The sequence below is a fragment of the Coregonus lavaretus genome, assembly GCF_964263955.1.
Source record: "Coregonus lavaretus genome assembly, chromosome: 10".
NCBI lineage: Eukaryota > Metazoa > Chordata > Actinopteri > Salmoniformes > Salmonidae > Coregonus > Coregonus lavaretus.
Window position 1 is genome coordinate 56,961,644 of NC_139997.1, and position 288,358 is coordinate 57,250,001.

General features: G+C 42.9%; 1 protein-coding gene across 2 annotated transcripts; it reads right to left on the bottom strand.

Annotated features, from left to right (window-relative positions):
- Window positions 1–2,371: 2,371 nt before the first annotated feature.
- On the bottom strand, window positions 2,372–213,228 carry LOC311136024 (teneurin-2-like; the record flags this gene model as incomplete). 2 transcript variants are annotated; one of them, XM_084170087.1, is made up of 29 exons in its annotated part: window positions 2,372–3,109; window positions 3,242–3,372; window positions 3,504–5,124; window positions 5,252–5,548; window positions 5,952–6,187; window positions 7,189–7,364; window positions 7,734–8,608; window positions 8,974–9,128; window positions 9,723–9,955; window positions 12,259–12,279; window positions 12,390–12,642; window positions 13,309–13,452; window positions 13,954–14,221; window positions 14,389–14,650; window positions 14,803–14,922; window positions 16,650–16,857; window positions 18,606–18,752; window positions 22,033–22,218; window positions 22,554–22,754; window positions 24,805–24,999; window positions 25,383–25,484; window positions 27,085–27,280; window positions 27,505–27,710; window positions 30,129–30,251; window positions 41,349–41,587; window positions 49,757–49,979; window positions 62,447–62,671; window positions 183,004–183,315; window positions 213,003–213,228. In XM_084170087.1, the coding sequence occupies 29 exons, from the start codon at window positions 213,226–213,228 to the stop codon at window positions 2,372–2,374; spliced, it is 8,319 nt and encodes a 2,772-aa protein (XP_084026213.1). The 2 variants fall into 2 exon arrangements, with proteins under 2 accessions (XP_084026213.1, XP_084026214.1); XM_084170088.1 differs by lacking the exons at window positions 183,004–183,315; window positions 213,003–213,228 and adding an exon at window positions 123,363–123,423.
- Between the last annotated feature and the right edge of the window lie 75,130 nt (window positions 213,229–288,358).

Genomic DNA, 288,358 nt, shown 5'->3' on the forward strand with positions numbered 1-288,358 from the left:
GAGTTTGATCTGAAAATAGCTGCAAAGGGGGAGGTGTAAGTCGTTCAGAACAACAGTCCGGACTGCTGAGTATCTCTGCTTACCCCTGTTCTATAGCGGTAGATGATTCTAAGGTCATGGAGGGGCTCAGTCCTATGTCATGTCAATGGAGATGTTAATGATTACATCTGCTTGTTAGCTTGGAGTCCCAACCTCACACTTCACTGCAGTACTCCAGTCTTTCATATACATTAGTGCCGGAGGGTCAAAGATGCTTCTGGCAGGTGCCAATTAAAATTGTACACATAACCTGGGAGCAATGAGAACCCACTGCAGAAGAGGTTTGCCTCCAATGACCTCAATTTGAATAATACAATACCTGCCTTTAATATACATTTACCTCAGTACTACAAAGGAAGCCAATTTTACCTGTCAATCAGTATTTGACAGATTAAATTGCTTTGATTTATTCACAATTTGCTTAATTTAGGCTAATGACAAAAATACTGTAAGTGCTCAATGGAAGTTGAGGGTAGGTAGTTCCCAAATAGTCTCCCAAATGACCCTCTGGAAAGCATGTCGATTCACAGCTGCTTGCTGAAAGTGGAAAAATAAGTTCATATAACATGAAAAAACACGTTTATTCTGATAAACCTTCCACATAATCCTCGTCCTAGTGTAAAGAATGTTTCATGATACCTATTCATGTACATATTGACATCCATACTGTGGTTCTTCACAGTGAAAATCTAATTTTACAGATATGGTTGGTTACAGAGATGCCACTAGGTAAAAAATGAATTCAAAGCAGTTTAAAAGGGGATGTTTGAGTTTTGGCAATCAAATGTAATAAGATCAGTATGTAAACATCCCTTCTATGGATCTTCACAGAACAATAGTTAAGCCACCTTTGAGAAATGTACAAATTAGACAGCTTTCAGGACATGGGTCTCTGTTGCTGAATGAATGTGAATGTACACATTTAACTTGGTAATGTATAGGGGAAACAGGTTTCACAGTTGTAAAGACTAAAAAATGTAAACAATAGAAAAACACAACATACACCATATTTTAGGTAGCCCTTTACTTGACACCCAGTGTCATAACCTGTCATAACCTGTCATAATATGGTCAAAACACTGTCATTTGTCTTGTCCTGCTCCTGAAATCTGCTCCTGCATTCATCCCAGTCATCAGCAACAGATCATCAGGGTAGGTGCATGTCTGACATCAATGTGTGCGCAATTACAATGATAATTGAATATGGTCAATTTAAAACAAATGTTATATAACAAACATACTGTTGACATATAGGCTATGGTGTAATGGAATGTTTTGCCTTGTGTGGTAGGTTTGGTGGGTTTTGACACTTGTAGGTGTCATAACCAGCCATAAGATAATGCAATATATGTCACAATAGGTCTAAATATGTGTCATGACAGTGTTATGACCATATTATAACAGGTTATGACAAGTTATGTCAGATGTTATGACATATTATGACATGGCTATGACCGTTTAATAATGTGTTATGATGCGGGTATCAAGTAAAGTGTTACCATATTTGATCTGTAATATGTCTTGGGCTGCAAATTTAAATAAAAAAATGTGAATTGAGAATACTTTAATATATATATATATATTTTAAAAGACATATTTCATCCTCAATACAAATTCTTCATGATTGTCATATAGTGCAAACAAAAAGAGCAAGAAAAAACAACTATCCTTTGATTCCATTTGTATTTTTCTTGAAATTGTGAGAGATGGTTTCCTGACTTATCTTGGATAAGTCAACAGGAGTGCCCAAGTGAATGTCTTGTTTCAAAGTCTACAGCACAGGAACATACAAATCTACATATATGTCATATCCTCAATCGCTGTTGTTAAATTAAACCATATTTTACTATGTACTCTGAATGAAGAACAATTGAGCATCCTTAAACATTGCTCATGGTTATGATGGTGTTGGCAAGTGATGGCTCTATGTTCTTCAGATAGTGGCCTGAGACAGTTCAAGAGTTGTTTAGCCATTAGAAATAAAAACCTTGACTGTGTTGTCATTGTCAGTGCTGTGCAGGATTCGTCTGATAAGCTGTTGGAATAGCAGTTAACCTCATTGGCATCAATACCAATCCCTCAAAAAAGAGTGACACATATTTTCTATTTTTTCCCTCATAAAAAAGTCAGTACAGTTCATATCATCAGTAGTTAAGGGTGCTTTTTCAAATCATAGTCTGAACTCATTCAGGCGTTGTTTTTGCCTTCAGCAAGACATCGGTTTTGTGAGATTGTGTCCTCTCAGATGCGCCTGCAGCACTGTCAGGGAAACCCCATGTTTACTCTCCCTAGGAGATGAAGTATCAGAGGGGCTGTGTTGTGTTGTACTCTGTTACCTCCTGCCCATCTCGTTCTGTCTGAGGAACTGGATGTTGCTGCTGCTGTCTGCCAGTTCTGGGTACTGCTCCACAGGCAGCACATAGTACCCATCGTAACCTGGCACCTTCCCTGCTGCCAGGAGCTGCTGCCGCTCTCCCTCTGCCCACAGCCTCCCTCCCTCTCTGCTCTCTCTCAGAGACTGCTGCTCCCTCATCCAGGCCCCCGACAGGGCCCTCTGGTGGGCTTGCTCCAGCAGGCGACCCCGCTCCTTCTCCAGCACGTCAGCCGCCAGGCCGTAACGTACACTCAGGGACAACGCTACCGTGTGGATCTCCACGGTGACGCCCCGACGAGAGCGCCCGCTGACGGTCACGTTGACGCCATTCTCCAGGGCTTTCCTCCCACTGCTCAGCCCCAGAGACAGCAGGTCACTGTCAGCCAGGCCCAGCTTCACAAAGAAGTGGCAGTCCTTCCCGTCTATGGTGTAGTGGGTTCCCTCCAGATAGATGGCATTGTTCAGGACTTGGGCCACCTTACGGCTGTCCTCACTGGCCAGGCCGGACACTCCCGTCACCACATGGCCCTCCTTAATGGCCAGCATCATGCCCCGGCCCACGATGGGGATCTTCGTGCCGAACCAGTACCCAGGCTTGTCCCGTTTGGCCCGGCGCTCCTTGTTGAGCAGCCTCCCCTCCAGGGCCATGAAGGCCTGGTTGTGGCGCTCTGCTGCATGCTGTACCCCTGTGATCAGCTGGAGACAGAGCAGAGGGTCAGCCAGTCACTTGATTGTTTTGTTTAAATTAATAAACATAAAATACATGGAGATTTGCCTGTGTAGTCCCAGTAATCAGTAGCTCAAATACGTATTTGATAAATAACTCACCTGAGCAGTCTCACAGTCCTGGCTTGCCAATAGTTCATAAGGCGGGTCAACAAAATACATGGGGTGTCTGGGGAAGCCTGGTATGATGTTACTGAGCTGGAAACCAAACATCACCAGCCAGCTCTTCACATCTGCAAAATAGGGCAAGCGTATTAATGAATTAAAACATGTCAAGATGTCATAACAACATACTTACAGTACCTTACTTGATGGATCTTTTTTCATAACAGGTCAAAAAAAAAGCTAACACAATCATCCTTACCTGTCACATAACTCTTGATGTCTATCATATCACTGAGTGGGTTGTTGTTCTTGAACATGTACAGATTGAACGGGGACGGCTCCTTGCCAATTTTAGGTATGAGTTTATGGTCTGGAGCAGTCCATCTGCCTGCCAGCACATCGTAGTCCCTCTGGCCAAAGTGCACCAGCTTGGTGAGTGGGTCGTAGAGCCCCCCGTGGAAGCCCACCACCATGTTGAAGTCAGGGTTGGAGTCGTGGTACACCTCCCCGTAGGCAGTGTACTGGAGCTGCTTGACCATCTGTCCGTTGCTGCTGAAGACGGCGAGCGGCGTGCCCGTGTTGTCCGAGGCGATGTAGTACTCCTCCCCGCCGGTCACCTCCATGGCAAACAGATGGCCCTGCAGGTCGTAGTAGAAAGAAGTGATCTCCCCTCCAGAGTGGTTGTACACGTGGGTGATCCTGCCGGGGTAGTTGAGATCTGCGTAGAAGAACTGCAGGTGCTCTCCCTCGTTGGTCTTCCTGGAGACGCGGCGGCCCAGGCCGTCGTAGCGGTAGCGGACGCTCCACCCCCCCGGCGTGCGGCTGTACGCCTGCTCCAGCAGCCCGTTGGAGTTGTAGATGAAGACGTCGGCGCCGCGCTGGCTCAGGACACCGTCCTCGTCCACGCGGTACTGCATGTCGCCCAGGCGGGTGATGCGGTCGCGCAGGTCGTAGCGCAGCGGCAGCAGGCGGGCGCTGTTCCCAGGGTTCAGCAGGTGCAGGTTGCCGTTCAGGTCGTAGCTGTAGCGCCAGGTGGACCAGTCGTTGACTTTGACCCCGACAAGCTGGCCGTCACCGTCGTACTCATAGCGGTACTGTGTTGTGTTAGCATATGGCCCGATCTTCAGCTCTCTCTTGATGACCCGGCCCATGCTGTCATACTGTACCGTCATCCAGTACATGAGCGAGCGGAAGATCTCGTACTGCACCTCTTTGATGCGGCCGTGGGCGTCAAAGTGCTTGCTGAGGGTCATCACTGCCGTGGTGATTATCTGATTAACGTCATAGTAGATAATGCCAAACTTGCCAAAGTGCTCCACCTTGCCTGAGATGTCATCGTAGCGGTAGAGGTCCACGGGCAGGGGCGTCTCGCCGATCACAGGCTTGATGCTGGCCACACGGAAGCTGTTATCGTGGTAGGTGTAGTCAAAACGGGCGTTGACCATGCCCTCCTCAGAGAAGCGGTACATCTGTTTGTCCACTAGGGGGCCTACTTTACGGTATCGGATGGTGCAGGAGAATCCCCCACTCTGCAGGTTAACCATCTTCAACACTCCGGCTGTCTCGTCGTAGCCGAACGTCACAGCTGTGCCGTCGTACAGAACCTCAGACAGCTTGGCCAGCTTGCCATACTTATAGATGACGCGTCGACCCGTGCCCAGGTAAAAAGTGGCACGGGGTCGTCCGTCTTCGCTGAAGTCGTGGATGACGGTGGCGTTACTCTCGGGAGGGTTGTAGATGTTGCGGATGTAGCCGATGGACACGTGGGTGGACATGGTGTGTCTGGCCATGCTGGGCATGGTGACAGAGGTGAGACGCCCTGAGGTGTCAAACTCAAACACATACTGCCTCTGACTCTGCTGGAGGAGCAGCACCATGGACTGGGGAGGAAGAAAGAGAATAACTTCAAACAACAAAACTCAGGGACAGGCAAGAGTAAAAACTCTGTTCCCAGGCAGCTTACAGCACACACACAGACACATCCAGTAGTATAGCAGAATGCCTCACCTTATCCAGATAGCTGAAGCGCCAAACCTTCCCGTCCACAAAGGTGCGTGAGAGGATGCGTCCGAAGGTGTCAAACTCGCTCCTCTGGCTCATGCTGCCTCTCTGCAGGCCCACCAGGTGTCCGGTGGGGGAGTAGGACACGTTGACCACAGCCAGGCTGCTGCTGGGAAGCCAGGTGGCTGGACGGCCCTGCTGGTCGTACATGATCCTCAGCGTGAACTTGCGGTGGTCGTCATAAATCTTCTCTGTGCGAGTGTTGCGGTCAAAATCAATGGAGAGGAGGTTCCTGCCATGGGCCTGTGCAGAGTGTGAGGGAGGACATACAGTAGGTACAGTCAGGTCAAAAATGGTTGGCACCTGACTGTACATGAGACATGAGAGGAAGACATCCTAAGCCTGTAAAACCATTTGCATTCTGATAAAATAGGATGTTTTTATGGGTGAAAAACTCAATTTCCTCTCTTTTGCTAACTAGCAATGCTAGTACAAGCAGAGCTGGCTGTGTATCATATATAGTTAAAAACAACAATATTACTCTCCAAATCCTATATTTTAGCTCTATTTTCCTTCTCAGTGACACATGCTACCATACAGAGAGGGACTTCAGTTTGACAGAGAGCAAGCTGCATTGATTAAAAAACCTCCAGAAATGGATTGACATTAGAGACTGAGCACTTTAAGTGCATTGTGTCCAGCTTACCCTCAGCTTCCTGCCATAGACGGTCACTTTGCTCTTGATGAGTTCCTTCCTCATCCTCCACTCGATAGAGTTCAGCCCGCTGTCGGTGGGCAGACTGATGTTGCGCTGACCAATGGTAGGGCTGACTGAGCCGGCTAGGATATGGGGCTCTGTGTGGAAGCTGAGGCCCATGCCATTGGCATACGATACTCTCAGAGTACCATTGTAACAGAACTGGTAGTTGTTCCGTACTTGGTCTGCAGGGGGAGCAGCACACACACACACACACACACACACACACACACACACACACACACAGGTTGGATTAGAAGTGAGAAACTGAGGGCACGTTTTATTACAGAGAAGACATTACATTTGATCTGATTGAATGCTCTGCATTAGGGGAAATGCGGTCTCTGGGGCTGGATCTGTGTACTTTTCTCCCAGACAATAACAAGTATCCTCTCTCATAATGACATGACCAAAGATAAGAGGGTTTTTAGTCTCAGCAAAATGCAGAACATGAGACTTTTATTCCATTTATATGCAGTAATGAGATCATGTACTACATTTGAGGAGGAAAGGTACCTGGAAGCAAAATAATCCATGGAGTTTAACGCGGGAAACTTCCCGAACACGTCTAACCAGACAAGAGTACTCAAAACCAGCTTTTAACGGCTTTCAAACTCAATTTATCTCCCTGAAACAGTAGAAGCAAACTTTGCAAGCCTTTATAGCCAGATTTACTTTGTAAAGTCAATTTCAGTGAGAACTCCCACATTAGATTGAAATAAAGTGTGCAGTTTAAGGTAGCCAAGTCGCTTTCCCCCTTTTACGAGCCCCCCAGGGCACACTTTCATATAAATCTCTTCAATTCTTATTCTTACGGCTCCAGTAGTTTCCAGACGTACAGATGAGATTGCATTTATTTTCTGTCACACCCCCATGGGTCAGTAGGGAAATCTATACTTTCTCCTGCTCTTTCCCCCTCCCTGTTAAACGGCTGAAATAAGCTCTGGGATCAGGGGCCTTCTTGTTGGGCAGCAGCCACCTCTTATGGCACCCACAGACACAGATGAAGATTTACTGCGTCCCAGGTAATGGATTTCTCCTTAATCGCATTTGTCATCGGACTGTAAAAAGTGTCAGGTTCCCTAGGATGTTGGTGTTGGAGAGACAGAGAGAGCGAGCTGGGCAGGGGGTTATAGCACTGTAGCTTAAATATGAGAATGATCCTTTTAGGTGACATGTTTGTTACCTTGCACCACAGTGTAGGACGCCTCCACAGAGGACAGGTTGGTGATGACAGTGACGTCATTGTCCCTGTTGGAGCTCTCCATGTCGATGTTGATTGATTGGTCTATCTCCCGGTGTAGGCTGGTCACCACTCCCGTGGGGTAGGTGACGTTAGTCAGACGCCCCTCACTGTCATACCTGCATGGGAAGAGTAGGATGCAGCTGAGTCTAGGGGCCATGGAGGAAAAATCCTACATGTGCTGGAATGTTTGTCAAATGTGAGACCGACAGATGTCTTCTAGTACTCAGAGCAGTACCAGAGTCAGACTCCAGATGGTGACAATGTGACATGACCATACTTTTGATTTGACTCAGTGTGGCCTGACAGAATCCAGACTTCTTTCACTCTCTCTGACTAATGCATTATTTCCACACCAATAAATGGCTATTGCTCCTGTTCTTCACCCCATATTAACACACTTCACTGTGAGTTATATCACTGAATACGTTAGGCTAATTTACAGTCACATATACACATTACACATTTACAAGTAAATTCCCACATACTCATAAAAGTTTGTCCATCCAGTCTCGTCAGCCTTGGAGGCCAGCAGGCCTGTGTTTGCAGCATAGCTCATCACCGCCACCTCCTGGTTGAGGGCAGATACGGAGCGCAGGCCGCCGGCAGGGTCCAACCCCAGGGTGACCACCTGGTTCTCAGGCAGCAGCACCAGCCTCAGCTGGCCAGATCCGTCCCTCCTCACCCTCAGGGTGTTGTTACAGTTATCAGCCACAGCAGCCAGCTCCCCGTCCGGCCCGTAGGTGAAGTTATAGAGGGGTTCTCCAGTGATCAGACTGACTGTCTGTCTGTGGATCCCATCTCTACTGAACACATAGAGCTCCTGCTCCCGTGGCGACCCCACCTCATACAGCCCCACTGGCGTGGCCACGGGCCTGTCGCGCCGCACTGCCCGCACACGGATGTTGTTGAGATCGGCGATGAACAGCGTGCCATCGGGAGACACAGCGAGCGAGGAGGGGGCGTTGAGCCCGGCGTCCGTGGCGTAGCCCTCGTCGCCGGAGAAGCACTGGCAGTTGACGTCGTTCTTGCAGTCGCACTCGGAGGTGGCGCCAGCCAGCAGAGAGGTCTCTCCGGAGGCGCTGACCTGCCGCACGCGGTTGATCTTCTTTTCGTCCGTCTCGGCGATGTAGAGCACACCAGTGTGGGAGATGGCGATGGCCGTGGCGCTCTCCAGGGCAGAGTGGATGGCCAGCTTGCTCAGGGAGTAGTCTATGCCCGGGACCTGGCAGTGCATGGGCCTCCCAGCGATGATGTTGACCTGGTGGTTCTCTGTGATGCGGAGGATCACGTTGTTCTCCAGCACGTACAGGGAGTTGTCTGTGGGGTTCACCGCCAGGTCTGTGGGCCACTCCAGACGCACCTGGATCAACAGTTACATGAGTAAACACAAATCCACTGGAACTCCACAGCGCTCTTTAGATCTCCAAGTCTTTATCCAAATGTATCTCTCACACACACTATTCAGAAGAGAGTACAGCTAGGGTAGCTTGGATAGGTGGGTATCAATACTGTCAATTTATGTATTTGTATTTGGCCATAAGACAGAGGGGGAAAAATAGGACAGATCGGGATATCATTTAGACTGCAGACTCTCTTCCCACCTGGCTATTAAGAAATACATATAGCCTCAGCACTACACATGTTTTCTGCCCCAAACGGCCTGTAAGTCCAACATATAAAGATATGAAACATATCGATTTTTGGTTCCCCAGGTTTTCTCCTCACCTGACTGACGTCCATGCTGGAGTCACAGCTGAGTGGACGGACCGCTGTGAGGTCATTGGTCTTGATCAGGGTGGAGATAATGCCATTCTGGTCCACCTTACGGATCATGGTGGCGTCAACAAAGTACATGAGGCCGTTCTTATCCACAGCGATCCCTGACAGACAGAAATAAATATGAAGGCAGAGTGTGAAAACTAGTTCTACTTTACATCTGGGGCTGCTAACACAAACAGTCAAAACACTGTCAATGTTGGGCTCATCAGGCATTCTGCAGGGTTGTAACCTCACACTGACATCAGAATGTCTCTGTGTTAGAGTGTCATCTCTGCTTTGACACCAAGTGACAGTGCAACACTCCGCCTGGCAGTTTAGTGTCAAGAAGACTCGCTGTTTCTGTTCCAGGTCACTGCTCTGAACAAACAGATTGCAAATCACTCTCGTTTACATACACCCTCCCTCCTGAGGATACCACTAGATAGATACTGAGTGACAGCTAAAGACCCCAAATGAATAGCAGGTGAACATGTGTAAAATCACACAATATGAGTGCTTCCTACAAGGGGGCATAAATGACAGACTGTAAGTAACAATCAGCTATAACAAAATAATACTAATGGAAATTAGATGAGTGGAACTGATTATATATTGAACATGTGGAGCAGAGCATCCCTAAAATAAGGAAAGGCATCTGTATTCAGTCACAGTCACCTCCCCAGTCAGGATTGATACCCCATGCCCCTGGTACTCACCCCTAGGGCTCATGAGTGTGGCCTCCACAGCCTTGCCCCCGTCCCCACATCGGGCCTCGTCAAAGGGGACACACTGCTCGCCGGTCCCAGCCACCACCTGGGCATTGTCCAACAACTGCCGCCCGCCGGTCAGTGAGCGCACGCGGTAGATCTGTCGAGAGTTGGTGTCCGAGAGAAAGACCACCCCAGACAGTGGGTCCACCGCTAGGTAGTACTTGTGTGTTGGGTTGTTCCTACGTAGATAGGATATGAGAGAATAGTTTAGATAGATAATCCCTCAGACTGAGCAAGAGACTATAGGAATGCATTCAGGGTTCACAATAATTGGATAGTTTCACATGCAGAAAAAAGTACAGAGCTACAGGAAGAGAGATGACATACAGGTAGCCATCACTTTTACTAAAGCTGTATGTCAGGCAATGTCACCAAGCTGACGGAGGACACTAGGGCTGTCCCCGACAAAAAAAAAATATTGGTTGACCGAGAGTAGTCTGCTCAATTTTTAAACGTGTATTTTTCCAGATAAAAAAAATTAATGGAAATATCACATTTACATAAGTATTCAGACCCTTTACTCAGTACTTTGTTGAAGCACCTTTGGCAGCGAATACAGCCTCGACTCTTCTTGGATATGACACTACAAGCTTGGCACACCTGTATTTGGGGAGTTTCTCCCAGTCTCCTCTGCAGATCCTCTCAAGCTCTGTCAGGTTGGATGGGGAGCGTCGCTGCACAGCTATTTTCAGGTCTGTTCAGAGATGTTCGATCAGGTTCAAGTCCGGGCTCTGGCTGGGCCACTCAAGGACATTCAGAGATTTGTCCCAAAGCCACTCCTGCGTTGTCTTTGCTGTGTGCTTAGTGTTGTTGTCCTGTTGGAAGGTGAATCTTTGTCCCAGTCTGAGGTCCTGAGTGCTCTGGAGCAGGTTTTCATCAAGGATCTCTCTGTACTTTGCTCCGTTCATCTTTCCCTCAATCCTGACTAGTCTCCCAGTCGCTGCCGCTGAAAAACATCCCCACATCATGATGCTGCTACCATCATGCTTCACTGTAGGGATGGTGCCAGGTTTCCTCCAGAACGCTTGGCATTCAGGCCAAAGAGTTCAATCTTGGTTTTATCAGACCAGAGAATCTTGTTTCTCATGATCTGAGAGTCCTTTAGGTGTCATGTAACTTTTACTGAGGAGAAGCTTCCACCTGGCCACTCTACCATAAAGGCCTGATAGGTGGAGTGCTGCAGAGATGGTTGTCCTTCTGGAAGGTTCTCCCATCTCCACAGAGGAATTCTGGAGCTCTGTCAGAGTGACCATCAGGTTCTTGGTCACCTCCCTGACCAAGGCCCTTCAATCCCGATTGCTCAGTTTGGCCGGGCGGCCAGCTCTAGGAAGAGTCTTGGTGGTTCCAAACTTCTTCCATTTAAGAATGATGGAGGCCACTGTATTCTTGGGGACCTTCAATGCTGCAGACATTTTTGGTACCCTTCCCCAGATCTGTGCCTCGACACAATCTTTTCTCGGAGGTCTACGGACAATTCCGTCGACCTCATGGCTTGGTTTTTGCTCTGACATGCACTGTCAATATAGACAGGTGTGTGCCTTTCCAAATCATGTCCAATCAATAAAATGTACCACAGGTAGAGTCCAATCAAGTTGTAGAAACATCTCAAGGATGATCAATGGAAACAGGATGCACCTGAGCTCAATTCTGAGTCTCATGTAAATAAAATATTTCCGTTTTATATGTTAGTTTTTTTTGCTGAAATTTCTAAAAACCTGTTTTCGCTTTGTCATTATGGGGTATTGTGTGTAGATTGATGAGGAAATGTGTTTCTTTAATCCATTTTAGAATAAGGCTGTAACGTAACAAAATGTGGAATAAGTCAAGGGGTCTGAATACTTTCCGAAGGCACTGTATATGTACAATATATCGATGATGTATAAAGCCAGGCACATTTAACAGTGACACTATTGATTATAGACACATAGCAACATGGTCTAGGAAAAGGCACCAATTCAACAGCGCAGTGATGTATTTCAGAACCGCGGACAGCGACTGCTATCCAACGCAGGAGAACGCACATTTGATATAATGTATTTTTATTAGTGTTGCATTGTTCTTACGTAATATAACCATATACATTTTCAGCAGCACATGCCTTAGAGCAGGGTTGCCCAACCATGTTCCTGGAGAGCTACCCTCCTGTAGGTTTTCGCTCCAACCCCAGGTGTTACTCACCTGATTCATCTTATCAACCTGCTAATTATTAGAATCAGGTGTGCTAGATTAGGGTTGGAGCAAAAACCTACAGGACGGTAGCTCTCCAGGAACAGGGTTGGGCAGTCCTGCCTTAGAGTGATGGACTGTGCCATCCCCACTGCCTCCACAATAGATTAGCCCACCCAGACAGGTGTGAATCAGACAGGTGTCTTTGTACACCATTATTTATTTTTTAAATTGCTATCTACTGCTGGACTAAAGAAATCTCGGTTGACCAACAGCCTATAGGGTCAGTCCTAGAGGACACACAAACATAACTTACCCATGCCTCAAGTCTTTATTTCTGGAGAAAAAGAAAAGAAAGAACACAACCTTGTTAGTTCCCACCTATCATGTTACGCAACCCCTCCTCCATTGATAACCTCTGTCCATCCCTCATGTCTGCCAGCCTACCTGAGCTCCAGCACGGCTGTGGTGTTTAGAGTGGGGTAGACCCGGCGGATGAAGTTAAGATCTCCCACATACAGGCTGCCGTCCCCCCCACAGGCCAGCGCCATGGGGGCCAGCAGCTTGTTGCCCTCAGCCAGACCACTGCAGCTGGGGCAAGAGATACTGCGCCTGCGCCCGTTCCCCATGATGCTGTTAATGACTGGAGGCTGCTGCTCCGACACAAACACATTCTCCCCACTGCCCTTATGCAGGATCCCTGAAACAGTAGAGGCATTCTGATTCAAACCAATATCCTTTTAGATCCTAAACTTCACAACTACGCCATGAATAGAGCTCGGGAACAAAGACCTAGAGTCACTTTTTAATCAGCCTCTATCTTAATATTGGCTTCCTTATCATTTTAGACTTTAAATTCCCCGTGTACCCAAAAATAAAACAATAAAGTAATCCAATAACACTGTTCAAACTGTTGCTATAGAAACCGAGTGAGTGTGAAGGTGTGAGAGTCAGAGTAGTATATTATTAGTGTTTGTCATCTTATTGACTCCCTGCTTGTCCCTCGTCTGTCATTGCCTGGGCACAGGAATATTGCATTGGTATTCAGGGCACACGTGGTGCTGTCAAACATGGAGGTGAAAGAACACTGTTTTATGAGATCCTCAGTGGAACTGCATTGATATACAGATGTGAGACAAGAAAAGACAAGACTACTTGGATGTTGAACGTCCATTCATGCATTCCAATAAGTTTAATGTAGCTACACCTTTTTTTTAAAAACATTTCTCAACACTAAATACGAACAAAAGAAAACACACAATTGTAAATGATCTGACTGTGACAGTAGCCCATCTGTCCTGATGTGAGTGAGGTTAGTTCTAAAATGTCCGTGTTCTAAGTGGGTTTCAAAGGCTGTAGGTCGTACCACTGGCAATGTTGAGGGCGTGGTGTTTGTCCAGGGACCAGCCCCCCAGGTTGGACGGTAGCAGCTCGTAGCCCTGCAGCACCGCTGTCCTCTTTTCCCATAGGATCTGACTGGGACACGTCTCATACTCAAACCCCACTGACACTGTAGAAAAACAGAGAATAGGATTTGACTCTCCATCCAAACTTTAGCACCACCTCAAAGTAACACAGGGTTCCATCACATACAGTCATTAACTGCATTAAATGTACTCTTCATGGTCACAAGAATCACACGTGATAAACATACATGTGGACAAACGCATCAGGTTAAGTATGCTTCAATGAGAATGTTAATCAAGTGAGTGAGATTGAATGAGACGTGTGCGTAGGGAGAAACGTATTCAGCGTGATCACATACTGTTTCTGTGAATGCATGGGGCTCGAGGTAGACAACTGTTCACACCTACACAGCATCACACAGTATCTTACTGTGTAGGTGTCAACTGAATTAAACGCTTGTGTTGTGGCTTTCTTTTGTCAGAGAGCCTGTTGTGGTAATAGATGGCATGGTCCTGTGTCTTGACAGATAGAGCTACAGAGTTACATCTAACATAACCGAACCAAACATAATCCAAACACTACAGAATCTCACACTGCTACTCACCAGCAGCTTGGGTCAGCCCGTAGACCCTCTGCCTGTAGGCGTCCGTCTTGTCCCAGATATAGGAGTAGGCCAGGTGGGGAGAGGCGTGGAACCACTTCTGGAAGAGGTGTCCCTCCACGGCCACCATCAGGTGCACCTTGACCAGGGAGAGGGGCACCAGGGTCTGGGTCATGGTCACCTTCAGCAGGGCGTGGTACCCCGAGGCACGAGAGCTCAGGTAGCACAGCTTCAGACCTGTGCCCGGGATCTCCAGCTGCTCATGAACCACCTAGGAGGAGGAGGGAGAGAGAGAGTTAGTGGAAGAAAGAGAAAGAGAGAGAGGGGAAGAGAGAGAGACGTGAGAGAGAGATCGAGAAAAGGAGATGTAGAGAGAGAAGAAAGTAACAGAAAAGAGAGCTAGAGGGAGAGAGAGAGCAACTGTATGTATGTAAGTACCTGAGTCTCAGGGATGATGTGCCTCTCTGCAGGATGGGAGCTGAAGAAGGAGGAGAGGGGTGAGGCCACCACCACAGGGTCAGGGTGGACATAGCCACTGAGGTCACAGGCTGGGATGATGTACTCCTCCATCTTTAGTACCAGCGTGTCCATGGCATAGAACCGGTTCCAGGGCAGCCACACCGTGCGCTCTTGGCTCAAGAACGGCGCTCGCTCAAAGCGCAGGGTCAGAGACGCACCCCCATTGGCCACCAGGTCAAATCTACAGAGGAACAAAGACAGGGGACAAGAGGTTATAAAGACTTTGATCCACACTGTCCTCCGTTCACTCTTAGATGTAATTCATGGAGGAACTAAGGGACATACATTAAATCGGTTGTCATTGTCATATTCAAAACCCAAACAGTCACTCACGTGCCGTCCTGTCGAGTCAGGGTGTAACCATAGTGAGGGTACTTGACAAACGTCACGTTGACCCCTACCAGGGGAGTCCCGTCCGTGGTCAGGACCTGGCCTCTGATCAACGATGCCAGGCTGCAAGAGGAGGTGAAAGAGGATACAGTTGCTTCCTAACTGACAGCCAAGGCATGAAGAGGGTGTAACTGCACGTGATCCAAAACTCTCAATGAATGGCTGTCAAAGTCAGTGGTAATTACTTATTGACAGAAAAATACACGTTTGGATATATTTGAAACTCTGACATACACTACCAGTCAAAAGTTTGGACACACCTACTCATTCAAGGGGTTTTCTTTATTTTTACTATTTTTTACATTGTAGAATAATAGTGAAGACATCAAAACTATGAAATAACACATATGGAATCATGTAGTAACCAAAAAAGTGTTAAATCAAAATATATTTTATATTTGAGATTCTTCAAATAGCCACCCTTTGCCTTGATGACAGCTTTGCACACTCTTGGCATTCTCTCAACCAGCTTCATGAGGTAGTCACCTGGAATGCATTTCAATGAACAGGTGTGCCTTCTTAAAAGTTAATTTCTGAAATTTCTTTCCTTCTTAATGCGTTTGAGCCAATCAGTTGTGTTGTGACAAGGTAGGGCTATGTTATGTATACCCCAGATAGCCCTATTTGGTAAAAGACCAAGTCCATATTATGGCATGAACAGCTCAAATAAGCAAAGAGAAACAACAGTCCATCATTACTTTAAGACATGAAGGTCAGTCAATACGGAACATTTCAAGAACTTTGAAAGTGTCTCCAAGTGTAGTCGCATAAACCATCAAGCGCTATGATGAAACTGGCTCTCATGAGGACTGCCACAGGAATGGAAGACCCAGAGTTACCTCTGCTGCAGATGATAAGTTCATTAGAGTTACCAGCCTCAGAAATTGCAGCCCAAATAAATGCTTCACAGTGTTCAAGTAACAGACACATCTCAACATCAACTGTTCAGAGGAGACTGTGTGAATCAGGCCTTCATGGTCGAATTGCTGCAAAGAAACCACTACTAAAGGACACCAATAAGAAGAAGAGACTTGCTTGGGCCAAGAAACACGAGCAAAAAAAAAATGTGTCCTTTGGTCTGGAGTCCAAATTAGATTTTTTGTTTGTGAGATGCGATGTGGGTGAACGGATTATCTCTACATGTGTAGTTCCCACCGTAAAGCATGGAGGAGGAGGTGTGATGGTGTGGGGGTGCTTTGCTGGTGACACGGTCTGTGATTTATTTAGAATTCAAGGCACACTTAACCAGCATGGCTACCACAGCATTCTGCAGCGATATGCCATCCCATCTGGTTTGGGCTTAGTGGGACTATCATTTGTTTTTCAACAGGACAGTGACCCAACACACCTCCAGATGTGTAAGGGCTATTTTACCATGAAGGAGAGTGATGGAGTGCTGCCTCAGATGACCTGCCCTCCACAATCCCCCGACCTCAACCCAATTGAGATGGTTTGGGATGAGTCGGACGGCAGAGTGAAGGAAAAGCAGCCAACAAGTGCTCAGCATATGTGGGAACACCTTCAAGACTGTTGGAAAAGCATTCCAGGTGAAGCTGGTTGAGAGAATGCCAAGAGTGTGCAAAGCTGTCATCAAGGAAAAGGGTGGCTATTTTAAGAATCTCAAATATAAAATGTATTTTGATTTGTTTAACACTTTTTTGGGTACTACATGATTCGATATGAGTAGGTGTGTCCAAACCTTTGACTGGTACTGTATATATGCTGATATTTACTGTACAGCTAGTTGATTCTATCCTGAAGGAAGTGAAATGGACAGATGGGTACACTACCTTGAGTTGAAGGGGTTGTTTCCAGGGATGATGTGGGTACCATCCCTCCCCACCAGTAGCTTGACCCTGTCGTAGAATGACCTGACTTGGGATGGTGATTGACTTTGCTGGATGATCTGCAGTGGATCCCTTGCTCCCAGGCACAGTGGATTGGTCAGGCACAGACTCTGAGTGCAGCAGTCGGGATCCATGCAGTCTGTCAGTCCGTCTGCAAGGGGAAACAAACAGAAATCTATTCTGGACAGACATACACCGCCGCAGCTAAATAATGATTGAATGGCATTTTTTATGTAAAATTGTTCCTCTTGTTGTTGGGCAGAATAGAACAGAACAACGTGTACATGATTCAAAATGTATTAACCCTTTCCATTCTTTTCATGATTGTTTTATGAGACAGTTAATTAATCTCATCATATAATGTAATATTTTCATTAGGATGGGTGCGTGGTATTTTTCATCATTCCTAATGATGCTCTATTTTCTCGAGGTTCTCCTTTATAAGTGGTACAGTGCCTGCATGTCCTCCTTTTAATCAAACCCAATAACACTGACATCAAAGTCAAATGGGACATCACGTACAACCCTGTGGGGGTCCTTTTCATCTCTCTTTACGCATCAACAGGAGCACGCACGTGCACTCACACTACTCTCTTTTCCTTCCCTCCCTTACACCTCCCATCCGCTTCAGACCTGCCAAAACAATCACTGCCAACCACTTTGAGACTTTGTAAACATTTTCTGTTTGATCTTTCAGGTATTATTTGGTGAAATAAAACCCAGACAGAGACAAACAGAGAGGTACGGAGACTGAGAAACACATAGACAGACATAGCGGGAAGGTGTCTGAGATTAAGGATGTGAGTAGGAAGTATCCATTGAAGAAGGAAGATGATTGGATTAACCACAACAGCCAGCCAGTCAGACAGCCAGCCAGCCAGGCAGCCAGCCACACATTGAAACATGCACTGAGCCAGTCTGGTAATTGGAGGGCTGTTCGAGTGAGCCATGTTTAAAATCCCATTGTCCTCGGAGCACATTACCTTATTGCTCAGACGCAGACGGGGGAGATGAAAGATTAAAGGCTTCCAGGGGCTGCATTAAGACACTTGTTCAATCACCATCCCGTTTCCTAGGCGACAGGGGCTAAGCAAAGCATCCTCAACTGCATGACATGCCACAGAGAAAGCTCTTTAAAATTGACACAGCTCTGGCCTCTGCAAACTACTTAGCCGTTAATCAAGGGAAAATACACCTGGGTATCATTTTCATGTTAGATAACCCTGCCCTGACAGACTGACTGGGGCTGACTGCTTGGAGCTGCTTCTTGCCCTGTGAAAAGCATCTATTCCCGAGGCCTCTTTGATCCTCTCACAAATGGTCACAGGAGGGGGTCACTCCATCTTCCACCAGGGAGGGAGGGGGAGGAAATAATAGGGGCATCCATCTCAGCAAACTCCAGGTCACTGATCCCCACATGCTCTTAGGAGGAGGTGGAGGAGGCATTGATTCAGCCAGCCTCTCCTCTCTCCCCAGCCCGCTCAGTGCTAGCTCACACAGACAGAAGGATGCCATAATGGGGCCATTCAGGCCTGATAGCACTAGCCCCACAATCACACCTCTTTGATCCGCTAAAAACACTCACTGGGAGGAAACCTCTCAGAGAAACCCAGGCAGGCGTCTGGCTGTCTGGCTGTCTGGCTGTCTGGCTGACTGCTGGTCATCAGGGAGAATCAAATAATTGTCATGCCTGAGAGACACTGCTACTAACAGGAAATAAACAGATTTCAAATCTAGACCAAATCAACAGTACAGTTGCACAAATACTGTAACTCCGCCACAGCTGGTTCCAAATCACGGGTATTACATGCATTTTTCATAGGCAAATCTACAAAGTGGACACAGCCTTCACCATCCTGCCTCCTGTGCTGTGATCCTTCACCTCTTCACCACACTCACCTCCTTCATTGTCCTTGTTGTCAGCACAGGAGATCTCCATGGCAACGCTGCAGCCAGGTCCTCTCCAGCCAGTGTGGCATTCACAGTGCCAGCTGTTCTGTCCCAGGCTGCATTGGCCATTCCCGTTACACAGGCCCGGGCACCCGTCTGAGAGAGAGGGAGGAGGGAAACAGAGGAGGAGTGGACAGGGATCAGAGGAGAGGCCTGATCAGTAATAGTGATTTAGTGACAGAGTAACTTGTACCAGCTAAGGGAGAGCAGCACACAAACTTTATATTTTTAGTCTCTGTCTACCGTTGCATCACACAACAAGGGCAATAAAAAAAGTATATTGATTACATGGCAAGGGGATTGCATTTCATCATAACAATGCTCTTCTTGTGGATGTGGATTTCATACAGCTACAGTATATACCCTAGTGGCAAAAGGGAGGGTTTTGGCGTGCGGTAAATGGTTTTGTTCAATATCCATTCATAGCTAAAAGTATTCAATAAAAGAAAGTACACAAGTTCACAGCCGATTAATTTGTGGTGGTTGATTTGCCTCTGGAGGCTGGCTGGGGTGTAATGCTGCCTCATGAGAGAATTTGATTAGGCAAAACTGATGAGATTACAAGCCACCTAGACTTTGAAAACAGGGAGGGAGAACAACAGGAGAGATGCTACATATCATTGATGACTGCAGTCACCCTCAGCAGATGTAATATTCTCCCAGGCTAGGTTAATGAAGAGGACATGATGAATGCTGCTGCGACATCTGTCTCAGTGGTGTAGTATAGTCTGTACAGGAGACCAGAGGTATGGGACCAGGTAGTGGGTGCTATTGGACTGTAAATCTACATAACTCGCCCATGCTGTTCCATGAATTACCATCACCAAGGTCAAAAGAGCAAACCTCACAAAAAAAAAAAAAGGTGATAAATATTAATCCATAAACTGCATTTAAAAATCAGACACTTTCACCAAAATGGGAAACCTCAAAATTAACATTAAGACTTTTCCCGAACAGACTAAAATCTAATTAAACCGTATTAACCTTTAATTTAAGACAGCCTCCTAACAACATGTCCGCCGTCCTGTCCCGATGTGGAGCAGCACAGTCATTAGTATTCTCCCAACAGGGATGAGCATGCAGCTTCACTGGTCCAACCCATCTATTAGTATTCTACCTACTGCTGGGCAGATGCAGTTAAAAGGCCAAGTCCATTAATATTCCTATGGAGGGAGCAGACTGCTGCAGCAGAAATAGCAGCCGACCGGTCTCCATTGAGCCTACTTAACATGGAGTAGCAACGCTAACATACACTGCTAGCTAACTGTGTGTTTACAACAAAACATTGATAGACAGACTGAAAGGCCGACATTCACAAACAGACTCAGAAAGAACAAACTGACACACAATAGTCCTATGTTTAACAATGCACAAGAGAGAAATTAATGCAATGGGTACGAATGTTAAGTCTGTTAGGAAGTGGTTAATCTGTCGTGGACAAGACTAGGTCAACATAAATGGTACCATCTGACCAAATTACACCAGGTTTTAGTTCTGGGTTAACTAATATTAGGAAGTGGTAGAAAGTGTGCACTAGCTGAATATCCCAATATGAGGGACCAATAGGGATTGGGGATACTAGCAAATGGGACTTTGCAGCACTCTACTGGAACACTAAAACTCCAACTACCACTAAGACATTGAGTGCAAACACTATTCAACACTTCACAATACTAAAAAGGACCCCTCTACATCCCTCTTCTACACAAGAGAGTGGTCTGTTTGAGGCGTGGGGAACTAACGCACAAATCAGATCACCTCTTGTCCAAATACAATACCTTGTTCCAAGCTATCCCAAAAGTCTGCATAAAAACAAAATATGGCAGGTTTGATAAGATCTTTGCGTGTGGAGGAGGGTTGGCATTCTTAACATGGCATGGTTCATCACAAGTAAATAGGAGCGAGATGGAGGGGGATAAATCTCCTTCGCACTCAACTCTCCAACACTAATTAAAGAGAGAGACACATAATGAACAGAGAATGAGAGCTAGCGCACAGCACGGGCCTTTTCACATGGCTCTAACAACATAGCCCACAGTGGAGCCCCAGGGAGGTGTTTTTCTCATCAGATGGGAGGAAGATAAAGGGAGGAAAATAGGAAAGTAAAGCCCTCCGGCACTCAAGAGCACTCTGGGGGAGAATGAGGGGGCAGAGTGGCTGTCCCTCTCTGTTGGCTCCCAGGGAGGCAGAGTGGGTCTTAAGGCTTCCGCAAGCTTCGGTTCGGCTGGCGCCTAGCCGAACTAGGCTAGGCAAACCGAACGAGTGTGCTGGCATACTCCCTTAAAAGACCTTCGCTTAAAAAACAAGAAAAAAGCGGCAATAGTACTGTTTGTCCATCTTGAGATGCCGTAGCCAGTATACACCTCAAAATGGTCAGAATTAATCTAAGCTAACTCAAGAAATCGGTAATTCATTTTGATGTTCTTGCTGAGGAGCTCTTAGTCCTGCAATTTGACATCTAACTAAGATGTTTGGTGCACTATTTCTCAATGAAACAATGTGCATGAAAATGAGTCATCTATCGTAGAATGGCAACAAACACTTCATTGAAGAATCCCTACTGTTAACCAATGACTGACGAAGGGGCGTAGACTTCAGCTACTGGAATTCGGCTTGCCTTGACAAATTGTGCACTAATAGCCGGAAAAACCCTTGCCGAAGACCAAAACTAACAAAAACGTCACAAATATGATGTCATAATATATGCACAAACTGTTTCCGAACTGTTTCGGATGGCAAAGCATGCGGACGCCTTTAGGGAGCACCAAGAGGCCTGCTGCCCGGCCTCCTCCACCGGAGAGTGGATGACTAGGCTGGAGGGGCGAGGCTGCAGATGGAGGTGGGTACTTTGGCCATGGATGAAACATTTGCACTCTAGTGGAGGAACCATTCCAAATGAATGGGAGCGCTTCTTAATGACATGGAGGAACAGAGCAGGGAAGGAGGGCACTCATCAGCATTGATGGATGTATCTGCTGCTGAGTGCTATACTTAAGCAATAGGGCCAGTGGGTGTGTGGTATAGGGCCAATATACCACTGCTAAGGGCTGTTCTGAAGCACGACGCAACGCAGCATCCAGGGCTCGAACCAGCCAGTTTATAATGCTCTTTTTATAATCACAGAAAGAGAGACATTGGACATGTTTTGTGTTGGGGGTGCTGTCGGGGGGTTCGACAGCATCCCCAACCTTCTCATAATCCAACCAAAGTGTATAGTTAAGGCAGCAAACAGGATGTATCTTTTAAACATGTGGGGGTAGTGACAGTTCCTCTCTCTGGCTGAGAGTTAGTATGGTGTGAGGATAGAGGCAGGATACTGCTGTGTGTGTTAGTGTGTTAGCGTGCCAGGGTGTTGGCTGGCTGGCCGGATGCATACCGATGGTGCAGTGCTCTCCGTTCCAGCCCTGTTGGCACTGACACTTTCCGTCCCGGCATGTCCCGTGCTTCACACACAGCGGGTTGCAGACGCGCAGGTCACACCCGGTGCCTGTCCAGCCCTCCTCACAGCGACACACACTGCCAACACACACGCCGTGGGCGCCACAGTCCGACGAGCACACCTCTGTGGAGAAACACACATGTAGGCAGATAAGCACAGTAATAGGAGAGGAAAGCAGTATAGTAGATGGACAAATGGGAAATGGATGGGTTTCACAGAGGAGGTAGTCACAAAGAGATGTGGCCATGGCGTGTGTTGAGTGTGTTTCTGAGTTGTAGAGACGAGTGAAAGGAGTAATATAATATACGCCATTTAGCAGACATTTTTATCCAAAGCGACTTAGTCATGCATGGTCCCGGGAATCAAACCCACCATCTTGGCATTGCAAGCGCCATGCTCTACCAACTGAGCTACAGAGGACCACAGAGGGGGAGGTGTGTGTGTGGGGTGTTACCTACCCATGGAGCAGTCTGGTCCCATCCAGTTTGGGTCGCAGCTACAGATGCCCGTGTCGGGTATGAAGGCCCCATGTCCGTGGCACTGGTCTGGGCACTGGGCCCTGGGATGCTCACAGAGCGGGCCGGCCCAGCCTGGCTTACAGTGGCACTGCCCACTCACACAGGTACCATGGCCAGAGCAGCCTGGGTCAAGACAGTCCACTGAAACACAGATAGAGAGAAACAGAGGCATGATGTCAATGCACCACGTTAACAAAAACGTAGTAGCAGTAATTGTGAATATACTTAAAGTAGTGAATATACTTAAAGAAAGGAGGTAAAATGGCCATTTTCTTCTCAATTTCTTCGTATAACCAGAACTCTCTCTCCTCTTCCATCCCTTCTCTACTTACCCTCCAACTCCACTTCATCCCAGATGAGCAGAAACCCATCAGAACATAGGTGAATGAATCAGCTCCAGGGCAATTATTTAAAAGCTGGATCAATAAAATGGATTCCATTCCCTTAATAACGTTTCTGATGTACAGTGGGGTCTGAAATGATTGATAACCTTGATAAAGATGAGCAAAAATGACTGTATAAAATCAATAATTTAAATACTGAGCTATATTGTATGCAAAAAAAAGGAAATTATATTATTTTATACAAATACAATTGCTCAGAGAAAGAGATTTTGTTTAACAACTAATTTAAAAACAATTCTCAAAAAGGTAGGGGTCAAAATTATTGATACCCCTGTTTTCAATACCTTTCAATACCTCACCTTGTGAGGATAAGAGTACTGAGCCTTTTTCTAAAATGTTTTATGAGATTGGAAAACACATTGGTAGGGATCTTAGACCATTCCTCCATACAGAATCCTTCCAGATCCTTGATATCCTTCGTCTGTGCTTATGAACTACCCTCTTCAATTCAAACCACAGGTTTTCAATGGGGTTCAAGTCCGGAGACTGAGACTGCCATTGCAAAAATGTAGATTTTGTTGCCAATTAACCATTTCTTTTTGAAGGCCGTTGACCTTAACAAGGGCCCCAAGACCAGCGGTAGCAAAATAGCTGCATAACATCAAAGATTATTTTCTGATCATGCATTCTAATTTTGACGCCAAACCCACAACTGGTGTGCATAAACGGCATTGGCATTTGGATTGGAACCGGAGCTTTGGTCTGATGACATGGTAATAACATGCAAAATCTCTTTCTCTGAGCAATTGTATTTTTTTTTCTTTATACATTTTATAGCTCAGTATTTTAATTATTTATTATATACAGACAATATTTGCTCATCTTTATCAAGGGTCCCACTGTATACAGTATACACCTTCCTAATATTGAGTTGCACCCCGTTTTGCCCTCAGAACAGCCTCAATTTGTCAGAGCATGGACTCTACAAGGTGTCAAAAGCATTCCACAGGGATGCTGGCCCATGTTGACTCCAATGCTTCCCACAGTTGTGTCAAGTTGGCTGGATGTCCTTTGGGTGGTGCACCATTCTTGATACACACAGGAAACTGTTGAGCGTGAAAAACCCAGCAGCGTTGCAGTTCTTGACACACTCAAACCGGTGCGCCAGGCACCTACTACTGATGCAAGCAGTAGAATCAGATTTTAAAAACAGGTAAAAATACACCTTATGGAACAATGGGGACTGTGAAGAGACACACACACACACAAGGGTATAGACACATGCATACGCACACATTGTGATATTGTTGTATGGTGGTATTAAACATTTTGTATTGTAGATAAGTAGAGGTGTAATAATGTCATATTATGTACTGTTTTATATTTTGTTTTATATGTAATGTAAGTGCTTTAATATGTTTGGACCCCAGGAAGAGTTGCTGCTGCCTTGGCAGCAGCTAATGGGGATCCCTAATAAATACAAATACGACCATACCCCGTTTAAAGGCACTTAAATATTTTGTCTTGCCCATTCACCCTCTGAATGGCACACATACACAATCCATGTCTCAATTGTCTCAAAGCTTAAAAATCCTTCTTTAACCTGTCTCCTCCCCTTCATCTACACTGATTGAAGTGGATTTAACAAGTGACATCAATAAGAAATCATAGCTTTCACCTGGATTCACCTGGTCAGTCATGGAAACACTCAGTGTATATCTCTACAGTCAGACTTTCTGAAACGTAATATGGCACTAAATTGTGAATCTCCCTGAAGGCAGGTGTGTGTGTGTCTGAGAGTGTGTGTGAACAAGTGTGTGAGTGATGTACAGCGCTGTACACCTCACCTTCCTCGCAGATGTCGCCACGATAACCTGCAGAGCACGTGCAGGAGCCCTCGGAGCATGTGCCATGGCCGTTGCAAACTGGGTCAATACACTGGCCCACTGGGACGTCACACTCGGAACCCTTCCATCCGCTGTAGCAGATACACGAGCCCTTGTCATACTGGCCATTGCCACTGCACAGGACCGGGCAGGCAGCTAGACAACGTGAGAGGAGTGAGATACAGCAAGTGAGACAAGGTGAAAGACATGGGCTTTAGGTCATATTTGAGTCATGCTCCATTTTTATGTCAGTAGAGAGACATTTATGTTGAGATTGTCATATTGGAAATGTCTCAAACAACTCATGGTGGCTCTTGTTACGAGGATCAAGATAGGAGTAAAATATTCTACAATATACATTTGAGTGATGCTTCATTTTATATATCAGTATTGAGTAACTTATGTTGAGATGATCCTATTGGACATATCTCAAAACAACTCATGGTGGCTCGTGATGATTTTCAAGATAAGGGTAAAATATTCTACAATATACATATACATAACTATACAGCCTAGCTTAGCGATACCAAAGTATGTACCTTTGGCACAATCCATGCCATGGAATCCTGGAAAGCAGTGGCACACGCCCGACATGCACTCTCCATTTCCATGGCAATTCTGCGGGCATTCTTGTACTGAATCTATGATTGAACAGCAAGTATTGAAAAAGACAAGTTATTACAACCAGAATTATGAGATATAATATTATAGAGAAGTATGTGATTGTTCCTTCTCCTTTCACCTCCCTCTATGTTATCCCTCACCTGTTTTGATTAGGCAGACCTCCTCCCTCATCACCTCTTACCTCCTTACCGTTCATAATTAGATACGTCTAAATAATTAACAGTCATTAACGTTTTACTGGAGGCTGAACCCGCTACCCTTTCTATAGCTAATACAATAGTCTGTTATAATAAGAGTTTAATGCAGAACGTCAAGTGTTTGATGGAAGAATGCAATGAAGCACTATACTGTGTGGACTCATTGACATTATCCAAAAAGATGCAGCTGTCAACATATACTGTATAGCTATACAAAGATTACAGCTCAGTATTAAGAGGATGGGTAAAGAGAGATAATCTTTTGAGATTCTGGCATTTTTATAAAAAAAATGTCTCTGTAAATATCCATTAGCAGAGAAACAGTTAGCTAAGCTTTTCCCCCAAAAAAGAAAATGCACTGCACAGATAATTCAAAATGCCTCTGTGGCGTGACTGTCTAACACATTATTCAAATGATTCAGTACACTACAACTCTTTTTAGCATACCCCAAATGTCCTCCAACCACCCTCCCTCCTCCACCCCCCTGCCACAAGTGAAAACCTCCCCCATTACAACATTACTCATCCCCACTGCTCAGTTAAGTACAATTACTGTAATATAATTGCCTCAATCACTCAGTGTCCCTACGGCAGTATGCCAGTGGCAGAGTTGACCCCACCACTGTATGCTGCTGCCACTCTTGCATGTCCTGTGTGCCTCCCCATGGACGATTAGAGGTTCACGGAAGCATATAAGGCAAATGAATAATGAGCAGATGTGTATTCATGTACTAAGAGAGTCTACTGTTGAATACAAAAACTCCACTTTGACCTTGTGCATATCAATGTAGCCAGTAGCCAAGCCGACCCATCCATCTCAGCCCACTTTCCCCTCTTTTAGTCAAGTTTAAGCCCACGCCCTGTTCTGTTGGCCTGTGTTCTCTTTTCAGTAGCATCATCCTTCAGACCAGTCTTTCTCATCGCTGGTTATCATTCCAACTGATCTCTAAATCAAAGATGTTGTTTCATGCCTTTACTGCACCAGAGACTGCGTGCCGTGTAGAGATAGTGTTTTTCTTCGGGGGAGCTCCCGACAGTCATGAAAACTTCAATACCAAAGCGAGCGCAAAAATTCCTGTGTTTTCTTTTCTAGATTGTTCTCAGCTATTGCATGCTTGTTTACTGTTAAGCAATGGCGAACTGTGTGACAGGAGGGGCGTACAGACGGAGAGGACTCCACAGGGATACATCTTTTATAACTCAATCTCTCCCACTCAATCTCCAACCTTTCCTTCAAATTCAGAGTTCACTCCCAATTTCAGTCCAACCCTATCTGGCCAAAAGGGCTGCAAACCTGGAATGGTACATTTGTAGAACTCAGAGGTGTTACTTACTACCAGAATCTAAAATGTTTTCCCTGCCTTTACAAAGAGAAAATAGAAATATAGAGCTAGCAGGTAAATACAATAACAGCACCCACCTAGAGCCACGGTGCTGAAGGAGACAGACTCCTTGTCTTTGCCGTCGTTGTAGAAGGCCAGATGCCAGGTGCCAGGGTCCAGGTACTGAACAAAGATGGCCTCGTTCAGAACCACCGTGTGGATGCTGCGGCGCTCCCGAGGAGACTCCACCACGCTCCACTTCTCCTTCCCGTCCAGACGCTCCATGTAGTCATACTGAACAGAGAGAACAGGGTTAGTGCGGAGTGCGGAAGGAAGGGGCATGGTAAGAAGTAGTCAATTCTGCTGAATAAACCCTGTTTATTAAATTCAGGTGGAATAATGTCAAGGTCTATAACATATCTGTGACATATGTAATATACTTCTATGATAGCTATATCCAGGTCTTAAAACATGACCTATCTAGGTCTAAAACAATATAGATGGCCATTGCTGGGTACCTGTGCATGGGAGGGGGGCAGACCCTTGCGGATGTACACCCCAAAGAGTGCGTCTTTGCCCAGGGAGATGTTAAACTTGAGGAACAGGGGCTGGCGGAGGTGCAGTAAGGAGCGCCAAAACACTCCTGGGGGGATGTCCTGGCTCACCCGCCGACCTACATCCAGCTCACCTGTACTTATACTACTGTTCCTGTAGACCCATGGTCCTGAAAGAGAGGGGGAGGAGGGAAGGGGGAGGAGAGAGGGGGAGGAGGGAAGGGGGAGGAGAGAGGGGGAGGAGGGAAGGGGGAGGAGAGAGGGGGAGGAGGGAAGGGGGAGGGGAGAGAGAGAGAGGGAGAGAGAGACAGAGAGAGAGAGAGGGGGTGAGTGAAAGAATAACAGAGAGAGAGGATGAGGGGAAAGAAAAAGAGAGAGAGAGTGCGAGAGAAAGAGTAGGTTAGACATATCAAATCCAAGGTAAAGGTCCCTGTGAGTATCCCTCAGATCTCTGTTGAAAGAACACCTCTGCTGTGATAAAACCCAGAAGAAAGTCAATGTCTCCAGCTTATGGAGAGGCAATGCAAATATTTGTGTTTCATAGCGGATAAAACCAACATACAGATGCTGTTTTACTAAGGTGTGTATTTACGACACTATTAATCATCTCACACAGTAAAAGGGTTTTAGATGAATGTTTACACTGTAGTACTGTCGGATGCAGCATCACACAGCTCCTGTAGCTCCGTTTCCCTATGGGGACGGCGAGGAACTAAAGATCTGCTACCATTATCCTCCTCCCTCGGAGAGAAGGATGGCAGTATTCCCAGACCTGTTTGTCATGCAGCTCTCATGGGACTGAGGGGGTCGACAATAGTGAAGACTTTGCTAAATCGTTGTAGTCCACCATCATTTGTAGTGCAACATACTGTATCTCCCCTTGAAAACACTTGAGAAATTGGTGCAGGAACATGAAGTTCCTAGTATTAACTATAACTGCAAGCATTGCTATCCCTCTCTGTTTTTGAGCAGTTAACAAAAAATAGTTTATTTTCCTAGCTGAGAAACCTCTGGCTGTATTAAAAATGGATGAGGGAGAGAGATAGACAGAGAATGGGATGGAGAGAGAGAGAGTGAAGGGAGATACAGAGAGACAGAGAAAGAAACAAGGTCCTGGGTAGCGATGTGTTCCTCCCACAGTATTAAGGCAGGGGTGTTATTCCTCCTGAACACATCAGGCAGATCTGCAAAGTCCTCCTGACAGTGAGGATCACAGACACACAGCAAGAGAATCACACTAACCACAATGCTCTGGCTCGCCTCCAGCACAGTCTCACAGCTCCCTCTCTAAGTCTTTACTGCAGAGTGACCTCAACTCATCTAGACACCAGGATCCAAGCCCTGGAGGTTAGGGAGGCATCAACTGTTTAGTCTGAGGTCTGCCTCACAACACAGTCTTATGAAAAACTGTTCCCAGTCCTGTCAAACCCCGGAGAGCCCAACATGACTGCTGTATCTCTCAGTAGAGAGGTGTTTGATGCCATTCCCAACAGATGACACATGTGCTCTCACTCATATCTTGTCCTTTCCACAACCTTCTCTAATGACATGAAGCACAGCAAATTCAAACGCTCAATTTCAGCGTCTGCCTTAAACAAACTAGCTTGGCACAGACATGCGGTGTGTGTGTGTGTTTGTGTGTGTGTGTGTGTGTGTGTGTTTGTGTGTTTGTGTGTGTGAGTGCGTGTCGGCTCATCAGACAGCCCGTGCTTGGCGGCTCCTCAGAGCCACTCCAGCGGCCCTCCATCAAAGCCAACGTCACACTGTTGGAAAAACACTTCAGAGGACGAGTTCACAGCTCGAGTCTCCGAGAGCGATTTCACAGCTCCTTCCGCCCACACTACGCCTCCTCTCGCTGGATTAGATGGAATGTGTCGTTACAGTCCTCCTAAATTAAGACGCGCTTCTGACGCAGCCAGCAAATTCCACAGACCGAAGAGAGTGATATGGCGTTTTAACAGCAATCAAACAAAATGTGCATTGGTATGTGTGAGGAATTACTAAGGATTTATCTGAGGGCTGAAGACTTCCTTTCTAATGTGTTACTAATTCACAAGGGAAATGAGGCATTACATGCACTATGGTGGACGGATGGTCAGCCTTGTGTCATCCTTTGAATACGCTCCAACTGCAAACTTCAAAGCACAAGGTAAATCATCTGAATTCTAATGCAATTGGCAAAGCTCCTTTAATAGAACCTGTGTAAGCTCTGTTGATGTGATTAGTATTCTATTAGGAGTTTTGCACTAGACAGGGTAAGCTTCAATATGATTCAAACACTCCAGACAGCAGAAAAGGGAGAACTCGTTGTAATTTGTTCATCAACAAATGAAAGCCAGGCACTTCTTGTTCTTCTCTGTTTGTTTGTTCTTGCACATTAGCAGGTTGTAGGTTTCCACTACATCCTTCCCTCCATTCATAAACAAATCTAGCCCAGAGCTACCAGACCAGTTTGTTCTGCAGGCCTCACTAGTTGTTAGAGCCCCCAGTACAGTTTCCAGCCATCCATGCAGCCTCAGTGTAGTGTAGTGGATGGTTTGAGCACCATGGCCAGGGGCGGTAGCCGTGCAGACTCTGGCTGTTCTTACCTCTGCCTCCGGAGGGCACTGTTGCCACGTCGCTCCTGCCCGGTAGCCCAGTGCTCAGTCCGTTGTTGATCAGGTGACCATCGGCCGGTTTCAGCTGCCAGTTGAGCCCCAGCAGATTCAGAACTGAGCGAGAGAGAGAGATAGGGAGTTGTGTGAGAGAGAGAGAGCACAATAGTATAGTGTGAATAAAGTAGTGTATATACCACTAATACACAGAGCTGAGCTGTTGACCTGTGCTGGGTTGGGCTGGCCACAATGGCCAGGCAGCTTGCTCACACAGGTAGACTGTAAGACCACAGCCCAGGAGAACAGTTTAATCAGCCTCTCACTTCATTACTTAATCACAATGGCCTTTAGGTAAATCACTTCATTCCAATACTCAAGTGAAAACTGGCTTTGTCTCAATACCTTCCTGTATATTGGATTAAATGCTGGGACATCGTAAATCTTGATTAAAAAAAGACAAATAGGCGGAATCTGAATAATAATAAAAAATAATATATATAATGCTATGAATTCAGTGACAAAGTGACATAAGCAAAGATGACTATTCTTCTTGAGTTAACCAGCTCTTACATTCATTGCCAGGAAAAGACCTTGGATTAATATCTCAGCAATTTTTCCATCTGCTCCTCAGAACTCCAATTACTGCTGCCAATGACCTTTTGCACAGAGCGAAACCCAGAGAGTAGATCATTCAGATATATCAAAATTAAAAAATGTAGCTATTAGGCTGGGCCAGGGATGTAATCTGCTTGAAGCACACATCAACCTCACTATAACAAGTCAGCCAGATCGATGCTCTATGATAATAAAAGGAACAGTCGTTTTGTCAGTCAGTATTCCTAAGGTCATCTACATGACAACATGCAGAGTGGTCCAAGGGCTATGTGGGGAGAGGCAGAGGGGGTCTTAATATTCTACCCAGTCCCTCTTTCCCTACTCCACATGGACACACACCAGCACACACACTGACATTCGCATGTACAGGCACAGGAGTATGCATGCAAGCAGAGAGGCCACACACACACACACACACACACAGTCTTGTACAACTAACCTTGTGGGGACACACAATTCAGTCCCATTCAAAATCGTATATTCCCTAACTCCTAACCCTAACCTAATTCTAACCTTAACCCTAAACCCCCTAGAAATAGCATTTGACGTTGTGGGGACCAACAAAATGTCCCCAGTTGTCCCCACAAGTATAGATAAACACGTCCACACACACACACACAACGATGCAGAATTAGTGTTAATGACTCACTTTCATCTGTGCCCTACTAGCCCACCTAACCCCCCCCCCCCCCCCCCCCCTCCAGTGAGCTGGAGCACAGACTGAGGGCTGAGGCAGACAGTAGGCTGAGAAGAATGAATGGAGCAGGATGGGCCCCGCAGTATCGCTCCTGTCTGAGCTGTTCAGCTTGACTTGTAGGCAGACAGGCAGTCAGGCAGTCAGTCAGTCAGGCAGGCAGGCAGTCAGTCAGGCAGTCTATGCTCCTGTGCCACGCCACTGTTAACCTCTCTCTATTGCCACAGAGGGGCAGAGATGGAGCAGCCTTTCTCCACTAAATCCATTTACTCCTGCTTTCTCGCTCTTTCTCTCCTCTATCTGCTTATCTGTCACAATCTCTCTCCTTCAATCCACATCTCCTTCATTCATCTCTCTCTGCAACCTTTCTTTTCACCCTCAGCAGTCACTAGGCCTATGTCCCAGATACACTTTGCTATCGAGACATTGGGCTGCTGCTGCTGATCCTAGGACAGATCAGGGACAAAGAAGTCCAGAAACGTTATCAATAATAAGCTCTCTCTGAAAGCTTTGTCTAATGTGACACAATTCACTGCATTTCTGTCGATGCTGGCAAGAAACCTGTCGTCTTTCTACTCAGCCTGTAGAGGGCACCCTTGCTATAAACCATTGCAGAGTTCAAAGGGGAATTATTGATAAGGTCTATGCATGGGGAGCCATACTGCATATCGGCTCTGTATTGCAGGGAGACACACCTCTATACAGTACTCCACAGCAATGGCGCTACCTTCCTCAACCCAGGATGGTGCCAAAAGACAAATACAGTCAATTGTCCATTCTATTACATCATTTAACAACAATCAAATGATGCTATTCTAAAAATAGCACTTCTCAATGACTATTTTCAAGCCATCTCCTTAAGGCGTGCACACAGTCATCCTACATTTAAACAAAGTAAACAAATCAGGCTGGCTGTGCAGCTATAGTTATGCACACTATAAATGTGCCCATGGGGATGAGTGTAGGAAAAGGATCAGAGAAAAGCAGGCACTTTGCATGCATTAGCTCAAAGACAAGCGCAGCAGCACTGCACTCCTTACTGCTGTCTGCACACTGCCTGTACAACTCCCAAGGTTTACCTAGATAATCATTAGCTGATTGAATAAAAGCTTGCCAATGAGGCGAAGAGACAGTCAAAATATACCTTAATGACAGGCGGGCCCCTCAAGCTGTTGGTCATCCTCAGTTCATTCAGTACAAGAACCCAAATTCTACAGAGGCATTAATAGATCCTTGCCTTCGGGATCCTATCCCTCCCTAGCGTCTTTCGGTACAACACAGGCCTCTCTAAAGACACATGCATACATGGAAAACAATGTAAGCTAGGTAATCAGTGGTTAATCAGTCTGTCAATAAACTAGCATGGCAAGTGTTAAATGCTCTGTGTCGCTTCAATGCACTTAGACTGCTTAATCACATCTGGGGGAAAATCTTTCACAAACTCATTTTCGGCCCCGCAATAAACATGAATAATTAACAGAAAATGTGTTAGATGAGAAATTCATGAGATGGTGCATAACAATTTATGTAATCTTTATCTATAATTCAGCTCCTCAAAGTGATGTATAATATTACCTAGAGAAGGACTCATATGAGAGATGACCTCAATGCTACCGGGACGGCACCGTGAGTCCCCCGTCTCTGTCTCTGTCTCTTCTGCAGTAGCAGGACGCTCCGACTTCACATCACATCTCTGCTCTGTTCTGTTCTGTTCTGTTCTGTACAGGCAGTTAGACCCTCATCAACGAACAGCCCAGAGAGATACCCCCGGTGGAATAATGCAGTATAATGATTTATTATTGGCTACCACTCACTTCATTTGGTAATGTATCAAAACTCAATGTGACATTCCAAAAAAGATCAAGTTGAAATAAATTGGTCTGGGGAGTCTGATGAATTCTAAGAATCTAACAGGTGAAGAGACTTCAGAAAGACAGTTTGGGGACTGAGACTGGGTGTGGTAGATTTATTTAACCCTTTATTCTTGTAATACGCCCATGTGAGCTGCTCCCTCCAGGGATATCTCCTGCAAACGCAAACACAGCTAAGTCTAAAGGCTTTCAAGTTCAACCACAAAGTGGAGCAGGCCCAGGGGCCAGGGATGGAGCTTGCCGGGCCGGCTGAGGAGAGGAAAGCAGGCCATGCTGGGGTTGAGGATGGGCCGTGATGTGATGGAGGAGAGGAGCTCAGGCCCGCTCGGTTGGTCCCCTGGCAGGACCAGCCTCTGATGAACCGGTAATGAAAACAGCCATGGGCCTTGCTCCCTGGGGGCTACACCCCCTCTGACTGATGCAACTAAGTGGCAGTTCACAGCAATCTGAGGACAGGATTACAGGAAGTTAAAAGCAGGTGTGCAGTCTGTGCAACACCACCCCTCCCCCATCCCCGAGAGACAACTCAAATGATAGGTGTGTAAACACTGACACTTGGCTCTTTCTCTAATACACACCATGTTAGTCATACACTTATCGACAGAAACTAATACACATGCACACAAACAAACAAACACACACACACACACACAAACACTTGCATGGACAAAAGCGCACTATGAAATAAAAAGCTTTTATTCCCACTGATCTCCCGGCGTGTTTCCATCTTTGAAGTCTGTTTGATTTGTCATTCACAGCTTCTAGCAACACTGTTGTGAATACAAATGTGTGACTACGAGAATCGACAGTGTCTCTCCTAACAATGAAAAGCCAAGCCAATAACAGCAGCCCTTTCTGGGGTCTATCCATCCCCACTGCAGCGTTCTCTCCAATCCCTCCACAGCGTGTATCTGTATCCACCACTCTATCCCTGACCACTGAGGGACCCCAGCCTCATCACCTCACCTCTGAGAGATGAAGCCACATGCCTGTGCTGCTGAGTCATTTTGTTGTCTGTTCATCACCCTCTCTGCAGACCCATGGAATCTAAAAAGGATTACCACCCCACCAGCACCCCCCTCCCTCTGCCAGCACCCCCACTCGGCGAGGGCGAGATGTGGGTGTGAAGAACAGCGTAACGAGATGGATCCAATCTATTCCACTCCGCTTGTCAAAATCCCTGAGCTCAACCATCAGTCCCCCAGACACCTTTTTCTTCTTCTATAATTACAACCTTCGTGTTATGAGTTTCTTTCTCTTACTCTTTCCCCGACTCCAAATGGACCATGTCACCATCCTGCCCATGTGCAAGTGCTGAGGAGACAGGGGTATATAGCGCTGTCACACAAACTATCGGTCTCATGAAGGAGTGCCAGGGAGAACATCCACACATATGCCAGCAGCATACCACCCTGCATCCCACTGCTGGCTTGCCCCTGAAGCTAAGCAGGGTTGGTCCTGTTGGTCCCTGGATGGGGGATCAGATGCTGCTTGAAGTGTTGTTGGAGGCCACTAGGGGGCAGTCTTCCCTCTAGTCTAAGGAGATCCCAATTCCAGGGCAGTGAAGGGGACATTGCCCTATGTAGGGTGCCGTCTTTCGGATGGGATGATAAACGGGTGTCCTGACTCTCTGTGGTCATTCAAAATCCCATGGCACTTATCGTAAGAGTAGGGGTGTTAACCCCAGTGTCATGGCAACATTCCCAACCTGGCCCCATTCCATCATGGCCACCTAATTATCCTCTTCATTCCTAATTGGCATATATCACTCCTCACCTGTCTAGCTGACGTGTGGTGAGAGTTCTGGCACAAAAATGGTTGCTCTGCATCACTGAGGTGGGTGCTACACATTGATGGTGGATGAGGTGAATTTCCCCCTACTATGTAAAGTGCTTTGAGTACGTCAGTTGGTAGAACAGTGCTATATAAATCCAATCAATTATTAATTATTATTATAATATCTGGAGTCAGGCCACATGCTCAGCCACCCTCTCCACAGCTGCATCTCCATACAGCTCATACTATATGTGTCTAACCGTAACCGGCCAAGTTCACCAGTGGTGGCTGGCCATTCCAGCAATACTGCCAGGGCACTCTGCTCTCCGCTGCTTTTAAACAGAAACAGACCTGAATTTACTATTACTATGCAGGCTGGCATTTGTTTATAGCGAGAGGTAAAAATATGAAATTAAGTGGAATGGAAATAAAGTCGAATTTTGATTGTCATTTCTGTATGCCAGAAGCAGAATGAAGAGATGAGGACTCAGGGTTGTGGATTGTTTTTCTCCAGTTTAAAGCGTGTGCATTGTATAGAATATCTAACACATCCATGACATGCGGCATCAGGAGAACCTTCACTCAAAGCCTCATCTCCAAAACAGGAAGGGAAGGAATTTCAGGTTGGGCTCTCTCCAGTGTACACCGGATTCATTCTGCACATGACTCTAAAAGTTTTGCCGGCATGAAGGTCAAAGTCTCCAAAGGCTTGGGGACATTGGGGGTCGTGTTTTCCAGGGCAGAGCCAGTCTGATGAAAAAAAAGAATGTGACAGACTGAGTGTATTGATGGAGCACTAGCTTCACCCAGAGAGAGGAGAGGAAAGCCACGCAGGGCTGAGGACGTCTACCACCTGTCTCACACGTTTTATCACATGGCCTGTCACTAATGATGGACAGATGACTACAATCGGAACACACACATAAAATTGACAACCGCCAACCCTGCTCCATCACTGATACCAGAGACAGAGGGTGAATAATATGAGTGGATATATGTGTGTGTGCCTGTGCCTGTGTGTGTCAGGTGGTGTTTTACTCTAAATATGCCCGTTATAATCCTGTTTTATGAGTCATTAGGTTGATTTCAGTGTCAATTACCCAACTTTCTCGGTTTCATGTCATGCGTAATGAAAGCCCCTGTTATGGCCAGATTAGCAGCTCCAGCACTAGTCCAGCTAACATACAGCGCACTCGGAAAGTATTCAGATCCCTTCACTTTTTCCACATTTTGTTACGTTACAGCCTTATTCTAAAGTGGATTAAATACATATTTTTCCCTCATTAATCTACACACAATACCCCATATTAACAAAGTGAAAACAGATTTTTAGGCATTTTTGCAAATAAAAACAGAAATACCTTATTTACATAAGTATTCAGACCCTTTGCTATGAGACTCCAAAATGAGCTCAGGTGCATCCTGCTTCCATTGATCATCCTTGAGATGTTTCTACAACTTGATTGGAGTCCACCTGTGGTAAATTCAATTGATTGGACATGATTTTGAAAGGCACACACCTGTCTATATAAGGTCCCACAGTTGACAGTGCATGTCTGAGCAGAAACCAAGCCATGAGGTCGAAGGAATTGTCTGAAGAGCTCCGAGACAGGATTGTGTTGAGGCACAGATCTGGGGAAGGGTACCAAAACATTTCTGCAGCATTGAAGGTCCCCAAGAACACAGTGGCCTCCATCATTCTTAAATGGAAGAAGTTTGGAACCACCAAGACTCTTCCTAGAGCTGGCCGCCCAGCCAAACTGAGCAATTGGGGGAGAAGGGCCTTGGTCAGGGAGGTGACTAAGAATCCGATGGTCACTCTGACAGAGCTCCAGAGTTCCTCTGTGGAGATGGGAGAACCTTCCAGAAGGACAACCATCTCTGCAGCACTCCACCAATCAGGCCTTTATGTTAGAGTGGCCAGACGGAAGCCACACCTCAGTAAAAGGCACATGACAGCCCGGAGGAAACCGGGCACCGCTCATCACCTGGCCAATACCATCCCTACGGTGAAGCAAGGTGGTGGCTGCATCATGCTGTGGGGATGTTTTTCAGCGGCAGGTACTGGGAGACTAGTCAGGATTGAGGTAAAGATGAACGAAGCAAAGTACAGAGAGATCCTTGATGAAAACCTGCTCCAGAGCGCTCAGCACCTCAGACTGGGGCGAAGGTTCACCTTCCAACAGGACAACGACCCTAAGCACACAGCCAAGACAACGCAGGAGTAGCTTTGAGACAAGTCTCTGAATGTCCTTGAGTGGCCCAGCCAGAGCCTGGACTTGAACGCGATCGAACATCTCAGGAGAGACCTGAAAATAGCTGTGCAGCGACGCTCCTCATCCAACCTGACAGAGCTTGAGAGGATCTGCAGAGAAGACTGGGAGAAACTCCCCAAATACAGGTGTGGCAAGCTTGTAGTGTTACACCCAAGAAGAGTCGAGGCTGTAATCGCTGCCAAAGGTGCTTCAACAAAGTACTGAGTAAAGGGTCTGAACACTTATGTAAATGTCATATTTCAGTTTTAAATGTTGTATAAAGTTGCACAGAATTCTAAAAACCTGTTTTTGCTTTGTCATTATTGGGTATTGTGTGTAGATGGATGAGGGATTATTTTGATTTTTTAATCCATTTTAGAGTAAGGCTGTAACATAACAAAATTTAGAAAAAGTTAAGGGGTCTGAATACTTTTTGAATGCACTGTAACTAAGGGGATAAGAGTAGAACCTATATCAAAAGGGTGTTTGGGAGGTGGATAGCTAAGCCTAGACATACTCATCATTTATCTCTTCCTTTCATCCTCGTTCACCAATTAGTGTAAATTAGACCTGCTGTCCTTTAAGAAATGAGAGAGAGAGAGAGAGAGAGAGAGAGAGAGAGAGAGAGAGAGAGAGAGAGAGAGAGAGAGAGAGAGAGAGAGAGAGAGAGAGAGACGCAGGAGGCAGCAGCAGCAGGGCTCTCCCCTCCCCATCGCCATCCCCACCTAGCATAATGATGCTAGACCTGCACGGCTTGCATCAGGCCTGCTCACCTCACCTGTGTCCTAGCAACAGTAAACCTCTCAGCCCCTTGGATGCGGTAGGTCTGTGAGCGAGTGTGTTTCCAAACAAAACACAAGGATTATAAAAACACCTTTGTGGCAAACAAGTGTCTTTAGAGGAATGGACGAGTGGAGAGATACAAGGACAATTGGTGGGTGTCAGTCTTTCATGATGTAACAACGGCCCTGTGATTGGCCCAGTAGTTCTTTACACTCGTACCCGTATACGGGTTCAAAATAGCAGATATGGACACTGTGCCTAAATTGGAACGCAGTGGCTGTACAACAACATGCTACTCATGACGTCAGAGCTCAAGGTCTCATCTTCACAGTGCAGTATTGGTTTCGACTGACAGCGATTCTGAACGTGAACACCGCGTGTGACAAGACGTTGCCCCGATCCCTCCCACTAATTGGGCAACTTTTGCAAATGTGTTGTTGTCTGAGTTAGGGAAACGCTGTCATTAAAGAGGAATTGATGTATGTCGAAAGATGAGACATTGAGAATTATAATAAATACCGCTTTGATGTCATACAAGCCAAACACCCGTGAGTCCAAATGTGCACTTCCCATTTCCATATCATAAAACTCGTAATATAGTGTCAACGTTTATGATCACTATGTTTGATGTACAGTTCCAAGATGACATGGCCTTATACCCTGGGTTGTCCTGAACAGAATGAGCCGGTTTGTTGTATTGTGAAGAACTTTGGCGGGGAACACGCATCTGAATGCACCAAAATTAGGATCTGCTTCTCTGAATTGCCTTGTGAAAGCCTAACACTGTAAGATCGTATTTAGTAATTTAGCTAGCTAGCCATGTTGGCAATAGAACACGCTTTCAAATGATGCCCACCTGACCAGATTGCGATTTATAATGGACTGTTTTTGGAATGTGTAAACAACAACAGTAATTGTGTAGGCGGGGATGCAGGGCTGTGTTCCAAAGACAACAACTACAAGTCTGCTTGCTCTAGTTCCTCAACAGCACAGCTAGGAGAGCTCAAAATAGCACCTTATAGTTGAAGACTCTTCTTTGAGTCATAAAGGTGCATTAAAATTACGTAGGAACTGTGCACACTTTGGAGAGGTGTGTGGCCACTTGGAGACTCCAGTTAGTCCTCTCACTCAAACCCTTGTCAATTTTTTGTCTTATGTTGCACCTACCCCACATTTTACAGGAATAGTCGAGTCATGTTACTGAATGTATCCAGAGTATTTACAGATTTCGTTATCAACAAATGTGGCGAAATGTACAGTCAATGTAAAATGCACATAAAGACGAGATTAGAACCTATATCGATTCCTCTTTGCTACCATGGTTTATGCATACGCTTTCCATATTTCTTCTGTAAGAAACATTTCAATTTAGTCCTATCCCACAAGTGTATTGGGTTAAGAGGCATGCTGCTACGCAGACTCAAACAGAGACTAGTATTCAACTCTTTCAGAGCATATTCTTTGTCTTGAGTCTCTGAGAGAAGTTCTCTTCAAATACTAATTGTGGAGTTCAAAAAAAGGACAGATATAATCATTTTTTAGACACTTATGGAAGAGGGAAACAGAAATAACCTATATTTGTCTGACTGCTGCGTTTTCAGATGCATTAGTGCAGATCTCCCAGGTACGTAAACAGAGTCTGGGCCTCTCTCTGTGTAGTCTGTGGCTATGGCTGTGTCTGCAGTGGAGAGCTCAGCTGCAGCCGCCCAGATTTGTTTGTTTGTAAAAAGCCACGGTCACATTTCTTTCTGCAGCTTGCACGCACGCACAGGGGCCGGTTCTGCTCAGAAGTCCAGGCCCACTGAGTATTGGCCTGGCCCGGGGGCTGGATCAGAACCGCTCAGCCCGTAAAGCCTCGAACCCCATCCCCGCGCTGGGATACAGAGCACTCTGCCTGCTGAGTGGTGACCTTGCCTCCCTCCCTCGGTGTGCCTGAGTGCCACGCCATGCGAAACATAATCCCACAGGTAATGGGGGAGTTTCACCACGCACCACACACCAGTGCACACACACAGCCAGCTTCCACCCATGGCTGCCCAGAGACAATGAGACAGCTCTCCCTCTCTCTCTCTGTTTTTTCTCCCCCTCTGTGTGTGTCTCTCCAGCTTTGAAAAGGACAAACGTGTCAACGCAATCTCACAGTGAATAAATATATCCACAAACATTGCAATTCCAAACAGTGAAGCCCTGAAAGCAGGGTGAAGTCGACCGAAAACCACATAGGCTTGGCCACCACAACTAATGTATCGGTTTCCACCAAACAGAGCCCTTAATACAACACATTCAGGCAACCCCCCCCCCCCACAGGAGATTGGCCTTAGCTGTTATTATGTGACATTTTAGTCATTTAGCAGACGCTCTTATCCAGAGTTACTGAGCTCTCCACTGCAGACATGTTATATATATATATATTTTTTTTTTTCATACTGGCCCCCCGTGGGAATCGAACCCACAACCCTGGCATTGCAAGCGCCATGCTCTACCAACTGAGCTACACGACCACAGTGAGGCTCTTGATCAGCTCATCAAAGCCCTTTGATGTGTTTGCTCTTATTTTCCAACCCTCCTGCAGTGGGCTCTGCTCCCTCTCTCACTCTAGCGCTCTACGCCTCAGTATCGACTGTGTCCACAGTCCTCTGAGGAGCAAGGCTTGGGGAGCGACAGGCTCCCTCTCTCAGCCTGGTGTGGGGAGCTAACAGCAGTGCTGCGATGACTCACAATCAGCATGTCAGATCTGAACACTGCCTGAGAGGCCTCATTCTGGCTATAAATCGTTACCTCACAAAACAAAATGCTCATAGTAAATATTGTGGGATGAAACCGATCACGGAGTAAGGCTAGAGTAGGTTGAGTGTTCATATAGCCTGTTCTTTCAATGTGCTTCATCCACGGTCATACATTTGTCATGAGCATGAATACATATTCCATTTTATAATAACCAACATAATATGCAAAACGGCACGTACTGATTCATTGTGTGTCAAATGTCAAGCTAATTATGATATATGTGCAAGGTTCTAGCAATTCCTTTTCCATGTCAAGTATCTATGAATTTTAATATCATTATTTTGATAGGCCTATGGTACCCTTGATTTTCAGGTGGAATATTTTCCAGTTCATTCCCAAACAGCTGATATGAGCCAAGCCAATCTGATAGCAGATAGCATATCACTATAACAAGGGGGCCTACAGTACTGTTCTGAAGTGTACCGTTGCCTACCTATGAAGTAGGAGAGCAGCACGGCCAGCAGGACGGCAGCAGCGATGGCCGACACGGCAGCACATTTCCAGCTGCAGTACTTGGAGGGTTTATTCAGCTTGAAGGAGCTCCTGGAGAAGGTGTTTCTGGGTAGCAGCCGCGGTGGGGGGGAGTAGACGGTCCCAGACGTCAGGGGGTACCCTGGAGACGAGCTGCTGAACAGGGGAGTGGTCCCAGATGGGGTTTTAAACAGGAAGTGCCTACAGCGAAGGAGAGAAAAGGGAAAGGAGAGAGAAAGAGGCGGACACACAGAGTTACAATCAGCTGCTACAGGGTCTCTATTGCCAATAGAATGTGCAAATTGTGTTGGAGTGAACAGTAGCTTTCAGAATATAATGGGACATCTGGAGCAATGAAGTGCCCCTCTATATTCTACCAGCAATTATTCACCTGCATTGATTTTCTTATTCACGCTACTCAAAGCGGTCTAAGGACACTGAATTATACAGCTAAAAGCATTCAGAATATAAAGATGATCTCCTTCCTGGCATTTCATTATTATACTCATTATCATGGTTAGTGCTTAGGCTAAGGATAAAAATCAACTGCTTCTTCGTCATCAGCAGTCTAATTTCTACCCGTCTTGCACGACAACAACATACTGCATATATACCAATGTGAAGATTAGTAAATACTGTAGCTAAAGGAGTCCGCTTCAACAGTATCTCTCCCCCAGCACCTCATTGCCGTCGGTTTGACTCTGTGGGCCGTGTCCAGTGCCCAGCTTGGCTACGGGCAGACCCCAGTGCCAGGCCAGTGCAATGCTGGCCTGTGCCAGGTGGGTGGCAGACCCCGCGGGGAGGTCTACGAGGAGGCAGATGGGATGGGGATGAAAGTGGAAGACAGTTGACCGTGCCGCTTTGATGCCGGTCGGAAGCTCTCACAAGCTGCTGCCCCACACTGAACCCAAAAACACTCTCCTCTCAGATCTCGTTCCACAGCTCCAGCCCGGACTGGGAAGGAAGTCCACAACCCCCCGCATCAATCATCATGGTGTCACTCCTCTCTCGCCTCAAAAAACTCAATTTCTCTTCTATTCACTCACACACAACAAAAGGACAGTTTCTTCTCCTCTCCTCAATTGGAGAAGTAGTGACTAGATCAATGGTGCATATCTACCAATTACGCGTCTCAACTCCTGAGCTGGTGTCTGACCAATCCTAGCCGTAGAAGACTGACATCAACACGAACAGGCTCTCCACAGCCCATCTCTCAACCAACCGAAGAACCGATGGAGAACACCAAGGATGACTTGTAACAAAAGGTCTGGGAATTAACATTAGAAATAAGTAGGAAATCTGTCAAAGATGTCTGTTAAATCGACTATATGTGTTGTAAAGGGAAAGAGCTCTTCTTTGAAGTAGGTAAGGGGAAGCAGCAGAGAGTAACAAATGGATTGACCGTCAATTCTCAATTCACCGGTTTGGTGGTCTGTGTCCAAATGACAGCGTCAGCTCAGAAATAATTTCATGGGGTGAGAAAGGAACAGAACGACTTAGATATGAGTGAGAGACAAAGTGAGGAGGAGTGAGAGAAGAAAAAAAAACTGGTTGTATGCACAAACAAGCTGTAGGAGGCGTGCGCACATCTCATAACTCAAGGTCTTACCTCGATGTGTCTCGCTCAGTCGTTACATTTCTGATCAGTCTTACATTGGGATTTACATGCAGGCAAGGTCAACTGTGAAACCTGCTCAAGGCAACAGCCTGTTTTCATAGCCATTTTGATTGTGTATCGGCATTCCTCACCCTGGAATAGTGATGATAAAGTGGGCTGACTTGCCTGTCTACCCAATTATCAGTTAATATCAAATGATGGCTCGCTGATGAGATCAACTAATCCCAAGGTCTGCAACATGTGACCTAATAATCAACATTCAATTCACTCTAACAATCTCATGTGAAGTGAAATAAACACCTTCAGGAATGGTTTGTCTGAACATAATATATTGAATATACTGTATATGGCTGTATAGCGGCGATCAAAGGGATGACATCCAAAAATATGATTGATATACGTATGTTTGGTTGATCCCCATTTTGCTTGTGTTAAATATGAGTTCAGCCTAACACGATGCACATATGCTGACTTTCCAGATGGCCATTATGGTTCCTCAGAGTATCACCCTCTATACCTCCTCATCTGTATATACCAAAGGGGGATGAAGACAGTGAAAAGAGGTGTCACCGCGGCAACCTGAGAAGGTGTTACACTGGGAGCGGCCCCTCCTGACGGCTGTGTATGTGCACTAATGAAAACATGGCTGAGGTTAGCGCCCTGCCCCTTACCCTGGCCTGCCCGCCGACACTGCCTGATTAATGACCTGTCCCTTGGTGACAGGCAGGCGGCTGGCCACGGCCATCACGTCACACCGTGTTAGTGGAGAGAATATCCTCTCAACTAGATGCATGTTAATTGCACCAGAGCAGGCGGCAGGAAAATGAATCCATAAATCAATCATATTTTATTCACCAGGGCACAAGTCGTATAGCCGTCGTCAGAGATAGCTTTGGCAAGCACACAAGAGATGAGATGAGTTGGATGATATCACAGTTGATAATGTGTGGGTATTACCACCTGAATGAAACAACACAATATTATCACAACATAGAAGAGCATATAATATTCTCTGTCCTGACATGACAAAGAAGGCCGTTTGTATCCAAATCAGTCAATAGTAAAAATAAATGTCCTATTCAGCAGTTATTACATTTTTAAAAGAGGAGAGCCAGCATCAAAGCTTCATTTGAATAAGAACACCCCAAAAAACTATTTTCTTTCAGGTGAGACTTTTTGCCTTTTTGTTTATTTATTTTATCCAGATGTTAATCTATCATCATTTTAAATAGCACTAATGGTGAAAGTATTTTCTTTCCTTCCTGCTCCTGTTTGTAAATTGGCCACAACATGCCACTCAGAGGAGTTTATCCCACACAGACAGTTAAACAAAACCACAGATGAATACAAACCAAGTCAAACAGAACAAAACAAAACAGCAAGACAAAACTGTGTTCATAGTCTCTCTTTCACAGTAAACACTTCTCTCATCCTGGGGGAGGGCGTGTAAAGCCAGCGCAATTAACGAGTAAATGGAGATTTTACAGATAATGAACAGGAATTCAACTGGAGTCTAGCTCTATTAGTATTCTACCAGACATGCCAGGACATAATGGTAAAGCTATCAAGGGCAACAGAAATGTAGCATAAGAATTTATGTAATGAACCCTGTTTGGCATTCAAGGCACGGAGGGCTGAACTGTTGGATGTTCTGGTTGCTTCTCTCTCAATACCAATACCTCCAGAATATCAGGCAGGCAGGGCCAGGTCTGTCTGCAAGGTGCAACCACGGCAACACATTGAGCTGGGTGCTAACACACTGAACCATCCTGACCATACCGACGGTGCCAGAGTCAGTCAATCTAATCTAATAAAAAGCAACATCAAAAGGTTCGGGAGTTGAACCCCCCTAGTGTGGCTGGATCATTTTGTTTACTACCTTCAGAAGGAATTTAAGTTAACTCTTCAAGTGACCTTGCAATTGTGCAATACATTTAATTGTATTTATGTAGTGTATTGCACCATGCACTTTAAGGGACCACAATAAAAATAAGTCATTGACTTTATTTTGTTATCCCAGACTAGTTTTTAAAATGTATGTACTGTGTGTGTGTATATGTCATTTTTTTTTAAACTGTCAAATAGAATAGAATCAATCAACTTTTGAAGACTTCCACAACAACAAAACTAAATCTGACAGGATAGCAACCACAATGCCGCAGTTGAACACAGAGAAAAATATCTTATTCTCAGAAGATGTCTCTCCTAGACAGATCTCACAGTTAAGAAACTGGGTCTCAGTGGGGTTGAAACAGTGAAAAAAGGCATTTCACATTAGGTCTCCATTTGGAAATTGAACAAGCTACAAACACTACCATTTAACATGGCAGCCATTAATAGTGCATAATGAATTTCAATAAAGATGCCATGAACATGCTAATACAGCACCATAATAATCAGTGGCTTGTTCTTCATATTACATGAGCAGACTGCTCATGAGTATTGTCTAATACATACAGTAGTAGGGCTCGGCTCATACATGCACATTGAGTAAATACAGGCTATGCATTCTGTTGTTGAGAATATAGGGAGGAACACCTATAGTCCTACAGCACCATTGCACAGGTGGCCGCTACTCGCTACACTTTGTGATTTTTTATCTCCCCCAACCTGTTTAATTTCAGGGCTCCTCAGCAGAAATCGACTGCTGGAGGAGGACATTCAATCTGCAGATAGAGAGAGAGAGGAAGAGAGTGAGAGAGAGAGAGGAATGGTCCAGACGTCTCAAACAAGCCCATTGGGATACAGGGAGAGAGCGGACCGGGCAGTGACTCAGCTCACCTCTCAGGATAATGGATTTTTTATTATTTCATTTCAATTCACAATTTCTGGAATGTGATGAGACTGGACCCTAGAGTATGACAGATTTACAGTGCCTTGCAGAAGTATTCAGACCCCTTGGATTTCTTCACATTTTATTGTGCTACTAAGTGGGATTAAAATGGATTTAATAGTCCTTTTTTTGTCAACAATCTACACAAAGTACTCTGTAATGTCATTTTTATATATTTTTTAAGATAAATAAAACATTCATAACTAAAATATAGTCACTGCATAAGTATTCAGCCCCTTTGTTATGGCAAGCCTAAATTAGTTCAGGATTAAAATGTGGCTTAACAAATCACAGAATAAGTTACATGGACACTCTGTGTGATATAATAGGGATTGAAATGATGTTTGAATGACTGACCCTTCCTCTGTCCTTCATACATACAACATCTGGAAGGTCCCTCAGTCAAATATTGAATTTCAAGCACAGATTCAACTACAAAGACCAGGGAGCTTTTCAATAGCCTCATAAAGAAGGGCAGTGATTGGTAGATGGGTAACAATGACACATCAGACATTGATTATCTCTTAAGCATGGTCAAGTAAATAATTATGCTGTGGATTATGTATTAAACCAAACAGACACATCAAAGATACAGTCGTCCTTCTGAACTGAGCTGCAGGACAGGGTTGAAACTGCTAAGGGATGTTATCATGAGGCAATTTGTGATTTTAAAATAGCTACAGTTTAATGGCTGTGATGGGAGAATACTGAGGATGGATCAACAACATTGTAGGGACCTAAATGAGTGCAAAGAAGAATACAAATACACAGAAAAAATATATATTCCAAAACATGCATCTTGTATGCAACAAGGCACTAAAGTAATACGGCAAAAAACACAGCAAAGAAAGACCTACAACACAAGGCCAAATCTACACCAGAGTTGCTTACCAAGAAGACAGTGAATGTTCCTTAGTAGCCAAGTTAAAGTTTTGACTTAAATCTGCTTGAAAATCTATGTCAAGACTTGAAAATTGCTATCTAGCCATGATCCCCAACATCTTGACAGAGCTTGAAGAATTTTGAAAATAAGAAATGGGCAAATATTGCACAATCCAGGTGTGCAGCTCTTTTGACTTACCCAAGAAGAATCACAGCTGTAATCGATGCCAAATTTGTTTCTAACATGCATTGACTTATGCAACAACTATATTTTAGTTATTACATTTGTATTAATCTTTTTTTTAAATGTACACATTTTTCTTCCATTTTGACATTAAAGAGTATTGTGTACATTGTTGACAAATAATTACAATTAAATCCATTTTAATCCCACTTTGTAACACAACAAAATATGGATCCTTTATAGATAACATCGATGTCACCCTGAACATTTTTGCTGCTCATTTATGCACTCTAGTTCCATGGCACATAAAGACTAGGGCAAGCATTTCATGAGGGAATTATATAAAATATTGTACTATGACAGTGGTTTTCAAACTTTTCTTGCCCATGCAAACTGGCGACCCAGGTACCCCCATCATATGTTAGCAAAAAGGTGAATGATAATGGCAAGTATAAGTAATATATATTTTTTAAATTAATAGATTTGGTAGACAGTTTCATTATTTTGACCACCCCACAGTTAAATTGGAAGAGGAAGTGTCAACTCTAACATAGCCTATTAGCTAGAAAGGTAAAGGTATCTTGGCAGTGGCGAGAACATTTAGCTGTTTTAAAGGTAATTGTCTGCAATTCTTCAAATCTTTCCATTGAACTGCGGCAGATTTGAAGTTAATTTCCAGCAATCCTACACAGTTTGGCATGGAGCTGAGAGACAATTCTGCAGCTTTAAAGCTAATTTCCTGCAATTCTATGCATTTTGCCATGTCTAATGCTGTGTTCCTCTGCTCAAACATTACAACAAAATCAATGGGCATGTGCCCTGAATGCCATTTTTATTTAATTTTGGATTTTCCTTGACTGTCTAGCTTTTATTCGATTCTTAGTTTTCAAAGATTGTTTTATAAAAAAATATATATAGTTCAATATCTTTTCTGCATGCTTTCTATCTGGTTTTGGTCGTTTAAGTTGACACTGAAACTGTTTTTCCATCCCAAAAATGACCACTTAGACGGCCCGCCTAAGAATTTTATATACAGAAGAAAAACAGTAATTAGCTCCAATGACTGTAATTTCCTCCATATTAAAGGGATAGTTTGAGATTTTGGCAATGAAGCCATTTATCTACTTCCCCAGAGTTGGATGAACAACGCTCTAATGCTAGTTAGCATTGGTTCGTGAAACTACCTCTAACTTATTTCATACTGGACGCAGAGAGATAAAACTGTTATCTACAATGGTATTATGTTGTAGCTAGCGATATTCATATTTTTCATATAAAAAATCCCAAAAATGTATTCAATAAAATTGCGGACTCCTGCAGTACCTCCTAGGGGTCCCCGGACCCAAGTTTCAAAACCCCTGCACTATGTTATGTGTCTTTCTACTGTAGTCATGTGCAATATGGTAAGCTTACAGTTGATTTGCTCCATTGCAAAAAAAATGATTTTTCCAAGCCAAACCCAAGTGTGTGTGTGTGTGAGTGTGAGTGTGAGAGAGAGAGAGAGAGAGAGAGCATGTGCGTGTGCGTGTGCGTGTGTGTTTGAATGTACTGTATGAGTTATATTATCTCCAGCAGTGGTATGATGGACAGCATGGCAGGTGGTTCCAGGTCACAGGGTAAAGGGTCAGGTCCCAGATGAAATGCTGTTTTGTGCCTATGAGGGAGACTCTATAAAGACCAAGCAGTATTAATGGGTGAAACTAAGTAAAAGTGCTAGCGCTGCAAGACGCCCTAGACAGGGGCATCTGAAAGACAAAGAATTATGAACTGAAGTGTGTGAGGTCAGGCCCATATGCCCCGACAGAAGCTATATTAATCTGCCTGCTGAGAACAGGCAATGAGGGGGCAGGGAGAGAGGGAAGAGAGAAGAGGAGACACAGAAGGGGGGAGAGGAGAAAAGGGCAAGGAGCACTAGGGGGAGAAGATAGTGAGGGAATAGACGCAGTGTTTTTGTACTGTTTTGTTTGTATTTGGCGTTTGTGTGCATTTGTGTGAATGTGTATGTGTATATAGCTGTCTGTGTAAAGTGTAGGACTAGGAAGAGGAAATTGGGTTGCTGTCCACGGTAGAAAGGGAAGTCATAAAACCTAATAAACTAACTAACAAACCACCATACTGGAGACGTTTGGGGAAACGTCTGGCCTAAAAACTCATGCTGCTAGGACACCAAATCAGGAAATACAACCCTAACATCCTGAACACTGTCTCGTTATTCCTGCGTATCTCAGCTAACATTATGGAATTGAGAAACATTGATAAATATCTATACTGTGCACAGTATATCATCATTTGGAGTTCCAATAGTATAACTCTTTTTTCAAACTGATTTCCTCACTCAGTAGAGGCATGCTGGCTGTGACTGGAGAGGAGGGAGCAGGTAGATGAAGGCGCCCGGCAGTAGCAGGAGTAGCAGGAGCTGCGCCTGTGCTCCTGGTGAATAAAACATCTAAAGAGACACGCCCTGTAGTCCCGGCCTCATGAATTGTGCATGCGGCGTGTTTGGGGTGTGATCTGGGAACATAGAGGAGCGACCCACAAACCAGCAGGAGCCGGGCAATCACACACCAAACAGAAGACAGAACAGAGGGAGAGAGGAGGGCACCAGCTTCCATCTACCAGAACACCAGAGAGCGAGAGCAGCAGGCAGGGCCTCTGCCTGTGTGCCAGTGTGGCTGTGTGGGAAGATGGGCAACGGCAGGAGGGGGTGTTGAGTTCAGAGCTCTAGCAGCTGGGCAGAGGGCACCCACAAACCTGACCAGAGCCTTTAGGTTTAAGGTAAAGACCTTTGTCACTTGGATAAATATGTCCAAACATGAACGGATGGCAGACAGGCAGGGAGACAGTGTGACTGACCTGGTCTCCAGGGGCACGCTGCTGTTCAGCGCCCAGCTGTCCTGGAGCTGGACTGACTCTGGCGTGGAGGGGCCCTCCCCGGGGGCCGCCGAGGGGGCATGGGTTGGGCCGCGGCGGCTGGCCAGGGTGTTGCGGTTCAGGGAGTTGGCCGACGACTGGTGGTGGTTGTGGGGAGGAGGGAGCGGCGGCCGCAGAGACTGACTGTGGTGGTTGTTGGGAGGACCTGAAGGAGAACACAGGAACAAATTAGGGCTTATTGTTTGACAGGAATGGTGTTCTAGCGCATAGTGTATATTTCATTTGTTGTAGCCTTGACGGTGGCTTTTTAAAATGTGTACTACTTCACAGCCTGTTTTGACTGATTTAATGGAAGCATTTTCCATTGACAGTGATGTATGTTTGGATGCTTTAGTTTCATATAGAACATTTTTCATTTCATGTGTTACAAATTGCTATATGAGATCCAAATACGAAAACACCTCTGAAGAAATAACTAAAATTGTACAAGTATAATATTTTACAGACTAAATCCAACCTCCTGTAGAGTGACCAATTTTGTGTATGGACCACCCATACACAAAAAATGTATGCACACATGACTGTAAGTCGCTTTGGATAAAAGCGTCTGCTAAATGGCATATTATATTATTATTATTATTCCTCAACTAAAAAAGGGTAACATATAAGACAATTGAAAGCTGTGAATTATAACTTTGTGAAAGTTTAAAATGTTAATTATGATTAAAACTACCCAAATATTGGAATCAAGTGTTTACTTTTAAACCTTTAATCAAATAATATGATACAAATATTTGTATGCATTTTTGTAGCAGCCCTGAATTATACCATTTAATTAAAAGATAATGAAAGTAGGTAAATACTTCCGATTTTGGCCAATGAGATCTAAATATCTCTAAATTAAGGTATTAGAAAATATCACTAATTACTCAAGTCTAAAGAGAAATATTTGGATAATTATAATTTCTATCGACATATATTGTATGATACAGAGGACAAATTGTGTAGCAACATGACTCAAATCTTATATTGCCTCCGCCTCCACACATTCTGCCTGTTTGATGGACTGATCAGACAATGGCAAGACATCAATGAATCGACATATTCCTCGAAAGGGCAAAAGGAAAGGACAATATATACTTCTTCCATAAAGCAATAACAGTCTTATTGACTAAAAGGCAACGCCTACTGTGTAAAAAAGCACACAAACGCATACATTGAGTGTACAAAACATTAGGAACACCTGCTCTTTCCATGACATAGACTGAACAGGTGAATCCAGGTGAAAGCTATGATCCCTTATTGATGTCACTTGTTAAATCCACTTCAAATCAGTGTATATTAAGACAGGTTAAAGAAAGGATTTTTAAGCCTTGAGACAAACCAGCAATGGATTGTGTATGTGTGCCATTCAGAGGGTGAATAGGCAAGACAAAATATTGAATTGCCTTTGAACGAGATACGGTAGTAGGTGCCAGGCACACCGGTTTGAGTGTGTCAACAACTGCAACGCTGCTGGGTTTTCCATGCTCAACAGTTTCCCATGTGTATCAAGAATGGTACACCACCAAAAGGACATCCAATTTGACACAACTGTGGGAAGCATTGGGGTCAACATGGGCCAGCATCCCTGTGGAATGCTTTCGACACCTTGTACAGTCGTGGTCAAAAGTTTTGAGAATGACACAAGTATTGGTCTTCACAAAGTTAGCTGCTTCAGTGTTATGAGATATTTTTGTCAGATGTTACTATGGTATACTGAAGTATAATTACAGGCATTCCATAAGTGTCAAAGGCTTTTACTGACAATTACATTACGTTTATGCAATGAGTCAATATTCGCAGTGTTGACGCTTCTTTTTCAAGACCTGTGCAATCCGCCCTGGCATGCTGTCAATTAACTTCTGGGCCACATCCTGACTGATGGCAGCCCATTCTTGCATAATCAATGCTTGGAGTTTGTCAGAATTTGTGGGTTGTTGTTTGTCCACCCGCCTCTTGAGGATCGACCACAAGTTCTCAATGGGATTAAGGTCTGGAGTTTCCTGAACATGGACCCAAAATGTCGATGTTTTGTTCCCCGAGCCACCTAGTTATGGTTGGGAGAAGTTGCTCTCGGAGGATGTGTTGGTACCATTCTTTATTCATGGCTGTGTTCTTAGGCAAAATTGTGAGTGAGCCCACTCCCTTGGCTGAGAAGCAACCACACACATGAATGGTCTCAGGATGCTTTACTGTTGGCATGACACAGGACTGATGGTAGCGCTCACCTTTTCTTCTCCGGACAAGGTGTTTTCCGGATGCCCCAAACAATCGGAAAGGGGATTCATCAGAGAAAATGACTTTACCCCAGTCCTCAGCAGTCCAATCCCTGTAACTTTTACAGAATATCAGTCTGTCCCTGATGTTTTTCCTGGAGAGAAGTGGCTTCTTTGCTGCCTTTCTTGACACCAGGCCATCCTCCAAAAGTCTTCACCTCACTGTGCGTGCAGATGCACTCATACCTGCCTGCTGCCATTCCTGAGCAAGCTCTGCACTGGTGGTGCCCCGATCCCGCAGCTGAATCAACTTTAGGAGACGGTACTGGCGCTTGCTGGACTTTCTTGGGCGCCCTGAAGCCTTCTTCACAACAATTGAACCTCTCTCCTTGAAGTTCTTGATGATCCGATAAATGGTTGATTTAGGTGCAATCTTACTAGCAGCAACATCCTTGCCTGTGAAGCCCTTTTTGTGCAAAGCAATGATGACGGCACATGTTTCCTTGCAGGTAACCATGGTTAACAGAGGAAGAACAATGATTTCAAGCACCACCCTCCTTTTAAAGCTTCCAGTCTGTTATTCTAACTCAATCAGCATGACAGAGTGATCTCCAGCCTTGTCCTCGTCAACACGCTCACCTGTGTTAACGAGAGAATCACTGACATGATGGCAGCTGGTCCTTTTGTGGCAGGGCTGAAATGCAGTGGACATGTTTTTGGGGGATTAAGTTCATTTTCATGGCAAATAGGGACTTTGCAATTAATTGCAATTCATTTGATCACTCTTCATGACATTCTGGAGTATATGCAAATTGCCATCATCAAAACTGAGGCAGCAGACTTTGTGAAAATTAGTATTTGTGTCATTCTCAAAACTTTTGACCACGACTGTAGAGTCCATGCCCCGACGAATTGAGGCTGTTCTGAGGGCAAAAGGGGGTGCAACTCAAGATTAGGAAGGTGTTCCTAATGTTTTGTCCACTCTGTGTATATTCTCCATTGGGTTTCGTCTTCCTCTCCTTGTATACTTAATGTCAGCTATAGAACATTTCAAAAGTAACATCAAAATATCAGTTACCCATACAGTATATAAAGTCAACATGATAAAAAACAGTGATTACATATACAGCACTGATAACTGAAGAATGAGACTCATACCAAGACATAAGACATGAGCTAAGAAAGGGAGAGGGCCTTTACACAAAACGTCTTGTGAAAAGAGGAGAAATGAAAGAGGGATTGGGCCGAGCTGAGATCAGTCATGGTTTGGAGGGCCAGGGTGTGTAATCTCCCACACCACACTGTGTAAGAACTGCAGAAAGACCTAGTGCTACAAAACCCAAATTTCACAAAAGCTGCGTTTGGACTGCAGGGACGCAGGGAACAATCTGAGCAGCACAATAGGGCTGAGAGCAGTGGATTATAAAGTGTGACGTGTCCATCAAAGCACCACTCCAAACTGCAGCCCCGGCTAAACACAATGGCATTCTGGTACTAACGCTTGGTCGGGCTCTGATTTGATGCTTCTTCCTCTGTTTCCCCCCGCAAACTGCTGTTCAAACTCAAATTAAGCTGACAGCCGTGGAGGTTGTTTACCAACCCTCAACAGGTCTGTGGGCACACAAAAGGGCTGTTGCAGTCAGAGCCCTCAGTTTCTAACCTTCAGGAACGACATCCCTGTGTGAACCAGTGAAATCCCACAGACACAATGGCCGGCTCCTCATCTGTTTAAACATACTGCCGAGATCACAGTGGAGATCTGAGCAGGGGGGTTGTCAAAGTCCCTACTGTAATACGCAGATTACAGCATTCTGCAGCGTGCTGGCCTTTATTAGTTTACTCTATTGTGTGTTTAATAGCTCTAATACAAAGGCCCCCTAAGATATAGATCACTTTATTGGTCGATTGCACAATTTCACTTCCGCTTTTAGCCCAACCCCTCCGAAATACACACATACATACAGTTTTGACCACTGGCTATAAGGTGAATGCACCAATTTGTAAGTCGCTCTGGATAAGAGCGTCTGCTAAATGACGTAAATGTAAATGTAAATGTAGGTGCAGGGGGCTGCCACACTGGGAGTCTGGGGACCTGTTGTTGTGGAGGGGTTAAGTGCTTTGCTCAAGGGCACATCGGCAGGCAATGGCATCCAGGAATTGATATCAGAAATCCCGCCAGATATTTCCGGTCTGACCCGGGATTTGAACTGGCAACCCTCCGGTTACCTGCCACAGCCAGTCCTTCCACAGAGGATCAGTCCTCCCACTGTGGCTCAGCACTACTATCTTCATACCTATTTAAAACGACATACTCCATCTTAAAAAAACAGTTGTGCTGCACAGTAGAGGAATGGCGGGGTTGCACTGCTGTTTTAGTAGTGGGGGCAGCAGCTTTTTCAGAATGGGTGACATGATGACTTAACCCTGCACAATAAAGAGATGCAGCACAGTGGAGTGGTCCCTAACACGGCACACACATGATCACACACATACATACACATGAACAGAAAGCAACAACATCAGCCAGGCAGAACAAGGGCACTCACACAACCTATCCCCGGAGAATTATGCCTTTTCTCTTTCAGCCTGGAAGACAATCATTCCAATTCCAAACGAACAAAGTCCTATGAGGAGCAAGAGAGGCAAACTAGAAATTCGCAATAGAGGATACAAACTTAATAACAGGCAGACATGTTGGTAATTACCACTCCATGGATATAGAATGAAGAAACTTCTAAAAGGTTAATTGCTTTTCTGTCAGCAAGGCAGCTCCTCGCTACAGAGTGGCAGACATTGAAATTGAGAGCGTGTCTGTTTTCTTTATATGAATCAGAAAAAAATGCACATTTTTCCAAGAAAATTTGGATATTGTAATACCAAAAATACCCCCCCCAAAAAAAAAATTTGCTCAATTATAAATACATTATAAATAATGTTTTCATTAAAAACACAGATTTATGGCAGTGGGTCTTATCCAAGTAAATGTGGTATTAGCCAAGCTGCAGCAACATCCATATGAGCATGACTAAAACTTTGTTCTGTAGCTTTAGATCTCATCCTGCATCATAAGCTCCTTTAATGTAAAAACTGTTGAGATGGGAAACAGCACTGAGCTGTAGCTCCACCAATAAAATGACATTCATTTTCCCTCCATTCTACCTCAGCTTGCTTTTCTAAATGTGTTTTTATTTGAATGCCTTCTCTTCCCTGTCATTTAACAGAGTTGATTTATAATTAAGTTCTAATTTACTGTGCACACCAACAGCATGTAAAAGACAACTCAATAAAACACAGACGAGAGCCCATGTCAAATAAGCTACTATTTGATGTTTGTTGTTTTTGTATCATTCCTGAACAAAAAACTGGATGAGCGTTCAAGGCAATTTGCTACAAAACTCTGTTTGAACTTGAAAATCACTCAGTTTGAACTTGAAAATCTGCTCCAACTGAATACTCTCTTTAAACAGTATGGGAACAGAGGAAAACACACAAACACATAAAATGGTCTACATGTCTATTTCTTTCTCCAATGTTTAGGAGTCCAGGCAAAATAAAATAAAAATTGCTGTAGATAATGACCCAGGTGTAGAATGTGTTTTATAGCCACGTCAGCTATCAAATATACATGTAGAGAGAGAAAAGAGACAGAATGCTGAAAGGGAATAAAAGAGCTAAAAGCAATTACAGTTCAGAGGCAATGCAGGGAAAAATGGAAGCACAGCACAACAGCTTCCCGGGTCCGCTTGTTGTTGTTAGTGGTGCATGGCGATGTTGAAATTACTGCAGCTCAGATTCGCAGGCTACGGACTAGAATGACAAGGATTAAAATAAATTGCCCAACATGAGTGGTGGGAACCTTGGAAAAACAATACGAGTAAAAGCATAAATGTCAATTTGGAATGATAAAAGACACAATCTAAACGGGGCAGGAGACGCCCCAAGACAGCACAAGGTAATAGAAATTGTGATTTTTACTGTGACTCAGCCTGCTTAAAAAGAAATGAGGTGGCATGTTTGGAAAGGGGGCATTTTTCTGTCTTCCACTCTTTTGTTAGTTCCACCTATCTCTTTACACAAACCAAAGAAAGGTGCAAATGTCTTCATTGAAACAGGCCCAAAGGTCAGTGCACTCATGACAGCTCTCAACGCCTCAACATATGCCTAGTTGAATGGGTTAAAATTTGGCTTCGGCTGCAAATTGGTAAGAACGGTGTAATGGATATGCAAGACCCAGGATTCAGCTGAGGGTGTGCAGACTTCATTTTCTTTCACTACTAGTACATCATATCGTAACAGAGAATGGCAGGATTAGCAGAAGCAGTTTAATTCGATTTTTCCAGGGACTTCTGTTCAATGAATAAACCTTATGTTGACAATTCTGTTGGGCGTTTCCAGAGCAATAGGATGGGTGGTAAAACAGACCCGCAGCAACACCACACCGGGTCAGATCAGTGAGCGGCCATGCTTGACAAGCCATGGATCATACCCCTACTCTTCTAAAGAGCTGGGGATCTGGAAGTGCCGAAGGACAGCTCAGTTTCGGAGTGCACTACTTAGCCCTGTCCCCTTGAAGTTTTTATTTCTTGGGGATTTAATTAAAAAGCAAAGATTGCAGTATGTTAGTGCAAATGAAATACAGAGACATACTGATGGAGAGAGGAGGGGGGGATGAGACGGATAGTTTTTAAATATTCAGAGCACAGCATATCTCTGCCTCGGCCACTCATCTCCACTAATTAGACAATAATAACTGCCCAGCAGCAACAGTCAAGGAGACGAGACTACTGCACATTCAATTTGAAACCCCTCCAAATCAAATGCCCCAATGCTATGAAATTACATTCATCACCAGAGACACAATCTGTCGCATTAATACAATTTATTAATACAAAATTTAAGACCAGACAAATGAATTTTCCTTTGGTAACAAAGCGGTGTAGAGAATGGAGTGATCAAACATTCAACACACCACACAAACCTCTTGTGATTTCCCTGTTGGAATGTTTTTCTACTTCCAAACGCAAAGACACCGGAAATCGCAAGAGGGAAAAAAACAACAGATGAATAATGCATTGGTAGCATTAGTGCGCTAAGAGCCTGGCTCTTTCCAGGAGTAGCTACTGCGTCTGGCTAAACCTTCCCAAAGAGTGTGGGTGTGGAGAGACAGGCCCCAACAGGCACACAGTACAGTGCTGATGCCATAGACACCTCACTTTTCCCCCATGACACCTGAGAATTTGACAGCATCAGGAAGAGATAGGGAGTGTACACAAGGTGCTAATGCTGTAGCATGGGTTAGTGCAAAAAATTTGCAGGAGACTAACAATGCATACCAATTACGCACAGCCGGCACTGGGGATAAGCCACAAGAGCAAGGCTAAGAATGGAGGCTTCAGGGGCAGACTATACATTTGAAGGCAACGTTTAGCATTTGTTTGGAGAGATGCAACACTGCCACAATATGTAAGACGCTCTGGATACAAATATGATCATGAGAATGAAAAAGCCGCTACAAGAATATTATGTCGAATTTAGGAGCAGGAAACACAAAAATCAACAGTCATCCAACTTCAACACACAGTGATTTAAACTGGGATAGCAAAATATGTAATGAGGCAGGAGGAGTAGAGGGGATTGATGACTGAGTTGTCATAATCATTCTAAGGGAATCAGTCGATAACTGAATAACCCTAGGCATATGGGCAGGAAATCCAACTGAAATGAAGGAAAAAATTGTTCATGATCTGTTTCATCAATTAGCTTCTTGGTGGTTGTTGGTGAAAATGTTTCCCTCTGAGAGGTGATTGTACTAGAAAAGTAAAGACCAGAATGAAATTACACAATGTGTGCAGATGGCGGAAAAAGTAAGTTACAAAACAGCCCATTAGAATGCTTTGTAGAGAACTATAGTATCCTATTACAGAATACAGTATGTGAACTGTATGTGCTCTATACACAGGAACCTCAATCTAAAATGATAGTAGGATTCATTATCAGAATCAACAGGGAAAGAGATGCCAGAGCGGAAAACAACAGGCAATTAAAATATTCTTTATTCTATCCAGCTACCTAACCAATGAAGAAAAACTTGACAAAAGGAAGAGATGTGTTTGAAATCTCAATGGAATTGATGACAAGGAAATCTAAAAAGCGCTTTAGATCTGTTATACCTCTCAGAGCTAAAAATACTCCAACGTTCCTTCCATGTAAAACAGTGTTTGTTTGCCTACAGTGTCTAACAGCGCCTACCTGTCTAACAATCTGGGTTAATTGTGTTTAGTCGAAAATATCACTTCTGTTCTGACTCCAAACAGGACGGCGTGAGAAGCAGATAATCATATAAAAGGCTTTTATACTGCAGCACCAGGCCATCAACTTCCATAAGGCTGTGGTGATATGCTATTTCATGTCGTAGACATACCACTTCGTGATACCTACAAGTATTGACACTTCCATGGAAAAATCATTCTATGGTCTTTTAACCGCCTGACTGACTGATTTATTTTATTTTACTTCTTGCATAGATTTTCTATTAACTGCATGCATGTGATGAGTAAAAGCTGGTATGACTGATTTTCTAAGCAATGTGCATAGATATAATACGTATTTACTTGTTTAGGTCAGAAACGTATTGATTCACATATTTTAAAATCAATAACAGGAGATAATTTATATTTTTGCAATATTTGAATATGTACTTTGGATGTTAAAGGGCCAATCCACTGTTGAAACAATAACAGAAGCATTCACACTACCGCTGTTTCCAAAAAAGCTGAGGGATGGGGGTGAAGAAATGTAACTGCTCTCAAATTCATAGACAGAGCTATGGATACAAGGACTGACCATCCATGATATCCAAATTATAGTTTTAACCATGTTTTGAGGCTATACAGTGTTTGTTTACATTTGTTGTTTATAAACAATGGAGTAAAGCAAGCTTATATTTTGGATTCTGATGGGGTACAACATATTAACTAAGCTCATGAGGCATTTATATGTTATATTCGTCATGAATCAATGGGTATATATAATTGATTTATAAGTCCAAGTATGAATGTAGCAACTGCGGACTGCCCCTTTAAAGTGCCATGGTCAAGTCAATAAAATACAAACACATTTGCATTATTTCATCACATCTTTTCCAAACGCACATTTAGATCTCTAAACATAATAATAAATACTTCTATGAAATAACTTGTCCTTACTTAACTATGTCTAGCGATTGAAAATGTGTGAACAAAATGTAGAATTATATTAATTGTTTTTATAATGCAAACAATATGAATTATGGTATGTACAACAAATATCATAATGAATGCAAAAATCTAATTGAAAAACTCATCATACCAAGTACTGTGTAAAAACAAAAAGTTAAAATCCTAGTAACTAGGGTGACTGTTCTTTCTTTTTTCAAAGTATTCTTAGTTACTCCCTGTTAATGTGGTACGTGATAGGAGGTGGTAGGTGAACAGTGAGAGATGCAATACTCGGTAATATGCAGTACAGCATATTTTAAGAGTAACGTAATCATTTTGCAGTAGAATACTGCCAGAGCAACATGTCGGCTGTACTGAAAAATGGCACATACAGTATTTTCACCAAATGGCTAGCACCCTCTAGTTGTTGCATCTTACTGTTTACTAAACTACTCTGTCTATCTGTGCTGATTCTTTTCCACATTTAGGCCTAATGCAAACACAGCATGGAGAAATGTTACACTAAACTCCAATTCCCAGAAAACCCTTTAAGAGCAGAAAAGGCATGCAGCAATATATTATCAAACACAATCATCAATAGGAATATCATACTACTATGTGTATCTGTTGAAAACAAGACCTATAGGCTACCATAATGAAAATCTAATTAAGTCAAAATATCTGTCTTAAGAGGACTAAACGTTTCACTAACCTATTTGTTATGATATCTGTCACTGCTTTCGCCATGATTGATGTGGCTCCTCTGAAAAGTAAACCAATTTGAGCCCTAATGCAAAGTCATTTGAAATTAGCTATAATCACATTACTCTCAAATTCTGAACCCCACCCCCAATGGTTTTAATAAAGAGTTATGGCTGATTAAAGGACAGGCTAATCTAATTAAGACTAGACCTTGTTCGAGCAAAAAAACGGTTCCAACTGATTTTGAAAAACAGATTTGCGTTTATCAAATTGATCTATCACTTACCAATTTAGATCCATAGAAGAGGAAGGAAGTCTATTTTACAGCTTTCTGCCCTTAATTCCCATCATGCGTCAGTATGTTGACTTGATTCTATAATTATTTGAGTTATTGGCAGTTATTGCTCAGAGTAGCTTTCCTGATTGCCTCCTCAGAGGGAATGGACTTCACGTGGAGCATTGAGGTTCAGAAAGAGCCAGAGTGACCAAGCACAGAGAATATATATTTTTATCTTCGAGTTAGTGAGGTGTCACCTCAGTTTATTCACAGAGGAAAACGCATGACCCCAACAATGGGAGTCAGTGGCCTTTCAACTCAAAGGCAATGGGATGATGTGGATCAGAAGACAACTTAGGAGAAGGACAGGCCCATTTCAAGGAGCAGATCTACAGCCTGTTGATACAGTGACACAAAAGGGATCTGTTACCTGCTAATCGGACCATAAACAGGAACATTTGGTTAATGTAATATTCCTACTTGTATTATTCCATAATGTACTATTACTTTGTGGTGCACAGATGCAGTGGGTTGGAAATATGTAAAGGCAACGTGTCCAATGAGCTATACAATACGTATTATTTTTGTGACCTGTGCTGGAATTCAAACGTAGGCTACAACCTCACACTGATTGCATTTCAAAAACGTCATATTTCTGTGTAGGCCGAGCAGTTTTCCAACACTGAAATATAAACAATACCATGTAAAGATGTGCTATTTTGGGACAATTCATTACCTACAAATAAGTGCACTGGCAAGAAAAATACAAAGCCTACAGTACACAATTTCATCAAGGGAATATTCACTGGTACGTACAAAAAGAAAAGTGTAGTCCCAGAACTATTCAACATGAAACGACAATAGCCAACAGCTGTGCTTCCTATCCACATTTTAGAAGACATAAATATACAAGTAATATAGCTTTAGTGTCGAATTTACAGTCAGAAAAACATAAATGAATGCGAGAAACCATTGGAAACCCAGACAAAGCCCCCTCTGTATCTCCGGCTACAAGCAGAGTCTCTGTGTGACGTCGCAGTAATCGTCTCAAATCCTTTCCTTCCACCATTCTCTCCCACTGAGGAGAATTCAGTCACCTAGGAACTCTCATTCTGAATACTGACGTGATTAGAAACTAACAGCTGCATTCCCGGTGTTTGGAACAAAAGCACACTCAAAGACGCACAATTTTCTTGCTTGTTCATGGTAGCGCAGAAAAAGGCAAAGCAATTACGGGCAGAAAATATGAAAATGAATTAAGTCTATTTCTACACCATTCCTAATGACTAATGCTTTTGAATAAAGTTTTTTGATGGACATTCACAGTGGGGGACAGTTTCACAAATTGAACTCAATGAAATTAAATTAAACTCCACAAATTCCCTCAATTCAACATCTTTCAAGCATATTTTTGCATTTCAGACTCAATTCAATCCAATAATTCAATTTAATACTACTTCAATTCAATAATACTTTATTAAACCACAATTTATCCATTGTGATATTTATCAATTTCCAAAGCATTGGTAAATTCACCTGTTTGCTTTTTTTTAACTGAAAATGAACACAGAACTTCCATTTTATAAATAATATATTCTTAGCCAATTAAAAGGTCTGTATTTTCTTTGAATACTAATGTACACTAACAAGCTCTCCTCATTTTATCCAATAAACCACAGAGAACAGTGGAAATATAAACCCTAAGTGTGTTCCTCATTGTATATGCAACCAGTCTCACAAGCACAGGTAGAAACTTAGTCAATGATAAGGGATTCATAATTTACTATGGAATGGTAGTTATTAATATGGAAATAATATGTTCCGATTCAAAGGAGCTGCTTTCAAAACGCTTTCCTATTTTTATGACTTTGGGTGGCAGAAGAGCAAATAATTGTAAATTCATAATGACTACTTTCTTTGTTGTGTGAAAAATATTTGGAATTGCAGTATATCAATGAATTCAATCTTAGCACATACATTTTATATTCTACCAGAAGCAAGTGAGTTATAAAAAAATTAAAATAGATTAACATTACAAATGATCGTTGTAGAACATCCTTCTGGCATAATCGTTTAATGTGCGCTTACTTTTTGGTTTTAAAACTAAATCTAAACTATTCAACAGATTTTTGCAGAGATCTGCATATATCCCTGAACCACAGTGAATAGAGACTGAGAGAGTTATTCCATGGTAGATGGCGTATCTATGATACTTTACATTGGCTGGGGAAGGTCTTACCCGCAGAGGGGGGCTGGGGTGGAGGTGCGCAGGCCCGGAGTAGGTAAGAATTGGGGGAGAATTCGTCATCAGTAGGGGGGTCCAGCATGACGTGGGGGGAGCCGCTGTCCAGCAGAGGCACTTGGCACTCCCTGATGGCTGGGGGGGCAGGATGGGGCGGGCCGGTGGGTGGAGGTGGGGCAGGGGGTAGCAGGCTGGACGAAGGTGTGGGAGGTAAGGGACGACCTGGAGAGCACACACACACACACACACACACACACACACACACAGAAGACGGAGGGTACATGTTACTATACACACTGCTATTGTAAGTTAAAGGTGGACGACAGGCAGCGTCCTGTTTGAACATGATGAAGTGCTAGAAATGACACAATCTCGTCACCATATCAATACAATGCTCTTTTAGACTCACTGTCAATGTCTTTCATGGCTACCATTATTCATGTGTTCAAGCCGAGACTGTCAATTCTATAATGACGATAATGAAAGACATGAAAAACAGTTGAGAGCAAGAAAGAAATATAGAAAATGAGGAATTATTACAGGGCTTTCAATTCCTTCAATCGCTCCGATAACCTTGCTCTTTAAGAGCAGCACAGTGAAAGGAGGTCAACTTTGATGTCCTATGCAGGCTTTTAAATTAACCATCATGTAAGGTATTTGACTTGCCTTGAAATAAGAACTCCTGCATTTGACTCTGACCTTGAGAAATATACAGTGAAAGCGTATGAGTTTTCATTATGATTCTTGGTGCAATCAATGGTGCAGAATTTTCTTTATTTTGCCATAATCATGGAGGATGTTTTGCAACCAAAACCGATTGAACTGAGAAAATAACATTGATTTGCATGATTAAGCCTGCAGTAACACTTCAGAAACTAGAGTTGTAGATTTGGCTAAAGCAAAATGGTTGACCCCAAACCTCTGCTTTATGGTCATTAAAACTGGCTAAAGCTATCTCCAGTGAAAGTTGCGACCCCCTAAAGTCAATCATAGCTGACTCCCAGTATTATCGCCTATCATTTAATGATGTTACCTACATAGTTATAACTGATCAGGCAGGCACCACAACTATTTTTCACTGGTGGTGCAAAAATATATTCTGGAATACTAGATCAACTGTTGGAAACATGGGCAGTAGCCCCAGCTAGCAGGTTTGTTTGATGTAGTTAATGTAAACAGTGAAATATGAAATGACTCGTGAAAATGGAGAAGCATACAGCAGGGTTAAGGATTGGCCATAATAAATTAGAGACAGAGTTGAAAGAGAATAGGAGAGGAGAATGGAGGAGGGGACAGGAGAGTGCTGAGAAGAACATAAAATAGTAGTAGCCTCATGTTTACTTATGTTTCATTCTAAACCCTTACTCACATCCTATTTTAGGCCATCAAATATTTGGTTTGTAAAGTGAACTATGTCCACCAACCACAAGTATTTATCTTGTGAAATAGGACATCAACTTGCTTATAAGGACATTTCAAGGAGATAACAAAGGAGATTTTATAATGTGTTTTGAGAATGATAAAAAATGTATGATCATGCGTGGCCTAGAAATTCCATAAAATACTCATTCTTCAATAAAGAGCATTTGTAAGCAAAGTACATTTATTTAAGGCTACCATTTCTCAAAAGAATTATTGCTGCATATTCTGATTTCAGTCAATTACAGTATTCCATTTTATATATTCTGTTTTCCTACTTATGTCCAACACAGCAATGGAGAATTTAAAGGCTGATTCCCTCCAAAGGGCTACTCCCCCGCATCCATGGTGTCCTTTCAGATTAGTTTTGATGCATCTCATCAAGATCATAGACACATATATCAACCCTACACCTTGTTGTGGTGTGATGGAATGGTGTCACCAAGGCCCTTTAACTGTCTAGTACAAGGCAAAGCACTCCCAGCTAGTGTGAATACTCTCACTAATTAAATGAACAACACCACCCACTTTGCTCTGAGCAAGTCGGCAGATCCAACATCCATGGCTGCTTTGGCAAACGCGTCGTTGTATAGAGGTCGGGTGATTTTTACTTAATGTCAGTTCTCGTCATGTGTAGTTTAAAAAAAAAAGTGGCCTGCTTTTGCTGAATAATATATGCCTGCTTCAAAGTCCCGGAGTGGAAGACAACCACTGCATCACTAGCTTGCTGGCACACAGCACTCTTCAAAGCAAATAAGCTAGCAGAACATTGGAATGGGCAGTGGAGGGGAAGAGGACATATAGTAGAGTACTGTGGAGTGGCTGGACGGCGATAGAGGGCAAATCTCTCTCTAATGATGAGGATTCATCTTTCTCTCCTGTCAACAACAGACATTAGCCACTATATCAGAACATCAACATAAACTAGGAAGGTTTTCTGAATGGAAGATTGGAGGATGAAATCGGTTCCTGTCACAGAGCATCAAAACAGCCCTCGTTTCCTATTCCAGTGTGGATGTTTGGCACAGGCCTTCATTGTGGCTCATTTGGAGCCGTTATCGCTGTTTCAAGCCTTATCCTCTGCTGTTAGCGTCCCTGTCCTCTGAGTCACATAATGTGTTGGGAAGCCAACACACAGGGCCGCTACCTCCCCCCCCTCTCCTCTCTCGTCTCTCCTCCTCGCTGACTCCTGCTGAAGCTGTCTACACAGAGCAGGTTTAGCTGTGACATTTGCAGAGATTTATCATATCAGTGTCCTCCCACATCACACACCAAGACAAAACTAGAGGACCAAAAGAAACCAGAGCTCCTCGCCTCTGTCCTCTTTGTCATGTTTAACACAGCTCCAGACGCTGACATCAAGAAGAAGGGGCGAGAAAGAGAGAGAGAGAAAGTGAGGACAAGCCAGCTCTAATGTGACAAGTCGACAAAGATTACTTCACAAATGTCACTTCCAAAGGATTGCAGAGACGTCACACTACCTAATGTGCCTCGCATTACATATGAGCATCTGATTATGTTGGTCTTTTGATTGCTGAGGGCTTTGATGTGCACCATAAATAGTTCAATATGCACCTCAAATTTAAATGAATGCTAAGCTTTCCATAATGTCTTTTTGGACCAAGTAGTACAGTACGCTTCTTTCTATTGCCTGATATGCATTCATTTATATATCTGATAGCATTCATATGTGGGGGCTCCATAATAGCACATTTCTATCCCCCTTTCTTTTAATCCATCTGAGTCCCACTGCCCCCTCTCTCCTGGGCCAAGGCCTTTTCACGCAACAACATTCAGCGTGGTCTGAAAAGAACTGGCTCCAATCGGCCTGACTCCATTTTGTCATGGCCTCTTTGTTTCATCACTCCCCGTGACTGGGATGGCTCCCTGCTGCATCCTCAGCACATTCACAGCCCCAGTAGCCCCATGCACCATCGTTCACATGGAATCACGTTTTATTTCTCAAATCATTTTCTACAGAATCCCACACAAGGTCAGATATCACTTGGCTGTGTACAGGGATAACTAGTGCAAGATAAATGGCCCCCACCAACCAAGAGCTTTTTGTTCCACAACTTCCCATCGCCTCCGTCACTTGCAGTTATTCATCTCTGTGTGGCTCTTCTCTAGAACCGTCTACACCAACATGGCCTCGGATTTACTTGATCCTACTGTTTCCTCCACACTCGTCCACAGGCACCACCAGGCCACTATTATACACACTGCACTGGCCAGTCATCTCTTCAGACTACCTCTCCCTGTGATCTCACAACCACAAGCAGTTTCACCAACACTCTGGAGCATGTGGTTCCTTAACAACCATCAGCAGTGGCATCTCCATGTCCACATTGAAATGGAAATCCAACTATGTTCTCATCAGCCATGGAGACAACTCTATGGAGCATTGTGGGATCTCAACGTCGGCTCAGTTGTTCAATTTCATTCGAGCAAATGGGTGAAATGATCCACCACAATGTGATATGGTGATATATGTGTACAATGATATATGAGATGACCTCATCAATCAACCCCCCCCCCCCCCCCCCCCCCCCCCCGCCCCAGAGTCAGTGCACTGCAGGAGCCAGTAAAACACTAGTCATCAACCCAGCTACCCCTCCTCAACCCAACAGAAACACGGATGGTTTTGGAGAGTGTTTTTATCAATCCTGCAGCACAAACAACACAGCAGCCACCTCAGCAGCAAACCCACATCCCTCCTACTGTCATTTGTGTGTCTCGCTGCAGATGTACAGAACATGGCAACGTGGCACAGCAGAAGGGAGGCAGGGAGGCTAGAAGCAAGACTTAGGCTCGGCTGCAAAGCACATCGGAAAACCAGACTTGAGCAATAATATCGCTATCATCTATCTTTCTATCCATGTATGTTTCATTATAAAGACAGCTGGGAAACGAGTTAAGATGTGCTGACTCGGCTCTCCATCACACAGAACAAAGCTCCACTAAAAGATGCACTTCTGCCATCAGCTGTTGCCTTATAATATATGTACGGTATAAATTACTTATTACATCGCCAGCCGTACGGCTGCCTTTGAAGTAGGATGCTTCCATACAGGCTCTATTTTTATCCGGTGTCGCAAAAGTAACAAAAAACGAGCCTACTTTTCTATACCCTGACTCATCCTCGAGCGTCCCCCCCCCCCCCCCCCCACTTTCTGCATCCTCACTTTCTGCCCCCTCCCCACCCCCCCGCCTCAATTCTTCTCTCTCTCTCTCTCTGCCACTCTCTCACTCTCTCCCTGATTTTAGGAGGCATGTGATCGTTCACTTGGAGAAAGTGTTTTTCCTATGCCACCAACCGAAAGCACTCATAATCCCAAAATAAGGGAATTACTCAAATGAAGTGATGCCTTTGAAGTGAGGAGAGAGATTTTGTCACAGACACACCATATTGCTTTGAGTTTTATTTGAAGCAGGTCTCAACGGTAATGAGTTTGAGTCACTGGCCTCAGAGGATACACTTCTATCACAAAGATGCCACCATCTTTATTAATTTACTCAAGTCAACATACTGCACTGTAAACATGAAATCTGAACCAAATGAATGATACCTAAAAGGCTTGTTAACAGACCAAGCTGGTCTCAGAGCATTTCGTATTATTCTGTTCGTAAATCCGAGACACTCCATTTAGTATGATGTTACGTTTCGTATGGTTTGTATTCATTTGTGGATGTCCATCACCCATTTCGTATGATATGTTATGAATTTCAATTAGTTTTATATTTTACAAATTAGCAAAACATACAATATGTTACGAATTTTCAAAACGTACAATATGTTACCAATATGCAAAACGTATGATTTGTTATGAATTCTAGCTAGGTGGCTAACGTTAGCTCACTAAAATTAGCTAGGCTAGGGGTAAGGGTTAAGGTTAAGTTTAGGAGTTAGGTTAAAGGATTAAGGTTAGGGTTAGTTGAAGGGTTAGCTAAAAGGGTTAAAGTTAGGATAGGGTTAGGGGTTAGGGTTAGCTAACATGCTAAGTAGTTGCATAGTAGCTAAAAGTAGTAAGTAGTTCAAAAGTTGCTAAAAAGCTAAAATGCTAAAGTTGTCTGTGATGAGATTCGAACTCGCAACCTTTGGGTTGCTAGACGTTCGCATTTCGTATTATTCAGTATGTAAATCCGAGACACTCAATTTAGTATGATATGTTACGTTTCGCAGGTTTTGTATTAAAATTGTGGAAGTCCATCACCCATTTCATATTATATGTTACGAATAACAATTAATATTATATGTTACGAATTAGCAAAACGTACAATATGTTACGGATTTGTGAAATGTACAATATGTTACGAATTTTCTAAACATATGATATGTTATGAATTCTAGCTAGGTTACGGTTAAGTTTAGGAGTTAGTTTAAAGGGTTAAGGTTAGGGTTAGGTGAAGGGTTAGCTAAAAGGGTTAAGGTTAGGATAGGGTTAGGGGAAGGGTTAGCTAACATGCTAAGTTGCAAAAAAGTAGCAAGTAGTTGAAAAGTTGCTAATTAGCTAAAATGCTAAAGTAGTGCGTGATGAGATTCAAACTCGCAACCTTTGACAACTACCCCGACCAACCACCTTTCGTTTTTGCCTTAAGTAACCATCTGTCTTATGTAACTATACCAAACATATCATACTAAATTGAGTGTCATGGATTTACGTACAGAATAATACGAAATGCTCTGAGACCAGGTTGAACAGGCGTGTAGGCACGCATGCTAGGTTTAGGCGGTATCCAGATTTTCCGTACCATACCAGGGTATACGATATTACCAGAAGTGCACACAAGGGGCGAAATTTAAATGTATTATTATTTTTCCGCACAAAATGATTTAGGCAACAGGGATCTTGATCTAGGAGGGGATTGAATGTCTCTAGCCTGGGTACCAGTCTAGAGAGCAAACCAAACAATATCATTTATTTGACACATCTTAGATTTCTTATAGTTATACTTATAGTTACAAGCAGTGGTCGGTATTGAAAATCATACTGTAGGTATTTCAGAATACCCCGGTATACGGTATATCGCCCAAGCTCGCACAAATTACACACACGCACATGCACGCAGACACACATGCACGCACGCACACACACACACACACACACACACACACACACACACACACACACACACACACACACACACAGTCACACAACCCCCTCCTAAACCTTTATAGTGCCTTATAAAATAATGTCAGAATGTTTTACCTGAATCCCAGAGGCAAATGCCAGTCATATATTAGCCATCTGAAAACTGGTAGCATCAGTGTCCAGGGGGCCCTGGGGACAGCAGCAGGACCCAGATCATTAGTGAGCAGCAGCCCACTGGGCACAGTGACAGGGCATGGTGACAGGGCCAGGGCTGTGTGACACGCAGCGCTAGGCCAGCCAGTAGTAGGATCAGCCCCACTACTCCAGGTTCTGGGATCAGCACACACAGCACACTGAGGCAAACGCTGCTCCTCTTTGCATCATCTGACCCCGAGGAGCAGGCTGGCTGATGTTGTTCTGCACAGCTCCCCCTACAGAGCCCCACAGTGGCTGTGGCAATACCCTGCTGCACTGACGCAAACCACAAACAAACATACATGTGCTCGTCATTGTCTGTCTTTCCCTCTCATACACCCACACACATATGTATGATGCGCATATACTTGGCTGTACTGTACGTAATGCCCAATCAGACATAAGCATGTACTCACTTCACTTAACACAGAAAAAACACTGCCTTGAAAAACCGAAGTGTGCTCCTTCCTTGGACAGTTCAAGGATAGTCAGTGATACACACACTCCAGTATTCATGAAGAGCAATATTATCGAGCCTCTCCAACCAGAGGAAGTCATTAACATTCCTCAATTTATGAACTATGTTTTCTTTTCCAGATGTGGAAAATCGGACTGCCTAGTTGTAAATGAGATCCTTAGTGTTTAAATCATTAGTGTTTTTCCTACATTGCTAATACATTTATTATAAATGTCATCAATCCATCACTAACTATTCCCCTTTCGGGTAATCAATACACTGATAACAGTGAATGTCTTAGTAGGGAAGTGCTCATTTTGACTTATTAAGTGAGAATTGGTTCAAAAGCCTATGCCCCACAAAGGCTAAGTCTAAGAATATAACTTTAGAGTATTATAATCCCCTGCCAATCACCACGTTAACCATATTTACACCTCTGAGAGAAATGTATAGTTTGGCTCCCACATAGTACACAAAATTTCCAACAATAAACAAGGCTTATTTTATGACCTTAACTCTCCAAGCAGCTCTCTTTCGCTAGCCCTCTCTCCATCTAGGACTTTGCATGCGTCAAACTTGGCAGAGGCTTTGAGAAGGGTTGCCTCCGTGTGGCGAGGTCATATATCAGAATATATTAGGGCTGGGAATTGCCAGGGACCTCACGATACGATATTATCACAGTATCGAATTGCGATTCGATACTGCAATGTTTCTTTTGATCAGCCATGAAACTATAAGTGCTGAAAACATGCTGGCTCACTATTTAAAAAGAAGATGGAGAACAAGCTATAGGACGTCATATCCATTTTTACAAATTGATACTTGGAGTCAAATATTGATATAATATCGTCCAAAAATAATATTGCGATATGTAACCCTATCAATTTTTATCCCCATCACCAGAATATAGTACAGTAATGCACTATGAATTGGACAGTCCACCATGTCAATTAGTAATGACAGTATCAGCCTTTGAGACATGGGCGCTGAGTTGACCTGAAAAGAGGCAGAGAAGGAAAAGGCAGCTCTGCTAAATAAGAATATTGCCTAGCGACACGAAACACAGACAGTGATGAAAACAGTACTACGTAGATAGTAGTTATGATAAAAAGGAGAAAAGGCGGTATAAGTGTTACAGCCCTGTAAAGAGAGAATATGCTAATGAGAATGTTCCCTGAATGCATTTATGTAAACACTTTATATAGGCCAAACAAGAGCTGTGGAAATTCTCTGTAAAAACAATAACAGCCTAAATCCAGAACATATAAAAAGTATATTTCTTCAAATTCAAAACACATCACAGGGCATGTCCTAAAATAGATATAGAAGATGGTGCAATACATGTTAATGATTAGTAAATCAGATTTTCAGTGGTAGATGAATATTTGGTTCCATACACATTTTCCTGAGACTGACAATTACTGAAGAATACTAAAACAGGAATATTTAATAACAGGTGGACTATATCAGAAAATGCTGATTATTTGAGGAATAATGTAGAATAACTTAGCATTTTAAGCTGGTAACCACTACCCCTTACTTTGATTGCAATCAGTTGTTCTGGGAGTGTCCCTAGACTCCATTAAAACGTCACGATTATTCTAACAACAAAATCAAACAACGTTCATCAACCTAATTAATTGCACACACACACACACACACACACACTTAAAATGCCCTTAAGAGTGTAGATTATGCACAATTTCGAACACATATCAAGACGCAGTTCATAAATTGTATATAGGTTACATAAGACGCTTCAATTATGATATGGGGGATACATTGTTAATGTGATATAAAATAAAACAATCATATGAAAAGCAACCAGGTGTTGTTAGATGAAGCCCTAATACAGAATATATTGCCTACAGCTCTGATCCTACACTACATCCTAAACAGTAGATGTTGGAATGATTTATTCCAAAACATGCTGACATTATCATTGAATGGGAGTCAGAATTCAGACCAAAATTCAGTTCCAAAAAACTCAACGGGCTGAAATAGGATATCTCACGACAGATGCACCCCCATATGTCAACGAACTTTAAAACCATATCCAGAGGGAGCGCAAGAACCGCCCAATATTATTTTAACAGCATCCAGGCATAGTTGAATCAGCCACACACAGCAAGAAAGATAAGTCGATTTATTCGGCTTACCTTTGCTTTTCACCATGCTGCGAACTCAGTTTCTGCTCTACTCATCCAAGAGAGGTGGACATTTTTCCAGCATCAGCAAAGAGCACTGTGTTCTGTATCGGCTACACAGGCGTGCACCAAGAGAAAACAGTGAAAGGCGCGAAAATGAGGTTGTTAGCATCCGCGGGAGTAGCGGGTAGCCTTGTCTTGTTGCTGCTATGTTCGAATCGAAACGAACAGACAGACATCCAACTTAAATCTTCAGCGCTACAGTGCACTAACGTGACCATGAATTACGCGCAGCCAAACTGACAAAGACAACGAGCCATGCAGTTAGTGTCCAGTACAAATGTTGCAGAGGGGCGGGCTGGTGCGTAAAGGTGAGCTCATGGTGTCATTATAGGGAGTGGATTTGTCTGTACCTCCCGCGTGCTCAACTAGGCGACTCCTATCTCTCTCTAACTCTTTGCTATGCTGCCTTTGCAGCAAGTATCTCAGGGATACATTTAGTGCCATTATAATCTCGCGATGGGGTCAGTCAAATTGTGTTTAGGACATCATGCCATGCACCATAGGGCTTTTAAGGATGCTTCTCCAGCTCTCCACTTCTACAGGCTGCACATACACATACACACACACACACACACACACACACACACGATTAAGAGCCTTTACAATATCCTCCAGTGTAGGGTATTGTACAGCTGACATGGCAGTGTTCCTCTAGTATGGGTAAACTCTCCATGGCATACTGCAGTTGCCCAGACAGACTGGGGAAATGGCATGGTTTTCATGTTGAGAGTCTGGGGGTGCCACCCATATAGAGTGCCATCACAGATAGGGTATAATCTCCCTGATTACTTTAAATTTTATATAACAACCTTCTGCCTGTGTGTTTACCTATATATTCATGTACACTATATTGCTGAATATTACAAACCATGTCCATGAAACAAAATGATCAATAGTCCAGAAGTAGATTAATCTGTGTCTGTTCTAAATCACTGTCTCGGTAGTCCAGAAACACAATATTCTAAGGTTAATCAGTGCATTTGATACAATTGTAGTTCTTGATGTAGGCTATACAACCAGATTCAAGCCTAGTTCTGGAAACATATAATAGCCTATCTGTTGTTCATTCGCTGTCTGTGTGTGTGTTTGTGTGCGTCTAAAGTGAGATTGAGATGATAAAATCTGTCCAATGTCCATTGTTCTATTTTTAGACCACAAGAGGCTAACAAAAAGGCCACTTACACCAAGGAGCCACTTATAACCACAGTGCCGCTTTGCTTCGGTTTCAACAGCTTTGTGCTATGAGGTGAGGAAATATCATTGTCAACTACACTTTCCTCCCTTTTAATATTTTTGTTGTGACACTGAGCATAGAGTATCAACCCACAGTTAAGCATAAGTTAGAATAAGTATTAATCTAATTAGTGCTATTTCAAAAAACTGTCTTTCCTAAACCCGTGTTTCTGGCCAGCTCTGTTTACTGTGTGGCAATACTTTGACTGCTTCCAGGAGCCTCGCCATTGTACAGCGACACTACAAAGCGCCAGCGCTTCCCACGCACGGGCATCCGTCCTCATTAACCACGGCAGTTCTCGACTGCCAGAGCTCACAAAGAGCGCCATGGCGTAGAAACTCGGCTGTGCCACAGAAAGAAACCGGCACCGGAGAGTTGGGGTGGAAACAGAACAATAGTAGATGCAGAGAGAAAGAGGGAGAGAGCGAGCGAGGAGAGAGGGAGAGATAGAGGGAGGGAAGGAGAAAGTGAGGGAGAAATAGAGGGAGAGAGGGAGAAAAGGAGAAATAGAGGGAGATAAGATGTGGTGTGCCCTTTGTTCTTTCCCTGACAGGAAGAAAATTGATGAAAATGCATCCGCATCCCAGAGGCCCCAAACCCTGGACCCAGCTACACTCACACTCACTCTCCGCAGCTAAAACAATGGAGGCAGACCTTTGTTTATCTCCCAGCATTCAAAGCTGCAGGCATGCAGATTGTACAGTACATGTCTCCCAATAACAAAGGCAAAACGCACACATGTGCACATACCACACACAAGCACACACACACAAACGCACACACAGTGATACCTAAGACACTCTGGGCTCCCTCCTGAGATTGTGTAGCCCTGCTAAAACATGCTTTCACTCGCAATTCTCCCAAGTGCCCCTTAGAGGTGAGAGCTGGCCTTTCCCCTCTCAAAGCACACTTAAATGAGAGAAAATGAAAGAGCCCAGCCCAACTCTATGGGTTTTCTTCACACTAAGCTGTCAAGGCTCGCTCCATGAACACAGCAACAAACAGTTTAACCTTAGCCTAAAAATAACAGGGCAAAACACGGCTCACACACACACGCGCACACACACACACACACACACACACACACACACACACACACACACAGGCAAGCATACGCAAGGAAACACACAGAAACACATACACCCAAGAGGGCCATTTATCAAAAAATGACATAAAATCCATTTAAATTCTATTAGAATCTGCTGCAGTATGATACTGTATGTACACGCCAGTGCTATTTCGCCCAGCAATCCCTTCTGACTCCACCTATTGCCAGCATGAACCTCTCCATGCCTCCACTCTGTTTTCATTTTTCCCCCAAATACACTGAAAAATATAAATGCAACATGTAAAGGGTTTCATGAGCTGAAATAAAAGATCCCAGAAATTGTCCATACACACGAAAAGCTTATTTCTCTCAAATGTTGTGCACAATTTGTTTACATCCCTGTTATTGAGCATTTCTCCTTTGCCAAGATAATCCATCTACCTGAAATGTGTGGCATATCAAGAAGCTGATTAAACAGCATGGTCATTACACAGGTGCACCTTGTGCTGGGGACAATAAAAGGCCACTCTAAAATGTGCAGTTTTGTCACACAACACAATGCCACAGATGTCTCAAGTTTTGAGGGAGCGTGCAATTGGCATGCTGACTGCAGGAATGTCCACCACAGCTGTTGCCAGGGAATTGAATGTTCATTTCTCTACCATAAGCCGCCTCCAAAGTATTTTTAGAGAATTTGGCAGTACGTCCAACCGGCCTCACAATTGCAGACCATGTGTATTGCGTGTGGGTAAGCGGTTTTCTGATGTCAACGTTGTGAACAGAGTGCCCCATGGTGGCGATGTGGTTATGGTATGGGCAGGCATAAGCTACCGACAACGAACACAATTGCATGTTATCGATACCGTGACGAGATCATGAGGCCCATTGTCGTGCCATTCATCCGCCGCCATCACCTTATGTTTCAGCATCATAATGCACTGCCCCATGTCGCAAGGATCTGTACACAATTCCTGGAAGCTGAAAATGTCCCAGTTCTACCATGGCCTGCATTCTCACCAAACGTCACCCATTGAGCCCGTTTGGGATGTTCTGGATCGACGTATACGACAGCGTGTTCCAGTTCCTGCCAATATCCAGCCACTTTGCACAGCCATTGAAGAGGAGTGGGACAACATTCCACAGGCCACAATCAACAGCCTGATCAACTCTATGCGAAGGAGATGTCGCGCTGCGTGAGGCAAATGGTGGTCACACCAGATACTGACTGGTTTTCTGTTCCACGCCCCTACCTTTTTTTTTAAGGTACAGTATCTGTGACTAACAGATGCATATCTGTATTCCCAGTCATGTGAAATCCATAGATTAGGGCCTAATTAATGTATTTTTGTTGACTGATTTCCTTATATGAACTGTAACTCAGTAAAATCTTTGAAATTGTTGCATGTTGCATTTATATTTTTGTTCAGTATAGTAGAATACATACTCCAAATCGTGATTGAACAGATCAAATATTTTAACTATTCCTCTATGGCCTCCTTAACACACATATCCATAGCTCAAAAATGCAGAACACTATTCAATGCCTCACCCAAAGCTGAGAATTGATTTGCACTACAAAACAATAACAGACGTTTTCCAATTTGATGATGCAAACGATTTCAGAAAGCAATTAAGCATTTTGCCCCATACATATTCAAATTAGTTATTTTCTCCTCTCTCGTAGGGATGTTTAATCATGAGCACTTTTAATCAGGTGGGCTGGCAGACAGGTCTCAATCACCATCATGTATAAACTGGAAATAAAGACAAAAGCCGGCATTTGTTTCAATCAGGGTGGAACAAAGCCCTGTATCGCTGCCAAATTGACTTAGGGGTGCTCAGCTTTTCACTGGGAGAAAGTTTGTCCCACATTATGTAAAACGGATTTCTTGACGTGAGTTTGTGCCCCCAGGGGGAGTGGGCTGTTTGCGGAGGAGCAGTGACTGGAACCAGAACACTAATGAACTTCTCAGGTGTTCACAGGATCCTGGGATGGGAAGGAGAAGGATGGGAAATAAAAAACAAGGTAAACTGGAGTAAACGCAGCACAGTTACACTATGGCCCTGTAAAGACTTAGGTTCAGTTCCATCACAATTCCAGTCAGTTCAGAAAGCGTTGCATTCCTATGAACAAGTTTCATGTCCAATCCAAAAGGAATGGACAATAACCTCCTGTACATACTGCTGGTTCTAGCCTCCTGTATGTGGAAACTCTCCTCTATCTGTCCTTGTCACTCCAGGATACACACATACACATGAAACCATCACTTACCTTGCTGCATGTGGAATCAACCCGTTGGAAATGAATGTTACACTGTTACACTGCCACAACTACTACTGCTTAAATGCTTAAACAAATTAAGCAGGGGGATTACATTTTAATCATAAAAATAATCTTTCAAGGGCAAAGGATCCTGACCTGTGATTTTAATTGTTCACTGTACATTTTTTTTCACAAAGCCATTGGACAGCTGGCCATTTTGATAAAAATAATATCTGTAATAAAAAGTGAATTTCAGGGATATGAAACAGAGCAGTTTAAAAAAAATAAAGATTCTGTTGTGTCTATCTGTCCTCTCCAGTATCTTGCTATCCTTGCAGGAGTCTGTTTTTTTTAATACAGGTGGGCTCTCAGTCATGCTCTGTATTCTCTTTTATGCACCTAACTCTGCAACACACTCTCATTCCAGGATGTGTGTCTGTCAAAACAGCACCGCTGGGTATTCTCCACAGAGAGAGCCTTTGAAAGTGCACCAGATCCATCCTTCCTATTACTTCTCTCAGTAGGAAGTGGAGGAGAGGGAGAAAAGTTGGTGCAGTGTCAGCGAGCGGTTTGTTCGCATTTCCCCTGAAACCTATCCCCACAGGTGTGTCAGTCTGTGTTTAAATTCTCGTTATCTGCCTCGCCCTACCTTTCTTCTACGTGGCGCGCCATAACATTTACTTTTGGTGAGATTTGTTTGTTTACATTTCGCATGTGTGTGGAGCAATTTCCTCCTTTCAGCCCCCTGCCACGCAAAACGTCCTTGATGTGAACTGCTCCCCAGTCAAATGTCACAGGAAAGACTTTTCCCCCTCTCTTTCTCTTTCTCTTTTAAATTGAATATTTCCATCAGATATACTGACCTAATTTGGTTTCTAGCTGGTCGTCCTCAATGAAGTCTAAATGCAATTATCAGCAATGTTTCAGGAAACAGCAGCAACGGTCAGATAGCACACAACAGTCAAGTAAAAACATGTACATTTGCATGCATTCAGGCTGCATTAGCTGTTGTCATAAAGAACTGAAATATGTAACTTGCATCCACAGGCCAGGGAGACCAGACCACCACTGAATACCTAATGCTTTTGCCCCCCAATAGTTAAAGCTTGTGAGGAATAGAGAAGAACAATTTATGCAGGTGTGACTTTACTCAGTACTATGAGTTCCTCTGTACCAGGGGAGTACGGCTCCAGTCCTGCAGGTCTGCTGCTTTCATCGTTTCACATTTCAATCAGCAAAAGGATAAGGCCTGGGAAACCGGGTTTGATTACCATCCAATCAATGCCTGTCACTGATCAATTATGTGCTGAGGCTAGACTAAAACCAGCAGACATAGCAGTCCTACAGGAGTGGAGTTGTATAATCCTATTCTATGTCATTGCCAATACTTGTCCTATAAATATCTGAGGTGGTAGGAGGGAGGGTCGGTAGCAGGAGGAGAGGCAAGTCAGCAGTAAGCCAATGTGCGGATTTACTTGCTTGCTTTCCCAATATCCTTGTACTCATGCTCAGAGAGCCCAGATTTTTCCTCAAAGTATCTGTCCCTGTTCATTAAATTTCACTTAGCAGCTATGGACCATCAGAGGCGGAGCCACTGAATCATGGCCTTCTATCTGGAATTGGCGAGGAAAGCGAAGCAGCGGGAGGCTTCCCCCAGTCACTCAGGCGGATGGTCAGTCCCCGAGCTTATTAGGAGAGGAAAAGGGAGGGAGGCTGAAAGGAGAAATGGAGGTGCAGGCTGACAGAAAGCCCAAGAGACAGTGAAGGGCACATGGAGTAGGGGTGGTGTGTGTGCTACATTGAATGAACCACTGTGAATGTGTGAGTTCTTGCTGCCAAGTGCCGTATGGAGGTAGCAGAGCAGCCAGCAGGTTGTTTCAGAGGCAACGTGAGGACTTACGCTGCAGGAGGCATGCTAAGGTGCAGGTGTCATTTTTCCAGCTATGATGGAAAGAGATGGCTATGCAAACGAGAGAAAGAAAGAGAAAACAACAGAAAAAGTGCTGTTTTAAATGTTGAACATTCTTCTTTTGTTTGTGATGGAACTGTTAAAAATATTAATTTCTCACATAAATATATTCAATTTCCACTGTATGCTGTTCTTGAACCTAGGGTTCCACTCAGTTTTCCATACCAAAAAGCATTGTCAGTGTACAGTGGCATTGTATCCCTTGTATAAAAGCACCGCAATGAATCTTGACCATGCAACTTTAAAGTCAAAAGAAAGTTATGTCATTGACAGTTTGCACAGTGCAATATGTCAAAGATGAGTTGAATTCAGCTATTCTAACCAGTCCAGACAGAGAGGTGTGTGTGATTAACCCAGAGCCTGCTGTTGTCCAATGAGCCTGTGTGCATGGTACACCCACCATCCTTCCACCCATCCTAGTGTCATTAAAAGGAGTGAGTCACCAAGCTCACCTGCGCTACACTGCTGCCGCCAGCTGTTAATAAAGTGCTTATTGGATTACCTTCCCTCTAATGAAGTAATTTAATCAGGGGACACAAAGCATGAGTACGCCAGGGTCCTCCAGGACAACTAATGTCCACCTCTGGTCTAAAAGCTCGATATCTGGAGCAAGACAGATAGCTTTTATTGAGTACTCTTACTTAGAAAAGCAGTCATGTCCGTGCTGCCATTTTGGTTGCAGGGTCAGTGACTGGAGCCAGAAAAGGTATATGCCAGGGTATACTGATAGCTGCATGGTCAGTCTGGACACACATGCTCTCTGGCATTGGATATTCAGCCTTATAAACGCTTCAACAGTTTTCCTAATCTCAGCCACTTCACCAGCAATAAAGGCTTAAGAGCTGTAGGCCGATTCAAACAGCATATGGAAATACCTCTGTGTTATGTAAAAATATGCAGATACCGTGTGAGCCACTGCTCCACATCAACAGGCACATCTCAAACCAATCAGAGCTAAACCCACACATATGTTTCCACGCCCTGTTAAGAACACATATTCAATCACCGTAAAGGCTTTTCAAATAATGCAATACACATTATTACACCATTTAAAGTAATGTATTTACTCCTTCAATATTTCTTTGGAAATGCCTCCTGTTTCATACAAAGGCGAGAGCAACAACTGCCAGAACACCAAAGCTGCTGCCATCCAGGTCTAGCCGGCAGCTTTGAAACGTTTCAGGACCGGGTCCTAAGTTCCCATGCTGCCCCGTAACCCAGGGAGGGGAAGTGAACCCGAAGATCTGAGACAGGATCAGGAGAAGCAACGAGACACACTGTGGAGAATCAGATTACTGGCACTGCTCTGCCAGAGTCCTGCCCCTGTTTTATCCCATTACAGCAATATGTCTGAGTACTGGATCCTCTTTCTGCAGCAATTACAAAACCTTTAGAGAGATAAAATGCCAATTTCTTCATGGCAAACGCCATTCATCAAACATTTAGTCTCCTGAATGAGAGAGAGTTTTTGTTGTTCCCTGCTTTCTCACATTTGTAAACTTTGTGGTTTCTCCACAGAGAGGACTTCCATTCACTGTCACATTATCTTTCTAATGGATGTTTACATAGGTCTTGTTTCTTTCTCTCAACACATGCATATACAAGCAACACAATACAAACCCTACTACAAATAACATAATAAACATATGAAAGCATTCCAGGTTAAATAGCTTACACAACACAACAGATCAACATGTCTAAAACCCTACCGTTTCCTCTACATATTTTCAGTGGCGCTTGGTTTGTGATAAATCTCGACTGGATGGAAAGGAGTGGAGTGTCAGGACTGGCCCTAGGCGTCGATAGAAGAGGGGAGAGAGGGATGGATGGATGGATGGCGGCGGGGGGGGGGGGGGGGGGGGTAGATGGAGTGAGGGGCTGTAACACAGCCAGGTTGGTTGAGAGAGTGACACTGAGGGGAGCCAGGCGGCAGGGCTGATGAGATAGGATATGATGTGCCCTTGCCAGCTGTGAGAGTTTAATTAAAACCTGGAGTCACACCACCACACACAGAGAGAAAGGGAGGGAGAGACATAGTCAGAGAGAGAGAGAGGAGAGAGAGAGGGGCGGTGAGACAAAGAGAGATAGGGGGGATAGACAGACAGAGACAGAGAGAGATGAGATGAGAGAGACAGACAGAAAAGAGGACAGGAGAGGAGATACAGAATATCAGAGAGAGACTGATGAAGGGAGAGAGAGGAGGACACCCCAAAACAAATAGCTAAATTAGAAAGGGAGAGTAATGGGGCCAGGGCGCTAGGTTGTTAGCGACATTGGAGGGGGGGCACAGGGACATCATGGAAAGTGCAGCACACAGCACATTAAGGACAGTGATTCACTCCACTAGTATCTTGCTGCTGACTCCAGGATGTTAATGAGGGCCTGTGATGGGGCTTGTTGGTGGCTAACGAGCCATGGCACTGATGTCACCCCTCGGACCAAAAACAGGGAGAATACATTCTCCCACACCTTGGAGCCAGAGATAGATGGGCTTCTTGATGGGTAGTCCTGTTGCACACTGATTCAAAGTGGTCTGTCTGTACCCATGCAAGCGTTAGCTGATTCCCGGGAAAGAGAATCAAGATCCAAAGACTGGTGTTGAGACTAGTTTCTGAAATAAAAGACGTGACAGACATAACTGACAGTTATCTTTGCGTATACTGTATACCTATATACTCTATGTGCACCTGTGAAACAGGACACTGCTCTCGGGAAGTGTTAGTGAGAAAAAGATATCCAGCAACAACCTGTTCCAACACGTAACAGTCATCTTACAGTCCTAACACAGCCATCCAACTGAGAGAGTGATGGAGAGAGAGAGAGAGAGAGAGAGAGAGAGAGAGAGAGAGAGAGAGAGAGAGAGAGAGAGAGAGAGAGAGAGAGAGGGGAGTAGAGAGAGGGGGAAGTAGAGAAAGAGAGAGAGAAAGGGGGATGAGAGAGAGAGAGAGAGAGAGAGAGAGAGAGAGAGACAGAGACAGAGAGAGACAGAGAGAGAGAGAGAGAGAGAGAGAGAGAGAGAGAGAGAGAGAGAGAGAGAGAGAGGAAGAGAGAGAAATGACAGGGCAAAGGGCAGGATTACAAGAGACAGACTGAGGAGAGAAAATTGGACAGAATCTAAAGGGTACAAGAATAGCCAAGATCTATCTAGTGATGCACTGACCCTGAGGCCAGAATAGAGGATAGAGGGTGAGAGAAAGTGGGGGATGAGGGAGACAGGCGAGAGAGAGAAAGAGAGAGAGACGAAGGAGAGAGTGGGAGTGAGAGGAGAGCGGAAAAGGAAGAATTTGAGGAATACGTCTGAGGGTCTAATAAGAGAGGTGACCTATTGATGGTGTGGAGGGAGAGTGGGAGGACAGCATGGTGGAGCGGAGCTGGCTGCATGATAGAGGTTTTGTGAGAGAAGAGCTAGAGGAGAGGGGGGGGGGGGCTGTAGAACAACAGCAAAGGTCTCATGCCCGTCCAAATCAGTCGAGTTAGGAATAACCTCACAGAAAGGGAAAGTTATTTATTATCTGACAATATCTGTGTGGAATGCTTCCCTTGCTCCTTTCAGCCCCGTCCATTTTTAACCTCCGCTGCCAGATGCGGATAAGCGACCCTGACGTTGACGACTCACTGTGTGGCAAATGGCCACCACTCGCTGGGACACCAGCGACAAGGACCTGGGACCAGCTAGTGTAGGGGCGAGAAGATATCAATCAACCAATTTTTAACCACACTTGTTGTTGTCACTATCATTACAACTGAATGTCATTGATTACTGTTCAAAGACCACAACTGTCATTGTTTTGACAGATGTAAACAGTACATTTCAGATGGACAATTAATCGATTTAGTTATGCTGGATTAGGCACTTGGGTGCCTTTGATAGCATGTTGGTCATATGCATGTTTACAGACTCTTCCATTCAAAACGTCCTTCTATATTCTTTCATGGAGGGTGATTGTGGGATATAGAATCCTCGCAATCCGCTCTCTCTCTCAACCACGCCATCTCCTTTCAGTCTCTTTTTGAACACATCCTAATAATACATTAGCATAGCATTCACTCCACACTGAACCTAGCCGATCTGACTAAAGCTCACAACTAATACATTTTACATTTACATTTTAGTAATTTAGCAGACGCTCTTATCCAGAGCGACTTACAGTTAGTGAGTGCATACATTTTTCATAATACTTATTGTTCTCTCACTGAATTGCCCCATTACCGTGTCTGAGAGATTGAGGTCTGGACCAGCGTGGAGTAAGGGGGCTTGGGGCATGTGCACCCATCTATATTGTATGTACAGCATCATTCATTCCGTTATGATCACACAGTCTTTGGACCACCATAGACCATCACATGTAAGCCACTTCAGACCACATTTTTTTTGGTGAGATAAGAGCAGACTCAGGCTGCATTTACACAGGCAGCTCAATTCAGATTTTTCCCCCCACTAATTGGTATTTTGAACAATCAGATCTTCTGCCAATAATTGGGCTGCCTGTGTAAACGCAGCCAGTGAAGTTCAGGAATGTTACCTGGCCACCCAGATAGAACTCCTGCAGCATCACATACACAATGAGAGAACAGTAGACCAGGTGACACACACACAAAATACAGCAGAGCTATTTCTGCCCCACGATTTATGGACTGTCAATATGGAGCACTCTGCTGGGGAGAGAATCCAATTACCTTATTTAGGTGGGGTGTGCTGTGTTGTGTGGGGGTAAACAGCTCAGCTAAAGCAGTAGCAAGCACATCACACCGCCCCTCAAGAGCAACCCACTTTCCCAGCTTCCAAGGAGGTATAGAGAGGAATATTACTAGACAGTTTGATTGGACAGCTCTGGCCTCCAGTGAATTGAATGGCATTCGGCTTTTTAAAAGCAGATAAATTATGAAATGCAACGTTAACGCCAACAAAATGGACGGGGGGAAAACTTCACCTGGGAGGATCTAGAGAGAAATAAATCTCTCTCTCTCTCATCTCTCTCATCTCTCTCTCTCTCTCTCTCTCTCTCTCTCTCTCTCTCTCCTCTCTCTCTCTCTCTCTCTCTCTCCTCTCTCTCTCCTCTCTCTCTCTCTCTCTCTCTCTCTCTCTCTCTCTCTCTCTCTCTCTCTCTCTCTCTCTCTCTCTCTCTCTCTCTCTCTCTCTCTCTCTCTCTCTCCTCTCTCTCTCTCTCTCTCTCTCTCTCTCTCTCTCTCTCTCTCTCTCTCTCTCTCTCTCTCTCTCTCTCTCTCTCTCCTCTCTCTCTCTCTCTCTCTCTCTCTCTCTCTCTCTCTCTCTGAGTGATGGCACAATTCTGCAGTCAAACAACATTGAAGTGAATAAATTATGCAAAGAGAGGCATAAATTACAGAGTACATCTCCAGGCATAGAATTCTTCATTTAGAAACTGGAACACATGACATGGTAAATCGCAAATCATCTAGTTGCTGACTTGTTGCACCACCGAGCAAAACAAAATCCGTAATGAACATCTTGTAACCACTGTCTGTCTCAATCCTACGTTTGCTTTAAATACTTTTTTTCTTCATGTCTTTAAAGATAAATTATATGGGAGAAAACCAAAGGCTAAAAATACTCAGCTGGCTTCATTATTGTAGCCATCCTCTGTCTTGGCCTACCTATGGTGAACCACACAGGACAGAACTCAACTCAGGCCCTGGTTCATTACACTCTCCTCCCTCCGTCAGACGGAAGAAAGCTGACGAGATGAACTCCAATTCCCAATATTTGAGCTGCCTGACAGGGTGATGAAAGTTGCCTTAATTAGCAGAAATAAAGTTAGCTTGGACTGAACTTTAATGGGGGACAGAAAAAGAATGAGTCTCCTCTGGTCTCTGTTCACTGTGCCCCTGGTAGCTCCTCCAGTCCTGACAGCCAACACCGGCTCCATCAGGTGCACTACGCTCTGACAAAACCATCAGCCAATTGATTTGCCCTCCCCCATCAGCCATCAGAGGGGCGATTTAGAAGACGTGCCTGGCAATTAAAACCTTCCTGGCGCCTGCTGCCTTTATGAGATTTGTGAGCAACACTCTCCCTTCGTCTCCACACCTGCACACCAAGGATATCTGCGAGGAGGCATTCCCCACACATGGGTCGCCCAGGACTGACTCTCTCTCTCTGCCCTTGACTTTGTGGACTCTAACAGGCAGCATGGCAGGCAACTCCAGACTGCAGGGAGAGACAGAGAGAGGCTGGCAGGGCTCTTCACAGCAGATAGCTCCTCCAGGTCCTGTGTTGTGTTCTCTTCTCTTAAAGAGAGAGAGAGAGAGAGAGAGAGAGAGAGAGAGAGAGAGAGAGAGAGAGAGAGAGAGAGAGAGAGAACGAGAATGAGAACGAGAGAAAGAGAAATATGTTTTTAAAACAGAGAGGAGAGAGAGAGGGAAGGAAGGAGAGAAAGAGAAAGAGAGAGAGAGAAAGGAAGGGGAGAGAGAGAGGAGGAATAAAGAGAGATGGAGGAGAGCAAGAGCTGGACCTGGATGCCAGGCAGGTACAGCAGGCTCATTAGTGCTTCCTTAACAACAGCAGGTTCTGTTCTCACACCATTCATTTTTCAGATGTTAAATTAATTATTAAAATTAATTTTTAAGCCCACGTTTTATCATCATTATTTATAAAAACATCTGTCAGCTGTATTTTGCAGAGGGGGCATACTGACTGGACCAGGCAATTCTCCTTATTTTCCCTAGTAAGTGGTTCCTTCCAAGGTGCAAAACGGAGCAAAGATATGCTAGGCAGGACGTTAGATACTCTGGTGCCCTCAAACTTAACTCTGGACCTTGAATCCAGTTTCACTGCATTTTTTAATTGTTCCCCTCTAATCAGGGACTGATTTAGACCTGGGACACCAGGTGGGTGCAATTAATTATCAGGTAGAAAATAAAACCAGTAGGCTCAGAATTGAATACGCCTGCTCTAGTGCGTGCAGACAGTATCGTCAGTGGAGGAGGAGAGAGAGTGTCGAATGACACACACAGAGTTTGATTTGATTTTAGCTGCCGGTGATGCGCAGGACTCACAGGAGGTATGTTTGTAAATGAATTTGATCAAGCTATGTAGCCTATTGATTCCTTCTTGAATTCCTCTGTAATTCTACCCACCTAGCAATTTTATTCTGGTGTATTTGACAATTAAACTTTTTTTTTTTTTTTTTTTTTTGCTAACCAGCTAGATAGGTTCACAATATCCCAACCTCATGACTAGCTACCAAGCCATTTCAGGCTATCAATCAAGTTAGAGTAGCTTGTCAAACTATCTTAGTTGGCATGCCTGCTGACAAGAAAATGCTAAAATTGCTTTAATTATTGGGTTATGATACTATATACCAGTGTGGCAGTTGTACTAAACTCCTAAGGCATTAAAGTTCTTAAAGTGTGACTGCACTTCCTGATTTGGCCTCGTTTTAGATTTGGTTCATTAAAGCCCCCATGCAGTCTTTATAATTGTATTTGTAAATAGATGTGTCTAATAAATCACTGTGTGTGTTTATTTCTTTAATGTAACTTCAAAATATATTTTTTATAATTTATTTCCCTAAGCCTCCTTGGGCCACTGAAATGCTCAGTCTGACTGTGTGGGCGTGGGGATACAAATTTGAATATATTTACATACAGCCCTGATTGGCTGATAGAATCCTCTAGAGCCAACCCCCTTACCCTATCAAAAAAATAAAAGGCACATGGTATTCAACCTGTCAGTTGGAGCTGGATCTGGACCCTGAAAGCGACAAACTTCCACAGGATTGTAGGCTACTTTGTTTTGTCATCAAAACAAAAAGCATACATCACGCATCTTAATTTGCTATATCATTGTTGTACTGTTTTCAATGGGTCACCAGAAGTAGCTCACCAGAAGATGCAGGTCCAGAAAAGCCTGTTTGCATGGTGGACCATCCACTCTGCTGTCTATTCATTGCAGAATGCCATGATTACTGTATCTACAGGGCAGATTATAGGCCTTTGCATCTGAGAGGCCAAACACAGTAACACAGTATTACTTGCTGTGTTAGGCCTGTGAGATGCATAAAGACACTAATACTTAGTATGATATAATCTTGAGTATCATCACAAAGTACACTACCAGTCAAAAGTTTTAGAACACCTACTCATTCAAGGGTTTTTCTTTATTTTTACTATTTTCTACATTGTAGAATAATAGTGAAGACATCAAAACTATGAAATAACACATATGGAATCAGGTAGTAACCAAAAAAGTGTTAAACAAATCAAAATATATTTTATATTTTAGATTCTTCAAATAGCCACCCTTTGCCTTGATGACAGCTTTGCACACTCTTGGCATACTCTCAACCAGCTTCAAAAGGTAGTCACCTGGAATGCATTTCAGTTAACAGGTGTGCCTTCTTAAAAGTTAATTTGTGGAATTTATTTCCAGGCTGTGTAATGGCTATTTTACCAAGAAGGAGAGTGACGGAGTGCTGCATCAGATGACCTGGCCTCCACAATCCCCCGACCTCAACCCAATTGAGATGGTTTGGGATGAGTCGGACCGCAAAGTGAAGGAAAAGCAGCCAACAAGTGCTCAGCATATGTGGGAACTCCTTCAAGACTGTTGGAAAAGCATTCCAGATGAAGCAGGTTGAGAGAATGCCAAGATTGTGCAAAGCTGTCATCAAGGTAAAGGGTGGCTATTTGAAGTATCTCAAATATAAAATATATTTTGATTTGTTTAACACTTTTTTGGTTACTACATGATTCCATATGTGTTATTTCATAGTTTATGTCTTTACTATTATTCTACAATGTAGAAAATAGTAAAAATAAAGAAAAACCCTTGAATGAGTAGGTGTTCTAAAACTTTTGACCGGTGGTGTATATATCCACATTATGCGAAATATACTTTGTGATGATACTGGAGATAACTTATATAAATATTTTTTTTATTTCATTTTATTTATTTTATTTATATTTTTCAAAAAGTGAATAAATAACATACACATACAAAAGGCAACACACTTTACAGACACACACAAACATCAACAACATCACTCCTTCCCAAACCCACTTGTTCTCACCCATATCTCCCGTGCCTGCACTACTCTATGCCACATGTCCTCAAATTGCACCATTTTGTTCCTCTCCGTTGCCAACGCTCTTTCAATATTTCGATAATGAAGCATATGATTTTTCTATTGTCTTAACAAGTATATGTTTTTTCAAGATAATTGACGAGAAGAGTATTGTCCAACCCATCGTGTATCTCACTGCCCCCTCATATGACATAATAATAATAATAATAATACGCCATTTAGCAGACGCTTTTATTCAAAGCGACTTACAGTCATGCGTGCATACATTTTTGTGTATGGGTGGTCCCGGGGATCGAACCCACTACCTTGGCGTTACAAGCGCCGTGCTCTACCAGCTGAGCTACAGAGGACATAATATGCCATTTAGCAGACGCTTTTATCCAAAGCGACTTACAGTCATGTGTGCATACATTTTTACGTATGGGTGGTCCCGGGGATCGAACCCACTACCCTGGCGTTACAAGCACCATGCTCTACCAATTGAGCTACGACATGTCTTGAAATATGCAGACAGATGGATTAAAAGTAAATTTACATTGTAATACTTTTGGACTGTCTCCCGGTCTAAGGCACTGCATCGCAGTGCTAGCTGTGCCACTAGAGATCCTGGTTCGAATCCAGGCTCTGTCGTAGCCGGCCGCGACCGGGAGACCCATGGGGCGGCGTGCAATTGGCCCAGCGTCGTCCAGGGTAGGGGAGGGAATGGCCGGCAGGGATGTAGCTCAGTTGATAGAGCATGGCGTTTGCAATGCCAGGGTTGTGGGTTCGATTCCCACAGGGGGTATGAAAAATAATAATGTATGCACTAACTGTAAGTCGCTCTGGATAAGAGCGTCTGCTAAATGACTAAAATGTAAATGTAAATGTGACTTCATAGCATTCCCAGAAGGTATGGATTATTGAATCATTGTTAGTTTTACACTTAAGACATGACTCTGTTGTTTTGCTGTAGAATTTGTGAATAATAAATGATATACTGTACATTAGTTTATACTGGATTAAGCATACATTTTCATTACCTGTAATTTCATTAGTTATGTTCCAACATTCCTTCCATCTTGTGCCAATTTCAGTTATTTTTAAGTCTTGGTTCCAATAGTTAATATTTTTTTCTAATAGATTGTCAGTTGGATAGGCTCTCTGCAAGGTTTTGTAGATCTAACCTATCATATGAGAATCATTTTCTGACTCAAATAGGATTCCCTCAAGATTGCTCTGTTGTCCAAAATATTTAAAATCAAAATTTCGTGAAACTTTTAAGTTGCATATATTTGAAAATGTCTACATTGGTCAGTCCACAATTGCTTTTTAATTCTGTCATGGAAATAAATGTATTTCCTGTTACAAAGTCATTCACGGTTTCTATGCCTTTAGTTTTCCATGTGGGCCAATTTATCGGTACATTCTGAAAAGCTATCCAATAATTGTTCCATAGGGTCCTAAACAGATCATAAACAGGGTTATAATGAAAGTCAAAATCAAGGCATTGTTTCCAAGTTAATGTTTTACAACTTAAGCTCTGGAAGGTATAACTCACAGTAAAAGGTATTTCTATTCTGATCCTTACAAAATAAGGAACACCTGTTTTAGTGAGCTTTCATAAATCATATGATCTATCACAGGGGTATGCAACTCTTGCCCTATGAGGTTCGGAGCCTGCTGGTTTTCTGTTCTACCTGATAATTAATTGCACCCACCTGGTGTCCCAGGTCTAAATCAGTCCCTGATTAGAGGGGAACAATGAAAAAATGCAGTGGAACTGCCTTCGAGGTCCAGAGTTGAGTTTGAGGGATCTATCATAAGGGTTATACATTCATTCTCACATTCAACAGGCAGAAAGCTTACAATTTTTTTCGTAATCATATCACAGATAAACATGAGATATGTAGCTAGCTAATAATAATATACCTTCTCTTTTTCTTCTGGCTGGCAGGCTAGTCTACTAATCTAATACGAAGACAGTTTGTTTTTGTCTTACCTAATGACAAATACTCTTGAAATTATCAATGTCATCAAAGAAAACATTAGTATCAAAAAGATAAGACACAAGCTAAATCAAGTAGGCTACCTTGGTCTGTTTTCGGTGACTGACTGACTGCAGCTTGAACAACAGTCAACAGGCTAGCTAGCTAGCTACCATTAGTTAGCTCACAGACTTTGGTAGCTAGCAATCTAGCTAACATTATCTGAGGAGATGCTATAGTCAAAGATTTTTATAACTAACCCAAGATGGACCAGAGCCTGTCGTTTCCAATGGGAGCAAATTAATCATAGTGGGCAGAACAAGCAAGGAGTTGGGCAGAGCCAAGCACGAGCTAGTGAGATCCTATTGGTGCGTTCTAGCATTTATTTGCATATTTCCATTAGGGAACGCCTACTCTGTGAAGTGCACGTGTGCAATAACTCAATTCGCCCTTGAACTCCTAAAATAAATCGAAGCCAAATCAGACGAAAGGATTGTTCGGATGGAAGACAGTACAAAGACAGCCTTACTGCACAAAATGTCTTGCTTTTGGGCGGGACCAGCACCAGTACTAGGAGGATATATACAATGAACGTTTATTTGCATATAGCAAACATACTATAATCAAATCACCTTGTAATGATATGTGGCAGCCAAAATCTAAATCCCACCTGAACAGGCTGAAATTCCAGGCATTTTTTTGAAACAGCTCTTACACAAAAAAAAGGCATTATTATAATTGTCATACTTTCAGTGTTATTTTACATTTACATTTACATTGGTGTGTGACTGTGGTAAAGTTGGTTTGACTTTGGATCGCCTATCTCTGGGGATAGTTAGCGACCGTCAATAAATTAAACAATGTAAATGGGACAATATTTTCATGTTGCACATCTTTTAGTGGTCTCAAATGCTTTCAATATTTGTATTTGAATTTTATTTTGACCTTATAGTGTGGAAATATCATTTAAAAAACTGCAATGGGCCTTTAAGAAATGCTAGCGGCCATGACTGATCTCAAATGCGAGTTGGTTTCAGGTTGTGGTTTGATGTGGGTGTCTCTTGTGTGTGTTAGCAGGTGGGAAGAGTTAGACAAATTATTTTGCCAATTAGCTTCAGCTGGCAGAGGTTAGTTCGCTTGAACGTTTGCTACGTTGTGGAACGGTTTGTATGGTTTCCCCAAAACGTTCTTGTACATTCTTGAACAGATTTGAGGTTTGTTTGCGCCTGTTTGGTGGGTGTGGTGAGGTGTGGCTTGATGCAATGAGTGACGTATTTAAAGGGCAGTGGCCATGCTGACAGCATTCCCCAACCCACAACCCAACCCCTCCCCATTATTCAACTAGTCATTCAGTACAGCACCGTTTCCGTTCAGATGAACGCTCCAGAAAGTAAAAACGTACTGAACTCAGCCCTGGTGTGCGACTGTGGTAAAGTTGGTTTGAGTTTGGATCGCCTATCTCTGGGGATAGTTGGCGACCGTCAATAAATTAAACAATGTAAATGGGACAATATTTTCATGTTGCACATCTTTCAGTGGTCTCATTAAATGCTTTCAATATTTGTATTTGAATTTCTACAGTTTATAGTTGGTTTGAGGTTTTTAAGTCATTGACATTTAGAGCTATTGACATTTAAAAATATTGTCCCATGTACATTGTGTAATTTACTGATGGTCCCTAACTAGCTCCATAGGGATATCAAATGTCAAACCAAATTGACCATGGGCATTATGATTGGGTACCTTGCAGCTTTGCTCCTAATTGATGATTACTTGTGGGCATATGGGTAGGATTAAAATGAACCCAACCCACGGAAAACTGTTACGGTACCCTTCATTTTTATTTTTTACATAGAATTAGGCATAATGATTATGGCTCTAGATCGCAGGAAAAAGCAGTTTCATGAGTTTGAAAAATGCACAATTCTCATGTACTTCATGCCCCCTCTAAAATAATGGATGCATGACAGCCCTACACACACAGACACACAGCTCCGAAGGAGGAGAGGAGAGGCTAACGCATAATCACCTCACCTTTTTCAAGTGCAACTTCACTACAAAATATGTAAGGTTGAAGCCCTAGGGGAATTCAGACTGGAAAATGTATTGATAGTTGTTTTCCTGTGACATTTTTTAATGCACATTAATTATCCTGCCTGGACAATGTGTGGAAAACATTTACACACACTGTGGTGTGACTATTGATAAGGAAAACCTTCAGAATGGACATCTGTTTGTTTGACAGGGCTGTTGCTAAGGAGTGCTAGTGATAAAGCTTGTGTCTGTCTCTTCCCCAACGGGCAGCCTATGCCAGCCAAGCCTGTTGATCAGAATGCTGGATGAACAATGTGCTTCAGCCAGTGGAGGCTCCTCAGAGGAGGAAGGGGAGGACCATCCTCCTCTGTGAATTTCATAAAAATATAAATATTGAAACATTAAAAAAGTTATCCTTTTTAGATGAAACTATACCAAATATATTCACATCACCAAATAATTGATTAAAACACACTGTTTTGCAATGAAGGTCTACAGTAGCCTCAGCAGCACTCTGTACGTTAGCACCATGGTGTAGCTGGAGGACAACTAGCTTCTGTCCTCCTCTGGGTACATTGACTTCAATACAAAACCCAGGAGGCTCTTGGTTCTCACCCCCTTCCATAGACTTACACAGTAATTATGACAACTTCCGGAGGACGTCCTCCAAACTATCAGAGCTCTTGCAGCATGAACTGACATGTTGTCTACCCAATCATAGGATCAGAGAATGCATCTAGTACTGAAAGCATAAGATACAGCTAGCTAGCACTGCAGTGCATAAAATATGGTGAGTAGTTCACTCAAAGAGAGAGAAAGACAATAGTTAAACAGTTTTTAACAAATGAATTTCTTCCAAATTAAGGAAAGCGAGAGAGAGAGAGAGAGAGAGAGAGAGATATTTGGTTGTATTAATTTTTTTAAACTTTCACTTTCACTTAGCTAGCTTAATGCAGCTAGCTAGTTTAGCCTACTCAAACACCCGGCTCAAACAGAGAGGGATGTTATTTTAGCTATCTGATGACTGTAAGTCGCTTTGGATAAAAGCGTCTGCTAAATGGCATATATATATATATATATATATATATATATATATATATATATATATATATATATATATATATATCTGGCTATGGCTATCCAACACTGGAACGCTTCCAAGTCAAGGTAAGCTTTTGGTTTTATTAATTTATTGCCACCGGGGCCCGCCGGTGTAACTGCTAAACTGCGTTTTGACTGTACACTGTACTGCATGATTGTAGCGGGTTTACTAATGCATTAGTTCCAGTAGCAATGTTGACTATGAGGTGACAACGATGTAGGCTGTGCGTAGCGGTTAGCAGTCATGATATGTTTTGTCTTGGAATGTTTTTTTTGCCTGGTCACAGATAGCTGATGTGTTTTGCGCTGAAGTCCCCAAGCAAAGGGAAAAGGTGAGAGGAGGAGAGCGCATAGATAGTTGCGAGAAGGAATAATATATACAAGGAGCAAAGTGATCATGCTGTTTTTATATGGATGCTATGAAAGTGAACTGTGTTTGCGTGTTTATTAAAATGAAGCAAACGGAATGAAACGGGGATAAACATACCTGCATTTGTCCAATGGAAACTCTCATTTGCAACTGTTGGACTAATGATTACACCCTAGATCGACTAGATAATATGCAGGCCAGAGTGTGCAAGGCAATTATTATCTCGACCTGTCCACCTACGTTGTAAACTTTCATCATAGGCTAGGTTGTAGCAACCTCATGATGGGTACAGGGAAGATTTGAGTATCATGCAGTAGCCTAAACCTATCGCTGTTACATTGAGCTAGGTGAATGGAATATGAATGACAGTCATCCAATATGCTGTAATAGAAATAAGGCCATGCTCATTAAAAAAAAGAATCCTCCCTCATCTTAAATGGCACCGAACGCCACTGGCTTCAGCGATACAGTATTTTAACTTCAAATGCAGATAGCAGCAGCTCTTTGCAAGTTAAAATTCATATTCTAAACATACATTTTGTCTTTCATGTTTTAATCAAGTCCACTTTGTTGCCATAGGACATGATTATGAGGCTGATATGTTAGAATGTAAAGCAGCTGTGTGGGTGATATGCTATAGATACAGTACATATCCCGTGTAGCTCAGTTGGTAGAGCTTGCAACGCCAGGGTTGTGGGTTCGATTCCCACAGGGGGCCAGTATGAAAATGTATGCACTCACTAAATGTAAGTCGCTCTGGATAAGAGCGTCTGCTAAATGACTAAAATGTAAATATCAGGCCTAGTGGGCCAATACCTCTGAAATGCTACAAGGATGATCTTGTCTTTTTTAATGGAAATGTAGTAGGCCTAATTAGAAAAATATCAGACAGAAGGATACAATCATAGGATGCCTTAACACAGCATGCTCCACATCTCCTGTCTGTAAAATTGTTCTCTCTCTCTCTCTCTCTCTCTCTCTCTCTCTCTCTCTCTCTCTCTCTCTCTCTCTCTCTCTCTCTCTCTCTCTCTCTCTCTCTCTCTCAGAGTGGGTGCGGCGGGTGTCTGGCTGCGGGTAGAGCTAGCTAGAGTTCTCGCCAGGGAACATCCCTTTGACATTACGCCTTCTCCTCTCTGCTTCACGCATCAGGAGGCTGCAATACATGAATTCCGTCGGGTACCTAGAGGCCCACTCGCGTTATCTGACAAACAGCTTTCTTTAAAGGGGAAGTAGATGGTGCGAATGTGCACCCGGAGGAAGACTGCAGGCCTGGGCTCCAGACCTGGGGTCCGCTGCTGCAGCTAGCTCTCTCTCTCTCTATCCCCAGATAGCATTCATTTGAGGGCCTTACTCAATACATCAGACAGGCCAGGCAACATACGCATCATTAAGGCCTCATGATGGAACCGCTTACGGCTCGAGCTCATTAGGATTAACATTATTACAGAGAAAATGGGTGTCACTTATTCTGAGTCAAGAAAAGCAAATGAGGGCAGGAGCAGTAAAATATGAAAATTCCTCCTTGTTTATTAAATCAAGCCTTTTTCAAAGTGCTCTAATTGAGGAGTATTAGCGCTGTGGCGGGCGGGCAGGCATTGTAGCCTGGCTTAACTCATGCAAAACAACCTGTCGTTGGCAGCAGTTACCATGCAAAACTTAGCATGCAAATCCAGAAGGTCAATGAGCCGACAAACAAGCACATTAGCAGCACCTCCACTCTAAACAAACCCATTTGCCCCATTCTGTATGCGTGCTCCGTGAACCAAACACAAGCACAAAACCTTATTCCAACCCTGCACACCTCCATATCATGTGTAAAGTAAACCATTTAACTACGGCATATTTAAACACAAAAAAAACAATTTGGACTGAAAATTAGCTTGAACTGGAGGAAGGGTAAAACAACAGGAAAGGGAGAGGCTGGTTCCATGCTAATTGACTGACTTGGGTCTGGCCTATTTGAAAAATAATTCATGCCTCATCTGTGATTCCACCCAGGTAGAGAGAGGGTTAAAGTAAACACTTCCAAATGACATGTAAACACTATCAGCGTTCATATTTTCATATTTCAAACCATCACTTTGACTACACCGTGGGTATTTTGCATTTCACACACACACACAACAGAAGCATTCTGAGTCATATTCTCTCTTTACAGATTCGTACAGACACAAAAACAGGGGAAGGCTCTCAGTCTATGCTGGCATCATTAGGTTGAAACTTTAGTTTGGAAGAGTTTCCTTCCCTTCCCTGGGCCCGGTGCTCTAATTGAGATTCCTGCAGAGGACCTGATCCCTCTGATCCTGTCACATTCATTTCCTACTCCCGCTTCACACCAGAATTCCAATTACACCTGCCTGCCTTCTCCCTGCCAGGCCTCCATGCAAGCAGCCACACACACGCCTCTGTTTGTGATGAAACTGTGTTTACCGGCGAGAAAAAACAACTGTAAAGAGCTTTAATTAACAGGGAGATGTTAAATGAGGTTCCTGATTTAGATTGGAGGGGAGAGAGAGACAGATAGTTGAGAAGCAACTCATCAATGAAATGCTCGTCAGATTGAGATATTGGCCATAGCGCTGCCGGTCAATACTGACATAGATTGGATGCTTTAAACGTCATCACATACTCCTTCCTTGTTGTCTTTCTATTGAAGGCTTCTGGAGGCTTCTAGAGTCATTGAACACTGGTCACTGGTCAATGTTTACATACTGTTTTAACCACTGTATATTTATTCCGGACTGACATTGCTCATTCTGATATTTTGCACAAAAAACATTGTAGATTTTTATTATGTGTGTTTTGTTCTTGTATTGCTAGATATTACTGCACTGTTGGAGCTAGAAACACAAGTATTTCGCTGCACCTGTGATAACATCTGCAAATCTGTGTACCCGACCAATAAACTTTGATTTGATTTGAACTAGAAAACACTGTTCCTAGTTTAGACCCAAGGCCTCTGCAGATCACTTCAACTAACAGCATTCTGCCATCATGCTTAGCCTACTCTAATACTCCCCCTATACTACCTGGCCTTGTGTAGTTTCACTGTGTGTTGCACTCCTCCTGCCAACTGAAATCCCATTTCAACAGCGCTAGAGACATTTCAAGAGACATTTCAACATTTCATCTCAACTAGCAGCTGATGTTGATATATTCATCCTGACTATACAGTGTGAGGATTTACAACAACAACAGTTGTAGTCTATAGCCATGCTTCTGACCTATCACAGCTCGGCGTGGACCTGTCAAAGGAGCTCGGGGCCCAGACGGATGTCCTCCTGGAAGTGTGTCAGCAGCGGAGGGACGCCTGGCACATAATTGGTCTGTGAATGGAGCTGCTCCACCTACTGTCTCATTGTCATGCATGGCTGTCTGTGAGATTCCTGCCTGCCTGCGTGCCGAGCGCGGAGGCCAGGGCGTCAGACTGTGAAACGACCCTCCGCCACTCAAACTGGGAGCTAATTGGGTGTGGCTGAAACAATATGGCTCCCCATGGATCAATGGAAACTAATAGTCTCTCTCACCAAAATACCTGCCACCACACAGAACAACAATAAACTGGGCTAGTTGTTCACCAGATATACTTTGAAGTGGGAAAAAGACTGGAGAATGCTCCCCACCACCTATGATCAGTGTAATCAGAGAGTGATCACATTGCGTTGCAGCCTCACAGGTAGCTGTGAGAGATGATCTTTGGGCCTGACAGTAATGGAGACCCAGGAATGATGATAAGGCACTGCACACCGGAGTGTCACTCATGCTTGCTATAAATGTCACTCAGGGCTCCACGTTATCGAGTGAACGGGCTAGATACTCCTGCTATGAAATAAAACAGAAAAAAAAACACTGATCTTGCTGTGAGTTCAGACCGCGTTTATTTCCAACACCCAAAGGTGCAGGCTACGACTTCCAGTTAAGAGCTGAGCACGGCTTTTCATTAGATCATCTTACACAGCAATTAGCAGCAACCATCTAGCTGTAGAGAATGGTGCTTTATTCAGGAGAATGTATTCTATGTCTGCTACACATTATCTCTGGATATGCAAATTGTACATTGCATGTAATTGCCTATTGATTTATCCAATTCTACTAGCATGCCATAAAAAACTTAATCCATGCTCTACTGAGAAGAAAGAAACATTCATCATGAACCACGGTTGATGTGAAATGGATGACAGAAATACTATAATAGTTTCAGCTACCTCAGGTGTGGTAAACCTGCTGTTCTCATACTCCCAGTCCCACAAGTAGCCAAGTGATGCTGATGTAGCCTGCAGCTATACCACCCTGCCTGCCTGCTTCGCTCTGCTGTCTGATGCTGAAGCTAAGCAGGTTCGATCCTGATCAGAGGGAAACTGCCATGTTGGTGCTACACATAGCTGGTGGAAGGGGAGAGCTACATCCATGCAGTGCTAAGTACTGAGTTAGATAGAAATGCAGTTAAACCATCCACTCAGGCCTATCCAGTCCATAACATACACTCTTAGAAAAAAAGGTGCTATATAGAACCTAAAAGGGTTATTCAGCTGTCCCCATAGGAGAACCCTTTGAAGAACCCTTTTTGGTTCCAGGTAGAACCCTTTTGGTTCCAGGTAGAACCCTTTTGGATTCCAGGTAGAACCCTTTCCACAGAGGGTTCTACGTGGAACCCAAAAGGGTTCTACAGTGAGGGAAAAAAGTATTTGATCCCCTGCTGATTTTGTATGTTTGCCCACTGACAAAGAAATGATCAGTCTATAATTTTAATGGTAGGTTTATTTGAACAGTGAGAGACAGAATAACAACAAACAAATCCAGAAAAATGCATGTAAATAATGTTATAAATTGATTTGCATTTTAATGAGGGAAATAAGTATTTGACCCCTCTGCAAAACATGACTTAGTACTTGGTGGCAAAACCCTTGTTGGCAATCACAGAGGTCAGACGTTTCTTGTAGTTGGCCACCAGGTTTGCACACATCTCAGGAGGGATTTTGTCCCACTCCTCTTTGCAGATCTTCTCCAAGTCATTAAGGTTTCGAGCCTGACGTTTGGCAACTCAAACCTTCAGCTCCCTCCACAGATTTTCTATGGGATTAAGGTCTGGAGACTGGCTAGGCCACTCCAGGACCTTTATGTGCTTCTTCTTGAGCCACACCTTTGTTGCCTTGGCCGTGTGTTTTGGGTCATTGTCATGCTGGAATACCCATCCACGACCCATTTTCAATGCCCTGGCTGAGGGAAGGAGGTTCTCACCCAAGATTTGACGGTACATGGCCCCGTCCATCGTCCCTTTGATGCGGTGAAGTTGTACTGTCCCCTTAGCAGAAAAACACCCCCAAAGCATAATGTTTCCACCTCCATGTTTGACGGTGGGGATGGTGTTCTTGGGGTCATAGGCAACATTCCTCCTCCTCCAAACACGGCGAGTTGAGTTGATGCCAAAGAGCTCGATTTTGGTCTCATCTGACCACAACACTTTCACCCAGTTCTCCTCTGAATCATGATGTTCATTGGCAAACTTCAGACGGGCATGTATATGTGCTTTCTTGAGCAGGGGGACCTTGCGGGCGCTGCAGGAGTTCAGTCCTTCACGGTGTAGTGTGTTACCAATTGTTTTCTTGGTGACTATGGTCCCAGCTGCCTTGAGATCATTGACAAGATCCTCCCGTGTAGTTCTGGGCTGATTCCTCACCGTTCTCATGATCATTGCAACTTCAGATTGAGAGGGGGTCAAATACTTATTCCCCTCATTAAAATGCAAATAATTTTTTCTGGATTTTTTTGTTGTTCTTCTGTCTGTCACTGTTCAAATAAACCTACCATCAAAATTATAGACTGATTATTTCTTTGTCAGTGGACAAACGTACAAAATCAGCAGGGGATCAAATAATTTTTTCCCTCACTGTACCTGGAACTAAAAAGGGTTCTACCTGGAACCAAAAAGGGTTTTCCTATGGGGACAGCCAAAGAACCCTTTTGGAATCCTTTTTTCTAAGAGTGTACCAGACGCAAGCAATTAGTATCCCCTCCACACATGCACGCACACACACGCGAACACACACACTCCTTTGAGAGTGGTTAGGAGCAGAGCAGCACACGATGCAGTTCAGGTAATTAAACCCCATTCATGTTGCCATGGAGGATCAATACCATCTCTCTTCCTTTCTCCCTCCCCCTCTCCATCTCTCTCTTTCTCTGTCTTTCTCTATCTCTCCCTTCTCCCTTCTCTCCACAGAGCCCAAAGTCCAACTGTTATCTGCTAAGTGAGGCCAGAGAGGAGAGCATAAAAAGATGAAAAATGATATATGTAAAAAACACACATCTAGCCTTTTGCACAAAGCAGAAGGGGCCACCACTGACAGGGCGGCGCTCCACCCGGGGAAGACCCCAGACAATTAGTGTCTGTGTGGGAAATCAAACACGCCCTTGCCTTCATAAAATGCAGATTATGGCGATTGTGTCATCCAGCCCCCCAGGGATAGAAGCTTTAACTGCACTTCAGAGGCAGAAGAAAGAGGAGTGTGTGTGCCCATTCCCGAGCCTGGGCAGGGGGCAGGATTGGCTGTGTGTTGGCAGCTGCAGGGTGCCCCCAGGAGTCTCTAAAAGGCCCAGCCACTGGGCTTAAAGAACACAGTATGTCTAATGCTTGTAAAATATCCAGTTCTTGCTCTGTGTGTGAATTATCCTTGAGACCTAACACGCCAAGACCCTTGCAACTCACGACCTGCGGACCAACGTTCTCTACATAAATCTCTCCATCCATGCTAACACCTCACTCACAGGAAGCACAGGCACACACATTTAAAAAATATATAGGTGAGCAGATCCGAGATAAGGGTTCAATTGTAATTAAAACAAGCCCATAACATCTCGGGTAATGGGAGCTGGAGGCCCATTGGCATGGAAACATAACAGCATGTGCTGCAACCCCCCATCCCCCCACCCCATCCACCCTGCATGTCTTAGACGGAAATTGGCAGACAAATCAAGCCATACATCACCGGGCCGATATGAGAGCATCACTCTGAATAATGGGCAGTGGAGAAGCAGCGCTGCCTTATCAGAGGCCTCCCACAGCAGCACACAAACACTGTTATTAGGGCCTCCATTACACCACTCACACAGTCATACAGATAGAGCTAACGAAGATGTGTGTATTATGTCAGGCACCCTGTATCAGTTTAGAAAGGTATAAAAAAAAGAGCGTAGGAGGTGACGTCAAACGAGAAGATTTGCTCAGGTTCAGTCCCTTAACAACGGAACACCGGCCTACTTGAGTGGGTGCTGCTGATGACGTTACATAAAGCACTTCTGAAAATGTCATCAGCATTGTTTTTTGTAGGTTGCCTGTCAAAACACAGCCACAAAACCCACTCACACCTGATGTAGATAGATACCAAGATAGATAGAATGACCAACTGGAGGAACCTGCTGCAATTATCCGCTTCCCTATAAGTCTGACAGACAAACTCGGGAGTGGAAAACCAACAAGAGTCGTATTTAAGAGGCCAAAATTTCAGAGACATGTTAGTGAAAGCAGACCTCCCAACCCCGCCCCCTGCGAGACACTTTCTTAGTGATATGTTGGCATTGCACTCAGGACAACTTTACTCACAAATGCCAGGGTTTTTATCACCCAGAGACTGGCAAAGAGATACAAATTAAAGACAAAATATCCTGCAACACCAATGTCATTTATTTGATCAAATGTCCATAACAATTAGCATATGTGGGAAAGACACACAGAGCACTTAAAACAAGAATCACAGAACACAGGAGTTGCATAAGGAATAATGATATCAAATGTCCCCTTGCTGTGCACTTTTCCCAGGCAAAGCACAACTCGTCCTCTCTCTGCTACCTGGGAATTGAACATGCAAAAATGTAGAGAGGGCGATATTGACAATTTCCTCCTGAGACGAGAGTCCTTTTGGATACATTTCCTCAACACTCTGTTTCTAAGAGGTCTAAACGAGGAACTAGATATAAAACTGTTTCTATAAACGTGTTCTGCTCACAGGGGGCTGCTTTTTTTCCATTTCCCCTATATAATAGTGTATACAAAATGATTGACAAATTTGTCTCACCCATTTTTTATCTATTGCACTACAGTGGCTTCGGAAAGTATTCAGACCCCCTGACTTTTTCCACATTTTCTTACGTTACTGCCTTATTCTAAAATGGATTAAATAAATAGAAATCCTCAGCAATCTACACACAATACCCCATAATGACAAAGTGAAAACAGGTTTTTAGAAATGTGTGCAAATTTATTAAAAATCTAAACCAGAAATACCTTATTTACATAAGTATTCAGACCCTTTGCCATGAGACTCGAAATTGAGCTCAGGTGCATCCTGTTTCCATTGATCATCCTTGAGATATTTCTACAACTTCATTGGAGTCCACCTGTGGTAAATTCAATTGATTGGACATGATTTGGAAAGGCACACACCTGTCTATATAAGGTACCACAGTTGACAGTGCAGGTCAGATTGAAGATCCCCAAGAACTAAGTGGCATCCATCATTCTTAAATGGAAGAAGTTTGGAACCACCACGACTCTTCCTAGAGCTGGTCGCCCGGCCAAACTGAGCAATCGGGGGAGAAGGGCCTTGTTCAGGGAGGTGACCAAGAACCCGATTGTCACGCTGACAGAGCTCCAGAGTTCCTCTGTGGAGATGGTAGAACCTTCCAGAAGAACAACCATCTCTGCAGCACTCCACCAATCAGTCCTTTATGGTAGAGTGGCCAGACGGAAGCAATTCCTTAGTAAAAGGCACATGACAACTCGCTTGGAGTTTGCCAAAAGGCACCTAAAGACTCTCAGACCATGAGAAACAAGATTCCCTGGTCTGATGAAAACAAGATTGAACTCTTTTGCCTGAATGCCAAGCGCCACGTCTGGAGGAAACATGGCACCATCCCTATGGTGAAGCATGTTGGTGGCAGCATCATGCTGTGGGGATGTTTTTCAGCGGCAGGGACTGGGAGACTAGTCAGGATCGAGGGAAGATGAACGGAGCACTCAGGACCTCAGACTGTGGCGAAGGTTCACCTTCCAACAGGATAACCACCCTAAGCACTCAGCCAAGACAACGCAGGAGTGGCTTCGGGACAAGTCTCTGAATGTCCTTTAGTGGCCCAGCCGGAGCCCGGACATGAACCCGATTGAACATCTCTGGTGAGACTTGAAAATATATGTGCAGCAACACTCCCCATCCAACCTGACAGAGCTTGAGACGATCTGCAGAGAAGAATGGGAGAAACTCCCCAAATACAGGTGTGCCAAGCTTGTAGCGTCATACCCAAGAAGACTCGGTGCTGTAATCGCTGCCAAAGGTGCTTCAACAAAGTACTGAGTAAAGTACTTTGTAAATGTGATACTTTTTTTTGCAAACATTTCTAAAAACCTGTTTTTGCTTTGTCATTATGGGGTATTGTGTGTAGATTGACGAGGGAAAAAAACAATTTAATCAATTTTAGAATAAGGCTGTAATGTAACAAAATGTGGAAAAAGTTAAGGTGTCTGAATACTTTCTGAAGGCACTGTATATTACTTGACATTGATAAACAAACCTAAATGTAATCATGTTTTTCCATATATTTCTACTGTGTAATTTTGATTATGACGTTAATGTATTATATGTATTCAATTGACTGGATGTACATGCCTCTAGAGGTTATTTAAGTAGGTGTGTTTTACAATGGATTGTGACCTGACGAAGATCCAACTCGGATCAAAACGTTGTCTTTTATGTGCATCTGGTTGAATCACCACAGGAGCATACCAGAGTTGCAGACATTCCTTTTTTCTTTGATACATTCTTCTGTCCTGTTGGATGTGCATATTCTCTCTTTCTAACACAGATATAGATACATTCCAAATGAGTCATGGACGATACTGATTGGGTACTTTGAGTTTGTTTATGTTACTTCTTCCGCCTACCGTTACTGTTGTCTAGAGAGGAAAACTGACAGACAGAAAACTGACAGTGGGACATGGAACAATAGCTCAGCCAGGTTACCCGTGATACAAGTCAGTATTCGACGTCCATTCATGTCTGAGGACATCGGGACAACCGGCCACTAGGGGCAAAGGTTGCAAGTGTAAGTCGCTTTGGATAAAAGCGTCTGCTAAATGGCATATTATTATTATTATTATAAGTTCGAATCCAGCGATAGTTTTTTTTATTTTTGTTTTAAGCCAATCCCAAACCATAACCCTTCCCTTAACCATTCGGAGTTAATGCCTAACCTTAAGAATTTGGAGTTAATGCCTGAACTTAACCTTAAACACGTTTAAGAAACATGGATGAACGTCTAATTCTGACGTGAGACTGTGAGAGCTGGTTGCGATAGCTATCATGCACACTTAATGAGAGGGACCATCAGATCCTCACAGCTCTTCTCTCTCTCCATTGATCTGTTTCAAACCGAACCCTGTCTGATGAACCAACTCCCAACTCCAGGCCAGCGGTCAGCCTTAACACCCATCTCTAAGGGGAAAACCACACCTGAATACAGAGCAATGAATACACCTCCCTTTAACCTTGTTGTTCCACCTTCCACTACCCCACTGTGGGGCTCCTTGGTGGGTCTGTAAGCCAGCCATAAAGCCCTGACTTACAGCACAAAGCAGAGGAGGTGTAGTCGCTGGGATGACACATGTACATGGTCTAGTGAGGACGGGTCCCAGGAAAACAAACAGCCAGAGCCCCTCCATCCCTCCCTAAGCTGCGTGGGGACCTGGGTGAGCCACCTAATGGCTTCATTTTGGAGTGTGTCGACAGCTGTGTTGATGGTAAAAGGAAAGGGGCCGGCTGATCCTCCGTCCATTGATTCCCTTTCCAGGCACATTGTGGATATTGATGGTGGTCCACTGGTGGTTTTTGCCAAGAGCTGTTCTCCGACTCACACTAATCAAACAGTTCCTCTGATGTAGAACGTGAAAAGTAGTTGGAGCCCTTTTTCTCAATATCTATGCAAAAAACACAGCACGTATTTGTATGAGCACGGAAATGTAAAATCTCAGCCTCAAATTGTGGAATTTGAATGAACGCTGAAAAGCCGCACAGGACTAAATGTAAGGCATTCCATTAGCTTGCAGTTTGAAGGTCACAACTCCACCGGTGGTATTTGAGAGTGAGTAACAGATTACCAGTGGCCAGCAGTGAGGCTAGGGGGGTAAGGCGAGCAGGGTCAGGTGACAGACGCTTAGCAGCTCGCTCAAGCCTGGCAGGCAGGCAGTACGGTGTGTGTCTGTGTGCTGAGGAATGGCCTCTGTGGGCTGCCTGCCGCTGAGCCCTATTGATGGATGGAGATGCTACAGCGCGCCACCCTCACTCCCCCCCAGTTTACCGCTGGTTATTTGTCACGTCTGTCACCACAATGATCCTCTCACAAGGATGCTGGCTCCCACTACATCACTGTCTCCAAAACAAGGTGATACGGCAACCGCCTCCTCATCCAGCCACTGCCGAGGTAATGGTCCCAACCCTCATTCCAGAAAACACCCCACTTCCTGCACCTCCTATGTGCGTGGCACAGTGTGTTTGGGCTACATTCAGCCAGGATGACTCAAAGGCAAATGTCAGAAAGCAGCAGTGATCTGGGCTTCGCTTTCAGACGCATTCACATTTACTATGTCACACCTTCTAAAAAAGCGTTGTATGTCATTGAAAAGGATTTGATACAACACCTGCAGTCCCACACCCAAGGACACAATTCTATTTATGAAAACACGAGTAAAGGTTGTGACAACAGGGTGCACAAACTGGATACATTTTCCTCCAGTTCAATCAAACAACCCACCAACTTCGAATAAACACAGGTTTTGTTTATCATGAAATAATTTACACCTGGTTTCTTACCTGAGAAAAGAAAGGGTGAGAGAGAGAGAGAGAGAGAGAGAGAGAGAGAGAGAGAGAGAGAGAGAGAGAGAGAGAGAGGAAGGCAGGCAGGCAAGAAACAGAGAGAGAAAATGAGGAAGGGAAGGAGGTAGGGAGGGAGGGATGGAGAGAGAGGGGAAGAGTGGAGTGAGAAAGAGAGAGAGTGGTGGAGTAATGGATCAGAGAGTTTCTGATGAGGGAGACAGAGAGCACATGGAAATGCCACATGCAAATGATACGCTAGAAAGAGCACTGGGTGAAGTGAGGCGCAAATTTAGGCCTGGATGAGAGTCTGCCACTGCCAGTCTCCAACTGACCACTGAGACCCCCAGGAACCCTGGCCAGCCACCCATACAGTTATATCTACAGGTAACTGCCAAAATAAAGGAAACACCAACATAAAGTGTCTTAATAGAACAGCTTCAATGCGCCTTGGCATAGATTCTACAAGTGTCTGGAACTCTATTGGAGGGATGCAACACCATTTTTCCATGAGAAATTCTATAATTTTGTGTTTTGTTGATTGTGGTGGAAAACGCTCAGTCTCCCTCCCATAAGTGTTCAATTGGGTTGAGATCTGGTGACTGACACACATACACACACACACACACACACACACATTTTTAAAATACTTTATTTGAATCCACCAATCAAATTTACAAAAGAAGGATCCAAACTTTCAAAGGTCCCTGTATGCATGGCACTCAAGGGTACAGAAAGCACCTCCTTCTCTAAACAGCTAGGCTGCCCACGACAGCTGAAACAGAGCAGTACCTAGCCAATTGCTTTGCCCTAGTTTTTGTCAGGCCTGCAACGTGGCCGAAACTGCCGAATATCAGCGCCACCAGCTTGCACCTACACCCCAGGCTGTCCAAGCGTGCCACGAGGGGCTGGTACTTAAGCAGCTTCTCGGGAAATGCCTGCTCCATGTAGCCTTCAAATGAGCAGCCCACTTCCAAAATGAGCACCTCCCACTGGCATCTGGTGACTGACACACACACCCTTTAAACCCCCTATGCTCCTTTGAGACCCCACTTTCAAAGTCACTGAGATCTCTTCTTCTAGCCATGGTAGCCAAAATAATGGGCAACTGGGAATTTTTATACATGACCCTAAGTATTATGTGGCTGTTAATTGCTTCATTAACTGCTTTTAATATACTTTGTATCTCTCATTTACTAAAGTGTTTCCTTTATTTTGGCAGTTACCGGTACATACACAAGCACACACACGCACGCACACACACACACACTTCAGCTGACATTTCAGTGGGCTTTTATCCTGCTTTTGTCGATATACACAGAGGCTATAGCATAATAGTTCCTCCCCCCCCCACACACACAGAATAATGTCAATGCAGGAAAAGGGATCATGAGGGGCAGCCTGGAACCCCATTCCGTGTGACTTTGCAGCTGTGCCCTTGAGCTGGATAGTTCCTAAATTGTCACAGTCCCCTGCACCTCCATCTGAGCCCACATACAGCCAGGCAGCCTCCCAGGAGCAGAGGAGGCAGGGCCGAGCAGAGGAGGCAGAGACGAGCAGAGGAGGGAGAAAACAACACACATACAATCCATCACAGCCATAGAGTTAGATAGAGGACTCTAGATGGATATAACCCATTTTGGCATGGACAGTGCCATTGAGGGCTTCCACAATTTTAAAGTAGTTAACTGGGTGAAACTTCCTATGGGGTAAGGAAGGATCACATGATTCAATCCGGATCATCAGGAGGGTTCAGCCAACAAATTATACTTGTGAGCAAACACTAGGTGGCAGTATGCACGCTTTTAGTTTATTTGCCAACTCATAGAAGTAGTCGAAGAAAATGGACTACTTAAAAATGGAGATTGCCTCAATGCCGGTGCCCATGTGATCACAGATGCCACAATGCAACTGATACAATGATGTTCTCTATTATTCTCTATGATCACAGCAGGAATCTCTCTCTCTCTCTCTCTCTCTCTCTCTCTCTCTCTCTCTCTCTCTCTCTCTCTCTCTCTCTCTCTCTCTCTCTCTCTCTCTCTCTCTCTCTCTCTCTCTCTCTTCTCTCTCTCTCTCTCCTCTCTCTCTCTCTCTCTCTCTCTCTCTCCTCTCTCTCTCTCTCTCTCTCTCTCTCTCTCTCTCTCTCTCTCTCTCTCTCTCTCTCTCTCTCTCTCTCTCTCTCTCTCTCTCTCTCTCTCTCTCTCTCTCTCTCTCTCTCTCTCTCTCTCTCTCTCTCTCTCTCTCTCTCTCTCTCTCTCTCTCTCTCTCTCTCTCTCTCTCTCTCTCTCTCTCTCTCTCTCTCTCTCTCTCTCTCTCTCTCTCTCTCTCTCTCTCCCCTCTCTCTCTCTCTCTCTGGAAGACTGACCTCCAAGGTCTCACACTTACAGATAGGGAGCACAGGGACATGTGGCATCTGCTCTGGACATTTACTCTTAAACGATGCAGTTAGTTTGTTAGCATGCAGGCCAGCAGTTAGGCAGTTTGATAGGATGCAGGGAAAACAGTTAGACTGACAAATAGCTCTCTTAGGCCAAATCCTCTGTTCTCCTTTTCCATCCCTCGTTCCCTTTTTCTACCATACCTATGATTCAAATGTCAAAGCGGCTTCTGTGCTATACGTGCATGGCAATTTCTCTTTGGTTCACAGCAACAGACAGCAACAGAAGACACAAGCTGATCAAATCTCTGTCTCACTGCTCCCTCTTGGGGGCCACTCAATCAAAACAAATCGCCCAAGGCCGACACAGCGGTATGAGAATATATATATATTTTTACTTCATATCAGTGATAGCCAAAGCAGAATCAACATGCATCATTCTCCGCTGGCTAGGACAAGGGATGCTGCTGATGTGACATAGCACACAATCCGAGATAAGACTCTATATGAAATAATAACCAACAGGATTTATATCTTAGTATGTATCAATGGCCGTGTCTGAATACCCATACATGCGTTCTAAATAGTAGGCATTTTGGGTATGCGAAAAAAGAATGTTTTATCGTATGTGAAATTTTAAAAAATGTAGTATGCTTTAAATGCCAGGTTGTCATAGTCATTAGTAGAATTTGCAGCACACTATTGAGGAGAACAGTTGTCTTTCGAGAACCAACTGTGTCTGATAATCAGCTGAGGGGACGCGCTCTACCAAAATGAACGAATGGAGTGAATCAATGCAATTGCTCATTAGATGATGCATTCCTAATATGCTGATATTTGTTGCTTACTGTATTTTTACTAAACAGTACATTCTAAATATACTGAACAAAAATATAAACGCAACATGCAAAAATGTCAAAGATTTTACTGAGTTACAGTTCACATGAGGAAATCAGTCAATTGAAATAATTTCATTAGGCCATAATTTATGGATTTCACATGACTGGGGAGGGGTGCAGCCACTTGGCACCCAGGCCCACCCACTGTGGAGCCAGGCCCAGCCAGTCAGAATTTGTTTTTCCACACAAAAGCACCTTTGGCAGCGATTACAGCTGTGAGTCATTCTGGGTAAGTCTCTAAGAGCTTTCCACTCCTGGATTGTGCAACATTTGCTCATTATTATTTTCAAAATTCTTCAAGCTCTGTCAAATTGGTTGTTGATCATTGCTAGACAACCATTTTCAGGTGTTGCCATACATTTTTAAGTAGATTTAAGTCAGAACTGTAACTCGGCCACTCAGGAACATTCACTGTCTTCTTGGTAAGCAACTCCAGTGGCCTTGTGTTTTAGGTTATTGTCCTGCTGAAAGGTGAATTCATCTCCCAGTGTCTGTTGGAAAGCAGACTGAACCAGGTTTTCCTCTAGGATTTTGCTTGTGCTTAGCTCTATTCCGTTTATTTTTTATCCTGAAAAACTCCCCCGTCTTTAATGATTACAAACATACCTATAACATGATGCAGTCAGCCACTATGCTTGAAAATATGGAGAGTGGTACTCATTAATGTGTTGTATTGGATTTGACCCAAACATAACACTTTGTATTCAGGACAAAAAGTGAATTGCTTTGCCACATTTCTTGCAGTATTACTTTAGTGCCTTGTTGCAAACAGGATGCATGTTTTGGCATTGTTTTATTCTGCATAGGCTTCCTTATTTTCACTCTGTCAATTAGGTTAGTATTTTGGAGTTACTACAATGCTGTTGATCCATCCTCAGTTTTCTAGAATCACAGCCATTAAACTCTAACTTTTAAAGTCACCATTGGCCTCATGGTGAAATCCCAGAGCGGTTTCCTTCCTCTCCGGCAACTGAATTAGGAAGGACGCCTGTATCTTTGTAGTGACTGGGTGTATTGATACACAATTCAAAGCCTAATTAATATCTTCACCATGCTCAAAGGGATATTCAATGTCTGCTTTTTAATTTTTACCCATCTACCAACAGGTAGGTCTTTGCGAGGCGTTGGAAAACCTCCCTGGTCTTTGTGGTTGAATCTGTGTTTTAAATTCACTGCTCGACTGAGGGACCTTACAGATAATTGTATGTGTGTGGTACAGAGATGGGGTGGTCTTTAAAACATAATGTTAAACACTATTATCGCACAGAGAGTCCATGCAATTTATGTGACTTGTTAATCAAATGTTTACTCCTGAATTTATTTAGGCTTGCCATAACGAATGGGTTGAATAATTATTGACTCAAGACATCTCAGCTTTTCCTTTTTTATGAATTTGTAATAATTTCAAAAAATATAATTCCACTTTGACAATATGGGGTATTGTGTGTAGGCCAGTGACAAACAAATCTCAATTTAATCCACTTTGAATTCAGGCTGTAACACAACAAAATGTGGAAAAAGGTTTTTAAACTTCAACATAGAAATGCTACCAAAAATAATTTACTGAAAGTGGTTACAAATGACGGAGTCACCCATGATTCACCAAATGATATTTTGAAGGAGGAAGCAAAGTACTTTAAACATGTTTTCATTTCAGTCGCCTCAGTCTCCTCTAACTAAAGCTAATTGTAGGGATTGTTTTTCCATTGATAATGTAAAATTAACAGCCATACAGAAAGACTCATGTGAAGTTGAAATTACAGAGGAGGAACTTCTGGATGCAATTAAAGACTTTAAGTCCGGGAAAACTCCAGGGTTGGATGGCATACTAGTCAAGGTATACCAAACCTTTTTTGATATACTCAGAGGACCGTTATTAGCATGTTTTAACCACTCCTATGTAAATGGTAGATTATCAGACACTCAAGAAGAAGGTCTGATTTCATTATTACTGAAACAGGATACAAGTGGGAAATATAAAGATCCAGTCCATTTAAAAAATTGGAGGCTTCTTACACTTCAGTGTTGTGATGCAAAAATTCTAGCAAAATGTATAGCGCATAGAATTAAAAAGGTATTGTCGGACATTATTCATTCTAATCAGACAGGTTTTTTACATGGACGATACATCGGAGATAATACAGTGAGGGAAAAACGTATTTGATCCCCTGCTGATTTTGTAAGATTCCCCACTGACAAAGACATGATCAGTCTATAATTTTAATGGAACAGTGAGAGACAGAATAACAAACAAAAAATCCAGAAAAACGCATGTCAAAAATGTTATAAATTGATTTGCATTTTAATGAGGGAAATAAGTATTTGACCCCTCTGCAAAACATGACTTAGTACTTGGTGGCAAAACCCTTGTTGGCAATCACAGAGGTCAGACGTTTCTTGTAGTTGGCCACCAGGTTTGCACACATCTCAGGAGGGATTTTGTTCCACTCCTCTTTGCAGATCTTCTCCATGTCATTAAGGTTTCGAGGCTGACGGTTGGCAACTCGAACCTTCAGCTCCCTCCACAGATTTTCTATGGGATTAAGGTCTGGAGACTGGCTAGGCCACTCCAGGACCTTAATGTGCTTCTTCTTGAGCCACTCCTTTGTTGCCTTGGCCGTGTGTTTTGGGTCATTGTCATGCTGAAATACCCATCCATGACCCATTTTCAATGCCCTGGCTGAGGGAAGGAGGTTCTCACCCAAGATTTGACAGTACATGGCCCCGTCCATCATCTCTTTGATGCGGTGAAGTTGTCCTGTCCCCTTAGCCAAATACATTTAAACTCAGTTTTTCACAATTCCTGACATTTAATCCTAGTAAAAAGTCCCTGTCTTAGGTCAGTTAGGATCACCACTTTATTTTAAGAATGTGAAATGTCAGAATAATAGTAGAGAGAATGATTTATTTCAGCTTTTATTTCTTTCATCACATTCCCAGTGGGTCAGAAGTTTACATGCACTCACTTAGTATTTGGTAGCATTGCCTTTAAAAGGTTTAACTTGGGTCAAACGTTTCGGGTAGCCTTCCACAAGCTCCCCACAATAAGTTGGGTGAATTTTGGCCTATTCCTCATTTTACATTTTTAGTGATCCAGTTGACATTTTAGTCATTTAGCAGACGTTCTTATCCAGAGCTACTTACAATTAGTGAGTGCATACATTTTTCATACTGGCCCCCCATGGGAATCAAACCCACAACCCTTGCGTTGCAAACGCCATGCTCTACCAACTGAGCTACAGGAGGGCCAATATATCCTCCTGACAGAGCTGGTGTAACTGAGTCAGGCTTGTAGGCCTCCTTGCTCGCACAACTTTTTCAGTTCTGCCCACAAATTTTTCATAGGATTGAGGTCAGGGCTTTGTGATGGCCACTCCAATACCTTGACTTTGTTGTCCTTATGCCATTTTGGCACAACTTTGGAAGTATGCTTGGGGTCATTGTCCATTTGGAAGACCCATTTGTGACCAAGCTTTAACTTCCTGACTGATGTCTTGAGCTGCTGCTTCAATATATCCACATAATTTTCCTTCCTCAAGAAGCCATCTATTTTGTGAAGTGCACCATTCCCTCCTGCAGCAAAGCACCCCCACAGCATGATGCTGCCACCTCCGTGCTTCACGGTTGGGATGGTGTTCTTCTGATTGCAAGCATCTCCCTTTTTCCTCCAAACATAACGATGGTCATTATGGCCAAACAGTTCTATTTTTGTTTCATCAGACCAGAGGACATTTCTCCAAAAAGTGCAATCTTTGTCCCCATGTGCAGTTGCAAACCGTAGTCTGGCTTTTTTATGGCCGTTTTGGAGCAGTGGCTTCTTCCTTGCTGAGCGGCCTTTCAGGTTATGTCGATATAGGACTTGTTTTACTGTGGATATAGATACTTTTGTACCTGTTTCCTCCAGCATCTTCACAAGGTCCTTTGCTGTTGTTCTGGGAATGATTTGCACTTTTCGCACCAAAGTACGTTCATCTCTTGGAGACAGAACGCGTCTCCTTCCTGAGTGGTATGACGGCTGTGTGTTTCCCATGGTGTTTATACTTGCGTACTATTGTTTGTACAGATGAATGTGGTACCTTCAGGCGTTTGGAAATTGCTCCCAAGGATGAACCAGACTTGTGGAGGTCTACAATGTTTTTTCTAAGGTCTTGGCTGATTTCTTTAGATTTTCCCATGATGTCAAGCAAAGAAGCACTGAGTTTGAAGGTAGGCCTTGAAATACATCCACAGGTACACCTCCAATTGACACAAATGATGTCAATTAGCCTATCAGAAGCTTCTAAAGCCATGACATAATTTTCTGGAATTTTCCAAGCTGTTTAAAAGCACCGTCAACTTAAACTTCTGACCCACTGGAATTGTGATACAGTGAATTATAAGTGAAATAGTCTGTCTGTAAACAATTGTTTGAAAAATTACTTGTGTCATGCACAAAGTAGATGTCCTAACCGACTTACCAAAACTGTAGTTTGTTAACAAGAAATGTGTGGAGTGGTTGAAAAACAAGTTTTAATGACACCAACCTAAGTGTATGTAAACTTCCGACTTCAACTGTATCTATGTATGTATGTAAATCAAATCAAATCTAATTTTATTGGCCACATGCGCCGAATACAACAGGTGTAGACATTACAGTGAAATGCTTACTTACAGCCCTTAACTAACAATGCATAATTTTTTTAATAAAAAAAGTAAAATAAAACAACAACAAAAAAGTGTTGAGAAAAAAAGAGCAGAAGTAAAATAAAATAACAGTAAGGAGGCTATATATACAGGGGGGTACCGGTGCAGATTCAATGTGCGGGGGCACCGGCTAGTTGAGGTAGTTGAGGTAATATGTACATGTGGGTAGAGTTAAAGTGAATATGCATAAATAATTAACAGAGTAGCAGCAGCGTAAAAAGATGGGGTGGTGTTGGGGGTGGGGGAGCAGTGCAAATAGTTTGGGTAGCCATGATTAGCTGTTCAGGAGTCTTATGGCTTGAGGGTAGAAGCTGTTGAGAAGTCTTTTGGACCTAGACTTGGCACTCCGGTACCGCATGCCGTGCAGTAGCAGAGAGAACAGTCTATGACTAGGATGGCTGGAGTCTTTGACAATTTTGAGGGCCTTCCTCTGACACCGCCTGGTATAGACGCCCTGGATGGCAGGAAGCTTGGCCCCAGTGATGTACTGGGCCGTACGCACTACCCTCTGTAGTGCCTTGCGATCGTAGGCCGAGCAGTTGCCATACCAGGCGGTGATGCAACCAGTCAGGATGCTCTCGATGGTGCAGCTGTATAATTTTTTGAGGATCTGAGGACCCATGCCAAATCTTTTCAGTCTCCTGATGGGGAATAGGCTTTGTTGTGCCCTCTTCACGACTGTCTTGGTGTGTTTGGACCATGATAGTTTGTTGGTGATGTGGACAACCTGTTCCACTAAAGCCCTGTCGATGAGAATGGGGGCGTGCTCAGTCCTCTTTTTTTTCCTGTAGTCCACAATCATCTCCTTTGTCTTGGTCACGTTGAGGGAGAGGTTGTTATCCTGGCACCACACGGCCAGGTCTCTGACCTCCTCCCTATAGGCTGTCTCATCGTTGTCGGTGATCAGGCCTACCACTGTTGTGTCGTCGGCAAACTTAATGATGGTGTTGGAATCGTGCCTGGCCATGCAGTCATGGGTGAACAGGGAGTCCAGGAGGGGACTGAGCACGCACCCCTGAGGTTCCCCCGTGTTGAGCATCAGTGTGGCAGATGTGTTGTTACCTACCCTTACCACCTGGGGGCGTCCCGTCAGGAAGTCCAGGATCCAGTTGCAGAGGGAAGTGTTTAGTCCCAGGATCCTTAGCTTAGTCATGAGCTTTGAGGGCACTATGGTGTTGAATGCTGAGCTGTAGTCAATGAATAGCATTCTCACGTAGGTGTTCCTCTTGTCCAGGTGGGAAAGGGCAGTGTGGAGCGCAATAGAGATTGCATCATCTGTGGATCTGTTGGGGCGGTATGCAAATTGGAGTGGGTCTAGGGTTTCTGGGATAATGGTGTTGATGTGAGCCTTGACCAGCCTTTCAAAGCACTGGGTCGGTAGTCATTTAGGCAGGTTATCTTAGTGTCCTTGGGCACGGGGACTATGGTGGTCTGCTTGAAACATGTTGGTATTACAGACTCAGTCAGGGACATGTTGAAAATGTCAGTGAAGACACTTGCCAGTTGGTCAGCACATGCTCGGAGTACACGTCCTGGTAATCCGTCTGGCCCTGCAGCCTTGTGAATGTTGACCTGCTTAAAAGTCTTACTCACATTGGCTACGGAGAGCGTGATCACATAGTCATCTGGAACAGCTGGTGCTCTCATGCATGCTTCAGTGTTGCTTGCCTCGAATTGAGCATAGAAGTGGTTTAGCTCGTCTGGAAGTCTTGTGTCACTGGGCAGTTCGCGGCTGTGCTTCCCTTTGTAGTCTGTAATAGTTATCAAGCCCTGCCACATCCGACAAGCATCAGAGCCGGTGTAGTACGATTCGATCTTAGTCCTGTACTGACTCTTTGCCTGTTTGATGGTTCGTTGGAGGGCATAGCGGGATTTCTTATAAGCGCTCCTTGAAAGCGGCAGCTCTACCCTTTAGCTCAGTGCGGATGTTGCCTGTAATCCATGGCTTCTGGTTGGGGTATGTACGTACGATCACTGTGGGGACGACGTCATCGATGCACTTATTGATGAAGCCAGTGACTGATGTGGTGTATATATATGTATATATGTATATATTTGCGAGAGAAAAAAAACATATGGGGGATTGAAAGTGCTGCAGACAATTACATTGATGGAAGTTACAATCTATCTGCAATATTAAAGCTGATCTACCAACCCCCCCCCCCAAAAAAAGAAAAATAAACACAAAACAAATACATTGAGGGAAAAAAGTATTTGATCCCCTGCTGATTTTATACGTTTGCCCACTGACAAAGAAATGATCAGTCTATAATTTTAATGGTAGGTTTAATTGAACAGTGAGAGACAGAACAACAACAAAAAAATCCGAAAAAAACGCATGTCAAAAATGTTATAAATTAATTTGCATTTTAATGAGGGAAATAAGTATTTGACCCCCTCTCAATCAGAAAGATTTCTGGCTCCCAGGTGTCTTTTATACAGGTAACGAGCTGAGATTAGGAGCACACTCTTAAAGGGAGTGCTCCTAATCTCAGCTTGTTACCTGTATAAAAGACACCTGTCCACAGAAGCAATCAATCAATCAGATTCCAAATTCTCCACCATGGCCAAGACCAAAGAGCTCTCCAAGGATGTCCGGGACAAGATTGTAGACCTACACAAGGCTGGAATGGGCTACAAGACCATCGCCAAGCAGCTTGGTGAGAAGGTGACAACAGTTGGTGCGATTATTCGCAAATGGAAGAAACACAAAAGAACTGTCAATCTCCCTCTTCATGGGGCGCCATGCAAGATCTCACCTCGTGGAGTTGCAATGATCATGAGAACGGTGAGGAATCAGCCAAGAACTACACGGGAGGATCTTGTCAATGATCTCAAGGCAGCTGGGACCATAGTCACCAAGAAAACAATTGGTTACACACTACGCCGTGAAGGACTGAACTCCTGCAGCGCCCGCAAGGTCCCCCTGCTCAAGAAAGCACATATACAGGGCCGTCTGAAGTTTGCCAATGAACATCTGAATGATTCAGAGGAGAACTGGGTGAAAGTGTTGTGGTCAGATGAGACCAAAATCGAGCTCTTTGGCATCAACTCAACTCACCGTGTTTGGAGGAGGAGGAATGCTGCCTATGACCCCAATGAACACCATCCCCACCGTCAAACATGGAGGTGGAAACATTATGCTTTGGGGGTGTTTTTCTGCTAAGGGGACAGGACAACTTCACCGCATCAAAGGGACGATGGACGGGGCCATGTACCGTCAAATCTTGGGTGAGAACCTCCTTCCCTCAGCCAGGGCATTGAAAATGGGTCGTGGGTGGGTATTTCAGCATGACAATGACCCAAAACACACAGCCAAGGCAACAAAGGAGTGGCTCAAGAAGAAGCACATTAAGGTCCTGGAGTGGCCTAGCCAGTCTCCAGACCTTAATCCCATAGAAAATCTGTGGAGGGAGCTGAAGGTTCGAGTTGCCAAACATCAGCCTCGAAACCTTAATGACTTGGAGAAGATTTGCAAAGAGGAGTGGAAAAAAATCCCTCCTGAGATGTGTGCAAACCTGGTGGCCAACTACAAGAAACGTCTGACCTCTGTGATTGCCAACAAGGGTTTTGCCACCAAGTACTAAGTCATGTTTTGCAGAGGGGTCAAAAACATGCGTTTTTCTGGATTTTTTTTTTGTTATTCTGTCTCTCACTGTTCAAATAAACCTACCATTAAAATTGTAGACTGATCATGTCTTTGTCAGTGGGCAAAAGTACAAAATCAGCAGGGGATCAAATACTTTTTTCCCTGGGGGTGTGAATACTTTATGAAGGATTTTGGACACGGCCAGTGTGCATACTGTAGTAGTACACTCAGAGATTGTCAGGGGGACATATTAACCTGACTGGCAAATGTCTGACCAAATCTTCATCACAGTTCCTTTTAAAGACTTATTTCATATGTTCTACTACTCAATTCAATTATGTTTATGATTGTATTTAAACTACATTGTTGAAGCTATTCATATGTTTGCATATACAGTAGGTTTGTGACACCACCCTGAGATGGTGCTTAAACTCAAGGTCAATCTGAGTTTGACCTCCCAGCAATCTCAGTGCAACAGAAGCCCCTGTGGCTGAGTACCAGTAGAGACCAGCAAAGGGAGCTACTGCTACTACATTACACACTGAAGAAGACACCATTACTCTGTTGTTGCCATTGACACCAACACAGATCAACAACAGAACCAAGCTGGCCTTGAGCAAGGGAATGGTATTATCTATCAAGAGTTTCACACCTGCCAACCATTACCACAACACGTTTTTTTTTTTTTTATAGTCATTTAGCAGACGCTCTTATCCAGAGCGACTTACAGGCGCAATTAGGGTTAAGTGCCTTGCTCAAGGGCACATCGACAGATTTTTCACCTAGTCGGCTCGGGGATTAGAACCAGCGACCTTTCGGTTACTGGCACAACGCTCTTACCCACCAAGCTACCTGCCGCCCTATTGATGTGGTCGTGTCAGTATTTGAGTATACACAGTATTTTTGTGTGCCTACGTGTGTGTTTGTGTGTTTGCGTCCATCTATGCGTGTGTGTGTGTGTATGTGCGCATGTGTGTGCATCCCAACAGCCTCCTGTTTATCAGGGCCCTCCACACCTCTAAGCCGCTCCCATCACGCACATCCCATTAAGATGCTCCTGATGAAACAGGCCGTTTACACTTCAGACACAGCAAATTAACAAATTGTCAGCTTATAAAACAATAATAGAATTGTATGTGTTCACCAATTCCCCTCGCTGCTAATGAGATGCTGGAGAGTGGCCCTTTGCCTGCAAGGTTAATGGAATCCATATTTTCAATTTAAACCTTCCTTTTTTTGTCCTGGAAAAGATGCACAAGTGGGTGTAATTACTGTAACAAAGGAGCTTGCTGGACCAATGGAAACAGACCTTCATTCCACTATCCCTAATCTCTTCCCTCTCTCTCTCTCTCCATCTCCAAGCTGCAGAAAAACAGCATGAAATTCTGCTCTTGTTTCACAGTGGCGTGTGATCAGGGTGGATGAGAAATTGCGCCTTCTACAAACACTGTGCACATAGCAGTGTGGTACATCGAGAAGGACAGAGGTGAGTGATTGGTGTGCAGAATCGCCGCTCCTGAACCAAGAGCAGTCAGGATTGATATGGACAAGCTGCTGAGAGATGCCTCCCTGCTGCTCCTCATAATGCATGCTGGACAGGAGTCTAGGAAGCTGTTCAATCACACGCCCTCTCCCGCTGTCTGTCATAGGGTTTATGGGTCCTAGGCTGAGGTAAATTGATTCTTGCCGGTCTAATTTTAAGAGCCTCGTAAAAACCTGGATGTGCCTCAGTCACCCCAGCCTCCTCTGTACCCCACGCTGCACAGAGGTGACATATGTAAAGGTGAAACCTACACAACACAGACACACACACACCTTGACTGGGCAGAAAATTGTTTTATTTTAATCTCCTCTCCCTCTTTCATGTCCTCTCCCTCTCTTCTCCAGTCCTCTTTACTGTGCTCATGTTTTCAGCAGGAGGTATAGATGTTGAGAGAGCCAAGACTTCCTCTAATTTCAGATACAGAGAATGAAACGGAAATCTGTGCCACTGCATCAAATTTCAAATGAAGCAAAGGCATGTTTTACAGAGAACCAATACTAATCCCGCAATGATGTGTAAAAGGAATAAACCCGAAACAAATTTTGTGAATATTTAGTTTGAAAACTGTTTTAATTTGGGACACGTCTGTACGATATACATTCTTTTTTTTCCTGCAATCATGGTTGGGGTCCCCCCAGGAGGTTGGCCCCCCCAGATAGCATATGAACATGTCATAAACCATGATTTTAAAGAAATTGAATTACATGAACCTTCTTATGATGGTCTAAATGTCAGCCATTTTGGTCAGGGAGTTGGCCAACCACGGTTTGTCAGTGCTGTGATAAGATGTTGTGTAAAGTAATGCATTTTAAGAATTTGTTTGCACTGTAGGCCTCCTATGTTTGTTAGCTAGCTAGCCAGACAGTTTTAGAGGAATGATTACATTAACTTTTCTAATCAACTGCCAATATTCCATTCAAACAATGCAGTCAATCTACAGCCTTACACTGACCAAAAACAGTTGATGATAGGACTTGTAAATGCAACAAGTACTGATATTGTATCATATAATAGCGCTCACAGCTTTCCAAGAAAACAAAAATTTAGACATTTATGGTCTGTTTACACACAGTTGAAGTCGGAAGTTTACATACACCTTAGCCAAATACATTTAAACTCAGTTTTTCACAATTCCTGACATTTAATCCTAGTAAAAATTCCCTGTCTTAGGTCAGTTAGGATCACCACTTTATTTTAAGAATGTGAAATGTTAGAATAATAGTAGATTTATTTCAGCTTTTATTTATTTCATCACATTCCCAGTGGGTCAGAAGTTTACATACACTCAATTAGTATTTGGTAGCATTGCCTTTAAATTGTTTCACTTGGGTCAAACGTTTCGGGTAGCCTTCCACAAGCTTCTCACAATAAATTGGGTGAATTTTGGCCCATTCCTCCTGACAGAGCTGGTGTAACTGAGTCAGGTTTGTAGACCTCCTTGCTTGCACACACTTTTTCAGTTCTGCCCACAAATGTTCTATAGGATTGAGGTCAGGGTTTTGTGATGGCCACTCCAATACCTTGTCTTTGTTGTCCTTAAGCCATTTTGCCACAACTTTGGAAGTATGCTTGGGGTCATTGTCCATTTGGAAGACCCATTTGCGACCAAGCTTTAACTTCCTGACTGATGTCTTGAGATGCTGCTTCAATACATCCACATAATTTTCCTTCCTCATGATGCCATCTATTTTTTGAAGTGCACCAGTCCCTCCTGCAGCAAAGCACCCCCACAGCATGATGCTGCCACCCCCGTGCTTCACGGTTGGGATGGTGTTCTTCGGCTTGCAAGAACCCCCTTTTTCCTCCAAACATATCGATGGTCATTATGGCCAAACAGTTCTATTTTTGTTTCATCAGACCAGAGGACATTTCTCCAAAAAGTACGATCTTTGTCCCCATGTGCAGTTGCAAACCGTAGTCTGGCTTTTTTATGGCGGTTTTGGAGCAGTGGCTTCTTCCTTGCTGAGTGGCCTTTCAGGTTATGTCGATATAGGACTCGTTTTACTGTGGATATAGATACTTTTGTACCTGTTTCCTCCAGCATCTTCACAAGGTCCTTTGCTGTTGTTCTGGGATTGATTTGCACTTGTATGTTCATCTCTAGGAGACAGAACGCGTCTCCTTCCTGAGCGGTATTACGGCTGCGTGGTCCCATGGTGTTTATACTTGCGTACTATTGTTTGTACAGATGAATGTGGTACCTTCAGGCATTTGGAAATTGCTCCCAAGGATGAATCAGACTTGTGGAGGTCTACAATTTTTTTTCTGAGGTCTTGGCTGATTTCTTTAGATTTTCCCATGATGTCAAGCAAAGAGGTACTGAGTTTGAAGGTGGGCCTTGAAATATATCTACAGGTACACCTCCAATTGACTCAAATTATGTCAATTAGCCTATCAGAAGCTTCTAAAGCCATGACATCATTTTCTGGAATTTTCCAAGCTATTTAAAAGGCACACTCAACTTAGTGTATGTAAACTTCTGACCCACTGGATTTGTGATACAGTGAATTATAAGTGAAATAATCTGTCTGTAAACAATTGTTGGAAAAATGACTTGTGTCATGCACAAAGCAGATGTCCTAACCGACTTGCCGAAACTATAGTTTGTTAAGGCTATTTATACAGAACATTTGTATAAAACCCGTATAAACTGTATTTATAATTATATGACAATATTTTAGGTTGACAGTAATTCATTTACACAATTTCTGATATATCACATGCCTGACTTTTATTTTCCTGCATAAGAAAAATCTGGATTATGCCTCTACTGACATTACTTCCAATTAGACTGGTTTGGATATTTCCTTGACCAATATGGCTGCCATTTTCACTCCATTCTGGAACTTTGAAGGTTTATGACATAGCCTCTCTAGTAATTTAATATGATCTCTATGTATAAAACTGCACATTTATCTCTCTGCCCCAGTTCTGCGGCCCGCGAAACTGCGCTACACCACTGCATGGCCTGGTTGGTTTACAACTATTTGGTTCCTATGTACAGTGCCTTCAGAAAGTATTCACACCCCTCGATTTTTTCGACATTTTGTTGTGTTACAGCCTGCATTTAAAATGGATTCAATTTAGATTTGTTTTTCACACACAATATCCCATAATGTCAAAGTGGCATTATGTTTTTAGAAATGTTTACAAATGACTGCATCATGTTATGGGTATGTTTGAAATCATTAAGGACTAGGGAGTTTTTCACGATAAAAAGTAAATGGAGCTAAGGACAGGCAAAATCCTAGAGGAAAACATGGTTCAGTCTGCTTTCCACCAGACACTGGGAGATGAATTCACCTTTCAGCAGGACAATAACCTAAAACACAAGGCCAGATCTACACTGGAGTTGCTTATCAAGAAGACAGTGAATTTTCTTGAGTGTCCGAGTAACAGTTTTGACTTAAATCTACTTGAAAACATATGGCAATACCTGAAAATGGTTGTCTAGCAATGATAAACAAACAATTGGACAGGTGTGGAAAGCTCTTAAGAGACTTACCCAGGAAGCTGTAATCGCTGCCAAAGGTGCTTCTACTAAGTATTGACTCAGGGGTGTGAATAGGCCTACTTACAGTATGTAAATGAGATATTTCTGTATTTCATTTAAAATAAATTTGCTAAAATGTTTAAAACTGTTTTCACGCCATTATGGGGTACTGTGTGTAGATGGGTGAGAGAAAAATCTATTTAATCAATTTTGAAATCAGGCTGTAACACAACTAAATGTGGAAAAAGTCAAGGGGTATGAATGCTTTCTGAAGGCACTGTACATACTACACTGAACAAAAATATAAATGCAACATGTAAAGTGTTGGTCCCATATTTCATGAGCTGAAATAAATAATCCCAGATATTTTCCATACGCACAAAAAGCTTATTTCTCTCAAATTTGGTGCACAAATGTGTTTATATCCCTATTGGTGAGCATTTCTCCTTTGCCAAGATAATCCATCCACCTCAGGTGTGGCATATCAAGAAGCTGATTAAACAGCATGCTCATTACACAGGTGCACCTTGTGCTGGGGACAATGAAAGTCCACTGTGCAGTTGTGTCACACAACACAATGCCAAAGATGTCTCACGTTTTGAGGGAGCGTGCAATTGGCATGCTGACTGCAGGAATGTCCACTAGAGCTGTTGCCAGATAATTTAATATGTGTTTCTCTAACATAAGCTGCCTCTAACATCGTTTTAGATAATTTGGCAGTATGTTCAACCGGTCTCACAACCACAGACCACGTGTAACCAGTAATAATTCAAGGAGTATGAATACTTTCTGAAGGCACTGTATGTGTATGAGTGGGAGTGTGTGAGGTGTGTTTGTGCTATCAATTGGCGATGCTCCATTCACGTCAGTTTTATTAAAATAAAATTGCATATTTCCCTATCAAACAATAATAAAAACAGACCAAAAATCACCAGTGAGAAATTAATCATTGTACTGTAATAAATAAAAGGTAATCTCAATATTATGGTGAATACCACATAGGCCTATAACTGTGTAGTAGCCTATTAAAAAAAATATATATATATTATTATTCCAAGTAAATATCTGATATTATATTCAACCTCCCCAATAAATTATGTTACAACATTTGAAGTTACTTTGAGGATTTTCAGGCATGCTATTTGGAGGATAATAGCAGGGGTCCTGTCACTCACATTGTTTTGCACTGATCATGCTAAAGCAATAATGTTGCTATGTAAACAATAAACTCAATCTTGGGATGCTAAATCTCGAGGTAGAGTAGGCTATTTTCCCCAATAAAAAAAATTGCTATTTGAAATGTAGGTGAATTATCAATTTAATAAGACGACAATACACATATTACAACCATTAATGCTATCTCAAAAACCAATACAATGAGGACAAAGCTATTAAACATGTAGTCATAGAACTACTGCTTTATATCGGAATTACAAATAATGTATTAAAATGAGTTTACCACCAACAGAATAAGATATTGCCTTTATATACGCATTCGGCATGGATGCAACTAATCACAACAGATAAAGAGGTACAGGTCTTCCTCAAGCGTTCCGTCTGTCATTCGATTATGTGAAGATGATGCACATCTCCGTTGATATTTCACCCAACTAAAAATAGTCAGGAAGGCCACTCATAATAGCCTAATGGTATTAACGGTTCTGTAACATACAGATATATTATTATTTATTTATTTTTGTCATTTAGCAGACACTCTTATCCAGAGCGACTTACAGTTAGTGAGTGCATACATTTTCATACTGGCCCCCAGTGGGAAACGAACCCACAACCCTGGCGTTTCAAGCGCCATGCTCTACCAACTGAGCTACAGGGGATTTTGATGTATGTTTTAGCAGGTTATTGTCCAGGTAAATGTCTAATTTCTCAATTGCTCCATCTCTATTGAGACTACTGTCTATGGCTTAACTCAAATAACAACCCTTACAAGTTTAACACTTCTGCTGTCTATTGTCAATCTAACAGGTATGCTCACGCGGTCTACCTCACACCTCAACCGCATGCTCTTCCTGTCTTCGAAAAAAAGCGAGCGTGTAAATAGGGCATCCTTACCTGGCTCGTGTAACAGCCCTTTCGTTCTGTGCATGCCAGACTGGTGCATCGCTCCTCGCATGTCTCCGAACGAACGCGGCCACTCTCTCCGCGCTTTGAACTCAATTCTGCAGCTAAGTCTCAAAGCAACGCGGGTCCGCAATGTTCAATAATACTTCTAAATCAAAAGGAGTCGGCACTGGGCGCGGACAGGACCCGAAGAGGATAATTTCAGGTGGTGGTAAAGTGTATTGTAATATTGAGTCGCATCTTACTCACCCTTACAAAACACATAGTATGAGTTTGCGAGGTGAATGAGTGGAGAAAAATATATCTGGGAGTGAGAGGACAAAGAAGATGCTACCAGCAGAGAACAGAAGGGGGAGGAAAGTGGTAAAGATGTTCACTAGGAATAAGGAGATGTGGAGAGTGAGAGAGGGAGAGAGGGAGAGAGGGGAGAGAGGAGAGAGAGAGAGAGAGAGAGAGAGAGAGAGAGAGAGAGAGAGAGAAAACAGACCAGACCTATAAACAGACCTATAGATGGAGTGCAAACAGTACAGAAATCTACCAAAATGCAATTAGTAGCCAAAAAATACAATCTCTCCTGGACAACTTTTTAGCATTAACATTCTCCTACACCAATAAAGGTGTAAATGTGGCCGTTTGGAACATAAACTTTATATTTGACAAATTAGCCTCCTTGGCTAATCTTAAGAAACATAAGAGCAAACCAAAAAGAATAGATAACGAAAAATGGTTTGATAATGATTGCAAAAATCTAAGAAAGTCATTGAGAAATATATCTAATCATAAACACAGAGACCCAGACAACAAAAATATACGTCTTCAATATGAGGAAACAATGAAGCAATACAACCAATTGTACTATTATGTGTGTTTTTCCGCGTTATTTGTAATTTATTTTGTACATAATGTTTATGCCATCGTCTCTTATAACCAAAGAGAGCTTCTGGATATCAGGACAGCGATTACTCACCTCGCGTTGGACGAACACTTTTTCTTCAACGAGGCGTTCGCGAAGGATATCCTACAGACACCCGACAAGGCCCAGATCCCCGTCATTCGCGTGAGGAAGAGACGGAGATTTCGTGGACGTAGGTCGGGGTGCCTTGTAAGGATCCGACGGCGAACGAGTAAACTGCCTCTCCCATCAATCCTATTAGCCAACGTTCAAGCTTTGGAGAATAAAATGGACGATTTAAGATTACGGTTATCCTACCAACGGGACATTAAAAACTGTAATATCTTATGTTTCACGGAGTCGTGGCTGAATGACAACAATGACAACATTCAGCTAGCAGGCTATACGCTACATCGGCAGGACAGAACGGCAGACTCGGGTAAGACGAGGGGTGGCGGTCTCTGTATTTTTGTAAACAACAGCTGGTGCACAAAATCAAATACTAAGGAAGTCTCAAGGTTTTGCTCGCCTGAGGTAGAGTATCTTATGATAAGCTGTAGACCACACTATTTACCAAGAGAGTTTTCATCTATACTTTTCATAGCTGTCTATTTACCACCACAAACCAATGCTGGCATTAAGATTGCACTGAATGAGTTGTACAAGGCCATTAATCAACAGGAAAACGCTCATCCAGATGCAGCGCTCCTAGTAGCAGGGGACTTTAATGCAGGGAAACTTAAATCCGTTCTACCTCATTTCTACCAGCATGTTAAATGTGCAACCAGAGGGGAAAAAACTCTAGACCACCTTTACTCCACACACAGAGACGCATACAAAGCTCTCCCTCGCCCTCCATTTGGCAAATCTGACCATAACTCTATCCTCCTGATTCCTGCTTATAAGCAAAAACTGAAGCAGGAAGCACCAGTGATTCGGCTAATAAAAAAGTGGTCAGATGACGCAGATGCTAAGCTACAGGACTGTTTTGCTAGCACAGACTGGAACATGTTCCGGGATTCTTCAGACAGCATTGAGGAGTACACCACATCAGTCACTGGCTTCATCAATAAGTGCATCGATGATGTCGTCCCCACAGTGACCGTACGTACATACCCCAACCAGAAGCCATGGATTACAGGAAACATCCGCACTGAGCTAAAGGGTAGAGCTGCCGCTTTCAAGGAACGGGACTCTAACCCGGACGCTTATAAGAAATCCCGCTATGACCTCCGACGAACCATCAAACAGGCAAAGAGTCAATACAGGTCTAAGATTGAATCATACTACACTGGCTCTGACGCTCGTCGGATGTGGCAGGGCTTGAAAACTATTACAGACTACAAAGGGAAGCACAGCCGCGAGCTGCCCAGTGACACAAGCCTACCAGACGAGCTAAACCACTTCTATGCTCGCTTCGAGGCAAGCAACACTGAAGCATGCATGAGAGCACCAGCTGTTCCGGACGACTATGTGATCACGCTCTCCGTAGCCGATGTGAGTAAGACTTTTAAGCAGGTCAACATTCACAAGGCCGCAGGGCCAGACGGATTACCAGGACGTGTACTCCGAGCATGTGCTGACCAACTGGCAAGTGTCTTCACTGACATTTTCAACATGTCCCTGACTGAGTCTGTAATACCAACATGTTTCAAGCAGACCACCATAGTCCCCGTGCCCAAGAACGCTAAGATAACCTGCCTAAATGACTACCGACCCGTGGCACTGACGTCTGTAGCCATGAAGTGCTTTGAAAGACTGGTCATGGCTCACATCAACAGCATAATCCCAGAAACCCTAGACCCACTCCAATTTGCATACCGCCCCAACAGATCCACAGATGATGCAATCTCTATCGCACTCCACACTGCCCTTTCCCACCTGGACAAGAGGAACACCTACGTGAGAATGCTATTCATTGACTACAGCTCAGCATTCAACACCATAGTGCCCTCAAAGCTCATCACTAAGCTAAGGATCCTGGGAATAAACACCTCCCTCTGCAACTGGATCCTGGACTTCCTGACGGGCCGCCCCCAGGTGGTAAGGGTAGGTAACAACACATCTGCCACACTGATCCTCAACACGGGGGCCCCTCAGGGGTGCGTGCTCAGTCCCCTCCTGTACTCTCTGTTCACCCATGACTGCATGGCCAGGCACGACTCCAACACCATCATTAAGTTTGCCGACGACACAACAGTGGTAGGCCTGATCACCGACAACGATGAGACAGCCTATAGGGAGGAGGTCAGAGATCTGGCCGTGTGGTGCCAGGACAACAACCTCTCCCTCAACGTGACCAAGACAAAGGAGATGATTGTGGACTACAGGAAAAAAAAGAGGACTGAGCACGCCCCCATTCTCATCGACGGGGCTGTAGTGGAACAGGTTGAGAGCTTCAAGTTCCTTGGTGTCCACATCACCAACGAACTATCATGGTCCAAACACACCAAGACAGTCGTGAAGAGGGCACGACAAAGCCTATTCCCCCTCAGGAGACTAAAAAGATTTGGCATGGGTCCTCAGATCCTCAAAAAATTCTACAGCTGCACCATCGAGAGCATCCTGACTGGTTGCATCACCGCCTGGTATGGCAACTGCTTGGCCTCTGACCGCAAGGCACTACAGAGGGTAGTGCGTACGGCCCAGTACATCACTGGGGCAAAGCTCCCTGCCATCCAGGACCTCTATACCAGGCGGTGTCAGAGGAAGGCCCTCAAAATTGTCAAAGACTCCAGTCACCCTAGTCATAGACTGTTCTCTCTGCTACCGCACGGCAAGCGGTACCGGAGTGCCAAGTCTAGGTCCAAAAGACTTCTCAACAGCTTCTACCCCCAAGCCATAAGACTCCTGAACAGCTAATCATGGCTACCCGGACTATTTGCACTGCCCCCCCACCCCATCCTTTTTACGCTGCTGCTACTCTGTTAAGTATTTATGCATAGTCACTTTAACTCTACCCACATGTACATATTACCTCAACTACCTCAACTAGCCGGTGCCCCCGCACATTGACTATGCAACGGTACCCCCCTGTATATATAGCCTCCCTACTGTCACTTTATTCTATTGTATATATAGCCTCCCTACTGTCACTTTATTTTTTACTTCTGCTCTTTTTTTCTCAACACTTTTTTGTTGTTGTTTTATTCTTACTTTTTTGTTTAAAATAAATGCACTGTTGGTTAAGGGCTGTAAGTAAGCATTTCACTGTAATGTCTGCACCTGTTGTATTCGGCGCATGTGACCAATAAAATTTGATTTGATTTGATTTGATTTTGATTTGATTTGAACAAAAAAAGAACAGCACATTAGAAATCAGCTGGATGTGATTGAGGAATCCATAGAATCAAACCACTTCTGGGAGAATTGGAATAAATTAAACAAACCTCATAATGAGGAATTGGCTATCCAAAATGGGGATTTGTGGAGAAATCACTTTGCAAACCTCTACAGCAATATAACAAAGAGCCCAGAACAACAAGATATACAAGAAAAATTACAAATCCTTGAATCAGCAGTCAAAGACTATCAGAATCCTGTGGATACCCCAATTACAGAACAAGAATTATTGGAAAAACTTTGCACTCTCCAACCCAAAAAGGCCTGTGGTGCTGATGGTATTTTAAATGAAATGATCAAATATACAGACCACAAATTCAAATTGGCTATACTCAAACTCTTCAACATTATCCTAACTGCAGGTATTTTCCCCGATATTTGGAACCAAGGATTGATCACACCAATTTCTAAAAATGGAGACAAATTTGACCCAAAAAATTACAGAGGAATTTGCGTTAACAGCAACTTGGGGAAAATTCTCTGCAGTATCATAAACAGCAGACTACATCATTTCCTTGATGAACACAACGTCCTAAGCAGAAGCCAGATTGGATTTGTAAAAAATTATCGTACAACAGACCACATTTACACCCTCCACACTCTAATTGACAAACAAGTAAATCAAAACAAAGGCAAAATCTACTCGTGTTTTGTAGACTTCAAGAAAGCATTTGATTCAATTTGGCACAAAGGTCTTTTTTACAAACTAATAGAAAGTGGTATTGGAGGGAAAACATTATGTTATTAAATCAATGTACACTAAAAACAAATGTGCGATTAAAATCGGCAATAAGCAAACAGACTTCTTTTCTCAGGGACGTGGAGTGAAACAGGGCTGCCCAATAAGTCCAACACTATTTAACATCTACATTAATGAATTGGCAAAAACATTAGAAGAATCGGCAGCACCTGGTCTCACCCTACACAACACTGAAATCAAGTGTCTGCTGTACACAGATGACCTGGTGATACTGTCTCCCACTAAGGAGGGGTTACAGCAGCATCTAGATCATCTGCACAGATTCTGTCAGACCTGGGCCCTGACCGTTAATCTAAAAAAAACGAATATAATGATATTCCAAAAAAGGTTCGGAAATCAGGATGACAAATATTAATTCTATTTGGACACAGTTCTATTAGAACACACCAAAAATTACACATATCTAGGACTAAATATTAGCAACACAGGTAGCTTTCACATGGCTGTGAATGAGCTGAGAGACAAAGCAAGAAGAGCATTCTATGCCATTAAAAGGAATATTAAAATCGAAATTCCAATTAGAATCTGGCTAAAAATGTTCCAATCAGTTATAGAACCAATTGCTCTATATGGCAGCGAAGCATGGGGTCCGCTCTCTAATACTGAATTTACCAAATGGGACAAACATCCAATCGAAATACTGCATGCAGAGTTTTGCAAGACTGTATTGCAAGTGCAAAGAAAAACTCAAAATAACGCATGTAGAGCAGAATTGGGCCAATACCCCCTCCTTATTCAAATAGAAAAAAGAGCCATCAAATTTTACAACCATCTAAAAACAAGTGACCCCAAAACATTCCATCACACAGCTCTACTATGTCAAGAGATGAAACAAGAGAAGAGTCCCCTCAGCCAGCTGGTTCTGAGGCTCAGTTCACTAACCAAAACCAACCTCATAGAGCTTCAGGACAGCACTCAGAAAATCAACCAAATCATCACAAAGCAAAAAGAAAAAAATATATCACCTATTGGAAAGACACCACAAACAATCAAAGTAAACTTCAATGCTATTTGGCTCTAAACAGACAGTACATGGTGGCAAACTATCTGACCACTGTGACTGATAGAAAACTGAGGAAAACAATGACTAGGTACAGACTCAGTGAGCACAGTCTGGCTATTGAGACCGGTCGTCACAGGCAAACCTGGCTGCCTAGAGAGGACAGGCTGTGCTCACTCTGCCTCCGGGGAGAAGTAGAGACAGAGCTGCATTTCCTACTACACTGTGAAAAATACTCAGACCTAAGAGAATCTTTCTTTCCCAAAATTATCATTCAGTACAAAGAATTTGAAACTATAAAAGAGGAAGAAAAAATCCAATATTTATTGGGTGAAAAGCCAAAATGTGCAATTTTGGCAGCCAAATATGTGTCCTCCTGCCACAACCTGAGGGACAGCCAGTGAAAAGTGTAATGTAATGTCAATAATATTTCCTGTTTTGTTTTGGCTTTCATTACCACTACTATTATTATTATTGCTGTTGGTCCCACCATTTTTGTTATATCTATACTTTGACAATGTAAGTAATTTTACTTGCCATGTCAATAAAGTCTATTGAATTGAATTGAGTTGAATTGAATTGAGTTGAATTGAATTGAATTGAATTGAATTGAGAGAGAGAGAGAGAGAGATAGAGAGAGAGAGAGAGATAGATAGAGAGAGAGAGAGAGAGAGAGAGAGAGAGAGAGAGAGGAGAGAGCAGGAGAGAGAGGAAAATGTAAAGATTGTGGGTCAGAATTTTTTTTTTAAACAATGTGGATGACATTGTAATGATGGTCTCTACCTCCAACATAGATCAGTAATTGGGGAGTAATTATCTTATCCAGAGCGACTTACAAATTGTTGCATTCACCTTATAGCCAGTGGGATAACCACTTTACAAATTATATATATATATTTTTTTTATAATTTGTATTTTATTTTTTTTGGGTGGGGGTGGGGTGGGGTAAGGGGGGGGGGGGGTTAGAAGGATTACTTTATCCTATCCCAGGTGTTCCTTAAAGAGGTGGGGTTTCAAATGTCTCCGGAAGGTGGTGAGTGACTCCGCTGTCCTGGCGTCGTGAGGGAGCTTGTTCCACCATTGGGGTGCCAGAGCAGCGAACAGTTTTGACTGGGCTGAGCGGGAACTGTGCTTCAGCAGAGGTAGGGGAGCCAGCAGGCCAGAGGTGGATGAACGCAATGCCCTCGTTTGGGTGTAGGGACTGATCAGAGCCTGAAGGTACGGAGGTGCCGTTCCCCTCACAGCTCCGTAGGCAAGCACCATGGTCTTGTAGCAGATGCGAGCTTCAACTGGAAGCCAGTGTAGTGTGCGGAGGAGCGGGGTGACGTGAGAGAACTTGGGAAGGTTGAACACCAGACGGGCTGCGGCATTCTGGATGAGTTGTAGGGGTTTAATGGCACAGGCAGGGAGCCCAGCCAACAGTGAGTTGCAGTAATCCAGACGGGAGATGACAAGTGCCTGGATTAGGACCTGTGCCGCTTCCTGTGTATTTATTCCCACAAAGGAATTTGTCATTGAAATAACAGCTAAATAAAAAATTTAATGAGTGGTCACCACACACTATTTTATTTGAAAAATTACTATCCTACTATTACTATTATATGATTTGAGCAGGTTATGCCTGAAGAGTAGCCTAGGCCAAGGTCTCATGACCTCACCTATGACAGTAGCCAGTGCTGGAGCAAGCTGTGTCCTGTCAACAGCCGATGCTCCTGTGAAGTTTCATGCTGCCACCCGGTCCAAAACTCAGTGGAGAACTGGGCTCCAGGCGGACATGCTGGCTTCCTGCTCTCCATCCTCTCCCACCTGGGTGACTTCCTGGTTCAACAGAGCTGCAGAGCTGGGACCCGGGCTGCTCAGAGGGCAAAGGATACGGATCCATAGCTGCAGTTCTGGTTGAGTAGGAGTGTGAGAAAACTCCTGTTGTCTTTAGGCTAAATTTAAAAATCCGGAGCGTTGGACACAATAACACAGACTCAACCCAACTCTGTTCTATATGCAGGTTGGCATTTATGGTCATGAAACTTGCCCTGGAGGCAGTTCTGCAGAGTGGTCACTAGCTGGCACCGCCACAACGTCATACAATATGGTTTAAAACTAACCATAACCTTAACCCTAACCACACTGCTAACATAATGTCTAGCCTTACCTTAAATTAAGACCAAAAAGCTTATTTTTTGATTTCAGGAATATGTATGACATAGCCCATTTTGACTTTGCAGCTGGCCCCTCTAGTGGAAATCGCTCAATTCTGCCTCCAGGGCAAGATTCATGACAATAAACGGCAACCTGCATTCTATATTTATAATACTAGTCTGGATGGATTAGTCATCTTCTAACAGCATGGTGAGTAGGCCTATTTTAGGTCACAGGGAATGTTTATTTAGAGAGCTGGTAAACTAGTGGTATGTAATTTTTCTATGGATCATACAATCTTGTGAAGGAAAGGCTCCTACTATGTCACGTCAGTTAAAATCAGTCAGCTTGATGCTATGGTAATACATCTAGAATGTAGCACAGCTTGACAACTGTCCACCTGTGCTTTGATATCCCAGTCATTTTAATGAGATCAAATATTGTTCTCTCTAAGCTGTGAGAACATAAGATTATCACAGGAAGATAATCAAGTTATTCATATCCAAATGTATTGTTACAAGTGTACATTTGATCTTCACAAGCTCTGCAATTTAATTATTCCCGACTGTAAATATTCATATCTCATACTGCGTTATTCCAACACCATCACTGTGTTCCGTCTCCAGCAGAACTTTGATCAGGTAGACATAACTGGGACTCTGTTCTTAACAATTAAATGAAGGATGGAAGTAGAAAGAGAACAATGAAAATGTGGACAAACAGAAGGACAGAAGAAAAAGACTGAAAGAAGAGAGAAGAGAGAATTTGGAAATCACTGGACACGAAAAAGACCCACCACAAGCAAATACCTGAAGTATGAGCATCACTATTTTATGGAAATGACAATTTCGCTAATTTCAAATGTTTGGGCTCACATTATATTGCGGCAACAGCCGTCATTAAATTAGGCTTGTGTGTGTGTGTGTGTGTGCGTGTGTGTATGGAAGCAAAGGGCTGGTGTAACAGGAGGGGAGGGAGAGGGGAGCTCTGATTGAGCCTGGCCGTTTGTCTTCCTGTCAGAGATTAAGCAAAGATTGGTTAACCTTTACAGAAAATAGACATGCAGAGAACGAGAAGGAAATTATACCTGACAGGTCCCCCAAAAAAATAGCCAAGCAAGAGGAGTGAATGTGACTGGTAAGGGTAAATACAGTAAGGCTCCTCTCCTCTACTGTGTGATGGACATCTGTTGGGCCTCAGCTGCTTCATCATGGGCCCATTGGGTCCTCATTTAAAGTAGTCCCTGAGGACACTACACCATACTGCACTATACACATACAATATATCAGAGAGTAGGCCTACTATTACTGTTGATTTGGGTGAAATATATCTGAGAGCAGGCCATGCATTTCATACCTATAACCTATCTGAGCCATATTGCATTTTCTCATCAAATCTTGGGTAGATTATGGGTAGAATGTGAAAATTGATTTGGGGAAAACTAAGGAATATCAGTAGTGTAAACACATATCAGACATTCACAAATGTCTATAAAGCCAATAAGAATATGACCATGTCCATAGTGTTGCATAAATAAGCAATGCCCTCAGCTACAGTATCATTTATCTGAATTAACAGAGACCCTCCTGTGTTGACAGTGGATGTCAACGATTAAAGTGATTGGATTTCCAGCACCAAAGACATTCAAATAGAGGAGAAATTGAATTTAGTGAGGCCTGCTATGTACTGGCTGAGTTATCAAGGTAATACGGTAAGGGACACATTTTCTGTCCATCATAAAAGCCCTCACAACGTGCGATCCCGTGTGAAACAACTATATGGTATTGTCGGACCACGATAATGTGCCCCTGCATGGATAAGAGCAAAGGTAGCATAGCCACTTCACCACAATATTTCAGTTGCATTTTACAGCGATTAAAAGAGCACAGGGGAGACCAAAATGTCCATGTTAACATTCATTGCTAACTAAAAGTGAACACAAATCTAAATGCTTTAACTTACTGTCCTTCATTATATTTGTCAGGATGCCTTGTAGCCTCGTATTACCAGACTGATGAAAGATTAATTTGTCTCCCAGTGTTTGCTGGTAAGCAGACTGAACCAGGTTTTTCTCTAGGATTTTGCCTGTGCTTAGCTCTATTCCATTTTTTTACCCATAACATGATGCAGCCACCACCATGGTCCTCAGTGATGTGTTGTTGTCACGCCCTGATCGAGAGAACTCTTGTTGGTTGGGTCAGGGTGTGAGTTTTCTGTTTAGAGTCTAGTACTTGTATTTCTATGTTTGGCCGGGTGTGATTCCCAATCAGAGGCAGCTGTCGCTCGTTGTCTCTGATTGGGGATCATACTTAGGCAGCCAGTTTTCCTGCCTGGGTTGTGGGATCTTGTTTGTGTTTCGGTGAGTTTGGCTTGTTTGTGTATAGCCTTCCGACGTCACGTTTCGTTGCCTTCTGTTGTTTTGTCAGTGTTTATCCTGTTTAATAAAACATGTTCGCATACCACGCTGCACCTTGGTCTGACCCGTCTCTCAATGTTTGTGACAGTTGTGTTGGATTTGCCGCAAACATATCGCTTTGTATTCAGGACATAAAGTACATTTCTTTGCCAATATATATATATATTTTTTAACTTTAGTGCATTATTGCAAACAGGAAGCATGTTTTGGAATATTTTTATTCTGTACAGGCTTCCTTCTTTTCACTCTGTCATTTAGGTTAGTATTGTGGAGTAACTATAATGTTGTTGATCCATCCTCATATTTCTTCTATCACAGCCATTTACCTCTGTAACTGTTTTAAAGTCACCATTGGCCTCATGGTGGGATCCCTGAGCAGTTTCCTTCCTCTCCGGCAACTGAGTTAGGAAGGACGCCTGTATCTTTGTAGTGACTGGGTGTATTGATACACCATCCAAAGTGTAATTAATAACTTCACCATGCTCAAAGGGATATTCAATGTCTGCTTTTTTTATTTTATCTACCAATAGGTGCCCTTCTTTGCGAGGCATTGGAAAACCTCCCTGAGACCAGGTTGAATCTGTGTTTGAAATTCACTGCTCGACTTATTGACTCAAGACATTTCAGCTTTTCCTTTTTAATTAATTTGTAAAAAAGTCAATCCATTTCAAATTCAGGCTGTAAAACAACAAAATGTGGAAAAAGTCAAGGGGTGTGAATACTTTCTGAAGGCACTATATGTAAGCTTGTGAGATCCGGCTGATTTTACGAGGCAAGGATGAATGTAGAATCATACGCAAACATGATGAATCAAATCAAATACAATTTTATTTGTCACATGCCAAATACAAAGGGTGTAGACTTACTTACGAGCCCTTCCCAACGATGCAGAGTAAAAAAATTATAATACAAATAGTAACACAAGAATAATAAAATACATAAGAATTAAGCTATACAGGTAGTACCAGTACCATATCACTGTGCAGGGGTACAAGATATTTGAGGTAGATATGTGGGTCCTCCCACTGATTCAGTGTCTTGGTAAAAAAAACTTTAGTAATTTAGTAACAGGGTGCCAAATGAAGTAACAGGGTTGACCGTAACAGGGTTGACTGTTACAGGGTTAACAATTTTATCAGAATATCTGCCATAAATCCATTCCCCCTGTCACGAGGGGAAGCTTGTTGTGTGCAACAGGGAGTGGCAATTGAATGCAAGCTTCACAAAAAAATGTAATTGCTAAAACATTTCTAGCCTGTCTATCTATGGGTAACAGGGTTGACGTGTTTTGCTCAACACACTCAGTTGTCCACAACAAAACACCAGAAAATGGCCAAAAATAGTCAAACCAGCTCACCTGCTTTTACACTACGATTTGACTATTAGATGTTCAATGTTTCTTTTGAAAGAAATATTCAAAAAGCAATAGATTTACCATATTAAAACGAGAGTTCAGGTCACGTAACAGGGTTGACCTTAGAATGAGGGACAGTGGTAAATTAATCACTAATATAAATAATAATCTTCAGAAATGGCTTTGTCAAATCAACAAAATAACTAGGGCTTTACAATGATGGTGAAACTTGGAGAAATTTTTGGATTAAGTGGGTTGAAATCTTCCTAGAAGTGACACAGGGTTGACGGAGGGACATGTCAAAATGTGTGTGGACCATGTTAAGTCCTTAGTGATGTGGACGCCAAGGAACTTGAATCTCTCGGCCAGCTCCACTACAGCCCCGTCGATATGGATGGGGGCGTGCTCTCCCCACTGTTTCCTGTAGTCCACTATCAGCTCCTAGGTCTTACTGACATTGAGGGAGAGGCTGTTGTCCTGGCACCACACTGCCAAGTCTCTGACCTCCTCCCTGTAGGCTGTCTCATCGCCGTCGGTGATCAGGTCTACCACCGTCGTGTCATCAGCAAACTTGGAGTACATGAGGGGATGAACAGGGAGTACAAGAGGGGACTAAGCACATACCCTGAGGGGCCCCCGTGTTGAGGGTCAGCTTGGCAGAGGTGTTGTTGCCTACCATCACCACCTGGGGACAGCCCGTCAGGAAGTCTAGGATCCAGTTGCAGAGGGAGGTATTCAGTCCCAGGGTCCCGAGCTTGGTGATGAGCTTGGAGAGGACTATGGTATTGAACACTAAGCTGTAGTCTATGAACAATATTCTCATATGGTTATTTCCCCTCTTGTCCAGCTGGGAGAGAGAAGCGTGAAGTGCAATTGAGATTGTGTCATCTGTGGATCTGTTGGGGCAGGTTACCTTGATGTTCTTGGGAACAGGGACAATGTTTGTCAGCTTGAAACATGTTGGGATTACAGACTGGGACAAGGAGTGATTGAAAATGTCTGTGAAGACACTTATCAGCTGCTCTGCGCATGCTATGAGAACGCGCCCTGGGTGGGTTTCCCTTTGTAATCCATTATCGTCTGCAAGCCCTGCCACATCCGACGACTGTTGGAGCCGGTGTAATAGGATTCCACCTTCCTCCTATATTGTCCTTTTTCATGATTGATGTCTCATCGGAGGTTGTAACTGGCTTTCTTGTATGCAGCCATGTCTGTCCCGTTCCTTGTAACATGTTGACTACACCAGCCACGTGCGTGAGTCCGCGTGCGCCCTCGCGCGCATGTTGATTTTGTCCATCCACACCAGACGCGATCATGAAACACGGATTAAAACATCAAAACCAACTGTGAACCAACCATATTCATTTGGGGGCATGTCAAACACACATGCAACATTGATGGACATTTAGCTAGCTTGCTATTGCTAGCTAATTTGTACTGGGAGATGAACATTGTGTTGTTATTTACCTGAAATGCATATGGTACTTTATTTTGCTGGATCTTTGTAGATTTTTGACCCGGAGTCATACAAAATCTGGTGTTTCTCTACTCCGACTATTAACACTAGAAAAACTAGGCATCTAGCAATACCCTTCTGAGCCAATGCATTCTAACAGTCTAATAAATACATTTCATACATTCTATTGCAAATTTTTTTTTAATTTGGTTGTGTTTACTAAGGTTTTAGGTAAGCCTACCATTAGAATACGAAAAAACAAAACATTTTCATTACTTTGTTACTCTAGGCTATATTAAAAAATGAGAAAAACACAAAACACCACAATTCAAGTGTTATACACGATCACAAATGCATTATGTATCGTCTCGTTAAGGCAGGTCTTTAGAAACACAAAAAAATGAATGAATTGTATTTCAAAAGAACAGAATATCATATTTTAAGTTTTATTATGATACTAGTCTGTGCATAGCCGCAAATGCTCACATGTAGAACACATTGAATAGCGGCTGTAATATTCAACAAAAAATATATATTTTGAAATAGATCCCATGCCTAACTACATTTGCCATTTTAGTCATTTAGCAGACGCTCTTGTCCAGAGCAACATACAGTAGTGAGTGCAAAATACTTCTTTCATACTGGTCCCCCATGGGAATTGACCCACAACCCTGGTGCTGCAAGTGCCATGCTCTACCAACTGAGCTACACAGGACTGAGTTTAAGTTGTTTGGGAAATTTATTTGTTTTAGAAACCTTAGAACCTGCTCTTTCAGATAGGTTATGAAATCAAAATGTCTTACCTGCATGAAGGATGACTCTGTTCCCTTCTTTTACCCATGATGCGCTGCATTCTCTTCATTCAGAAAGCAATTGATAATATTGTCACCCATCTGACTATTGTCAATTTAATCTTGTCTATAGGCCTACGTGTGAAATTCGTTTTTATATAGTTTAGGTGTAGTTTCTATGGGCCATTGTCAGATGGCAGCCAACTGGTGAAGGAAGGGGAAAAAATGAAAAGGCCTCTTAAAACTACTTGTAACACAAACTCTGTTTGTGATATCAAAAAATCTAACAACGACAGTGTGTTGAATAGACTTATTTAGGAAAAGTCAAGGACAGGGGGACATGACTTTGAAAATGGCAGAGTAATTAAAATGTTAAATTCATATGACCTCAAAATGAAGCTCTCTGAGTTTTTAGTTAGTTATCTATGATTAATCTATCCTCGTTCATCTTTCAAATACCCACGTGGGGCTGTATGCTCCTGAAAACCAATGAGTACATGGGAAAGGCGGGACTTGCAGCGTGTCAGGCATCTCAAATAGAATCAAGTTATATTTTAGTGCATGGAAGCGGTAGCTCTAGCCTTTAGCCCATGGTTTTTGGTTTGGATACGTTTGTACAGTGCATTTAGAAAGTATTCATACCCCCTGACTTTTTCCACATTTTGTTACGTTACAGACTTATTCTAAAATGTATTAAATTGTTTTTTCCCCTCTTCAATCTACACACAATACCCCATAATGACAAAAACAGGGGGGTAGATCAGCTTTAATATTGCAGATAGATTGTAGCATCCATCAATGTAATTGTTTGCATCATTTCCAATCCCCCATATATATTTTTTTATAAATACAGTACCAGTCAAAAGTTTGGACACACCTACTCATTCAAGGGTTTTCTTTATTTTTACGATTTTATACATTGTAGAATAATAGTGAAGACATAAAAACTATGAAATAACACATATGGAATCATGTAGTAACCAAAAAAGTGTTATTTCATAGTTTAATTATCTTCACTATTATTCTACAATGTAGAAAATAGTAAAAATAAAGAAAAACACTTGAATGAGTAGGTGTGTCCAAACTTTTCACTGGTACTGTATATATAAATATACATAGATATACACATACATATAAATACACATACATATATATACATATACATATATATATATAGATAGATATATATATATACAGTGGGGAGAACAAGTATTTGATACACTGCCGATTTTGCAGGTTTTCCTACTTACAAAGCACGTAGAGGTCTGTAATTTATATCATAGGTACACTTCAACTGTGAGAGACAGAATCTAAAACAAAAATCCAGAAAATCACATTGTATCATTTTTAAATAATGAATTTGCATTTTATTGCATGACATAAGTATTTGATCATCTATCAACCAGTAAGAATTCCGGCTCTCACAGACCTGTTAGTTTTTCTTTAAGGAGCCCTCCTGTTCTCCACTCATTACCTGTATTACCTGCACCTGTTTGATCTCGTTACCTGTATAAAAGACACCTGTCCACACACTCAATCAAACAGACTCCAACCTCTCCACAATGGCCAAGACTAGAGAGCTGTGTAAGGACATCAGGGATAAAATTGTAGACCTGCACAAGGATGGGATGGGCTACAGGACAATAGGCAAGCAGCTTGGTGAGAAGGCAACAACTTTTGGCGCAATTATTAGAAAATGGAAGAAGTTCAAGATGACGGTCAATCACCCTCGGTCTGGGGCTCCATGCAAGATCTCACCTCGTGGGGCATCAATGATCATGAGGAAGGTGAGCCCAGAACTACATGGCAGGACCTGGTCAATGACCTGAAGAGAGCTGGGACCACAGTCTCAAAGAAAACCATTAGATTAAAATCCTGCAGCGCACGCAATGTCCCCCTGCTCAAGCCAGCGCATGTCCAGGCCCATCTGAAGTTTGCCAATGACCATCTGGATGATCCAGAGGAGGAATGGGAGAAGGTAATGTGGTCTGATGAGACAAAAATAGAGCTTTTTGGTCTAAACTCCACTCACCGTGTTTGGAGGAAGAAGAAGAATGAGTACAACCCCAAGAACACCATCCCAACCGTGAAGCATGGAGGTGGAAATATCATTCTTTGGGGATGCTTTTCTGCAAAGGAGACAGGACGACTGCACCGTATTGAGGGGAGGCTGGATGGGGCCATGTATCATGAGATCTTGGCCAACAACCTCCTTCCCTCAGTAAGAGCATTGAAGATGGGTCTTGGCTTGGTCTTCTAGCATGACAACGACCCGAAACACACAGCCAGGGCAACTAAGGAGTGGCTCCGTAAGAAGCATCTCAAGGTCCTGGAGTGGCCTAGCCAGTCTCCAGACCTGAACCCAATAGAAAATCTTTGGAGGGAGCTGAAAGTCCGTATTGCCCAGCGACAGCCCCGAAACCTGAAGGATCTGGAGAAGGTCTGTATGGAGGAGTGGGCCAAAATCCCTGCTGCAGTGTGTGCAAACCTGGTCAAGACCTACAGGAAACGTATGATCTCTGTAATTGCAAACAAAGGTTTCTGTACCAAATATTAAGTTCTGCTTTTCTGATGTATCAAATACTCATGTCATGCAATAACATGCAAATGAATTACTTAAAAACCATACAATGTGATTTTCTGGATTTTTGTTTTAGATTCCGTCTCTCACCGTTGAAGTGTTCCTATGATAAAAATTACAGACCTCTACATGCTTTGTAAGTAGGAAAACCTGCAAAATCGGCAGTGTATCAAATACTTGTTCTCCCCACTGTATATATATATTTTAAATATATATTTCCCTTTATTATTTTCCACTAACCCTTCCACCCCTCACGTAATTGTAGTAAACTAATGAACAACAACACTTAGGCTTCTATTTCCAGCTCGTACATACTATATACATTTTACGGACACAATCTATTTTACAATAGTTATATTTTGTTTGTTTTTAGTCCTGTCCTTCCTCTACCCTCAACCTCTCACATCTATTTCTGATGTTCATCCAGTTTGATTTCTATTTGCCATATATTTTTAACTGTGCTGTTTCACAAAAGTTCTGAATCTACAGTATATACATTTTACGGACACAGTATATTTTACATGAGTTATCTTGCTGTTATTAGCCCCACTCTTCAGGTCCATTCAACCCCTCCCATCTATCTCTTAACACCATCCATATTGGATTCATATTTGCCATATATTTTTCAACTGTGCTGTGATGTTTCACAAAAGTTCTGAACCTTTCTATTCTCATCGTTTCTACAGTTTGTAAATTAAAGATACCATTTTTTGCAAAAAGTATTATTATATTATTGATCGATCGGCTCTGACTTTTCAAATCACCCAATATTGCGATCTGCAGAGTTAGCTCCAGGTAAATGTTGCAATTCTTCAGCCATTCCTGCACCTGTGACCAAAAACAAGCTACATATGGACAGTACCAAAATAAATGATCTAATGACTCTGTCTCTTCGCAGCAAAATCTGCAGTGCTGGGAAAATAGTATCCCCGTATATATACTGTAACATTCTATTGGTTGCAATAATTTTATATACTAATTTAAATTGAAAAATTTAACATTTTGAAAATGTTGTCATTTGCGTATCAGTTCATAAACCATGTATCATGGAATCGGTACATCGAAAATCTCTTCCCAACTATTTGGCAATCTATATGGCACAGATGTCAATATTTTGGTCCTTCAATTAAAACTGGTATACTTTTTTATTTATGACAATTTTCTTTAACCAATTTTGGTCTTTAATGCAGGGCTGACAGACAAGTTCCTTACTTTTTCCCCCTTCCACTCGCCTCTTCCATTTTTGAGGTAATGCTGCAATTAGTTGGTTGTAATTATGGGTAGAGCAGACATTTCCATATATTTTTGTTAGCTGCATGTGTGACATAACTCCACCAGTCCTATTTATAATATCATTTACAAAGATTATACCTTTTTTTAAATTAATATAAATAGAAAAATAATGTATATTTGAGTATAACCACAATATTTGTTGTATTATTTGTTCTGTCTTTTCTGGTGGATTAAACTGAAATTGCAACCAACCTTCTATGGCTTGTTTTAAAAATAGCTATATTTTGGAGATTATTTCATTTTCAAATAACCGAAAGTGAGAGGTTGTAATCTGAATAAAGGGAAAAAGGCCATTCTTGAACATGCGGTGAGACATTTTAAATAATCTGCTAGAGAACCAGTTTGGATTTAAGTATAACTTTTGTATGACTGATGCCTTTAGTGAGAGGTCTAATGCTTTAATATTTAATAATTTCTGCCCTCCAAATTCATATTCATTATATAAAAAGGCCTTTTTAATTTTGTCTGGGTTGCCATTTCAAATAAAAATGAATTTGTTTTGCTCATATAATTTCAAAAAACAGGTTGCTAGGTGTAGGCAAGACAATAAGCAAAAAGGTAAACTGGAATATGACTAAAGAGTTAATCAGAGTGATTTTTCCACAAATAGACAGGTATTTTCCTTTCCATGGTAGCAAGATCTTATCTATTTGTGGTAAGTGAGATCATTTCTTTCTTTCGGGATATGTATACCGAGTATGTCCACATCACCGTCAGACCATTTTTATTGGTAAACTACACGGTAATGTCAAAGTTGTATTTTTTAGTGATCCAATATGGAAGTTGGGCTCCCGAGTGGTGCAGCGGTCTAAGGCACTGCATCTCCGTGCTAGAGGCGTCACTACAGCCCCTGGTTTGATTCCAGGCTGTATCACAATCCGGCTGTGATTGGGAGTCCCATAGGGAGGCACACAATTGGCCCAATGTTGGCCGGGGTAGGCCGTTATTGTAAATAAGAAGTTGTTCTTAACTGACTTGCCTAGTAATATAGTACACTTATCATAATTTGGTTGTAATCCAGAGAGGTTAGAAAAAGTATCAAGATCCTCTATGAGGCTGTGGAGGGATCCAAATTGTGGATTTAAAAGAAAACATGAATCATCAGCGTACAATGACACCCTTGATATTATTACACCTAGGGTTACTATACATAACTTTAACCCAGTTTATAAGAGATTCTCCAAAATGGAAATATTCCAGGCATTTATATATAAACTCCAGTCGTACTTTTTCTAAAACCTTTTCAAAGTCAGCTATGAATACCAGGCCTGGTTTCCCAGATTTTTTATAGTGTTCTATTGTTTCCAGTACTTGTCTTATATTATCTCCAATGTATCGTCCATGTAAAAAAACCTGTCTGATTAGGATGAATAATATCCGACAATACCTTTTTAATTCTATACGCTATGCATTTTGCTAGAATTTTAGCATCACAACACTGAAGTGTAAGAAGCCTCCAATTTTTTCAATGGACTGGATCTTTATATTTACCACTTGGATCCTGTTTCAGTAATAATGAAATCAGACCTTCTTGTTGAGTGTCTGAATCTACCATTGATATAAGAGTGGTTAAAACATGCTAATAACGGTCCTCTGAGTATATCAAAAAAGGTTTGGTATACCTCCACTGGTATGCCATCCAGCCCTGGAGCTTTCCTGGACTTAAAGGCTTTAATAGCATCAAGAAGTTCTTCCTCTGTAATTTGGCCTTATTCTGTTAATTTTACATTATTAACAGAAAGAAATTTGTAACAAGTTTCAGTAAATTATTTTTGGTAGCATTTCTATGTTTAATATAAAAAAAATATTTGGTGCATTTTTCCCCATATTCCATCCAGTTCGCTATATTTTTATAATATACAGTGGGGGAAAAAAGTATTTAGTCAGCCACCAATTGTGCAAGTTCTCCCACTTAAAAAGATGAGAGAGGCCTGTAATTTTCATCATAGGTACACATCAACTATGACAGACAAAATGAGAAAAAGAAATCCAGAAAATCACATTGTAGGATTTTTAATGAATTTATTTGCAAATTATATGGTGGAAAATAAGTATTTGGTCAATAACAAAAGTTTCTCAATACTTTGTTATATACCCTTTGCTGGCAATGACACAGGTCAAACGTTTTCTGTAAGTCTTCACAAGGTTTTCACACACTGTTGCTGGTATTTTGGCCCATTCCTCCATGCAGATCTCCTCTAGAGCAGTGATGTTTTGGGGCTGTCGCTGGGCAACACGGACTTTCAACTCCCTCCAAAGATTTTCTATGGGGTTGAGATTTGGAGACTGGCTAGGCCACTCCAGGACCTTGAAATGCTTCTTACGAAGCCACTCCTTCGTTGCCCGGGCGGTGTGTTTGGGATCATTGTCATGCTGAAAGACCCAGCCACGTTTCATCTTCAATGCCCTTGCTGATGGAAGGAGGTTTTCACTCAAAATCTCACGATACATGGCCCCATTCATTCTTTCCTTTACACGGATCAGTCGTCCTGGTCCCTTTGCAGAAAAACAGCCCAAAAGCATGATGTTTCCACCCCCATGCTTCACAGTAGGTATGGTGTTCTTTGGATGCAACTCAGCATTCTTTGTCCTCCAAACACGACGAGTTGAGTTTTTACCAAAAAGTTCTATTTTGGTTTCATCTGACCATATGACATTCTCCCAATCCTCTTCTGGATCATCCAAATGCACTCTAGCAAACTTCAGCAGGGGGACACGTCTGGTACTGCAGGATTTGAGTCCCTGGCAGCGTAGTGTGTTACTGATGGTAGGCTTTGTTACTTTGGTCCGAGCTCTCTGCAGGTCATTCACTAGGTCCCCCCGTGTGGTTCTGGGATTTTTGCTCACCGTTCTTGTGATCATTTTGACCCCACGGGTGAGATCTTGCGTGGAGCCCCAGATCTAGGAAGATTATCAGTGGTCTTGTATGTCTTCCATTTCCTAATAATTGCTCCCACAGTTGATTTCTTCAAACCAAGCTGCTTACCTATTGCAGATTCAGTCTTCCCAGCCTGGTGCAGGTCTACAATTTTGTTTCTGGTGTCCTTTGACAGCTCTTTGGTCTTGGCCATAGTGGAGTTTGGAGTTTGACTGTTTGAGGTTGTGGACAGGTGTCTTTTATACTGATAACAAGTTCAAACAGGTGCCATTAATACAGGTAACGAGTGGAGGACAGAGGAGCCTCTTAAAGAAGAAGTTACATGTCTGTGAGAGCCAGAAATCTTGCTTGTTTGTAGGTGACCAAATTCTTATTTTCCACCATAATCTGCAAATAAATTCATTAAAAATCCTACAATGTGTTTTTCTGGATTTTTTTTCCTCAATTTGTCTGTCATAGTTGACGTGTACCTATGATGAAAATTACAGGCCTCTCTCATCTTTTTAAGTGGGAGAACTTGCACACTTGGTGGCTGACTAAATACTTTTTTTCCCCACTGTACACTACCGGTCAAAGGTTTTTCTTCATAAAAAATAAACTATTTTCTACATTGTAGAATAATAGTGAAGACATCAAAATTATGAAATAACACATATGGAATCATGTAGTAACCGAAAAAGTGTTAAACAAATAAAAACATATTTTATATTTGAGATTCTTCAAATATAAAACCCTTTGCCTTGATGACAGCTTTGCACACTCTTGGCATTCTCTCAACTAGCTTCACTTGGAATGCTTTTCCAACAGTCTTGAAGGAGTTACCACATATGCTGAGCACTTGTTGGCTATTTGAAGAATCTAAAATATAAAATATGTTTTTATTTGTTTAACACTTTTTTGGTTACTACATGATTCCATATGTGTTATTTCATAGTTTATATATATATATATATATACAGTGCATTCGGAAAGTATTCAGACCCCTTAACTATTTTCACATTTTGTTATTCTAAAATGGATTAAATTCATTTTTCTCCTTAGCAATCTATACACAATACCCCATAATGACAAAGCGAAAACAGTTTTTTTGAAATGTTTGCAAATTTATTAAATATGAAAAACAGAAATACCTTATTTACATAGGTATTCAGACACTTTGCTATGAGACTCGAAATTGAGCTCAGGTGCATCCTGTTTCCATTGATCATCCTTGAGATGTTTCTACAACTTGATTGTCTATGTAAGGTCCCACAGTTGACAGTGCATGTCAGAGCAAAAACCAAGCCATGAGGTCGGAGGAATTGTCCGTAGAGCTCCCAGACAGGATTGTGTCGAGGCACAGATCTGGGGAAGGGTACCAAAACATTTCTGCAGCATTGAAGGTCCCCAAGAACACAGTGGCCTCCATCATTCTTAAATGGAAGAAGTTTGGAACCACCAAGACCGCCCAGCCAAACTGAGCAATCGGGGGAGAAGGGCCTTGGTCAGTGAGGTGACCAATAACCTGATGGTCACTCTGACAGAGCTCCAGAGTTCCTCTGTGGAGATGGGAGAAACTTCCAGTCCACCATTCAGGCCTTTATGGTAGAGTGGCCAGACGGAAGCCACTCCTCAGTAAAAGGCATATGACCACCAGCTTGGAGTTTGCCAAAAGAGAAACAAGATTTTCTGTTCTGATTAAACCAAGATTGAACTCTTTGGCCTGAATGCCAAGCGTCACGTCTGGAGGAAACCAGGCACCACTCATCACCTGGCCAATAACATCCCTACGCTGAAGCATGGTGGTGGCAAAATCATGCTGTGGGGATGTTTTTCAGCGGCAGGGACTAGGAGACTAGTCAGGATCGAGGGAAAGATGAACGGAGCAAAGTACAGAGAGAACCTTGATGAAAACCTGCTCTAGAACGCTTAGGACCTCAGACTGGGGCGATGGTTTACCTTCCAACAGGACAACAATCCTAAGCACACAGCCAAGACAACACAGGAGTGGCTTCGGGACAAGTCTCTGAATGTCCTTGAGTGGCCCAGCCAGAGCCTGGACTTGAACCCGATCGAACATCTCTGGAGAGACCTGAAAATAGCTGTGCAGTGACGCTCCCCGTCCAACCTGACAGAGCTTGAGAGGATCTGCAGAGGAAAATGGGAGACTCGAAACTGTAATCGCTGCCAAAGGTGCTTCAACAAAGGACTGAGTAAAGGGTCTGAATACTTATGTAAATGTGATATTTCAGTTTGTTATACATTTGCAAACATTTCTAAAAACCTGTTTTTGCTTTGTCATTATGCGGTATTGTGTGTAGATTGATGAGGGAAAAAAAACAATTTAATCAATTTTAGAATAAAGTTGTAATGTAACAAAATTTGGAGAAAGTCAAGGGGTCTGTATTCTTTCCGAATATACTGTATATCTACACTACATGGCCGAAAGTATTTGGACCCCCCGTCAAATTAGTACATTCAGCTATTTCAGTCACACCCATTGCTGACAGGTTTATAAAATCGAGCACACAGCAATGCAATCTCCATAGACAAACATTGGCAGTAGAATGGCCTTACTGAAAAGCTCAGTGACTTTCAACGTGGCACTGTCATAGGATGCCACCTTTCCAACAAGTCAGTTCATCAAATGTCTGCCCTGCTATCGCTGCCACAGTCAACTCTAAGTGCTTTTATTGTGAAGTGGAAACGTCTAGGAGCAACAACGGCTCAGCCGCGAAGTGGTAGGCCACACAAGCTTACAGAATGGGACTGGCGAGTGCTGAAGCACGTAGCACATAAAAATCGTCTGTCCTCAGTTGCAACACTCACCACCGAGTTCCAAACGGCCTCTGGAAGCAACATCAGCACAATAACTGTTCATCGGGAGCTTCATGAAATGGGTTTCCATGGCCGAGCAGCCGCACACAAGCCTAAGATCACCATGCGCAATGCCAAGTGTCGGCTAGAGTGGTGTAAAGCTCGCCGCCATTGGACTTTGTAGCAGTGGAAACGCATTCTGTGGAGTGATGAATCACGCTTCACCATCTGGCAGTCCGACGGACAAATCTGGGTTTGGCGGATGCCAGGATAATGCTACCATAGTGCCAACTGTAAAGTTTGGTGGAAGAGGAATAATGGTCTGGGGCTGTTTTTCATTGTTTGGGCTAGGCCCCTTAATTCCAGTGAAGGGAAATCTTAACGCTACATCATACAATGACATTCTAGATGATTCTGTGCTTCCAACTTTGTTGCAACAGTTTGGGGAAGGCCCTTTCCTGTTTCAGCATGACAAAGCCCATGTGCACAAAGCGAGGTCCATACAGAAATGGTTTGTCGAGATCGGTGTGGAAGAACATGACTGGCCTGCACAGAGCCCTGACCTCAACCCCATCAAACACCTTAAAGGTGGTCTAGATTATTTTTTCCTCTGGTTGCACATTTAACATGCTGTTAGAACTGAGGTAAAACTGATTTAAGTTTCCCTGCATTAAAGTCCCCGGCCTGACAGTTGTGGAATATCAAGAAGCAGATTAAACAGCATCATCATTACACAGGTGCACCTTGTGCTGGGGACAATAAAAGGCCACTGTAAAATATGCAGTTTTGTCACACAACACAATGCCACAGATGTCTCAAGTTGGTGAGGGAGCGTGCAATTGGCATGCTGACTGCAGGAATGTCCACCACAGCTGTTGCCAGATAATTGAATGTTAATTTCTCTACCATAAGCCACCTCCAACGTCGTTTTAGAGAATTTGGCAGTACGTCCAACCGGCCTCACAACCGCAGACCACGTGTAGTCACGCCAGCCCAAGACCTCCACATCCGGCTTCTTCACCTGCGGGATCGTCTGAGACCAGCTACCCGGACAGCTGATGAAACTGTGGGTTTGCACAATCGAAGATTTTCTGCACAAACTGTCAGAAACCGTCTCAAGGAAGCTCATCTGCGTACTCGTCGTCCTCACCATGTCACGCCCTGGCTCTGGGGACTCTTAAATGTTGAGCCAGGGTGTGGAGTTTCTATGTTGTATTTTCTATGTTGTGTTTTCTAGATCGTGTGGATCTATGTTGGCCAGGGTGGTTCCCAATCAGAGGCAGCTGTAACTCGTTGTCTCTGATTGGGGTCCATACTTAGGCAGCCTGTTTGCACTTGTCGGTGTGGGATCTTGTTCCGTTAAGGTTTGTTTTGGTAACCTAGGTCTTCACGTATCGTTTGTTTGTTGTTTTGGTTCGTGTGTTAAGTACTAATAAATATGTACGCTTATCACGCTGCGCCTTGGTCCGTCTCTTCCGTATACGATCGTGACAGAAGATCCCACCAAAAGAGGACCAAGCAGCGTGTCCAGGAACAGACAGCCTGGACCTGGGAGGAGATCCTGGACAGGAAGGGATCCTGGACTTGGGAGGAGATTCAGGCCGGAATGGATCGCCGTCCTTGGGAGGAGACTGTGGAGGCGCGCAATAGAGAGGAGCAGCGGCAACGCAGAGGGTACCGGCCGAGGAGGAAGCCCGAGAGACAGCCCCAATAATTTTTTTTGGGGGGGGGCTAAAAGGGTGGTTGGCGGAGCCTAGGGTTAGAGCAGAGCCAACTCCCCGTACTCAGGCTAGGAAGCGTATGACTGGGCAAGCTCCGTGTTATGCGGAGCTACGTACTGTGCCGCGAGTGTTCCGGCACAGTCCTGTATGTCCTGTGCTAGCACCACGCACGTGTCGTGCAAAGATGGGCATTCAGCCAGGACGGGGTGTGCCGGCTCAACGCTTGTGGTCTCCAGTACGCCTCCTCGGTCCCGTATATCCTGCGCCAGTGCCACGTGCTGTAGCGCCAGTACGAGTGCACAGCCCCGTACGTCCTGTGCTGATGCCTCACACGTATTGTGTGGAGGTAGGCATTCAGCCAGGACGGGTTGTGTCAGCTCTCCGCTCCAGACCTCCAGTCCGCCTCCACAGTCCGGCCCGGCCCGTTCCGGCTCCCCGCACCAAGCCAGTGGTGCGTGTTCCCAGTCCAGCCCGGCCTGTTCCTGCTCCCCGCACCAAGCCAGTGGTGCGTGTTCCCAGTCCAGCCTGGCCTGTTCCTGCTCCCCGCACCAAGCCAGTGGTGCGTGTTCCCAGTCCAGCCCGGCCTGTTCCTGTCCCTCGCACCAAGCCAGTGGTGCGCGTTGCCAGCCCGGTCCGGCCTGTTCCTGTCCCTCGCGCTAAGCCAGTGGTGCGCGTCGCCAGCCCGGTCCGGCCCGCTCCTGTTCCCCGCACCAAGCCAGTGGTGCGTGTGTCTGGCATGGCCCGTGCCTGTTCCACCGGTGCCTGGTCCGGCACCGGTCAGCTGCTCCACTCCGGAGCCAGAGCAATCCGCTCCACCAGGGTCCGGTCCAACTCCAGTCAGCGGATCCACTCCGGAGCCAGAGAAATCCGCTCCACCGGTGCCCAGTCCAGCTCCGGCCAGTGGCTCCAGTCCGGAGCCTGTACAGATCGATCCACCGTCGTCGGGTCCAGCTCCAGTCAGCGGTGCCAGACCAGACCAGGGGCGCAACGGGGCGGTGGAGAGAAAGTGGTGGTCACGCCCGGAGCCGGATCCGCCTCTGAGGCGGAATGCCCACCAGGCCCCAACCCTGTTGTGTTTGTGTGGCGCGGTCACAGTCCGCGCCTTTGGGGGGGTACTGTCACGCCCTGGCTCTGGGGACTCTTAAATGTTGAGCCAGGGTGTGGAGTTTCTATGTTGTATTTTCTATGTTGTGTTTTCTAGATCGTGTGGATCTATGTTGGCCAGGGTGGTTCCCAATCAGAGGCAGCTGTAACTCGTTGTCTCTGATTGGGGTCCATACTTAGGCAGCCTGTTTGGCACTAGTCGGTGTGGGATCTTGTTCCGTTAAGGTTTGTTTTGGTAACCTAGGTCTTCACGTATCGTTTGTTTGTTGTTTTGGTTCGTGTGTTAAGTACTAATAAATATGTACGCTTATCACGCTGCGCCTTGGTCCGTCTCTTCCGTATACGATCGTGACAGAAGATCCCACCAAAAGAGGACCAAGCAGCGTGTCCAGGAACAGACAGCCTGGACCTGGGAGGAGATCCTGGACAGGAAGGGATCCTGGACTTGGGAGGAGATTCAGGCCGGAATGGATCGCCGTCCTTGGGAGGAGACTGTGGAGGCGCGCAATAGAGAGGAGCAGCGGCAACGCAGAGGGTACCGGCCGAGGAGGAAGCCCGAGAGACAGCCCCAATAATTTTTTTTTGGGGGGGGGCTAAAAGGGTGGTTGGCGGAGCCTAGGGTTAGAGCAGAGCCAACTCCCCGTACTCAGGCTAGGAAGCGTATGACTGGGCAAGCTCCGTGTTATGCGGAGCTACGTACTGTGCCGCGAGTGTTCCGGCACAGTCCTGTATGTCCTGTGCTAGCACCACGCACGTGTCGTGCAAAGATGGGCATTCAGCCAGGACGGGGTGTGCCGGCTCAACGCTTGTGGTCTCCAGTACGCCTCCTCGGTCCCGTATATCCTGCGCCAGTGCCACGTGCTGTAGCGCCAGTACGAGTGCACAGCCCCGTGCGTCCTGTGCTGATGCCTCACACGTATTGTGTGGAGGTAGGCATTCAGCCAGGACGGGTTGTGTCAGCTCTCCGCTCCAGACCTCCAGTCCGCCTCCACAGTCCGGCCCGGCCCGTTCCGGCTCCCCGCACCAAGCCAGTGGTGCGTGTTCCCAGTCCAGCCCGGCCTGTTCCTGCTCCCCGCACCAAGCCAGTGGTGCGTGTTCCCAGTCCAGCCTGGCCTGTTCCTGCTCCCCGCACCAAGCCAGTGGTGCGTGTTCCCAGTCCAGCCCGGCCTGTTCCTGTCCCTCGCACCAAGCCAGTGGTGCGCGTTGCCAGCCCGGTCCGGCCTGTTCCTGTCCCTCGCGCTAAGCCAGTGGTGCGCGTCGCCAGCCCGGTCCGGCCCGCTCCTGTTCCCCGCACCAAGCCAGTGGTGCGTGTGTCTGGCATGGCCCGTGCCTGTTCCACCGGTGCCTGGTCCGGCACCGGTCAGCTGCTCCACTCCGGAGCCAGAGCAATCCGCTCCACCAGGGTCCGGTCCAACTCCAGTCAGCGGATCCACTCCGGAGCCAGAGAAATCCGCTCCACCGGTGCCCAGTCCAGCTCCGGCCAGTGGCTCCAGTCCGGAGCCTGTACAGATAGATCCACCGTCGTCGGGTCCAGCTCCAGTCAGCGGTGCCAGACCAGACCAGGGGCGCAACGGGGCGGTGGAGAGAAAGTGGTGGTCACGCCCGGAGCCGGATCCGCCTCCGAGGCGGAATGCCCACCAGGCCCCTACCCTGTTGTGTTTGTGTGGCGCGGTCACAGTCCGCGCCTTTGGGGGGGTACTGTCACGCCCTGGCTCTGGGGACTCTTAAATGTTGAGCCAGGGTGTGGAGTTTCTATGTTGTATTTTCTATGTTGTGTTTTCTAGATCGTGTGGATCTATGTTGGCCAGGGTGGTTCCCAATCAGAGGCAGCTGTAACTCGTTGTCTCTGATTGGGGTCCATACTTAGGCAGCCTGTTTGGCACTAGTCGGTGTGGGATCTTGTTCCGTTAAGGTTTGTTTTGGTAACCTAGGACTTCACATATCGTTTGTTTGTTGTTTTGGTTCGTGTGTTAAGTACTAATAAATATGTACACTTATCACGCTGCGCCTTGGTCCGTCTCTTCCGTATACGATCGTGACACACCAGGGTCTTGATGTGACTGAAGTTCGGCGTCGTAACCGACTTCAGTGGGCAAATGCTCACCTTCGATGGCCACTGGCACGCTGGAGAAGTGTGCTCTACACTGATGAATCCCGGTTTCAACTGTAACAGGCAGATGGCAGACAGTGTGTATGGCGTCGTGTGGGCAAGCAGTTTGCTGATGTCAACGTTGTGAACAGAGTGCCCCATGTTGGCGGTGGGGTTATGGTATGTGCAGGCATACACTACGGACAACGAACACAATGTTATAGATACAGTGATGAGATCCTGAGGCCCATTGTCGTGCCATTCATCCGCCGCCATCACATGTTTCAGAATGATAATGCACAGCCCCATGTCGCAAGGATCTGTACACAATTCCTGGAAGCTGAAAATGTCCCAGTTCTTCCATGGCCTGCATACTCACCAGACATGTCACCCATTGAGCATGTTGGAATGCTCTGGATCGACGTGTACGACAGTTATTATTTATTTTTTTGGGTCGGGGGCCCCATAGTGGCCAGGGCCCTAAGCAACCACTTATGTCGCTTATGCCTGGGGCCGGTCCTGGAATGAATCCGGAACATATCCCAGTTTGTAATACCCCATACTGCCTCACTCTAGTGGTTTATAACCAGTCAGTGCTTCCTATAATTCCTCGTCCTGTGGAGTTTAATATTGCCCTTCAAACACAATAAATAAATACATTTAAACCAACAACATACATTTCCTCTGCTCAGGAGCCTGTGAGTCCCATGGGTGATCTCTCTATTCTCCAGTGATCTCCCCCTGCAGACTGTCAGTGATCGGCTAATCACCACACAGGTGGCTGCCGCTGGCCGTCACTTACCGAGGCTGGGGAGAGGCTGGAAATTAGCTACTGTGCCTTTGGGGGGGGGGGGGGGGGGTATTGGGGGGAGTGGGGGGTTCATGTCAATGCTCGTAGAGTAAGACAATGAAATTGGGAGCACCGAGAGTGAGCCCGCGCCAATTATATCAGTGACAAACTCAACGCTCCCCCCAATCCCATACCTCAAAGAGCCAGGCATGCAAATTAGAATTAACATACATCTAGATGCCAGTTCACTCGCCCCTAGCACTGCCTCATTTTGCATTCATCTAATTAAACTTAACAGACACCCACCATTTGCCCTACTAAGTAGCCACAGGCTATCTGTAGAACTGCATGAACAATCACTACTCTTGGCCATGTCATGCTACCACACCACAAGCCACCCTCTTAACTCTTAGCACACATTAAATTCCTTTCTGAGAAGCCAAAGTCAAGTATCTAGTAATGAGTTGAATAATGTTAAGTTAGATGTACTACATTTTCAGCCCCATAGTTCGGAATAATTTGGTGCAATTTGGTGCAATGCTTGAGGCATCACTACAGACCCGGGTTTCGATCCCAGGCTGTGTCACAACCAGCTGTGACCAGGAGTCCCATAGGGCGGCACACAATTGGCCCAGTGTCGTCCGTGTTAGGGGAGGGTTTGGCCGGTGGGGCTCATCGCGCTCTAGCGACTCCTTGTCGCGGGTCAGGCGCCTGCAGGCTGACTTCGGTTTCCTCTGAAACATTGGTGCGGCTGGTGGGTGGGTGTTAAGGAGCGCAGTTTGGCGGGTCATGTTTTGGAGGACGCATGACTCAACCTTCGCCTCTCCCGAGCCCGTTGGGGAGTTGCAGCGATGAGACAAGATCGTAATTGAAATTGGGAGAAAAATAAATAATGAAACAATATAAATAAAATAAAAACATTTCTAGATAACAATAATGTACTATATACTGGTTTTCCACAACAGTAAACATACCAGTTTAATGAAGCATAATGAGAGGATGTATTAGTATAGTAATTCAAACTTTGATTGTATTTAAAGCAGCAACATTCATTTTATAATGACAGATTCTTGATTTTGCACTAAAGCTAATAGGTGGAATCAGATTTGGTTATATCCATAAAGGGAACAAGGGAACTGGTTTTAATCAAACACTCTCCTTTGAGCAAAGAAGAAAATAGAGTATCACTTCATGGTATCATCATTTATTCCCTTTCAATTCATATCCATCTTTCATCTTTTCATCTTAATAGTTCTCGGTGAGGGAAAGAACAGGAACACCAAGGTTAAGAGGCCTAATCTCTGACCGCTTCTCCTACTCTGTTTTCACTGGACAAGTATTAGATCCCTCTCACCACCACAAGTAAGATTGTATAACAATGTATATGTTTCTGTTATGAATGGTCATACATCCAGTATAGTACTGAATGTCTTAATATGGCACCTGCCATTCAGTCAACCTCAGACCAATGTGGGGTCATCACACAGCACCCTATATAATAGCTATCTTGGTAATTTTGAACTTCAGCTTAACACAGAGAGACACAGGAACCATTTGACTCATCAGCTTTCCCATTCCTTCCACATGTTTGTTTTTTGAGGGGAGCCTTGTCACACAGTAGCATAGCTCCCAGCATCTTAGTCACATCACGCCGCCACTGAACCCCCCATTTCCTTCCCAAGAGTGATTAATCTTCTAACACTAATTAGATACATGCTAATTAGCATCTGACATATGAGGGGAGGAAGGGAAACATTTGCATGACGATACGGTTGGTTGTACCAGCCCAGACCCTGCCAAAGTGCTGTCACAGCTCCGACAGTGGAAGGATTTGGAGCTCTGGAACAGTAAATCCCAATCAGAACTCTGCTACAAAGCCTGTTAGCTACATCTTCTCTGTGATGGGAAGTCATGATACAGTGCATGAACACAGAACAAGAAGTAGCTATTTACATGGCTCAAAGAGAAGGAATATAATATCTATTGTATACAGGAAACTCATTCAACAATTCGAGATGAAGTAGCGTGGAAAAAAGAATGGGGGGGGGAAATATACTTCTCCCATGGGCAAAGAAATTCAAAAGGGGTGATGATATTAATTAATAGTAATTTCGATCCGAATGTGCAAATTGTCCAAATAGATACGCAAGGTAGATGGATTATTTTAAATATGTTATTGGACCATAAACAGATATGGCTCATTAACCTTTACGGACCAAATAATGATGATCCACAATTCTTTGACAATATATATAATAAATGATCAAGCCTGCAAGCAACTCAAGACAATATTATTATGGTGCGGGATTATAATACTGTTTTAAATAGCTCAATGGACCGAAAAGGAAATCACACCACAAACAATCACCCACATGCTCTTAAGGAAATTGTGAATGTCATGGATACATTAGAACTAGTAGATATATGGAGGCTTAAATATACTGATCTAGTGAGATATACATGGCGGAGACTGAATCAAGCTAGTTGTCTTGACTTCTTTCTTATCTCATTCTCGTTGGCACCAAAAGTAAAAAAAGTGTTGATAGGGGACAGAATGCGGTCGGACCATCATATAATAGGCATATACATTACTCTTACTGAATTTCCACGTGGGCGAGGATATTGGAAATTTAATCAAAGCCTATTGGATAATAATGTATTTATAATTAGAACAAAGGAATTTATAACTGACTTTTTCCAACATAATATAGGTACAGCGAATCCCCTTATTGTATGGGACACCTTTAAATGTGCCTTTAGAGGCCATGCAATTCAGTACTTATCTCGAAAACAAAAGCAATTTAGGTCAAAAGAGTTTATACTAAGAAAGGAAATAGAAAGTCTAACAGAACAGATACAGTGGGGAAAAAAAGTATTTAGTCAGCCACCAATTGTGCAAGTTCTCCCACTTAAAAAGATGAGAGAGGCCTGTAATTTTCATCATAGGTACACGTCAACTATGACAGACAAAAATAGGAAAAAAAATCCAGAAAATCACATTGTTGGATTTTTAATGAATTTATTTGCAAATTATGGTGGAAAATAAGTATTTGGTCAATAGCACAAGTTTCTCAATACTTTGTTATATACCCTTTGTTGGCAATGACACAGGTCAAACGTTTTCTGTAAGACTTCACAAGGTTTTCACACACTGTTGCTGGTATTTTGGCCCATTCCTCCATGCAGATCTCCTCCTGAGCAGTGATGTTTTGGGGCTGTCGCTGGGCAACACAGACTTTCAACTCCCTCCAAAGATTTTCTATGGGGTTGAGATCTGGAGACTGGCTAGGCCATTCCAGGACCTTGAAATGCTTCTTACGAAGCCACTCCTTCGTTGCCCGGGCGGTGTGTTTGGGATCATTGTTATGCTGAAAGACCCAGCCACGTTTAATCTTCAATGCCCTTGCTGATGGAAGGAGGTTTTCACTCAAAATCTCACAATACATGGCCCCATTCATTCTTTCCTTTACACGGATCAGTCGTCCTGGTCCCTTTGCAGAAAAACAGCCCCAAAGCATGATGTTTCCACCCCCATGCTTCACAGTAGGTATGGTGTTCTTTGGATGCAACTCAGCATTCTTTGTCCTCCAAACACGACGAGTTGAGTTTTTACCAAAAAGTTATATTTTGGTTTCATCTGACCATATGACATTCTCCCAATCCTCTTCTGGATCATCCAAATGCACTCTAGCAAACTTCAGACGGGCCTGGACATGTACTGGCTTAAGCAGGGGGACACGTCTTGCACTGCAGGATTTGAGTCCCTGGCGACATAGTGTGTTACTGATGGTAGGCTTTGTTGCTTTGGTCCCAGCTCTCTGCAGGTCATTCACTAGGTCCCCCCGTGTGGTTCTGGGATTTTTGCTCACCGTTCTTGTGATCATTTTGACCCCACGGGGTGAGATCTTGCGTGGAGCCCCAGATCGAGGGAGATTATCAGTGGTCTTTTATGTCTTCCATTTCCTAATAATTGCTCCCACAGTTGATTTCTTCAAACCAAGCTGCTTACCTATTGCAGATTCAGTCTTCCCAGCCTGGTGCAGGTCTACAATTTTGTTTCTGGTGTCCTTTGACAGCTCTTTGGTCTTGGCCATAGTGGAGTTTGGAGTGTGACTGTTTGAGATTGTGGACAGGTGTCTTTTATACTGATAACAAGTTCAAACAGGTGCCATTAATACAGGTAACGAGTGGAGGACAGAGGAGCCTCTTAAAGAAGAAGTTACAGGTCTGTGAGAGCCAGAAATCTTGCTTGTTTGTAGGTGACCAAATACTTATTTTCCACCATAATTTGCAAATAAATTCATAAAAAATCCTACAATGTGATTTTCTGGATTTTTTGTAAAAAATGTGTCTGTCATAATTGATGTGTACCTATGATGAAAATTACAGGCCTCTCTCATCTTTTTAAGTGGGAGAACTTGCACAATTGGTGGCTGACTAAATACTTTTTTTCCCCACTGTAGATGGCAATAAAAACTGTAACATAGAGGCTCAGAATAAATTAGAGGAAAAACAAAAAGAAATGGAAAAACTTATTCAAGAAAGATCAAGTGTAATTTATTATAAAAATAAAGCAAACTTGATGGAATATGGGGAAAAATGCACAAAATTCTTTTTTAATCTTCAACATAGGAATGCTACCAAAATGAACTTCATGAAACTCGTTACAATTGACGGAGTCACCCATAATTCACCAAATGATATTTTGAAGGAAGAAACAAAGTACTTTAAGCATATGTTTTCTTTTCAGTCGCCTCCATCTCCTCTAACTGAAGCTAATTGTAGAGATTTTTTTTTCTATTGATAATGTCAAATTAACAGCCACACAGAAATACTCATGTGAAGGTGAAATTACAGAGGAGGAACTTCTGGATGCAATTAAAGACTTTAAGTCCGGGAAAACTCCAGGGTTGGATGGCATACCAATCAAAGTATACCAAACCTTTTTTGATATACTAAGAGGACCGTTATTAGCATGTTTTAACCACTCCTATGTAAATGGTAGATTATCTGACACTCAAGAAGAAATTCTGATCTCATTATTACTGAAACAGGATACAAGTGGAAAATATAAAGATCCAGTCCATTTACAAAATTGGAGGCCCCTTACACTTCAGTGTTGTGATGCAAAAATCCTAGCAAAATGTATAGCGCATAGAATTAAAAAGGTATTGTCGGATATTATTCATTCTAATCAGACAGGTTTTTTTTACATGGAAGATACATTGGAGATAATATAAGGCAAGTATTGGAAACAATAGAACACTATGGAAAATATGGGAAACCAGGCCTGCTATTCATAGCAGACTTCGAAAAGGCATTTGATAAAGTTCGACTGGGGTTTATATATAAATGCCTGGAGCATTTCAATTTTGGAGAATCTCTTATAAAATGGGTCAAAATCATGTATAGTAACCCTAGGTGTAAAATAGTAAATAATGGCTATTTCTCAGAAAGTTTTAAACTGTCAAGAGGAGTGAAACAAGGTTGTCCACTATCGGCATATCTATTTATTGTGGCCATCGAGATGTTAGCTATTAAAATCAGATCCAATAATAATAATATCAGAGGATTAGAAATACAGGGCTTAAAAACAAAGGTGTCATTGTACGCAGATGATTCATGTTTTCTTTTAGATCCACAACTAGAATCCCTCCACAGCCTCATAGAGGATCTAGATACATTTTCTAACCTCTCTGGATTAAAACCAAATTATGACAAATGTACTATATTACGTATTGGATCACTAAAAAATACAATTTTTACATTACCATGTAGTTTACCAATAAAATGGTCTGATGGTGATGTGGATATACTCGGAATACATATCCCAAAGGAAATAAATGATCTCACTTCAATACATTTTAATAGAAAGTTAGCAAAAATAGATAAGATCTTACTACCATGGAAAGGAAAATACCTTTCAATTTGTGGAAAAATCACCCTGATTAACTCTTTAGTATTATCCCAGTTTACCTATTTGATTATGGTCTTGCCTACGCCTAGCAAACAGTTTTTTTAAATTATATGAGAAAAAAATATTCAATTTTATTTGGAACGGCAAGCCAGACAAAATTAAAAGAGCATATTTATATAATGAATATGAATTCGGAGGACAGAAATTATTAAATATTAAAGCATTAGCCATATCACTAAAATCTTCAGTCATCCAAAAGTTATACTTAAATCCGAACTGGTTCTCAAGCAAATTAGTAAGATTGTCTCACCCACTGTTCAAGAAAGGCCTTTTTCCCTTTATTCAGATTACAACCTCTCACTTTCAGTTATTTGAAAAGGAAATAATCTCCCAAATGTCACTATTTCTAAAACAAGCCATAGAAAGTTGGTTGCAATTTCAATTTAATCCTCCAGAAACGACAGAATAAATAATGCAACAAATATTGTGGTTAAATTCAAATATACTAATTGACAAAAAACCTTTATTTTTTGACAGAATGTTTAAAAAAGGTATAATCTTCGTAAATGATATCATTGGTAGGACTGGTGGAGTTATGTCGCACATGCAGCTAACAAAAACATATGGAAATGTCTGCTCTACCCAAAATTACAACCAAATAATTGCAGCCTTACCGCAAAAGTGGAAGAGGAAAGTTGAAGGGGGAGAAAGTAAGGAACTTGTCTGTCGGCCTTGCATTAAAGAACATAATTGGTTAAGGAAAACTGTGATAAATAAAAAAGTATATCAGTTTCACTTAAGGACCAAAGGATTGACAGCCGTCCCATATAGATTGCAAAATAGTTGGGAAGAGATCTTTGACGTACCGATCCCATGGCATAGTGTTTATGAACTGACACGCAAAACGACACCGGATTCAAAAATTAGAATCTTTCAATTTAAATTATTATATACAATTCTTGCTACCAATAGAATGTTATTTATATGGGGGATACAATCTTCCCAGCTCTGCAGATTTTGCTGTGAAGAGACAGAATCATTAGATCATTTGTTTTGGTTCTGTCCATTTGTAGCTTGTTTTTGGACACAGGTCCAGGAATGGCTAAAGGATTGCAATATTTACCTGGAACTAACCTTGCAGATAGCATTACTGGGTGATCTGAAAAGTCATAGTCAATCAATCAATAATATAATAATACTTTTAGCAAAAATGTTTATTTTTAATTCACAATCTGTAGAAGCAATGAGAATAGAAAGGTTCAGAACTTTTGTAAAACATCACAGTACGGTTGAAATATATATGGCAAATAGAAATCCTATATGGATGGTGTTAAGAGATAGATGGGAGGTATTGAATAGTGTTGAAGGATGGGACTAATAACAAATAACAACAAATAATAACAAAGATAGCTAATAATGTAAGCATACTGTGTCCATAATAAGTATATACAGTGGGGAGAACAAGTATTTGATACACTGCTGATTTTGCAGGTTTTCCTACTTACAAAGCATGTAGAGGTCTGTAATTTTTATCATAGGTAGACTTCAACTGTGAGAGATGGAATCTAAAACAAAAATCCAGAAAATCACATTGTATGATTTTTAAGTAATTAATTTGCATTTTATTGCATGACATAAGTATTTGATCACCTACCAACCAGTAAGAATTCCGGCTCTCACAGACCTGTTAGTTTTTCTTTAAGAAGCCCTCCTGTTCTCCACTCATTACCTGTATAAACTGCACCTGTTTGAACTCGTTACCTGTATAAAAGACACCTGTCCACACACTCAATCAAACAGACTCCAACCTCTCCACAATGGCCAAGACCAGAGAGCTGTGTAAGGACATCAGGGATACAATTGTAGACCTGCACAAGGCTGGGATGGGCTACAGGACAATAGGCAAGCAGCTTGGTGAGAAGGCAACAACTGTTGGCGCAATTATTAGAAAATGGAAGAAGTTCAAGATGACGGTCAATCACCCACGGTCTGGGGCTCCATGCAAGATCTCACCTCGTGGGGCATCAATGATCAAGAGGAAGGTGAGGGATCAGCCCAGAACTACACGGCAGGACCTGGTCAATGACCTGAAGAGAGCTGGAACCACAGTCTGAAAGAAAACCATTAGTAACACACTACGCCGTCATGGATTAAAATCCTGCAGCGCACGCAAGGTCCCCCTGCTCAAGCCAGCGCATGTCCAGGCCCATCTGAAGTTTGCCAATGACCATCTGGATGATCCAGAGGAGGAATGGGAGAAGGTCATGTGGTCTGATGAGACAAAAATAGAGCTGTTTGGTCTAAACTCCACTCGCCGTGTTTGGAGGAAGAAGAAGGATGAGTACAACCCCAAGAACACCATCCCAACCGTGAAGCATGGAGGTGGAAACATCATTCTTTGGGGATGCTTTTCTGCAAAGGGGACAGGACGACTGCACCGTATTGAGGGGAGGATGGATGGGGCCATGTATCGTGAGATCTTGGCCAACAATCTCCTTCCCTCAGTAAGAGCATTGAAGATGGGTCGTGGCTGGGTCTTCCAGCATGACAACGACCCGAAACACACAGCCAGGGCAACTAAGGAGTGGCTCCGTAAGAAGCATCTCAAGGTCCTGGAGTGGCCTAGCCAGTCTCCAGACCTGAACCCTATAGAAAATCTTTGGAGGAGCTAAAAGTCCGTATTGCCCAGCGACAGCCCCAAAACCTGAAGGATCTGGAGAAGGTCTGTATGGAGGAGCTGGCCAAAATCCCTGCTGCAGTGTCTGCAAACCTGGTCAAGACCTACAGGAAACGTACGATCTCTGTAATTGCAAACAAAGGTTTCTGTACCAAATATTAAGTTCTGCTTTTCTGATGTATCAAATACTTATGTCATGCAATAAAATGAAAGTTAATTACTTAAAATCATACAATGTGATTTTCTGGATTTTTGTTTTAGATTCCGTCTCTCACAGTTGAAGTGTACCTATGATAAAAATTACTGACCTCTACATGCTTTGTAAGTAGGAAAACCTGCAAAATCGGCAGTATATCAAATACTTGTTCTCCCCACTGTAGGTTGTATGTTGGGAGCTTTTGGGAAAGAGCACAGTTAGAAAGATATGGCATTTAGAAGCAAACCGGATGGACATCATGAAAATGATCGGAGAGGTTGAGAGTAGAAGAAGTTCAGGAGCAAAAATAATAATAATAATATATATATATATATATATATATATATATATATATATATATATATATATATATATATATATATATATATATATAAATAATATAATTATTGTAAAATTAACTCTGTCCATAAGGTGTAGATAGTAGGTATAGACCGGAAGTAGAGGCCTGGGCGTTGTTGTTCACTAATTTACTCCAAGTAGGGAAAGGATGGTGGGGTTGAAAAGTAATAAAGGGGAATATGTATATAAAAATTTTTTAAAAACATGGGGGATTGGAAGTGATGCAGACAATTACATTGATAGAAGATACAATCTATCTGCAAAATTAAGCTGATCCATTCCCCCCCAAAAAAAAGTAAAATTAAAAAAAGAAAATTAAAAAAAGAAGTCTTATGTTTAATTTATCCCTTTGTATTTATAAAAAGCATACATGTAAGAAACTTTGAACAGATACAGCTACTGCAAACAAAATACATGGTGTTTAGCAGAAATAACATGAGACATTTCGAGGGGTTTTGGGGAATAGATTAATGTTATGGTGCATAAAGTGTATAATCTACAGCATAAAGTGTATAATCTATCCCCCCCCCCCCCACCCCTTTTGAAGGCCCTCGGATCAATCCCCCCCCTTCTCAACAGAAGCTGTTGTGAAGCCTTTTGGACCTAGACTTGGCGCTCCGGTACCGCTTACCGTCCGGTAGCAGAGAACACAGTCTATGACTAGGGTGGCTGGAGTCTTTGACAATTTTTGGGGCCTTCCTCTGACACCGCCTGGTATAGAGGTCCTGGATGGCAGGAAGCTTGGCCCCAGTGATGTACTGGGCCGTATGCACTACCCTCTGTATTACAGTTTTTTATATCCCGTTGGTAGGATAACCTTAATCTTAGGTCGTCCAATTTGTTTTCAAATGATTGAACATTGGCTAATAGGATTGATGGAAGAGGCAGTTTACTCGCTCGCCGTCGGATCCTTACAAGGCATCGCTGTCCTGATATCCAGAAGCACTTTTTGGTCATAAGAGATGGTGGCAGAAACATTATGTACAGAATAAATTACAAATAACGTGAAAAAACACACATAATAGTACAATTGGTTAGAGGGCTGTAAAACGGCAGCTGTCTTCTCCGGCGCCACTACGGAGGATCATCGTCAATTGGGGGATGTATGGATGTGGGTACGCAGATCCGCGAGCAACTGGGGCCCCTCATAAGGAGTTCAGATTTTTTGTGGCCCACACCCCAATCAAAGTTGCCCATCCCTAATCTACAGTATTCCATAAAGTAACTTAAGCTCATGTTTGCTCTCACCAGGGGCATAGGAGCGACTTTGACATTGGGAGGGGACACATTTTGCTACGGGGGTCAGGATTTCTGGTCGCAAAATTAGAGTATACCCACTTCTCCATGCACCTCTACACCACTGGCTAATAGCCAGGACAAAGCTTATAGCTGCTCATGTTCATTCTAACATATCAACGTTTATTCACGTTCACACTTTTTACTTAAACTTACTTTGTTGTTGCCAACAACAATTACTTTACCCGGTGCGGTGAGTAATGATAGTGGTACTGCTTCTGACATTGGGGGGGACATGTCCCCCCTGTCCCCTCCCCCCTACTCTTGATTACGATGATAGGATCAGTCTTCTTTGTTTTACTTTGCAACAAGCAGGAAATTAATACGATTGCATTTTAGTAGAATAGCCCTAACCCTAAATTGTTGTTCAGATTTTGTTAAGACAATCATTATTCACACTAATTTAAATATGGCCACAAGGTCTTATCTTTATTTCAAATTGACAAATGTCCTATTGCAACATTTCCAAGTCTCTGGTTATTTCTGTCAGATAGGGACCCACCCCAACATTCTACAACCTCTTACTGGAATTGTAGCAAAGAAAATCGGTGACAGACTTTACCTGTGGTATTGACAAAGGCATTGACAATACTATGGTATTGACTAGCTACCAGTACTATTCCACTGAAAAGCAATTATCGCTTCAGGGTCAGGGTTAGTATGGGCGATGGGATGGATGGAATCAGGCGCAGGAGTGTGAAGAAGGAATTAGCTTTATTAAGCCCAATAAGGTAGTCCTCAGCAATGCGTGAACACGATCCCAGTGCGACTTAAATGCGTACTAGGAACCAAACATACACGGGTAAATATTCCCGGCGAAAACATAACAAAATGCTCAACCGAGCTAGCGATACCTTCACAAAGTAACAATCACACACAAAGACATGGGGGGGAGAGGGAATACTTAAACAGGTACTGATGAGGGGATATGAACCAGGTGTGTGTAATAAACAAGACAAAACAAATGGAGTGATGAGATGATGAGCGGCAGTGGCTAGAAGGCCGGTGACGACGAACGCCGAAGCCTGCCCGAACAAGGAGAGGCGGCAGCTTCGGAGGAAGTCGTGACAGTTAGTGTCAATAATGCAATAATAAATATCTTACTAAGAGATGAATTACCTGCCAGCAAAAGAGCACGAAACAAAACACGTCATTATCTTCCCTCACATCTATTCAAACTGCAATCAAAAGCAAGCCATTGAATATGGAAGAGTTTACTTCATGGAACAGATTGGTTTAGCTACACCTTCAAAGGAAAATGGGTGCATGGTAGCGTCAAAGTGCTCTGTGGCAGAGAGAGACAGAATGAAAGAGAAGTGGCAAGAGGGAATGGAGAGAGAGAGAGAGAGAGAGAGGAAAGGGACTTCTAAGGATGGATGACATGCCATCTGCAAACTCCTAACAAGAGGGCCAGTGTGACAAGCTGTTTGTCACACAACTCTGGAGATTTAACATGGCGAACATGTGCCCATATCACAAGCCCATACTGAACTGCAAATTATATTAATCTCATCATTCAAATGTGTCTCCTCCAATGGGTAGTGTCCTACATTAGGAATGGACCGTTGACTAACTACCACAGAAGACTAAAGAGCTGGTTTGAAGCAATATGGCTGTAAAATTTGAGATCAGGATCATACCCCAGAAATCACACAATACATGGGCCTTCAAGTCACATTTCACTCACAGTGTTGACTCTGTTACTCTGTTACGCATATTGATGAAATGAGCTGAGAATATGGCAGCTATTCCAGTGACAGCTATTCAGTGAAAACGTTTCTTGTTAGTTTACAGGGAAACTTTGGTGTTGCATGTGGGTGTTGCTTGCGCAGTAGCGGTGCATGGGTAAAATCACTGGGGGAAGCCAAGCCAGGAAAAAATAGCCATATTACAACCTATGTGTTGTGATAATTGAGTTGTTTGCTCTATAACCTGTTAGTTCATTCCCTTGCCACCGTGATATATAGGCCTTAAGGCCGAGACAATAAGAAGACACAGTGGCAGAATAACTTCAACCACACCTGTGTTTCATCACAAAACCGGAGAGCAACATCTGTCCGGTGACGTACACAAAGCATACAGCATGTAACAAACAAACAGTTGCATGACCTACAGCATGGTCAAGCAAGTTAATGTTTCTGAAATATTCGGTCTACTAAACACCTATTGATTTAGAACCATGGAGAGTTAGGCTACCGCAAGTCGCAAAGAAAACAGAAGCTGCCTCCACTATTCCAGCACCATTTCAACTTTCATATTTCAACATCATCAAATCACCTAATACAGTGACAACTAAAAGATACCGAAACAATTTAGTCCAATCAACGTAAGCTAAATATGATTTGGCTGTCCTTGGTACTGATCTCTCTGTGTGTGTGTGTGTGTGTGTGTGTGTGTGTGTGTGTGTGTGTGTGTGTGTGTGCGTGCGTGCTTGCAAGTAGAAAAAACATGTTGACTCACCCTACTTGTAGAGAAACGCTAATTCCATCCTCCTCTCTTTCATGTTGCTGAAACGGTCTATGACTCTGTCGTGCTTCGCTAGCCTAACTTCCTTACAGGGGCAATGATGACCCAGCTAGTTAACATTAGCCTACTACAACTAGTTTCTTTCTGTCAATGACGTTTGGTTTTTGATGTGATTTGATTGGTGTGAAGCCAAATCCAAACTGGCTTCCCTTGACACTTTTTTCTGGTGCGCCAGGACCATACACAGTTGAGCTCGCTCAGTTTAGATTTGTTTATTATTTTATAATTTGCTCGCTGGCTTCCCTTGCATTCAATGCTATGGGCGGCAACAATATCATACTCTTTTTGACCAGACAGCATCAGATAGATGACCTATACATTTAGCTTGTTCGGATTCTTTCTCCGGTGAGATACATTCAGCCTCTTGCATATTGAAGGAAAATGATTAAACACAAAGAGACGAAACATAAATAAATGTTCTTGGCTTCCCTTGGTATGTATGAAAACATGCCACTGTGCTTGCAGAGGTCCAACAACTATTTATAATTATCAGATACAAATAAACTGCCAAGTTGACCTACACTGTACAGTGAGGGAAAAAAGTATTTGATCCCCTGCTGATTCTGTACGTTTGCCCACTGACAAAGAAATGATCATTCTATAATTTTAATGGTAGGTTTATTTGAACAGTGAGACACAGAATAACAACAAAAAAATCCAGAAAAATGCATGTCAAAAATTTTATAAATTGATTTGCATTTTAATGAGGGAAATAAGTATCTGACCCCTCTGCAAAACATGACTTAGTACTTGGTGGCAAAACCCTTGTTGGCAATCACAGACGTCAGACGTTTCTTGTAGTTGGCCACCAGGTTTGCACACATCTCAGGAGGGATTTTGTCCCACTCCTCTTTGCAGATCTTCTCCAAGTCATTAAGGTTACGAGGCTGACGTTTGGCAACTCAAACCTTTAGCTCCCTCCACAGATTCTCTATGGGATTAAGGTCTGGAGACTGGCTAGGCCACTCCAGGACCTTAATGTGCTTCTTCTTGAGCCACTCCTTTGTTGCCTTGGCCGTGTGTTTTGGGTCATTTTCATGCTGGAATACCCATCCACGACCCATTTTCAATGCCCTGGCTGAGGGAAGGAGGTTCTCACACAAGATTTGACGGTACATGGCCCCGTCCATTGTCCCTTTGATGCGGTGAAGTTGTCCTGTCCCCTTAGCAGAAAAACACCCCCAAAGCATAATGTTTCCACCTCCATGTTTGACGGTGGGGATGGTGTTCTTGGGGTCACAGGCAGCATTCCTCCTCCTCCAAACACGGCGAGTTGAGTTGATGCCAAAGAGCTCTATTTTGGTCTCATCTGACAACAACACTTTCACCCAGTTCTCCTCTGAATCATTCAGATGTTCATTGGCAAACTTCAGACGGGCATGTATATGTGCTTTCTTGAGCAGGGGGACCTTGCGGGCGCTGCAGGATTTCAGTCCTTCACGGCGTAGTGTGTTACCAATTGTTTTCTTGGTGACTATGGTCCCAGCTGCCTTGAGATCATTGACAAGATCCTCCCGTGTAGTTCTGGGCTGATTCCTCACCGTTCTCATGATCATTGCAACTCCACGAGGTGAGATCTTGCATGGAGCCCCAGGCCGAGGCAGATTGACAGTTATTTTGTGTTTCTTCCATTTACGAATAATCGCACCAACTGTTGTCACCTTCTCACCAAGCTGCTTGGCGATGGTCTTGTTGCCCATTCCAGCCTTGTGTAGGTCTACAATCTTGTCCCTGACATCCTTGGAGAGCTCTTTGGTCTTGGCCATGGTGGAGAGTTTGGAATCTGATTGATTGATTGCTTCTGTGGACAGGTGTCTTTTATACAGGTAACAAGCTGAGATTAGGAGCACTCCCTTTAAGAGTGTGCTCCTAATCTCAGCTCGTTACCTGTATAAAAGACACCTGGGAGCCATAAATCTTTCCGATTGAGAGGGGGTCAAATACTTATTTCCCTTATTAAAATGCAAATCAATTTATACCATTTTTGACAAGCATTTTTCTGGATTTCTTTGTTGTTATTCTGTCTCTCACTGTTCAAATAAACCTACCATTAAAATTATAGACTGATACTTTCTTTGTCAGTGGGCAAACGTACAAAATCAGCAGGGGATCAAATACTTTTTTTTCCCTCACTGTATACAATGTTAGTAGATTTGAACAAAGAGTTTAACCTTTGATGCAATCTTTTGCAAGGATTTGTTATTTAAGGTTTGAGGCCACAGTTCTCAAACATACAGTACATCTGGGCCACATGTTTTCTCTCCTCAGAGGATTACTATGACACATACTGTACCCACGCTCCTGAGTCAAGCCCTCTTTCCTCCCTATGAAAAGGAAGTTGAGATAAATTGCATCTCTGTCCTGTTTTAGGTTAAATTCAAGGTTCTCTTACGAACAGTTAGGAACTCCGGTAAATTGCATATCTGCAGGACATCAACATCTCACACTATTCCCCCCACTAGTCCTTCTGTCCATCTCGCTCATTAATGAGTGCTGTACGGTTGGCTTCCACTCTGGTCTGGTCTCTGAGTGACAGGTGCCTGTAACCATGTCATTGAACTTTGGTGACTTTGACTACAGTGAGCAACTTCACTTTCCCCCCCGGAGGGAGACAGTCACAAACATGGCCAATGGAGACCAACCGAGCAGAAAATCAATAATGCATAGGTGACGATCTGATTTCCTCCCTGGCATTTGACAAGGTGAGAGTGGGCTGAGGCTGTGGTTGGGGCTGGGGCTGAAGCTAGCTGAGAATGGGGCTGGGGCTGAGTCTGGGGCTGGGGCAGAGGCTAGCTGAGGCTGGGGCTGAGACTGAGGCTGAGGATTGGGTTAAAGCTAGGGCTGGGTGAGACTGGGGCTGGGGATGAGGCTGGGGATGAGGCTGGAGCTGGGGATGGGTGAGGGAAAGAAGGCAGGGGGGTTTGTCAGGGAAAGCTGTGGTTTGTGGTGACCGTCTCTGTGTTTAATGATGCGTGGATGTGAGCCTGCTCTCCCAGACTGATGAGTGACAGACCATCTTCTGTCTATGACACTAAGAGCCCCCCGGCCGTGTGCTGAGACCCACCACATGGGTCTGCAGGAGAGGCTCGGAGATCCCCTGTACTCCGACTCTCCTGCAGATCTGCTGTCACAGTGCTTATGTCAGTCCACTGCACTCAATTACAGAAACACACACTATTTCCCTTGAAGTCATGACTTCCTTGAAATGTCATGACTTCCTTTGTTGCCATGAATTATATTGAAGTTAAAACTATAAAAAGTGTTTTCCTGCCATTAGTATGGCCCCATACATAATCAAAGTGATGTGATAAGATGAGACTGGAGATCATCCTGGTTAGCTGAGGGCATATTTAGCACTCTGCTCTTCAGACATTAACTATGGACCGGGATGGGAGAGCAATATCATTCAAATTGGTTTAACAGTATCCATGGCAACCAGCTGACTCATACCCTGCTGGAGAATTTCCGGTGCAAAGGGGCTGTGGGGTCCGGCTGCATGCACGCATGTTAGGCAGTCACTGTCAAACCAGGGGCTTGTCCACATACGGAAAGTCAGGTCAATGCCATCAGGAGTATATTTCCTTTCTGACCACACAGCTGACCACACAGCCCAACATCTGGGACAGAACCTTTAGTATCGGCACTCTCCCCTCTCTTGGGAGTAGCATCTTTAAAGGTCTTGTTATGAAATGACAAGCTCAAGCCCTCATTGTGTCACCCCTCTGCCTAACAGAAGCAGCAGAAGGGCCAGCAACGACAGCCACATCAACCACAACAATAATAATTACACTACGTCGATAAGAACACGCGATGGCTCAGTCACTTACTCTGACGGAACCGCTCATTTAAAGATCAGATAAAACACAACATTATTGGTTCTCGTTGTCCACTCCTTCAATTTTCAATACATACTTTGATGTATGAGTAATGGCGTGGTAGGACACTACAGTGGAAAACTACATTCAATATGACAGTTTGTGCATCAAAGAAAAACAACAACAATTTGTGCAAAAGAAAGGCTAAAATTAGATTGAAAGGAGAAAAATGTGCTTTTCTTGCCCGTGCCTGCTGCCCTCTCTCACTCAGCCTGACTTTGAGCTCAGCAGTAAAGAGTCTTACAGCTGTTGAAACAGTTGTGCCTTGTTGTATACCTTTCTCTCTCCACCCCTCCCTTCCACCTGTAATCTCTCCGATTTCTGACAGAGACACAGTTGTGCGTTTTTGCAGACATCAAAACGGAGTTTGAAAAATAGGCATGAAAGCAAGGCAGAAAGAGAGAGAGACGAGTCTACCCATTTGAAATGGCTGTAATCAACACTGAAACTCCGCCAGCCCCTCTATCTTCAATAGCACACATTGCCAGTCGTCTGTTGTGGCGGCCCCAGAGCGGGAAAAGTGTCACGGAACATGTTTTTGTAAATCCCTTTTTTTCTTTCTGTGACCTGATTAATGGGAAGATTTGCCAGGGCCGTGCTAGGTCACAGCTATACAGTATGTGTACAGTCGTGGTCAAAAGTTTTGAGAATGACACAAGTATTGGTCTTGTCTTTTAGATATTTTTGTCAGATGTTACTATGATATACTGAAGTATAATTACAAGCATTCCATACGTGTCAAAGGCTTTTACTGACAATTACATTAAGTTTATGCAAAGAGTCAATATTTGCAGTGTTGACCCTTCTTTTTCAAGACATCTGCAATCCGCCCTGGCATGCTGTCAATTAACTTCTGGGCCACATCCTGACAGATGGCAGCCCATTCTTGCAAAATCAATGCTTGGAGTTTGTCAGAATTTGTGGGGTTCTCAATGGGATTAAGGTCTGGGGAGTTTCCTGGCCATAGACCCAAGATTTCGATGTTTGGTTCCCCGAGCCACTTAGTTATCACTTTTGCCTTATGGCAAGGTGCTCCATCATGCTGGAAAAGGCATTGGTCGTCACCAAACTGTTCTTGGATAGTTGGGAGAAGTTGCTGTCGGAGGATGTGTTGGTACCATTCTTTATTCTTAGGGAAAATTGTGAGTGAGCCCACTCCCTTGGCTGAGAAGCAACCCCACACATCAATGGTCTCAGGATGCTTTACTGTTGGCATGACACAGGACTGATGGTAGCGCTCACCTTGTCTTCTCCGGACAAGCTTTTTTCCGGATGCCCCAAACAATCGGAAAGGGGATTCATCAGAGAAAATGACTTTACCCCAGTCCTCAGCAGTCCAATCCCTGTACCTTTTGCAGAACATCAGTCTGTCCCTGATGTTTTTCCTGGAGAGAAGTGGCTTCCTCGCTGCCCTTCTTGACACCAGGCCATCCTCCAAAAGTCTTCGCCTCACTGTGCGTGCAGATGCACTCACACCTGCCTGCTGCCATTCCTGAGCAAGCTCTGCACTGGTGGTGCCCCGATCCCGCAGCTGAATCAACTTTAGGAGACGGTCCTGGCGCTTGCTGGACTTTCTTGGGCGCCCTGAAGCCTTCTTCACAACAATTTAACCTCTCTCCTTGAAGTTCTTGATGATCCGATAAATGGTTGATTTAGGTGCAATCTTACTAGCAGCAATATCCTTGCCTGTGAAGCCCTTTTGTGCAAAGCAATGATGACGGCACGTGTTTCCTTGCAGGTAACCATGGTTAACAGAGGAAGAACAATGATTTCAAGCACCACCCTCCTTTTAAAGCTTCCAGTCTGTTATTCGAACTCAATCAGCATGACAGAGTGATCTCCAGCCTTGTCCTCGTCAACACTCTCACTGTGTTAACGAGAGAATCACTGACATGATGGCAGCTGGTCCTTTTGTGGCAGGGCTGAAATGCAGGGGAAATGTTTTTTTGGGATCAAGTTCATTTTCATGGCAAAGAGGGACTTTGCAATTAATTGCAATTCATCTGATCACTCTTCATAACATTCTGGAGTATATGCAAATTGCCATCATAAAAACTGAGGCAGCAGACTTTGTGAAAAGTAATATTTTTGTCATTCTCAAAGCTTTTGACCACAACTGTACTGTATAGGTTGGACATGCCACATGTGTGAAAGCTGGAGTAAAGCTGTAACCCATAGGTGGCCTGAGTGGTGGGTATAATACCCTGATACTGGGGAGATTAAGAGAGAGGGCTGATGGAAATTGACTTCTGACTAGAGGGATGCTGGTTCTAATGCTGGGTGTGAAGAATAGGGAATTACTTTTCTGAATAGTCTGCCTGTGTGAGCCACACCTTAGTTGAGGTGTGTGGCTGTGAGTTATTTGAGACAGGTTGCCCTCATACTACTACCTGAGGTGACAGGTGAACATTGAGTTGTTGTATCCTCTGCTGCATAGATAATGAGAGACATTAACATTTTCTTATTGTGCTACAGCTGGTATAATGATTTATGGATAATGTGCTAAATGCCAGGCCAAAATAATTCTGGATGAGGGTCTAAAATGGATGACAAAAGTGACCTGATATCTTGATTAATATTGATGTTACAGCCCTTAAACTCATGAGGCCATGGTGCATGAAAAAATGAATGGCCAGCTACAGTATTTCTCTCTATTTAGACTTGGGGTTTGCAAAGATGATGCACAAGACAATTCTATGCATGTTATGCATGGCCGAATTTGTGGCTAGGAGTACTAAAGACACTTGAATACAAGTGTGATAACATTCATGCGCTACTATTTGATTCCTTCCAGCCAGTCAGTGTCTTCCTACAGCTAACACTCAACTAAACCCATGTCACAACAACAGTTAAATACACACACATAAATAGTCCATGGGTCCATATAAGAACCCCCACCTTGGAGGGTGTTAGACTATTTTCTGGACTGCTGAGCATCGCCTGCCTCTCTCCTCTTTGGCTCCTCTCAGTACCCTTATCTCTCCCTATAATAAATAGCATCACATAGGCCAGGCCTGGTTAAACTACACTACAGCCTTATCTGACAGCTGCAATGGAAGAGGGCTATTTAACCTTTAAAAAGGTAAGCTATGTACATGGCTACAGTACAGGAGTCATCAATCAGGTGACATGGAGATGAGGATATTGGAGGCACACTTTGCGATGGCCAGGAATAAACAGTGTGTGGCAATGAGAGCTGAATAAGGCGAGGATGGGAAGAGCCAGCAAATGTACAACCAAAGCTCTACGAAAATTCCAATTTGTCCAGGCGGCACACACACAGTCCCCTCGCCTGCCAATGCCAGCCTCATTCCAGTACTAATTTTGGCGGGTTAATCTCTCGCAAGCCTCTCCATTTCCATAATAATTGCTGTCAATTACCAAGAGCCAGTTCTCTACAATGCTGGTGTCTGGGGAGAAAGTTGACCGCTCCTGTTAGATGATCCAGAGAGGGAGAGTGAATGTGTGACATGGATCCAGAGAGCCCGATGCTTTTTGCTGCTGCTGTGCTGTGCACTGGGCCTGTCACTGGGGACCACCACTGATGGCCTGCTCAGTAAACAGCCCTGCAGACAGGATCATTAAGCCTCAATCTTCCAATTTGTTCCTTCAACCCCTTATTAGGTTCCCCTTCCAAACAGAGGAGGTATTATGATAGGGGGCTGTCAGCAGAGCAGGAAAGTGCGGTGGCCGGCCCTAAGCCCCTCTCACTCAGGCATCCACACTCTCCATGTTTAATCACTGCATCAATGCTGCAGAATGGTAAGTGTTTGTACCATTTCCCAGCATGCAGTGGGGAGTGATGAAGGCTCTGTCGCATGCTGCAGAGGTATGAACGCTTTCTGATGAAAATAAGTGCTGTAAAGAACAGTTGGAGAAAGAGCTGCTAGGACTAAAAGGATTCACTTATGGATCGGCGCATAGATCACGTCAGTAGCCAACACCAATTGGATCAATCCGACGTGTGACAGGTGAAGCTATCGGCTCAGCTCTACCTCTCCACAGAGACAGGGCTCCCATAAAAACAAGGCAATCTCTTCATCAACGATCTCACTGACACTTTTTTTTGTGTTTCAGAAAATCGACTTTCGACTGCTTTTATTTTGGTCTTGTGGCGTTGAGTGCACAACGGGAAAGGAGCATCCGCCTCCTCTCTGCATCGGTAAAGTGACAATTCTTTCATTTCATAACATCTCATGTTTGTTTTCATTTGAAAAGAAGTGGGAGGAATCAAGAGACTGTCAGTGACACTGGTGTTTTAAGAAACAAGAACAAAAGAACTGACAGGAAAGAGAGAAACAGAAAGAAGAGGAACGCTGGCAGCCACCCACATCTCTGACTACTGGCTTATCAAACAGGAGTAGCATCCTGTCCCCAAAGAGCAGACAATCTTTCTCCCCTCGGTCTCTGAAGAGAAGCCACAGAGGAACAGAGCTGACATATGTTCTCAGATTAAATGCTTAGTGTCCTGCAGGATTGGAGTAACTTTGATGTGACTGGTAAATCAATGATTAAGTAACTGTACATCCACTTCAAAACATTTTTTGTGTGTTTTGAAGACAACTCAAGCTTTTGACTAGTTTTGAGTGTGTTAAATGTGTTTAGAGACACTGATGTGAATGAGCATGGAACTAAATGGCACACACTTTTAGAAGTAGAGGGAAACAGGAGGCATGGGACAAAGTGAGTCAAAGAAGAGGTTGAAAAAACAATGACATTTCAGGTATATTTGGGTCATTCAGTTAATCCACCTTGCAAAATATTTTCATGGCATTTGAGAGAAAGAGTAAGAGAGAAAAAAGGATGAGGAAATACCACAAAACTGAATCGTTGATCCTAAAGAACATACAGAGGGGCACAGGAAATGAATATCATACATCTCCATACGCATCCGGGATGAACTTAACACAAGGGGGCCCTACAAGCCCAGTCAATATCCTCCTTGTTTATGTTGATAACAGTTGGAGAACCTTTATGACACCACAATGCTGGCTGGCCCCTGTCCAGATGCAACAACAAATAATCATCACTGAGTCACATTGTGTTACAGACAGATTCTGGCTACTGCGTGAAAGTTACTGGATATCCAGACAAATAATACAGAGCCTGCCTTTCACGCATTTCCGTCATTCATGTACAGTCAAGATTGTGGTGGACAGTTGACTTGGATAGTTCCTCTCCTCTTTGCCATTACATCACTGCTTTGTTACAGTGTGTGTGTGTGTTTACTGTACTGTACTGTATTGTATGGGATAAAGGGATATCCAGGAAGTCAACAATACTTGTTTGCATCCGCTTGGCTGAAACCGCTATTCAGGTTCTTTTTCAATCCCAAATGCCAATGGTATAAAAGACGCTGCAATTCATATACCTCTCTGAAGACAAGAATTCTAAACATGGAATGAAATTCTTTGCTTTGGCCTCCTTGCATGGGTTGTTAATTACTGACATGTGGATGTGGGAAGGGAGATCTCTTCCAAGTATCCATTTTCTATTTACCTTTGCAAACTAAAAGGGCAAAATCACTTTCTATTCAAGTGTTGTCTGTCTTTATTATCAATGTTCAATCCAATAGTGGACCTTGTATTACAGCATGTCACAAGTCACATCTTCACAATAATCTTTAGTAATAGTTTGTAGTAGAAACTTTTAAATTGCACCAATATTATTGTGTGAAAGCAAACATCCATCCAGTAATAGGTGTGAATGAGATGTACATGTCCATCGGTTAAGTTTTGTTTCCTTCCCTACAGTCTGACTGAGCTGAGTGCAAATGAGCCTAGCGTACGATAATTAGGTGCCAAAAACAGTGGGATTAAAGATTTCAACACTGGAAAGAATACTGACAATGTTTAGTTTGGAGCACTCTTTCCCAGCCACAGATGTTGATTAAAGTTATCACTATTCACCATCCATCACAGGTAGTGCCACAAATAAACCAACATGCCTTATATCTATTCTGCTGAATCCCTAAGAGTTTTGATTTATTATTCCTGGACTGTCTTTTGGATCACTGTCCTTTCTATGTCAGATTTGATCTCAAGGGGAATACCGGCACGGTTTCAATGCATGTACTAGGAGAAAACGTTTGGGCCAAGCATAGTAATCTAGCCCAAGCAAACAAGTGTGTTCGGTGTGAGGAAGCAGCAATGTGCTGCTCAGTGATGTGCATCCGTGTGTTTGTCAGAACTGTGCTAATGAAAGAATGTAAATAACAATGTTTACAATATGCCAATCATGTAGCTGTTTTCATGCATAATGCTCTGATCAAATTATGCATCCCTCCAATGTATTGCAATGTACTGTAGGTCTTGAAATAAATGTTTTAGATTCCTACCTAGATACATCTACCAAGGTTTCCAAAACAGGATCTTGTATCATACACAATAACTACACATATGACATCAATAACTAGACCTAGCATGTTGAACAAATTTAAACAGAGACTCATTATACCCTGTTAAAACAACGGGATATACAATACCATAAAAGTGAGATAGCATCTAATATCAAATAACAAAGGCAGCATTCTGCCATTGAAGAAAGCAGGCTGCACTGTGAGCAAAAATGACAGGCACAAAGAAAGGCTCAAGCCCTTGTTGAGTCAAAATAATGTTCCTGTGGTGCTTTAGAACGAAGGTTCTGATTGTTTGCGCAATTGTATTGTACACCGCTCTGCTCCCCAGCACACAGTAGGAGACTGGGAGAGGGGAGTCATCACACAGGCCCACACACAACCTGCAGGGTCAGGGAGGGACAGGGTTGGGGAAGGAGATGCAGGTACAGCCAAACTGGGTCATGATGAGTTTAAGCAGTGCTCTACAGGAGCCGGTGTAGCATCAAGGAGACCTGTGATTGTTTGACAGGTGATTGATTAGGGAACAAAGCAGTGGTTGCCGTTATCGACCTACAATCCACTCCCATTCAGTTTCATCTCCATGCCATATGAATGGCACCAGTGGATATTACTCAGTACTCTAACCAGTGTTATTTTCTACCTTTGGATAACAGCATTACTCCTACCATAGGGACACTGCTTCCATCTTCCCAGTGGCTAAATACATGTTCCTGGTGGCTGAAGAGAAACTGTGAGATAAACTGTGACACAGATGTAATTTATGGCCTAAATCAAGCATGTTTTAAACTCCAATAATGATTGTAATACTTCAATTTACTTAAACATACAACAACACAGATGATCCCTCAATTACCCTGTGCACAACATATGGCCGTGGCTTTGACTAATGGGAAAAAAAACTGACTCATTGCTGAATTGCTAAAATAATTGTCAAATGCCTGAAATAGCTGGAAAAGCAATTCAGTGATGACTGGTATTTCCAGATGAAAGAAGCTAATTGGCCCTGGGTTTGTTTAAGGAATTGTGATTAATGGAGTTCCTAATGAGTGGTTTATGAAGAAAGCAATCTGTCTCTGTGTGACAACTTCTCATCAGGGAAAACAGTACTGTTCAGTTACAACAGGCTACTGCCACTGAGTGTCCCTGTCTGTTAGTTCCCTGTTCTCTTCCCTTGACAGACAGCCACAGCACAGGAGTACAGCTAATCTTCCTCCCACTCACAGGGGACAAAAGACCTTCCCCAACAACCCACTCAGCCCAACACAACGGGAAAGGATGACAACAACAACAATGGAGCACTGAACAATGCCATGAAGGATGAATTCACATCAGTGTGTTTGATGGTGGTATCAAAGGTAACAACTGCAGATGAAGGTTGTAAAGGCACAGTTGTAGAAAGAACACAGATGGCTTTGCAGTACACAGTAGAGGGGTGAATGTGAGATGGCACTTACTGAAACGGTGGTGACTGTACAGATCCTCCTCATCCTCATCATCACCTTCGTCATCGAAGTATGCTTGAGATGGAAGACACAAAAATGTAAATAATAAGAACAAAAAATAAATACAGAATGGCAAATATGAAGACAAGACAAGCCCCCCCCACCCCCACACACACACAAACAAGAAAATAAATATTACACTTTAAAGAAAAAATATCCCTATCATTGAACACTAACATCCTGATAACCCTGAACCCTTTCAGGGCAAGTTTCTATCTGCAGTCTATTCCCTATCTAGAACTAACACATTGTCAGTCATGCCTCCACTCTCAACGCAATCTATACACTGGGTGTTCTCACATACTCCTAGACTTTTTCATTTACTTTACCATTTTCCGAACTAGAACATGGAATCCAATTTAAAGAAGCAGTGGGGTTTCTCGCTCTATTTCGGAGTCTCATTGTAATTTTGATATTTTATTGTATTGACTAAATCTGCCACCAGATGTGCTTGGTAAAAGAGGTATGGCACACTGTTATCTAAAGTGTCATTTCCTGCCGGGTTCCACATTGCCATCATTTGTCACATCAGTGTACTGAATGTGCCTGTGAACATCCTATTGCTCCCTGCACATTATGAGTCTGCAAATATAATATAGTCACAAGAATGCAAACAATGTCTCCCCATTGCTGTATGAATGTATGAAAGAAAACTTCACTCCACGTCAACTGTATTGATATTCAGAGTAAGTAAAAATGTGCTGCAGACTGAATGGTTCTGTATTCAGTGTAGTGCTACGGGCATGAGTAAAGCACACCTTTACAGTATTTATGTGGGTATGACTAAGTGCACTATCATGCTGCTGGTATGACTCTTAGTGCACTCAAACCTTAGCACACTACAATGATGAAAGGAGGTTTTGTTGAGGGGCATATGATTCCACAATATGGAAATAAGGGTATGGGGTAGACAGCTGGAGAAGGACAGGCACTTTCCCCAACAAACTACAGCAGCTCTGTTTTCATCTGCCTCCTCCAAACTGCAATCCATTTCCAGGTGGGGAACAGCTGTGCATTTCCCAGCAAGCAATCTTTAATCTGAGAGGTTTTATAAATGGACTGTGTAAATGGTTAAGTTATGTTAACTACCCTGCATAACAGCATCCCCTTAGTTACTAGAGACCACATTGTGTGTCTGACTGCGATAAACACAAAGCCAATCCCTGGTTCCACATCCTTCGCCAAATACAATGCTCTTACCTCTGTCTTTGATGGTAACAAGTGAAACAAGACAAAGATGGATCGGTTTTCAAAGCAGACAATGACAATTTCAAACAGTGAATTTTCACACAACTCTTAAAGTCAGCTCCTCTTTTGCAAAGGGAAAGGGCAGACCCCATTAAGTGGCAAATTGCAGTCTCGCAAGTTAATCAGACAGCATCAGCATTGTGCAGGGGAACATATGAAAAGTCATTATTGCTAAATCAATTCTCAATTACCTCCTTTGCTGTAGCCGTCGACACGTTAAATAAACGTTCAGCACTGTCACCGCCATTTTCCCAACAGGCAACCGCAGTAAAGGCCCAGTGTGTGTTATTCTACCACATAACAAATGCTAATGGCCTGTAAACAATCGTGAAATAACAGTATAGATAGAAGTGGGACAGATAAGCATGGAGGGGAACGGCTGCCATTAGTGGATTCATTAGCGCCTGTCACACCTGTGCCCAGGAAATGCCTCGCCTGGCTGGGCCCCTGTTCCTGTCATGCTGCGCTGCACTAACGTTAGCCTAGCTGGCTGCCAATCCCAACACTTTCAGCACGCACAAATGAAATGAAATGAGGGCCCCTTTTACTTCTCCCCCTCTTATCAAAATAAGACAGAAAGAAACAAATGTAATATGGAGAACATTTTGACTGTTAAGTTAGTGACATTTGGCAGACAATGACAACAGCTATGACAACTCTTTCACAATGTTATTTTGTCAGTCGTGTTGGGCTGTAATCCTACAGTCAGCAGCCTTTCATTCCAGCGCCGTAGCTACACTACTATTGGCATGCCACTGGAAAACAACCAAGCCTATGGCAACCTGAGACATCATTCACAGGAGTGAGGATGAATGTTGACACACACACTGAAATACACCCAGACCCAAAGGGCCTGCCAAATTTTGTTTCAAGGAGGATGGTTGTCCTGGGAACCATAGCTAAGATTTGACTTAGAACTAATGATTGCCCACTTGCTCCATCATTTTCCATTACTGACAGACAGACATGTTCATTTCCATTCATTTAACAATCCAAGTGACACAATGTAGAGATTTAGAGAGGGAGACAGGCAGACACGCCCTGGTTGTTAAATTCAACAAATCTCTTCATAATTAGATTGATGTTTGTTAATGAGATATGGGATACCAGTGAAATGTGTGATTATGTAATAACTGGAGAGATAGGGATCCACCTGTCAGTCTCCCACTACCATTTTCCTACATGAATTCCATCGTAAATGACGACTACGTCCACCAACATACAGGTACACGTGTGTGATTTCTGAGTGCCTAACCCATGGAATCTATGTTATACTGCTGACACGTGGAATCTTTTAAGCAACAATTGAAGCTATAGTCTACTGTATGTTGATCGGATACACCTGTGGCATCAACAGTATGGTACTGTAGTTGACACTCCTCTCTGATCCCAGTAGGCATGGCAGTAAGTTAAGTGCTTCACTATACAACCCCTGATGCTCCCCGCTGTGAATTAGCATTAAATCAATTTATATAATGTTTTCAGCTCTTCACAAACTTTGTCTCCTACCAAGCTGTATTCTATATTGACAATTATTGTGTTATGAAGTCTCTGTCTGCCATTACCCGATGGATAAAATGCTTCTGCACCAGTGCATTTTGACTCTAGTCAGATATCAGCTTCAAAGACTTTCAATACAACAAATAACAGACAAATCCTGCTGTTTTAATGAGGGCCGGGATGCTAATAAGCCCATTGTTTTTATTCCGCTTTGGCGTGTGTGCAGGGCCCTCTCTCACTGCGTCTCTGGCACAGAGGCACAGCTCCCAGAAGGCAGCGGGCGAGAGCGAGGCGAGGCAGCAGGCGCTGTGGAGGAGCTAGAGGGCCAACAGAAGTCTGTGACACTCTGACAGGCCAGATGAAGGGGAGTCACTTGGAGTCAGTCACTGGGCATGGTGACGACAGCACTGTGGTTCAGTTAATCTCAGCTGTGTTCGCCAAAAGACCCCCCTGACCCAAAAACAACCATAAAACACAGTAAGGTGATAATGAGCAGAACTGAGAGAGACAGTGCCCCCCTCGCCTCGCCCTGCCTCGCCTCACACACAGGACAAACACAGTCCTCTGCACTCTACTGCTAGCGCTAGTCATCCTGTGGTCTCTTGATCAAATCGAACGCTCGTTTCGCTGTCCTTATTAATTAGCTCCCATGGTGAGAATACATTAGTGTCTGGAGTCTTGCTGCGTGCGCATTTAATTCAATCTACACAAACACTTTACGAACCAATCTATAAAAAAGGCATATTAAAATGGATCATGCAGCGCCGTGCATGGGGATCTGCTCTAAGATAACTTATAGGCTAGGGTGGATGGAGGACGCAGGGATTTAATTTCTGGCTTTCACACTGAAAAATAACCCTTTTATGGAAAACAAAGGCTTGTGAGCGCTCCCTGATACATATTGTACTGTGAACAATGCAGATGATTCCCCAGTGGAAATCAGCACCACGTAATTTGCAGCGTGAGCCGGGTGGCGCGAGACGTGATGCGCGACACCTACGGGGAGACCACAGCATGCGTCCTCATGCCCCCACACTCACAGAGCTCTAACAGAATCAAACAACGGGATCATCTTCCATTGTCTAGAAATTACAACCACGTATATAATCAGGTAGACAGACGCGTGTTCAAACACTAATCAGAATCCAACTACAACACCTCTCCTCTAAAACCTGCCATTACTGCCAAGCTCAGAGTGCAAAGAACACGACAGATCATTTAACATACACAAACCCCCGATGCCCAGGTAAACACAGGGAGAAGAGATGGAGGAGAAGGGACCAGAGGAAAACACTATAATTTCACTCAAATTAATATTCTCATTGGCAGCAATCACAAAATCATTGCCATCCTAGTAGGCATACTGCTAGGACGTTAGTGAGAAATGAGAGTCAGAGTGGGGCTGGTATGCTCTACAGTAGCATGCTCTCTCTGTGTGTGGTGATGGTTTCAGAGAGACGGCTAGCGGAGAAGAAGCCAGCGGGATAGAGGGAGGAAGAGACAGAGAAGGAGGAAAAGAGCTGATCTCTAAGAGACTATGTCAATCAGAGCAGCACGGCTGACTGCCTCAGCACAGTGGGAGAGATCGTGTCCAGGACTTAATCTGATCAAAGTCCTGATCAGGATCCAGTGTTGGTGGCTCTATTGCTCTGGGTCCATTCAAAAACACTTCTGATTGGTGAATTTAGTTACTGAGACCGTGTTCAGTAGTGTTGAGCGATTGGTGCTTTTTGAGGTCGGTTCGGTTTCGGGTCGATTATTTAAAAATGATTACCGTTTTCTGATTTTTCGGTTTTGATAAAAAAAATTGACATTAAATGCACTAACCATTATGTGGGTTGAATGCTGTAACAACACAGAATAAAACAATTAATACAAGTCCCATGATGGTAGTGAATGCCCATTACTGCTTATCACTTATTAACCATAATTTATTCACATGACTTTAATTTAATAAAATATTTCAGTTGTTGTATATATTACATTTGTTTTAGGCCTATATGATGGCTTTATTGTTTAATTCCAAGTCATCATCTCATCTCTATAGAGCTGCTGCCTATGCTGTCTGACAAAATCACTATTTTAGTAGTTCTTCAAAGTATATTAGGGATACTGTTATGACTGAACACCAACTATCAATCTTACAACATGTTTTTTCAGGTAGAGATAGCTCATGAAGCAAATGCTCTGTATCCCTCTCGATCGCCCGTTCTTCTGTCTCTTCTCTCCGTCTCAGACCGGACAAGTAGGTGCGCAATGGATTATGGTCGTTGTAGTTAATTACCATGTTTTCTGTGCTAAACTATGTAGAATATTGGCATGTTGGAAACTACAGCTCCCTACTACATTGCACAGTTCGGGCTTGATCTGATTTATCTCTAGAGAAACTGCGCATTGCACTCACAGAAAAAAATGAACGAAATGGAATTCAAATAATTGAACTGACCTTGGTTGAGTAGTTGTTTAAAAAAGGAAAAATAACAGACATTTTGGTTAATTGCTCAGCACTAGTGTTCAGTGACATTCAGCCAGACTGGCTTGGTAGCACTGACATACATTTTAAGTCAAGAAAAACATGTGCATCAAAAATCTGCAAGTGCACTTCCAAGGAGCTCTGTCTCTTTGTGTCCATCAATTTTACATGACACCCACCCTCACTACATTTCTCTGTTGGTTTCAGTCTCAGCTACCCCTTACTCCCTCAGCCTCTCTCTCCATCTCTCTTTCTCCACTCCCCCAATCCCTCCCCACCTCTCTCTCTCTTTCTGTCTGTCCTACCTGACTCGTCGTCAGACTGGTGTTCGTTGTCTGAGTCGGTGAGTGTGAGGGCTGAGTTTTCCCTGCTGAAGAGGCCAGAGCTGCGATGGGACTTGATCCCATGACCCCCCCACAGCTGGACGGCACGCTCCGGCGACATGACCTCCTCCGGGTCAGAGTCTGCGTCAGAGCCGGCGCTGAGGGAGTAGCCCAGCTGAAGCAGGCCCAGCTCCGAGTGGGAGGAGTGGTAGGCAGCCTGGTGCTGGTGCTGGGTCTGGTGCTGGTGCTGGGCCTGTTGGTCACTCAGTCCCAGCTCCGCCAGTGTGAAGCTCCCTGAGAACAGCAACAACCCAGTTACACCCAGAGCAGGAGGGGTGGGTAGATGCTGTATGTGTATGCATATTATTCTGAGAGGTTTCTTGAGGCAGGCTGAAGCAGTTATAAAAAGTGACATTTAGATGTGTTAATGTTTGCTGAAATGTTTGCATTTCTTTAAAAACAGCATCTCAGATAAAGGGCATCATATGCAAGCTCAGTCCCCACACTATGTCATTGTTGTCATCTACAAAGAGCTGTATTAGAAATTCCAGGGGTCACCCTGGAAATGTTTTATGTAGAAGGATTGAGAAGCTCTGTTCTGGTGACTTTTTTAAAAGGACATACTACTCCAAAATGAATGAAAATAAATGTATGCTGGCAACACATAATTTCCACCACCAGAAATTAGCCCTATAACATATTTTCTTACATATTAGACCATGCATATAGCCTATGCATGGTCCATATTATAAGGTATGCTATTAGGCGAATCATTAGCTAGATCCCAAATGCGATCTTTTAACTAATTAGCATCCTATTGATGAATTTTATGTCCCAAAAAATCGTTCATAAACACAGTGAATATAATCTAGTTAGAGTAACTTGGGTTAACACGCCCCCTGCCTGTACTTCTCACAGAAACCACTTCGTCACCATTTTCCCCGCAACACTTCCCCTGGTTGCCACTACTCTTGCTCAACAAAAAATGTAATCCGTCTCATCACTATTTTTTAAGTCCTCTGTAGCTCAGCTGGTAGAGCACGGCGCTTGTAACGCCAAGGTAGTGGGTTCGATCCCCGGGACCACCCATACACAAAAAATGTATGCACGCATGACTGTAAGTCGCTTTGGATAAAAGCGTCTGCTAAATGGCATATTATTATTATATTATAAAAAAGGATTTAGAGCTAGGGTGACGTTTTACCCCAAGTTACCCTACAATTGATCTGTGTTACATTTAGCCCCACTCTCCCCTATGCACTCATGGTGAATTGCGGATTGGAAAGGTGCTTAACCATGCCGCTGCTAATAACTCCGGTTTTAAAAGGGTGCAGTTCGAGCATATTTCGAAGTTGAGAAATAAACAAAGCAGTAATGGAAAGCTTGGATCCCCTTCTTTTTAACAAAGGCCATTAAAACTACTGTTTTCCCCGCAATTGCAAGAATAGTTGTGCATTGACTGCTTCTCAGAATACATGTTTGCCAATTTCTTTGCCGTGACAGCAATGATTTTGCCAATGGCGCAGCGCCACAGTTAAATGACTGCAGCGGAAACACTGCTCAACTATGCAGTTCTGAAGATAAGCAATTAAATTAATGGGGGGAAATGGACCAGAAATGTAATTTTCATTATGACACATTTGGCTGACCGGTGGATGCTCCTGTTCCATGGTCAGAGAAATGTAAAATAGAGAGAAATGAGACATAACAGAGATATAGCAATGGCCCAGGTTATTATGACAACATCGCCAAAATACCCTGTGGCTTGAAGAGGATTAATTGAAAACGAGGGTGAATAAAGAAAGGTCATGGTGTGGAGGAGGAGTGAGTACAAGGAATAAAAAATACAATAATGTTGAAGCTAGAATCCTTAGTTGTTACATCCATTTTTGGACATATAAATTAATGATATATACGCATTGATTCATGAAGAATATAACTTATAAATGCCTCATGAGCTTAGTGCAACTGTCATACCCCATTACAACCCTAAATATAAGCTTGTTATACTCTAATGTTTCGAAACAAAGTAAATGTAAACAAACACTTTATAGCCTCAAAACATCAAATATAAAATAGTTACAAAATAGTTAAGAATATTCTTTTCATGGATGGTCAGTCCTTGCATACATAGATCTCGATTTGAATTTGAGAGTGGTTACATTTCTCCAGGCCCATCCCTCAGCTTTTTAGGAAAGCACAGGTGGGGTGCCCACTTTGCTTTTGTTTCTGTTGATGATTCCATCATTAAAGCGGTAGTATTATATGAAGCTTTGTGGCAAGGGAAATGCTTCAGCAATAACATGGAATATAACTCTGCTCTAAAAAAAGATTTTCGGACACAATCACAAAGGAGCCATCACCAGGTGTGTGTGTTCATGGCAGAAGGGAAAAGATGGAGGTTCTGAGTAATAGATGGAGAAAGCATAGCTGCAGCAGTGCTGCATGTCAATGTGAAAACTGCAACTTCCACCACTCCTACTGCTTGTAGAAGTACAACAGCAGCTAATCAACAAGTACAACAGCATCGAATCAACAACCCCTTAATAAGGCACTTCAACTATGTGTTGAGACAGCAAGTCAGAGGAAGACCTATGAGTAATCCACACAAGTTGTGTAGAGTAGACAATAGTGTAGTGACAAAAACAATTACCTGAAATTAAAAGTACAACAGTGAGTCAATAAAATAACAGAGGCCCAATTAGGTTTCAGCTCCAGAATAAGAAATTGAGCAAAAGGTCATGCTCAACCAATACGTTTTGCTGCACTAATTAAAACAACGCTGCGGATGCAATCTCTTGCAATCAGCTGAAAAGTAGGAATTCAATTAATAACAAGAGCTCATTAGATAACTGCATTGAATTAATAATGAACAACATTAAAAGGAAGGTCTTAGCAAGGACAGCACATGGGTTGTGTACTGTACTGTGCCTTTAAGACATCATGAGCGGATATTAGTAGTATCAAAGGATAACAACGGAAATAGCAATCATAAAGGATAAATTAATCATGATCGACGTGGACCTGTGTATACTGTACAGACAAGCAGAATATGAGATGACTGTGCACAGATCATATTTTCAGATTGAACGCCCTGGGATTTCAAGACAAGACACTGTATAATTGTGAAAGTTAGATATTAGTATGAGGTAAGATGTGTATGATATATTATAACATTTAACACAGGCATGATACAAACATGAACACAAGCTAAATGCAAACATTATTGATAAGCAAACAACAAACTGTTTGAAGATTATCTACATCCACCCACAGAAGGAGTAAGGGGAGTTGGTTTGGTTATTTGGGACTGGACACTGGAGGAATCTTCACTGGTACACAACAGGTACAGTAAGAGAGAGGGGGTACAGTAGGAGGGTCAAACCTGTATATGTCCCCAAGGCAGGTGCAGAGAATACAGGTCCAGTATGGCTGTGGCACATACAGTGGGGAGAACAAGTATTTGATACACTGCCGATTTTGCAGGTTTTCCTACTTACAAAGCATGTAGAGGTCTGTAATTTTTATCATAGGTACAAATCACATTGTATGATTTTTAAGTAATTAATTTGCATTTTATTGCATGACATAAGTATTTGATCACCTACCAACCAGTAAGAATTCCGGCTCTCACAGACCTGTTAGTTTTTCTTTAAGAAGCACTCCTGTTCTCCACTCATTACCTGTATTAACTGCACCTGTTTGAACTCGTTACCTGTATAAAAGACACCTGTCCACACACTCAATCAAACAGACTCCAACCTCTCCACAATGGCCAAGACCAGAGAGCTGTGTAAGGACATCAGGGATAAAATTGTAGACCTGCACAAGGCTGGGATGGGCTACAGGACAATAGGCAAGCAGCTTGGTGAGAAGGCAACAGCTGTTGGAGCAATTATTAGAAAATTCAAGTTCAAGATGACGGTCAATCACCCTCGGTCTGGGGCTCCATGCAAGATCTCACCTCGTGGGGCATCAATGATCATGAGGAAGGTGAGGGATCAGCCCAGAACTACACGGCAGGACCTGGTCAATGACCTGAAGAGAGCTGGGACCACAGTCTCAAAGAAAACCATTAGCAACACACTATGCCGTCATGGATTAAAATCCTGCAGCGCATGCAATGTCCCCCTGCTCAAGCCAGCGCATGTCCAGGCCCGTCTGAAGTTTGCCAATGACCATCTGGATGATCCAGAGGAGGAATGGGAGAAGGTCATGTGGTCTGATGAGACAAAAATATAGCTTTTTGGTCTAAACTCCACTCGCCGTGTTTGGAGGAAGAAGAAGGATGAGTACAACCCCAAGAACACCATCCCAACCATGAAGCGTGGAGGTGGAAACATCATTCTTTGGGGATGCTTTTCTGCAAAGGGGACAGGACGTCTGCACCGTATTGAGGGGAGGATGGATGGGGCCATGTATCGCAAGATATTGGCCAACAACCTCCTTCCCTCAGTAAGAGCATTGAAGATGGGTCGTGGCTGGGTCTTCCAGCATGACAACGACCCGAAACACACAGCCAGGGCAACTAAGGAGTGGCTCCGTAAGAAGCATCTCAAGGTCCTGGAGTGGCCTAGCCAGTCTCCAGACCTGAACCCAATAGAAATTCTTTGGAGGGAGCTGAAAGTCCGTATTGCCCAGCGACAGCCCCGAAACCTGAAGGATCTGGAGAAGGTCTGTATGGAGGAGTGGGCCAAAATCCCTGCTGCAGTGTGTGCAAACCTGGTCAAGACCTACAGGAAACGTACGATCTCTGTAATTGCAAACAAAGGTCTCTGTACCAAATATTAAGTTCTGCTTTTCTGATGTATCAAATACTTATGTCATGCAATCAAATGCAAATTAATTACTTAAAAATCATACAATGTGATTTTCTGGATTTTTGTTTTAGATTCCGTCTCTCACAGTTGAAGTGTACCTATGATAAAAATTACAGACCTCTACATGCTTTGTAAGTAGGAAAACCTGCAAAATCGGCAGTGTATCAAATACTTGTTCTCCCCACTGTACCTGTGTAGTGCATACCTGACAGGAAATAGCTGATGCCGATGGGGGCCAGCTCCACGTAGGCTGAGTGGGTGAGCAAGAAGACAGCACAACTACCATCAGTCAGGATTCTTTGTAATGTGCTGTACTGTACTTTATAAAACTGGTTGTTTGGATCCTGGATGCTGATTGTACGAGCAGTGTTCCAAGCCATGCTGTATTGGCCGTCACAGACACACCTATGCCGGCTAACAGTTCCATCTGAAAATTATCACTTAACCTCCATAAGAATATCATGTTCACGTTGCTGTCCGAATCATCTCTTGTATTTACAGTGGGGAAAAAAAGTATTTAGTCAGCCACCAATTGTGCAAGTTCTCCCACTTAAAAAGATGAGAGAGGCCTGTAATTTTCATCATAGGTACACGTCAACTATGACAGACAAACTGAGAAAAAAAAATCCAGAAAATCACATTGTAGGATTTTTAATGAATTTATTTGCAAATTATGGTGGAAAATAAGTATTTGGTCAATAACAAAAGTTTCTCAATACTTTGTTATATACCCTTTGTTGGCAATGACACAGGTCAAACGTTTTCTGTAAGTCTTCACAAGGTTTTCACACACTGTTGCTGGTATTTTGGCCCATTCCTCCATGCAGATCTCCTCTAGAGCAGTGATGTTTTGGGGCTGTCGCTGGGCAACACAGACTTTCAACTCCCTCCAAAGATTTTCTATGGGGTTGAGATCTGGAGACTGGCTAGGCCACTCCAGGACCTTGAAATGCTTCTTACGAAGCCACTCCTTCGTTGCCCGGGCGGTGTGTTTGGGATCATTGTCATGCTGAAAGACCCAGCCACGTTTCATCTTCAATGCCCTTGCTGATGGAAGGAGGTTTTCACTCAAAATCTCACGATACATGGCCCCATTCATTCTTTCCTTTACACGGATCAGTCGTCCTGGTCCCTTTGCAGAAAACAGCCCCAAAGCATGATGTTTCCACCCCCATGCTTCACAGTAGGTATGGTGTTCTTTGGATGCATCTCAGCATTCTTTGTCCTCCAAACACGACGAGTTGAGTTTTTACCAAAAAGTTCTATTTTGGTTTCATCTGACCATATGACATTCTCCCAATCCTCTTCTGGATCATCCAAATGCACTCTAGCAAACTTCAGACGGGCCTGGACATGTACTGGCTTAAGCAGGGGGACACGTCTTCACTGCAGGATTTGAGTCCCTGGCGGCGTAGTGTGTTACTGATGGTAGGCTTTGTTACTTTGGTCCCAGCTCTCTGCAGGTCATTCACTAGGCCCCCCCGTGTGGTTCTGGGATTTTTGCTCACCGTTCTTGTGATAATTTTGACCCCACGGGGTGAGATCTTGCGTGGAGCCCCAGATCGAGGGAGATTATCAGTGGTCTTGTATGTCTTCCATTTCCTAATAATTGCTCCCACAGTTGATTTCTTAAAACCAAGCTGCTTACCTATTGCAGATTCAGTCTTCCCAGCCTGGTGCAGGTCTACAATTTTTGTTTCTGGTGTCCTTTGACAGCTCTTTGGTCTTGGCCATAGTGGAGTTTGGAGTGTGACTGTTTGAGGTTGTTGACAGGTGTCTTTTATACTGATAACAAGTTCAAACAGGTGCCATTAATACAGGTAACGAGTGGAGGACAGAGGAGCCTCTTAAAGAAGAAGTTACAGGTCTGTGAGAGCCAGAAATCTTGCTTGTTTGTAGGTGACCAAATACTTATTTTCCACCATAATTTGCAAATAAATTCATTAAAAATCCTACAATGTGATTTTCAGGATTTTTTTTTCTAATTTTGTCTGTCATAATTGACGTGTACCTATGATGAAAATTACAGGCCTCTCTCATCTTTTTAAGTGGGAGAACTTGCACAATTGGTGGCTGACTAAATACTTTTTTTCCCCACTGTATCTCAACGCACACATTATTTCCCCTTGCTTCCAGCCTAGCATTTAGTTTGGTACTTTTGTATTTTGATCTCTGTAGTACCATACATAGAGTGAACGGTGCCCAGATGAGACGAGACAACTTTTTCTGAGCCAGTCGAAATCACGCATCAATGTCATTATCATGGATCCAATTAAACGCCAATAGAAAAAAAGATAAAACAAACGAAAATGCAGACAGTGTACTGTCATTCCAGGTAACATTTTTGACGTGGCTGAGTTAGCTGAAGTTGGCTAGCAAGCGACAAGACCATTATCCTGCCTGCATAGCAACTATTTTGTTTAGAACGGACGACCAGTCTTTTTGCATAGCAACTATGCAAAAATAATTAACGACTGGGTCGCATCTGTAGCAACATGAACCAAAATAACTAACAACCCAATTTTTGTCTGGAATGAAATTGTATGAATTGTCATTTTAATGAAAATATGTAATTCATTGTTATTTGAATATTTTGGTAAGAGTTTTCTAAAAGCAATAAGGCACGCGAGGGCAATGGGTTGACTGGCCCTCCACTATCACGTTGGGCCGAACAATGTCATTTACCAGTGACTGTATTCATGATACAGCACTGCCTTGCGTGCCTTACTGCTTAAGTATAATCTTCTAATACAATATACATGTACAGTGCGTTCGGAAAGTATTCCGACGCCTTGATTAAATAGATTTTTTTCCTCATCAATCTACACACAATACCCCATAATGACAAAGCAAAAACAGGTTTTTAGATTTTTTTGGGAAAATTTATAAAAATACAAATAACTGAAATATCACATTTACATAAGAATTCAGACCCTTTACTAAGTACTTTGTTGAAGCACCTTTGGCAGCTATTACAGCCTCGAGTCTTCTTGGGTGTGACGCTACAGTGGGGAAAAAAAGTATTTAGTCAGCCACCAATTGTGCAAGTTATCCCACTTAAAAAGATGAGAGAGGCCTGTAATTTTTATCATAGGTACACGTCAACTATGACAGACAAATTGAGAGAAAAAAAATCCAGAAAATCACATTGTAGGATTTTTTATGAATTTATTTGCAAATTATGGTGGAAAATAAGTATTTGGTCACCTACAAACAAGCAAGATTTCTGGCTCTCACAGACCTGTAATTTCTTCTTTAAGAGGCTCCTCTGTCCTCCACTCGTTACCTGTATTAATGGCACCTGTTTGAACTTGTTATCAGTATAAAAGACACCTGTCCACAACCTCAAACAGTCACACTCCAAACTCCACTATGGCCAAGACCAAAGAGCTGTCAAAGGACACCAGAAACAAAATTGTAGACCTGCACCAGGCTGGGAAGACTGAATCTGCAATAGGTAAGCAGCTTGGTTTGAAGAAATCAACTGTGGGAGCAATTATTAGGAAATGGAAGACATACAAGACCACTGATAATCTCCCTCGATCTGGGGCTCCACGCAAGATCTCACCCCGTGGGGTCAAAATGATCACAAGAACGGTGAGCAAAAATCCCAGAACCACACGGGTGGACCTAGTGAATGACCTGCAGAGAGCTTGGACCAAAGTAACAAAGCCTACCATCAGTAACACACTACGCCGCCAGGGACTCAAATCCTGCAGTGCCAGACGTGTCCCCCTGCTTAAGCCAGTACATGTCCAGGCCCGTCTGAAGTTTGCTAGAGTGCATTTGGATGATCCAGAAGAGGATTGGGAGAATGTCATATGGTCAGATGAAACCAAAATAGAACTTTTTGGTAAAAACTCAACACGTCGTGTTTGGAGGACAAAGAATGCTGAGTTGCATCCAAAGAACACCATACCTACTGTGAAGCATGGGGGTGGAAACATCATGCTTTGGGGCTGTTTTTCTGCAAAGGGACCAGGACGACTGATCCGTGTAAAGGAAAGAATGAATGGGGCCATGTATCGTGAGATTTTGAGTGAAAACCTCCTTCCATCAGCAAGGGCATTGAAGATGAAACGTGGCTGGGTCTTTCAGCATGACAATGATCCCAAACACACCGCCCGGGCAACGAAGGAGTGGCTTCGTAAGAAGCATTTCAAGGTCCTGGAGTGGCCTAGCCAGTCTCCAGATCTCAACCCCATACAAAATCTTTGGAGAGAGTTGAAAGTCCGTGTTGCCCAGTGACAGCCCCAAAACATCACTGCTCTAGAGGAGATCTGAATGGAGGAATGGGCCAAAATACCAGCAACAGTGTGTGAAAACCTTGTGAAGACTTACAGAAAACGTTTGACCTGTGTCATTGCCAACAAAGGGTATATAACAAAGTATTGAGAAACTTTTGTTATTGACCAAATACTTATTTTCCACCATAATTTGCAAATAAATTCATAAAAAATCCTACAATGTGATTTTCTGGATTTTTTTTTCTCATTTTGTCTGTCATAGTTGACGTGTACCTATGATGAAGATTACAGGCCTCTCTCATCTTTTTAAGTGGGAGAACATGCACAATTGGTGGCTGACTAAATACTTTTTTTCCCCACTGTACAAGCTTGGCACACCTGTATTTGGAGAGTTTCTCCCATTCTTCTCTGCAGATCCTCTCAAGCTCTGTCAGGTTGGATGGGGAGCGTCGCTGCACAGCTTTTTTCAGGTCTCTCCAGAAATGTTAGATTGGGTTCAAGTCTGGGCTCTGTCTGGGCCACTCAAGGACATTCAGAGACTTGTCCCGAAGCCACTCCTGCGTCGTCTTCGCTGTGTGCTTAGGGTTGTTGTCCTGTTGGAAGGTAAACCTTCGCCCCAGTCTGAGGTCCAGAGCACTCTGGAGCAGGTTTTCAACAAGGATCTCTCTGTACTTTGCTCCGTTCATCTTTACCTCGATCCTGAATAGTCTCCCCGTCCCTGCCACCGAAAACATCCCCACAACATGATGCTGCTACCACCATGCTTCACCGTAGGGATGGTGCTAGGTTTCCTCCAGACGTGACACTTGGCACTCAGGCCAAAGAGTTCCATCTTGGTTTAATCAGACTAAAGAATCTTGTTTCTCATGGTCTGAGATTCTTTAGGTGCCTATTGGCAAACTCCAAGCTGGCTGTCATGTGCCTTTTACTGAGGAGTGGCTTCCGTCTGGTCACTCTACCATAAAGGCCTGATTTGTGGAGTGCTGCTGAGATGGTTGTCTTTCTGGAAGGTTCTCCCATCTCCACAGAGGAACTCTGGAGCTCTGTCAGAGTGACCATCGGGTTCTTGGTCACCTCCCTGACCAAGGCTCTTCTCCCCCTAATTGCTCAGTTTGGCCGGGCGGCCAGCTCTAGGAAGAGTCTTGGTGGTTCCAAACTTCTTCCATTTAAGAATGATGGAGGCCACTGTGTTCTTGGGTACCTTCAACGCTGTAGAAATGTTTTGGAACCCTTCCTCAGATCTTTGCCTTGACGCAATCCTGTCTCTGAGCTCTACAGACAATTATTTCGACTTCATGGCTTGGTTTTTGCTCTGACATGCACTGTCAACTGTGGGACCTTATATAGACAGGTGTGTGCCTTTCCAAATCATGTTCAATCAATTGAATTTACCACAGGTGGACTACAATCAAGTTGTAGAAACATGTCAAGGATGATCAGTGGAAACAGGATTCACTTGAGCTCAATATTTAGTCTCATAGCAAAGGGTCTGAATCCTTATTTAAATAAGATATTTCTGGTTTTTGTTTTCAATAAATGTTCACAAATAAATAAATAAAACAGTGTTTGCTTTGTTATTATGGGGTATTGTGTGTAGATTGATGAGGAAAATGTTTTATTTAATCCATTTTAGAATAAGGCTGTAACATAACAAAATGTGGAAAAAGTGAAGGGGTCTCAATACTTTCCGAATGCACCGTATATAGAAAAGTATGTGGACACCCCTTCAAATGAATGGATTTGGCTATTTCAGCCACACCCGTTGCTGACAGGTGTATAAAATCGAACACGTAGCCATGCAATCTCCATAGACAAACATTGGCAGTAGAATGGCCTTACTGAAGAGCATAGGATGCCAGCTTTCCAACAAGCCAGTTTGCCAAATTTCTGCCCTGCTAGTGCTGCACCTGTCAACTGTAAGTGCTGTTATTGTAAAGTGGAAAGTCTAGGAGCAACAACGGCTCAGCCGCGAAGTGGTAGGCCACACAAGCTCACAGGACGTGACCACCGAGTACTGAAACGTGTAGCATGTAAAAATTGTCTGTCCTCGGTTGCAATACTCACTACCGAGTTCCAAACTGCCTCTGGAAGCAACGTCAGCACAATAACTGTTCGTCGGGAGCTTCATGAAAGCAGCTGCACTCAAGCCTAAGATCACCATGCGCAGTGCCAAGCGTTGGCTGGAGTGATGTAAAGCTCGCTGCCATTGGACTCTGGAGCAGTGGAAATGCGTTCTCTGAAATTATTAATCATGCTTCACCATCTGGCAGTCCGACAGACAAATCTGGGTTTGCGGATGCCAGGAGAATGCTATCTGCCCCAAATGCATAGTTTGGTGGAGGAGGAATAATGGTATTGGGCTGTTTTTCATGGTTTGGGGTAGGCCCCTTAGTTCCAGTGAAGGGAAATCTTAACGCTACAGCATACAATGACATTCTAGACAATTCTGTGCTTCCAACTTTGTGGCAACAGTTTGGGGAAGGCCCTTTCCTATTTCAGCATGACAATACCCCGGTGCACAAAGCGAGGTCCATACAGAAATGGTTTATCGAGATCAGTGTGGAAGAACTTGACTGGCCTGCGCAGAGACCTGACCTCAACCCCATCGAACACCTTTGGGATTAAATGGAACGCTGACTGCGAGCCAGGCCTAATCGCCCAACATCAGTGCCCGACCTCACTAATGCTTTTGTGGCTGAATGGAAGCAAGTCCCCTTAGCAATGTTCCAACATCTAGTGGAAAGCCTTCCCAGAAGAGTGGAGGCTGTTATAGCAGCAAAGGGGGGACCAACTCCATATTAATGCCCATGATTTTGGAATGAGATGTTCGACGAGCAGATGTCAACATACTTTTGGTCATGTAGTGTATGTGACCCGTTTCAGGAAGCTAGGCTTATGGCCGCCCAACAACCTGCCCGCTTGACCCTATCCCCTCCTCTCTTCTCCAGACCATCTCCGGTGACCTTCTCCCTTACCTCACCTCGCTGATCAACTCATCCTTGAACGCTGGCTATGTCCCTTCCGTCTTCAAGAGAGCGAGAGTTGCACCCCTTCTCAAAAAACCAACACTCGATCCCTCTGATGTCAACAACTACAGACCAGTATCCCTTCTTTCTTTTCTCTCCAAAACTATTGAGCGTGCCGTCTTTAGCCAACTCTCTTGCTATCTCTCTCAGAATGACCTTCTTGATCCAAACCAGTCAGGTTTCAAGACTGGTCATTCAACTGAGACTGCTCTTCTCTGTGTCACAGAGGCTCTCCGCACTGCTAAAGCTAACTCTCTCTCCTCTGCTCTTGTCCTTCTAGACCTGTCTGCTGCCTTTGATACTGTGAACCATCAGATCCTCCTCTCCACCCTCTCCGAGCTGGGCATCTCCGGCGCGGCTCACTCTTGGATTGCGTCCTACCTGACCGGTCGCTCCTACCAAGTGGCGTGGCGAGAAGCTGTCTCCGCACCACGTGCTCTCACCACTGGTGTCCCCCAGGGCTCAGTTCTAGGCCCTCTCCTATTCTCGCTATACACAAAGTCACTTGGCTCTGTCATATCCTCACATGGCCTCTCCTATCATTGCTACGCTGACGACACACAACTAATCTTCTCCTTTCCCCCTTCTGATAACCAGGTGGCGAATCGCATCTCTGCATATCTGGCAGACATATCAGTATGGATGACGGATCACCACCTCAAGCTGAACCCTGGCAAGACGGAGCTGCTCTTCCTCCCGGGGAAGGACTGCCCGTTCCATGATCTCGCCATCACGGTTGACAACTCCGTTGTGTCCTCCTCCCAGAGTGCGAAGAGCCTTGGCGTGACCCTGGACAACACCCTGTCGTTCTCCGCTAACATCAAGGCGGTGACCCGATCCTGTAGGTTCATGCTCTACAACATTCGGAGAGTACGACCCTGCCTTACACAGGAAGCGGCACAGGTCCTAATCCAGGCACTTGTCATCTCCCGTCTGGATTACTGCAACTCGCTGTTGGCTGGGCTCCCTGCCTGTGCCATTAAACCCCTACAACTCATCCAGAATGCAGCAGCCCGTCTGGTGTTCAACCTTCCCAAGTTCTCTCACGTCACCCCGCTCCTCCGCACACTCCACTGGCTTCCAGTTGAAGCTCGCATCTGCTACAAGTCCATGGTGCTTGCCTACGGAGCTGTGAGGGGAACGGCACCTCCGTACCTTCAGGCTCTGATCAGTCCCTACACCCAAACGAGGGCTCTGCGTTCATCCACCTCTGGCCTGCTGGCTCCCCTACCTCTGCGGAAGCATAGTTCCCGCTCAGCCCAGTCAAAACTGTTCGCTGCTCTGGCACCCCAATGGTGGAACAAGCTCCCTCACGACGCCAGGACAGCGGAGTCACTCACCACCTTCCGGAGACATTTGAAACCCCACCTCTTTAAGGAATACCTGGGATAGGATAAAGTAATCCTTCTACCCCCCCCCCCCTTTACTCCAACCCCCCCCCCCCCCCCCCCCAAAAAAAAAAAAAAAAAAAAATACATTGTAAAGTGGTTATCCCACTGGCTATAAGGTGAATGCACCTATTTGTAAGTCGCTCTGGATAAGAGCGTCTGCTAAATGACGTAAATGTAAATGTAAATGTAATGTCGCATGTTACTACTTCACAGGAGAGGCATTTGAACGTAAACATTTTTTTCATTAACATTTATTTTGGGGCAGAAATGCCTTCTGGATCATGTGAACTTTCATGTGCCTTAATAACAAACTTGTATGCCATCTGTAAATATTTTTTAATTTACGAGCCTAGTTGGTTTAGTCACGGAAGAAGACAGGAACCTTCCCACTTCTGTCTATAACATGAGCTGCTCAGTATGTGTAGATAATCCTTGCCACTGCTGCTTTTTTGAAAGATAACATGGAGAACTGCAAAAGTGTTGCTACTGCTCTTAACATTTCTGCCCTGAATTTAACAGGCGCTATCGACAAAGATCAGTATAAAAAAGTTGTGATGGACTACTTTCTGGAGGATGATCTTGCCATGCTGACTCTCTCTGACTGAAAATTAATCGGACATTGTAGAGTCTTTGGATGACAGTGATGGGGAAGAAACGGCAACCAACAGTGTTGTTGTCATGGAAGATGTTGACCGAGTTTTGAAATCATTGGAATGCCCGATGAAAGCAGATTATGATTGCAAATGCGGAGGGAGTCGAAAAGAGAACACAGAAGGCTGTTGTATAAAACACCTGTCTCCGGATTACATCTTCAAACTAAGGGCAACCATGGCATCCATGACAGAGGGAGAAGCGTTCATCCATGTATTAGGGTAAGAGTCTAGCTACATTTTCAGATATTATAAGTTTCTAATTTTGTCAGAAAGTAATTCTCATTGCAAGTTCAAGCATACTGTTAGCTGGCTGGCTCGCTAACTAACGTTTTGTGTATGATCTGTTTAGTAATATTATTTGTATCTCAAAAAGCCATTTGCATTGCTAGTTATAGCCTACTGTTAGATAGCTAGCTACCATTGAACCTAGTTGTTTAGCTTTAGCTACCTGCAGCTTTATGCATGGTGGCAAGCTATGACAATCAGTTTGTATTGCTAGTATTGTGGGTAGGGATAATGGTTAATTGTTTAGCTACCTAGCTTGCTACATGTCTAAACAAAAGTATCCACTATGCAAGTAACTATTTAGTTGCACCTTCTGTATCTTGTGCATGTGACAAATAAACTTTGACTTTATTTGATATAGTATGTTTACCAGAGACGGTAATGTGAAGAAAAACATGACCTGCACCAAAGTCAGATTAGGATATAGGCTAAGGACTAGATAAAGTTTATTTTTGCTACTACTTTTTGCTTCTACTTTCACCACTTTTAGTCTTCAAATCTTTGGTTGTTCACTACACTATCTTATTCACTCTGTTTAGCACATGGCTTCACATGTGAACCCTTAAAGAGATGGGTGGGGCTAAGGGCCATTTTCTCAAAAGTGAGGTTACAAGTTTATCAACTTTCAAAGCAGAATTACTTTCCTATTGTTCCTCAACTGCAGTGTATTATATACAATTCCTAGCTCTGAGTCTCTACCTTTATGCAATGTAAAAAACACAATTTCAAATTTTGCTACATAAGACCGAATCAAGGTGGTGGGTCACATATGGTCATTCTTATTCACACACACTAAGATGGAAAAAAAAACTATACAATTAGAATGATAATGGTGATTTCACACAAGTTGTTTGACAAGGCATTTTAATTATATTTCAAATCTGAAAAGACTTTAGCTATTTTGCAAACCCTCAAATAGATCTATGGATCTTTGTTTAACCAAAAGAGAATAGAAAGACAGGCGTGCAATACTGATGATGCAGACCAGATGTTTTAACACAAAGTTTCCATTGATTAATGAGGGAGAAAAAGACAAGGTCATTTCCCTAACAAACACAGTTTAGTCATGGCCTGGCATCTCCCTCAGTCCCAGTGTTGGTCCACACACTTTACATATCCACAAACACGCAGGCCTTGTGAGCCAGCAGCCCCCTTTCAACGAGGTGCTGAAATAGGAGAGAGGAGGAAGAAAGGTCATTTGTCGAGGAAACTGTTTCTATGGCAACACAGCATTGTTCGCATGCCAGCAGGTACAGCGTGGCAATTCAAGACTGACATCACTTCAATTGTCTCCTTTCAGGCCACTCAAACACCCTGATTGATGGTCTTATGCATATGCAAATGAGCTGCATGTCCAGGACTGGCAGAGTGTTTGTGGTCTGAAAGAGATAACATGAGTGGGTAAGCTGAGGTGACCAGGCCTGTCAGATCTACCTGCACACGACTGAAACTACAGGGATACGGGCCATGTCCAGTGACAAACAGGATGAAAAACTGATTTGTCTTGGAGCTTTTTCTCCCCCCCATCCCCGCCCTCCTCCGCACAACCCCCCCCCCCCTCCCCCAAAAAATGTTCTATAAGTAAAGCCATCTGAGCTGAGTAGCACTGATTGAAAAAGCCACCCAGTATTTCCGTGATAAAACCCATTACTTTTCAGAGTGATACAAAGCCCAACCTGTGCCTCATAGTGCAAATCTAAATTCTTGAGAGCCCTAGGCAAGTCTGGACTGTTAATATAAGTAATAATGATGCCAGAGATTTTGTTCCAAAGAAAAATCCCTGCTGAGCTGAAATAGAGGACTCCCAGCCGCTTTCACTGAAACTACTCCATTTCTCAGGTACATGGGAGAACAAACCTTAATGAAAGCTCATAACTGTAATGAAATCGAATATGTTTCTTTCATTTTCTGTCTCAGAGTTCCTCTCTCGCTTCACTGCATTTTCCCTGATTTTAGTAGAAAAAAAGAAAAAGAAAAGTGAAGGTGCAGAAGGGGAGAGAAGTTTGGAGGCATAACTGACATATGGGTTTCACTTATGCCCTAACATCCAGAAGGATTCAGACTTGGCATGCCTGGTTCTAATCAATCTCAGAAGAGAAATGCAGCCGCATTTCCTAGGCAAATAGAGCAAATACTTTCTTATTAAACCGTGATCACGGGCATGGCAAATCTTTGATATCTATCAGCTGTACAGTATATGAACATTAATCAAACTGATCTCTCTCATTTATCGCCATACATTGGCATTGATCATCCCCATTTTGTCCTCATTGCTGCGTTTAACATGCTCTCTGATCTCAGTCACTTTGCACAGTGCTTTTCAGACCGATCAGAGTCTGTGGGCCACTGACATATGCAGATCCTGGAGTTCCAACCTTATAGATGCCCATTAGGGTCATTTCAGAGTGTCCTATCCTGCTCCTTGCCTGATTGTGGAGCATCTGTCTCTGACTATTTTATTCATGAGATTGCTCAAAAATCTCTGGCCCTCAGAGTCCTCCATCAATGCATCAGGGTTCCACTCCCACCATCACTAACATATTGCTGTGTTCCCTTTTTATCTTCTCAGATGAGGCAGCAGCTATTAGCTATACTTTGCTCAGAGCACAAGTGGATGAGTATACTCAGTATTTCATGTACACATTAATTGGATGACAAAATCTTGGTTAACACGATGCATTGCTCTCTGGCTTGAACATCAGCATGATCTAAAAGGCCTTCATCTAAACATGAGAATGGACATCTTTTGTTGTTGAGTTGAAGTAGCGACATTCTGTACATTGAGTTCAGACTAACTAAGATGACTGAAAATATATGAAAAGGTTCAGGGAGAAAGAAAGACCGTAATAGCCTTTACTGGCTTGAAGCTAATTATCTTAGCAACGGGGGCTTAGTTGTGGCGAAGACATTAAGGGCTAATGTATCCCACCTCTTTCACCGGCTGGCTCAATTTCAAAGCCAGGCAAATTTTCAAGGTGTCTGCATCCTTGGAATTCCACATTACAGGCCATTATGTTCTGGAGGGGGGTGAAAAACCAAGGTTCACTCCAGTGCATTATTGTTCATCTTATGCAAAATAAAGAGGGAGCTACTTACGGGCTAAGAGTGCCCTGGTGTGGGGTCTAACTGGGACCCAGGAAGCTAATAGGGCCTCTGGAAATGAAAGGAACTGCAACACACTGTGGAGCTGGAATTACACTGCCTCCCTTCCCTTGGATTTAACAATAGCTAATTGCTATTGTTAATAGTACCACTACTGAGATCCGCTAAAAATACCACTACTGAGATCTGAACCTTCAAAAGCAAACCTTTGCCCAGATTTATGAAATGCAACTAGACCTACAGTACTAGTCAGAGGATTGGACACGCCTACTCAAGGGTTTTTCTTTATTTTTACTATTTTCTACATTGTAGAATAATAGTGAAGACATCAAAACTATGAAATAACACATATGGAATCATGTAGTAACCAAAACAAGTGTTAAACAAATCAGAATATATTTTTTATTTGACATTCTTCAAATAGTCACCCTTTGCCTTGATGACAGCTTTGCACACTCTTGGCATTCTCTCAACCAGCTTCACCTGGACTACTTTTCCAACTGTCTTGAAGGAGTTCCCACATATGCTTAGCAGTTGTTGGCTGCTTTTCCTTCACTCTGCCGTCCGACTCATCCGAAACCATCTCATTTGGGTTGAGGTCGGGGGATTGCGGAGGCCAGGTCATCTGATGCAACACTCCATCACTCTCCTTCTTGGTAAAATAGCATTTACACAGCCTGGAGGTGTGTTGGGTCATTGTGCTGTTGAAAAACAAATGATAGTCCCACTAAGCCCAAACCAGATGGGATATAGCGTATTGCTGCAGAATGCTGTCGTAGCCATGCTGGTTAAGTGTTCCTTGAATTCTAAATAAATCACAGACAGTGTCACCAACAAAGCACCCCAACACCATAACACCTCCTCCTCCATGCTTTACGGTGGGAACTACACATGCAGAGATCATCCGTTCACCCACACCGTGTCTCAAAAAGACACGGCGGTTGGAACTAAAAATCTCCAATTTGGACTCTAGACCAAAGGACACATTTCCACCTGTCTAATGTCCATTGCTCATGTGTCTTGGCCCAAGCAGCTCTCTTATTATTGGTGTCCTTTAATAGTGGTTTCTTTGCAGCAATTCTGAACCGTTGATGTTGAGATGTGTCTGTCACTTGAACTCTGTGAAGCATTTATTTGGGCTGCAATTTCTGAGGCTGGTAGCTCTAATGAACTTATCCTCTGCAGCAGAGGTAACGCTGGGTCTTCCATTCCTGTGGTGGTCCTCATGAGAGCCAGTTTCATCATAGCGCTTGATGGTTTTTGCGACTGCCAAGAGAATGCCAAGAGTGTGCAAAGCTGTCATCAATGCAAAGGGTGGATATTTGAAGAATCTCAAATACAAACTACATTTTTTTGGTTACTACATGATTCCATATGTGTTATTTCATAGTTTTGATGTCTTCACTATTATTCTACAATGTAAAAAATAGTAAAAATAAAGAAAAACCCTTGAATGAGTAAGTGTGTCCAAGCTTTTGACTGCTAATGTATATACACACCACACTAGGGCTATCCCAGACTAAAGAAAATCTTGGTCGACCCGAAAGTCGTCTTTCGACCAATCGATTGGTCAACATTTTTAAATGTGTATTTTTCCATATATAGACACACCCTATGTGTTTTAATAAAATCAACTATATGCATTGAGCTTGTCTGATGCGTTAATCTTACCGTTTGATGAAATAACACACAAATTACTCAAGAAGGAGCCAGAGATCTAGATAACCAGAAGACTAAAACCTTAACCTCACTAGACCATTCTCCTCCATTTCCGGCTGGCTTTCGCAGATTCTGCCATTACTCTCCTGAAGTTGCCGGTAATAGGCTACATGAGGAGTTGGCAACCTTTCTCATGTGGAATGCCAATTTTTCTTACAATTTCTACAGATCTGAGTGCCAGTTATGGTTTTCATATGCACATTTTCGTGGAACAGTTTCATTTAATTTATAATAACGTCTTCTTATCTCAAAATCATTGTCATGTGGTTACTCAAAATTCTATCCAAATCTAAATTAAAATTATACAAACCTAAAAAGTAACTTCTATTGTCATTGCCAACTATGTAAAAATAGCCTACATAAAGCCAACAAATAAAAACATTGCAGATAAAAACATTATCAGAAAATATCCTGATAAAAAATATATATCCTATAAATCATATTGGCGATGCATGGCCTGTCTGCAACGAACTTGAAACATTGTATCAACTATTAACTTGGGGTCTGGCCGAAGAAAGCTTGAGCTAGCGAACTTGCAACATTGTATAAAATATTCTGGGCACACCGAGTTTCCAGTTCCAGTGAGCTCGGGACAGACACAGCTGTAGACTATTTGTGCAAGGGATAAGAAGCAGTGCTTGACTTGAGCAGGAGCTCACCGGAGCTGAGTACTGACACCTCAAATGTTCTACTGCTTGAGCTCCTGTTCCTCTTAAAGAATATTAGCTCAAAAGTATTGTGGTGCTCCTGCACCTCAATATAAACAGTACCAGCACCCAGATTGAGTACCGGAACCTATTTCAGTCCAAGTAAAGCACTGATAAGAAGTAATCAGGTAGGCTTATTTTATGACGTTTCCACTGGATCAGAGCATGACATTTTTCCCTTTCATGCTGAGTGGTTATTGAAAGGTAGAGAGCTGGAAAGATTTTTCAAATACATTGAGGAACTGTTGTCATTCTCAACAGATTCGTTTGCTTGCTGTTTGAGGTGAAGAAAACATTACCTTGAGAAGTTCCACAGCTCATTAGTGGTGGTGCGTTAAGCCAATCAGAAATACTGTCAGATCCCCAAATGGGCACATTTACAGTGCCTTGCAAAAGTATTCACCCCCCTTGGTGTTTTTCCTATTTCGTTGCATTACAACCTGTAATTTAAATTGATTTTTATTTGGATTTCATGTAATGGACATACACAAAATAGTCGAATTTGGTGAAGTGAAATTAAAAAAATAACGGAAAAGTGGTGAGTGCATATGTATTCAACCCCTTTGCTATGAAGCCCCTAAATAAGATCTGGTGCAACCAATTACCTTCAGAAGTCACATAATTAGTTAAATAAAGTCCACCTGTGTGCAATCAAAGCATCACATGATCTGTCACGTGATCTCAGTATATATACACCTGTTCTGAAAGGCCCCAGAGTCTGCAACACCACTAAGCAAGGGGCACCACCAAGCAACCAGCACCATGAAGACCAAGGAGGTCTCCAAACAGGTCAGGGACAAAGTTGTGGAGAAGTACAGATCAGGGTTGGGTTATAAAAAAATATCTGAAACTTTGAACATCCCACGGAGCACCATTAAATACATTATACAAAAATAGAAAGAATATGGCACCACAACAAACCTGCCAAGAGAGGGCCGCCCACAAAAACTCACGGACCAGGCAAGGAGGGCATTAATCAGAGAGGCAACAAAGAGACCAAAGATAACCCTGAAGGAGCTGCAAAGCTCCACAGCGGAGATTGGAGTATCTTTCCATAGGACCACTTTAAGCCGTACACTCCACAGAGCTGGACTTTACGGAAGAGTGGCCAGAAAAAAGCCATGCTTAAAGAAAAAAATAAGCAAACATGTTTGGTGTTCGCCAAAAGCCATGTGGGAGACTCCCCAAACATATGGAAGAAGGTACTCTGGTCAGATGAGACTAAAATTGAGCTTTTTGGCCATCAAGGAAAACGCTATGTCTGGCGCAAACCCAACACATCTCATCACCCCGAGAACACCATCCCCACAGTGAAGCATGGTGGTGGCAGCATCATACTGTGGGGATGTTTTTCATTGGCAGGGACTGGGAAACTGGTCAGAATTGAAGGAATGATGGATGGCACTAAATACAGGGAAATTCTTGAAAGAAACCTGTTTCAGTCTTCCAGAGATTTGAGACTGGGACGGAGGTTCACCTTCCAGCAGGACAATGACCCTAAGCATACTGCTAAAGCAACACTCGAGTGGTTTAAGGGGAAACATTTAAATGTCTTGGAATGGCCTAGTCAAAGCCCAGACCTCAATCCAACTGAGAATCTGTGGTATGACTTAAAGATTGTTGTACACCAGCAGAACCCATCCAACTTGAAAGAGCTGGAGCAGTTTTGCCTTGAAGAATGGGCAAAAATCCCAGTGGCTAGATGTGCCAAGCTTATAGAGACATACCCCAAGAGACTTGTAGCTGTAATTGCTGCAAAAGGTGGCTATACAAAGTATTGACTTTGGGTGGGTGAATAGTTACGCACGCTCAAGTTTTCAGTTTTTTTGTCTTATTTCTTGTTTGTTTCACACAAAAAAATATTTTGCATCTTCAAAGTGGTAGGCATGTTGTGTAAATGAAATGATACAAACCCCCCAAAAATCTATTTTAATTCCAGGTTGTAAGGCAACAAAATAGGAAAAATTCCAAGGGGAGTGAATACTCTCGCAAGCCACTGTATATGCCTACATTTCCACTTAGGCCAGGTAGCCTATTGGCCTATATACTTCTATGCGTAATCAGGTGCGCATCCTTACTCAACATTGACAGTAGCGCTTCAAACAAAAGACAATGACTAAATTGAATTGACAAAACTCGTAAATGGAATGAAATACTGTAAACTAAAACTTGTTTCTCACAAGTATAGCAAAGGTTGTGCGCTCTGAAAACAATGTGTCCACTCCGAACAGTAAGACTGAAATAATAATATATTTAATGCATTAACATAAATTACCATAACCAAACAAACATTGTAGATTAATAATTATAGGAATTAATGGGAAATGTACTACTGGTGATATACAGTATGTAATGGGGAAATGATATATACACTAACAATCAAACGCAAACAATTCACACAATTAAGTTATGAAAAATGTATGTGCACAAATTGGCGGGAGAGAGCACATTCTGGAGCGAGAAGTGCATTGTGCATCTGGGCGCTGCATGGTCAATCCAACGTCTGCATTGGCCGTGCAGCATTTACCGTGATACGCCTCTGCAGAAGTCAGTGCATTCATACTTCTTGCGCTTCTCAGAGCAGTGCAGAGCTGTTGTGAAGGAAGTTGTCAAGGAAGTGAGTTTGTGTTTATACAGGATGTACCGCCCCTACCTACCATCAACCGAGCCCTCTGCATTGCTACAACATTTGGGAGGTGCATGGAGATGTAGTACGGAGCTCGATTTGGTCTCTGCATGCCTCCGAGGCTCAGTAATTGTGTCACACCCTCCATATGGAGCCTCCGACCACATTTTCGTATCAAGCATAAATTGGCTCTTAGTCTAGGCCTCCGCAATGGATTAATTCACTGAGATGGGCGCATATATATATATATATATATATATATATATATATATATATATATATATTTGCTACTGCTCAACTAAAAACAACTTGGTCGACCAAAAGCCTATCGACCAAACAATCGACCAGTTGACTAATTGAGGTCAGCCCTACACCGTACACCTCTATACCACTGGTGTACCACTGAGGCTAGCTCAAAGCGGAGATCTGGCGGAGGACAGGACAATTCTTATCCTTGTTCTAAATCCTGGATGGGGTTGGAGACAACACCACACTACAAGGCTAGTGGAGCCAGGATGGGAGGAAGGGGAGGACGTAACGACCCATGGCTGCAGTGTCCTGAGGCCAAGTCCTCTGTTGACGCTGTACTTCAACAGATAACCATATCACTGCAGCATGGCCATAAGTTAGGCAGAAGCAGCCAGAGAGGGTTGCTCAGAGGAAGAGGCCTTGGTAATACTGTGGAGACACAGGCTGGTCTGCTCAGTCATACAGGCCTTCCTAGTTATTCTGGCATGCTCAGTCACAAAGCTACATGGAAACTTAAATGCACCAGTGGCGACCCGTCATTCAGGGCAGGTGGGTGTCACATATCAGTTTGCAAACAATGTAAAAAAAGAATCATTTAGTTAATTAAGCTGCATATAAACATGGTCTATTTTATGCTTTGAGTAAGGCAGCTCCAAAATGCAGGTGTTTTAGCCTAGCTCAGTGCTTTATGTTGTGGAGGGTCAGCCAGCGGAAAATACGGAGCGTAGGGGTTGGTAATGTTCTCTAGTTGCGCCATGATTGGCTCAGTGTTCTGTCATTAATGGGGACACTACGTCACCGCAAAATCTACAGGGAGAGCTAGAAAGTTAAAGCCCCTTGGGTGATGCAATAGATTTACATTATAAGTGCCCATCCAAGCCTCCCGAGTGGCGCAGTGGTCTAAGGCACTGCATTGCAGTGCTAGAGGCGTCACTACAGATCCGGGTTCGATCCCGGGACACCCAAGAGGCGGCGCACAATTGGCCCAGCGTCGTCCGGGCTTGGGGAGGGTTTGACCAGCCGGGATGTCCTTGTCCCATCGTGCTCTAGCGACTCCTGTGGCGGGCCAGGCGCATGCACGCTGACACAGTCGCCAGATGGACGGTGTTTCCTCTGACACATTGCTGCTGCTGACTTCCGGGTTAAGCGAGCAGTTTGGCAGGGTCGTGTTTCGGAGGACGCATGGCTCTCCACTTTCGCCTCTCCCGAGTCCGTACGGGAGTTGCAGCGATGGGACAAGACTGCAACTACCAATTGGTTATCACGAACTTGGGGAGAAAAAGGGGTAAAAAATACCACAAAAAAAAGATGTGCCCATCCAAGAAGGCACAAGGTCATTGGCCACAGATAAAATTACATCAAATCACATTATAATTACCTTAGCTTTGATTGGACTGATCATGTCAACATTATACTTTCAAAATCTTAGCTAGCAAGATGAATCTACTGTCTACTGGCATTTACTAAATGTTCAGAAAGAAATGTAATGTGTAGATCAAATATGATTGTCAGATAGATTGGAATAGTATAGGTGATTGTGTGTGCTCTATTCATTTTATTTCTATATTCAACATGCCGTTCCAGATACAGCCCTGCCATTAGTTGAAGTCAGCCAATCCAATAGTTTCAGAAAAGTAGTTGCTTTCTCAGATTTGTATTCAAATTGTTAAAGAGGGAGAAAGGACAGAATAAATGGTGTCGATTGAGGTGACTTACAATCTGTGCATTAGAGCAGAGAGTATATTGTGACGCAACTAATGGAATTAACAAACTAGCGCCGCACAGCCTCTGAGGGCTACAGTAGTAAAACCAAACTGTGCCCTCTCACACTAAGCCCTCGCACTGACCTACAAATGTCATCTCACCATATCATCCCCTGCTATTCCTGTGTGCTCCTATTACTATGAGCATTGAAATTAATCAACGGGCAGCCAATCTCGTTATCAGTCCACATACTCTAGGCCCACTGCACCTACACAATGCACACAAAACAGCCTTTGAGGTGAATATACAGGCAGAGAGAAACCCACTGAAAGACAGGAACAAATAGACAGCCCTGTATGTCTCCTGCTGTTTCTTCAGATCACAGTGGCATGGCTATGATCTGGTATTCTGGGAAACCTGTCCTGGCGCGCCGCACCACTCGCCATCTCCTCACACTCATGTTGTTTGGCCCCAGACCCAATCCTCCTCTTCCTAAAGGCTCATTCATATTCCAGTAGTCTCTCCCAGACAAAGACAGCACACCAGCAGCCACAAACCCATCAATATTACATCCCAATCTTAGTCTGCGCAGCCCGCACACACAGCTCCTTAAGCCAAAGGACAAACGCTCCCCTTGACAATGGAAATGATCTATCATCTCTGTTTATGACAACTCGTCTACAAGCAGTCGCACACGTCACTATGGATTCACACAATGGTAATGGCTGTATCTTCCGCCCGTTCTCTCTCAAGTCTGTCCCAGCTCTATTTCTGTATCAAGATTATATTTTGTTGTCTACATCCCTCAATATTGCATTCTACCATAACCAAATAATCAATACTGTGCATACTATGTCTATTTAGGCCTGTATTTATGGCTTTTAACATAAGGCTTTATTCTGACATGTTTAAATTATGTTCAGGATTCTACTGGAACATGAAGGGCACATGCACACACAAAGATTAAGGCCCAGAACAAATAATGCGGGCAAATGAGAACAAACGACATTGGCGCTGTGTTTGGGGTAGAGCCGTGTTTGGTAATGGTTGAACCGTGTTTGGTAATGGTTGAACCGGGGAGCAGAAGTGCATGACATCAGATGTTGCGTGGAGCCAAACTGCTCTTAATGGAGAGGTTGGCTCGGCTCTCCGCGGCTGAGACGGCGTGCATTCTCATCAGCCCAGGGTCATTACGAGCCTACCCTGCTCTACCTGATATCCCCCACCATATGGCTGTGGCTGACACAGGCCCACACACACATCTGAACCCTGACTGCAGTGTTGAAGCTGTACACACGGACAGTTTTATGTCCTCATTTATCTCGGTGACTAATGACACATCACCTGCCAGGGAATAGGAGAATAGAGGGAACAGAAGGTGGAGGGTGAGAACAAGCACGTGTCCCTTTTGCAAGAAATTGGATCAGATGGTAGCAGAAACTTCACGAAGTCCATCTCAAGCAGTTGTGTTAAAGTTCTGGTGCATTCTGTCTCTTTTCTGTCTTCCGCGCTCTCTCTCTCTCTCTCGCCCTCAATTCTCATATTCGTCAGGTGACACCTGCTCTCCATGGTAAAGTCTATCCATGGAGGAAAGTGCTGTGTGATGTTTGAGTGAGAGTGAGGTGAGGACAAGGTGAGCCATAGCTCTGGGTGAGGTAGGCATACTGTTTAGTATCCTCAGCAGGTTTCTCCAGAGCTGCATATTCAACCCAGACACTCCTTCCTGCATGACATCTGTCTTTGTTCTTCCGTTGATATCTACCTGAGCTCATCTCCCAGGGCACACTGAACAATGCTATAGAGAGAGAGAGTAATGCAGTTCTGTGTGAGGCCTTAGCAGTTAATTCCACAGCAAACCCATCTCAGAACCACAGGCAACCGCTTAGAATGTGTCACTATAACTACAAAGTGAAAACGTCAAATAAAAATGTCATAATAAAACCTGCACCCATTGAATTACTGTACTGTGTAAGGCAATAGCATAACCTAGGTCATACAATGGTAGTGAACTCAGTACAAGTCACAATACATCTTTCATGTTAAAGATTAATAACAAATAGAGATAGAACTTCTATGTAGCACCTGGAAGTGTCTGCCTTCTGCTTTGAACGGCAATTCCCTACCACAGGAAAAGTTTCTGAAATTACCAGATTTACTTTAGTTAGTGCTACTTATTTATAACAAAATCCATCTAAAGGAAGCAGTGTGTATGCCACGGAGTCTGTCTGTCATGAGAGGGCTGAAAACCACAGGATAGTGGGTTTGATTCCCCGGACCACCATTCGTAAAATGTATGCACTATTGACTTTACGTCACTTTGGATAAAAGCGTCTGCTAAACGGCATATACTGTATACAATTGATTATTTCCACAAACAATACTGAACGATTACAGACAAGTGTTAGGACACCGCTATGCGACTGACTGTCTTTGATTGGGGAATGACCTTTGTTATCCATTTGACTAAAGTAGAATGATATTCAAATGTTTCCTTCATTTTAAACAAGGTTTAGATATGAATTCCCATGACTTTGACCAACAGGGTTTGTCTATGCTATGTTTCAATGACTTTCTAGATGTAAACTTTGTCGGTGCAGGGAGCCAGCAGCTTTCCATTCTATTAGGAATTCCTCCCCGCTGAGTGTCCGGGCCAGGAGCAGCCCAGCCTGTGAATGATGTAGCTTATCTCTCCTCCCAGACACTAATACGCCTGGCCACCATCTGACTGTGTGTTTTCATGAGCCCAACAGAGATGTGTTTGATCAAATTAATCAACGTGAGAGCTACAGCATTGTGCATACAATAACGTTTTGTAGACAAATACAATGTAGGAGCGGGCCCAACCTGTCACTCATCACGGTTTCATCCTCAAATTAATATTGATGGGCTTTAGTCTGGATCCAAACTAAGCAGCACATCTGTCACCCCGTTTTTAATTGACAAACTGACAGGAATGTTAAAAGCCTTTTTTGCAATTGTTTTCGCATGGGTTTAGTATCCTGTGAAATTGAATGAGAAAGGGTGCAGTTAGCTACTGAATATTCTGAGAGAGTTAAGGGTCATTGCTTGTCCAACCCCGTGAAGGAAGAATGAATAATCCACACTCTGTGGACCAGGAAAGTGATATTGGAGAGGCGCTTTTTACTGAAAATAACCAAATGATTTTCAAAACCGTCCCCCAAAAACTGTATTGGTTTGAGGTAGGGATGGGCATGAGTACTCGAGTACTCGAACGGATGTCAAAGCTCGATCTTTAACAGATTTTCTTTTTTTTCCAAATACTTTAAAACTATTTGGTGTAATGTGCTTTGTGGCTGCCCGAACGGGCAAGTGACATTTTGTCTTGAAGACAACGTTAATTTGCTTTGACTCTAGTGTTCAATTTGTACATGTGCATTTGCGAGGCACAACAAAAAAGACCCCAAGCCAAGCATCACACTGTCCTTCTCCCTAAATTCCCTTTCCGCTCCATGTCTCATTCAATCAATTGCGTTCCGACCACTCCCTCCACACACGCATGCTGAGTGCACACACAAGCTCCCGTTAGGCCTACAGAATTAAATTCCTATAAAACGTATCTAACTGATGGGATACACAAGCTACATTCCTTGCCAAATGACGACAGTTTTATCCCAAATGTAAAATGGACTTCTTGATTGTAGTAGAAAAATATGTGTTCCAACAATGAGCTGCAGTTTTGGAATAATTGCATCCTATCTATTTTCTGCTTAAGCTACTTTGCGAACTGCTAGTGTCATTTAGAATTGGTTAGTCTCGGCTATAACCCTCTAAACATAGACAGGTTCCACACTGAAAATATGCAAAAACATTAGTTTGATAAAGACAAAGAGCGTATTTTCATCAGAATCATTAAGCATAATATGGTAATATGGTAATGGTAATGAATAACAGCCATGACATCTGTTTGGTGAGTAGGCATATTACACCAAACAGATGTCATGGCTGTAATTCATTACCATGCCATGTTCAATGTGGAATTGTTCATCCATTTTGAAAATTTCGAAGAACAGATAGAATAAACTAAATCGAACGTCTGTATATCGAAAATAACACTGATTTTGGTTTGTAACCCTGAATTTTTTTTCTTTCAACTCGCTAAATCGAGCCCTGTTTCAAAAAATCTATTTTTGAGAATAACTGTTCCAGCCATGAGATGCACATCACTCTGCACTAGCAACTTTTTTCATTTGGAAAAATATTCTGTTGTATTTCATTCTATTATATTACATCATGTTTTTTAAAACTATAAAATAGGTGTGTCTTGACTGTGATAAGGGTTCTGGAAATAAGAGTGTCTTGTCTGCTAAATTACCAAAACAAGGCTATGCCATTGCACAGCCAAGCAAGCGCCACTGCTGTGGTTACTACCTTTTTGAAGATTGTGTTCCACAATATAATATAACCAGTTGATATTACGGTTTCAATAAATGAATCTTAAATGGCACTTGCTTTTTTATTGACTGACTATATATATATATATATATATATATATGGGCCAATTTAGCAATTATGATTTGTTATCTGTAATGGTTATGATAAATTAGGCATTGTTGTGATCTGTTGACATATAGATAAATGCACACATATTTTTTTCCAGTGTGGGCCTTTTATTTTTCATTCGAGTACTCTAAAAAAAATCATGCGAGTACTCGAACAGTAAAAAAATGTCATATGCCCATCCACTGATTAGAAATATACGTCACCTCTCTAAGATGTGCCAAAATAAATTATCCAGCTCAGGGCTCCAGCTATGTATTTGGTTTGCTAACTCGCTAGCTAAGTGGCTAGCTTGCAAGAGCAAGCTTCTTGGTTACAGCAGAGACAATCAATCCCTTCCTGGATCAAGATCCCTGCTGCCTACATTTGTTTTGTGCGTCCCTATTTGTTTTGCGCGCCCCTTGTGTGCACTGCCGGTAATACTGTATACCTGCTATGGTATAGGAATGGTATGAAGTAGAGCTGGGACGATAAACCAAAAATTATTGACACCGACCACTTATCGCAGGCATTTTACTGATATCATTCATTACGATAAGTAGTACATGAAATGAAATAAGTGTGCAAATATGGGTGATTGTTAATGGGACAATTGATGGCTACAACCATCAAACTAGTAGTAGTAGTTTAAATGATCATTTAAAAAACTGTGGCGCACATTGTTATAAACGTATCAGTCTGTTTATCGTCATCTCATTAATTCAGGCAATTTCTTGTGATATGGATTGTTGTCCATATTGCCCAGCTCTAGTATGAAGGTATGACCCACATCATGACAGAGACCATGGGAGGTTATCTTTAGTAAAACATGATCAAGATGCTGCGGACAGGACTAAAATGAAGACTCTGTGAAATCTTGTGAAACTAAGAGAATGTATTGAAAAACATCCCTGGTCAGTGGAGACAGAGACAGAAACAGAAACGTAGAGTTCACCTTGGCGGACGTACTCCTCGTGTTCGTGATGCACCAGCTCTGCCACACAGCCCCCGTAGCGTAGGCGCGTGCCGTGGTCGTAGGCCTTGAGCGTCTCGCTGGAGCTGTAGGACTTCTGGGTGGCCACGCGGCACTCCTCGGGCTCCAGGGACTCCGTTGCATGGTGGAAGTCCTTCCTGCAGCGGCCCCGGGTCAGGGAGCGGTGCCGGCGCTCCTTTGTGTCCATCTTCACGGCGACCGGCACTAATGCTCCGAGGGGATTGGCTTAGGTTGATGTGCTCACCTGTTAGGGGCAACAGTGAGGGAGAGGGGGAGAGAGAGAGAGAGAGAGAGAGAGAGAGAGAGAGAGAGAGAGCAGAGCTGGCATGAAAACTGACACATCAAAGTAACATGTTCACTTCCTAGAATACTAAGACCATGCTGAACTGGACTGCAAGACAGAGTCAAAAGAACTGGACTGAAAACGATGCTTGTTCAAATCTTGTGTTGGACCACCATACAGTGTTGTCTTAGGTAAGGTACTTAACTTTAGTATCTATCAATGACATGTAGTCCGTTACGCTGCCTGTGAGAGTCATGCTCTTTCAGAAGAAATTGAAAGAAATATACCAAACAAGCATTTAACAATGCATGTCTATTTCGGAGACGTCATGTCAACACAGAATGGGAGCACCATGGGGATTGGTGGAGTTGTCCCATTCCAAATCTCCTGCTGAGGTTAAAGAGATACACTCATCAACACAATCAACACCTGACTGACTACACTGTCAAAACACAGTCAGGACACACCCTCCCACTCATACAGTGAGCAGGCAGTCTCTGCTGGAGGGATGAGGACTGGGGAGCTTCACGATGTCTCAGGCTCATTATCACTTAGTGAGTTAGTTCTGTCTCCCCCAATGAGGCGAGAGAGAATGAGAATCATAGCTAGCACACTCTGCTGGAGGGAGGAGGCCTCCGTCCAGACGCTCAGTGACACCAGCCCACTCTGCATCTGTCTGTGAGGCTGAGGCTGTGCTACACCAGCCAGGCACAGCCAAGGCCTCACAACCATCATCACCACCACCCCCCCACCAGCAGTAGCTGAGAAGCAGGAAACTATGGCGTCAAAGAGCAGGTAGTATAATGCATCTCCCTTTGAATAGTAGACCTCCGTATAGAACAAAACAGTAACATTCATTTTGTTATCCATCTTAACAATGTTCACACAGCAACAGATTCAGATGAACTGCACAAAAGAATAGTACAACAATTACTATTATTTGAAGCTCACAAGCATAACCTCACAGGCATAAAACGTGGAAAGATTCTTATTACACATGTCCTTGTTCCACTTCAACAACCGATAAGCAGCATATGAAAGAACACTTTACTTCTCTCTTTTAACATTTTGCAGTTTCAAAATGTTTACAGGAAACAAGGAAAAATATATTGATAATAGCTTGCATAGGAAGCTTTTGAACATTTCCTCTTTATTACACTGACTGGGCTTGTAGCTGAGGGCAGATCAATACTTTTAATAAGGTTTTATTTGAAGTGTTTCCATATCAAGAGGAATCTCCACTCAGGGCATTGATTACCAGCAGTATTTACACACACAAAGGCCTCATCATGGTAAGTGGTAAACGCTGACACTCATCTGGACTGACAATATTAACCCACTCAACAATAGACAAGAAGTGAGTCATGATGAAACATACAGGACAGTTTCTCTTATGTAGATCTCTCTCATGTACTATGGCTCCGGCTAACCTTGCTTGTGGTCACAGGTTACCCACATGAAAAAATATTACAGTTTACTATATAATACTACAGTACTTACTATAGAATTGTGTAGTAAACTGTAGTATACTGTAGAATACTATACTACACACTGTAGTATCCCCCAATCATGTGTTTTACTTACTATAGAATGTTGTAGTATACTGTAGAATACTATAGTAAATACTACAGTAATGTCCGCAAAAACACTACAGTCTGCAAAAACAATACACTTTTTTTTGTATTATAGGGGAACAATGAAAAAAAGCAGTGAAACTGACTTCGAGGTCCAGAGTTGAGTTTGAGGGTACTATAGTATACAGTGAATTCGGAAATTATTCAGACCCCTTGAGTTTTTCCACATTTTGTTACGTTACAGCCTTATTCTAAAATTGATTAAATTGTTTTTTCCCCCTCATCAATCTACACACAATACCCCAAAATGACAAAGCAAAAACAGGTTATAGAATAAAAAACGGAAATATCACACTTACATAAGTATTCAGACCCTTTACTCAGTACTTTGTTGAAGCACCGTTGGCAGCGATTTCAACCTCGAGTCTTCTTGGGTATGACGCTACAAGCTTGGCACACCTGTATTTGGGGAGTTTCTCACATTCTTCTCTGCAGATCCTCTCAAGCTCTGTCAGGTTGGATGGGGAGCGTCGCTGCACAGCTTTTTTCAGGTCACTCCAGAGATGTTCGATCGGGTTCAAGTCCGGGCTCTGGCTGGGCCACTCAAGGACATTCAGAGACTTGTCCCGAAGCCACTCCTGAGTTGTCTGGGCTGTGTGCTTAGGGTCGTTGTCCTGTTGGAAGGTGAACCTTCGCCCAACTCTGAGGTCCTGAGCACTTTGGAGCAGGTTTTCATCAATGATCTCACTGTACTTTGCTCCGTTCATCTTTCCCTCGATCCTGAATAGTCTCCCAGTCCCTGCCACTGAAAAACATCCCCACAGCATGATGCTGCCACTACCATGCTTCACCATAGGGATGGTGCCAGGTTTCCTCCAGACGTGAAGTTTGGCACTCAGGCCAAAGAGTTCAGTCTTGGTTTCATCAGACCAGATAATCTTGTTTCTCATGGTCTGAGAGTCTTTAGGTGCCTTTTTGCAAACTCCAAGCTGGCTGTCATGTGCCTTTTACTGAGGAATGGCTTCCGTCTGGCCACTCTACCATAAAGGCCTGATTGGTGGAGTGCTACAGAGATGGTTGTCCTTCTGGAAGGTTCTCCCATCTCCACAGAGGAACTCTGGAGCTCTATCAGAGTGACCATCGGGTTCTTGGTCACCTCCCTGACCAAGGCCCTTCTCCCCCGATTGCTCAGTTTGTCCGGGCAGCCAGCTCTAGGAAGAGTCTTGGTGGTTCCAAACTTCTTCCAATTAAGAATGATGGAGGCCACTTAGTTCTTGGGTCCTTCAATGCTGCAGAATTGTTTTGGTACCCTTCCCCAGATCTGTGCCTCGACACAATCCTGTCTCGGAGTTCATATGGACAATTCCTTCAACCTTTTTGCTCTGACATGCACTGTCAACCATTGGACCTTATGTAGACAGGTGTGTGCCTTTCCAAATCATGTCCAATCTATTGATTTTACCACAGCTGGACTCCAATCAAGTTGTAGAAACATCTCAAGGATGATCAATGGAAACAGGATGCACCTGAGCTCAATTTCGAGTCTCATAGCAAAGGGTCTGAATACTTATGTAAATAAGGTAACAAAATTGGAAAAAGTCAAGGGTTCTGAATATCAATCAATCAATCAATTTTATTTTATATAGCCCTTCTTACATCAGCTAATATCTCGAAGTGCTGTACAGAAACCCAGCCTAAAACCCCAAACAGCTAGTAATGCAGGTGTAGAAGCACGGTGGCTAGGAAAAACTCCCTAGAAAGGCGAAAACCTAGGAAGAAACCTAGAGAGGAACCAGGCTATGAGGGGTGGCCAGTCCTCTTCTGGCTGTGCCGGGTGAAGATTATAACAGAACCATGCCAAGATGTTCAAAAATGTTCATAAGTGACAAGCATGGTCAAATAATAATCAGGAATAAATCTCAGTTGTCTTTTCATAGCCGATCATTAAGAGTTGAAAACAGCAGGTCTGGGACAGGTAGGGGTTCCATAACCGCAGGCAGAACAGTTGAAACTGGAATAGCAGCAAGGCCAGGCGGACTGGGGACAGCAAGGAGTCACCACGGCCGGTAGTCCCGACGTATGGTCCTAGGGCTCAGGTCTCTCAGTTGGCTTTTCATAGCCGATCATTAAGAGTTGAAAACAGCAGGTCTGGGACAGGTAGGGGTTTCGTAACCGCAGGCAGAACAGTTGAAACTGGAATAGCAGCAAGGCCAGGCGGACTGGGGACAGCAAGGTGTCATCATGCCCGGTAGTCCTGACGTATGGTCCTAGGGCTCAGGTTCTCAGAGAGAAAGAGAGAACGAGAGAATTAGAGAGAGCATACTTAAATTCACACAGGACACTGGATAAGACAGGAGAAGTACTCCAGGTATAACCAACTAACCCCAGCCCCCCGACACATAAACTACTGCAGCATAAATACTGGAGGCTGAGACAGGAGCGGTCCGGAGACACTGTGGCCCCATCCGAAGAAACCCCCGGACAGGGCCAAACAGGAAGGATATAACCCCACCCACTCTGCCAAAGCAGAGCCCCCGCACCACTAGAGGGATATCCTCAACCACCAACTTACAATCCTGAGACAAGGCCGAGTATAGCCCACAGAGGTCTCCACCACAGCACAAACCAAGGGGGGGGGCGCCAACCCAGACAGGAAGATCACGTCAGTAACTCAACCCACTCAAGTGACGCACCCCTCCCAGGGACGGCATGAAAGAGCACCAGCAAGCCAGTGACTCAGCCCCTGCAACAGGGTTAGAGGCAGAGAACCCCAGTGGAGAGGGGAACCGGCCTGGCAGAGACAGCAAGGGCTGTTCGTTGCTCCAGAGCCTTTCCGTTCACCTTCACACTCCTGGGCCAGACTACACTCAATCATATGACCTACTGAAGAGATAAGTCTTCAGTAAAGACTTAAAGGTTGAGACCGAGTCTGCGTCTCTCACATGGGTAGGCAGACTGTTCCATAAAAATGGAGATCTATAGGAGAAAGCCCTGCCTCCCGCTGTTTGCTTAGAAATTCTAGGGACAATTAGGAGGCCTGCGTCTTGTGACCGTAGCGTACGTATTGGTATGTACGGCAGGACCAACTCGGAAAGATAGGTAGGAGCAAGCCCATGTAACGCTTTATAGGTTAACAGTAAAACCTTGAAATCAGCCCTTGCCTTAACAGGAAGCCAGTGTAGGGAAGCTAGCACTGGAGTAATATGATCAAATTTCTTGGTTCTAGTCAGGATTCTAGCAGCCGTATTTAGCACTAACTGAAGTTTATTTAGTGCTTTATCCGGGTAGCCGGAAAATAGAGCATTGCAGTAGTCTAACCTAGAAGTAACAAATGCATGGATTAATTTTTCTGCATCATTTTTGGACAGAAAATTTCTGATTTTTGCAATGTTACGTAGATGGAAAAAAGCTGTCCTTGAAACAGTCTTGATATGTTCGTCAAAAGAGAGATCAGGGTCAAGAGTAACGCCGAGGTCCTTCACAGTTTTATTTGAGACGACTTTACAACCATCAAGATGAATTGTCAGATTTAACAGAAGATCTCTTTGTTTCTTGGGACCTAGAACAAGCATCTCTGTTTTGTCCGAGTTTAAAAGTAAAAAGTTTTCAGCCATCCACTTCCTTATGTCTGAAACACAGGCTTCTAGCGAGGGCAATTTTGGGGCTTCACCATGTTTCATTGAAATGTACAGCTGTGTGTCATCCGCATAGCAGTGAAAGTTAACATTATGTTTTCGAATAACATCCCCAAGAGGTAAAATATATAGTGAAAACAATAGTGGTCCTAAAACGGAACCTTGAGGAACACCGAAATGTACAGTTGATTTGTCGGAGGACAGACCATTCACAGAGACAAACTGATATCTTTCCGACAGGTAAGATCTAAACCAGGCCAGTTCATTGACTATGACTGCCTTTGAAGTGAGGGATCTAACATTAAGTAACCCTATTTTGAGATGTGAGGTATCACGATCTCTTTCAATAATGGCAGGAATGGAGGAGGTCTTTATCCTAATAAGATTGCTAGGGTGAACACCGCCATGTTTAGTTTTGCCCAACCTAGGTCGAGGCACAGACACAGTCTCAATGGGTATGGCTGAGCTGACTACACTGACTATGCTATTGGCAGACTCCACTAAGCTGGCAGGTTGGCTAACAGCCTGCTGCCTGGCCTGCACCCTATTTCACTGTGGGGCTAGAGGAGTTAGAGCCCTATCTATGTTGGTAGATAAGAGGAGAGCACCCCTCCAGCTAGGATGGAGTCCGTCACTCCTCAGCAGGTCAGGCTTGGTCCTGTTTGTGGGTGAGTCCCAGAAAGAGGGCCAATTATCCACAAATGTTATCTTTTGGGAGGGGCAGAAAACAGTTTTCAACCAGCGATTGAGTGCTGAGACTCTGCTGTAGAGCTCGTCACTTCCCCTAACTGGGAGGGGGCCAGAGACAATTACTCGATGCCGACACATCTTTCTAGCTAATTTACACACTGAAGCTATGTTGCATTTGGTGACCTCTGACTGTTTCATCCTAACATCGTTGGTGCCGACGTGGATAACAATATCTCTATACTCTCTACACTCGCCAGTTTTAGCTTTAGCCAGCACCATCTTTAGATTAGCCTTAACGTCGGTAGCCCTGCCCCCTGGTAAACAGTGTATGATCGCTGGGTGATTCGTTTTAAGTCTAATACTGTGGGTAATGGAGTCGCCAATGACTAGGGTTTTCAATTTGTCAGAGCTAATGGTGGGAGCCTTCGGCGTCTCAGACCCCGTAACGGGAGGAGTAGAGACAAGAGAAGACTCAGACTCAGACTCCGACTCGCTACATAATGGGGAAAACCGGTTGAAGGTTTCTGTCGGCTGAATGAGCGACACCGGTTGAGCATTCCAACAGTATTTCCCTCCAGAAGCCATGAGAAAGTTGTCCGGCTGCGGGGACTGTGCGGGGGGATTTATACTAACGTTACTGTCTGTACTTACTGGTGGCACAGACGCTGTTTCTTCCTTTCCTACACTGAAATTACCCTTGCCTAACGATTGCGTCTGAAGCTGGGCTTGTAGCACAGCTATTCTCGCCGTAAGGCGATCGTTCTCCTGTATATTATGAGTACAGCGACTGCAATTAGAAGACATCATGTTAATGTTACTACTTAGCTTCGGCTGTTGAAGATGTTGACGAACCATGTCCAGATAAAGCGTCCGGAGTGAAAAAGTTGAATAAGGGAAAAAAGTTGCGATGGAAAAATGGAAAATAAAGTAAAATTGGCAGCTAAAACGCACAGGAAAATGACTCTTCTGTCTCGGGATAAAACGTCCGGGGTGAAAAAGTTTAACAAAAAAAGATGAGTGAGGACAAAACTAAAAAGTTGGTAAATTTGTTGAACACAGAGATTGATTAAACGTTTATTAAAAGTAAAACGTGAATAGTTTGGCAGGTAGCCAAGTAGCAACAAACAGCACAGCAGCACGGAGACAATGCGGAAGCGAGACGGAAGTCACGTTTTTCTCTATGGCATACTGCCAAGCCTGTATGTGATGAATACTTTCCGAATGCAATGTATACTACAGTTTTCTTTCACTACAGTATTTATACTGTAGTTAACCGTAAATACTACAGTATACTACAGTGAATACTGTAGTATTCACTGTAGTGTTTTTGCAGACTTCAGTATTTAGACCATAGTATAATATAGTGTTTTTTATATGGGTTAGGAGGGATGGGATTGTGTTTGGTAGGATGATAGGAGCCATGCCGGACTGTCAATGATCAGGAGAGACTAGAGGATAGAGTGATGAAACAGCATTAAGGAGAAGAAGTTAGAGCCAAACAAAAACATCAAAGGTAGGTATACGTGCAGTCATGCACATACGAGGTACAGTAGCAATTATCAAGATGACAAGCACTAAATAAAGATTCTCATTAAAGAGCTATGCTTTCAACCTGCACAACTTAGTCGAGCCCTTTTTACCACAACGATACTGCAGCAAATTGCATAATCTGATCCTCAAACAAGTGTATTGTCAATTACAAAAACATATCTGCACATCATACCAGCACATACAGTGGGGAGAACAAGTATTTGATACACTGACAATTTTGCAGGTTTTCCTACTTACAAAGCATGTAGAGGTCTGTAATTTTTATCATAGCTACACTTCAACTGTGAGAGATGGAATCTAAAACAAAAATCCAGAAAGTCACATTGTATGATTTTTAAGTAATTAATTTGCATTTTATTGCATGACATAAGTATTTGATCACCTACCAACCAGTAAGAATTCCGGCTCTCACAGACCTGTTAGTTTTCTTTAACCCTCCCGTTGTCCTAGGGTCAAAATGACCCGCCACTGTGTTGAACCAACTTTATTTAATTTTTATATTTTTTGGATCATTTGTGAGAAGGAGGCAGTGATACTTTCTTTAAAGTCTCTGTACCAAATATTAAGTTCTGCTTTTCTGATGTATCAAATACTTATGTCATGCAATAAAATGCAAATTGATTACTTAAAAATCATACAATGTGATTTTCTGGATTTTTGTTTTAGATTCCGTCTCTCACAGACCTCTACATGCTTTGTAAGTAGGAAAACCTGCAAAATCGGCAGTGTATCAAATACTTGTTCTCCCCACTGTAATTATTAATTTAAACAACAACATAGGGACAAAACAGTTCATGAATATGAATGAGGAGTGCTAATTGACTCATTCATCCTTTTAAAACATAGTGTGTGTGACTAAATGTGTGTTTTGTTTGTAAGACAGAGTGACGGAGAGAGACAGAGAAAAAGAGAGCAAGAGAACACGTTCACACTTCCATGAAAAGTGGCACGCGAACAACAGAGGGATTTCAGATACAGTTCAGTAAGGGAACAACTAAATGGGCATGGGCCACAGTCAGTGCCAGAAGAAGAGAAAAAAATATATTGTGAGCTCACCGTGGCAGCAGCAATCCACATACTCCATTTAAACTAATCCCCAAATCCACATTGGGCAGACCTCTCAATGCCTTAATCTGCCTGAAAACAAAGGGATTTGAAAGGGTGGAGGTGCGACTTTGTGACCATAGCTGTGATGTCAGCGGTGAGTCAGACCTGTGGGTCCTGATGGGATAATTAAAGCTGCTTGGAGGGTGGGGAGAGTTAGGAGCTAGTCCAACAGGTAGAGAACAGGAGGAATGGGGAGGCAGACAAAAGGAGAGCATGTGCCAGGGAGTGCACCTGGGAGGGAGAGGATGTGGAGGCAGGCAGACTGCCAGACATAGGAAACAGAGGGATATAATAGGAGAAGGGATGTGAGGAAGGAGAAAGTGTGCTACATAAGAAGAGGAAAGGGAGGGAAGGAGACGAGAGCTCTAAATAGAGAGAGACCAGTGGGTAAAGGTAGAGGGCATCTGTGGATTTGCTGTGGATCAACTGAGCTGTGATGTGCCTTCAGCCACTCAGACTAATGGTGAGGTAGCCTCTGGAAGAACATAGGTAGCCTGGCCAGACAGATAAACAAACAGACACATAGCTGTCTGGCTAGGGTACCAGACAAACAGAGAGCCTTTTTGTGGGAGCCTAATGAGTCATGTAAGTGACTGACTGGTAAAGTGATTTTAATTTAGCTAAAGCTGCTATTTCAACTCAATACACATGTATGGCATTTCACTTATTGATTACTGAGTGGGAGTGAAGGTTTCTCTACCTGGCAATAAAATAAGACATTACCTTTTCGCTACATGTCATTTTCATTTCAGTGTTTCAATAAATTCCTTTGGATGATTCGAGGCTGTTTTTCTCTGTACTAAACTTTAGGCTAAGATATCTCTAATCCCTCCACGGATGCTCAGGTTACCTCAACCAATTCTAGTTATCTGACCTTTTGCAAAGACTCTTGTGTAACACACTGCCATTCCCCCAAATGGAGATTGAGAGTATTTTTACCTTCAGAGAGCGTCAGATTGGAGGGATGGTATCAGTCCAGCTGTGGCAGACCTGAGCACAGCCTCTGGGGGAATTTAGGTGAACCACCATGATTACTAAACCCGCTCTATTTATTTTCCCTATCTATCTCAGTCAAATGGTCATTCAAATGCAAAACAAGCACCACCAGATTAAACTGACTTGATTTGAGTGAGGGAAATCGTTTTTTTCCAGTTGTTTTCAGACAATAAAAATGTGCCGTTGGCGCAAGCTGTAAAATTAATATGATGGACAGCTTATTAAAGCGTTGTTTTCCACCGCTCGCTAGTACCTACTACTGTATAGTACAATTCCAGTTACATGTCCTGTATGATGATGATGAGGAACTATTTAGGTCCAAATTGCTTTGATGTATTAAAACGGCCATCTTCATTCAGTGTGCAGGTTGGCTTCCACTTAGGGATGGATGAGAGGCTTTTGTAAGGAGTACCTGTAATGATGTACGAGGAAATGCTGAGAGGAGGGGGAGCGAGAGAGGATGGTAGCCCCATCCAGAGCACTGCTCCATAGGCCACTTCAGCCTCCCACCCCCCTGGAGATAATAGAGATCCTCTCCAAACACATTAGATTCCGCATGAGACAGCTCTCACAAATGGCTGGAGTGGCATGCTCTCTCCTCTCCCAAGTACCATAGAATTAGAATGCAGACACTAGCCGAGGCACTGGCTATACAATTCAGACCGCGCGTGTGTGGAATGATGTCTCCTTCACTATCTCATTATTTGCCCTATTTATGTTGAGGATGTTTCACAATGTGAAAATTGGGTTCTTTATCTCTCATGAGCATGGAAATAGAATCACCTCTTTTGTCTTTGCCACTGCAGCTGAACATTGTCACCATAAATCATTTGGTGCTACTTACAAAACCATGGGCAAATTCTGACTGGGAGTGTTGGTTGGTTGTGTAAAAATTCATCAGATCAGACTTGGCAGGGGATTGGATACACTATATCCCCACCAGCTTTGACTGCAAAAAAATAGACCAATGGGTAAAGCCATTTGAATTCAAACACCTTTTGACAGCAACCCTTTTGATTTGAACGAAACCTTCCATACATATTCATCCATTATAGAAGTGCTCAGAAGGTGACTTTTTGAACCTGAATGCAAAATATTCAAGAGATAAAGGTGCTCAAAGTTCACCTATTTTGCATACCCCACAATACCATGAGACATGCATGTCTTTATTAACGGAAAATATCAACAGTTTAGATTGATATCATTGAAAAGCTTACAAACAGGGTTGTCAAACTATTTAATAATTTCTTGAAAAGAAATGTAAACAATCTAAAAACGCGTAAACTCATCTTCGCATATACAGTACATATACACTATTTTACATCATCTGAGGTTTTTGTGTTGTGCCTGCCATCGGAGGAGTCACAACATGCTCTTGAATACAGGGTGGGTGTTACGTTTTGGCTGATAAATGTACTAAAATGGGAATAAAATAGAAATGTCAACTTTAAAATGGTACCACAATGATGGTTGGAGGTCCACACATCGGATAATGTTGCCTTGAATGGGAGTATCTGTTGTTTTAAATTATACTGTCAATCCTCCATAGGAAACCTATTGAAATCATAGAAATATAGATCATAGAATAGACATAACCATTTAAAGGCCCCCACCAGAGGGCAATGTCATCCCTATTTTGGCCTCGAGCGGAAATGCTTGTTTAGGTTCCACCTCTGAAGAATGATGCAGACTACTTATATATATTCACGAATTGGGGGTGGGAAAAAATATCCTGTTGACGAGAGAAACATCAACAAATAGGGAACTGACAGCTGTCAGTGTAGCTAATTAGCATGCTAACTTTAGCTAGCTATCTTGCTAACTTTATCGAGCTAGCTAATGTTATCCGTTGTAGCTTTTTTTTCTTTACTGCACCGTATTCAAAAGATTAGCCGGCTGGCTACTGTTTCTGGAGCTGGATTTGTCACAAGCATAACAGGGAAAACTTTTTCACAGATGGACACTTCCATCTTTGACTTCGCAATTGTTATCTCCAAAGTTTGGGCATCTTCCATAAGAGACATGTTTTTCTACATTGTAATGGACACGGTGCAATCTTTGGTAGGTAGGCTGCTGGCAGGCCCTGGTGTTGCACGGTATACCAAAACTTCTGTACTTTTTTCATATATTAGAACATGAAAAAGTGGATTTATACTGGTGTGGGCATTTAAGTTGGCATTCTGCGGTGGGTGGACCGGTGGCCATCGTTGTGGTAGTAATTAGAAGTTAAAATGTCAATTCAATTTAAATGTCAATGGTGTACCAGCTAAATTGCAGTGGTCTGAATGGATAGGTCCATCCATTAATTATATTTCTATGATTGAAATGACACCCGCCCTGTATTCAAGAGCATGTTGTGTCTCAACCAATGGCGGGCACAACACAAAAACCTCTGATGTAAAGTAGGGTCTAAGCTACAACATATGTAAATATGAAAACAAATCTGAGTTTACATGTTTTTTGCTAATTGACATTAAAGGTGAAAAAAATGCATATTTTGTATTTTAAAACATATTTTTCAAGAAATTATACAATCGTTTGACAACCCTGTTTGTAAGCATTTAAATCAGGGGTCGGCAACCGGCGGACAAAACCAGCCCGCGAGTGAGGGGGAGGGGGGGTGTTTTTTGTCAAGAAAGTCTAAAATCACTAGGAATTCAGGTACAAATATGTTAGATTTAGGAAACTGTTCCCAAGTATTCCCCCGAATAAAAAAAAGAGACATAATCAAAGTATGAAATAATTGTTATTTTCAAATGCAATCTCTTTTTGAGCTTAGTTGTGGTCAATTTCCATTGTACACATTTTTCATAATTATGTTCTGGCCCCCCGACAATCCACTCCGACAAAAATCATCCTGCGGCTGAATCTAGTTGCCTACCCCTGGTTTAAATGATATCAAACTCAACTGTTTACCTTTTCCAGTGATGAAGACATGGATGTCTCATGGAATGGTGAGGTATGTAAAATGGGTTTTGGCATTCAGGTCCAAAAAGTAACTCTCTGTCCACTTCTTCCATGGGCAAACATGTATGGAAAGTTTTGTTTAAATCAAAAGGCATGTTGTTAAAAAAGTGATTGAATTCAAATGGATTTACCCCAATACCAGTCATACAAATACTGTATGTGCTACAGAATCCTGCATATTCCATCACCTGAATGACAAAAGGTGTATACTATGTACTAGGCTTGGGCAATATATTTTTATTTATTTTACCTTTATTTAAACAGGGAGTCACTATTGAGACCAGGGTCTCTTTTCGCAAGGGAGCCCTGTACATACAATTGATAGACAAAATCAAATCAAAATCAGATAGTAGAAAAACAAACTAAAACACAGCACAAGAAAAGATCTAGAAAAATAGCCACATTCCCCAGCAAATAGTTCCCCAATCAATATTTTTAATTGCCCAAGCAGCATCAAAGCGTCCAATTGCAGTATATTTTGCAGTTGGTTCCATCAATGAGGAGCAGATGGCAGACGTGTGGGAGAGTGGTTTGCTGATGTCAACGTTGTGAACAGAGTGCCCCATGGTGGCGGTGGGGATATGGTATGGGCAGACATAAGCTACGAACAATGAACACAATTGCATTTTATCGATGGCAATTTGAATGCACAGAGATACCGTGACGAGATCCTGAGGCCCATTGTCATGCCATTCATCCACCGCCATCACCTCATGTTTCAGCATGATAATCCATGGCCCTATGTCGCAAGGATCTGCACACAATTCCTGGAAACTCATGCGCCTGCATACTCACCAGACATGTCACCCATTGAGCATGTGTGGAATGCTCTGGATCAACGTGTACGACAGCGTGTTCCAGTTCCCGCCAATATCCAGAAACTTCGCACAGCCATTGAAGAGGAGCGGGACAACGTTAAACAGGCCACAATCAACAGCCTTATCAACTCTATGCGAAGCAGATGTGCCCCGCTGCATGATGTAAATTATCGTCACACCAGATACTGACTGGTTTTCTGATCAACGCACCTTTTTTTTTTACAATGTACACTACATGGCCAAAAGTATGTGGCCCCTGCTCGTCGAACATCTCATTCCAAAATCATGGGAATTAATATGGAGTTGGTCCCCCCTTTGCCGCTATAACAGCCTCCACTCTTCTGGGAAGGCTTTCCGCTAGATGTTGGAACATTGCTGCGGGGACTTACATTTACATTTACGTCATTTAGCAGACGCTCTTATCCAGAGCGACTTACAGTTAGTGAGTGCATAAATTATTAATTTTTTCATACTGGCCCCCCCGTGGGAATCGAACCCACAACCAACTGAGCTACATCCCTGCCGGCCATTCCCTCCCCTACCCTGGACGACGCTGGGCCAATTGTGCGCCACCCCATGGGTCTCCCGGTCACAGCCGGCTACGACAGAGCCTGGATTCGAACCAGGATCTCTAGTGGCACAGCTAGCAATGCGATGCAGTGCCTTAGACCACTGCGCCACTCGGGAGTCGAGTGGCGCAGTGGTCGTCCGACTTGCTTCCATTCAGCCACAAGAGCATTAGTGAGGTCGGGCACTGATGTTGGGTGATTAGGCCTGGCTCGAGGTTGAGGTCAGGGCTCTGTGCAGGCCAGTCGTTCTTCCACACCGATCTCGGCAAACCATTTCTGTATGGACCTCGCTTTGTGCACGGGGGTATTGTCATGCTGAAACAGGAAAGAGCCTTCCACAAACTGTTGCCACAAAGTTGGAAGCACAGAATCGTCTAGAACGTCATTGTATGCTGTAGCGTTAAGATTTCCCTTCACTGGAACTAAGGGGCCTAGCCCGAACCATGAAAAACAACCCCTGACCATTATTCCTCCTCCACCAAACTTTACAGTAGGTGCTAATCATTGGGGCAGGTAGAGTTCTCCTGGCATCCGCCAAACCCAGATTCGTCCATCGGACTGCCAGATGGTGAAGCAGAGAACGCGTTTCCACTGCTCCTAAGTCCAATGGCAGCAAGCTTTATACCACTCCAGCTGACGATTGGCATTGTGCATGGTGATCTTAGGCGTGTGTGCGGCTCTTCGGCCATGGAAACCCATTTCATTAAGCTCCCGAATAACAATTAATTTGCTTAAGTTGCTTCCAGAGGCAGTTTGGAACTCGGTAGTGAGTGTTGCAATGACAGATGATTTTTAAGCGCTACGCACTTCAGCACTCAGCGGTCCCGTTCTTTGAGCTTGTGTGGCCTACCACTTCACGGCAGAGCCGTTGTTGCTCCTAGACATTTCCACTTGCTGCTAGACATTTCCACTTCACAATAAAAGCATTTACAGTTGACTGGGGCAGCTCTAGCAGGGCATACATTTGACTCACTTACTTGTTGGAAAGGCGACATCCTATGACGGTGACACGTTGAAAGTCACTGAGCTCTTCAGTAAGGTCCATTCTACTGCCAATGTTTGTCTATGGTGATTGCATGGTTGTGTGCTCGATGTTAAACGCCTGTCAGCAACGGGTCTGGCTGAAATAGCGGAATCCTCTAATTTGAAGGGCTGTCTCATACTTTTGGCCATGTAGTGTAGTATCTGTGACCAACAGATGCATATGTGACCGACTGGCTCGATTCGGTCTTATATAGCAAAATTTGAATTGGTGTTTTTTACATTGGATAAAAGTAGAGACTCAGAGCTACAAAATGGTATATAATAAACTACAGTTGAGGAACAATGGAAAAGTAATTCTGCTTCGAAAGTTGATAAACTTGTAACCCCACTTTTGAGAAAATGGCCCTTGAATGTTTTGGTACACCCCCTGGAGAGCTCTTCTTTGTCTACACCCACTCGTTCACACTCTCTTAAGCCTTAGCCCCATCCATCTCTTTAAGGATTCACATGTGAGGCTATGTGTTAAACAGTGAGTACAGTAGTGTACTAAACAACCAAAGACTTCAAGACTGAAGGCTGGTTTATACTACGTCTATCAACATGTCTGTATACAGTTGTCACAGTGACATCGTTGTCCGACATCAAACTTGTCATTGTCGTTATGAAAAAGTATGAATAAAAAAATGACAGGCTGCTTGACATCAACAAAATAGCATAACAGGTGTATTTTAACACTAATAAACCCATCCGTTTAAAAATTAATTCAGTATGCAGTATGTCAATCTAGCAAACCAGGCAACTAAAAGCAACTTTCTAAACAATATTTTGGTTCGTTTGAACTGTATCATATAGCTGACTATGTCTTAACTTTAGCTAATTTGTATAAATTATTACAGGAAAATAAACTCACAACAAGATCATTATTTACAAGTTAATGGCGAGCTAATTACAGAAAATAGCTTACGGTTGTGAGTGTGACGAAATAAAAGCAGGGCATTCTACCGGAGAATTTTAGAACTTGGACACTGTCTCGTTGGCCTAACGTTATATCAAAATTTGACTTTGGTGCAGGTCATGTTGTTCTTCACATCACCGTCTCCGGTAAACATACACTATATAAAATAAAATCTAAGTTTATTGGTCACATGCACAAAATACAGAAGGTGTAAACGGTACAGTGAAATGGTTACTTGCATAGTGGATTATTTTATTTAGACATGTAGCTAGCTAGCTAGCTAAACAATGAACCATAATCCCAACTCATAACTTTACTACCCTGCATGAATCTACAGGTAGCTAAAGCTAATCAACTAGGTTCAATGTTAGCTAGTTAGCTAACATTAGGCTATATCTAGCAATGCAAATGGCTCTGAGATATGAATAATATTGCTACACAGATCATACACGTAACGTTAGTTAGCGAGCCAGCCAACCAGCCAGCTAATGTTAGCTAGCTAGCTAACAGTACGCTTTAACTTGCAATGACAACGACTTTCTGAAATAATCGGAAACTTATAATATCAGAAAATGTAGCTAGCTCGACACTCTTACCCGTATACATGGGTGAACGCTTCTCCCTCTCTGTCACGGATGCCAATGTTGACCTTAGTTAAAATATGAAATCCGTAGACAGGTGTTTTAAATAACAGCCTTCTGTGTTCTCTTTTCAACTCCCTCCGCATTTGCAATCAAACGCCTGAATTTTCTCCATCTCATTAGCTATCATACTCTGCTTCCACCGGGCATTCTACTGATTTCAAAACTCGGTCCTCCAGAAAGTGGAGAGCGCCTTAGCAACACTTTTGCAGTTATTCGTGATAGCCGGCTAGTAAGGATTACCTACACAGCTCATGTTATAGACAGAAGCATGCTACATGACAGACAAATACGAACTCATCTCTTGGCATGTCCAAGCCATCCATTATCTCAGCCAATCATGGCTAGCGGGAAGGTTCCTGTCTTTTTCTGTGACTAAACCAACTAGGCTTGTAATTTAACAATTGTATTTGTATTTACAGATGGCATACAAGTTTGTTATTAAGGCACATGAAAGTTCACATGTTCCTGAAGGCATTTCTGCCCCAAAACACATTTTAATTAAAAAAATGTCTCTCCTGTGAAGTAGTGAAGTAGTGACGCGCGACATACGCCTAGATTCCTGAAACAAGTCACATATCTGTATTTCCAGTCATGTGAAATCCATCGATTTGGGCCTAATTAATTAATTTAAATTGACTGATTTCCTTATATGAACTGTAACTCAGTAAAATCTTTGAAATTGCTGCATGTTGCGTTTATATTTTTGTTCAGTGTATGTAGCTAAATCGTTAGCTTCTTGCAAAATCAAGCCTCTCTCTTGGTAACAGCCGATAATCCCCTCCTGGATCAAGATTCTGTCTAATATTTGTTTTGTGTGTACAGCAAACTGTAAGTAGCATTTTTTTGTAACCATTATAACTTTATGAGCAGGGATGTCTGTCCTGCAAATAGTTTATGTCAAAGAGTGTATAAAATGTTTGCATGAGCTCGTTAGCATTTAGCTAGTGTTCACTATGGATTTTAAATGTATTTGTTAGCATTACTAACCTTCGGATTACAGAGTCTCAGTGGGGTTTGAAAATAGCGCCCATTGTGTTCAGTGCAGTATTACTGAATATCCCAGGATTGCACAAGGTCGGTATGAAGGAATGACAATCTGGATACCGCCCAAGTCTACTTTGTACCTAAAAAAAAAACATTTTACATCTGTTATTTGAGCACCACAAATTACTGTCCTCTTGTTTCTTCTTCTCTTCTATTCCAATCCCTCTCTCACCTATCAGTCCTCTGCGGAAGTGACACCACCGCCTGTATCCGATCTGCCATCGATGCAGCTGCTGTGACCTTTCCACAGGGCTGAGTTGAGTTGAGACCTCAATTCTCCAGGAGGCCTCATTATCAGGAAATCATTAGTGGGAATTTGTCAAAGCATGCCTCGGAGACACATACACACACAAACCGGGTGTGGAGTACATGGGTGTGTTTTGGTTTCTGTCTCAGCATTGTTCAGAGAACATGCAGAGGTCAGAGGAAAAGACAAAAGGGCTAATTAAAACATCCCTCTATTCCCGCATCTCGTTTCTATAAATTTTGCCCTCCACCATTGACTCTGCATGCACCACTGACTCTGGAGATACTGTAAATCAGATACGTTAGTTTTTTCTGTCAGACAGAAAATTGTTATTGGTCCAGACTTAGCATACAGTACAAAATGTATTTAGCAGCACAGTGATGATAACCGTCTAGAAAAATCACATACATAAGCATATTCTACGTTTACTGCTCAATGTTCTTTGACGACGACGCAAGGTGGGAGAGAGGAGCAGTAAAAACAGGGGACTGTCAGGGAGTCAGACAATGGAACACTGCTGACATGACATAAACTCCCCTGCTTGTCCCTGAGTGGAGGGGTTTGATATCAGTGTGTTGTAGAGATGCTGCCACCTGCTGCCACCTTCACAGGAGACTAAGAGCGCCAAGTGACAACATCACACACGGCCCTAACTGTGTCAAGTCTCAATGTCCAGTCTGTCCTGGACTGACTAACTGAGTCACAGTACCGGTTGAAAACAAAGCTCCCTTCCCTCCCAGAGAGCCACCCGTGAAAATGGGACTGCATGACTCCTCCTGTCTGACTTCACAACCTGCCTTTAATGATCAAATGTGTCTCAGCCTACTGGAGCTTCAAACAGCAGAGGAGAGGAGACACTGATGAGAGAGAAGAGGAGGCAGCCTCTGTGTGCCATGCACTTTCAAAGCCCTATGGTGCCACAGTCTCCTCTCCAGGCACAACAGTGCCACAATTTCAAAGTCTAACAGTACCACGCTCTCCCAGGCACGACAGTGTGGTGTTTAATACAACACCCCGAGACAGTGGCGTGATGCCAGTAAAAATGCTTACAGTGAATGACAGCATGTGAATATCACGTCTATCAGAGGCATCCAACAGTCCATTAGTGCTGCCTGATGTATTAGGGAGGAAGGTTCTCCCAAAGCGTCACTTAGATATGCGGATCAGTGGAACAGCAGGGAGGCCCCTCCTAAGCACTGGCCATGAAATAGATAAACCAGCCAAAAGAATGATGTTCTCTTCTATCCCTTTGGATTATTTTTTTAATGCCCTAAGACAGGGGCAGGAGGTCTGGGTCCTGCAAACAGCCTCAGTGCAGCCACAATGATATGAGATCTACTGTACTGTACTGTTACTGTACCAATTCAACAGTTGGTGGGAGAAAATAAACAATTACTGTATGCTATGCCTAGGTTAAGGTGGCTTTGATTTTACGATTCATAATCTTGCTTTATATGTATCAGACCAGATGAATAATCATTGTTATTGGGTTAGAAACAGATTAACAACAAAGTAATGAAAATGTTGTTGATGTCTGGTACACTGCCTCGTAATCATGTATACGACAGCTTGGTTCAGATTAATATGTGACAAACAACTGGCAAAATCCAATTTTTATTTCTAGGAACAAGCAAACATTCAGTCACAAAATCAGAACAGTTCATACAGCAACATTCCATCCTTCCTTGAGAGCCAAAGAGAGCAAGTATTATAAAATGAGAAAAAGCTGTCCATTTCCTTGAGTAAAGTTATATTCAATCATAACCAAACGGAATGGAATGTTTTTTTTAAAATTATGTTACGGATCTTCAAGTGTATCCGTTTGTCTTGTTCTCTCCAAAGGTCTCACTCTTTGTTCTCTTTGACATGTTATCCAGACTTCTCATTGAGTCTTCCTTTATTTCAGAACTTTTGAAAACACTTAGGGATGAATGACATCAGCCAGGCTTACTGATATTACATTGTTAGGTGTATCCATTGTGTAAATTCTGTGAAATGCAGACAAAAGCTGATTCTCAGAACACAATAACATAATATGGATACCTGCCATGAGTAAAATAACATTAAACAAATAGTCCACAGGGCAAAAGTAGCCTACGTTGAATAATCATTCTAGCAACGTCGTTTCATATGCAGTCCAAAAACTAGCCAGAAAAGCATTAACAGCCAAGCATTTGTGAGGTGCAATTATGCTTGAGTTAAAAAAATAAAATAAAAAAAAAGTAGAAATTCACTGGAAAACCTCTGCTGTATTAGCCAGCCAATCACAAGTTGAAAGCACATTGAGTTCAATTAGTAGAACTGTAACATTTCAAAAGGGCTGAGTTCTGAGTATGTTTGATAATAACAACTCTGGAACCTGTCCCTATTCTTACAGCCTCTACTGTCAAGACTAAAACAGGATTTTTTTTGTGTGAAAGATGGTCAATGAAAATCACCTAATTTTAGCCCTGGGTTTCAAGTACCTTTGTTTGGCCACACTCTTAAATAGCAATTATAGCTCCTCTAGTCTGGACTTTGGTAATGTGTTGAAACCCGTACAAAGGGAGCCAACAAGAAACACACATACCCACAGCAATAATAGGGATTATCTTAAAAACATAATTGGACCATGAATTCAATAGACACACATTGACTTACAACAAGAGACATTGATTTTTATTCTCATTTCTGAAACAAGGGAGTTATTGCATTGACTTAACTTTGGGCTATATTGAAAGCAAAGCATTGGGACACAATTAGCAGTGTTAGACTTGATCCGCTAGGTAGGCAGGCTAGTAGTTAAGAGCGTTGGACTAGTAACTGAAAGGTCGCTGGTTCGAATCTCAGAGCCGGCAAGGGGGAAAATTCTGCCTTTCTGCCCTTGAGCAAGGCAGTTAACCCCCAACAACAACTGCTCCCTGGGCGCTGATGATGTTGTTTAAGGCATCACCTCTCTGATTCAGAGGGGTTGGGTTAAATGCGGAAGGCACATTTCGGTTGAATGCATTCCGTTGTGCAACGGACTTGGTATCCACTTTGCCAACAGTCAGTGGCGTGTATTCATGGGTGCCAAGGGAAGCCAGGCTTCTCCAAAGAAAAAAACATATAAAAGAATGTAACTTTCGTCTCTCTGTGTTTCATAATTTTCCTTCAATTCACAAGAAGCTGAATGTGTCTCACCGGAGAAAGCATCCGAGCAAGAGAAACAGCGCCCCTCTGTCTCTGTATGTGTAGCCCATCTATCTGATGCTGTCTGGTCAAAAAGAGTATGATAATGTTGCCGCCCGTAGCATTGAATGCAAGGGAAGCCAGCGAGCATTTGGCCAATACAATAATAGCTGATCAGCATTGAGCTAAACTGATAAAGCGCACCAAAATAAAGTGTCAAGGGAAGCCAGTTTGGATTTGGCTTCAAACCAATCACATCACATCTAAAAGCCAAACGTCATTGACAGAACATTTTTGAATTGTTGCATCTTGTTGTGTTGTTGTCCTCCGGTGGCTAGCTAGCTAGCTAGCTAAAATGGTCCCTTTCCTAAATTAGCCATGGGTGGAGACATTGATTTGGACTTTTTTACTTCTCCGTACTGGCCAATGATTCTAACGTCCCAAAAAAATCCACTTACGCGCACACACACACACACACACAGAAATCAGTGCCATGGACATAAACTTGATATTTAGCTTAGTTGATTGGACTAAATTGTTTTTGGAATCGTTTAGTTGTCTCTGTACTAGACTAATCATAGGTGATTTGATGATGTTGAAGTTGAAATGGTGCTGGAATAGTGGAGGCAGCTCTTTGCGACTTGCGGTAACTCTCTGGTGTTCTAAATCAATAGTTGTTGAGCAGTCTGAAAATATTGGAAACATTAACTTGATTGACCATGCTGTAGGGGAACTGTTTGTTACATACAATATGCTTTGTGGACTCCACCGGACAGATGTTGCTCTCCAGTTTTGTGACGAAACAATGGTGTGGTTGAAGTTATTCTGCCACTGTGTCTTCTTATTGTCTCGGCCTTAAGGCCTATATATCACGGTGGCAAGGGATATGAACTAACAGGTTATAGAGCAAACAACTCAATTATCACAACACATAGGTTGTAATATGGCTTTTTTTCCTGGCTTGGCTTCCCCAGTGATTTTATCCACGCACTGCTACTGCATACAGTATGAGTGTGTTATATGCAGTATGAAGGAACTACAGACAATACATTATATTGTAGACTCATGGGCCATTTGACAGAGTGGAGGAGAGTTGAGTAAGTGATCAATGTAAGGGAGAGAGAGCAAGCTACTGGCCTAAACCCTTGAGGGTTATATTGTAGCAAGTCCATGGCTTATGTAGCTTTTGCAGTATTTGCACAAGGGGCTTTGCACACTGCTGGGTTGGTACATGAGAAAGTACAAATTGCATGTATTTGAACTTTGAGCACAGGGGTATCTAAGGGTACATGTTGTTAGTGCTGCACTATCAATCCTCAGATGATCTATCCTCCTCCATATACAATGGTTCATGCAGTGCATACACAATGTAAAATCAAATGTTTATTTGTCATATGCGGCGAATACAACAGGTGTACCGTGAAATGTGTGTGTGCGTGCGTGCATGTGTGTGAGAGAGAGCTTTTTATCTTAGAAAAGCCCAAAATGCTGAGAATCTGCTACCATACATGTCCATATACCTTTGAGCTGTGCTTCTTGGTCCTGACTCTCGGGACCCATTGAACCACTCATTGGGGTTGGGTGTATGGGGGGGGGTAATGTGTACCCCCCTTTGGGTCCCCGGGACCTTGAATGTACATGACCCATCTAAATATATCTAACCCATCTAAATATAATATGAAATTGTAAACCATTAAATATTTATGAAATTCGAAAACTGAAAAACCTTAATAAATAGCCAAAAAGGATCCGAGTCACTAAGGCAGGGGTCTTCAACCTTTTCTTGACCAGGGGACCCCCCTCCCAAGCAAATCGGCGACTCACAGAACCTCATCATACGTCAGCAAAAAAAAAAAAAACATGTATTGTTTTATAATCAGGTGAATGATATGGAGAAGTAATCAACATTTTAAATTGAATAGGTTTGGAACATTGTTTTTCATTATTTTGACCTACCCACATTATAATTGGAAGAAGAGGTGTAAACTCTGACATAGCCTATTAGCTAGGAAGGTAACTCCAAATTCATTTTCGCTAATCGCAGCTGTTTAGCTAGTTAAGCAAAGGTTAGCCATGTGTTGGCAAAAATGTATGTCCAAGTCAAGAAATCTTACCAGCAGCTAGCGGCTAACTTGCCGAACTGGTAGCCTATTCACGGGTGCTCTTTCAAAGCCTATGTCAAATACTCCAGTGAGTGTAATTGGCTCCAATGAGTGTAATTTGCTCAATATTTGGAGTTGAGAAATAAAGTTGACATCATTCAAAAAAAGATATTCTCCTCTTTTTGTTACTGTAGGTATGTAATTCAAAATCTGTTTATTCTGTTGATACTCATATATTTACGCGGACCCCCTGCAGTACCTGGGGTCCGCGGTTAAATACCGGTTGAATACTCCTGCACTAAGGCATACAAATAAATTATGCTAATTGACTATCAATCACTCATTACTACACTAGAACGTGATTTTCATGCAAGCACTATCTCCAGGATAATCAAAGCCATTGTATGTCCTCAGATATCTCTCCTTATGAGCTATACTGCCAATTGAAGTGTGTGATGAACTGGATTCTTTTGGAGACGTTGTCATTCATCTGAAGCTGGGTGGAAAACATACATGCTGCTATCAGCATTCAGCAACATGTGGGAGAAGATTATCATCCCCAGAATCAACAAGCTCGTATCTCTTTGCTGATCTGAAATCTCAATGCTAGTAATGAAGGTACACATGTTTTTGGGGAAATACTCAGTAAGTAGTGCCTTCATTTTACCCAACACATCAGGCCTTCAGGTTGATCTCTATTCCATCTCAATGACATCAGCTCAGAGAGCAACCAATGAGCATCCATTGATTGCCCAACACATTGGCATAGGCTGAAAAATAAGGGAATACACAGAGGAGAAAATATACAATATGAATCAAATATGCACAATGGCTGAGACCATTCAACCTAAAAACTATGAAGAACATTCTCTCTCTCTCTCTCTCTCTCTCTCTCTCACACACACACACTCTCTTTCTCCTCCCTCCTTCATTAATAATAAAGGGAGAATCCGGACAACTATTTTGTACCAGAGGAGTACTGATCTCTGGCATCGATCAAATAGGTAACGCTAAATAATTCAAGCCATGGTTTGCTCAGACAAATGAATAGGGGGCTGTTTCCTCCTCTCTTACGTGATAGTCTGAACAAAATTACCTCTGCCATTAGTATGTGAATCTTTTTTAGTGCTCTAATTGATGCACTGAGGGTAAAAATAACAGCTGGTTTCAACCACAAGAGATAAAACATGATGTGGGATCAACCTTGGGAAGAAACAGAGTGATGATAGAATCCCATCCTGTGCTCCATCGATCTCAGCTGTATAACATTTGTATTAGTAACCATGGTGAACACACTGAAAGTTTTTGTTTTTGTCTGGGCGGTTGTTTGTGTGTTGTAATTACACAGAGAATGCACATTTGATTGGATGGTAATAAAGTAGGCATGCAAATGCAAAGCACTAGTGTGTAGACAACAGTTTGCATGCCATGTAAATTACACAGAAAATGCTGCCTTGGTGAAGAGTCTCATTACAGAACCAAATCAAATCAAATCAAATGTTATTTGTCACATACATGTGTTTAGCAGATGTTATTGCGGGTGTAGCGAAATGCTTGTGCTTCTAGCTCCGACAGTGCAATAATATCTAACAAGTAATATCTAACAATTTCACAACATATACCCAATACACACAAATCTAGTAAGGAATGGAATAAAAAAAATAATACATATATGGACAAGCAATGACAGAGCGGCATGGACTAAGATACAGTAGAATATTATAGAATATAATACAGTATATACATATGAGATGAGTAGTGCAAGATATGTAAACATTATTAAAATGACTAGTGTTCTATTTCTTAAAGTGGCCAGTGATTTCAATAGGCAGCAGCAGCCTCTAATGTACTAGTGATGGATTTTTAACAGTCTGATGGCCTTGAGATAGAAGCTGTTTTTCATTCTCTCGGTCCCAGCTTTCATGCACCTGTACTGACCTCAACTTCTGGATGATAGCGGGGTGAACAGGCATTGGTTCGGGTGGTTGATGTCCTTGATTATCTTTTTGGCCTTCCTGTGACATCGGGTGCTGTAGGTGTCTTGGAGGGCGGGTAGTTTGCCCCCGGTAATGCGTTCGGCAGACCGCACCACCCTCTGGAGAGCCCTGCGATTGCGGGCTGTGCAGTTGCCGTACCAGGCGGTGATACAGCCCGACAGGATGCTCTCAATTGTGCATCTGTAAAAGTTTGTGAGGGTTTTAGGTGCCAAGCCAAATTTCTTTAGCCTCCTGAGGTTGAAGAGGCTCTGTTGTGCCTTCTTCACCACACTGTCTGCGTGGGTGGACCATTTCAGTTTGTCAGTGATGTGTACGCCAAGGAGCTTGAAGCTTTCCACCTTCTCCACTGCGGTCCCGTCAATGTGGATAGGGGGGTGCACCCTCTGCTGTTTCCTGAAGTCCACGATCATCTCCTTTGTTTTGTTGACGTTGAGTGAGATGTTATTTTCCTGGCACCACACTCCCAGAGCCCTCACCTCCTCCCTGTAGGCGGCCTCGTCATTGTTGGTAATCAAGCCTACTACTGTTGTGTCATTTGCCAACTTGATGATTGAGTTGGAGGCGTGCTTGGCCTCGCAGTCATGGGTGAACAGGGAGTACAGGAGGGGACTGAGCACGCACCCTTGTGGGGCCCCAGTGTTGAGGATCAGCAAAGTGGAGATGTTGTTTTCTACCTTCATCACCTGGGGGCGGCCCGTCAGGAAGTGCAGGACCCAGTTGCACAGGGCGGGGTTCAGACCCAGGGCCTCGAGCTTAATGATGAGCTTGGAGGGTACTATGGTGTTGAATGCTGAGCTATAGTCAATGAACAGCATTCTTACATAGGTATTCCTCTTGTCCAGATGGGATAGGGTAGTGTGCAGTGTGATGGCGATTGCATCGTCTGTGGATCTATTGGGGTGGTAAGCAAATTGAAGTGGGTCTAGGGTGACATGTAAGGTAGAGGTGATATGATCCTTGACTAGTCTCTCAAAGCACTTCATGATGACAGAGGTGAGTGCTACGGGGCGATAGTCATTTAGTTCAGTTACCTTTGCTTTCTTGGGTAACGGAACAATGGTGGCCATCTTGAAGCATGTGGGAAAAGCAGACTGGGAAAGGGAGAGATTTAATATGTCCGTAAACACACCAGCCAGCTGGTCTGCGCATGCTCTGAGGACGCGGCAAGGGATGCCGTCTGGGCCAGCAGCCTTGTGGGGGTTAACATGCTTAAATGTCTTACTCACGTCTGCCACAGAGAAGGAGAGGCCACAGTCCTTGGTAGTGGGCCTCGTCGGTGGCACTGTGTTATCCTCAAAGCGGGCGAAGAATGTGTTTAGCTTGTCTGGAAGCGAGACGTCGGTGTCATGTCTGGTTTACCTTTTGTAGTCCGTGATTGTCTGTAGACCCTGCCACATACGTCTCGTGTCTGAGCCGTTGAATTGCGACTCCACTTTGTCTCTATACTGATGTTTTGCCAGAGTGAGTAGCTACACTGTTTGTATTCTGCCATATTCCCAGTCACCTTGCCTTGGTTAAATGCGATGGTTCGTGCTTTCAGTTTTGCTCGAATGCTGCCATCTATCCACGGTTTCTGGTTAGGGTAGGTTTTAATAGTCACAGTTGGCACAACATCACCTATACACTTCCTGATAACTCAGTCACCATTTCAGTGTATTCGTCAAAAAGAAATTTGCAAGCTACCCGGAACATATCCCAGTCCACGTGATCAAAACAATCTTGAAGTGTGGATTGGTCAGACCAGCGTTGAATAGTCCTTAGCACGGGTACTTCCTGTTTGAGTTTCTGCCTATAGGAAGGGAGGAGCAAAATGGAGTCGTGGTCAGATTTGCCAAAAGGAGGGCGGGGGAGGGCCTTATAAACATCCCGGAAGTTCAAATAGCAATGGTCGAGGATTATAGCAGCGCGAGTACAACAGTCGATATGTTGATATCGACTGTTGTACTCGCGCTGCTAAAATCATCGACCATTGCTAAATCAAACAGTATCTTTGTTTCCAGGTACTACATGTCACTCTTACACAGCATCTATTTCCCTCTGCTATCCTCTGTGGGTCACAATGGTTCCTGTATAAGTTTCATGTAGTAACAGGACAGAGGGAAACTGACATTAAAATACTCTGTTTGCCCACCATATCTTTCCAACATTACATTTATGGAAAATATGCATGCCCATTATATTTTTGAGTCTATTAAATTTTCGGTTTAAAATGGTCATTTCTTGGAAAACTATCTATCATAGTATTCAAACCATTTCCCTTCTCAAAAATAAATGCTAATCTAGTATATATAGTATACAATATGCACCACGACTTCATCAATATGAAACCACATCTCTGAGTTAGTGTGTGTGTGTGTGTGTGTGTGTGTGTGAATTCAGTATAGAGATCTATAGGTAGTAGGTACTAAACTTATTTGAATAAAAAAATGAGGCTTTGACTATCTTCTCTTTGTAGCTCACACCCAGCAACAAAGGGTCAAATGATGTGTTATCCCTCCACAATGACAATGTCAGTAGGATAAATGTTTTGTGAGCCATTCGAATAGCGTTCTGTGGTGTCACGGAAAAACAACATAAAAATATAGCTGCGAGCAGCAAATGAACGGGGTTCACAGGATGACAGATAGGACACAAGATCAGTTGGATAACAAAGCAAGCAGTCCATCGTGTAGGAACAAACTTATTTTATCAGTGAAAGTAGGGCCGGAACGATAACAGTATCGCGATACTCAATAGTGTTGTGGCAAGGAAACAAAACACGAAGAGACTGACTTCTTTAGGAAAACAGCCCTAATGTTGGAAACAAACATCATTGTTGTCATCCAGAGTCACATGTCTTTATTTTCCAAGCTATAGCACACCATTTATTTTACATACAGCAGGTTTTTAAAAGGACCAAAGAGTTTGGTCTGCTTCATGCTAACATTTTTGCCATGGAATAAATATTGCGATACTGGTATCATCCCGGCCCTAAGTGAAAGAACTACCATGTTGATTTAAATCTCAGTTGGTACACTCCACATTACCTTTCCGAAATACTTCAATACACTCTCACAGCTGTAATACGCTGACTGCGAAAGCGGCAGGACTTCCGGCTCCTCATTTTACGGAATAAAATATTCACTATTAACAACGTTCAGACCACATAATAGGGCAACAATATGTGATTATACACCTATACTGATCACAATAATTCACATTGTTCGTCTGCATAATTTGAATCGAACAGTCATTTGCATTAGACCACTTGATCAATAGTTATCGCTCTAGTTTTCTATGGTGCCACTTGTACCAATGACATCTACAGTGCCACAAACCGGTCTAGATCAGACATCTAAGGTTGCAGTGACTTTCTATTCACACAGCTTCTAAGGACATATACAGTGCATTTGGAAAGTATTCAGACCCCTTGACTTTTTCCACATTTTGTTACGTTACAACCTTATTCTAAAATTGATTAAAAAAAGATATACAGCACCAGTCAAACATTTGGAAACGCCTACTCATTCCAGTTAATTTTTTAAAACTATTTTCTACATTGTAGAATAATAGTGAAGACAACAAAACTATGAAATAACACATATGGAATCATGTACTAACCAGAAAAGTGTTAAAGAAATAAAAATATATTTTATGTTTGAGATTCTTCAAATAGCCACCCTTTGTCTTGATGACAGCTTTGCACACTCTTGGCATTCTCTCAACTAGCTTCACATGGAATGTTTTCCAACAGTCTTGATGGATTTCCCACATATGCTGAGCACTTGTTGGCTGCTTTTCCTTCACTCTGCCATCCGACCCATCCCAAACCATCTCAATTGGGTTGAGGTCAAGGGATTGTGGAGGCCAGGTCATCTGATGCAGCACTCCATCACTCTCCTTCTTGGTTAAATAGCCCTTACACAGCCTGGAGGTGTGTTGGGTCATAGTCCTGTTGAAAAACAAATGATAGTCCCACTAAGCCCAAACCAGAAGGGATGGCGTATCGCTGTAGAATGCTGTGGTAGCCATGCCGGTTAAGTGTGCCTTGAATTCTAAATTAATCACAGACCGTGTCACTAGCAAAGCACCCACACACCATAACACCTCCTCTTCCATGCTTTACGGTGGGAAATACACATGCAGAGATCATCCGTTCACCCACACCGCGTCTCAAAAAGCCACGGCGGTTGGAACCAAAAATCTCCAATTTGGACACCAGACCAAATGACAAATTTCCACTGGTCTAATGTCCATTATTCGTGTTTCTTGGCCCAAGCAAGTCTCTTCTTATTATTGGTGTCCTTTAGTAGTGGTTTCTTTGCAGAAATTCGACCATGTAGGCCTGATTCACACAGTCTCCTCTGAACAGTTGATGTTGAGATGTGTCTGTTCCTTCCATATTTGTAATTTCATAGTTTTGATGTCTTCACTATTATTCTACAATGTCTAAAATAGCAAAAATAAAGAAAAACCCTTGAATGAGTAGGTGTGTCCAAACTTTCGACTAATATCTCATAAATCTACACACAATACAACATAATGACAAAGCAAAAACAGGTTTGTTAGATTTTTATTTATTTTTTAAACCCTGAAATATTACATTTACATAAGTATTCAGACCCTTTACTCAGTACTTTGTTGAATCACCTTTGGTAGCGATTACAGGCTTGAGTATTCTTGGGTATGACATTATAAGCTTGGCACACCTGTATTCGGGGAGTTTCTCACATTCTTCTCTGCAGATCCTCTCAAGCTCTGTCAGGTTGGATGGGGAGCGTCGCTCAACAGCTATTTTCAGGTCTCTCCAGAGATGTTCGATCGGGTTCAACTCTGGGCTCTGGCTGGGCCACTCATGGACATTCAGAGACTTGTCCTGAAGCCACTCCTGCTTGTCTTGGCTGTGTGCTTAGGGTCATTGTCCTGTTGGAAGGTGACCATTCGCCCCAGTCTGAGGTCCTGAGCGCTCTGGAGCAAGTTTCCATCAAGGATCTCTCAGTACTTTGCTCCATTCATCTTTCCCTCGATCCTGACTAGTCTCCCAGTCCCTGCCTCTGAAAAACATCCACATAGCATGATGCTGCCACTACCATGCTTCACCGTAGGGATGGTGCCAGGTTTCCTCCAGACGTGACGCTTGGCATTCAGGCCAAAGAGTTCAACCTTGCTTCATCAGACCAGAGAGTCTTGTTTCTCATGGTCTGAGAGTCCTTTAGGTGCTTTTTGGCAAAGCCCAAGCGGGCTGTCATGTGCCTTTTACTGAGGAATGGATTCCGTCTGGCCACTCTACCATAAAGGCCTGATTAGTGGAGTGCTGCAGAGATGGTTGTCCTTCTGGAAGGTTCTCCCATCTCCACAGAGGAACTCTGGAGCTCTGGCAGTGAGACCATCGGGTTCTTGGTCACCTCCCTGATGAAGGCCCTTCTTGCTCAGTTTGGCTGGGTGGCCAGCTCTAGGAAGAGTCTTGGTGGTTCCAAACTTCTTCTATTTAAGAATGATGGAGGCCATTGTGTTCTTGGGGACTTTCAATGCAGCAGATATTTTTTTGTACCCTTCCCCAGATCTGTGCCTCAACACAATCCTGTCTCGGAGCTCTATGGACAATTCCTTTGACCTCATGGATTGGTTTTTGCTCTGACATGCACTGTCAACTGTAGGATCTTTATATAGTCAGGTGTGTGCCTTTCCAAATCTTGTCCAATCAATTGAATTTACCACAGGTGGACTCCAATCAAGTTGTAGAAACATCTCAAGGATGATCAATGGAAACAGGATGCACCTGACCTCAATTTCGATAGCAAAGGGTCTGAATACCACAGGTATTTAAGTTTTAAATTTTTTATAAATGTGCAAAACATTATGGGGAATTGTGTGTAGATTAATGAGGAAAAACATTAATTTAATCCATTTTAGAATAAGGCTGTAACGTAACAAAATGTGGAAAAAAATCAAGGGGTCTGAATACTTTCCAAATGCACTGGACATAACGTTTACAAATGAAATTTCATTGGCCTGTGTTCATCGGTTCAGTTCTATTAGCTAGTTGTTGTTGTCCATTGTGGAATCATATAACGGTATCTTTTAACTAGCACTTGTATTCTGCCTCGCCACACTAGCTTCACCCTCGTGTGGGTGCCAGCAAGCAAGCGAGGTAGTGCTAGTTATCAACAGCCAATCCAGTAGGGTCTGGAAGCTACAGTATAGGGAACTTAGATTGGTCAAGCGTGCCGCAATGTCACAGAGTATTTGCATAAAGTTAAGCTTTCCCCAACTTTGGTCCCACCCTGTTCACATCCCTTCGCCCATACTTGCATAGCCCAATGGTCCCCCGGCCCACTTCGCTTCCCTTCATTGAAAAGGAATGGGGCTCTGATGTTTCATTTCCCCCAACGGAACATGTTAAGACGTACCGTAACCTGCTGGCTCCTGTAGCCCCCATGAGCTCCCGAGTCTAGAAGCAATTTATCCAACACGTTAGCTAGCTTGCATCGTAAAATAGCATTTCGCTAGCTAGCTGAGCTGTTTTACAAGAAAATGGCTGAGATGTCAAACACTGTAGCTAGCTAGCAAGCCCTCCTCTGTGACAATTTGGGTGTGGTTATGTTAGATTTGTCTTTTAATTTTAAGGTAACTGTCATTGAAGTTGGTGGTTAATACTGGTTTAAGATCCGAGGAGAGAAACTGTCCGCCATGTTTTTTTGTTTTGGTAAGGGCTCGTAGTGACATCACACACCTAAGAAGCCTCAACCAATCACTCAGCGGATATTTTTTTTTTTACTTTTTATTTATTTAATTAACCTTCGCAGTGTGATTAAAAACAACAACAATACAGAGTTACACATGGGATAAACAAAAACATACAGTCAATAACACAATAGAAAATCTATATACACTGTGTGCAAATGTAGTAAGTTATGGGGGTAAGGCAATAAATAGGCCATAGTGCAAATTAATTACAATTTAGTATTAACACTGGAGTGATAGATGTGCAGAAGATGATGTACAAATAGAGATACTGGGGTGCAAATTAGCAAAATAAATAACAATATGGGGATGAGGTAGTTGGGTGGGCTAATTGGCACAGCGTCGTCCGGGTTTGGCCGGTGTAGGCCGTCATTGTAAATAAGAATTTGTTCTTAACTGACTTGCCTAGTTAAATAAAGGTTAAAAAAAATTTAAATAAAATACAGATGGGCTGAGTACAGGTTCAGTGATCGGTAAGCTGCTCTGACAACTGATGCTTAAAGTTAGTGAGGGAGTTAAGAGTCTCCAGCTTCAGAGATCTTTGCAGTTCGTTCCAGTCATTAGCAGCAGAGAACTGGAAGGAGTGGCGGCCAAAGGAGGTGTAGGCTTTGGGGATGACCAATGAGATATACCTGCTGGAATGCATACTACGGGTGGGTGTTGCTATGGTAACTTGGGTTGTGTTCCCCTGCTCAGATGTTGCATGCATCAACCAATGGTTGCGTGCAACGTCATCGACTGTGTTATCAACTGACAGATGGCTATAACATATGATTAGCTGATACTTACAATACCTATCTCGGCATTGTAAGATATTTTCAGGTGTCAGCAACATCTGAGCAGAGGAACACACCTTTTGCCTCCGGGTATCCTATGAAAGGAAATTTCGTGAACGCATATGTGATAAACCAGTATCTCCCAAAAACAGTATTTTTTAGAATATTTTATCATATTAGTGTATGTGTTAATATGCATCTACTGGTATAGTTTGGCCATTTTTGAATGCATCAATATTATTTTCTCAACTCTTTAGGGACTATTATGAAGAGTCCAAAAACCAAATCTGGAGTGAATCTGACTTTTAGATTTTTTATGATTATGTATTTGAAGCGTTAGTGTTATTACATAGTCAGAAAAGTGAATTTTTAATAGTATCCTTATTTGTTAAGATATCAATTACAAGCTTTCCATATGGTTCATCATGGTAATGTCTTTGATGACCCTAAACAGTTTCAAGTTGATAGGCCATTGTGAAGGGGATTTAGATGGACAAGTAAAATGGGATTTTCTGATTTATCAATAACTCAGCCATCTCTTAACTAACCCCTTATCTTTTCTCAGACTAAGTTAAGATATGTACCATGGGCCTACATACCATATTTGAGAATACGTTTTTTAAAGGTTTTCCAAAATTTACAAGATGGAGGAAAATCTATCCTGACGGACCTTATGGTTCCTTGAGCCAAATTTGTTCCGAATGAGTCACCTACATACAACGTTTCAAACGGGGTGGCGGATAAGAGGGTGCTTATAACAGTACCACCTATAGGCCAATTGGTGCCATTCTTTTTTGACGAAGTTACTCATGGCCTCTAGTTTCTGTGCGCCACATTAGTTTAGAAAGTTACCAATCTACGCTTGAGTTATTTGACCATGTAAATAAAATAATATAGACAATAACAATCGGTTTCACAGCTTTGCTGGTGTTTGGAGCCTGACCTGAATTTCAACACAAGTTACTGTGAGGCACATTCAATGGATTCAAACAGTTAGAACTGCAACACATCGAAACCATAAATAAAACCAGAACAATGAAATTACTATGTCTCACAAACTTAGTTGTACAAACAAGGCAACACTACTGAGGGAGGTAGGAAGGTAGAGAGAAATGTCTTTAAGGAGGTCTGTCTCATGTGGCTCTACACGGTAGCCTCTTGCTCCCTGAGCATAGCTACTTCTCTGAACATTTCCCTTCTCCTCCCTCCTCCAAATTCATGCACATCTTTCCACTTGGTCACTTGGTGACTGGCAGGTTTCCACAGGGAATTGCATAAATTCTGGGCTTTGAGTGAATATGCCCTTTAGGACCCTGTTGATTCCACATGCGAGCCACCTGAGCAGATAAGCAGCCGACAAACACTCCCAGGGCTTCAACCCAACAAGTCCCACATACAGGTATAGACAAACTTCTGAGGCAGGGATTCACACACATCATAGTAGATGGAAAGGCAGACATCATTCAGGCAAGCAATCAAAATGACATACAGTGCTTTCAGAAAGTATTCACACCCATTGACTTATACCACATTTTGTTGTGTTACAGCCTGAATTAAAAATGGATGACCTGGATTTGTTTTCTCAGCCATTTATAATTATAATTATAATTAGTCATTTAGCAGACGCTCTTATCTACACACAATACCCCATAATGACAAAGTGAAAATATGTTTTTAGACATTTTAGCAAATGTATTGAAATGAAATACAGAAATATCTCATTTACATACAGTACCAGTCAAAAGTTTGGACACACCTACTCATTCAAATGTTTTTCTTTATTTGTACTATTTTCTACATTGTAGAATAATAGTGAACACATCAAAACTATAAAAGAACACATATGGAATCATGTAGTAACCAAAAAAAGTGTTAAACAAATCAAAATATATTTTATATTTGAGATTCTTCAGAGTAGACACGCTTTGCCTTGATGAAAGCTAATCAGGCTGTAACACAACATAATGTGGAATAAGTCAAGGGGTATGAATACTTTCTGATGGCACTGTAGCTAACACTTTACTGAACTCCTTCCCTAAAATATTCACAGGCCAAAGTGAACAATCGTCTCCGCCTACACCTTCGGTGTGAGTCTCAGTCCCATGAACAGATGGCAGCAAGACTCATATTCAGACCTGGCCCGATGTGCCATCTCTGTGAATGAACAGACAGGCGTGTTCTACAGTGGGGGAGAGGAAAGTGAATTAAAGCTACGGGAAACCACCGTCTATGCCAATGTGATATTGATGGAGCCCCACAGTAATGAGAGAAAAAGCAGTTGGATGGTCTCCAGCTCTCCTCACTACCCCCAGGTTTGGCTCCCAATGATTGACTGGAAGGCTTCCATCCTCCGATTGTATTGCAGGGCCCAGATACACCAAACCATGGGCCTTTACACTTCAGCTTTGGGTGTAAATATTATCAGGGGTTTGAATGATTTGTAAGTGGGCTATAAGAGGAGCCTTATTCCACAATAGTTGGGTAACTATTCAGGTATTCGGGTATCTGCAGTATACTAAACCGTCAAATATTTTTTTTTTTTAAGTCAAACAATAGGCCCCTACTTGAAACACATCAGAGAAGTTAGAAAAGCATACATGCAGATTGTTTTATACATGGAAGTACACTGAAGTATAAAAGAACAGAGATGACAGAAAACCTGTTCTCATGGTCTGCGATAAAGAGAACAGATGTTTATCTGTGCCTGTGTTTACAACAGGTGTTTCTTCCATTAATGAGTCTATTGATTAATTTGCTCAATGTGCAGCATAAAACATGATTGCCATCCTCTCACCATGCATCTGTGCTTCTCTCCCTTGCTCATTAAAACGTGCCCCTGAGTAATCCACTTATTGCAGGCTGTCGACAAATGCTTCAAACTCTACGTCAGTAATAAAAAGGAAGGATGAGAGGCAGAAACAGATTGCAGCACCACAGAGCACTTCAAACTCATCTAGGTTGGACTTAAAACAGGAACAAAACCTAAATGACTCAACTGAAATATTCTGCCACATTGACTGAGAAGTGTGAGGGGAAAGGTGACCTAGCTATTTCTGTAAAGTTCAACTTTAAGATATTTAAAAAAGGGTGACATCAACTTCTCCACTTGCCAACAAAGCACTGACACAAAGTTAGTTAGTTAGAGTTACAGTCTGGCTTCAAATTGTTTTTATCTAAACTTCCTTTGCCAAAAATGTCACCTCATTTCCCAGTAGACATATCATTTCCTGGTACCCTCCTTAATATTTCAATACAGGCAAATATGAGAAGAACATGTGAGAGCAGAGAGAGAGAAACATTAAATAGAGATTTAGTGAAGAAGGACTGTTTTATGTACGGCACAGAAAATAACTCATTTATAAGACTCAATTTACCGATCAATCAGGGATTAACATCAGAGACATCCTATAAATCACAATTTTTATCAGCCCTGGAACCCTCCCAGCATGCAAATGGGTTGGATTGAGGGGCTCGGTGTCCGACCTGGGAGAGTGTGACATCTGTGACATCTAAAGCAGTTTAGGGAATCTGCCAGTCTGGTAATTGGATCTTTAACCCTACAGGGCCAAACCAAGAGTGTGTGAGAGCAGGGATAAGTTTAATGGATGTGGATATCTCTAGCTCTGGTGCCCCATGTGAAATTGTATAGGCTTGTACTGACATCAAACATCATATCATATGATGAAATGACTATGTGTGAGATTATGTGCCAGAGGTCAAGTAAAAACAATTTGAGTTGAACATGAGCAGGTACTGAATACAAGCAAATGGTAGGAGGAATCTATCAGCTGATTTTCTGCGTTATAATTTTTTCTTACGACATTTCAAACTACAGTTAAAATGGGGGGGGGGGGGGGGGGGTTATAATTAAACAACAAAATAAAACATTTCCCACATCTAATGGGGACAGCTTAAGGCTATAGGAATTACTATAATCATTTGATTTCTCGTATGAAAATATACTCACCATGAAATGAAGGAGGAGGCATACTAGTAGCTGTAGTCAACTAGACTGCTAAGAATTTCATCATTGCTGGGCCTGGGTTCCATTATGTAGAAGACTGCCCTGGAGACCTAACAAGATGTCCTTCTGGTGTGATCAGATTCCACTCAAGCTATGGAGCTGTCAGACATTTCGAAATTGCTGAGGGAAAATAGCCATTTAAATGCAGTACGTTACTGTTGTAGAAATGAGTCCCAATGATCCCCTCACCACAATCCACCTGCCATGCTGCTATCACTAACAAATACCTCAGACTTTATGTCCAGATCATGGTCCTTATCGGAACTGAAATCATATATTAGATTCGTACACAGAAGCACGGAGTATTAGGATACTATAGTAGCTTTTGGAAACTGAAGAAATTGAGAGAGAACCTGATTTTCCTGTCAGAAGATTGCTTTTCCTGTCAGAGAATTTCTGCAGTCCAATACAGCAGATTGAGATTAAATGTCGGATTTGGCGACCAAATATTGAAGTGTCTTAATCTAGCAGTCATTTCTGATCTGTTCTATAGATAGTAAAGCCTGATTATCACAATTCCTAAACTGACTGGAGCAGGGAGGCTCACACTGACATACACCCCCATTGAAATTCATGAACCGTTTTTCATCAATTCTCTGTTACAGATGAACTAGTTGTATGTTGACAGTCAGTTATACAAACCAAATGGAGGAATCACAGTTAAATCCTCCCGGTCCAATCACTAGGCTTTTGACTGAGTGTACAGCGCTGTTATGCTGAGCAATAGAGTAATGCTGAGCAATAAGTGCCTTATGCAAAGTAAACAAATCTCTCTTTTGATTTGATCAAGGCCTCTCCTCTGTGCCTTTAGGATGTTAGCTACTATCACATCCATCTCTACTTATACATTTGAGTGGTGTTGATCAAAAAGCTTTCACAAAGCACTCTTAGTTTCCTGATTTAGGTCTATGCTCTACAGCAGCCACGGTGAGTTGCCACACCAAATCTAAACCCAAAAGCTTTAGCGTCTAATCCTTTCCTTTCTAATGACACAAGTACAACTGAATGGCTGCCAGAAGTACAACAGCCAGCAAAAGCACACTGCATCCGTAATGACTCATCACAACAATCTCTCCTTAATGCAGATCAATCTCTAAGCACTGCATATCCAATCTTATTTGGTTCCTGCTGTTTGGGAAACAATCAAGGCCCAGCCAGACAAGTCAGAGAGGAAGAAGTTCCTGCTGTGCCTTTCTAGTGTGTGTGTGTGTGCGTGTGCGTGTGTGTTTTCTCTATGTGTACATGTGTACGTATGTGTGATTCAGTTGGTAGAGCATGGCGCTTGCAACGCCAGGGTTGTGGGTTCGATTCCCACGGGGGGGGGGGGGGCAGTATGAATTTTTTTTAAATAAGAGCGTCTGCTAAATGACTAAAATGTAAAATGTAAATTCATAGTTTTTTTTCAAAGTCATCCACCTTCTCGGCTGACAGAGCACTTGGCCAGTTACAAATCCATAAAGTGCCTCTAACAAGCCGGAGCTCTGCATGAACAAACATGCCAAAGAACACAGTGAATAAATACATAAACAAGTAAACATTTAAATACACATACACATACATGAGTACCCTTTCCTCAGACCCCTAAACCAGGGTAGTGAGTTGGGAAATTGCCTTGGAGATGGAGTTGCCTGAGTGGGCACAGTTATTACAGCAGGAGATAAGACTGGGGCTGTATGCTGACACCTCTGATGGCTCAACGGCCCGGTGAATGTGTGACACTGAGGAACAGCACAGCAGGGGAGCTCCAGCCAGCACAGCAAAGGCAAATGGCAGGCAGACAGACGCCTCACTGGGGATGGCTCCGATGATGGGGTGGCCCTGGTTAATCTGACAAATCCCCTCCACTAAAAGCCTGTCACACAGCAAACAAGTCAGACAGCAAAGACGAGAGAGAGAGAGGAAGAAACAGACAGAGAGAGGAAAGGACGTGTGAGTACTGCAAAAGAGAGAATGAGAGACAGAGAAAGAGGTAAGATATGAGTGGATAATAGGAATGAATCTTCCAAAGTGATCTCATTAAAACATATGATTGAATTTAACTTAAAAAGTGATATACAATTATCTATTCATTTCTCTTTAGACTAGAAACACTTTGATTTGTAATTGTTCTTGTGAATAGACACTAGGCCAGCACAACATGGCACCTTACAGAGCAGTCTATGTGTCACGCCCTGGCTCTGGGGACTCTTATATGTTGAGCCAGGGTGTGTAGGGTCTATGTTTTGTGTTCTATGTTCAGTTTCTAGTTCATGTGTTTTCTAGGTTGGCCGGGGTGGTTCTCAATCAGAGGCAACGAGAATCAGCTGTTGCTTGTTGTCTCTGATTGGGAACCATACTTAGGCAGCCTGTTGTGCACTTGTGTTTTGTGGGATCTTGTTCCGTGTTGTTAACCGAGGACTTCACGTTTCGTTTGGTTGTTTTGTATTTTGTATCGTGTTGCCAGTACACTATTAAAAAGATGTACGCATATCACGCTGCGCCTTGGTCCAATCATTATGACGATCGTGACACTATGGAGCATCACAAGGAGGAAAAACATCTAATTAGTAAAAGACGAAGAAACACACCATCAAGGCAGTATGTGACAATACAAATGAAGTAGCATTGTCCCCTCTACATTGTGTGTCGGGCCAGAGTAGCGACTGAATGTGCACCACCCTGTACAGTAGACAGAGTCCAAAAAGTAGTGTTATCTGAGCACATAGACTAAGGTCACATGAGTAGGATCGCCACAGAGTTCTGTGTATCACTGCGCAAGCATCTATTACTGTGCTGTGCATTTTTATACACGGAGGACACAATCAATTGGGGCACAGTCACATTGTGTTCCAAAAGGGGTTCTCAGGTCAGGGAAGGTAGTTAGGCTTGATAATGCCAGCAGCAGTGCCTCCCACAGTGTTATCCAGCAGGCAGAGAGAGCCTACTAGGGGGAGTAGACTGATGACAGTCCTGTCACAGCTCCAATGAGTTAATAGCACTTCTCCAATTAGACTTCTAAATCAAACCACTGATGAACACTTCAATTAACTACAAGTACTTTTAACATATTGTACACTGCTCAAAAAAATAAAGGGAACACTAAAATAACATCCTAGATCTGAATGAATGAAATAATCTTATTAAATACTTTTTTCTTTACATAGTTGAATGTGCTGACAACAAAATCACACAAAAATTATCAATGGAAATCAAATTTATCAACCCATGGAGGTCTGGATTTGGAGTCACCCCCTCAAAATTAAAGTGGAAAACCACACTACAGGCTGATCCAACTTTGATGTAATGTCCTTAAAACAAGTCAAAATGAGGCTCAGTAGTGTGTGTGGCCTACACGTGCCTGTATGACCTCCCTACAACGCCTGGGCATGCTCCTGATGAGGTGGCGGATGGTCTCCTGAGGGATCTCCTCCCAGACCTGGACTAAAGCATCCGCCAACTCCTGGACAGTCTATGGTGCAACGTGGCGTTGGTCGATGGAGCGAGACATGATGTCCCAGAAGTGCTCAATTGGATTCAGGTCTGGGGAACAGGCGGGCCAGTGCATAGCATCAATGCCTTCCTCTTGCAGGAACTGCTGACACACTCCAGCCACATGAGGTCTAGCATTGTCTTGCATTAGGAGGAACCCAGGGCCAACCGCACCAGCATATGGTCTCACAAGGGGTCTGAGGATCTCATCTCGGTACCTAATGGCAGTCAGGCTACCTCTGGCGAGCACATGGAGGGGTGTGTGGCCCCCCAAAGAAATGCCACCCCACACCATGACTGACCCACCGCCAAACCGGTCATGCTGGAGGATGTTGCAGGCAGCAGAACGTTCTCCACGGCGTCTCCAGACTCTGTCACGTCTGTCAGTGTGAACCTGCTTTCATATGTGAAGAGCACAGGGCGCCAGTGGCGAATTTGCCAATCTTGGTGTTCTCTGGCAAATGCTAAACGTCCTGCACGGTGTTGGGCTGTAAGCACAACCCCCACCTGTGGATGTCGGGCCCTCATACCACCCTCATGGAGTCTTGGACCCCCGCCTTCAGAAAAAAAAAAAAACGTTGCCTGTTTGGAGAAAGGGGAAGAATCATACCTTCAGAGAAATGGGAAAACATCAGACAGCAGGTCTATGTGTGATTCTGGATTCTAAAGTTTCCCCCTCGGGCCCCTACATTTATCTGAATGCTGCCTACCTACACCTACTGAAAACACTAAATAAGAAAATAAAAGAATAAGCAATGTGACATTCAATCTTTCCCATAGAAGAACAACATCCTGTTCAAATACCTTCTCACAGGACAATAACGACCACTCTAAATGACAATATGAGGCACCAAAGCCAACGTACTGTACTTTCCTCTTCATTCATGTTCATTCTTTGGCTGTTAAAATGAAAAATATGCCTAATTGAAGAGTGTATGAATCTACTATTGAACAAATGGTATCAGTGGTTCACAACATAATAAGCCGACATTAACATTAAGTAGGCTGTCCCTTTCCTTCAAATACATTGTACCTGTCGGATCAGCAACGGAGTGCTACAGAACATAGTTTTCAGCTTGACATTTTTCTCTCTGACTAATGAAAGGAATGTTATGGAAGTACAGAAGCCCTGAAGCCCAAGGCAATTTTTTAAAAGAAAAAATGGACTCTTGCAATTCTCATTTTAACGACTTAGAATCTCATTCAAATGACTTAGTATCTTGTTTGAACGACTTCGTTGTTATTTTGTCTAATTAGGCCTCATTTGTTATGCAGATTGTCAGACTGTGTAATGGTTGCTGTACCCATTAATTTACTGATTCCACCCATTGATATGATTATTCATTGACAGTTCTTTGATAGCCTAAAGCAGGGCTGCTTTTGAATGCCAAAGCATGTAAATCGGCGAGTGTGGAGTGAGGAGCAGAGTGTAATTCGAGCAGATTAAAAAAATGCCCAGAGCTTGCTCAGCCACAAGCTCTGGGCATGCTCTGCATTTTTCATTTCCTTTATCACTATTATTTTAATTACTGTGACCACACCCACAGTAGCCTATATCTCGTTTATATTCTACTTTCTATCATTAGGATATGTCGTTTCTATTCAAATGTATTAACAGATGTTAAATGTATTGTTGTTTTTCTTGAAATAGAAACACAATAATATAAATCAATTAAATTAAGATAGAATATCAGCAATAAATCGTAATTAATCAAGGCCAGTATCAGCTTCCTTTCATAAATAAAAGGGAATTAATAATCTCAAACTGCAGCGGTCAAATGATTTGTGGATGCTATTTCTCAAAAAATCTATTTCATTTAAGTACGGCCCGGCACAGTAGGACAGCACAGAGTGCAGTAGGACAGTGTCACAGGGCTACATAGGCATAGGCCTACACTTCACTGCTGGATGGGATACACAGCCGTCTTTGATTGTGAGCTAGAATTAAATGTTGAATTAAATACGTACGACACAAGAGGCAAACAACGGTTTTCCATCAATTGAATCAGTGTAGGGAGGTAAAGTGAAATCATAAGGGAATTTGCTTAGACCGCACTTACCAGTAGGACTAGTTATCTCACGCACTCTGGCAGAGAAGTAGCATATGTGAGCACTAACAGTACACTCTTAGAAAAAAAGGAGCCATCTAGAACCCAAAAGGGTTCTTCAGCTGTCCCCATAGGAGAACCCTTTGAAGAACCCTTTTTGTTTCCAGGTAGAACCCTTTTGGTTCCACATATAACCCTTTTGAGTTCTATGTAGGACCCTTTCCACTGAGGGCTCTACATGGAACCACAAAAGGGTTCTATGTGGAACCAAAAAGGGATCTCCTATGGGGACAGCCAAAGAACCCTTTTGGAACCCTTTTTTCTAAGAGTGTAGCCTAAACATACATTTAAAGTATACATCACCAATAAATGAATGAACTTCAGAGATAATAGGCTGGTTTATGCTGCGAACAACATGCTTTTATTAGCATACCAATATTGCTTACAAAAATAGGTTTTTGATAGGCCTTCAATTGAAAGGTTTAACTTGTTATAGCATACAGTTCACAATAACAGGAAAAAATACATTTAATCAATAAATAAAATGAAGAGATTGTTAACTTTCATGATGACACTTCGTTTAATCTTTGAAGTGTTGGCTAATGGTTTACTGAAACATAAGGAAGCTATCCGATTTTTTTATAGAACCGATGATAGCAACCTATTAATTTGATGATAAGGCCAAAAAAAATGATTTGAAATATTTGAGAGGGAGAACTGTTTTTACATTTACATTTAAGTCATTTAGCAGATGCTCTTACCCAGAGCGACTTACAAATTGGTGTGTAATGGATGGATTTGGCGGACAGGTTGCAAAATAAATCGTCACATTGCAGGGATCAACTTGCTGTGGCAGTTTTATAGCCTCATGCAGTAGTAGCACTAATAATAATAATAATAATAATAATAATAATAGTAATAAATGATTACTACCTTACTATTCTGCACAGACTGACGCATACTGATTAGGCCATTTCAAATGTTTCAAGCTACCAGGAGTCAAAAGCCACCTACGCAAAAATATTGAGGTGCGGATGGATTATCAGGACAATAATGTTGTGTGGAGTCCTTTTTATTAGCAGTAAGAAGTTTAACTAATGTCTAATTGTGGGGTCTTTGGCAAACAAAAGTGTCACAATACATAGGGGCATATTTATCAATCAGGGCATTTGAAGCTGAACAGAGATCTTCATGTCTTCTATCAAACCTGGTCTGATATTGCAAAGAAGATTTGTCCTGTCCCTTTGGGGATTTAGATAATTAAACAGTATTTTATGAACTGCAGATTACCAGCATGGAGCTGTTTTTACTCATCAATAATCTGTGTTCTCTTTTGGTGATATCACTATTGTGCATGCACTTGGTCACAGTCTGTTAAATTACAGCCAAAAGCTGTTTTGGTGGTTTGTAGTAAGTCTCTTACAGAACGTCTGATCATTAATTTGCCTGAGTACTTCAGTCTTATAGAGCAGTGGTTCCCAACCAGGGGTACTAGGACCCCTGGGGGTACTTGGCCAATCCACAGGGGGTACTTGAGAAGACTCATGAGGCTATAGGCCTACTGGTAAAATGCAAATGAGGGGCTACTTCAGGGGTACTCTGTGCAGAGAAAAATTCAGTTGGTGGTACAGTAACCAAAAAAGGTTGGGAACCACTGTGGAGAGTGTAGTCTTGTACAGTAACAGCGCCACCCTTGTCCGCTGGGCGTATGACTATAGAGGTGTCATTCTAGACATTTAAGGACTTGTTTCTCAGAGCGTGTAAAGTTATTCCTGACATAGGGGATAGAGGCCTCTAGCTTGGATATGTCTTTACGTACCTGTCTGCAGTACGTATCCACAGCTGGGTCAATAGCCCCAGGTGGAATGAACATAGATGGAGCTCTAAACACACTTTTCGTGGAGACAGGGGTTGCACTCTCTAAAGAATAGTTTCAGAAGCAATGTGCATATGAATTAGTAGTCGAAATGCATTGCTGTTGTGCGCCCTGATATTCAGGCTGATTTGCTCCTATATGTATTCATTTGTAAATATTTTCTGTAAATAGTTCACTAAAGTTTATTTCACCGTACTGGCCGCCTACTTGTTTTTTTTCTCCATTCAATTTTTTTAGCAGAATAGACACGTTAAGAATTTTTTTTTGAGAAATAGCATCCACACACATGGGCGGCTTCATCTCAATGTATTTTTCAATTTGAGGCTTTTCAAATACAGTGCCTTCAGAAAGTATTCACACCCCTTGACTTTTTCCACATTTTGTTGTGTTACAGACTGAATTTAAAGTAGTTTAATAGAGATTTTTTGTTACTGGCCTACACACAATACACAATAATTTCAAGGTGGAATTATTATTTTTATTTTTTATTTTATTTTTAACAAATTAATTAAATATGAAAAGTTAAAATGTCTTGAGTCAATAAGTATGCAACCCCTTTGTTATGGCAAGCCTAAATAAGTTCAGGAGTAAAAATTGGTTAACAAGTCACATAATAAGATGCATGGAATCACTCTGTGTGCAATAATAGTGTTTAACATAATTTTTTTTAATGATTTCCTCATCTCTGTACCCCACACATACAATTATCTGTACGGTCCCTCAGTCGAGCAGTGAACTTCATACACAGATTCAACCACAAAGACCAGGGAGGTTGTCCAATGCCTCACAAAGAAGGGCACCTACTGGTAGATGGATAAAAATGTAGAAGCAGACATTGAATATCCCTTTGAGCATGGTGAAGTTATTAATTACACTTTGGATGGTGTATCAATACACCCAGTCACTACAAAAGATACAGGCGTCCTTCCTAAGTCAGTTGTCGGAGAGAAAGGAAACTTCTCAGGGATTTCACCATGAGGCCAATGGTGACTTTAAAACAGTTACAGAGTTTAATGGCTGTGATAGGAGAAAACTGAGGATGGATCAGCAACAGTGTAGTTACTGTACTCCACAATACTAACCTAATTGACAGAGTGAAAAGAAGGAAGCTTGTACAGAATACAAATATTCCAAAACATGCATCCTGTTTGTAACAAGGCACTAAAGTAATACAGCAAAATATGTGGCAAAGCAATTAACTTTTTGTCCTGAATACAAAATGTTATGTTTGGGGCAAATCCAACACAACACATTACTGAGTACCACTCTACATATTTTCAAGCATAGTGGTGGCTGCATCATGTTATGTGTATGCTTGTAATCTTTAAGGACTGTTGAGTTTATCAGTATAAAAAAGAAACGGAATGGAGCTAAGCACAGGCAAAATCCTAGAGGAAAACCTGGTTCAGTCTGCTTTCCACCAGACACTGGGAGATGAATTCACCTTTCATCAGGACAATAACCTAAAAAAAAAGGCCAAATCTACACTGGAGTTGTTTACCAAGAAGACAGTGAATGTTCCTGAGTGGCCGATTTATAGATTTGAATCTGCTTGAAAATCTATGGCAAGACCTAAAAATGGCTGTCTAGCAATGACCAACAACCAATTTGACAGAGCTTGAAGAATTGTGAAAAGAATAATTGGCAAATGTTGTATAATCCAGGTGTGGAAAGCTCTTAGATACTTACCCAGACAGACTCACAGCTGTAATCGCTGCCAAAAGGTGCTTCTACAAAGTATTGACTCAGGGGTGTGAACACTTATGTAAATTTGCTAAAATTTCTAAAAACATGTTTTCCCTTTGTCATTATGGGGCATTTTGTGTAGATGGTAAAAAACGAATGATATTTAATCAATTTTGAATTCAGGCTGTAACACAAGAAAATGTGGAATAAATCAAGCGGTATGAATACTTTTTGAAGGCATTCATTCCATTCTCATTTCTCTTATTTATATTATGGCTATATTCCCACTAATATTCCTTTATGTAATTTAGCTTTTACATCTGTCTTTATAATAATACTAATAATACTAATAATATTTAATTTGTAGAGCGCATTTCCCATGCTCAATGCACATATGAAGCTTGTTGGTGCTTGCTTCTGTGCGCAAATAATTTGACCGCTGCAGATTAAGATTATTTATTCCCTTTTATTATGAAAAGAATACTGACCTTTATTATTTACTCTTTATTTCTGATATTTTAGCTTAATTAAATTGATTTACTGTATATTATGGTGTTTCTATTCCAAGAAAAATGAAAATATATGTTACAGTAGCCTATGTATTGCTTACCTAAAACGTCCATTAATACATTTGAAGTCCTTCAAAATAGAAACGACATATCCTAATGATAGAAAGTAGAATATAAACTAAATATAGGCTACTGTGGGTGTCGTCACAATAATTTAAAGAATAGTGATAAAGGAAACAAAGCGTGTGGCTGAGCAGTACCAGAGCGAAATTGGAGCCGACACCATTTTTTGAATCTGCTCAAATTATGCTCTGCTTCTTGCTCCACACTCACCCACTTACATGCTCTGGCATTCAAAAGCAGCCCTGCTTTAGGTTATCAAAGAACTGTCAATGAATAATCATATCAATGGATGGAATCAGTGAATAAATGGCTGCAGCAACCATTACACAGTCTGACAATCTGCATAACAAATGAGGCCTAATTAGACAAAATAACAACAAAGTCATTGTTTTTCCTTCTTCTAAGTCATTCAAACAAGATACTAAGTAATTCAAACAAGATGCTAAGTAATTCAAACAAGATGCTAAGTTGTTTGAAGTCGTTCGAACAGGATACTTAGTCATTCAAACGAGATACAAAGTCATTCAAACAAGTTAATTCCAATTCCAACATTCTACATTTTTTGTGGCCTTGGACTTCAGGGCTTCCGTAGAATGCAATTATTTCTACCATATCTAATTTAGTGGGGCAGCGCTGTGCAGAGTCACACAGTGTGTAGTGGGAAGAGGGTAGTTAGAGGCAAAGTCCTGTCTGTATACTGTAGTTAGTAAGTACACTCCATCTAAATTAGATCTGATCAGTGCTCGCTGCTCACTTGGCTTCTGGGCATAGGATCAGCAGGAGAAAAACACCCAGCATGACGGTGCATAATTTCTAAAGCCACATTAACACAAAAGTATTTGATTGTCTTGTTCAAATGTATTAATACAACGTTTCTTCAGACTATAATTCCAATTTTGGGTAATTTCTTTGGCTGAAAAGGCATATGGTGAGAGGTTAAGATGGAGAGAAAATTGAATAAATAAGGCTACTTGCTTCTCTCACTCTGAATAAATGTGTATTTCCATTGGCTTCAGGGGCACAAAGGCTGTCCAGCAAATTTAACCTGTTAATTTCTGACTAGGCTAAAATAAGCTCAGTCCTGCATGTTCTTTTCATTTACATTTTAGTCATTTAGCAGACACTCTTATCCAGAGTGATTTACAGGAGCAATTAGGGTTACGTGCCTTGCTCAAGGGCACAGACACATTTTTCACTTTTCACCTCGTCGGCTCGAAGATTCGAACCAGCGACCTATCCCAACACTCGTAACCTCTTAACCGCTAGGGTACTTGCCACCCTTGTTATTAACACCAGCTGTATTGTGTACTACAATCTGGATGAGGACATTCTCAAGAGAGCGTGTTCATTTATAACATGTCAATTTGATTCACCATCACCCAAAAAAGTAACCGTCAACTTTATTCATATTGAGGAATTTTAAGTCCTACAATATATCTCTTAGAAAATATCATCTGTCAGCCTAAAAGCATATATACAGTGAGGGGAAAAATTATTTGATCCCCTGCTGATTTTGTACGTTTGCCCACTGACAAAGACATGATCAGTCTATAATTTTAATGGTAGGTTTATTTGAACAGAGAGAGACAGAATAACAACAAAGAAAGCCAGAAAAACGCATGTCAAAAATGTTATAAATTGATTTGCATTTTAATGAGGGAAATAAGTATTTGACCCCTCTGCAAAACATTACTTAGTGGCAAAACCCTTGTTGGCAATTACAGAGGTCAGACATTTCTTGTAGTTGGCCACCAGGTTTGCACACATCTCAGGAGGGATTTTGTCCCACTCCTCTTTGCAGATCTTCTCCAAGTCATTAAGGTTTCGAGCCTGACGTTTGGCAACTCAAACCTTCAGCTGCCTCCACAGATTTTGTATGGGATTAAGGTCTGGAGACTGGCTAGGCCACTCCAGCACCTTAATGTGCTTCTTCTTGAGCCACTCCTTTGTTGCCTTGGCCGTGTGTTTTGGGTCATTGTCATGCTGGAATACCCATCCACGACCCATTTTCAATGCCCTGGCTGAGGGGAGGAAGTTCTCACCCAAGATTTGACGGTACATGGACCCATCCATCATCCCTTTGATGCGGTGAAGTTGTCCTGTCCCCTTAGCAGAAAAACACCCACAAAGCATAATGTTTCCACCTCCATGTTTGACGGTGGGGATGGTGTTCTTGGGGTCAAAGGCAGCATTCCTCCTCCTCCAAATATGGCGAGTTGAGTTGATGCCAAAGAGCTCGATTTCGGTCTCATCTGACCACAACACTTTCACCCAGTTCTCCTCTGAATCATTCAGATGTTCATTGGCAAACTTCAGACGGGCCTATATATGTGATTTCTTGAGCAGGGGGACCTTACGGGCACTGCAGGATTTCAGTCCATCACGGCGTAGTGTGTTACCAATTGTTTTCTTGGTGACTATGGTCCCAGCTGCCTTGAGATCATTGACAAGATCCTCCCGTGTAGTTCTGGGCTGATTCCTCACCGTTCTCATGATCATTGCAACTCCACGAGCTGAGATCTTGCATGGAGCCCCAGGCCGAGGGAGATTGACAGTTATTTTGTGTTTCTTCCATTTGCGAATAATCGCACCAACTGTTGTCACCTTCTCACCAAGCTGCTTGGCGATGGTCTTGTAGCCCATTCCAGCCTTGTGTAGGTCTACAATCTTGTCCCTGATATCCTTGGAGAGCTCTTTGGTCTTGGCCATGGTGGAGAGTTTGGAATCTGATTGATTGATTGCTTCTGTGGACAGGTGTCTTTTATACAGGTAACAAACTGAGATTAGGAGCACTCCTTTTAAGAGTGTGTTCCTAATCTCAGCTCGTTACCTGTATAAAAGACACCTGGGAGCCAGAAATCTTTCTGATTGAGAGGGGGTCAAATACTTATTTCCCTCATTAAAATGAAATCAATTTATAACATTTTTGACATGCGTTTTTCTGGATTTTGTTGTTGTTATTCTGTCTCTCACTGTTCAAATAAACCTACCATTAAAATTATAGACTGATCATTTCTTTGTCAGTGGGCAAACGTACAAAATCAGCAGGGGATCAAATACTTTTTTCCCCTCACTGTAGTTAAATATTTAGCTGGTTTAAAAAGCATATCCTCTGTCACTTGACTTCTCTTTGAAAAGGAAATACCATAAAAAAGTTCAGCCTCAAAAGTTCAATAATTCCAGCAGAGAGGGAGTAGGTAGGGAGCGAGGCAGTGAATTCAATGTTCCTTGGGGAGTTATTTAGAAGTTGGAGCTTTCTAAAACTGTATACTTGATTGCACTCTTTTATTAATTTAGACTACAGAATGTTTAATTTACCTTCAAGGCAACACCTGGCTGTGCAGAAACACAACAGGTTACATGTTGTTCAAAATGTAAAAACTCCATGGCCAAAACAGGTTAAGTTGATAGGCCTAAAATGTACAGTCTGACAAGGTGTATGCTATCAAAAGAATTTCAATAACATGAACACTGCAGTTATGTAATAAGATACAATCTGAAAAACGGGATTGTTGAGCGTTGAAGATTTTATGAATTGACTTGCAAGGACTGTTATCAGCCGTCGAATTTGATTCAGTCTTACAGTATATCTCCTCTGTTGTGTCAAGACTTCTCTTTCAAGCTTTGCCAAAGCAACTAAACCAACACAGATAGGGCATTGCAGGGAACACAGGCACTTATACACTCTTCAACAACATATAAATGTATTCATAAGAGCAGACAAGGCAATATATTCTACTGAAGCCAAGGGCAGAGCTGGTCGACTTGATAAAAATGAATTATGCAACAGCATACGGACGGAATGAATTCAGTATTTACTGTATGTACAGTAGATAAATGGGTACAGACATGTAACTGGAGATGGGTCAGACAGAGACAAGTGGGCCTTTAGATCTCACACACAGGAAAATACAAGGTCACCAACGTCTATCAACAAATGGGAGAGAGAGAAACTACTGCACTGTAAACTCATTCTGGCTCAGTCTGTGCTGATGCATTAAGGATATTGCACAAACCCTAACTCTCTAAATCCTCTAATCTGCAGAAACCAGGGAATTGCTACCTGCATCTGTCAGTCTATGGGATTCGATGGCCGCACTGGTAACATATGAACATCACATCCCCCTACAGAGATTTCCACATGCACACGATGCCAATATCATCAGCTGTGATTTATGGAAAGCTGTCATGCTGATGTGCTTGCGATGGAAAATGCTGGTTGAGTGAGCAGGCACATGCGTAGTATGGACGATTGTGTCTGACATACTGTATCTATCATTATCAGTGTGAACAGAAGAAGACAGAGAAGGATAACTAATCAACCAATGTGCTGCTGTACATCATATTATTGTGGACTAGAGCCAGTACACTGCTTAATTCCAGAGGTCTTACAAAATGTGTTCCTGGGTGTCTTCCATGCAACTGGGCAATTTCATGGGCAATTTCACAGCAACGGAATTACGCTTTGACTCAGATTTGTTACTTTAAAATGTATACCAAACAAAAACCATTGATTTCAAAGTTTAACAAACCATACAACTCTATGCAAAAGGACTACTTTGAACAATTTACGCAGACAATTTCACAAAAAAACATTTACTGGAAGAACTGTGTAGATGCAAAGTTTTCTATGCGACCACATTTTCCAAAAACTCTTAAATATTTGCTCTGAATTATATTCAAAGATGTCTGCAGAAAGAATAGGGTGTCAGCCAGTGACATGACACCTTGACATTTTTTATGTTGGTTATTGAACTACAGTAGGTGAAGTGGATTTACATCCGTTAACGGTATTACGGTAACGGAATTACATCATGGGTCCCTGTTCTGTACTATACAGAAATGCATAATTATGGATATATCATTCTCTTCATGGTGATGTATCTTGAATAGGTACACAAATATATAAATATGCAATATCCTTATTTTGCATATTTGGCTATTATTGTAATGAGCTCCGCCCCCAAACAAGACCTAATTTGGTTGGTCCAGACCAGACCAAATCTAAAACAATCAAAGAAGTCTATGTTTGTCACGTTCGTCGTGTAAAGGATTGGACCAAGGTGCAGCGTGGTATGCGTACATAGTCGTTTATTCTAGAAAACACTGACAAAACAACAAAAAGCAACGTAACGTGAAGTTCTAATGGGCTACACATAAACAAGCCAAACCAGAAACAAGATCCCACAACATAGGTAGGCAACATGGCTGCCTAAGTATGATCCCCAATCAGAGACAACGATCGAAAGCTGCCTCTGATTGGGAACCACACCCGGCCAACATAGAAATAGATAACATAGACTGTCAACATAGATATTCACATAGATATTCACACCCTGACCAAACCAACTAGAGATCTCTATGTCAGGGCGTGACAGTTTCAGAAGTTTGGACATTACAGTACAGCACAGAAGAGCAAAGTCGAGCACAGTAGAGTACAATACAGTAGAGTATATTAAAGTAGATATGTTCAGTACAGTAGAGTACAGTACAATACATTATACTGTATGTACTCTACTATAGTGTGCTCTACTGTACTGTACTTTACTCTACAATACGGTACTGTATTGTCTCTACTTTTCTTTACTGTTCTGTGCTGTACTGTTCTCTACTTTACTGTACAATACTGTCCAAACTTGTGAAACATAGGCGTCTATGATTGGTTCAGATTTGGTCCGGCCAGGGCGGACTGATCAAATTTCAACTACACTGAAAAAATATATAAACGCATCATGTAAAGTTTTGGTTTCATGAGCTGAAATAAAAAATCCCAGACATTTTCCATACGCACAAAAACCTTATTTCTCCCACATTTTGTTTACATCCCTGTTATTGAGCGTTTCTCCTTTGCCAAGATAATCCATCCACCTGACAGGTGTGGCATATCAAGAAGCTTATTAAACAGCATGATAGTTAAACAGGTGCCCCTTGTGCTGGGGACAATAAAAGGCCACTCTAAAATGTGCAGTTTTGTCACACAACACAATGCCACAGATGTCTCAAGTTGAGGGAGCGTGCAATTGGCATGATGACTGCAGGAATGTCCACCAGAGCTGTTGCCAGGGAATATAATGTTCATTTCTCTACCATTAGCCGCCTCCAACGTCGTTTTAGAAAATTTGGCAGCACGTCTAACTGGCCTCACAACCGCAGACCACGTATATGGCGTCGTGTGGGCGAGCAGTTTGCTGATGTCAACGTTGTGAACAGAGTATGGGCAGGCATTATCTACGGACAACGAACACAATTGCATTTTATCGATGGCAATTTGAATGCACAGAAATACAGTGACGAGATCCTGAGGCCCATTGTGAGGCCCATTTTTTTAAGGTATCTGTGACCAACAGATATATCTGTATTCCCAATCATGTGAAATCCATAGGGTAGGGCCTAATGAATTTATTTCCTCATATGAACTGTAACTCAGTAAAATCTTTGAAATTGTTGCATGTTGCGTTCAGTATACTTTTCAACGTCAGAAATGGTAGGTGTCAGTAAGAGAGAGGGGTTGTCTGGACTGTTTTCACAGTCTTGCTTTGACCACCAGACGACAGAAAGAGAAAAACAAAAAAGTTATGAGCTGAACATAACAGTATGCCTGTGGGAGGACAGTAGCAGGTGACCCAACTATGGTTTGTGACTACTATGATTTCAAATTGCAGCCAATTAAATTGCTGTAACTCCGTTACTGATTTTTGGGGGGGTAATTCCATTACCGATTTGATAACAGAATTACGAGTTTTCATCACTTAATAATTCATAAACAAACTTGATATCAATAAAAACATTATTGCTAATTGTTAGGTCTACCTTTACTTGTTAATTCTGTGAACTTTCATTATCCTTCCTCCTCAAGAGAAAGAGAAATTAGAAAATATCTTAAAGATATGTGGGTTTCTGGTAACGGAATTACAATGCACCATTTTCTTTACTTACAGAAGGCAAATAATTTATCCAAAACAAAATATAAGTGTTGATATTAGTTGGCAGTACTTCAACATTGTTGTGCTTTGATGTATTTCTAATACCCTTTCCATCTGTTTGACCAGAAATCAAAACCTTTGCTTATTCCAATTTTTTGAGATGGAACATTTTAGAAAAACTTATATATGCCTTAATTTCTCAAAAATATACTCTTAGCTTTCATTTGACACCCAATTTGACATGTTCCTATGAACTTCACATGTTGGTGCTCATGGGTCCTTTTAGATGGAAATGCCCAAATACAATATGCGGAACTCACTTAATGTGAATTTATGGATGTAAAGACTTGTTGGTTCGTCAAGAGAAAAGACCATAACACAATTGTGGTAAACATATTGTTTTCAATAAAAGGAGTCGTCACTCCTATGCAAGTTTAGCCTATGTGACCACGGCCAGCATATTATGATGATGTGTTTTAGAAGCTTTAAGGGTGACATTAATCTGAATTATCTTGAAGTAGATAAGCTTCTCTCTGCTCTGCAGTGAAATGCTGCTGCTCTTTTCCAGGGTGGGGTGCCCATTAAGCCATGGCAGAGGGTTGACACTGTATGACGGTGCTCAGACTAGCAGCACAGACCAGGGATTTTCCTGCCATTGAAATCCTTGGGTGGGCCGCCTAAGCATTACAAAAATATATATTTATACATTTTCGGGATGGAAAAATTGAAAAACTTAGTGGAACTGACAGTGTTTTAACTACTTTGTAGACATGAAACAAACAGACAATCATAATATCACTCCAAAATATCAAATTCCCAGTTTAATCTACAAAACCAACTTTATAAGAGGTTTTAAAAATAGGTTCTATTTGACTCAAAATTCCATGACGTACATTTACATTTTAGCAGACGCTCTTATCCAGAGTGATTTACAGTAGTGAGTGCATACATTTTCATTGGTCCCCCATGGGAATTGAACCCTCAACGCTGGTGTTGCAAGTGCCATGCTCTACCAACTGAGCCACACGGGACGTACACTAAGACATTGTTGGCAGAATAGATGGATGCAGTCCAAAATATATTGCTATCAGGTTGTAAATGACAGCTGGCATGGTACATTGTTTTCTGCCTCCACCCATTCGGGATGCACTGCTGTTTGATACCTGGGGTGATGCGAGAGTGCCCTGCCTGCCGCCTCCAAACCCAGAAGAGCGTTGACGACAACGTGTGGTGAAATGTCCCTTCGCGCCACCAGTGTGGCACTGGCGCTGTCGTCCTCCGCTCTCTCGGCCGGCGTCTCCACCCAGCTCCATCGGCTCGAGGTCCGAGTCTTCCGGGGTGGAAGCGGGCAGACCCCTACCAGGACGTCCTCTGGCTGCCAGCAGGTTGTTCAACCGAATGGCCATGTCCACCAATTTATCGGAGGACAACATGGTGTCCCGGCAGGCTAGCTCCCGTCGGACGTCCTCCCGCAGATGGCACCGGAAATGGTCGATCAGGGCCCGCTCGTTCCACCCGGACCCCGCTGCCAGCGTCCGGAACTCCAACGCGAAGTCCTGCGCGGTCCTCGTCCCCTGCCTCAGGTTGATCAGTCGCTCACCCGCCTCTCGACCTTTGGGCGGGTGGTCGAATACCGCCCGTAAGAGGTGAGCGAACTCCCTGTAGTCCTCCAACGCGGCTCCCCCTTCGTTCCACACCGCGTTGGCCCACTCCAGGGCTTTCCCACAGAGGCAGGAAACGAGGACGGACACCTTCTCCCGCTCCGATGGTGCCGGCCTGATGCTAGCAAAGTAAAGCTCCAATTGGAAGAGGAATCCCTGGCACAGCGCCGCCGTCCCCTCAAACACCCGTGGTCGGGATATCTGGATCCCTCCTGGTGCTGGGGTGTAGGTGGCTGGATCCGGTTGGCCAGCTGGTCTCGACAGATCGGGTCTGCTCCTCTCCAGGCGTTGGATGACCTGAAGAACCTGATCCATCGCTTCCCCCAAGCTGGCCAGCATCGTGGAGTGCTCCTGGACCCGTGCCACGACTCCAGGCATGCGCTCTTCTCCCGCTGACTCCATAGGAGGTGAGTGATTCTGTGATGTGTGTGATAGAAGGAGTCAGGCGCAGGAGAGTAATACGCATCCAAAGAGTTTATTCTGTCCATAAACAGTCGTGCAAGCATGCGACAACAAAACTCAGGCACGGGGGAAATATCTACCCTGGCAACAACAAGGTAAGGGTAGCTCAACTGTGCTCCACACAGCTCACAACAAACAATCACCAACACAGACAAGGAAGCAGAGGGAACACTTATACAATGACTAATTGGGGATAAGGACCAGGTGTGTGTGATTAATTAGACAAGACAAGTGGAGTGATGATAAATGAATCAGCAGCAGCTAGTAAGCCGGTGACGAACGCCGAAACCTGCCCGAACAAGGAGGGGAGGCAGCCTCAGCAGAAGTCATGTCATAGAGTAAAAGTAAATATACCTTAATAGAAAATTACTCAAGTAAAAGTGAAAGTCACCCAGTAAAATACTACTTAAGTAAAAGTCTAAAAGTATTTGTTTTTAAATATACTTAAGTATCAAAAGTAAATGTAATTGCTAAAATATACTTAGGTATCAAAAGTAAAATTATAAATCCTTTCAAATTCCTTATATTAAGCAAACCAGACGGCACCATTTTCTAGTTTTTTATTTATTTAGTGATAGCCAGGGGCTCACTCCAACACTCAGACATCATTTACAAACGAAGCATGTGTGTTCAGTGAGTCCACCAGATCAGAGGCAGTAGGGACGACCAGGGATGTTCTCTTGATAAGTGCGTGAATTTGACCTTTTCCTGTCCTGCTAAGCCAGGGGTGTCAAACTCATTCCTCGTAGGGCTGAGTGTCTGCAGGTTCTGGGTTTTTCCTTTCAATGAAGACCTAGACAACCAGGTGAGGGGAGTTCCTAACTAATAAGTGACCTTAATTCATCAACCAAGTACACTGGTGGAGGGAAAACCCACAGCCACTCTGTGGAATGAGTTTGACACGTGTGCTAACCATTCAAAATGTAACGAGTACTTTTGGGTGTCAGGGAAAATGTATGGAGTAAAAAGTACATTACGTTCTTTAGGAATGTAGTGAAATAAAAGTATAAGTTGTCAAAAATATAAATAGTAACGTACAAATACCCCAAAAAATGACTTATGAGGTCCTTTAAATATTTTGACCTAAGTACTTCACACCACTGGGTAAAAGAGGATGATGGCTATGTTATGTATGATGATTGTGAGGCGCTATACAAATTCGACAGTCACCAGACGGGGACTTCAAATAGGCCTATGGCATGTCAAGGGAACTGTAGCCTACTGTTCAGATGGGTTAAATGGAAACTGAAATCTGGACACTGGCTGTAGGTCTATAACCTCTCACTTTAATATCACCTCCTGCAGAATTAAGCATTTCTTGCAGTAAAATTTTAGACCACTGCAATTAGTTTAGCTTTAGCTCATCATAAATCAGTACAACCTTCAAAAAAGTATTTTACACAATTGTCCATTACAATCTATGCATGAATCCGAATGCATGATTTGTCACCAGTACTTCAAAACGTGAATAAAACAGTAAATAAATACATTATTACCACACAAACCATTTTCTGATAATGATTTATTGATACATGTGTCGCATGCCGGCAGTCAATCACGAAACCTCTGACACTCACTCGGAGCCATTCAGTGTTGTTGTTTATGCATGTAGCGAGTCTAAGCTGTAGCATTAGTCTTTCAAAAGGAAACAACTCACAAATGTGACCGACCGCCTCGATTCAGTCTTATGTAGCAACATTTGAAATTGTGTTTTTTACATTGGATAAAAGTAGAGACTCAGAAGTAGAAAATGGTATATCATGCACTGCAGTTGAGGAACAATGGGAAAGTAATTCTGCTTTGAAAGTTGATAAACTTGTAACCCCCCTTTTGAGAAAATGCCACTTGAATGTTTTGGTACACCTACTGGAGAGCTCTTTGTCTACACCCATTCAGCATCGTTCACACCCTCTTAAGCCTTAGTCCCACCCATCTCTTTAAGGATTCACATGTGAGGCCATGTGGTAAACACACGCTATATCAAATAAAATGTATGTTTATTTGTCACATACACAGGATACAGAAGGTGTAAACGGTACAGTGATAGTACTTTCATAGTTGTATAGTAGCAATATCAAAAACAGAAAGTGTCCAGATAAAAATATTGGCAGGTAGCTTAGTGGTTAAGAGTGTTGTGCCAGTAACCGAAAGGTCGCTGGTTCTAATCCCCGAGCCGACTAGGTGAAAAATCTGTCGATGTGCCCTTGAGCAAGGCACTTAACCCTAATTGCTCCTGTAAGTCGCTCTGGATAAGAGTGTCTGCTAAATGACGTAAATGTAAATATTTTATCGTTATTAGATGACGCTTACCTGACACACTTGTCTAAATTGATGGGTCATGTGAAGGAAATGCTAAAAACACCCCTCACCCACATCTAGCTAAGTGGATGGGTCATTAATGTCTAGACATGTACACATGTTCATGAAATACAATAGATGGCCGTAATCACCCCCAGACACGCCTGGCTAATTTAATGGGTCATGTAATAATCCGGCCGAAGTGGAGTCTTTTGTTTAGACATGTAGCTTGCTAGCTAAAACAATGAACCGGCGTAACCCCAACTCATACTACTACCAATACAAACATTGTAATAGCTGTAGTATGAATCTGCAGGTAGCTAAAGCTAACAAACTAGGTTCAATGTTAACTAGCTAACATTAGGCTATAACTAGCAATGCAAATGGATTTCTGATTCAGATAATATTACTACACAGATCAAATCAAATCAAATTTTATTGGTCACATGTGCCGAATACAACAGGTGCAGACATTACAGTGAAATGCTTACTTACAGCCCTTAACCAACAGTGCATTTATTTTTAACAAAAAAAGTAAAAATAAAACAACAAAAAAAGTGTTGAGAAAAAAAGAGCAGAAGTAAAATAAAATAACAGTAGGGAGGCTATATATATAGGGGGGGTACCGGTGCAGAGTCAATGTGCGGGGGCACCGGCTAGTTGAGATAGTTGAAGTAATATGTACATGTGGGTAGAGTTAAAGTGACTATGCATAAATAATTAACAGAGTAGCAGCAGCGTAAAAAGGATGGGGTGGGGGGGCAGTGCAAATAGTCCGGGTAGCCATGATTAGCTGTTCAGGAGTCTTATGGCTTGGGGGTAGAAGCTGTTGAGAAGTCTTTTGGACCTAGACTTGGCACTCCGGTACCGCTTGCCGTGCGGTAGCAGGGAGAACAGTCTATGACTAGGGTGGCTGGAGTCTTTGACAATTTTGAGGGCCTTCCTCTGACACCGCCTGGTAATAGAGGTCCTGGATGGCAGGAAGCTTGGCCCCAGTGATGTACTGGGCCGTACGCACTACCCTCTGTAATGCCTTGCGGTCGGAGGCCAAGCAGTTGCCATACCAGGCGGTGATGCAACAAGTCAGGATGCTCTCGATGGTGCAGCTGTAGAATTTTTTGAGGATCTGAGGACCCATGCCAAATCTTTTCAGTCTCCTGAGGGGGAATAGGCTTTGTCGTGCCCTCTTCACGACTGTCTTGGTGTGTTTGGACCATGATAGTTCGTTGGTGATGTGGACACCAAGGAACTTGAAGCTCTCAACGCGTAACGTTAGCTAGCGAGCCAGCAAGCTAACATTTGCTAGCTAACTAACAGTATGCTTTAACTTGCAATAAAAATGAATTTCTGACAAAATGAGAAACGTATATCTGGAAAATGTAGGTAGACTCTTGCCCGTATACATGGATGAACGCTTCATTGCAGACTGGAACCATTTAACTCCGTTTTGTTTGTAGCTACATCTTGTTTGGCCATCTTTGTGTCAAGTCACCCCAGTTCACACTGACCGTGGCGTGTGCAGAAAGTAGTCCATCACTTTTTCCTACTAATCCGTTGATAGCACCTGCTAAATTCAGGGCATCAATGTTGTTGAGAAAAGTAGCAAATATTTTGTAGTGCTCGATGGCTAACGTTATATCTTTCAAAAACAGCATGGTAAAAAGGACTGTCAACACATACTGAACAGCTCACGTTATAAACAGAAGCATGCTACATGGCAGACCAATCCAAACTCATCTCCCGGCATGTCCAGCCCATACATTATCTCAGCCAATCATGGCTAGTGAGAAGGTTGCTGTCTTTTTCCATGGCTAAACCAACTAGGCATGTAATTTAACAATTGTATTTATGGATGGAATACAAGTTTGTTATTAAGGCACATTAAATTTCACATGTTCCAGAAGGCAATTCTGCCAAAAAACGCATTTTGATTTAAAAAAAATGTGTTTATGTTCAAATGCTGCTCCTGTGAAGTAGTGATGTGCCTAGCGACATATGCCAAGTTTCCTGAAACGAGTCGCAAATGCAGAAATTCTGAAGATTTTTGTAAAGTCTTAGTATGAAAGGGAGGAATCAGATTCTGACAGTGACAGTTAGTAGCTGCCCCCCAACCTTGTGGCCATTGAGAACCCTGAATCTGAGGACCCTTTGCCCACCGACAAAGTCCCAGGTCCCTCTGAAGATGCTGGTGGTGATAGAGTCAGACCAACAGTGGGTGAAGTACAGGAGCTCTGCGGTAGCTGGAAGGCCGCCAGCCATTTCACCCCTCCTGGCCCTGCAGTTGGCTTTGATGAGTTTCAGTCTGGAGTGCAAAGTCCCATGCCATCTCCCTCTGAGGCAGAGTGCTTCCAGCTGTTTTTGACAGAGGAGCTGGTGGGAGACATAGTGGAGGAGACCAATCGCTATATCTTGGAGCTACAGGAGAATAAGGAGTGAGGAGGAAACTCGTAAATGGGTGACAACCACAATTAGTGAAATGCATACCTTCCTGGTGAAGAACTCCCTAAGGGAATACTGGAACACTATGTTTGCAACTCCATTCTTTGCCCCTCTCTTTTCCCAAGAACGCTTCCTAGTTCTGCTGCGATACCTGCATTTCGTCAACAATGCTACTGTCAACCTAAATGACCCCTTACACAAAATAAGAAATGTTCTTACCAGCATTTGGTCGGGTCTTTGTGCCATACAAGGACTTATGCATTGACGAGTACCTGATGTTATGGAAGGGTCAGCTGGCATTCAGTCAATACATTCCCTACAAACGACATGGGTTTGGGGTCAAGTTCTTTCTTATGTGCGACGTGAAGACCGGATTTGTCCAGGACATTATAGTCTACACTGGGTCCAACACTGACATCCAACATTATGAGGGGCTTGGGGTGTCCGGGTCCGTTGTGATGACCATGCTGGCTCCTCATCTCGGGAATGGCCACACTTTGTATGTGGACAATTGGTATAGCAGCCCCACACTCTTCCAGCATCTGCTCTCCAACAGCACAGGGGCCTGTAGCACAATCCGTCGAACAGGAAGGGGATGCCGGCCTTTGGAAGCAGGAAGATGCAGAGGGGGGAAATGGAGTTCAAGGAAAGTGGCAGTAGAGTGGCATGACAAATGAGACATCCATATCCTCTCTGCTGTCCAGACAGCAACCATGTCGGCCACAGAGAAGGTGGGCCACCTGACAGGAGAAAGATCAAACCAGACTGTGTGCTTGACTATAACCTCAAAATGGGGGCAGTGGATAAGGCGTTATAAACAGCTTTATGGAATGCGCTCTGAAAATGTCCAAGTGGTATAAGAATATATTTTTTTCCATCTGATCGACACTGCTGTCCTCAATGGCTACATAGTTCACCGCCAGCTATCTGGTGAGATGATTACTGAACACGTTTTTGTTTTGTAATTGAACAAACAGTTCACATACAGTTCCATTAGGCAATTATATTGACTATCTCACCCACCGACCCACTCCCTCATAGTCCTCACCACTCCCTCTCCCCCATAGGTGAGGTGATTACCTACCAAAAGTACAGAGAGAACCTCATGAGAGAGCTGCTGGGGAAGCACCAGACCCCTTGGCGTCCATCCAATGGGGGCCGTCCTGCTACAGACAATCCCCTACACCTCACTGCACTGGATTTCCCTCTGAAGTCCATCAAACTGCGGTTCAAGGCAGTCGCACACGGAGGCACTGCAAAGTCTGCCAGCACCAGGAGAAGGAAGCAGAGGAGGTTGACAAAGTACATGTGTTTGGCTTGTGACACACTCCTGTGTGTTCCTCCATGCTTTGGGGAGTACCATACACTCAAGGACTATTGAGCACATCTACAGCAATTACTGACTGACTGACTGACTTGACAGGTGACCTGCCATGATACTATGCCTTTAGGCGTGGGAGTTTTTGTTATTCAATCACTACATGAATATTGAAATATGGGTTATGTATATGTATAAGTTATCAATCTTTTCTTGCTGTTTTTTTTCCTCTAGTAAAACTAGTTTTAGTTTTTGTTGTTCAACCACTACTACTACTTTAATAAAATAGACAACCATTACATATAGGCCGGTCTTTTCTTGCAGTTTTTCCTCCAGTAAAACTGTAAATGAATGTACATTCAAACAGTATGTTGCTAGCATACAAAAGCTGGCCTGAATCTTAGGCAAGAAAGATGTACAGTTCCAGTTATGATGTTGGCAAATAATGTTGACTGTTTGGAACAGTGAGGGCATTCTGACATCACACGTATGAAAGAGCGAACACTGGGGGGGCCGTTAGAGATATTTGGAACTTGCGCATGAAAAGGTTCAAACTGCACAAATGTACAGTGCATTCAGAAAGTATTCAGAAAGTATTCAGACCCCTTCCCTTTTTCCACATTTTGTTACATTACAGCCTTATTCTAAAATTGATTAAATTGTTTTTTTCCCCCTCATCAATCTACACACAATACCCCATAATGACAAAGCAAAAACAGTTTTTTTGAAATTTTAGCAAATTTATAACAAATACAAAACTGAAATATCAAATTTTCATAAGTATTTCAGACCCTTTACTCAGTACTTTGTTGAAGCACCTTTGGCAGCGATTACAGCCTCGATTCTTATTGGGAATGACGCTACAAGCTTGGCACACCTGTATTTGGGGAGTTTCTCCCATTCTTCTCTGCAGATCCTCTCAAGCTCTCTCAGGTTGGATGGGGAGCGTCACTGCACAGCTATTTTCAGGTCTCTCCAGAGATGTTCGATCGGGTTCAAGTCCGAGCTCTGGCTGGGCCACTCAAGGACATTCAGAGACTTGTTCCGAAGCCACTCCTACGTTGTCTTGGCTGTGTGCTTAGGGTCGTTGTCCTGTTGGAATGTGAACATTCGCCCCAGTCTGAGGTCCTGAGCACTCTGAAGCAGGTTTTCATCAAGGTTCTCTCTGTACTTTGCTCTGTTCATCTTTCCCTCGATCCTGACTAGTCTCCCAGTCCCTGCCGCTGAAAAACATCCTCACAGCGTGATGCTGCCACAACCATGCTTCACCGTAGGGATGGTGCAAGGTTTCCTCCAGACGTGACGCTTGGCATTCAGGCCAAAGAGTTCAATCTTGGTTTCATCAGTCAAGATAATCTTGTTTCTCATGGTCTGAGAGTCCTTTAGGTGCATTTTGGTCAACTCCAAGCGGTCTGTCATGTGCCTTTTACTGAGGACTGGCTTCCGTCTGGCCACTCTACCATAAACGCCTGAATGGTGGAGTGCTGCAGAGATGGTTGTCCTTCTAGAAGGTTCTTCTATCTCCACAGAGGAACTCTGGAGCTCTGTCAGATTGCTCAGTTTGGCCGGGTGGCCAGCTCTAGGAAGAGTCTTGGTGGTTCCAAACTTTTTACATTTAAGAATGATGGAGGCCACTGTGTTCTTGGGGACCTTCAATGCTGCAGAAATTCTCTTCTCCAGATCTGTGCCTCGACACAATCCTGTCTCGGAGCTCTACAAACAATTCCTTCGACCTCATCACTTGGTTTTTGCTCTGACACGCACTGTCAACTGTGGGACCTTATATAGACAAGTGTGTGCCTTTCCAAATCATGTCCAATCAATTTAATTTACCACAGGTGGACTCCAATCAAGTTGTAGAAACATCTCAAGGATGATCAATGGAAACAGGATGCACGTTAGCTCAATTTCGAGTCTCATAGCAAAGGGTCTGAATACTTATGTAAATAAAGTATTTATGTTTGTATTTTTAATAAATTAGCAAAATGTTCTAGAAACCTGTTTTCGCTTTGTCATTATGGGGTATTGTGTGTAGATTGATGAGGACATGGTTTTATTTAATCAATTTTAGAATAAGGCTGTAATGTAACAAAATGTGGAAAAATGGTCTGAATACTTTCGAATGCAGTTTAGCTCAGCTCCATAGAGACATTTTGAGAATTGCAGAAAATTTGCTTAACCTTGTCACGTGTGAGTTCCAAATATCTCTAACGGTCACCCTAGCGTGAGTTTTTTTTATGCGGGTGATGTCAGAATGCACTCACTGTTCCAAAATGTGATTGTTACGCAACAGGACAGTTAACCCAAGCTTCCCTCAAACCAAGGCAAGCTGCCTGCTAATTATCTATTGGCTATTATTTTCTAACAAGTTTTATTTTCTAACAACAGTTTGAATTGAGGTGTGTTCTGCCTCCTCATTAATTCACATAGAAGTAGCCCATTTCACTGTTGCGGACAATTTACATTTGAGGCATTACTGAGCCGGACAAACTTCTCTTCAACCAGAGCCCAAGCACTTCCCCAGTGTTTCCCCAGATCAAGTCAGAACAGAACTTGCACAAACCTTTTCCCCCCTGGTGCCCGCATTGCCTTCATTGTTGTTTTCCTTACTAATAATAACTTTAGACATGTGTGCGTTCCTATCAAAGTAAGTGCCTTATTACGTTATCATTATAGTTTCAGTATATCGTGTTGTCGTTTCTACTGTAGCACACCGTGTGTATGTATGGAGCATAATGTATTTACTGTTTTATTCACGTTTTCAAGTACTGGTGACAAATCATGCATTCCGATTCTTGCATAGATTGTAATGGACACATATGATGTGTGTAAAATACTTTTTTGAAGGTTGTACTGATTAGGATGAGCTAATGCTAAGCTAATTGCCTGCTAAGTGTGGCGCCATGTTTGTTGTCACGTAAATGTCTGTCAGACCAAAGATGTTATAACAAAACGTGGTGAAAGGTTGGTTCACTCGTCTAAACTTCTGGAAGTGAATGATGGAAGTGAATGATGGTAGACAACAAACCCCCTTCAACATGCATACTGCAAACAGACCCAACTCATCTTGTAACCTCTTATCTTTGGTTGACGCGAAAAAACAAACATGGCGGCTCGCACAAACTACCCATCGTCAGATTATTTTTGATTTTTAGAAAGTGTTTTACTCAATTATTTCGATCACTCGAGCTCACCTGTAATTACCATTAGTAAATTCATATTATGGTTTCTGTTAGCCGAGAGTTAGTTAAGTATGACTGCTTGTGTTAGGTAACTCTTTCCTCAATTAGCACTACGACTAATGTAGCCTACATTTTCCGGTTTGGATGAGAATTGTGTTATGCTGTGTCTACTTCTGTGAATGTCGGAACATTGCATCCAAAAATAAACTGCTCACACTGAGGACATAGCGTTGTAAAGACTATGTTTGTGCAAAATGTTTCTGTGAAAAACACAGTGTGGCCAGCTCAAACGCTGACTGTTGCGCCAATTGTAACTGGACATTCTAAATAAGTGTTCTAATCACACCGGTTTGAGAGTATGCTGCTGGGACCACTGTAGAATGATCCCAACCATGTGTTCGTACCTGTCAAAGGGTTAAAAATTAAAAAACATTCTCTACACCGCCAAGATGGGGGCCTTCAAAATGTTCGCCCACCACTCCAACCCGTTTTTTTACCCAGAAAAAACCCTGCAGACCCCCAGCTCTCTGTCACTATAGGGAGGACGTGAAATCTCATCTGAGCAAGTGCCAAGGGGTGGGGTGTGGGGGATATAGGATTAATGTGGAAGCTCCCTTTATGTAATCCTCTTTTGTTTTCTTGGCGAGACAGAACTACACCAGCATAGATATGTTGTTGGGCCTGGACTACCCCTTTAATAAGAGCTCTGACTGCCTGGAGTTCAGCACTGCACTGCAAGTTGGACAGCTGTTATGATTTATGTTTTAATGCTGGTGATAACTGGCTGGTATCGTTCAACCTCAGAAAACCTATTACTAGACAGCACTGGTACAAAGCTGACACTGGGCTGATGAACAGTAATAGGGGAATTTCAGAGTGCCTTAGGCAGTGTGGAGTATACAAACTGGAAAGGTTAACTGAAATCCTCTTCATTGCTCTCTGAAACCTAGGAGACTATATCTAAACTGAATTAAACTTATTAGTAAATAAATAGCCAACTTAGTAAATTCTGAGCTCCTTCATAGTGGAAAGGTTCTGCTGACTTGTGTGTCCTTGATTCACAGGGACTGTTTGTGTAAATACAACATCATGTACCTGAAAAAGATGAGTGGACACAAATCATACTGACAACAGAGCATCTACACAAAACTAAACGTATTCAGCCATCACGTGATATGGATATAGAGGTTATGTGCATGCGCACAAGATGACAATACATGCACATGATGCATGCATACTTGTCAATCTGAAGGCACTACCAGCCCTTTGAAAAGTTGATTTAATTATACTTTCCTGTGGATACACTATATATATACAAAAGTATGTGGACACCCCTTCAAATTAGTGGATTCGGCTAGTTCAGCCTTACTGAAGAGCTCAGTGACTTTCAACGTGGTACCGTCATAGGATGCCACCTTTCCAACAAGTCAGTTTGTCAAATTTCTGCCCTGCTAGAGCTGCCCCGGTCAACTGTAAGTGCTGTTATTGTGAAGTAGAAACGTCTAAGAGCAACAACGGCTCAGCCGCAAAGTGGTAGGCCACACAAGCTGACAGAAAGGGACCGCCAAATCTGGGTTTGGCGGACAAATATGGGTTTGGCGGATGCCAGGAGAATGCTACCTGCCCGAATGCATAGTGCCAACTGTAAAGTTAGGTGGAGGAGGAATAATGGTCTGGGGCTGTTTTTCATGGTTCGGGCTAGGCCCCTTAGTTCCAGTGAAGGGAAATCTTAACGCTACAGCATAAAATGACATTCTAGACGATTGTGCTTCCAACTTTGTGGCAACAGTTTGGGGAAGGCCCTTTCCTGTATCAGCATGACAATGCCCCGTGCACAAAGCGAGGTCCATACAGAAATGGTTTGTCGAGATCGATGTGGAAGAACTTGACTGGCCTGACCAAAGCCCTGACCTCAACCCCATGATTTGGAACGCCGACTGCGAGCCAGGCCTAATCACCCAACATCAGTGCCCGACCTCACTAATGCTCTTGGGGCTGAATGGAAGCAAGTCCCCGCAGCAATGTTCCAACATCTAGTGGAACGCCTTCCCAGAGGAGTGGAGGTTGTTATAGCAGCAAAGGGGGGACCAACTCCATATTAATGCCCATGATTTTGGAATGAGACGTTCGACGAGCAAGTGTCCATCTGCAAAAGGACCAACTACACGGACAGCCATTCTGGCTTTGTAGAGGTCGTGAAAGGAAACTTTCCTGATCCAAATGCTCATTTATGCGGACATAGAATTCAATGAAATTCAACGTCGAGTTTCCAGGCTAACATTCAGGAAAACTGAACCATCTGCTCAGGGTATTAACTCATGAATGGCTGTGGAGAGAAAGGATTATGTTTTTGGACAGAAATGGTGATTAAACTCGTAAAATTACTGTAAATTGTTTGCAATCAATTTCTTAGCAAAATAAACTGAGGATAGATTCAATTCCATTGAGAGTTGAGGGAGAGTAAAGACCGCGACCTTGGTGAATAGACCGGGACTTCATGATTGTGGTGCAAGAACGCAGCATGAATCACAAACACAGAGACATGACAGGGAGTCGTGGCTTGGTCTATAGCCCTGTGGGGCTACTCACGACAGTCCCATTAAACCAATACAGTATGGTGGAATATATAAGACTGAAAGACTATGCTTTATGCACTCATTACGGTTTTTTTAGGACACGAGTCCACAAAGGTGACAGGGAGTGCGGCATTGAACTATTGAGTATCACAATAACCTGCCCCATCAGCACCACAGAACACATCGTCCAAGTCTAGTAGAATGATCAGCGCATTCCTATTCATTTGAGACACTCAGAACAGTGTCAGTCACAAGAAAAAATATATAACATTACAAATGATGTTTTTCCCAGCAAGCTGTATAAACAGGAGTCGTTTATAAACAAAAGTATAAACAAGAGTAGTTCTTACCTTTTAGAAAGATGTGCTTTGTTTCACAGCATCGTTATGTCTCAGCATCACTATGAAGAAGTTTAGTCCCATCAGAAGCACGCGGTCCTGTCGTGATTGTTTGTTTTTTGCGAGTGAGGAAATATAAGCATATAATACGCTTTAAAGTTAAGTAATGTCTATCGACGACCGAATCCAATGAATGGGCTTCTAGACATGGGCTGATAAGGTTGGAGAACAGTAAATAGATTTCGACTTCCCTAGTGAACAAACGAACGAGTCAAGCTTGAACCTATTCTACACCGCGCGCCGGCATAGAGCTAAAGCAGGTTGGAATCTACCATCCTCAGTGGGGAGGGTCGATCTATAACTAACCTCTATAGCTCATAGATGCATTGACATCAATCTCAAATTGGAAGGTCTCTCTTCAATAGCCTGCTATTGGTTAGTAATAGTAAAACGGACTTTTGCCATCCTGACTATTGGCAGACTCAAACATTTCTTGCAATATCCTTCCTTCTTATTTAGGACATTATAATATAGAGAAGTATTTCCCAAACCTCTCCCCAACTACCCCCAGCCATTTGATCGATTCCAATAGGCTTAATGGCACACTAATCATGTGTTTGCGCGTGCATGTGCGTGCGCGGGGGTCGCAAGCTTTAAACCATTGCTTTTTGGGGGTCACGGGTCAAAAAGTTTGAGAACCACTGAGCTAGCGAACAGATTGTTGATTTGCTGTACAGCTATTTGATCGGGTGCAGTACAAACATCAAATTGTAGGGAGAGAGGATTACCATAAATAAATATGCAGCTCCAAAAGTTGTTTTGGTGATCAAGAATATTAACTCTTTACTTTGCAAGCTCACCAGCAATTGGGCATCAAGCAACAATTACTAGCATAGACCTACTGGTCTTTTGGCATGTCAAAATTGATTGAAATGGATCATTTAGGCTACTTATAAAGCTTGCATTTGGAATTTGTTGGTAACATGATTTATTACGTAATCAAAAAATGTTGTAGGCATATTAAAAGGGCTATCTGGTAACCTCAATAAATAAACAAATATGTGTAGTTGAACAAGTTATTGCATGTATAGGTTATTTTTTTACTTGACTTGAAAAACCGTTTTACTCGACTCGACTTGACTTGCTCTTAGAATGCACGTCTTGGACTTGACTCAAACTCAACCCGTTCTACTTGGGAATCAATTTAGGACTCAGACCTTGTGATTTGAGACTTGCTTGTGACCCGAATAATAGTGACTTAATCCCACCTCTGCAAATGGGCAGCAAAATTCAAGGTAAATTAAATCTAACTTGAGAGACCCCCCTGGTCTCCTGAAGTCCTCCTTTTTGTGTGTGTAAGTGTTTTCACCACAGCCTGTAGGTCCAGGTTGCGGGCCCGACTGTTTTCTATACTGAGCATTGCCAACCCAGACAGTTTTCCTGAGACATTGTGCATTATAGCCTGTCCAATGCGCTGCACGCAATTTAAACTTAGTCTTGAATTATGCATGGCAAGATATACCTGTCACGATCGTTTATAGACGGGACGGACCAAGGCGCAGCGTGATATGCATACATGTTTATTTATACTGAATAAACACCACAACAAAACAACAAATGAAACAAACCGTGAAGTCCAAGGTAGACAAACAACCAGGGGCGGTGTGTTCATTAGGGCGATATGGGCGACGCACTGCCAAACGGGAAAAGGAAGGGATTTTTTTTCTAATCAATTATATCACGGCAACAGTAGTTTTCAGTGTTCTAATCTAGACGTCTGATCTGCCACTAAATGTCCAATCAGGCTAAAGTAGTGCTTCAAATGGCCCCGCCCCTTTTGGGGCGATTTCAGTCAGGTTGAAAATCGCCCAGGAGTCTCTCATAGACTATCATGTAAAATATTTTTTTTTTCAAATATCAGAGCTTTCAATACAATCTCTATGGGTTCCGGGAGGGCTTGCACTTACGCGCTTTCGTCATACATAACATAAGTAACCATGAACATAACTAAGAAAAGAGCGGGTAGCAGCGTCAATCAATTCACGTACAACTGTCAAGATGGCTAGCTTTGCGAGGCAAAGATGAAACTGAGGGCTCCACCAACCCTGGTATTTTTCTTGGACTTGTCAACTTTGTGGCACAATTAGATGAGGTGTTTGATGACCATCTTAAAAATGCTAAAGTTTTCAAGGGCACATCAAAGACCATTCAAAACGAGCTACTGGAGTGTATGCTAGCGGTCATGAGGGAACATATTGTGGAGGAGGTGAAGTCGGCGAACTTCGTAGCTATCCAAGCTGACGAGACCATGGACGTTTCTACACAGACACAGCTGGTGTTTGTGCTGAGGTACATAGATAGCAACCACAAAGTGCAGGAGCGCTTTTTTGAGTTCCTTCCCATCTCGGAATCAACCTCAGTCTCAATCGCCAGTGTGCTTTTGGAGAGACTGAACGGTCTTTTTGCCGACGACGAGAAAGTCAAACTCATTGCGCAAGCTTACGATGGAGCCAGTGTGAGGGGAGAGAAGGCTGGTGTGCAGCAAAAGGTGCGTAAGCATTTCAAGAATGCCCATTACGTGCATTGCTATGCGCATCAGCTGAATTTGATCATGCAGCAAGCTAGAACAGTTTCAGTACAAGTAATGTAGCCTCTCTCTCTCTTTGTCCCTCCCTGTCTGTCTCTTTAACACACACACGCCCAAATCAGTTCACAGTTGATGTTGTTTAAAATAGTTATTTTTCATTTTTTTAAAAGTAAAAAAAAAATAAAAATTCTGTTCATGTTCATTTTTACAAATCTATACAATTGGCCAGAATATGGTTGTTCATATTTACAAATCTATACAATTGGCCAGAATATGGTTGTTCATTTTTACAAAGCCATACAGATAGCTGTGTTTACCTTTTCTAGAAATTATTTTCAAATTCTGTTTTCAGGCAAAATGTCTATCACTGTTCATTTTCACAAATCTATACAAGAGGGCAGAATATGGAAGTCTATAAAAATTTCTTATTACCAATAACTTGCATCAATGTTTTCAGTAGCCTCTATCAAAAGCTCCTGCTTGCTTGTTGTGAATTATGCTCAGGTGCACATATTTCCAATTCAACCATGAGGCCTTTTTGAAGCAAGTTATGTGTATATCAGTATTGACTTATATGCTGCCCCTGTCTTCATGTTGTTGCTGGACATATCTTTCTTTTAAATGTGTGTAGGTCACCTAAATCATCAGAAAAATTGCCCCCCCCCTGATAATTTTTTCAGGAGCCGCCACTGCAAACAACATACCTCACACAGAACAAGATCCCTCAACTAACTAGTGCCAAAAGGCTGCCTAAGTATGGACCCCAATCAGAGACAACGAGCGACAGCTGCCTCTGATTGGGAACCACACCGGCAAACATAGAAATAGACATACTAGAACATCAACATAGAAATATACAACATAGAACATACACACCCTGAATCAACATATACGAGTCCCTTGAGTCAGGGCGTGACAATACCAGAGATAAGGGACTGTTGACATTGCAACCACACAATTTAAACGGTTCACCGGTATTAACAAAATCGGAAACCGCTTTTTTTGTTCAAGCCCTCAAGAACGGTTATCCGCTAAAGATGAGCATATGTTTGTATCTGTCAATTTATTGGCTGTCCAGAATCCAGACGACATGTCCCCAGAGCTTCCTACAGCCAACAGTTAATCTATTTCCGTAATGTGTAGAGGCCGGCAATTAAGGAGAATGATAGGCACAATTAAAGATGTTGCAGAACTTCTGTAGCCTATTTGAAGCGCAACTCCCTGCAGTTTCCCAGAAGTTGTTATGGCAATAAAAACATGTTTTACGGTCCCCGTAACTGTCGCTTCTGAACTACCAAAGAAGCATTCTTTGCACTGGCACCATCGTAGCCTTGACCACATCATTTCTTCACCGATATTCCCTTATGCTTTCAATCAGTTACATGTTATTTTTCAAGGCCTGAGGCACATTTTAAGTCACATTTCTTAGGTCCAAGAAACAAACACTTAGCTTCCTAGTACATATGGACATTAAAAAGGTTTATGAATGACTTTTTTACTGTCAAAATTATTTAGCCTATAATTTTTATTTATTTTTTTATTGTCACAGCTTGGAGGTGTAGTCCGTTACTCCAGTGACTGATGAACCTAACTGGCAACTGTCTGTTCTGACTGTGTATAGCCTACATCAAAAACATAATCAACACAGTCAGGCTTGAAGCAGAAGTGCTATTTGCACAGGGCTATTTTTAGAAACCTCACCTTAATCTGTCAAATTAGCTCCCACAGAAAAACTAAAACCTCAGTTTCTCTATAGTACTATATTGCTTAAACTGCCTGTCTCTACCTTGATAATGACAGATTGTGTTATTTTGGTCTTGCCAGAGAAATGCCCCATGGCCATAGATAATACAAAATAGTATGGAAGGGACAAACAGTGGTGATACATGTGAAAACAAATACACCACAGGTTTAATAAATGCATTAAATGGAACAAAGGCATTACATAGATATTGATTTAAATGATTCATAAAGAGAGGGGAGGGGAGGAAGACCCTCTAGCTCTACAGCAGGGTCATAAATAATGTCTGTTCTCCTATCCCACTGATCAATATTCTCTTCAATTTTGGACAAAAATGCACAATTAATATGTCCACCATAAGGATCCCTGTCAGTGTGTCCATGAAGTATTGCAATTTAACTCCCCCCTTCTTCTCCACTATCCGGGATTGCATTACTGTTTACAGAGGGATATTAAATGACAAAGATAAACTTGTATCACTTATAATTACTGAAAGATTAAAACAAACACTAACTTATTAAATGTAATATGCCAATGATAGATGTCCTTGAAGAGTGGATAATGGACAGTGGGATTAATGGACAAGCATAGATATATTTAAATTGTCATTGGCCTAACCAAAAATCCAATAATTAATGAATGTGTAATAGGGCCCCAAATAATTGCTTTTTAATGGTCACTCAGTAATCAGGGTTGCATGGGAAGCTCTTAGAGTTTGCCTCTCATGGTGTGTTCTTTGACCGATTGTTTGTGGTGCAGACAACAAATGACTGATATCTCATAAGCAATCCATTCCTTTACGGCCAATTGGCCACACATACAAATGCACAGTCATTCCACCCTCTAATTAAAACTGTGAAAATGAAAATATCAAGATTCTGAATTTGCTTTTCTTTTCAATTAAGCTCACATCACACAGGGCCAAGGAGGGTGATGTCCGCCATGTGGCATTTTTAATAAGCATGTTAGGAGCAAATTAGTGTCTGTCCAGGGCGTTATTGAAATTCCCGCTTCAGTGGTCAGAGAACAGCAGTTGGGGCTTAAGAACATCAGGACTGCAAATGTCTCCATGGACGATCGTCATGAGGATAGGCCTGCTCACTCCTGTCCGGTGACCTGAGGCGCAGTAATGCAGATAAGAGGCAAGACAGGCCTGATAAATAGGAGGAACAGAGAGAGCTATGAGGGCTACAGGCTCTGGGTAGAAGAGTTACGGTGGAAATCACTTCAAACAGCTGTTTTGATTTCCTGCTCACCTTCATTTCCTTTTCTCAGTTCAGTCTGTTTTATTGTAGGTCAGCTGGACATATTTTCCAAGAAGAAGTGACATTTGAATCTCACATTCTTACAGATTTTGGGCTCTATTTTGGGCTGGTGCCAAGGAGGCTTCCGTGTCAAACGCACCTTAGTTTCCAATTTCGTCATGTAAAAACAGGGGCACTGGCATTTTCCAGCCCTAATGCCAGGTTCTGCAATTTACCTGACTATCATCAGCTCGCTTGCGCTGAGGTGGGAGGGGTGACAATATTTGAGGTGTGTCCTTAAAAACAAGCGCAAAAGTGACAATTTCATGCAGCGCTAATTGGAAGTTTTAAGACCCACAAAAAGCAGGTTTTAACAGTAACGCAGTTGAAAATGACATGGATTTTGAGAGCGAAAGCGCAGCCTATCCAGCCATGATGCACAGTGCCCATGGATGGAGAGATGTGCCTTTTGTGCTGGTAAATCTCATATTTAGAAACACAAAAAAACGTTGTTTTCCCCCCATTTCATTTAATTTGATTAAAGACCAAGCATAGCCTACCCTCCCCTTAATCCCAGCCATTAGCCAAAAGTGGCATATGAATAAAGTCGTTTTAAATGGTCTACTGAGAGTGCTTTGAAATATTTTGGAGGTTTTTGCCCTCATGCTTTTTCATTATTCACAATTCATAAAACCCTCTAATGATGTCTTAAGTAATCTGATCTGAAATATGATCTTCTGAACATCTCACAATTGTTTACCTATTAGCCCAATCTAAGACCACTGAATGGAGCTACTGTAAGCCAACTGAGGGGAGCGTTTACAGCATTATAACAAGTGCAGCCTCCTTGGATTTAAGCAATATCTCTTTGGTCAAGCTCATTTCTCTAACATCACAGGCATCCTATCTGTGGGAGAGGAAGTTAGCCAGCAGTGCAGCACTCCGTCCCTGGAGGCCACAAGTTTTTAGTTGTGCCTTGCCAGATCACACCGATTTATGTATGACGAGCAATGCCTTCAGAGAGTTCATTATCGAAACTCAGGCATGCTATTAATTTGTTCATTTCAGTTTGATGTCGATTGTCTTTTTGCCAGCCTAGTCGCTAAAGGAATTGATTTGAACAGAAATTCTAATTTGAGATCAAAACCAACCAAATCAAGCTGCATTTTACAGTATTTGCATGGCAGTAACTGATAAGCAGCCATTGTTGTTCTGAAAACTTTATGTAAAAAACCTAGATGAACAAATTCAGAAAATAAGCCATTTCTATTTCGTCAGAAGTCAGGAGTTGAACTGTATACAAATATGTCAATACATGCCACAGGGTTACATTTGGACATTCAGGGCATGTAATCAATAAACCATTATTTCAAATAAAATCTTTTAGGAAAAATGTATTAAATGAGAGCAGATACTTTTGCAAGCCACTGTATTTCTGACTTTGTCAAGCCATTCAGTCACACTGAGCAATGACAGGTTTCTTTGTCCTCTAGGCGAATACCACCACAGTCATCTGATGTTCGGTGGTTCTACATGAACACCTCCACATCTCTTTCTCCCAAAGCACTGGATGGACATTCAACTTTCCTTTCATTCCTTTCATTGTTAAGGTTATCAAGATCTAGAAGTACAGTTGGTCTATAGCAATCTCAACAAGAGCAACCTGAGATGGAGACAGTATTTTTCTTTGTTTATACAGTAATCTCAGAAATATGTTATAATTGTTGTTTGTAAATGTAATTGACAAGACCTTGGCACTCTGTTTCTTTTTACAGAAATGTCATTTCATTTTTTCTGATCTCTCAGATCTCCTCAAATCATGCATGAAGAGTGATATTTGGACTTTTCATCACTTCCCGTGTAGTTAGGGATGGTCCCATTGTATACATCAGTAAAACCAATCTGTGTATAGTCTCCACACCCAGTCTCCTCGCCTGGTCCTAAAGCCGCGTTTGCTCGTCTCACGCTCTGTTTGGCTATGAGCCCGGTGAGGAATCACTCG